General features: G+C 35.0%; 6 protein-coding genes across 7 annotated transcripts; 2 read left to right on the top strand and 4 right to left on the bottom strand.

Annotated features, from left to right (window-relative positions):
• Positions 1–7,645: 7,645 nt before the first annotated feature.
• Cse1 (chromosome segregation 1) lies at positions 7,646–50,399 on the bottom strand. Its single transcript, XM_089648470.1, has 19 exons — positions 50,227–50,399; positions 46,368–46,513; positions 37,382–37,574; positions 36,729–36,874; positions 35,454–35,654; positions 33,897–34,061; positions 31,654–31,783; positions 30,364–30,527; positions 29,551–29,740; positions 27,351–27,451; positions 26,073–26,253; positions 23,976–24,132; positions 22,712–22,803; positions 21,224–21,447; positions 16,783–16,880; positions 16,191–16,358; positions 15,423–15,591; positions 14,134–14,278; positions 7,646–11,214 (listed from the first exon to the last, which is right to left on the bottom strand). Exons 1-19 carry the CDS (start codon positions 50,309–50,311, stop codon positions 11,060–11,062), a joined length of 2,910 nt encoding a protein of 969 aa, XP_089504596.1. The 5' UTR covers positions 50,312–50,399; the 3' UTR covers positions 7,646–11,059.
• Positions 50,400–83,552: 33,153 nt separating this feature from the next.
• On the bottom strand, positions 83,553–85,325 carry LOC149410168 (uncharacterized). The gene has a single exon (XM_089648679.1). It carries the CDS (start codon positions 85,293–85,295, stop codon positions 83,589–83,591), a length of 1,707 nt encoding a protein of 568 aa, XP_089504805.1. The 5' UTR covers positions 85,296–85,325; the 3' UTR covers positions 83,553–83,588.
• A 1,083-nt stretch (positions 85,326–86,408) lies between these two features.
• eco (Establishment of cohesion) lies at positions 86,409–106,647 on the top strand. 2 transcript variants are annotated; one of them, XM_089648605.1, is made up of 10 exons: positions 86,409–86,545; positions 93,698–93,939; positions 94,293–95,720; positions 96,307–96,696; positions 97,051–97,392; positions 98,270–98,397; positions 100,106–100,174; positions 100,323–100,493; positions 101,165–101,289; positions 103,726–106,647. In XM_089648605.1, the coding sequence occupies exons 2-10, from the start codon at positions 93,699–93,701 to the stop codon at positions 103,928–103,930; spliced, it is 3,099 nt and encodes a 1,032-aa protein (XP_089504731.1). In that variant the 5' UTR covers positions 86,409–86,545; position 93,698; the 3' UTR covers positions 103,931–106,647. The 2 variants fall into 2 exon arrangements, with proteins under 2 accessions (XP_089504731.1, XP_089504733.1); XM_089648607.1 differs by having other exon boundaries at positions 86,425–86,535.
• Positions 106,648–108,705: 2,058 nt separating this feature from the next.
• On the top strand, positions 108,706–124,893 carry EloC (transcription elongation factor elongin C). The gene is made up of 3 exons (XM_089648813.1): positions 108,706–108,782; positions 119,108–119,363; positions 123,112–124,893. Exons 2-3 carry the CDS (start codon positions 119,122–119,124, stop codon positions 123,251–123,253), a joined length of 384 nt encoding a protein of 127 aa, XP_089504939.1. The 5' UTR covers positions 108,706–108,782; positions 119,108–119,121; the 3' UTR covers positions 123,254–124,893.
• A 5,705-nt stretch (positions 124,894–130,598) lies between these two features.
• Positions 130,599–200,242, bottom strand: Fak (protein tyrosine kinase 2 Fak). The gene is made up of 25 exons (XM_089648955.1): positions 200,117–200,242; positions 181,924–182,117; positions 172,820–172,953; positions 170,171–170,520; positions 168,603–168,682; positions 168,355–168,514; positions 165,866–166,010; positions 164,549–164,742; positions 163,509–163,590; positions 163,345–163,380; positions 162,088–162,192; positions 159,594–159,674; positions 158,560–158,757; positions 156,687–156,819; positions 155,435–155,567; positions 153,298–153,439; positions 152,413–152,617; positions 151,408–151,535; positions 148,821–150,811; positions 147,141–147,275; positions 146,582–146,765; positions 144,570–144,643; positions 143,235–143,452; positions 137,901–138,011; positions 130,599–135,673 (listed from the first exon to the last, which is right to left on the bottom strand). The coding sequence occupies exons 2-25, from the start codon at positions 182,070–182,072 to the stop codon at positions 134,950–134,952; spliced, it is 5,892 nt and encodes a 1,963-aa protein (XP_089505081.1). The 5' UTR covers positions 182,073–182,117; positions 200,117–200,242; the 3' UTR covers positions 130,599–134,949.
• LOC149410165 (myb/SANT-like DNA-binding domain-containing protein 3) lies at positions 138,941–141,989 on the bottom strand. Its single transcript, XM_089648611.1, has 6 exons — positions 141,690–141,989; positions 141,391–141,616; positions 141,155–141,293; positions 140,828–140,899; positions 140,529–140,639; positions 138,941–140,436 (listed from the first exon to the last, which is right to left on the bottom strand). Exons 1-6 carry the CDS (start codon positions 141,707–141,709, stop codon positions 140,216–140,218), a joined length of 789 nt encoding a protein of 262 aa, XP_089504737.1. The 5' UTR covers positions 141,710–141,989; the 3' UTR covers positions 138,941–140,215.
• Positions 200,243–254,353: the final 54,111 nt, after the last annotated feature.

Here is a 254,353-nt window from a genome sequence, read left to right as displayed (position 1 = left end):
ATATTCTGAAAATATTATTGCATAAACAAACTAAGACTAATAATGATGCTATTCCCATTGAAACTGGATTATATAATAAATCGAAGATGTTATAATAGTAAATAATAATGCCATAGAAAATAACGCTGATATTGAAAATATGAATAGTGAAAATGAAGATTCTAACAAAATCAAAGATAAACCATGTGGAGTGACTATCTTAAAAACGAAAAACTGGAAAATATACATACAAAAAAGAAAGTGGTTTGTAAGGGCCTTATCTCTAAATCTCTATCACTAAATGACTATATTCATGCGCCAAAGCAGAGTGATAAACCAAAGACTGAAAAACTGACCAAATTTGTCTCGGAAAGATTTCAATTATTATAAAGATGAGGAAGAAATTTATAAAACGCTAATGGATAGTGATTCAAACTAAATAATTGTATGTTATTAAATTTTTAATAGTTTAAACAGTGCCTGTTCTTTAATTTCTTAAGATTTGTTGTATATTGTGTTAGGTACTTCAATTTGGGAGCTGATAATTTGATTAAAAACATTTATTTATACTCCCTTGTTTTTTTTTAAACCCCTTTGGTTTAACAAAATACAAATATTTGGGTCGTGAGTTTATGTATGTTTGTAGTATGTACAATAAATAAAAAGTAAAGGATAATTACTTACATTTAAAAAAGACGACAACTAATTAAATTGAATAAATAATAAAAAAAGTAAAATAAAATTTGCCATTGTGTAAACAAGCCTTATGTTTACTATTTAGTTACGTCTTATGACTATTTCGTAACACTATTTCGTAACTACATTTTCGTTACGTACATTTATTTTGAGAAATACTCACTATGTGAATGTAGTGGTGTGCAAAGGATATGACATTTTGTTTTATTATTTATATCAATTTTTGTATAATATTTTGGAAAAGTATAAATTATGTGAATGAAACTTTTTATTTTAAGATTCCCAAGTTTTAACGACACACATCTTTGTCATCACAACACCCATATTTACACAGAAGAAAATCCATCTCTAAAATATCTTAAAGATAACTAACTAACTAACCATCACGCCGTTTCTCCGCAGGGGTAGGCAGAGAGGACGGACCGCCAAACAACTCGGTCTTGGCACACATTCCTTGTCTCGTTCACATTAATACAACGTCTCATACATGCTCTTCTATTATTCTGACTCTTGACATGGTCCGACTCAAGTATCTGATTCACTTGGTCGTGCCATGTCTTTCTTGGGCGTCCTCGCCTTCTTCTACCATTCACATTCTTAGAGCTCTGCTAATTAAAACTAGTAACCTCCTGACAAGTTCAGTGAGTAGACCATTGCTCTCATTTTTCACACTAGTTTTAGTAAGTTTATTCTTTAAGAATAAATTTAATAACTCGATAATATTAATAGCATAAAATCATACTTCAATGAAATACATAATAGTAAAATAAACACAATATTATATTTTTTAATGATGTTTTTATTGGAATATAATTACTAAAAAAGAGGAAACATAATTCACACTTAAATTATTTGTTTTTTCTCCCACAATTCTACACATAAGTTAGAGAATCATAAAATGGGTGATGATCCTTATCTATTACCAGTTTTAACTCTTGCAAATGCCTGAATTTAGAATCTGATAAAGCAAGGGGTTTGGTGTATAGAGGCAATGGGGGAACATAGCCAGTCTTGCGGCGTTGGAGCAATTCCAGCCAATCCTTCGACTGGTCTAATTTATAGAGGATATCCCCCGACGATAAGTATTTAAGAGCCCTCAAATCTGTGACAACGGGATCCCCTACTTTCTTTCCCGGTCTCAAAGATGTTAGGTTTGTATTCAATGATTCGTAATTTAAAAAAAAGTCGAAGTGGACATTTTTTATATTGTATGGCTGTTTGGGTCGAGCCATTTGCATGCGAGATAAATAATCACTTGGAGAATATATTGGTGGCTTGAAGTAATGCTCCAGCACCGAATGGACATTGTCGGCTTCCATCATAGTATGGCCCTTCTCCAAAAAAATTTGATCTATTGTGACTGACGACCTTTTAGAGTAATCACTCAATGCACTTGCCAGTATTCTGTTCCGATTTTGGTAATTGCAACCATCGGAAATAAGGATGACATTCTTATACTGTAGGGGTAAGCTCTCCAGGTAGTTGATTATACAACTTGTGAATTCATTCGCGGTCACACCTCCATCTGCTTCATGCCACGTGTAGAGAGTGACATCTGCATTGTTTAGGACGTATAATGTGAAGTTGTGGAGTTGAAGTTTCTGCTTGTAGTATACAGCAGACGCTAGTAATTTGGGACATAACAGTACACTCTGCAAGTCCATAGTGACAACTAATGTAGTCTCACTGGCAGATTCTTTTGCTGCATTCTTAGCAATTTTCGCTTGATCCTTGCGTATAATATGCTGCTCATAAACTTCTCCTCCAATAGTACCGCATTTAAAACCCACACAAATATCACATTGATCTTTGCGTGGGTGGTGAATGGAAACCTTTTCAGCTTTTAAAACGTCACTGAATAAGTTTCTGTTGACTTTTGGCACATTATTTTCAGTGCACCAAATACTGAAGACTGAAAGCATGTGTTGCTTCGATAAAAAGAACGATTCCACATATCGTCTATTTGTTTGTGATCTGCAGTAGTGACTCGGAACAACTGGCAGAAGATTAAGCCATTTTTTAATACTATCCACTGCTTTAGTATGCTTGGCAACTTTTTTACTTACAGTGTTAGGGGATACGTTATCCTCGTCATTGACAACTTGATTATGATAGCTCCACCTCCTGAAAGTGCTTTTTGTAATGCTCAACGTATTCATAAACATTTTGTGACACACCTTATATTTATCCCCGTCCTTGGTAAACAGATATACATCACGTCCTTGTGTCTTTTTCGTGCAATCTGCGCTTTCACGACGACGCTGTCTTATAGCACGTACTGCTACAAAGCCCAGGAAATAAGCTCTCTTCTCCGACCAAGTTTTCAATTTCCAAAAACTGTTGAATGTGTGCAGGCGATCCTCTTCCGTTATTTTATGACAATAAAAAGAATTTTTAAGTGCAAATTTGGGTTGTTCGTGTTCACATCTTATTCCCATAGACTTTGCTGACTTCAATTGGCTTTGCTCATATTTCCCGCAATGCTTTTTATATCCGACATACTCTTTGCCCAAGACTCTACATCTCTTATTTTTTTTAATCTTCTGAACAAGTGAATCAGAATCTAATGGTAAAGAAACATTTGTATTATCATTTTCTGGGATCCACTCTCCAGTTAATTCACACAGACTTTTGTCTCCAGAGATAACATCGTTCCGTGTGGAGCCAATGTTATTCGACAGGTTTGGAATAAATTCTCCAGTCACAGGACATAACATCATGTTGTCATACATTTGATTGACTGGTTCAAGATCTTCAACATCCATTTGATTGACTGGTTCAAGATCTCCAACATCCATAACCTCTGATACAGAACTACGTATCGTACTTAAACGTACAATCTCCCTCGTGCGGTTTCGGTACATTCTGGAACAAAATCAAAATTAAATACATAATTCAACATCTTTCCTGCTACAGTACTAGTACAGTAATAAAAATATGAACTCACATAAAAAATTTTGAACTTGTCAGCAAACAACAGTGATTTCTCTACACGTTTCTCTTATTATAGTCAAAGATATATTTATCTGTAAAAGAAGATACACAGATTGAAATATACATTACATAGTACGCACAAATATGACAACAATATAGTAAAATATAGTTAAAAGACAGACAAATACTTACAGATGCCCGTCAGATGATAATGACATGTAATGCTTAGAATAATCATGTATTTCTCTTATTTTTGAGTTAAATTTTAGTATTAAACTTTCCCTGAAACATAAAAACAAAATAACTTTAATATTTTTCCACATTGTGTCAAAATTCGAAGTTTATCACAACACTGGACTCAAATTATTGACGCTTCAAAGGGCAGCCATTTTTCATAAATCCTCGGATGACATTTTGTTACTGTTTTTATGAAAATACGTGAAATTTATAAAATAAAACATAATAACTTACCGCTACTTTATAAACCAAATGGCCACGAACCGTCAAACAATAATATTATGTCGGATTTATTTATTTATTCACTTCAAAAACAGCTAGAGCGTGTACAAGGTAGAAAATATGCGGGAACAACTTGAGAACTGTCAGTGTAATCATAGATGTAGAATATGAACAATGTGACCATAGATGCGGAAAAAAGCGCACATTTAATATGAACCATGTAAAATAAGTTCACATGGTTCTTATTGAGATGCAAAATGTTGACTGCCTGCACATGATTCGTTTTCTATCTCCATAAATATTGGTTATTAGGACATGGTTCATATTGTAGAAGGTGGAGAAAAAAAAACTAAAAAAAACTGTATATTTAGTTCATTTTCGTCAAAAACGTTACATTGTTCATATTATGTATGCACCGACGAAATGTTGATTAAAATATAAGGGTCATTTTTGTATGTTTTGCAAGAGGTTTTTTTTAAAAACCCTTACGTAAAGCTGATTTTCCTTGAAGATAATAGGTTATAGGTAGGTACTTACCTACACCAAGTTTTCCATAATATATTTTGTGGAAACAAAAATTATTATATACCTGCAAGCAAACAAAAACCCGACATAGGTGAAAAATGCGGGTTCAAAATTTTCCTATATTCTTAAAAGACATCATACCTGAGATTTATGAAAGACTTTGATTTGTATGTTTATCATTTATTTGTCGCTAGTACGCAGTTTGTTAGAATGCAATTCAATAATGTGGTCCCCTTACTATAAAATTCATACATGTAAGAAATATTGAATGTGTGCAGTTCAAATGTTCACGTTCTATTAACTTCAAACTACACATAAACTATTTGTTCTTACTAAATACACTGAAAATGCATTTTTCTTAAAACTGAAAAAAAAAAATTTTTTTTCAAAATTATTGGCACCGACGAATTTAAAGTACCAAATCGAACAACTAGGAAAAAACCATTATTCTGCAACAATAATTCCGGTACTAACTACCACTACACACACCTATTTCTCACTTTCGCACGCGTGGAAATAAATTCGCCTCAAATATCGACACATTTAAAATAAGTTTATCTGTGTATAAAGAACCTGAATGACGTTTTCATAATAATATTATTATTTAGGGTCTTATTGTTTACTTGTAAATTATGTATTGTCAACTTTATTATTTTTATGCCATTTGATATTTAAAAACTTTCCGATTTTTTTCTTTCTCTTTTCTCAATTTTCATAATCTGTTTTATGTATACATTTAAATGCAACTTTATATCCATCATTTAAAAAAAAAATTGATTTAATTTCGTGTTACGTAAACATTAAAAATTCGTGTTGTCTCTGTGTCATGCAGAAAATCATGCAAAATATAATTTTTTTAAAAGTCTGTCGCAGTTGGGGATAACATAGAAAAATGTATACATTTAATTTTTAAATGACTTTCTAAATGCAAAAAAATATTTTCATTCATAAATTGTGTAATACTATTCAAAATGGTAATAGCAATATATATTGAATTTTTTCAATTATTTTAAACTTTTAACTCAGTACCTATGCCCTTCACGGTTTGTCACGTAGAGTCAGCTTGTATGTACATATTTCTATTTTTTTCTGACTAATTCCTTCCCTTCCCTATAAGCTCTATAAAAAAATTAAGCTGCCCCCCCCCCAGCTTGGAAGCTGGCGCCCCTGATACCTATGTATTACATTGGTTGCCCCATTTTCAATTAGAGAATTGTTTTGAAATTGAGAGAGTTGGGAAAGGGTTTTGGTAATGCAAGCAAATACCCTAAAACAGAAACAATACCTCCAACTTCAGACATTTCCTATAAATTCTGATGGCAGTATGTTACCCTGGCGCCTCCAAGCATCAGTTCTGCAGGTTGGTTTTCTTTCATACATATTAATGGATTTTATGATAAATAAATTTTAAAAATTGAAAATTATAATTATTAGATAACCTCACTTTTTTATGTGATATTTTTTGTCAATATTGATCAAAATACAAATCAGAAAGCACAAAACACCGCCACTAAGCACTATAAATTGAATAATTTGCCACCATTTTCTGGAAGGAATGTCAGCATGCTGCACCAGTGCCTCCAATATTTATACAATAAATAATACTGCCAATATTTTATTAAAGTTGGGAGTATTATTATTATTCTAGAGTATTTGATGCAAGTTTACTTGTTTCACATGCGTGCTATTTTCAGTTTTTTCTAATGCTACCAACATCAACAGTACGTATTCCCGTGGTAGTTCCTCACACATACGCTAGGTATATTGATCATACTAACTTACCTTTATGAGTCAATTTAAGTTATGAGCATTATCTGGTTGATCTATTGTTTCCTGTAAAGTTCTAACGCTGTATTTGCATACCACTTAAATTCAATTGATAGCGGATTCGCTGCTAGGTCAGTTAGGAAACAGGTGCATAACAACGTAATACAGAAATTCATAACTTCATGGGCATTATGTAACATTAATTTATTATCACACAAGGGTCCCAAGAGCCCCCCACTGTCTGGAACCAGTGGGACTATGGCAACCCCAGATGCTGTGAGACTGAAGGGGGTGAGGAAGAAAAGAAATGGAAAGAGGAATGTTTGGTATGATTTAGGATTTTCACGGCCAAAGTTTTATAGTGATTTGTTTTTGGGGTATTATGCCGTGTTGCGCTATCTCCTTCTTTGTGTTTGTTGGGATTATTCATTCAGGCTATTTAGGTTTGGTCACCAAATACAGCTAAAGTCATTTGCAGCAAAGTTTCTCGTGTCGGAAACCATTGTATTGTGTAGATAAATTACGAAATAGAAACCATTGTATTGTGTAGATAAATTACAAAATAGAAACCATTGTATTGTGTAGATAAATTAAAAAATAGAAAGCATTGTATTATGTAGATAAATTACAAAATAGAAACCATTGTATTGTGTAGATAAGTTACACAATAGAAACCATTGTATTGTGTAGATAAATTACAAAATAGAAACCATTGTATTGTGTAGATAAATTAAAAAATAGAAAGCATTGTATTATGTAGATAAATTACAAAATAGAAACCATTGTATTGTGTAGATAAGTTACACAATAGAAACCATTGTATTGTGTAGATAAATTACAAAATAGAAACCATTGTATTGTGTAGATAAATTAAAAAATAGAAAGCATTGTATTATGTAGATAAATTACAAAATAGAAACCATTGTATTGTGTAGATAAGTTACACAATAGAAACCATTGTATTGTGTAGATAAATTACAAAATAGAAACCATTGTATTGTGTAGATAAATTAAAAAATAGAAAGCATTGTATTATGTAGATAAATTACAAAATAGAAACCATTGTATTGTGTAGATAAGTTACACAATAGAAACCATTGTATTGTGTAGATAAATTACAAAATAGAAACCATTGTATTATGTAGATAAATTACAAAATAGAAACCATTGTATTGTGTAGATAAGTTATACAATAGAAACCATTGTATTGTAAAGATAAATTACAAAATATAAAACATTGTATTGTGTAGATAGATTACAAAATAAAACCATTTTTTTTATAAAATCAAGTATATTTTATTAACAATACACCGCATTCTTACTAGAGAATGGATCACAGCGGAATTCATTATAACGACATCAGTTATTTAATACGAAACTTACAAAAACCTAATAATTAGTTAATACATAATATCATATTTTACAAGGAGCTACGCGTAGCCGAGATGGGGGACTCGACTGTTTTCATAAATTCCGCCAGGATTTCACAAGACGTCCATTCTTAATTACAAATGATAAAAACAAAAGCCTAATACTACATCTTAATAAAAGTTATGTCACAATATTCATTGTGTCAAGACCATAGATAATACAAACAAAGGGAAATATGGCATTGGAAGCGCACCGACTGACGCTAAACTGCGACCAAACAAAGCGGTGAATCCAATGAAAGTTATGATTTTGATGTGTAGGTAGAAACAAAGTTGGGATGCGCGGCTGTGCATAGTTGCGATTTGCAGTAGTATGGTTGGACGATGTTGGCGACGCATGTTGTGCATGCAGTTTAATTTTTTTTCAATGTGAATACTCCCAACTGCTCCTAACCGCCTGGAGATAGCAATAGTATGGCACCCCCAATTGGGGGTATGTTGTGAGCCTGAAGGTAGTGGGGATGGAAAGGGGATGGGGGAGATGAAGGTGAGGGTGTACCTGGGAAACTAACACCATGGAGGCCGTGTAATAATTTTTTTTTCAGTTTCATATTTTTAATGATTCATGGCCTATCTCAATTGTCACTATTATCTATGCACTAAACGGATTATACCTATCTATGCCAATATGAAAGAAAACTAATGTTGCCAGTTTACATGAGACTTTTTGATTCCTTGGCCCCAGATAGGTCAATGAAATTTGTAAACTGTTCAATATACAGGGTGTATCGGCACTAACCCGACAAACTTTAACCAGCTATTCATTAGCACATTTGGAGTAAAAAATGTTATGGGCACTTTGCTGTCCGGTAGCATTTTTTTTTCAATTAAAAACAAAAAAAAATTAAAATTTCCACACCACATCACTGTCATTGGCATTGCGTTTCGTGTTCAACAGCTGCTATAAGCAAGTATGTCAATAAGCGTCTTCGCTCTTTCGCACACACTAAATAATAATAGTTAAAAATGAGACGAATGGTGCCGTGCCATTTCGTTGTGATTGTAAGTGTGCGCCAATATAGGTACACACGTGCATTATTCAACGGAATTCGAATAAAATATTTTCCAGATGGGTTTTCAAACTTTGACAAAGGATAAAACAGTGGTGACATGTGGTGAAAATATGAATAATAAATTTTTTATTAAAAAAAAACGTTACCGGACAGCAAAGTGCACATAAGATTTTTTACTCCAAATATGCTAAGGAATAGCTGGTTAAAGTTAGTCGGGTACGTGCCGATACACCCTGTATATCATCGATAAGCAAAAATTGAGTTAACTCTTTTAGACACACGAACACGCCCCCAACACACTTTTATCGATTTATCTCTAGTGTTAACTGAAGATCATTAGTAACAACACAGTACAATAATCGCAGCATTATCCGAGGATGGGTTAAGATCGTACAACGTGGCGAGAATAGCGAAACTGCCGACATAAAATCCTGGGTTCGGTTCAATATCAGCCATTCTCACCGATATTGATCATTTTCAGTTAAAGCAATGAAATAAATGCATGGTAAAATTTTTAGGATAGTTCTAAACAAATTACACTGTGGGCATGCAAGTGTCCAACCAGTTAACGAACACATGTCCCGTCTTACGCGCCCGTTCAACGTTGGTGGGGTAAAGCTGGCCTCGAGTCTGGTTTAAGACCGTTTTAACCAAACTAACGCAATGGTAATAAGTCAATTTTTTCACTGTTCTGACCTTACGAGCCGCGTAATATTTACACCACGTTTTTTAGTAAGGCTGATTGATGGATGATGTAATAATGTCATCTGACCCCGATTCATCAGCGCCATTCAATTCTTTAACTCATTTTTGTAAATATCCAGAACTAAGGCAACCGGCGTTGAATTCTTCAAAGTCAGATATAGACAGTGACCTTTCTCTGGTTTTAAAGGACAAGTGTGTAAAATTTCATCAATTTCTGAATAAAACTGTAGATTTGTATTAATATCAAATGCACGCTACCCGCCCCGTATCTACTGGTATTCTTTATATTAATAGATTACTCAACACATTCAATATGCACAAATTATTTTCAAAACTCTCTGAATTAGTTTAATAACAATGAGAAAACACTAATTCAGTCACCGGTAATGGAAAATAATGCATTTTAATATGTATGTAGTTATTTCGTTAAATTTTAAATTTATTGTGTTCACGTGGTTGCCATTAGTTTTCAAATTAATTTGTGTGTATTGACAATGGTGTTCTGTTCAGTAATTCTGAGTATTTACCCCCGTTTTTGAGACAAACAAAATCATAGTCATAACTTACTGTAACTATAAAAAGTATTAATATTTACGGTAGGTGGCCTTTATTATTTGTTTAAGTTGGCTGGAGTTCGCTATTACTTTATTAACAATGTTTAGATAGTGAAAAAAACACGTTATACAGCAGTGTTTCATCTATCTTTAGAGGATTCTTTAAAAACATCTTTACAGGGTTTCTCCAGGGCTGGCCCTGAGCCAAACGCCACCTGGCATCGAAACCAATAGACGCCTAGGTAGGTGATCACGGTAATCAATAATATCCCGATTATTTGAATTTTTATGTAGCGCCATTTTTGTGACAAATAATCTCAAAGACAATGTGTTAGAATTGTTAGGTATCATCAGCGCCTTGGCACCTTGCCAATTCGGCGCCGGGAGCAGGGCTCCAATTGCGCCCGCACAGGGCCAGCCCTGGGTTCCTCTCTGCCTGCCCTGCAGGGAAACCTTATGACAATGAGTTAGTTTCCATTTAGAAGTTTGAAATATTCAGAATCTAAAATATGAGTAATCGAAAAATGATCATAAAAATGATATTAACCTTTCGGATATTTCTATATTCAGAATTTAAAATATAAGTAATTGAAAAGTAATCATAAAAATGATATTAACCTTTCGGATATTTCTATATTCATAATGTAAAATATGAGTAATTGAAAAGTAATCATAAAAATGATCATTAGCCTTTCGGCCGCTACATGTGTATATATGTGCGTACATTTTCACAGAAAATGCATAAATGTCACAAAAAAATGTGATGCGCACACCCGTTATCCAATATCTATCAGGAAAGCGGGTGAAAATGCTAAATACAAAGATGGATAAATCATGAATTCTGAAATTATAAAAACTAACATTAGTTTATTAGCTAAACAGATAAAACAGAACATGACAAAAAATAAGTTAGGAGTTGTTTTTTTTCTTCAATGTTCTATTTTGTCATTGTTATTTTTTGTAATGTAACCAGTTTATTATGGTAATTCTAGAACTATTATAGGATCTGAATGCTGAATCTCTGCAGGTAGGTGTCTAGGACAGCACGGTGGTCTGCATTAAGGGGCTGCAGCAGAGAGGGAACTCTTCCTGGCCCCGATCTGCTGAGAGCTCCTAGGGACTCCACCAGGTACTGTCGGGGCTCGGAGATTTCTGCAAATAAGTTATTTTATTTGGTGATGGAATAAAACAAAACGGAACAAGATAAAAATAATAGGTAATAAGTAAGATTCAATTAGTTTAGGTTTTTTATCACTACATATTCTGTTTTTTCACGGAAACATTTTATTTATATGACAATGTATTGAAAGCAACTGCTGATGTTATTAGGAGAGGCTGGACCTGCTATAGACGGAGGCCGCTGAATTAGCCCGGGACAGGGAAGCCTGAAGGCATCTTGTCGAAGCAATGGGTCCCCCGACCCGAATAGGACAAGGCGAAGAAGATGGGATGATATAATGATTAAAAATGAGAGGTGATGAAATCTAATAGCAATCTTTACAAGAGATAGCTGGATATAATAACAACTTAAACGCGCACAAGCTGATTTTACTCCCATCGCCATTTTGGATTCTTCTTTATCTGCTGTGTAAATTTTACTTCTGTAGGACACACATACGGAGCTACATGCAAAAGTATAAACACTAGTTACAAGTGAATAATAATATGCAAATCAAAAAACTTTTAACAAACTCTACTCAAAATTAAACAAAACTAAAACATGGATGTATTAACCCGGAGGCTGCCGTGCGCATCTATGTTTGATTCAAGATTCCGGGCCCTCGCTGCCGTGCGCATCTATGTTTGATTCAAGATTCCGGGCCCTCGCTGCCGCGCGCAATCATACGTGATTTTAATTTCATCTTGCGATATCTCGGAACTTTCTGTATAGATGGCGCAAAACACGGGCTTAAAAAATAATTTGAACCTTTATCTAGCGACATCTCTACACAGATGTGACAAATGATTTTGTTTATATTATGAATGACCTCGTCAAACTGGAGACTACAATATTTCCCCTCTCAGTGTTTGAATTCCCCGCGCGCGCGTAGTTGTGTTAGTGAATCACGTGGTTCCTTCTTATCTCGACGGTTCGTGAATACTTAGAATCTGCAACGAATCGTGGTTCTAACGTTATTATTTTAACAAATTGTTTTTATTAACTACTCATATTTTTAGTGCAACTAAGTTTTGTGTTAATCAACATGTTTTGTTATTTTAAATGAAATAAGTTGTTATATCCGCCTTTCGAGTGAAAAAATAATCATATACATTTTATTTTAATTATCTGTGTTTAGAAACTAATTATTGTGTTAATTTGTCGTTTTTCCTAATATTTTTTTTTGTGTAACCCTCTATCATGGCTCGACGCGACTCGTCTGATGACCAAATAAGGGAATATTGTCTCTTTCTTATATCTGTTAAATTCTTTTACTGTACACAACAGCATAAAAAATTCAGGTATGAGCTTCTCCGATTATCAGTTATGTGTGATTAGACAATTAATCGCAAAACACCTTAAAAATACTCAACTCGACTCAACTCCTCATTCGTCTCATCATGACACACGATTACGTCTGAGCCAATACCGGTAACATCAAAACAATCCAAGCCATACAGAGCCGGCCATGTTTGTGCGAATACAAAACAACAAAGCCGCAGAAAAATGGCTCGATATGTGTTCCCAGTGTAATGTGGCATTGTGTATTCATTCCTGTTTTTAAGTCTACCATTCGAATAAAAACTATAAACATAATTAATACAATAAGAAACTGTAAATAAAAGTTGAATAAATAATGAAATTTTAAACAATAATATTATCACGAGTGAATCGTGAAAAATGTTGAGCTGTCGCAGAGGTCCCACTTCAGAGACGTGAGTACTGATATTACTATAGTATGTCTGTATGTGTTGGTGAGATTACTGATTTGATAATGGCGGCGGGTCGAAGTTTGTTGATGTTTCATAGATAGTTTTTATTCGTCAAATAATGCATCAATTTATAAAGATATCTTGCTTAGACTTTTCAAGAGTGTAACGTAAACAAGTTTTTTTTGTTTTGGTAATAATTTACAATCTCTAAGTGCTGAGGATAATAAATAATGACGCAATATAAAAAATTCTAAAAACCCTTGGCGTGAGAGTATCTATTATGTGTTTACATTCGGGCAGCAAAAGGGTTAAAACATCCTTGTATGTAAATTTTTGGGCATCATGCCTGTTTTATGTACTGAAATAAAATAAAACTGCAATTTTCATCATAACTTGTTATTGCATCCAACTGCTCATGTTATAGTGACAATCTTAAATATGAAGCAGAAAATATGTTGGCAAGAAATATGTTTGCAGGAAATATGTTTGAAGGAAATATGTTTACAAGAAATATGTTTGCAGGAAATATGATGCAGGAATTATATATTTACAAGAAATATGATGGCAGAAAATATGTTTGCAGTAATTGTACGTTTACAGGAAATATGTTTGCAGGAAATATGATTGCAGGAAATATGCCTACAAGAAATATGTTTGCAGGAAATATGATTGCAGGAAATATGTTTGCAGGAATTATATGTTTACAAGAAATATGATTGCAGGAAATATGATTGCTGGAAATATGTTTACAGGAAATATGTTTGCAGAAAATATGTTTGTAGGAAATATGTTTGCATGATATATGAAGCAGCGTAAGCTCTAAAGCGAAGAGTTCCGACAACATGAAATTTGCTCAGTTTCTTCCGACTGGAATTTCTGGGAAGAATGCAACAAATTTCAGCTTGCAAATTCACTTTCTAAAGTGAGCTTGTAATGTTTTAAATGAATACTTTTGTTGGTCACTCGATAAAACAGAATATGAAAAAATAATAGGTTAAGTTGTTTATGTTCTGTTTCTTCACTGTTCTGTGTTGTTAATCCTTAATATATGAATAACTAATGTGTTTGTGCCCCATTTTATTCATTAGTGCGGCACTGATTTTGTAATGGCATATCCATGTCCTAGTAACAAGCAAGTGGGCATTCATTTAAGGAGATTCCAACTACATCCATCACACATCATTACAGCAGTAGACTTACGTGGCAGTGGATCAATTTTATCTTGCTTGGTGGAGGCTAGCTGGCAGTAGGCGGCCTCGTATCCCACGGGTTCCTCCACATCGATCCAGTGGTCCTCAGGCAGCGAGCTCTCGTCACTGGGCAATTCCAGGAGGGACACCAGCGCCTGGACAACAGACAAACAAACGATATAGAAACATATTTTGCTAAACCAGTGCCTGGACATCAAACAGAAAAACATACAATATGGATATGTTAAAAGTACTACAGAGGGATACCGGGGCCTGGACATAAGACAGACAGACGAACAAACAATGCAGATATGGTAAAAGTACTACAGAGGGGAAACCAGCGCCTGGACATCAAGACAGACAAACAAACAATACAGATACATATTTTGCTAAACCAGTGCCTGGACATCAAACAGAAAAACATACAATATGGATATGTTAAAAGTGCTACAGAGAGATACCGGCGTCTGGACATCAGACAGACAGACAAACAAACAATACAGATATGTTAAAAGTACTACAGAGGGGAAACCAGCGCCTGGACATCAAGACAGACAGACAAACAAACAATACAGATACATATTATGCTAAACTATTGCCTGCACATCAAACAGACAATATAGATATGTTAAAAGTACTACAGAGGGGACACCGGCGCCTGGACATCGGCCAGACAAACAAACAATACAGGTATGTTAAAAGTACTACTGAGGAGAAACCAGCGCCTGGACATCAAGACAGACAGACAGACAAACAAACGATACAGATACATATTATGTTAAACCAATGCCTGCACATCAAACAGACAAACAAACAATATAGTTTAAAGTACTACAGAGGGGATACCGGCGCCTGGACATCAGACAGACAAACAAACAATACAGGTAAGTTAAAAGTACTACAGAGGAGACACCAGCGCCTGGACATCAAACAAACAAACAAATAAATTTGAGAAATTTTACATTATATTCTCCGGTTGGTTAAATTTCAGTACAGTACACGTAAAAATGTCAGTCACTACCGTCAAAAAAGTGCTCTAAAACTGCTGACAGATGTATATAAATATTTAGGAGTGGGAGGTCAAGAAGAAAAGGGGCAATTTGCGGTATTACAGGGAGGACAGATTGGTTTACCTGAAATGTGTCTAGAAAAGGACTATAATATAGATTTAATTGGTTATTTAATATACCAGAATGACTATATAGGGATTTTCTGATTTCGAGTGTTTTTAAGTTTTGCTTTTATTATTGACGGTGATGTTATTATTATTATTTATAATTATAGTTTCAGGGATTTTACCTGCAGCACTGGAATCCAGAGGTAGTTGTACTTCTGGGTGCTGTCGTAGAGGGCGGGACACTCGCAGAGCAGCTTGGTGCAGCCGGCGGCCGCCAGCTTCTTGTCTCCGACCCCCGACACTTTCTGCAGCTCCGGCACCAGCACGCGCTCGCAGTAGAGCCCAAACAGCCTACAATCAACAACATAATCATAACCGGTTAGATGGTTGGGTTCCGTGATAAAACAGAACATTGAAGAAAAGTGATGAGAAAAAAACTAAACATCAATATTGTATATTATTATCAAATCAAAATAAAAAAATACTACCCCTCGAAGGTCAGCATTTCATATTATTTTTATTTCTTTAAATTTTTTAAATAAATTATTTAATTGGCTAATTGCACAGGAAGATATCGAATGAGAATTTTTAAAGCAGATTACCCTGTATTCTTAGCTTCTATACGCGGTGTCCGGAAACTCGTAGTACAAGTGGAAAACTGGTGAATCTACGTCACATTTGGAGACAATTTTGAGGTATAGCTTTTTTAATTTGAGGTTTACTTTTCAAGTAAATCGAGTCCAAATTTGCAATTTTCAGGTCGAATTTGAAATAAATCTTTTTTTTTTTAAATGTGTTGAAGCGTACACCCTGCTCTAAAAGTTTTTTTGAACTCTTTAGTGGCTGTAAAGTTTAAAAAAAAAACAAAATGATGCTCAAAAAAAGTTTTTTTGAAATGTGATTTTCCGGACACCATGCATTAGAAGGTAGAAAAACAAAGATTAAGTTACCCTGGTTGTACAGATTCCAACATTTCCACCATACTGCCAGGCCCGTATCTGACTGCAAAGAATCCCAGGAACGGAATAAGCCCCCGCAGGAACTTGGTGGTCTTGGAAGACGAGAGGCGCTGGAACACCAGCGTGATGACTTGTTTCAGGAATGGCTGCATCACTTCTCTGAAACCATCTCAAGTGTTATAAAAAGGTGTATTTTACACAAATAATACCTACAAAAGAGTCCCAACTATCTGTGGGATAATTGCATCCTAAATTGGAAGAAAAGTTAAGAATAAAAAAAGAACAAGCAACAAACTTAACCTAACCTATTCTTTGATCATGTTGTGTTGTCACTATTAATATGTATTTTATCCTGTTACCAGCATCTCCGATGGGGTAGGTATATTCTGAGGATGAAGAGAGTGCAAGGTGAGATTGCAAGAATACATAAACCACCAAACTAGATTTAATGTTTTTCCAGGTTCTCACCGGCAGTAAAAATGCCCCCGGTGCGCGTCTTTATTAGCCGACACAACTGTTGTGACGTCTGCATACGACGGGTTAATGTCACTAGCTAAATAAAAATGTTTGGAGAAATACTTACTGCGGGAAGTGTTGCAGTATGCACTGAATGAGATGAAAACCTTCGTGGTCGTTTGCTTTTGATGCTATTAACTTCTGGAAGACTCCCAGCATGCCGTTCTGCAAATAAAAGAAAATATTTTTACATAAAATGCCAAACACAGAATAACTCCGGTAAATATTGTTAACCCTTCAACCGCGACTGACCGCATATGTGTGATTTAGAAAGTCAAGCCCACTGCGCGCAGTTGTCACATATGCGTGTGATCAACCAAAATTATTAATAAAAGAATAAATTTAGCTGTAAAGGAGAAATATTACCGAATCGGGCTTAAAATGTGGCCAATTCTTTAATCTACATCAGCTGTTGAAATTATACAGAAGAAATATCTTTCTTCATCCGGATATGACCTGATTTGTTGAGGGCTAATATCAAATGAAAAAGGTAAAATATGGGATTGAGAATGAGCATATAATTTATTTATTTATATTTTAAATGCATATTTACAGAATAAAAAATTCCAATAACAAAGATACATTATACAAATACACAATCATAATTGCCTAATTAGCGATTTAAATTTATTAATACTCAGGTGGAAAATGTCGGAGTCAGAGGCTAGTGAGTTTAGAAGGACTATCATTCTTCCGAGAGGCATTGCTAATGGTAAGTTAGTCCTACATCTTGGAAGAATGAATGGTTTGTGTCTAAGCGCTCTTGCGAAGTTATCAGGGATGTAAAATAAATTTTTATTCAAAATTTCTGGATTGTTGATATGACCGTTCAACAAGTTATAGGACATCATCAGCAACGCAGCTTTCCGCCTGTTGACAAGACTATCGATACCTAGCATTCCGGAAAGGAAGGCTGATGGGTATAAATAGGGATAGTACCCGACGTCTCTAAGATAAAGATAACGTAGAAACTTCTTTTGTACTTTGTCTACCATTGAAGTGTACGTTGCATCACTGGGTCCTCATATTATTGAGTCACTTTCCAGAATACTACGTACTAGGCTAAAATATAGCAAGCGAACCACGGCAGAGCTGCAAAAATGCCTAATGTCACTGCCCACCACACAGCTCACCAATCAATAACAGTATATTGTAAGGCTACAATGTAAAACAAACACCTTGTTTTGGACCCAACTATTAAACAGGACAGGACTGCCAGGTTTCTCGTGGGCTTCACAGAAACCATCCCACATCCGTTTCAATCGGGGTCGCTGTTTATGCAATTCTATACTGATATGACTTTGGTTTTTTAACAGATTCTTTATATGTGATTATGTGAATATCTATGTTTTCGTTCTCAAACAGAATGGCACTAACAAATTGAGTGATTTTTAAATACTTTTATATACATACGATCATTGATCTCTGCAAATCTTTGTCGCAGTTCAGTTCAAATACAATCGCCAAAGGAATAATAAACTTCAACTGAATTAAAATCTAATCGCCTAATGAAGACCTCATGTCGCCTATATAAATCACTTCACCGATTATCTCCTCAATTAAAATTAAACAATATTATTTGTTCCGTCACGCTGTTTGCTTTTGACAGGCCGTGTGCTAACCAATAGTATGGTCAGAATTTGAACTGTGCAGTTTAAATTCACACACGTCAGCTATAACCACGGAGTGCCGTGAGCCGCACAATCGCACAAAAAAACGTTCGTCCTTTCAAAACTAATGTGTATACTATCGCCGGTTATTTATCGGAATAATCCCTTAAACGTATTTTATCGTAATCCAATTCACCAATAACGAGTGCTTTTTTTTTTTTTTTTTTTTTATATTTACTCCACACAGGAGGCCCTGAAGAAAATAATTTCCCTCAGGGCCTATGTCATCTTTGGGGATGCTGTGTGGAGGGTCTTTTTGTGGAGAGGAAGGAGTGAACATGGGTCTTGAAGAGTCCCATGTTGTAGGAGGGAGGAAACACAGAGGCCGGCAGTTCGTTCCACAGCCGAGCTGTTGAACTTAAGAACGAATCGTAGAAGCGACCCGTTCTCATGTGACAAGTGTCAACTGTGTACAAATGTTGGGCGCGCGTTTGGCGTGTATCCCGACTACGCACCGGTGCCGAAGGGATCAATGACGCTAGTTCCTCAGAGCATCTTCCATTGTAATACCGATAGAACAAGGACAGCATACCTACCTGACGCCTGTGCTCTAAAGATTGCAGTCCGTTTGTTAAGATTGGGGAATCTATCAAACGGACCGCCCGTTTCTGCACAGAGTCAAGGGTTTTTTTCAGGTATTTAGGGGCTCCAGACCAGAGATGGCTGCCAAATTCGACCGTAGGGCGCACTTGCGATTTGTACAGGGTGAGCAGTTGTGTACTATTAAAGTATCTGCGGGCCCTGTACAGTACGCCCAGCTTCTGAGAGGCCAACTTTACTCTGGCTTCGATGGAGCCCCCGTACCTGAGCTGGTCACTTATAGTTACACCAAGCATTTCAATGGAAGGCCTGTTCGGAAGATTGCTTCCGTTGAAGGAGACTAGATTATCATTTGGATCCCTTTTAGACGTAATCAGACAGGATTGGGTCTTTGAAACATTAAATTCGACGAGATTATTTTTACCCCAGGAGGAAATACTCTCGAGATAACCGTCCATTCTCTGCTTCAAAGCCCTCCGAGCCGTTGGAGTTTGTGTGCCCTTTGGGGGCTTATCAAACAAAAAGCTATCATGAACTGTACTGTCATCCGCGTAACAATGAATCGGTGCACATGTCAAAAGGTCATTGATGTGCAACAAAAACAAAGTCGGAGACAGAACCGATCCCTGTGGGACGCCAGCATTTATGGAGTGCGAGGAAGAGGTGAAACCGTCAGCAACCGCCTGAATCGACCTATCCCTTAAAAAGTTAGCAATCCACGTACACAGGGATGCGGGAAGTCCGTAAGAATGCAATTTGTTGACAAGTCCTCGGTGCCAGACCCGGTCAAAGGCCTTGGATATGTCTAGTGCGACCGTTTGGGTCTCACCGTGACGTTCCAGGCACCACCCCCAAACATGCGTCACATACGCGAGAAGATCACCGCACGAGCGGTTCCGCCGGAATCCGTATTGACGGTCGTTGATAATTTTGTTCTTCTCGAGGTATGTGAGCAGTTTGTCGTTGATCACACGTTCCATCACTTTGGACAGAACTGATGTGATCGCTATGGGGCGGTAGTTGGCCGGGTTGGAGCGGTCACCTTTCTTGGGAATAGGGTGAATTACCGCTTTTTTCCAACCAGAGGGCACAGTGCCACACTTCTACCGTACAACGATCACCGTTCCAGTGCTGACAGATGATTCTCGAGATGCAGATTTCATTCGCCACCCGGTAAGCTGACTGTGAATTAACCTTACGAATTGTGTTTTCGCATTCGCCTGTCATAAGCCATAGGCTTCATCCATGCTTTATCTGTGTGGAATAGCCCTTTAAAATACGGCTATCCCAACCCTTGTTCGTTCCTCGAACATTATTATACCGCAAAATTAATATCAGTTGCGGTCAGCATTAGAGGATCGATCCAGTAGTTCAGAGATTTCAACAAAACGGTGAGTGATCTATTTTTCACATTATTGGGACATGTTCAATCTCCATTATTCAATGATCGATCATAGCTTAGCACAACAACAATAATTAAGAAACACTTATTTGCAATTAGAGTAGTGGAAGCATAGAACAAACTTCCACAACATTGATGCTCCTAATATAAAACAATTTAAAGTTGTATTAGATTCTTATTTAGAGAGATAGGTGGAAACTTGAGTGGCAAACGGCCAACGTGGGAAATGCCCACCTCATACAGGACCCCACACAGCCTCATGGGTTTTCATTGCCTCGCAAAACCTGGTCTGCCATCAATAGGTTAAGGTGCTCCCATAGCCGCAATGCCCACATGATGCACAGATGGGGCCTTAAAGAGTCGGCGATGTGTGACTGTGGTGCGGTGCAAACCACCGAACATGTGTCTACGAATGCCCGCTCCATTCATACCCCGGCGGGATTGATGAGGTTCACATGGCGACGTCTGAGGCCCTAGAATGGCTCGCAGACCTAGATGTCCCCCTCTGACCCCCCCACCACACGAAAGAAGAAGAAGATTTAGAGAGAAGAAGGATTAGAGATTAGATTTAGAGGATTAATTTATTATAAAATTTAAAACAACTCAATTATGTACTGTTAAACTTGTTGTAAAATCAGATATGAGCGCATCCGCAGAATGCAACCTGCTCATTAAATAATAATAGCAATAATTAACTCCAAAGACAATTGATTATTTCTAATTCAATTGCCACTGCATAACAGTCACTGTGCACAGTATATGATGCACAAACGGGGCAGTTCCCCAGAGGCACATCTGCATTGAATCAAAAGATTAACAATGAAGTCAACTAGGTAAATAACTTAAGCATTCCACTTTGATCTCCAACAACGCTAGAAGTAGTATGTAAGACTAACCAGTCGGTTATCCCTCTGCAGCTGCGGGTGAGCAGCAGCCGTGAGGGCACACAACAGCCTGACGAGGGGGCGCACGTTGGCGGGCTTGTCCCACAGCGGGGGCGCCAGCAGGCAGCCCACTAGCCCGATGTAGGGACCCCCAACGTCGCCGGCCGCGCCATTGGCTGTCACCAGGCGCTGCTCCAGGAGGAGCGACAGCATTTGGAACACGTACGGCATGAATTCTGAAATAAAACATATTGACAATGAAAACTACATTTATTTACGTAATAAACAGAAAACTAAGCCTATTATGTATGTAAACTTATTTGGAAAACGTGTAATAAGATCTAAATTTTCCACGGTAACACCACGTTACAAGACAACAACACAAAGGTTTTCTTTTACATGGTTAGGGGAAGGTTAAAATTGTAAACATTAATTTGGTCAAAACGAACCGTATGATGGGATCGATTGCATTGAAAAGTACAGCATTGTAAAGGTTAGGTTATCAGAATGAGCATTGAAAAATAGGAAATGATCCCAAAATCACAAAGATTCAGCGGGTTGCACTGTATTTGCAATGCTTTATTTTATAGTACATACAGGGTTTTCCAATAAGAGGTGTTATTTTGATATTCAATCGGAAAAGATCAATGGTTTCGTTGCTTGTGTGGCACGTAGCGCCGTCTTGTTGAAAGTAAACGTTGTCCAGATCAATACCATCCAATTCCGGCCATAAAAAATCATTAATCATCTCTCGATAGCGCAATCCTTTCACCGTAACTGTTGCTCCGGCCTCATTTTCGAAAAAGTAAGGTCCAATGACTCCGCCGGACCATAAACCGCCCCAAACAGTCACACGTTGAGGATAGAGAGGCTTTTTAACAATAATTCTTGGGTTTTCCAAGCCCCAGATGCGACAATTTTGCTTGTTGACGAAGCCACCGAGGTGAAAATGGGCCTCATCACTCAAGATGATTTGCATTTGATTCCTCAAGTGAATTTTAATAATTTCAATGCGTTGTTGAAGCGTGCATCGTTCCATGTTCATTAATGGCGTAGTTTCTACTTGTCAAATGTCAAAAAATGACAGCTTCAAAAGTAACATCTACCGAAATAGCAGGCTATTCAAAATAACACTTCTTATTGGAAAACCCTGTATTTGCAGACTTTGCATATTTCCTTCTTGCCACAGAAAAAGAATACTTAAACTGTGATACATTCAGATAGTAGTTAGCTGTGCTGAACACAGTGGGCATTAGTAGAATATTTGTGCAGCTGCTGATATTGTAGAGATCTACAATATCATCAAGATTAATAACACTACTATTCAAGGTCAAGGGCTCAGAAATATCTCTACCACCTTCCAATACGGGAACATTGACTTTGATTATAATTTACTTCAGTAAAAAGTCTACAGTGTTTTGTTTATTCCCGGAGTTTCCATGGATGTGGGGAAAATGGTGACATATTGTGAGTTGAAAGAGTGAGTAAGTAACAACTGACCTTGCACTTCTTGCTGCAGGATTTCCTGGAATATTGGGAATAAGGCGTCTTCAAATGAGTCCACTGCAGCTGGATTAGATTTGCAAATAATTCTGTAAACAACACAAACAATAATTACATTATGTATTAGAATAAAGATGTCTGCCTTACTGACACTCCCGATTTACCCATAAGTCTAAGTTACAGGCTCAGGTAAGGTTGTGATAATTCTTTTTCACTACGGCTCTACATTTCAAATCGCTGCGTTTCCTCACCATTCTCCTCCAACCCTCAGTCCTTCGTATCCTCCGTTATCATCATTTTCCGCACCCTCCATCCACCTATTCCTTGGTCTAGATCTGGATCCCTTTCATTTAATCACCCACTCGCACATGATTTTCGATGTCGTATCATCTGGAATTTTTTCAACATCTACCGCCAATTTCAATCTTTTGAATCTACAGAATCTTACAATAGTCTCATGCGTAATTAAATTTTAAACTTCGTGGTTCATTTTAGTTCTGGATGATCACAGAAAAAAGAAACAACAAATATGCAATTAAGGGTGAGAGGAAGAAACTAACATGAGCGGGGCAATGGGGTGGTTGTAACTTGCGAATAAATTTCTAAAGTTCTGTAATTTTTAGTTCCGTCCCTTGTGGGAACTTAAAATTACAGATCTTTTAAAAAAGGTTTTACTTATTAACAAAAACAAAATAATTTGTATGAGTAAATAGATTCCCTTTTGCAATTGTCGTATAATTCACTCACCGCACTAAACTATCAATTTGTATTTTGCACCGCTATACTTATACTTATACGAGTATGCGTGTCATTCGCTGCAATAGCTTATGCATTTGGAAGTGGAATAAGCTTAAAATTAAATAAAATAAGGCTTTGTTAGTAAATTAATGCGATATAAGTGATTAGTGTCTTCACCATTTATATATTTACACAGTTTTAATGCACAGAAAACCTTAATTGCAGAGTTATTCTGAAATGTGTTGAAATACAAATGGTAACAAATTTTATTCAATAAATGCGCAAACCCTGCTGGTGCCAAAACAGGTTGTCACGTGGTTGCCTCTGGGTAGTCGAAATGGTACACAAATTTGTCTTTAGGGCAGGTCTATGTATTCTGACATCAGTAGATGTGGACCCATTTTACATAGAGAATGTAGGTCTAATTTTTATTTTTTTTATTTTGGGTTACCCACCACATCTCACAACCGTAGACTAATCTTATTTTATACATGTCATGTTAATTTAAATAACTTCTACTTACTTGATGGATAAAGACAGGGATTCGAATAGGAAGTGGTTGAAGTGTGGGCGAGACGGGTTCTTTGTGACGATGGTGAGGGTCTGTGCCAGCTGCGGAAGCAGGGTGCCCATGGCCGGGACGCATGACTCCTGGAGAACGGCCAGGGCGCGCATCACAGCTGAAAGACCAAAAATAAGTTCAATGGTCAATGTTGTTCTTGATGGGATACATAATGTATAGTCTATAAAAGAACATGAGATTTAAAGCGAGATGAAACACAGATTAACAACCCAAATTCATGTACAACTGTGCTGCATCGCCGTATGCAAAGCCATCATTGAGCACTAAGTTTGTGACGAAACTACTGATGTAACTTGGATATACGCACGTCACATACCCATACATTCACGCGCAACAATGCCTTCAGTTTGCCAGTCAACTGGTAGTTTTTTGAAAACGCTGACTCGAATCGATTTATGTTGTACATATTTTTTTAAGTAGTATTCAGATTGCTAAATTGTCAATGTCAAGCCGGCGGTAGGCTCATCTTAAAAATGTTTAACCAGTGACCTGATTTTCGAGCACATGTGCGCTCAACTTTTTACACCTGTGTTTGACGCTCTAATGTGTGAGCTCTAGTACCGTCCATCCTGGAGCTTTTTGCAGTGGAATTTTAACCCTTATGCTTCGAAAAAATTTATGAAGGAAAAAATCAGCTAATATCACTGTAGGTTCTACCGTTTATTTAACGTAAACGAAAAAAATTTGAGTTTTCAAAGTAGTATAAAGATCACCACCAGATCAGAACACCTTTTGATTGTTGTTCTTCAAAGTAGTATAAAGATCTCCACAAGATCAGAACACCCTTTGATTGTTGTTTTTCAAAGTAGTATAAAGATCTCCACCGGATAAGAACACTCTTTGATTGTTATTTTTTAAAGTAGTATACAGATCACTACTAGATCACAACACATTTTGATTGTTGTTTTTCAATGTAGTATAAAGATCACCACTGGATCAGAACACCCTTTGATTGTTGTTTTTCTTGTAGGGTAAGTATTCAGGTATATGTAGAAATAATAAAACCAGTTTATGTAATCCTTTAAAAAAAATATTTTGACAGTTGTCTCCGAAATGGGAGATATTCGATTATTTTTTCGATAAAGTTAGGTATTCTGGGGAAACGTCTTACGATATAAACATGAAATAAATAATAAGATACATTATATAACAGAAAACAATCACAAAAACAATTAAAACATCCCGATATTTGAACAAAACCCATCAAGATAATTTGCACAAAGTTCTGAAAATTCTCACCCAAAAGTAAGGGGTGGGTACATATTTTGACTACTCTGCCTTCAAAAGGTCAACTGCATAAATTTTTTATTTCAAAAATTATCTCAATAAAAATCTCATTCTGTTACCGGGACAAAAGGCAAAAAACAATGTTTGACTGCGATAAATGTTTTTAAAAACCGATACTCTTCCGTAAAGTGCAAATTCAGGATCATTTTTCAATTGGTAAGCGATGTCTAGATATATATGTTTACTATGATCGCTCTTTTCGTGTAACAGGCCCGCTCATCTGTAATAGACTTCCCTCAGCTCTTACTAATCTCCAGAATTTGGCTGAATTTAAACAGGCTTTAAAAATAAAATTATTTAAAAAATCTTACTATTCATAAATCTATATTCTCAAAAATATTCTCAAACTTCCGTTAATTGTTTGGTTTCGGTTGCCTCCTTATTGTACCTTTTTTAAATGTCTGCTCAGAAGATTCTCATTTCTGAGCACAAACTGCCTCCTGTTTTATATTATGCTTTAGTTTTAATGTTCTTGTTTTGTCCTGTGCTATAATAGCACTGTTTTTGTTATTCTTTGTTTTGTCGTCGCTTTGTATAAACTGTACATTTGGTGTTATATTATTAGATTTGTATTGGGTAAGGCACACTGTAGGAATAATTTTAAGAACATGACCACTAATACTAAATTACCGTTTTTAAGTTTGTTATAGTAAAGCGCACTTGAAGTAAAATGACAATAAACTGCGCTATATAAATGCCATGCTATTATTATTACTATAATATGTCTGAGATAATTTAATAAAACCTTACCTTTCATGGCATAGTCATTCTCCTGGTGCTGCGGGCGCTGCATGAGCCCCATCAGTGCCACCAGCATGCTTGGGGCCAGCGCATCCAGCTGGTCCACCTTGCCGAGGAGTTGGAGTACCTTCTCCAGGCAGCTGGCTGCGTACGAGCACACTACACCGCTCTCCGCTTCCAGGTGGCGGATCTACGGATAAATTATCAGATTGTTTCAAATGGTAATTGTTCAAAAAAAGAGGAACAATATTTACTGTCTAACTTTAGTGGCAGGATTAAATTAAGTAATAGTAGAATAATGGCCGTTTTTCCCAACATTTCGAACGATCAATCTCAGGGTCCGATCAGCCAAGTGATTTGTTCAGTAAAGTTCGATTCGCCTGTGTCCAAACATCTTTACTCTTGATTATCTTAAGTGGCCCCTCCCACTTTCATATACAATAAAATGACATCAAAGTAAAAACTTTCAATGCTTAATTAATATTGACGAATTCATTATTGTATTTATTATCAATGCATATATTTTTTTAAATACTGTAATACGTAAACAGATATTTTATACATTTTTAAACAAGCGTATGAAATATGTTAAAAATAAAGTGTTAGATTGACTTTAATGCCTAGCGAATATTTTTCACTCTGTCGACACTTTTTATAACTATTCATTTACTGAGGCAGGCTTAATCCAGTAGTTTAGCTTCCTTAAATTTGGTTGATCGCTCAGTTGTCACCTTTCCGTTGGAAAGAGCATAGTTGTGAGTTTGAACATTTTTGAGCATAAATTACGGCTCAGCAGTTGATCAGTAGAATTGGGAACAACGTCCGTAAGTCTTTTTAAATGGTTTTGAAGTGTAAAGAGTTGCACGCAATTTTAAACCATTTGACTTAACAATTAATAATAGTAAAATAAATTTCTCCACAATACTCCGCAATGGTGCTGCCATCAGGGTCAATTGGTTCAACGGTTCTGTGAAACTCATAGACTCACACAAGAACGAGTCATAGAAGGGATCCATTCTCATGTGGTTAATGTCAACTGTGTACAAATGTTGGGCACTTGTTTGATGTATTGGCTATGCACCATTGCCGAAGGCATCAAAGATGCTAGTTTTCAGAGCATCGTCCATTAAATACAGGTAGAACAAAGACATCATTCCCAACTGACGTCTGTGTTTCAAAGACAGGGGAATCTAACAATGGAACCGCCAGTTTCTGCACAGAGTAAGAAGTGTTGCCACACTAAAGTTTCTTAAATTACAATGTCGGGTAAGAAGTGGGTGTAGTTACCAGATTGGGTACAGCGGAGAGCACCTGTTCTTTGGGCAGCAAGGAGCGGAAGGTCATGATGTATTTAATAGCGTCCGCCTTCAGCACCGGAGTTATGTTGACTGCAAATTATATAAAATGATACTGTTTGAGCAGGATTAAGAGGTAATTTTTATGCTGTTGGCGAGTGCGCGATTCGATACAGAATGACTCGCATCAATGCAGGAGCATTGCCGAGGATTGCCGAATCGCACTCGACACCCACACCAGCACAGTTTCCTACCGAACCGTGCATCCACACATTCCCCTACAGAAACATGCTGAACTGAGCAGTTTGCATTAATAGATACCATGTTCTAATAGTATGCCTTCGTTTAACCTTTGGAACAACAGACCCTTTTTAAGGGTAATCAAAAATGAACTCTAAAGTTTTTCAAGTACAAGTGATTTTGTTAAAAAAATTATGCACTTTCTCATGGCATACAGGTTTAAATCGCAGTTCCATGATATTTAATCAAAATGAAAATTCAACACAACTTTAAAAAGTGATATAAGAGTCATTACAAGCTTAAAATAGTGTTTGTTTTATCACTTTTCATGACTTTATATCACTTTTTGTAAGTGTGTTGAATTGTCATTGTGATGAGATACCCAATCACTTACTAACTGAATCGAATACCCTATAATATTAATAATAGGTCCAACTCCAGTGAAATAGTGGCAATATCAACAAATCTGGCCTCAATAGGCGCAGGATAACATATTGCCTTTGCCATTCCTTTGAATGGTGGCAAATTGAATTTATTTAGTACTTGGTGGTGGTGTTTTGCACTTTCTAAATTTATTTTGATCAATATATTGTGTGCAGTTTACGGATATTTAGATTTATCTAATTTATTAAAATAAAATAAAGAATACATTCCACATAAAATCCATTAAAATGTATGAGAGAAAACCAAAGTACACAACTCTTGCCGCTAGGAAGCGCTAGTGTAGCATGTTGCCATCAGAAGTTGGAGGTATTATTAATATTATAGGGTGTTTGACTGTATAAACTAGCAAGCAAGCAGGTGTGAAGTTTAAGCACCTCAGTGAAGTAGGAAGATAATTTTTTTTCATTTCATTCCACCGAATTCAGGTATCTCGTAAATTCAGGACTTTATCCTGGATATATATATTTTTTTAAAAGAGATACAAACATTCCCGGGTTACAAATAACCTGAAAATATTTGAAAATCTCCTACTACCACCACAGTAAGCGGAAAATATTGCTTGTGTTGTGATGGAGGATTTAGCCAGCCGAGGAATTGAACACACTAGGCCTGGGCGGGACCCAAACGCGATGCCAACTCAGCCGCTGACCGGTTCCACGGTTTTGTCCTGCGAGCATTTTAACATTTTAGGTAATCCTCTGCTGTCTGGTACACTGCCCATAGTCCGTTCATAGTACAGTAGAACCCCTTTAATTTGTAAAAACGCGTAATTCGAAATATTTGTGAAAAAATATCCACAAAAATTTTTTTCATACAAAATTGTTTTTTAATTCGAAATTCTTTAATTCGTTATCACAAATTTATTTAATTCGAAAAATTTGATTTTTGCGAAAATAAATCAAAAAATTTCGTAAATCTGAATCTAAAAGACAGTCGTGGCGGTAAAATGCCGAAAAAATGTATTTTTACGTGGTTATATATCATCCTAATAAGTATTTTTATTTTGTAAATCTGAATCGATTTACTGGATTGTCGTATTTTTTCCAATTTATTTCGAATATCCGAGTTTGAACGGCTTAGAAATTACATTTTACACGGAAATATGTCATGGTTTTACAAATATCTGAATTTAAAAGGCCGGCCGCGACGATAATCTGCCACAAAAATAAAGGAATAATTCGTATTAATAGGAATTTACTCCTAAGATATCCCGGATTTGAAGGGGCAGTCGAGAAACTCGATTTTGGGCGTCTTTTTTTTTCATAAAATTTCGAATTAACGAGGTTCTACTGTAACTACTCCAAACGGAGTTTGCGGAAGAGAAATGGGAGTTTCTTCTTCGTTTGGTACAGATGAAGTTACAATTTTACTAGGTGATTACTATACTAGGTGCATTCTTAAATTATCGAATCTTCAAAATAGGACTGAGGACTGACAGTGCTGTTAGTGGAGAGCGTTTGGCATCCTGGGATACAGCGCCCTGAGGATAATGATGACGAAAGGCATACCTGCGGAGGCCAGGTCCGGCATGACGTGGTCCTGGCAGAAGTTGGGCAGGCTGACCAGCGCCGACACGGAGGTGACCCCCGCCCGCTGAGTGCGCCCTCGAGCTGACAGCGAAGTCACAAGGAACAGTGCAGCGTCCTTGGCACGCCACTGGCTACCGTCTGGGGAGGCGGCATGCCGTGCCAGCATCGCCTACCAAAAACAACATTTTTTATTACTTCTTGTATTGGTATGATTGTCTATCACTGCTTATGAGTTGAATACTGTTGTTTATTATGATAATGAATCTACAATTACAATTCAAAAAAATATAAGTATCTTACACAAAGATTTAAAAAAAAACCTTTTTATGACCGGTCGGTGGGTGAGTTGACATCGCGATTGGGTCGGGGCGTCGGGTGTTCAATTCCTCGGCTGGCAAAGTCCTCCATTACAACACAAGCAACATTTTCCGCTTACTGTGGTGGTAGTAGGAGATTATCAAATATTGTCAGGTTATTCGTAACCTGGGAATATTTGTCTTTCTTTATAAAAAAAAAATGTGTTTCCAAGACAAAAAAATAACCCGTTGCTGATAAAAATAAAATTGTTCATTTATCTATGTTAAAGCATTTTTAGCTTTGTGCACTTACACAGAAATAATATAATTATGAAAATTTTTTGGTAATGTGTCGAGGCATTATTCCGGGTCAATACATGACAATGTATGGATAAATGTATAATATCACTAATCTACAAACTTACTTTGTTATATAAATAACCAAAGTATTGTCACCACTCCATTATAAAACAATAATAATTAAAATAGTGTTTACCTGCACATACTGTCCAAATATCTGGAAGATCTTCTCTTCGAAATTGATGGACAGAACCTTGACAAGGTCGCAGGCGGCACGCCGCCTGGTCTCCACGTCGGACCCCTCAATGTCGCGTCGCATATATTCCTCGGGATTATCTTCAAACAGCTCCTGGTCTGATTCTGGAAAAATTAAGTTAGGTTGGTGTGATTCTGTCATAGTAGTACATATTGTCGATTATTCAGAACATTTCAATTTATCAAAACTTATGAAAGAATTCAGTCAATGCTCTGTCAATCAAACTGGCCCTCAATCTAGAAAATGAATATCTTATTTTATGCATTTTCTTTAGTAATACATGCAGAAACTTTTCTTTTCAGGTGACGAAAAGAAGAACTAACAAATAATATATGAGGAATGTCGATCGACCTGCGGGGGGGTCCTCGTGGAATAGTTTCAAAATTACAAATATTCTTGTGAAAATCCCGAAATATTCAAATATGGCAAAAAAATTTGTGGGGAATTAATTATCATGAAATTGTCTAGCCCCCTTCCCTCCAATTAATTATCACGAAATTCTTTAGCCATCCCCCACAATGAATTATCACGAAAGTCCCTAGCCCTCCCCACAATTAATTAATCACGAAATTCCCTAGCCCCCCACAATTAATTATCACGAAATTCCCTAGCCCTCTCCCCCCCACAATTAATTATCACGAAAATCCCTGGCCCTCCCCACAATTAATTATCACGAAATCCCCTAGCCCTCCCACAATTAATTATCACGAAATTCCCTAGCCCTCTCCCCCCCACAATTAATTATTACGAAAGTCCCTAGGCCTCCCCACAATTAATTAATCACGAAATTCCCTAGCCCCCCCCACAATTAATTATAACGAAATTCCCTAGCTCCCCCCACAATTAATTATCACGAAATTCCCTAGACCCCCCCACAATTAATTATCACAAAATTCCCTAGCCACGGATTTGAAAATATTGTGGGTAATTAGTGTCATCTTCGAAATTCTCTAGCCACCCCTCGACCCCACACATTTGAACATATTTTGTGGGGAATTAGTGGAATGAATTAATGGGGAATCCCAGGCAGAAGTCTACCCAAAACAGAAAAAAAATCGACACACGGTTGGTCTACAGAACAAATAAGTTTGGGGACCTCTGCACTAAACTCTAGAAGGTTAGATTAGGATGGGTTGGGTTAGATTAGTTAAAGCTTTAAGAGGAACAAACCTGAAGCCTCCTATTTTCAAAGAATATTGTTTATATCAAAATTAATATAAGTTTGTTTACCTCTGAACTCCATGTTGGGTATGACCACCTTCTCGCAGATGCTGCTCAGCGTGGCAGGGTCCTCGAACAGGCTGCGGTAGTGATTCTTCTCCGCCACGTTGGCCAGGAAGCCCAGAGCACCCGAGACCAGCTGGAAATATTCAACTTGGGAATGATCGCTAAGATAAGATCTTCCGACTCCTGGGCCACAGACAGGTCAATGAAACTGATTACCTGTTCCAAGAAAGAATTTCGATCTTTGAAAATGTTTGATCAATTCCACCAGAAATAAAGTAAAAATGAGCTTACTTCCAGCGCATGGACATCAGTGGCAGTCCGTCACTTTCAGTGAGATTGAAAAATACGACAGTTGAAAAACATTAAATTTTTTTTATTTCTTTTTCGATATTTAAATTTTGTTGTTTGAATATTTTCCATTTTGGGGTGCAGCACTTCCTGAAAACTGAAAGAAACCTGAAAATCTGAATACAAAAAATAGAAAGTTTAAAAATATATATATATATTTTCAGCTACAACATCAATAAAGTCGCATTTTTCAATCTTACCGCTCTAGCTCACTGAAAAGTCACGGACCACCACTGATGGACAAGCCCACTTCATGGCTTGTCATACTTCCATCGGTTAAACCACAGACCAAGAAAGAAATAGACACATCACAACACAAAATCATTTCGTAGCGCTGGAGGCAAACAACGTGACAATCATTTTTGCACCAGGAGGATTATTTTAGTATTACTTGAATAAACCACGACATCAGTTGTATTCTGACCGTCGTCCCTGTTCAGAAAAAAATAATTTTGCAGCGCAGTCAATTGTAGTACTTTTCTGCGCAGGGTCTGAATGTTTGTTTTTAACCGAACCATCTTATATACTATCAAATCGGGTTGCGTAGTAACTTATAACATATTATTTGTAAGTGTTTGACTAAATACTGTGACAATATATTCAATTTTGGAAACAATTCGAAACTTTGTCGCCTGATATGGGATTATTACAAAGCAAGCAATGCAATTTTCGAAGACTAAATAGCGATAGTACATTGAGAGTTGCCTGTGAATTCAGATTTATTTAATGACACTTAAAGGGAGACGCACACGTAACATCCCCGCCCCGCACTACTTGGTTTGCTCCCCTCACCATTAACCTGTGGTGTACCAGGAAATTCCTAGCTCAATTTCCAAAAGCTCAAATTCCAAAATCAAACGTCAAGTGTCCACTTAAATTTTTTTTGTGTCGCATTATATAAGTATATGATAACAATTCTTCCAAATTTCAGTAGTTTATACAACTGTTGTTACTAATAATATTATTTTGTACAAGAAACCTGTAAATAAATAATGCTAAAAATATAATTATTCATTATGACGTAAAAATTTTGACATTTCTTACGAAGTTAATTTTCATCACTTTTCTTGGGTGAAATATTATAAAAATTACATCAAAATAATGTAGATAAAACTATCTATAATTATCTATAATCTTTCTGATGATACCTCAAATCTATTATTTCCACAATCAATTTATATCAAAAATAATGAAAGAAGACGCTTTGACACTAAAAACGCGGCAAATATTTCGTTGGCATTCCACAGAAAAATTCTTTGTAAAAAATCTGAAAAGCTAGAAGTCATTCCGGTATTTGCTGAAATGAATGAGAACGAGAATAGCCCAAGCGATTGTGACCTTGTTCTTCATACAAATTCCTTATACATAAGGGTCAAAATTGCACATATATATATATTTTTTTTTTAATTTGTAGATAATGTGCTGCACTCACATATGCGGTTCCGGGATATGACGGGTTAAGGCCCCTTCTATGGTTTTCTCGGTCTGTGGTATTAAACTTAATAAAAACAGCACATCCTGAGAATCAAATTGAAATATTGTCATGAACAGATCTGAATAGACAGATACTTCCAAACGTTCTTCTTCTCCATCTCCTTCAATTTAGTAAAGATAGTATCACCGAATATTGATTCTAGCGACTTGGGAGTGGTCTCTTTCGATTCGGCACTAACGAAAATATAATAAACGATAGCTCACTCAACCTGGTTTGTACAAATGTATTTATCAAAATATATATATGTATTTTACCTGTGCTACTTCCCCATTTTCTTCTGCTGCACAAAATACCCCAATCGGAGATACCAGTCAATGTCAACTGACTCTCGACTCTTGTGCGGTATTCACATACCACCTGCTTAGACGGTATTAATATCAATTGAAAAAAAGCACAGTGATACCTCGTCGTATTTAGCCTGCGGCCCCGCGTCCACCAGCGCGCCCCAGGCGGCCGTGACGAAAGCGGGGGCGTGCGGGGCAAACTCCTCCCCGTACTTCAGGGCGTAGAGGGCGGCACACTCCACTGCTTCGGCGCGCACCTTCTCCACCACGCCCGCTTCGTCGTCCTGAATAATAACAATGATGCATTAATGAAACAATATTCACGTAATATCAATATTGAAGAACCATCAACATTAGCAAACTTCTCATATCTTCATATTAATTAACGCGTAGTATAATTTTATCAATCTGTCGTAGGTAATTCAATTCATTTGAATTTGATTGAAATTTTTGTACATTTGATTCAGAGAGGTTGTACGTACGTCATCGATGATCGTCTTCTTTCTTGTCACACGTCTTGTATGAAATCAAAGACAGAAGTTACTAGGACAATGACATCAAGTAATACCTCTCTCTGGGACTGCTATAGCGAAATTGAAATGTTTGTACATTTCATGCTTGTGATAGTTCTAGCTACAAGCTTCAAGCTAGATCATATAGGTTATACAGGGTGTATCGGCACGTACCCGACAAACTTTAACCAGCTATTCCTTGGCACATTTGGAGTAAAAAATGTTATGGGCACTTTGCTGTCTGGTAACATTTTTTTTTAATAAAAAATTTATTATTCATATTTTCACCACATGTCACCAATATTTTATCCTTTGTCAAAGTTTGAAAACCCGTCTGGCAATATTTTGTTCGAGTTTCGTTGAATAAAGTACGTACGTACCTACGTTGGCGCGCTTTTACAATCACAACGAAATGGCACGGCACCATTCGTCTCATTTTTAACTATTATTATTTAGTGTGTACGAAAGAGCGAGGACACTTTTTGACACACTTGCTAACAACAGCTGTTGAACATGAGAAACAATGCAAATGACAGTGACGGAGTGTGGATTTTTTTATTTATTTTTTGTTTTTAATGGAAAAAAAATGTTACCGGACAGCAAAGCGCCCATAACATTTTTTACTCCAAATGTGCTGAGGAATAGCTGGTTAAAGTTTGTCGGGTACTTGCCGATACACCCTGTATAGTTATCTGTATATATATATAGGGTTGCCCTTCTATGGTACGAGTACCAAGGTATGGAAAGCCGTGAGGTTTCGAGACGCAAAGGAATTTTGAGAGCATAATAGAGGATGTTAGCCTCCAGGTCACCCAACATACTCATTTCTGATTATAAGAGTTTTTAGTCTAAGTAAAGACACAGTGTTTTGCTGTGAAAATTGGCTTTATTATTTATCAATTGTCTTTTAGTTTAGTGGTAGACATTGCTTGAAATGCTTCAGCTGTGTTTGGTGACCAGATTTACTTCCCTTCACTATCACAACATACCCCAAGTGGGGTATATAGACCCACTAACCGGAACTGGGACAGTTAGGACTCTGTGGTAATCACATAAAATACTAAGAAAGCATTGTTATTGAGAAAGAGAAGATTTTTTAGAAACAGAGCTTTAACCACAGGTCAGTTGCGACTCTTGTACAGTAATCACATTAAAACAAATTACCGGGGACTCCAGGATGGGAACCTTGGCCTGTAGCAGCCCCAACAGGTTGGGCATCCACGTGGCCATGTTGTCCTCGAAGAATTCGGGCAGGTCCTGGTAGTTGAGGGAGTGGAACACCTTGCAGATCAGCAGCAGCGAGGAGTAGATGACCCGCAAGGCCGGCTCGTTTGTGGCGTGCACTCGGCTCAGCTCCAGAGTTGCCTGGAAAATAATCGCAATCATTTTAGTCAATTATTTGACAGTTTACGAATAGTTCCTGTGAGCACTCAGATGATTGGCCCATTGTACTATCTCCCATTTCACCTCATTCTTTTAACAGTAACCCGGTTTTAATAAAGTTCCCCAGGGTTGTCATTGAATTGGCTATGTCTCCTGGTTCCATAATGTGTCTTCCTAAGTATCTGAGCCTCGTTCCCGTCAGAACACAACATTGGAGTGTCTTCCACTCACAATATGCATGTGTCTCCTGAGATGGCAGTGTCCCATTAGTAGCCCTACGAGCGGGAGCACACAGAGAGCGATCAGGAGTTCCGAGTTCCGCGTTCGGCGTTCATTAGAATGTACTGATACTATAACAAAAACGCACACAGCGGGCAGTCAGACCGCAGCGGTCAAAACGGAACGTCGCGTTCTAAGAGTTCTTTTCCCGCCGAGGCAGAGAACGCCAGAACGCCGCGATGTCTGAGGTTACAAACACGGAAAAGTTCATTGAATTGGTTAGGGAAAGGAGTTTATTATACGATTTAAGTGATGTAAATTATAAAAATATAGAATCGTTGTTCATCTTTAAGTAAATTCGCCTTGTTCTTCTCGCCTTGTGTTGATTGGGTGCACCCAATACTTCCTTTTCTTTTTAGAAACTGCTAAGCTCCACAAGAGCAATAATTCTTCATCGGATGATGAACTTTCTAGAGACATGTTGCATATGCAAAGACCCAAACGAAACTAGAATGCGAGAATTTGAACGCCGCTTGTGTGCTTTGGAACTCTTGAGCGGTCAACGGTCACTAGAACGCAGAACTCTGACCGCTCTCTGTGTGCTCCCACTCTACCAGTTCCCTCAGTGAGTGCAATGTGTATAAAATAAATATTATCTTTTATTTTTATGTGGTCAAGTCCAAATGACCCGAAGGTCAAGCTGCCACTGCAGGACAGCAAAAATTTTGAAAGTGTAGCTGCTCCAGCGGAAGTGACCTAAAGGCAGAACTTGTAAGGTTGAATTAAATATTTTTAATAATATAATGACATATGATAGATGTGGCAACGAGTACTAACCAAAAAGAGGTCTGTAAGGGGTTTTGCAAATCTGTCCAGCACAAATTTGATCTCCGTCCACAGCTGTTGAGACTTGAACTCATAACGGTAGCGTTTAAACAGAGAGTGTGCCGTCCGGAGAACTCCGTTTATGACGTGGAAATCACCTGTTGGTGGAAAAATATGAATCAGTAAAATCAATCGGGTACCAGAAATAAGAGACAATTTCGGCAGTAAGAGTTACTCCTTCAAAATTACTAATTCTTTTACATTATGAGATTTAATTAGCGGAAAATATGTCTCCTGCATGATTTCATCTTTTCTTTTAGCCATTTCTCTTTCTTCTGCTCTTCTTCTTCTTCGTATGGTGGAGGTCAAAGTGGAATGCTCTAACGTAGCAAGGATGGAAGAAAGAAGGATAGATTTAGCTGACAAACAAAGAGGCTCCATGTTAATAAAACTGCAGGATGAAGGAGTATCGGTAGACCAAAGCTTAAAGCGGAGAGAAAAATACCTCAGAAGCTCTAGAATGGAAACAGCAGCAGATCTGCAGGAGTGAAGGTGTTTCCTTGAGGCAAACAAGAGTCTCCAAGAATTATAGTGCCGATGATGGCTTGTCTACTCCAAGATTATAAATGTGTACTTCATAAGGCAAAGGTTGGTTATAACGTCACCTGTGGAGAAGTTGTCCACCATCTGCGTGATGAGTCCCGGCCACTTGTCGGGGAAGTCGTGGCTGCCGATGACAGCCACGGCCTGGCTGAGCTGCGACTGCGTGGCGGGTGGCGCGCGCAGCATCAGCCCCACCAGCGCCGATCGGATCTGCTCCCGCTCCGCCGCTGACACCTTGTCCACTCCATCTTCCTCCTGCAACAGCTTGCCATATTAATACGAGCATAGTATATATAAATGACACGCAATACGAATGTACCGCCCCAGCCAGGAGCACTCCTGTCCCGGCTGAAAACGGGATGGGTGGATGGAAAACACAAGACGTCAACAGGGATTTTAAAGGTAAAAAAGGGAGTAAACAGTTTGTTTTCAGCGGTAAGTTCATCATAATTTCATGAATAGTGAACTGACTCTGGAAAAACAAATACTATTTACAATTAGTATCGTCGCATTTAGCACCATGCTGATTGAAGTGGGAACATTATCAAAACTCCACTCGTAAATTAAATCCACGTAAAAATAAACTGCAGTTAAATTGATGATAGTAGTTTGGTTTTGCAAAGAAAAAAGATACACGTTTCTCTATTACAATCAAAAACTTGTAGTATTGGTGATATCTATGCCAACGACCTATATACGGATTTATGTATGCGCTAAGACATGCTAAACTCAGCAATCCAACTAAGCCGAGTTCAAAAGCAACTGATCTACTGGGCCTTAGTGGAGAGAATCGTACCAAGTTAGCGATGGAAATTAAAATTAGTAAATCCACAGTTCCATCTTCCGATAAAGGAAGATTTGCGCAAGATGGGTCCCTCGAATTCTCATGGAAGAGCAAGCAACCAAGCATAAGCAACAACTACAGGGTTTTAAATAAGAGGTGTTATTTTGATATTCAATCGTGAAAGATCAATGGTTTCGTTGCTTGTGTGGCACGTAGCGCCGTCTTGTTCAAAGTAAACGTTGTCCAGATCAATACCATCCAATTCCGGCTATAAAAAATCATTAATCATCTCTCGATAGCGCAATCCATTCACCGTAACTGTTGCTCCAGCCTCATTCTCTAAAAAGTAAGGTCCAATGACTCCGCCGGATCATAAACCGCACCAAACAGTCACACGTTGAGGATAGAGAGGCTTTTCAACAATAATTTTTTTTTTATTAATATGGTTTTCCGAGCCCCAGATGCGACAATTTTGCTTGTTGACGAAGCCACCTAGGTGGAAATGGGTCTCATCACTCAAGATGATTTGCATTTGATTCACTCAAGTGAATTTTAATAATTTCAATGCGTTATTGAAGCGTGTATCGTTCCATTTTTATTAATGGCGTAGTTTCTACTATATACATATGTTTAAAAATGACATTTGACAAGTAGAAACTAGATGTTACTTCAAAAGTAACATCTACCGAAATAGCGGGCTATTCAAAATAATACCTCTTGTTGGAAAACCCTGTACAAGGTGAAAGATTAGGTTGAACGCTTCCTCACAACGTTTCGTACACAAAAATTGAACAGCTCTTACCAAAATGTATCAACTGAAATGGCAATTATGTAGAAAAATAGATACATTTTCTTGATCTAGTTTTAAAACATGTAAAAAGTTTTTTTTTTCAAATTGCTTTTCCGTATTTGAACTACCCTTGTATAAATTGCTCCTCCGTATTTGAACTACCCTCGTATAAATTCATAATCCAAAATTTGAAATGATGGTGTAGAACACTCTTGAAGGGTAAAAGCCAGAAACATTTGACGAAGAACTGTGTCAGACAAATGTAAGAGAGACAGAGCAGATGCCAAATAGGCAAGGGGTACTAAGTCAGTGGAGACATCGGTTTCCATTCAAATCTACGTGGAAGGCATTTCTGGTGTGCATCATCTATTCAGTGTATTGTACATTAACAAAGAGAGGACGGACCGCCAAAAAACTCAGTCTTGGCACACACTCCTCGCCTCATTCACATTCATACATGGGTCAATCCGCACCAAATCATCCAGAAAATTTTGGATTTGTCACCCACCATCTCAGATTTTGATGAAACTTTAAATTTTTAATCCTTCCATATAGATAAGAAAATATACCAAATTTTACCTTCCTACCTCAACTCGTTTTTTTTTATGGGCAGTTGAAGTTTGGGCAAAATAAGCGTTTTTACATATTCCGAGCACTCCGGAAGAGCTTGTACCTTCAATGAAAAAAAATTGTATCTTTGTCATTTATAGTGCAAATGCAATGAAAATTTTCAATATTATCAAGAAAACTATGCTGATTGCAGAAAAAAATAAATAAACCCTTTACATTTATCTACTTGACTTTAAAAAATTACCAAAAGTAATTTTTTAAGTAATTTTTGGGACGGAAAAGGTACTTTACAAAAAAGCAATATCTCGGGAAGGTACAGTGTTAATGAAGTAATTTTTTTTTTTATTCATATCTACAAATAGCATAGAATCACATACAAAAATAAAATTCATGGCATTTTACTTGCTTCAATAAATAAAATCCATTTTAAACTTTTTTCAAACTTTTTGTAATTTTTTTTTTATTCTTATCTACAATAAACATAGTACAACCTAAAAAAATAAAACCCCTGGTATTTTGTGTGCTTCACAGTGTAGAAACGTTTTTAAAATGAGAAATCTTAATCATACAGAATTGTTCCAAGTTTTTTAAAATCTAGATACTGTATTTGCAAATAAAAAAAGTCAAACTTATTCGGTCCTTTACAACAGTGCTCCGCAACCTTTTCTCACCTAAGACACACCAAAATTCTTCCTAGAGCTACGCGGCACACCAAAAACTAAAATGTATAGGTATTAAATTGATCCAATTTTTATATTTTTTTATTTGAAAAGTTACATACATATAACCATAACATATTTATTAATTATTATAAAATAATAATAATAAATTAATGTGATACATGCGCTTGCTTCAATGAACACAAAAGTTTTATATTCGGCTCGATTTTTGACAGCACGACTTTTAAGCATAACCGCTTATCAATTTCAATTAATACAAACGTTGGAAAACTTTGCTCAGATAAATATGTATTTTAAAATGGAAGTAGTGTTAAAATTTCTTTGTCCAAAATGCAAGGATACTCGTATAAGATAACGTAAATCCAGAAAACATCTAATGGAACTTCGGATAAGTGAAGTTTTAAAGTCATGTCATTATATAAATCTGTAAATTCCTCTCGAATTATATAGAGGCAGTGCTTCCGAAAAATTTATTGCATTGGTTGCAAAAGGATTTCGAATCCAATCGTATTGTTCCGTATTCACGGAATAAAAATACAGATCAAATTTATGATGAAGCATATTTAAATGTTGTTGGGCCAGATCCACAATCAATTGTTTGTTTTCAATTGTACTTTGGTACATTTCCAAACATCCTTTTTGCGACTCTTTCTGCCAAACTCGATTTTTTTTTTCAACCCTTGTAATTTGTATTTTGCATTTTTTATTAAGTTCATTCAAATGCTCGAATATATCAGCCATGTATAAAAGTTTAATCAATCAGTAATCATCATCGAGGCGCTGATATAGTTCGTGCATATTTTGATTTAAACTAAACTCACGCACCTCGTGACGAAGTTCAAACAATCTAGCCAAAACTTTGCCTCGGGATAGTCAACAAATTTCAGTATAAAACAATAGGGATTCATATTCAGCTCCCATTTCAGCACAGAATATTACAAATATTCTATACTACATTTTGAAAAATAGACAATATTATGAAAAATAATATGTCATTGTGTATTAAATACATAATGAAATATTGTAAAATGTCAAATACATCGAATTTTACCGCGGCACACCTGTTTCCGGCTCACGGCACACCAGTGTACCACGGCACACCGGTTGCGGAGCACTGCTTTACAACATGCTGGTAAGCTTGCAATGTAAGCTTAAGGCACCAACAAAATAATGTACCTTGTTCCTTACCCTGAATGCATACACCATAGCAATATTTTATAACAAGATCAACTTTTTAACTCTTTTCAATACAAAGTTAACTCTTTAAAAAACAAATACAATAAAAATAAAACAGGCAATGTAGGATTAGGTTAAATGAAAGTACATTACAATAATATTGTTTACAAATAAATTTTCAAGTTCATTTTTTTACTTTTATTCTTGATCTGACCCATAAGATGGTTGAACTTTTGATCAGCATGATGAACGTCTTTTTCAAGAAAGTAGTAAGCTCTTCCTGAACCTTTTGTTGTGGGAGGGTCAACGATATTAAAAATATTTTGTAGTGGAACAAAACAAATATCTTCTTTTTGATGTGGCCAGTAAAAGGATGGAGCTGGGCCAAAAGGATGCATAAACTTGATTGATACATCACACTCGTCTTCATCTTTGGAAACCACAAGTCCAAAAAACCAATGGTTGTCATATACGCAAGCTACATAAGAGTTTGTACAAATTTGTACCATACTTAGTTGCTCAGAGCGATTTCGTTCCCCACTGAAGTTAAAAATCAAAGCATAATCTGAATCTGAACTTATCCTTTTTGTGCCAACTTCATTTTCAGACAGAGGAACAAAGCAGTGGAAACCTCGAGTGCCTGGTATTGTTTTAGCTTGTGAAAAACGCTGCTGTAATTGTTGCCTGCAAGTGAATAAGCTTTCTTTTCTCAGCAAGTAAAAATATATATTTTCTACTCTCGACTGACAAAACTTAAAAGTTTTGTCTACAGTTGTGATAGTGTTGCCAGGGCCAAGTTGCAAACTTTCTCTAGTTAGAAGACGTTTTACTGTTCCACCTATTCCATCACAGGGAGATTTCCCATGACTCGTAGCAAAAAACGACCAACATGCTTTCAAGTTGAAGTCTTTTTGATGGTGACAGATTTAAAAAGTTTTTGCAGTTTTTATATTGCGCTGCGCAACCATCAGTAAAATAATGAACACTTTGAATTTGGGGAAATTTTTGATTTAAAAATTGAGCAACAATTTTTTGAGTTTCGTAAACGAAACTTACATCATGTTCCAAGTCATCTGAAATTACACACAAGCTTGACACTGTGAGATCTTTGCCAGGCTCTTCACAAGTGTAAATTACCACTGGGTGGAGTGAACAACTGTCTTGCGTCCAGTGGTAACCCTGGACTTCATTCTGGATAACATAGGAGAAGTTTTCACTGAAGTCTAATAACACAACAGCTTCATTTATCTGAAGCTGTGCTTTTAGGGACTCTTTGAGATATTTTGATTGAGACTTTGTTATAAAAGAATGAGGAAGAAGTTTTACAAGACTCTTCACATGATGTTCTACATATTCATGAAAGGGAACTGTAACTGAAACCTGCTGTGTTCTATCAGTAGTTACCCATGCACTGTATGTAATTTCATCTTCTTGGTCCCATTCTTCAAATTTTTCTAACAAATGTTTTTTAAGATTTTCACTAGATGTTGAACACTTATCGCAATGTCGAAGCATACAGTCTCTATTGTTCTTTGAGCACACTAAGTAGTCCATTAAATCATTGTACGTTTCTTCACTGTCACAAGCATTAAGAAGCAACACTACATTTTGATGAATTGCACAAACGCAGACAGAATGAGAGCCTGGAGAACCTACTGGCACACACCATTTGGGACGCAACCAACAAAATTTCGAAATCCCAATTTTTGAAGCAGGGTATTCAAACTTGAAGGTAGCATAAAGTTCATTCAGGTTACAAAGCAATAGTCTTTTTTGTTCATAAACATTTTTGGTTATGCTAACTTTATCTTTTTTCCCTGGCATAACACGAGAAAATTCATCTTTTGGTAGAAATTTTTAACCAAAGTAACTGTTCCTTGGTCTAATGGTTTTCCTTTTTTTAGATCAGGTAAAGCAATGATACCATTTTCATTTAGTAGCTCTCGTGCTTTACGAACTGAGTATTCACCAACACTGAATTCTTCAGCAACCTTTTTTCTACTCCACGAAGTTGGAGCGAGAGTTAGAAGCTGAATTCTCTCACGGCGTGTAACTTGTGTTTCCAATTTTTTTTTAACCAACTCAACAAGCCTGTCCATGTCATTAGCTTTTTCTTGAATACATCTTGGTATTTTTGCATCACATTTTACTGGGGAAAATTCTTTTTCTAAAACTTTACTTACTTTTTTCTTTAAGGTTGAACAAGCAGAATCTAACTTCCGTTTAGCGTAACTAGACTTACTGTGGGATGGTATTGCATGTAGTTTAAATGGAGATTCTCCAATGTCAGTTAAAGAAGTGTTGATTTTTTGTAAAAAAATTTCTTTGTTTAAAACATTTTCAACTTCACTTATGTCTTCTTGAAAAGTGTTAAGCTCTTCAAATTCATTGTTAAGGTTTTGGCTCTTACTAATTTTTGCTCTGCATGCATTACAAATTTTTTGTCCAGGGATTGCTTTATTAGTTACTTTTAGAATGGTATTAATGTTCTCTGAAAATTCCAAGGATACTGTTCTTAAAGTTTTTGTAATTTTCCTTTTGTGGCTTTGGAACGGGTCAAAACAAGCTTTTTGAAATGTTTCATATTTATTTAAGTTAAATATTCTGTGGTGCTCACAAATGTTGAAAACCAAGTCTGTAGATACAAAACTTCTTTGTTGAATAAGCTTTTTTTCAAATTAACTTAACAAATCCACACTCGTTAATTTCTCTGACTTGTTTCGATTAGAGACATTTTAACAACGTACACCATAACATGAAACAACTACTGTATTTATATAGATGATCACTGCTTTGAAGCTGACTCAGAACTAAGCATGTCAGAGGAAACAAAGCATGTAGTATCCTGCAAACTTAGTGATGAGGCAGATAGTAATTTTCATGTTCTGTCTTGTTCTTCTTGCAGATACATCATTTCCATGTAGTGACTTGTCTCTAGGACTGTTTCTTTGATATTACTCCATTCATTCAACCTATATTACTAGCTATATACCTAAACTATAACTTGCCCAATTACAAACTAAAAATAGATATAAAAAAAATCACAAAAAGTTTGAATAAAGTTTAAAATGGATTTTATTTATTTTTGTATCTAGATTTAAAAAAACCTAGAACAATTCTGTATGATAAAGATTTCTTATTTTAAAAACGTTTCTACACTGTGAAGCACACAAAATACCAGGAGTTTTATTTTTTTAGTTTGTACTATGTTTATTGTAGATAAGAATAAAAAAAAATTACAAAAAGTTTGAAAAAAGTTTAAAATGGATTTTATTTATTGAAGCTAGTAAAATGCCATGAATTTTATTTTTGTATGTGATTCTATGCTATTTGTAGATATGAATAAAAAAAAAATTACTTCATTAACACTGTACCTTCCCGAGATATTGCTTTTTTGTAAAGTACCTTTTCCGTCCCAAAAATTACTTAAAAAATTACTTTTGGTAATTTTTTAAAGTCAAGTAGATAAATGTAAAGGGTTTATTTATTTTTTTCTGCAATCAGCATAGTTTTCTTGATAATATTGAAAATTTTCATTGCATTTGCACTATAAATGACAAAGATACAATTTTTTTTCATTGAAGGTACAAGCTCTTCCGGAGTGCTCGGAATATGTAAAAACGCTTATTTTGCCCAAACTTCAACTGCCCATAAAAAAAAAACGAGTTGAGGTAGGAAGGTAAAATTTGGTATATTTTTTTATCTATATGGAAGGATTAAAAATTTAAAGTTTCATCAAAATCTGAGATGGTGGGTGACATGGCCTGGATGATTTGGTGCGGATTGACCCACATACTCTTCTATTATTCTGACTCTTGACATGGCCCGACTCCAGTATCTGATTCACTTGGTCGTGCCATGTCTTCCTCAGGCGCCCCCAATTTCTTCTACCATGTATTGTACATAATATGTATATTATACATGTTGAGAAGTGAGTTAGTTAAGAGCTTCACAAATGCGCTCATAGAGGGCAGTGCAAAGAGCTTTCCTGGAAGTCCGCAAGATGGAGCCTGTGGCCAGTAGTCGCCAGGGCCAGTGAGAATGCTCCCAGACAAACTTACTGTTCCCAGATCTCATTTAGCCAACTCCTAGTTAGGTCGACTATCGAGTCACCATTGTAATACGCGAAGTATTAATAAATCCCTGATTTATCACAAAGAACCTATTATTTATAATCTCCTTCCACAACGAGTTGTAAAACTGTTTGTGGGTAAACAATATATAATATGTATATTATACATTGTATATTATACATATGTATATTATACAAAATATGTATATTATACAAAATATGTATATTATACAAAATATGTATATTATACAAAATATGTATATTTTACATAATATGTATATTATACAAAATATGTATATTATACAAAATATGTATATTATACAAAATATGTATATTTTACATAATATGTATATATTATACACATACATACATAATAATTTATTACAGGTAGGCTTATTGCCTGGTGGCAATTTCTTCCAACTATTCTACATCATTCGCATTCATATATACTCTTCCGTTGTACCGACTCTTGACATGACAAAACTCAACATTATTTGATTCACTTAATCGTGCCATCTCTTCCTCGGGCTTCCCCAAAGCCTTTTTATATTTCCTTACACATTATATAAGTCTTAATCTAGTTCTGTTATTGTCTTGTACTGTAAAATAACTAGCCCGTGATGAAATAATAAAAACTTGAATAGAACTTTCACAGAAATTTTATGAAATAACCTGACTTAAGAGTCCAAGACAACACAGGAAAATGTATGGGAGGCAATTTACATAAATATAATGGTAGACGTGAAGCTAACAAAAACCATATATTTTATGTCTATTAGTTCAACTAGATTGGTTAGTAGCCGAGTTGACAAATGCGCAGGGTTCCCACTCAGGTTTCGTAAGTTGAATTAGCTAGCTAAGCAACATTTTCCGCTTATAACGATGGTTGTAGGAGTTTTTTTTTAAATATTGTCAGGTTATTCGTAACCTGGAAATGTTTGTCTTTCTTTAAAAAATAAAAATAAAAACTACTCACCACGGGCCAGTTTCTCCGGACAAAGTTTTTGAATGTGATAGATCCAGCAATTCGGAGGGTAACGTCGAGTTCTGCATTATCAACCAGCCTTAGTAATAAAAGAGCATAGTTTTGGTTGCCTTCCACTCCTTCCAGAAATTTTTCAGCTGTGGAAAAAAAAAATTAAAATTTTAACAGCGGCAAACAAAAATTCAATTTATTTTGCGCAATCGGTGAGGCTATCGAGTATGGTGTTTTGCAATTTATTATAACTAGATAATATTATTAAAATGAACTAGGATATTAACCTCTCAGACATAGAATTTTATTTATTATGTGTCCCTTTGAGAACTGTCAGAACGTGATAATTTTTGTGTTATTTACGAGTTTTACTAAAAGCTTCATAACTCACGTTTTGGGAAACGTAGCCTCATTCTAAAAAATGTTTTGGAAAGATTATGAAATTCACTATCGCATTGTGTTGTTATACGTAAATATTTGAGTTTCTAAATATACATTTTATGAAAACGTCAAAAATATGTAAAAATCGTTTACCATTATTTCAAAGCCTTGAAAAATGTATTTTTTTCTGAGTAGCATAAAGAAATAACACTTTATATATTGAAGAAATATATTTAAAAACTATTAGTCACCTCAAAATATTAACCGTCCAAATTAAATTTTTTTAATAAATTATTTAGAAACGCAATAAATTATTAACGAACATCTTGACAGTTTCAATCGGCTTAGATAATGCACCTCTACGTTCCATAGATATTCTTGAATACAGACGCGTAGCGTTATTCATTATCGATACTCTGTTTTTTAAATCATGGGAATCCGTATACTAGTGATGGAAATAAATCAATTTTTGTAAAATCTCGCGCGTTTACGTGAAAAGACGTTCTAATGTCTTGACCGCTATTATCATATTTACGTCTTTTGACGTTCTAATGTTCTGAGTGGTTAAAAATACAAATAACTTTTATTGTTATTTTTAGGGTATTATACCTTGTTCCACTTTCTCCTTTTTTAGACAACGCTTCGGACAGCGTTACAGTATACAGATTGTGGTGAAGTGTCTATTTAAGTTTCTAGAAGCGATACTGTGTTGCGTGCTCCAATCCTCTTAGGATTAGGAGCGTATTTCAGTTTAATTAGTGAAAATTAATATGGTTTTCGAGGATTAGTTTTGGCGTAGCCCATCAAGTACTGGATACCAAGAACAATTGAGCCCAGCCCCATCGTCTCTATTAATGTAATCTGATTTTGGTGAATTTCAATTGCCTCCCTAATTAGGCGTGCTCAATGTGTTTTGGGTCTTCCCAAAACTCTAGGAACAAATCGAAAGTAATTCTATTAACACACTTCGGCCGAGAAAGATAGTTCTACCCGTTCGGTCGATTGATGCTTAAGGCCGGGAAGAGTAGTTCTACCTTTTGCGCCTGCCTGATTTCAATGGCAGGTAAGACGGAATTATACAATGTTTTTACATGAATATTATATACCAATCTCTTTGTGAAGGTCCCAACTATATATACCTAATTATCGAATCATAATGCAAGTCTTTTTTTTTAATTTATTTTCGTGCCTTTCGTTTACATCGGTATTTCAACGAAAGGATAGTATATTATTTGTTGGTGAAATAATTCAACTCCTGGAATGAGGGTTTTTATGACGGTGAAACCCGATTCGAATCTCTTTCTACGTTCCGCACCCACTCAACTCCTATGTGCAAGCGAGCGAGAGATGTCGGGCGTATTTAAAGAAAGGAGGTATGAGCAAATACCGATAGGCGGACCGTAATAAACAAGTTGTATTTATATATTTTTTGCGTATTTAGCATGCAGCAGAATTTGACAATATTATCTATCGGTCGACTACTTTTCCAGTTTTTCGAGCACAAACATATGCAAGCTGAATTTTTATAGTTAAAAGATAACTTTTTAAGTTTTTCCATTCCCCCCGAATACAATTAGGTAGTTGTCTGTTATATTTATTGCAAGGTTGAAGATAAATGTGTTCGGTGTTGAAATTAAACTATGTAATATTTATGTTAGATTTATTCCGTTGCCGGGATAAAACATCCGTGAATAAATTTTAATAATGTTTTATATATCACACAAGTAATTAATCACAACAGACACAGCAAGGACTACTTAAGGTGTTAAAGATATGTAAGTAGTAGATTGCCTGAGTACTTTCCCGCTGTCGCTTATATAAGGTGCGAATGCATCGAGAAACATCCAGCAGTTAGGTAGATCGGCAGTACCTGTTGTTCGCTATTAGGTTTCAATGCGATTCAAGTTGCACCTAAGAACGTTCCCGAATATTCTAGTTACTATAGCTACAATATGTTGCCGACGGAACGCTGAAGATTGTAGCGGTCGCCCAATGGAATAGTACGGTAGTTTCAGGTACCGTCGGGCCTCTAGGCAACGGCCGAAGTGTACGTAGGTCCGACTCGAGTAGTAGCAATACATTACATAGTAATTATATTAGGTTAAGTTATTAGTCAGAGTTTTTTCAAAAAATATATGTATTAAGTGTGGCCATCTGTTACAAAAATTTTACATAATTTTGTCAGCAAAAAAAAGTGAAAAAATATTTTTCCATATTTACAAATAAGAGATTAATCTTAGTTAACCCACGACATATCATTTTATAATTTCGGTAAATTTTGGATAGGGCCTGACACGCTTATTACGAATAATTTTTAGAAAAAAACTTTATATTCGCCTTAATTACAATAAAAGAAAACTTTTTGCATTTCGGGCGGCGGAAAATTATACATTTTGATTTTCAATTGCGTAAAACCAAAATTCACTCCGCGAATCGATGTGGCGACATTAGGAACGCACTGTTATGTTGGTATCACTGATGCATTAACAAGAGCTAAATACGACCGTTGCTATCTTCGTGGGATACCTAGGTTTGTGTAACATGGTTTGTGATACAAAGGAAAGTGCCCCTTAATAACGCCTGCTCGCGTCAAGGCAAGAAAAACATCCCAGTTTTCAAGTGGTTTACCGGCTACGCTAGGTTTGTGTAACATGGTTTGTGATACAAATCCATTTGTCTTCCACGAAGTTAGCCATAGTCGTATCTACGCAATGTATCAGGGATACCAACATAACAGTGACGTACCTAATGGCAGCTGATTGCCGCCGCATCGATTCGCGAAGTGAATTTTGGTTAACGCAATTGAAAATTTAAATTCATAATTTTCCGCCGCCCGAAATGCAAAAAGTTTTATTTTATAGTAATTAAGGCGAATATAAAGTTTTTTTCTAAAAAATATTCGTAATAAGCGTGTCAGGCCCTATCCAAAAATTACCATAATTTCAGTCACAGATGGTAAAAAAAAAGTTTATTCAATGGTTTTGCAGAAGTTTTTAGGTATTTTATTCTGATATTTGTGTTTTCTCAAACTTGTGGCAGAAACTGGAATCTCCAAATTTTATATCTTAAATTCCACCCAGATGAATCGTTGTTTTTTTATTTGTTGTGCAATAACAAAATGAGGCGCACATGAAAAAATATTGTACAAAAGCTGACAGATACAGTTTCACTTGAATTTTCCATAAAATCTAAATAAAACGGGACATTTTCAGATAAAACATAATGATATTTGAGTATTGTCAAAACGTAGCCTTGGCTATACTATATTTATATACGCACATTCAACACTCTTATTATTGAACACCAAGCAATGACAGTAGGTCAAAAAACAGCACTCAAATTGGTGATAAAAAACGAATCAGACTTTGTGCACAGTTTGCTGAATGAGTTTTCATAAAACTACTTGGAAATAAGTTTGAAACTGTGCATATTTTCATGAAACATGTGACAGAATTGCGCTATATGTACATTTACTGACCTGGTCGACGGACAGAGGGGTCTGGGCTCAGAGTATGTTGTAGATATTGAGCTAATGTCCTCAAATTCTCGTCCGTTAGCTCCATTTCAATAAAAATAGGTTCTTTAAATATAAAATTAAACTTTATCTCAGAAAACTGGCATGTAGCCGGTCTAGTTTTGTCTTTCCAACGACTTTTGTTTTCTTCTTTTTATTTATATGGACCATAAATATGCTACCATAATATTGCCTATGGATTTGGATTACCCATGGGTTTGAGCAGGGGTAATTCTGAACGTCGTATTTTCATCGAACACTAAAAATAGTAAGTCATGATATTTCTTTACGTACAACATTAACATATGAAAGACAATCTTAATCTGTTTAGTTCAGCCAGCTGATGATGCAAATACTATTAGTCTTCGTTCTTCCCATCAATATTATCAATGATGAAGAATATAGAACCATCAAAATATACGTTCAATTAATGTTTTACGAAATTCTCTTAATTTGGCGGAAAAATGGTGATATACAAAGGATTGGGAAATTTAAATTAAAGTATCCTCCCTAACGATCCTTTAATATACTTATCTATATTATAAAATGTTGTGATGATTTAGTGTGTTTTTCATTTAATTATTTTTTATTTTTCTTTTTAAATTAAATAATTGTTCATATTTCATCTGATTTGGCAGAACGGGATCGCAATACCCTCCCAGTCATGCTGGATTAAAAACTTAAATACATAGAAAACAATCTGAGTAACAAAATTTCTTACATTCAGAAAAAAAGCGAGATCAACAAAAGAAATCATTGAGTAGAATATTACAACACTGAGAAAGCGATAATATTATGTAAAAATCTTTTTAATATAAAATATATTGAGTTACCCATTTTTCTCTTTGTAATGACTAGGTTCCTGAGTGTATTGATAAAAAAATTGTAGAAAAACAAGAGCGCTTTATTTTTAAAATTGCTTTAAATAACAACACCACGATGGTAAAAAAAGGTGTTACTTTGCCCCGTGATTCAAGTGTATATTTTCATGTTTTCAGAAAAGAGATGATTCTACAAATATGCATGGTGTCCCTTAAGCTATGAATTAAACGAAGTAGGGTAATAGGGGAGGTTATTTCAATCAAAACCACCAAGTGAGTGGTGGTCCAATTCCTTACCCTCTCAATTTTATTTCAATTTTTGTATTTGTTTTAAATACCTTTAACATTCAAATGAATCTAACTATAGAAAGATGAACCACAACTAAAAAAAACTTAGATAGTTTGTGTTGATTGGTCTCTCTCTAATAATTTTTTTATTATTTTTAAAACAAATATCCTAGAAGTGTTCGTAATTTTAATTTAATTTTGCTAGAAATTTCAAGTTTAAAGTTTCTTACTTGGTTGTATAAGTTGTAAAAAGAGGTTATAGAGGCTTTAAAAAATTAAGTAAATATTCGGAATCGCTGGACAAGGATTATAAGAAATATTTTTAAATAAAACCTTCTGATTTATCTTAATTACTATAAAAGGAATCTGACTGCATTTGGGATATTTTTAATTTTAGCATTTAAATTTTTAATTACGTAAATCGAATATTCACTTTCGTTGTATGGGATGACAGCTGGAATCATAAACAAACCCATAAATAAACCACTCTCACTGGAATGATTTCTGTTGATAACATTTTCTTTTGTTGGTATTCCTGATACGAGTGGCTAGATTTTTTACAATTTACTCTAAGCAAATTCTAGGTAGGTACTATTTTTGCCAAACTCGAAAAATAAAATAAAGATATTTAGGTATGTTTTATAAATAAAGAAAAATTTGAAAAATGAAGGATAATATAGGTTAGGTTAGGATAAAGGTTGGGTTATTATAAGAAAAATAAATTTGGATTTTTATTTCCACTCCATACCCCCCATTCCGCGAACTTAAAAACATTTCCTCATATGTTGTGAGGCTGAAGGTAAACATGGCCAAAGCCATTTCAAGCAGCTTTTCAATTATTATTCAATGTTGCATTCAGTTTGCTTTCGTCTGTCTCTGTCATACATCAGGGTTGGTATCTAAGCTCCATTATGAACTGCTAGCCTCACTTCCTTTGACAAATTTTTATTAGCGACTATGGCTCCTTCAAATGTTTCCAGTTTTCCGATTCTTTTCATCTTCATCCGATCTCATCTGCAAGTTGCTTCTTTTTCCTAACCAAGGACCCCCTCAGATGTTATCAGAATTCCAAAGGCTATCCATTACCGGTATATTATAGATTAGAAACAAAGAGATACATGGCATGGAAGCACTGACTGTCGACTTTCGCAGAGTTATGACCAAACTACGCGGGGCCAATAAACGTTAGATAGAAACAAAGATGGGGTGTGGCTGTGCGTAGATGCAATTGGCAGTAGTATGGGTAAACGATGTTGGCGACATGCGCTGTGAGTGCGGTTTCCTATTAATAATAATAATTAAAATATTGAAGACAATGTTAGTGATTTCTTAACGAAAATCTGAAACAGAAAAATCAGAAAAGGAAACGGTCACATCTGGGACTCGACTGTGACCGTTTCCTTTTCTGATTTTTCTGTTTCAGATTTTCGTTAAGAAATCACTAACATTGTCTTCAATATTTAAATATTAAATTTGAGGTTTTACTCAAAAAGTTATTCCGAAAAATAAATAATAATAATTGTTTATTCCAGAATGTGGGGAGGTGAGTGCAATCCCACACATTCCATAAAATATAACTACAATGTTATATACAGAGATAAGTAGGTACAAATAAAATAAAATATGAAATGTAAGTATGATAAAACAAATAAAACATAAGAAAAAGTAAAAGGAAATATATAGAGTGGAGAGTGATATCATAAAACATTTACATTTCTTGGAAGCTTATTGGTATATCGGAGCGATAATTATGGGGGCCAATATTTTTCTCCAATGTTTTTCGATGCTTGATCCTGAGGTCTGGCGGGATTCGATGATGAGGACGTTTCTGGAGTTGTTGATCCTTCCTCTCGTTCCTGCTACCCTGGTTCTCATTAGGGCTGCAAAGCCGGGAACTCTCCCCTCCATGAACATCGAGGAGGCACTGCAGTACCTTGGAAGTCCGAACATTATGCGGTAAGCATTATTATATTGAATCCGAAACCTTTCCATGGTACGCTTTTTGAAATTGGCCCACAGCTCGTATATCAAGTATACAAGGTAGTGCAGAAAGCTAAGAATAGCGTCCTTTTCACCTTCGGGCTGCAGAGTCTAAATCTTCTACTAAGCATGTTACTTTTTATGCTCAGTGCTCGCCTCTGCCTGTCGATGTCGTCGTCATCCGTTAAGTTGTTGGTGATGATATGCCCTAAATATTTCGTTGTTTCTACTATTATGAGAGGTTCTCCATTCAAAAATGCTGGGGGAATATTTTTTGGTCCTTCTCTGTATTTGACGACCAGCAGTGCTGTTTTTTTCGCGTTATACAGGGTGTCCGGAAACTCGTAGTACAAGCGGGAAACTGGTGAATCTACATCACATTTGGAGTCGATTTTGTAGTATATTTTTTTTTATTTGAGCTTTCGTTATCGAGTAAATCGAGTTTGAAGTTGATTTTTTTTTTTTTTTAATCAAATTCTTATAAATTATTACTGAAGATCAAAGTACCCAACTAATTAAAACTATTTGAAAGTAAAAGAAATGAAGAAACTCGGATTTGAAGCATTATTTTGAAATCACCCTTCATTTAACCCGGTGTAATCATAAAATATTTCTGCTCTGCAGGGTTAAAACATCTGTTATTCAACCCTAAACACCAGAAAAAACTTTAACCCTAAAATAGCCGAAAAATATATTTTTTTGGTTTTTTTTTTTTTTTTGAAAATGCTCAAATCAAAAAACTTTATGTTTTTTTGGGTTCCCTATGTGGTGTAGATTCTCCAATTTCCCGCTTGTACTACGAGTTTCCGGACACCGTGTATAACATGTTTGTTTTGAGTGCATATTCTTCGCAGATCTTCAAGAGAATTCTTAGTCCCCTTATTGACGGTGCCATCAGCACCATATCGTCTGCGTAGCTCACGTTGTTGATGAATTGTCCTCCAATATGGCAGCCTACCCCAGCGTTATTTAACCTGTGAGTTAATTCATCCATATATATGTTGAACAGTACTGGGGACAAACAACCTCCTTGTCTGACCCCACTCTTTAAGAAAAAGGGTTTTGAGAAACCATCTTTCCATTTAACTAGGTTTTCTTGTTGACGGTGCCATGTGTCGAGAATTCGTATAATAATTAATTAATAATTAATTAATTAATAATTATTCATTGCCCATCTCCCCTGTTATCTATAGTGTCCAGCATAGTAACACATGTGACAATAATGTCCTCTTACTTCCAATTCACTGAATTTTCTTTCCCGTTTCTCTCTATTCTTATTTATTAAATTAATTTAAATGCAACTTTATATTTACCATGTATTATGTTAATTTTATTTTGTGTTACATAAACATTAAAAAAATTCTTCTTGTCTCTGTACCATGCAGCAAATCATGTAAAAGTCCATCAGGGCGTTTATAATCTATCTTTGTTTATTTATATAAATAAAAATGTTAATGTTCGTTTGTTCAAAATCTTAAATCGGTGAAGAAAATTCTTCACCGATTGTTTTGAAATTTTGATAAAACGTTGTATTCGAATACGCATGCGTTTTTATATACATACTAGTGGATCCCCGCAATGCTTCGCTATTGCTAATGTTTTTCTCGGGTGCCTCTGATTTCCTTCACCATTCATTACTGTATACCACAATGTTACTGTTAAAAAACTACATTACATCAACTCCGTATATCATTACGGTGCAGAGATATTGCGTTAAACATTCCTCGGGCGTCCCCAACTTCTGCTACCATTTAATATGTCTAAACACTCCTGGCACTAATGACAACTAACTTATTGGTCAACTACTTTTCGAGTTTGGATAGCACAAACATATACAGGTGAATTTTTATATATTATGATTATAAACCAGTTAGAATTAAACTCAACCATTTGTAATGCATTTTATAATATAAGACGTTGTTCTGCCACAGACCGCCTTCTATGTTTGGAAGTTAAAATTTGTGATTGTATGTATTTTTGGATGAGAAATCTGAAAATAAAAATACAAAATGTTGAAAAAAAAAGTTTTTTAGAAATTGACAACAGCGCCACGAACGGGTCCAAAACTATTCTATATTTCAAGCAGCAACCAACCACATACATACATACATATTCACAAAATTTCATTAAAATTGGTTATGCGTTTTCGGAGATTAGTGTGTACAAACACGTGTGATTTATATACATTAAGATATTATATGAAGACCCCAAGGCAAGAAGTTGTTAACTTACATTTTCGTAAAAAATGAGTTAGAATGCTCTCTAAACTAATTCGCATACGCTCTTTCCAATGAACACCATGCCAGAGCTTAAAAACGGCAAGAACATGCTTAAATCAATGTGATGAACATGTTAACTACGTGTTTTTGTGACATTAAGTTGATAAAATCAGGGCAAGAACTTGTTAACTACTAAGTTAACAAGTTCTTGCCGTAATTCTGTAATTAACAACTTCTTCCCATCTACATTGGTTTAGATTTCTATGGTTAACATGTTATTCACTCACTTTAACGTTTACCTTGGTGGTTTTAAAAAGTTTTGCAGTGCGTGTTTTTTTATTTAAAAATCATCGAAAATGAGTTCCAGTGGTGAAAAAATGGTGAAGATGTGTCAAAAATTGATCAGGGAATCAGGTAAGCTGTATAAAACATTATCGTTCATCTTAATTTATCCTTAAAGTAGTTTGAAAATGGGTGAATCATTTTTGTTTTGGTGTTTTTCTGTCTAAAAGTCAACAATTTTTTATTGTAATGCTTATTAATTTGTTTCAGGAAGTGTTCAAGAGTTCACTAATTTAGTACAACCTGAGAAGCATTTAGAAATACCTCAAAATAATGTAATTTTAATGGATGGTAAATGCAAAAAAAATGTTTTACTCTGTGACTCTGAATATTCTTTTATGTTTTCTTATGTTTTGAATTCCTTCATTAATGCTTTACAATATTTTGTTTCAGAAAGTGTTCAAGACTCTTTGACTGGTGTTGAGTTTGGGATATTATTAGGAATATCTCAATATGATGTCATGTTAATGGTAGGTAAACTTAAAAATAATTTATTGTGACACTAAATTCTTTTGAACATTGAACTAAAAATGATTATTTTATTGTACTTTGTATTTTCAGAAGATAATCAGAGTAGTCTAGAGTATATCGCTACTACCACTGGTACAGGAGATATAATTTTGGAATACGTACAACAAGATGAGATACTCAATACTTTAAATCAAACTGGTGAGTTTGATTTGAAGTATTGAGTAAATTGTACCTCGCATCCGATTTGTCAATCCCAAAACTGTATGAGCTCTATAATATGTTTTGTGGAGAAAAAGAGTATGCCCCTGTTTCGTTGAATCGTTACACTAGGATCTTTACAGAGGATTTCAACTTGTCGTTTGGTGTGCCTAAGACAGACACTTGTGGGACTTGTGATAGCAAAAAATCTGACCAAATTCATGTAAATATGTATAAAGCTGCATTTGAAATGCAAAAACATGATAAGAAAAAGGCATCTGAATGTGATGAAACTTGTTTCATCACATTTGATTTGGAAAAGACGCTACCTCTCCCAAAGATATCCACAAACGTGGCTTTCTATTTAAGAAAACTGTGGCTCTATAATTTGGGATTACATTGTGTGACAAAGGAGTTAAATAGGGCATATTTACATATTTGGAGTGAAAACGAAGGGGGCAGAGGGAGCGAGGAAATTTCCAGTTGTTTAATGGCCTTTGTCAACACCATGCAACTTCAGAGCAACAAGTCTCACCTTATTGCTTGGAGTGACTCTTGTGCCGGTCAAAACAAAAATATATATTTTATGATATTCTGGCAATATTTAATTCTAGCAAAAAAATTCAAAATAATTGACCATAAATTTCCTGAGGTTGGTAACTCATATATGGACTCTGATAGAGATTTTGCATTGGTAGAAAAAAAAATTAATAGATGCCAGTCCGTTCAATCAGTGGACCAATATGTAAATTTAATGATGTCGGCTAACACAAAAAATATACCCATCGTGACAATGATGGCTGATAAGTTTGTTAATATTAAAGAATTAGGGCAGCAATTGAACTTTATAAACAATAAAAAAAACACTATCGGAAAAAAGGTTAACTTTCAAAAAGGAATTCGCTGGATAAGAGTGAAGGAATTCGGGATTTATAAATATCGCGAATCACTCTCCGAAGAAGAGCCTTGGAAAGAAGTGGATCTTAAAAAAAAGGTGTGAAACATTATCTTCCCCGCCAATGATGTCATCAAAAGTGAGAGATAACAAATAAATCGATGCGGCCAAATGGAACGATATCCAAAAATTGTTACCATACCTGGATGAGGTTTTTCGTGGATTTTTTAAGTCTCAAAAAAAATTGACACATGCTCTGCTACCTTTTCTTTTCAATAATAATTATTATTAAGTTACTTTATATCAAAAAAATGTTTAATTTGTTTGATTAAATAAAACAACAAGAATTTAACATGTTCTTGCCTTTCAATTCTGTATCTTCCTCACCTATCCCTGAAGATGGCATGAACATGTTAACTACATTTTTTTGTAGAAAATATGTTTATTTTAACTTTTAGACTGCAAAACTACTTAATATTACTAGATGTAATGTAAATTTGGTTTGTTTACTTTACCATGAAGGATCAGTACATTGTATATGACATTCAAATAAAAAATTATAAGGCAAAACGCAAAAGTCTAAATATCTCAGAATGCCTTCAATGTAAGTTAACAACTTCTTGCCTTGGGGTCTTCATATAGATGTCACCTCTGATAGGTTAAAAACATGCTTTTTTTAAGCAGCGCCATCTGTTGGACATAAAATCAACATGTGCCTATTGTTTCTCTATCTGCATAGCTAGTTAATAAATCAAATTGTCTTTCTTTTTCGCAGGGATATAACTAGATTACAGTCAATTACATAAAAGTTGGGATGACTGTTTTTTGTTTTGTTTTTTTTTCTTTATTTAGTGACATGGTTATTACAATTATGAGGTATGTTTAGACTACCAAGCTAGGCACATGCCCGTGTTGTGGTGGTTGTTTTTATTCTACCGGTATTTAAATGGAAGGTGTTCCAAAAAATTGGCACCAATAAACAGTGCTAGAGATGCAACAGAGAGTGAATTGGCCGGATACAGAATATCCGGCATAAGCCATTATCTGGATAGCCGGATATCCGACCAGTACTAACAATATTATTATACTAATTATTATTAATTATTAATCACAACTTTCAAATGAATTGGTTTGTAACCTAGATAGTGTCTCGGATAAACATATCCGATGTTTATTGATATGGGATTTTCTAAGTCTAAATGAACTACATGAACAGAAGATAATACAAATAAATCTAAACGAAACATGAAACAGAACAAGACACAGAAAATAAAAAGATAACGGTCACAACAATGAATCGAGCCCAAGATCATGTCTTACCGGGACAGCATCTTAACCACTCGACCATTGAGACCTAGTTATTATTACTTCATATTTGTCAATCTCATATTTTAAATTCAGAAATAATTTTGAAGGATTGTGATTATCGCCAATTTTAAATGGAATGTTGGCTGGATGATAAAAATAAAAAAATAAAAAATAAAAAACTACAATAATCTCCCTTCCGAATTGCGCTGTATTATGAACCAACAAGAACAAATAAATAAAATCAAACTTTTTTTCCAAAAAAACTTATATTAAACAAAAATAAAAATATATTTTTATTTTTAAACTTCCGATTTAGTTGTCCGGGTTAAGTCTTCCCCAAAGGAAAAACTTAACCCTTCCACTCACTTTTCCACAAATGATCAGCTAGTCAATCAACACTATGTAAGTGCATTATATAAGTAAAATAAATACAAAACAATACAAGAACAACAACACGTCAAATCACCAGATATCAAATGGGAAAAAAAATTCACCGTCTCCAGATATTTTCATATCAGAGGGTTCGGCTCGGTAGAACTTCTAACAGGGCCTATAAATCCTACTGATCCCTCAACATAAATATTTAAAAAATCTTTTGTTATCCTACATGTATTCAAAATGACCGACTTTTGCATCTTTATATATAAATTTTTTGATAGATCTAATACGCCTACATTTTTAATTAGAGAGCTAGGTATAATGCCAGTAGCCGAAATAACGAATGGTAATATTTTTATAGTCTGAGAATGCCAAATTCTTTTTATTTCATTACTAAATCTGTGTATTTTCTTATTTTTTCACTAACAGATTTTTGAATATTACAGGAATTTGGAATAGCAACATCAATGATATAAGTTATTTTTTTAATTTTGTCATGTAAAACTATATCGGGTCTATTATGACTAATCGCTCGGTCTGTTAGTATAGTTTTATCATAATATATTTTATAAAATTCGTTTTCTAAAAATGAATTTGGTTCGTATTCATAATATGGTACTACATTACGGCAGTCAATCAAGTTATGTTTAACCCTTGAGACGTTGTTGATTTGCACGGATCGAACCTTCTACAAGCTGCCATTTTTTCAAAGACAATAACAAGCACTATTTCTTTCTCTTTCTGGCATAAAAGAAATAATTAATTTTTAGATGAGAGGAAGAGAGATATATGCATTTTAATAATGTGCAGTCGTTCTGGGACAAATATGGTCTTAGGAGAGTATAATGCGCGCACGGCATTTGGGACTGTTTGGGTCTTAGAAGGTCCCAAGGGTTAATTACCAAATTTTGGTGAATTATTTTTAAAACTTGATTGTGCCTAAATGTATACTCGGACGGTGCTAATATAGAACATCCCGATATAATATGTTCTATAGTTTCCGGAAAAGCCAAACATTTTCTACACAAATCATCAATTTGATTTGTATCTTTGATTATATGCTTTCTATAATTTTTAGTATTAATGACTCTATCCTGAATTGCAAGCATAAATCCTTCTATTTCTGCGCTCAACTCTCCAATACTCAACCATTTGTTTGACTTAATTTTGTCAACATACGTTTGGTTGAGATAATTGAAGTGTTTTGCGTGTAAAATTTTATTTGACCAGGAATCTAATAATTCCTGGTTGGGATTTATAAAAATGTTGGCATTCTCATCGTATAAATTTAAAGGTGTAATATTTCTATCTGCCTTGCAAATTATTTTGTGCATTTCTGAGCTATGAGCTTTCCTATGGAAAAAAGTTCTTAGCATTTCTACCTGATTATATTTCAAAGAAGTTTTTTGACTATACCTCTACCTCCTAAATTTCTAGGTAAATTAACTCGTTCTATAGCTGAATTTGGATGATGGCAATTAAACTTTGTTAGCGTAGTTCTAATTAATCTTTCTAAGTTATCTAAATCTGTATTAGACCATTTAATTATGCCAAATGAGTACGTTAATAGAGGTATTGCCCAAGTATTTATTGCTTTTACTAAATTTTTAGCAGATAGATTGCATTTTAAAATTTTCCTTATCCTATTTTGAAATTTAATCCTAATATCATTTTTAATACTACTATGGTCTAATCTATTTGATTGTGGGTATCCTAAATACTTATAAACCTCATCCCTTTTCATACTAGTAATTTGGAAATTTCTAAATATACTCTCGTCCCCATCTACAATTTTGCCTTTCTCTATATGGATCGTTCTACATTTATCTAAACCAAATGTCATTTTGATATCATCTGAAAAGTTTTTAACTACCTCGATCATTTTCTCTAAATTTTGTTCAGAATTCGAAAATAATTTTATATCATCCATAAATAATAAATGCGAAATTGTACTACTCTCCCTTGTATTACCCTTAACTTTTATTCCAAACTTGCTTTTAATTAACATTTTAGATAGAGGATTCAATGCTAAGCAAAACCAAAGAGGACTCAATGAGTCTCCTTGAAAAATCCCTCTTTTAATTGAAATGCCCGGTATTACTATTTTCTTACCTTTTAAATTGATAAGTAAATTGGTATTCCAAAAGGACATAATATTTTCCAAAAAGCTAATAATAATGGGGTTAATTTTATATATTTTTAATACTTTGATCAGCCACGAGTGCGGGACACTATCGAAAGCCTTTTGGTAGTCTATATAGCAAGTATGTAAATTACGTTTTCGAGTTTGAATCTGTTTTAGAATTACAGAATCGATAACTAATTGTTCTTTACATCCCATATGTTTTCTGCGACAACCTTTTTGTTGTTCAGATAAAATATTTTTTTCATCTAAATGAGTATATATTAAATCTGTTAAACAAGAGGTTAAAATTTTGTATATTGTCGGTAAACATGTAATGGGTCTGTACTGAGAAGGATTATTAATATTTTCGCTTTTGGGTAACATATAAGTAATACCCTTAGTTAGAAAATTTGGAAAATTTTGAGGTTGACTGACAAATTTTGAAAGATTTTTTGCCAAAAGAGGATGTAAAGTAGTCAGACGCTTGTACCAAAAATTATGTATCCAATCGCAACCCGTGGCTTTCCAATTATGAGTATTTTTAATAATTTTGGTTAACAATTCAACCGATATATTAGAAAAACTCATTTGTTCAATACCTGAAAAATTGAGTTCTTCATTTTCTATCCATGGAGTTGACTCGTTATGTTTTATATCTTTACTCCAAATTTTAGTCCAAAAATCGCGCATATCTGATTCAGATGGTAACGGAATATTATTATTCGAAATAATATTTTGTTTATCGTCAAGTTTGGAATAAAATATTTTTTCATTTTTCTGAAATAATCTATTATTATTTTTTTTATTATACGTATAATTATATCTTTTTAATCTACTAGCTTTTACGCCTAATTTTTGTTTTAATAAATCCAATAAATCATTGATTATATTTTCATTATTATGACTATCAATGTTATAACCAAATTTTCTACCAATTTCATCTACATGTCTCAAAATTTTCCTACTTCTATTTCCATTTTTATATTCTATTACTCTAGCTATGTTACTTCTTAAAAATACTACATCATTTTCTAATCTGATCTGCCATTCTGGTTTACTATAACTATATGATCTATCGTCAGAGGATGATAATTTAATTCCTAACTTATTACAAACAGTAATCGCACTAGCGTATACTATTGTATGAAGATCTAAAAAACTAATTTCGTCAAATATGATTTTTGGTAAAATTATGTTATTTAATTCAAAAATTAATTTAGATAATTTCTTTGACGTATGCAATTTCGGTAATTTTGGTCTAACTGTTGGCTCTACATCTATATATCTGTTTATATTATTATGAAGTAAGTTAGCTAATTCTACTACATTTTCATCAACAAAGTTTAAATTTAATAATTTAATTTTAATTTAATTTTAAATTTAATTTAATTTTCTATTATTATAATATATATTATTATTATTATATCTCACTATGAATTATGAATCTAAGTAAGAATCGTGGCTCCCTTATCAGGCACAAGAGCTCCTCTTTTCTGATAAGGTATACATGACCAATATTATGAACCTTAATATTATATCTTGCAAAATATGTATGTATTAATGTAACCCATATCATGTATATTAAAATAATAAAAAAAATAAAAATAAAAAAATGATTCTGTGGTTCTCCAATCCGCAGAATCCAAGGTTGCGTGATTACTCTCGGTGTGTAATAATGAGAATTCAAATATTTTCAATTTAATTTTTATTTTAACAAAACTCACGTTACAATATTTTTATGAACAAAACACATCGCGTACGTTAGAGGAGATTTAGGGCTAAACCGGCGGCTAGACCACTGGAGAGAGAATGAATTATTTTCCGCGCGAGGTATCGCGCGCATGTTTACAGTGATACCAGACTCACATAAATGTAGGTAAAAGTAATGTTGTTATTATTTTCGGGAGATGTAAACTCCCTATAATTTACCCTACACACCTTGCCTCCAGCGTTATACGCGATATAACATAACATACAAAAAAGAAGAATGAATAATAATAACGAATAATTTCCCCTACATACATTATCTTGCAACAATTTTTTTTAAAGTACTAATCTTCAATTGTGAGTGCAAGAAATGATACATTCAAAGAGATGATACTAAATTGTGACCCTTACGCATTCTGGTTAACTATCTTTAACTAGTGCCCAATTTTGACAAAGTTTGCAACAATATACCTATCATCTCTTTGAAGGCGCGTAAACAGGGAGAGACTCTTTTCTGAAACTGGTAATGTATATGAAAGTAAATGTAATCATTTGTTCTGTCTTAACACTGAAAAGCTTGTCTTTATTCACCATACTTTGCCATTAGAAAATGATAAGTACTAAACACCTAACGGGTCATGTTATGTAATAAATATTAAAAGAAACTTTTTATTTTGTTGAACTGTTTTAGTTGCTTTTCAACTAAATGTATATTAGGTCCTATCCAAAATATTCCCACATGTCAGAACACCTTCGTAACCTTCACTGGCTCAAGTGCCCTGAAACAATCCAGTACAAATTGTGCTGGATGTTGTTTAAATCCATCAATGAAATGGCCCCACCCTACATCTCTGAACTATGCGTCACGGAAAACACTGGTTTGAGGCAGTCAACTCTTAGATCAGCAACATCAGCAGCTGTAGGCAGACTGATGGAAACTTTCGGAGTATCTGGGCCGAAGGCTTGGAATAAACTCCCTCCGGAACTAAGATCCATAACAAGTCAAACAGAAATCAGGTCTAAACTAAAAACTTACCTTTTTAAGCTGTAAAAAAAACCTACCCTTAAATTAAATATACCATTCCTGAGAAAAAGTCCAATTATATCCAATTTTCCAATTATGTCCTAAATGCTGTATCTAAATTACGCTAATAAACAATTAGTTAATGTTAATTAAGGACGAGTTGTTTCGGAGAATTTGAACAATTCATCAAATTTCAACGTTCATTTTCAAGTTCTGTGAAAGATTTTTTAAAGTTCTGTTTTAATTTCAGTTTTGTGAAACACCTAGCCTATGATGATATAATAACAGAACTTGAATAGGACTTTCACAGAACCCGGAAATGAACGTTGAAATTTGATGAATTGTTCAAATTCTCCGAAACAACCCGTCCTGTGTTAATCTCAAGTGACCTACCAGGTAAGTATTGCACTGTATATTATCTCCATAAATAGTGAAGTAATAACATAGATCACTGTAGAAATGTATTATAAATTTGTATAAGCACCCTTGAGGTGATTTTGCACAAAAATGGCGTTATACAAGTCATCCAAATATTATTATTATTATTCGGCACTAAGCATGACCAGACAGTAATAAGGTGGATGAACACTAGATAGTAAGAAGATATTCGTTACGTCTGTAATCAGTACACAGTAATTCAAATTTTCTTAGCTGTGGAATAAATTTGCATGGGTCACAAAATCCAGGTTCAATCCATTATTTCCTTGATAGGACCCTCCACATATCATCTCCAAAGATGACAGGTCCAGAATACCAACAGCTCCCAACTTTTCAGAAGCCAGCGGGAATACGGCATCCCCAATTATGGTATATTATGAGGCTGAATACAGTGGGGAATGGGAAGGAGACAGAAATAGAAATTTATTATTTTTTAATGATAAATTAATGTTTATAAGACAAGGTTTTATGCATAGCATAAAGGATAACAAATAAATATAAGCAATAATTAGTCATCCGAAATATCGTTTATCTAATATAGTATTATAGCACCGTTCACGAGGGTTATCTTTTTGACAGGCCCCCTTCCACCTATGATGTCCGAACAGCTCGGGAAGTTTTGAAGCGAAAAATTGACCACCACCTAGAGATGGTTCGTGCCTGGGGTAAGGCCAACTTGGTCAGTTTCAACGTCTCAAAAACCCAAGCGTGTCTGATTTCGGCAAAGAGGGAGATCAATGACTGTCTGGTGCAATTTGATGGGAGCACTCTCCCCAATAAAGACTCCATTGAAATGCTTGGAGTTACTATATCAGACCAGCTCAAGTATCGGGGATCCATAGAAGCCCGAGTAAATCAGGCCTCCAAAAAGTTGGGCGTCTTGTACAGGGCTAGGAGATTCTTCAACAGTGACCAGCTGCTGACCCTGTACAAGTCTCAAGTCCGCCCAACTATTGAATTTGGGAGCCACCTTTGGGCTGTTGCCCCAAAATACTTGATAAACCTGCTTGAGTCTGTGCAAAGGAGAGCGATCCGTCTGATTGACAATCCGTTGTTAACAGACCGATTGCCTTCTCTGATGCATAGACGCAATGTAGGCATGCTGTGTCTGTTCTACAGGTATTTCAATGGAGCCTGCTCCAAGGAGCTAGCAGCATTGATTCCTGATGCACCGGTGCACGTGCGCGAAACTCGACGGACACGAACTGAACACCCGTTCACGGTTGACGTTGGCTTCATGAGAACGGGCCGTTTTTACGACTCGTTTTTGTGTAAGTCGGCTCGTATGTGGAACGAGCTACCGGCATCTGTTTTTCCTCCCTCCTATAATCCGAGCCTCTTCAAGGCCCGCATTAACAAATCCCTTCCTACAGCCCCTACCTTACTCCGCCTCACAACGCCGCCCAACCGGGTGGTGACATAGTTCCCCTGTCTGTGCACTGCACAGGCAGGGACACTCTTGTGAGGTGTCACATAAAAATAAAAAAATAAATTTAATATAGTTTATCATTAAAAAATAATAATATTTGACTTATCAAAATATTTCACCAATAAATGAAGATATCATATGTCTCGACGCCATCTAGTGAGAAGTTTAGCACTAACAAAGTCTTTCCTACAAAAATAAAGTTGGTTGTTTACAGGTGAAAAAAATATAATAAACAGTAATTGTTGATTGAGGTACTAGTACATATTGAATCATTTGGCGGGTTGGAAATAAGCCGACATAGCTCAGTGGTTACAGAGCACCTGACCGGACATCAGAAGGCACGGGTTCAATTTGTATTAGTTTTTTTTTCAATTTGTATTAGTATTTCGGATGACTAATTATTGCTTATATATATTTATTTCAGAAATAGAAAGGTTAAGTATCTGGCTATTCATATCTGGTCACTAAACACGGCCACTGCCAATCAAATTTTAGATTCTTAATGGTAGTCCTTCACGAAGGCAATATTGGGAGTATCTATCACTCGTTAATATGGTCCTCAAGACACAGGTTGAATCCGTCCATTCCTTGATAAGACCCTCCACACAACATCTCCAAAGATGACCACTCTACAAATAAAAAGGTTAGCACAGTAAAAAAAAAAATTCAATTCATTACACTTCACATTTATTATAAATATATTTTTCTGAAGACCAGGTACAAAGTTTATAATCTAATTAAAAATAAATATAATAGCTGTAAAACTAAACAATTAATTTAAGATTAAACAAACAGAAAGGAAAGATGTTGTTCTCCATCAAATGTTAGTATTTATAACAAATTTTACCAAACTTAAACATAATAGAAGAATTATTAAACTTTTCGAGTCTAAAAGTGTGTACACATCAAAAAAAATTAAAAGTTCCATGAAACGGCAATACAAGTAGTGAGTTTTTTTAACCCACTAGAAAAGGCAAAATCACTAAAGTGACCATAAGTGTAAACAGCAGCCTTTAAAAAGTCTAATAAACTCAATTAATTAACAATATAAACTCATTTATGAAAATAAACTCCAACTACTCGGCAATGCCATCTTTTAAATCATAAAGACAGATTTTTTGTGGGTCACCAAAAAACGGAGAGCTCATGGTGAAAATTGCACAGCTTTTTCTGTCTGGTATTTTCAGGTCAACATAACTATTTTTAGCTCAAAACGTCATTTAAAGTAAAAGCTATAACGCTTTGAAAAGTTAACTATCAAAAAATAAGACAGATCGCCATACTGTTTTTTTTCCACAGTTTTCAATTATTGTTTAATAAGAAAAATATTGTTGTAAATAGGAAGAAGTCGGATAATAACGACTAGTGGTGATATTAAGGCGATGCACTACGTCGTGTAATATTTTGAATCGAGCCGCTATCAATAACACACCTTACGTAGATGGCGATAAGGCTTAAATTCCCGCTTCACACCATCCACCTGTTTTGATTTATGCAAGAAAAAAACATGGCCAAAAAGTACCTTTTATTTTATTTTATGGATGTTCAGGCACAAATATTTAAATGTTTTTCGATCATTTTATAAATAACTTAATTTGCCACATTATACAATAAAAGCATAACCGAAAATGGGTTCGTAAGTAGGAGATTTTGAACTTTAAAGCAGTTTTCATAGGCTTATAAAAAGACTTATCTAAAAAATACTCAATTATTTCAAAGGCCAGGATGTATTCTACTTGCAGTATTTAATTAAAGCATCTAAAACATTTCTAGGTGACCAAATTTTCAAACCAAAAACACATGATTTTAAATTACTACGTAGTGCATCGCCTTAAGATTCAATTAAGTTGTATTTAGAGATAAACTATAGAAAATAATAAAAAATCTAAATTGGTGTACAATTAAACATAAAAATCAAAATAAATATTGAGGGCGTGTCGAAAAGTAAATAGGATCGAAATTAAAATAAGAGACAACACTAAAACGAAATTTGAAAACTCTTTGCAATTTTTTTACCGTCTAATTTTTTAAAAATTATGCAATGGTGTACGCCGAGCTTATTAAAAAAACTATAATTTATAAATTCTAAAATATGGATGTTTTTCATTCTCCTCGATGTTTAAAAATCTTAAATATAAATTACTGTATTAAGATTAAAAAAATATTTGGTGTTCGCAGAGGTCTATGGGGTAAAACAAAAAGCTCTGGAGCTTTGAAATGGGAATGAGTACATTGAATCCTCAAGAAAAAAGCTCACATTATTATATAGGGCAGTGTTGCATTCTCTGAAGGAATTTAGTCTCTCAGTTGATACAGTATTAATAATACATAACATTTATAAATTTAGCAAACTTACATACCTTCTTCACCGAGTACAGTAATTCTTGGTAAAGAGAAATGTAAGTAGGTACCTACTCTAAAATTAATATATTTTTAAATTGTTTATGATTTTAAAAAATGTTGGCTATGTTTATAAAGTGGCAATACTATGATGGCTAAAGGTGCTTGTAAACAAGGAAGATAAATCACCTATTGCCGAATGATTGTTTTGAGTTAAGAGTCTTGCCGAGCAAGGCGTTGGCTGACAATATTCCCGTGTCCCATTAAGTTTCATGGACCTAAAAAGCCCTGGACAAAGCAATCCTAGAACAATTTGAAGCCGTGGGGTGAGGGGGAAGATGTATGAAAAATGCCAAAACCTACTAATACTCTGTGCAGGGCTTTTTAGGTCCATGTTAAGATTACTCTGATAACTCCACTAAAATCGTATAAACTTGGAAGCGGTGGCGAAATAATTTTTCAATCAGCCGAGAAGGAAATACATTTGGCCTGGCAATATTGCCGTGATATCGGTAGCCCAGTGAACGCACCGGCAAGTCAGGGCATTACATCGACAAGAATAGACAGAACACGATAATCTTGCATGACAATATGGAAATTTTGACAGCCTTGGTTAAAACTCTCGGCACGTTTACCATAGCCTTGATTCCAAAACTGTAAAAATCTAAAAATGTTTGTTCCAAAAAAGCATTCTATTTTCTAAAGTAGGTACCAATTAATTATTATGGAATCAAATTGATTATTAAAGTGTACCATCAAAAAGGCTAGTAAAATCAAATACCCTACAATAATAAGCCCAACTCCAATAAAATATTGGCAGCATTTACCCAACTCTGGTCGCCAGACGCGCTAGTGCAGCATGCTGACATTCCTTCCAGACAACGGCGGCAAATAACTGAATTTATTACTATATAGTACTCTTTGTAGCGGTGTTTTGCACTTTCTAATTTGTATTTCGATCAATATTAAGGTCATATATAAATTTTCTAATTTATATTTTTTTAATTTCTATAATTAATGAATGTAAAATAAAGAAAATATTTCACATAAAATAGATTAAAATGAATGAAAGAAAACCAACCCACAGAACTCGCCGCTAGTGTAACATACTGCCATCAGAATGCATGGGACTCGTCAGAAGTTAGAGGTATTGTCTCTATTCTAGGGTATTTGGTAAAATTAAACACATTAAACACCATGGTTTAGAACAACTGCCACTAAAGGGAAAACAAAGAACGTCATGATGATATCCAACCTCCAGTTTATAAGGCTCCAGTGGTAAAAAAAAATATTTATACAGATTTTGTCACAGTGTTGAACTTACCACCGATAATTTTTTTTTACATCAAGATTTAAAGCAATTACTGCTAAAGTAACAATAGCCAGGATGATAATCAGAAGATATTGATTTATAAAAAATGTTTTTGTTTGTTTCGATTTTGTAACGGTTTTTGATTGAATCTTCTATAAACATGATTGATGTAATTAGATCTCTGAGAACACGAATATAACAATATTAATTGATTAGTTTTAAAAGCAATCACAGCACCATTGTTTTGCTCAATAAAAAATAATATAAAGTAATTCTAATACATTTTGTTAGTGATAAATAATTAAAGACAATTTAAACATAGTCGGTAGAAAATAATTATTATGTCAGTTTAATTATGGTTGGAGAAAATACAAAAACTATTATCTATGACTAGTACACATTCTTGTACCAAATAGCATTGAAAAGAAAATAATAAAAAATAAAAAAAACATCTGTAACTGCAAATACAGAATATGTAATTTATATTTGAAGGGAAATATTTACGGATATACATAATATAGGAGATATATTGGCATGTAAAACATAAAGTAATTTATCTTAGTTACAAAACAATTCAATGTGCTCAATGTTCTAGATTTGAATTAAGAGTACTCTGTATAGGACATTTATCTCAGTTACAAAACAATTCAATATGCTCAAAGATAAAATTTTTAATTTGGAGTACTTTGTACAGGGAATTTCTCTTAGTTACAAAACAATTCAATATGCTCAAAGTTCAAAATTTGAATTTAGAGTACTTTGTACAGGGAATTTATCTTAGTTACAAAACAATTCAATATAGGTACCCAAAGTTCTAGATTTGAATTCAGAGTACTTCGTACAGAGCATTTCTTTATCTTAGTTACAAAACAATTCAATATGATCAAAGATTTGAATTACTTTGTACAGTGCATGTGTAATGTGTATATACTAGAATAATAAATCCCTACAATGTGATTTATACCGATTTGAAAGAAAACTGATGTCGCCAATTTATATAAGACCCTACTGAAAATGAAATTGATTATAATAATGTTTAACACTTCCTTGCCAGTGCTGTCAGCTGATTTGACGGGTCGATAATTATTGCAATATTTCTGTAAACATACTAAACACAGAGTTCATATTTTAGGTGTTCCTCAGCAATACATTTATCTATTGGATAAAATAATTAAAAAAATATATGTATTTATCAAATGCAACAGAAAAAATGTTTTGTCCAAAAATTGAGAAAAAATTCATTAACATATACATATATCAGCGTGTACTGCTAATTTACCTAGTGGTGCCGTAGTGAGCTAGAGGGGTATGGGTTTTGTCAGTAATAACCGGCAGTCTGCCAGCTGTAATGTATGTATCATGCGTGGCCAATTTTTTTTCCACATTTTCAGCACTAATACATAATATTGTACTTATATTCGTGGATCCGTATGCAATATCAATAAAATGATTTACATGAGTAATAAATGTAAACTGTTTATTTTTATCCAACTTAAAAATTACAAAATTCTAAATGTGTCACCTGTGTACTGAGTACACAGCACCAGAGCTCGGGGGATTTCCTAGCACCGTAAGGGAAGAGTTAATTAATTTCATCCACAGTAAGATAAATTGAGTTTGCTTTGGGCACACAGACACGTCCAAAATACAGAACTATCGAAGCATCTCTTCAGTAATTTCAACCAATGTTATAAAAAAATAAAACAATTAAGTAAAGTACAGGGTTTTCCAATAAGAGGTGTTATTTTGATATTCAATCGTAAAAGATCAATGGTTTCGTTGCTCGTGTGGCACGTAGCGCCGTCTTGTTGAAAGTAGACGTTGTCCAGATCAATAACATCCAATTCCGGCCATAAAAAATCATAATCATCTCTCGATAGCGTAATCCATTCACCGTAACTGTTGCTCCAGCCTCGTTTTCGAAAAAGTAAGGTCCAATGACTCCGCCGGACTATAAACCGCACCAAACAGTCACACGTTGAGGTTAGAGAGGCTTTTCAACAATAACTCTTGGGTTAGGTTAGGTTTAGGTTGGGTTTTTGTGGTTTTTAGGTTTAGGTTGACGGTTGTCATTTGTCACATGAGAACGGGTCTCTTCTACGATTCGTTCTTAAGTTCAACAGCTCGGCTGTGGAACGAGCTGCCGGCCTCTGTGTTTCCTCCCTCCTACAACATGGGACTCTTCAAGACCCATGTTCACTCCTTCCTCTCCACAAAAAGACCCTCCACACAGCATCCCCAAAGATGACATAGGCCCTGAGGGAAATTATTTTCTTCAGGGCCTCCTGTGTGGAGTTAATATAAAAAAAAAAAAAAATTGGGTTATCCGAGCCCCAGATGCGACAATTTTGCTTGTTGACGAAGCCACCGAGGTGGAAATGGGCCTCATCACCCAAGATGATTTGCATTTGATTCACTCATGTTGAAGCGTGTATCGTTCCATTTTTATTAATGGCGTAGTTTCTACTTGTCAAATGTCAAAAAATGACAGCTTCAAAAGTAACATCTACCGAAATAGAGGGCTATTCAAAATAACACCTCTTATTGGAAAACCCTGCATATAAACTATAATTGAAAAGCAGATGTTCAAATTTTTAAATCACTCTCCTGTATAATTGGTCATTTGTTACTTGGTCAGTTTTGGCGGAATGGTGACCATACCGTGTTAACTGTTGAGAATTGATTTTTCTACTCTATTAAATCCTTGAATATTTCACATTATCGGCAAAAACCTACATAAACAGAATGAGTAAGCAACAGAGCATGATTCTCAATATGATACCATTTCTAAGTTATTTTAACACATTCACTGCCACTGGTCCTGATCGGGTTTGGTTCATTATTGACAATAGAAACAAAAGGAAGATATGGTATGGAAGCGTGCTGACCGTCTACAAGCTACGGCCAAACTCCACAGACTATCAAAGCAGCCAAGCTGATGAAAGTTATATGTTTGGTGTGTAGTAGAAACAAAGGCGGGTTTCATACTGATAATGGTTCATGGCCCATTTCCTTTGCTTCTATTATCTATGGTTTTCATCCTCAAAACTTGATTCGCGTTACTTGAAGAGTAGTTACTCAGAGGTGGTGAAATACCCATTTACAATGTTCAGAACCGGTAAAGAGGTTAGCGTATTTTTACTTTATTTTAGCGTGATTACTAGTAAATAGTTTTTTCAGGCGTGTTGTGAATCGATGGCTCATTCAATGGAAAATCAATTATTGCTACCATATCATTAATATTGCAATTATTATATTAGCTGTAAACTAATTTTATAATATAGACAAATAAAATTCAAGTCAAACTTGTCAATTTGGAAAAAAAATATGATACGTTAATAATAATATGTTTTTAATAACAGTGGTGTAGCGACAGCCAGGGCTTTCTAGGCAGGTACCCGGGGCTGACCAAACCCATGGAAAGATATTAAAAAATACACAGAAAATAATAATGTTTGAAAACACAAATTAATTCTTGTGTCGAAAAATTTCGGCCATAGACACCGATTCTAACTACTTGCGTTAATTTTAACTAAATAAGAATCGTGGGTAGGCAGAGACGGTGAAACGTCACGCATTACACTTTCATTATCGTTTTAAGTATTTGATGGACTTGTTCTTCCATTAACCTGTTGAAGGCCGCAGCATAAAACAGAAAAATATTTTTTATACCTTCAGAAAGCGCTACAAAAAAATCAAAGTGGAATCTAAAGTTTTATTTGCCCAAGCGATGTCGATTTTGTTTTTCATACATTTTTCGAAGCGTTAAGGTCAAAATCGCATCGCAAATTATTCTAAAAAATAAAATATTAGAATGCTCACATGTTCTCCAGAGACCCGTCGGCATTCCACTGGTTAATTTGTGTATTTTTTTTTATTTTCCTAACAGTCATATTTCTACCCTTTCTACGTAAACATATCTTCAAAAAAGTTTATATTTATCACTGTAATTCCAAATATGTACTGCTTAAATCCTATTTTTTTTTTTAAATATTTTCATTTTATACATTACACAAAACGAAAATTTTGGAAAAGTGATAAAAATAAACTTTAAACGGCTCTACTCAGCAATCGGCATTTTGAAGAAACTCAGTCCACACGCTAAACAAATCGGAATCATCTAATCATTTCTTTCTTAATCTTGTTCATCATGTTTACATTGGGCCTTGCATTCTTTTTAAATCTCATTCGTAATATGTCCCTTATTAATTTTAACATACCTTTGAGACACTACTTTAATTACAAATGCAGCATCTAGTTCTCCAATCAACCGAGCTTTTCATACTCTAAATGATATTTGTCTAAACTCAAACATTGACATCTTTTGCAGATTCACTGCCCAAATTCAAATGTGGCATCGTGTCAATAATATAAACAGTTCAATGCGCATACATATATACACACACACACACACACCTGTATACTACACACGTCACCTGATAATTAAGGAATAAACATACCACATAGCAAACATATCATAGGTACCCAACATGAAATATATTGTTACAATTCCTGTATATTGTTTCATCACTGTAAATTACGTACGGTTTGTTTCTATAATATAAAGAATAAAAAAATAATAAAAATAAAAATTTAAAAATATATGTTGCACGCTTTAACCACACATAAGCCATTTTCCACAGGTCCCTCAATACAATACTAACTCAAAACAAAACACATTCATTCACTGCACTTCATATATTTTTAACACTTCGTACTGTGAATTCGACTTATTTAACACAGCACCTCCATTTTCAAACCCAAAATCAATAAATAACATTCACGCAACACATTTTACTCAACACAGACTAGATCCATGCCATTCCCCTCCCTCTCACCATCCCATTCCCATAGGCCAATGTACCTCTTTTCTCTTTTATATTCACAAAATTAAGATACATCAGTGAAAACCTTTCATTGGTACATACATATTTTACTATACAGAGTGTATCGGCACTAACCCGACAAACTTTAACCGGCTATTCCTTAGCACATTTGGAGTAAAAAATGTTATGGGCACTTTGCTGTCCGGTAGCATTTTTTTTTCAAATAAAAAAATTACAAATTTCCACACTATATCACTGTCATTGGCATTGCTTTTCGTGTTCAACAGCTGTTATAAGCAAGTATGTCGAAAAGCGTCTTCGCTCTTTCGCACACACTAAATAATAATAGTTAAAAATGAGACGAATGGTGCCGTGCCATTTCGTTGTGATTGTAAAAGTGCGCCAATATAGGTACACACGTGCATTATTCAACGGAATTCAAATAAAATATTGCCAGATGGGTTTTCAAACTTTGACAAAGAATAAAACAGTGGTGACATGTGGTGAAAATATGAATAATAAATTTTTTATTAAAAAAAAACATTACCAGACAGCAAAGTGCACATAAGATTTTTTACTCCAAATATGCTAAGGAATAGCTGGTTAAAGTTTGTCAGGTACGTGCCGATACACCCTGTATATCATAACTGTTGAATTTCCAAATAAAACAATAAAAAACATACATATATTACAGTAGTCCCAGAGAGAGGTTGTACGTATGTCATCGATGATCGTTGTCTTCTTTTTAACACATCTTTTATGAAAACAAAAAAGACAGAAGATACTGGAACGATGACATCACGTACAACCTCTTTCTGGGAGTATCATAATACAAATTTTTCGGCGAACTAAATTAAAAATATACCAAATGTGAAAAAAATATAGGAATTTTTGGGGTTGAAAAAATATTTAAAGGGAGCTTTATAAGAAGGAAGGTAGTCAATGGGAAGGACCCAGTTGATTGTCCAGGGGCCCGGGAATCTAGCGCTACACCACTGTTTAAATATATATATATATATAATTTCCAGTACATTCTAATGTTTCACAAATAGTTTACGAGTTAAAACTTCAGAGAATGAGAATAAAAATGAATTATTTGCTTTAAAACTAAAGAGTTTATAGTAAGCTTCGTTGAATACTGTATTTACTGGCACTAGTATAGATAATGTTTTAAAAAAAATGGGCACAAGAAAACAGATATTATTATGATTAAAAAAAACTTTGTAACTTTCTTTTACTTGTGTATTTATTCGGGACCAAACTGGTTTCACCGTGTTACAGGCGTCTACATATTGAAACAATATTAACACATTAACTGACACTAGCCGGAAAACATAAGTTCGTGGTAAGCCACGTGATAAGCCAGAAGAAGTGACACAAATAGACAGGCTACATACTACTGCAATATGAATCTTGACTTCCCAGTCCGTTGAGCCGTATTACGTCCCTGATAAAAGACGTATGTTGCGTCATGTCACGTCCCCTCTAAAACATCGTCAATAGATTTTGTGTCTGCGAATGTGTTAACATTTACAATTCTGGCCTTTTCAATGCAATGTACCCCATCACGAGGCGCGTTTTGACCCAATGTATGTGTCTTATTGAACATGCTTCACATATTTATGCGACATGCGTGTATGGGGAAAGTTGCTGATGGATCACATATGCGACAGCCGCGTATTTAAGGTTAATAATCATCAAATCATATGTATAAGAACAAGCACACGCGAAAATATGTCATTGACACGATCGGGAATTGAACTTTAGGCCTTATATACCTTCCGCTATCCAGGCACTAGAGTGTCAACCCCGTGGAATATGATTATAGCAGAGTGAAACCGGTCTGTTCCGAAATAAATAAGTAGAATTTCTTTTAGAAAATAATAAAAATCAATAGTTTCTAAAGCAGATATATGTATATTTTTTAAATTTAAAAGTCTGCTCCAGTTTGCAAATTGAATTATAGCAGTAATTGTATAGAAATAGGTGTTAATTTTGAAAATAAAAAAGATTTTGTATAACATGTATTTTATGCCAAGCGTATTTGATAAGTTTTTTTGAGGCACACAAATTTATTTTATGTAATTTCATATCTCATAGTCAAGTTTTAGGTACCTACCAGCATCTACAGGTATGATGATAACAGTATAGAATATGAAAATGAACCATGTTTAAATTATTGATTATTCTTTGGTTTAAAATTTTACCGAGGATTTCTTCTTAACACCTAAAGATAAATTTATTTACGGCTGAAATTTAATCCTTTGAACATGTAAATAAACAAAAGACACTCTGCTTGATTTTCCCTTTCGAGACACAAATGAATTTAAATTCAAAAATGCTTAACCATTGGAACACCAGACCCTTTTAGAGGGAAATCAAAAATGGAATCAAAAATGAACTCTAAAGTGTTTCGAAGTGCAAGCGATTCTGTTAAAAAATTTTATGCACTTTCTAATGGCATACAGGTTTAAATCGCATATTAAAAAATTCCAGCTAGGGCGAAATTCCAATGCCAGCAGCGCATGAACGGTTTATTGGCGGGAAAAAATTCTTGTCACTGGTGCACAAACGGTTTAGAGGTTAAACAATATGTATTTGCAATTTTTGAAGTATTGGGGTTACATAAAACATGAGGGATGAGAAAAGCGATGGAAGGAACAATTTTTTTTAACATGTTCAAATGATTAAAGGCGTTGCAGTTAAGTCAATAAACATTGGATTCAACACAAGTACGTTTTCACTGCTCTAATTAGAATAAATTAATTATAACATATTATTTATTTCTCTGATACTTTGTGCGTAGATAATATTGCAATTGAAGAAAATACATTTATCATTTTCCCAAATCTTGGTAACAATAGAAGTACGATGTGTTCCGCAGAAATCAATACGTTAAAACTTACGCTAACTTTAAAATATCATAACTCAAGAATATCAAACCAATTACTTCATCTTAGTTTTATGCAATATTAAATATGTTTAGAATTGCATCGCAAAATGCGTATTATATAAAATATATTTTTTTATTGATGCGGGAACCAATTAGAAACACGCCTAACAATAACAAATGGTTTAGTAAGAGATTCAAGCATTTTGATTTGTAAAAAATACATGTAGACAGGATAAAAAGCTTCTTTTTCAAATTACGGTAGAATATCACTAATCCGGCACTTCAGAAGTCCACTAGAGCACTATCGGAGTCAGTGCCAAAGGTTTTATACATGACTCGAGTGTGAGAAACAATTGTCAGCAAAATTCAGGCAATACTATAAGGTTTAACGCAGTGCCGGATTAATGAGATCCGTCTGTAATATAATTAATGAAGCTTGCAACTAAACAATATAATTATGACATTCAGTATTCATGTAAGTCAATAAAGACACAATAGAACTCGTAAAAAGTTATTAAAAAATGCAATATAAGTGAAAATCAATACAATATTCTCCTAGATTTCACAATACATAAACACATTGTCTACCGAGTAATTGATTATCTACAATGATTGGTTCCCAGGCAACGAATCCTTACAATGATCGGATTCCTGCAATAATCGTTTCCTTTAAATGTAAATATAAATATAGAAAAATATTTCCAAGCTCTCTCTTAGTGTTTTACACAACTTGAAAAACTTATCTAAGACTAAAATTAGTTTATCTTCAGAAAATCCTACATTATCTTAGGCACTACATTTTTGAGGTAGAATTTTTTCTCTTAAACTAAAAAAAATACAGTAATAATCCTTCAGAGGTATGAATAAAACCCTTTTTTTAACATTCCTGGATTACAAATAACCTGGCAATATTTGAAAAACTCTTACTACCATCAATATAAGCTGAAAATGTTGCTTGCTTGTTAATAGGACGATGTTCACAGAATTTGAACAATTCATCAAAATCAACAATCAAGTTCTGTTATTATTTAATTGCAGGCCAGTTTTGTCACAATACTTCGATAATAACAGAACTTGAATACTAATTTAAAAATTTTATGAATTGTTCAAATTCTGTGAAATAACCTGTCCTTAGCCAGCACAGGAATTGAACCAACGATGCCTTGGTCGGAACCCAACGCATCTGTCTACTCAGCTACTACAAAGAAATTCATTTAACCACTCGCGCATTCAATGTAATAAGCTGGCTGGCAGACCCATGGCTTAAGGGGTACTTCATCATCTCTAAGTAATTTGCAGATAGCGCTACTGGTTGAGTAGCCTACATTATCTGTTTCACCACATCCAAGTAATGCTACACATCAAATAAATGCCTATTTTTACTGTCATCCTATGATTCAAGCTACTTGACGAGTTGTTACTCAGAGCCGGTGAAATACTCCTTTACAATGTTCATTCACCATTCTATAGTAAACCATGAGTTCCATTCATCATTCTATAGTGAGCCAAACTCACACATTCATCATTCTATAGTGAACAAAACTCACACATTCACTATTGTTCTACAGAAAAATTAACAAAATATGTAAATATAATAATTTTTTTTAATCAAGTGGTTAAGAATTAGAAGATATTTTAATATCAGCATTTTAATCTATCAATTGTTTAATGATTATCAAAGAGTTCAATTCATACCTGAGAAGACACATTTTTATGTAAAAATATTTTATAAAAACATAGGCACCAAATAAGCTGCGATAAAATGAATTTTAAAACAGGGACATTATTAATTTCGTTAGCAAAGCCAACACTAAGATTTTATTTAAAAAAAAGCGTTTTTTGGCATCACAAACAACAAACAAATGGATAAAATAAATAAATTATTATTACATTCTTTTGGCAGCCAAATTAAAAAAATTCAATTGCTTTTCCGTTGAAATTGCTAATTATTTTCGCCACAGCTTAAGCAGCCAAAACTCTCAAACAGTGAGCGCTGGCATAGATAGGTATATGCAGCTATCATAATGAGCTGTCGAGCTTAGACATATCAAGATAACATCAAAATCAATATTATTCAGTTGAATATATAATATCAACGGTCCCAAACAACAAATGTTAGATGTGTAAATTTATAGTTTTGCAGAAAAGCTGTTTAAAGTTTTTTTTCTGCATTCATGCAATATGTTTCTCCAATTAAATAAATAGGGGTTAATGCAAAAAACAACACTGTATTTCTTGATCTCAAAAATAGTAAAAATACAGAAATAAAAAAAATTTGCACATCTGACATTGTTCTTCAGGAACGTCGATATGTAGAAATTCTGCACAAAGCAATGTTTTAACCGTTTTAATTTGACTTGATAAAGTTTACTCATTTTGTTACAAATTAAAAAAATATATTATTTATTTATTTATTCCGAGTATGTAATGCGTTTTGCCCAATGATATTTTGAATATAAAATTAACATAAAATTCAGATGAGACCGATATTAATCTAGAATTTTCTCTTTCGTAAGGGATAATTAGCCCATCCACCTGATCACAGAAAAAGCGAGAGATATAATAATAACGTCATTTACACTGAGCCAATCCCACGAAAGAGATATTCAAACTAACATGGCGCCATCTGTTGAAACCATTAGCTATTACAGATATCAGCAGTGTTGCCAAAAGGCATATTTTTATAAAATTTAAACCCTCAGCCTTAATTAAGGCAACACAATAACAAGTCTGGCAAAGGTCTGTCAAGAAAATATATAGCAAAAGATTGAATTGGCAATAAGATATATTATGTACCTTTATGGCTGATGCTTAAGGTCTGTATACATTAAACGCTGTGAAAATATAATTTAAAAGTATTTAAATACAAGCCATACAATGACTGTCTTTCAATGTCGATGAGTAATTGATTTAATTCTTTCAGTAAGATTTTAAACAAAGATTTCCTTCTGTCTATAAAAATACCCTTTTAATAGCTAGATGTGATTAGAAAATTGTCTACTGCACAATAAGCCGGTGGCATCTGTAATAAATAAGGATACCATAGTCAGGCTAGAGGAAGTTCGGAAGAGAATCAGAAGATTGTAATCTATTCAGATCTGTTTCCTACCTCCTAAAACATGGGTGTCTTCAAGACTGCAGTTCAATTCACTCCTTCCTTTCCTTAGATCTCCAACACAGCATCTCCAAAGATGAGTTAAACCCTGAGGCAAATAGATTTCCCTTGGGAAAAACTGTATGGAGTTGACATATATATTATTTAAATTGCCGCTCTACAAAGTAGGTACTTTTTTTAAATGTTTAATGTGTGCCGATTTTTAATCTATGCTTTTCTTGACTGACAAATACCGAGAGTAAGTAACCTATATCACATTTTGAATGTGGAATATAACAGTAATTAATTCATTGGATATAAATAACTAGCAATAATTACACGGGCAGATCTTTAAAAAAAAAATAGTGAACCTGTTTTAAAAATATTATTTAAAATCTATTATTTCTCAATTAAAGAATATAAGAATGAGTAAATTAATGAGGTAAATATTAATGAGGTTTCTTATCTGCATTCGCATTTAATTATAAGTTTGTACTGCGAAGTATTCTAATAATGAATATAATATAATATATAAATGAATATATTTATAATAGAGTTTAATAACTTGACATAGTCATTTCACTTCTGAACACATGTTTTATTATATCATTTAGAATATATCCGAGGGTCCTCTCCGCCCAATTATGAAAGGGAAGAAATTCTGAATTATCATCCAAAGTCCTCTTAAATCACTTGGCACAAAAGACTGCCAAACTGTCATTAGAAGACATTCTTGCCAGAAGCAATCTCCAGTCTACAAACCAACATTTCATTTGGAATATGAACAATCTATATTATCATAGAATAATGACAAAAGGTTGGCGCATAATTAACAATCATTTTACTAAAGCATTTCAAATTTGAACGAGTTTCAAAATGGGATTAAGATTGGCTTAATATCAACTCCTGCAACTCAGCGTAGAAAAGTCGCGAATGTGGCAAAAGAATATCAGAAGACCGAATTTCAATGAATATTCAAGATCGTGATTGATTTTTTGGTGTATAAGCCGTGTTGCGCTTCCTGTGTCCATCATCAGGATAGATCTGATTTGCAACACGTCTGTTTTGACTATGACTACTGTTTTCAGTCGTACGTGAATTATTTCATTGTATCACACTTTTCAAAAAAGTTAAGGCCCTTCTTCCACTGGGATACGCAAGTATCCGATACTCGACGATTCAAGTTTCTTGATGACTACCGCCGAACATCTGCGCGGAGGTTTGTAAACAGGCACACATTGCCGACATTATGTAAACCCGCGACTAGCTGGTCGAGTCATTATCACTCACATAGTCGAGACTTATACATGGCACAGTCATTAATTGTGTTAGAAATTTTGTAATGATGCATTTGCTTTAGATTAATGTTGGTAACAAAACAGTTAACAAAAAATGACAGGTAGAGCGTAGTTAGTGAGGTTATGAAAGATAGTGTTGGCGTTTGGAGAAGTGGTGGCGAGGCGTGTCTCGTGATTTCAGTAGCAAGGTGTAAGAACTGTGCGCGACAAGTTGTTTGCGATGTGAATACACAACATCAGTATCGAATACTTGCGTATGTCTGTGGAAGAAGGAAAGTGTGGAAGTAATTTTACGACTTTAACTCTTTGTTGAAGATACAATTGTTTCAAAATCTGTGATACAATCTTAAAAGATAGAGTGTCTGTCCAATTCTGATGATCGGTGAGTTCTGAAGACATAAAAATAAATTGAATGTGATAAAACGATTGTTATGAGGCTCCAACCTAATTCTTAAATAAATCACCGAGATTTACGTTAATCGGAAGAAATCTTTTTAAAAATAATACAAACACCCAATTTTTTTACACAATAATAATATTACTTTGTCTGCATCAAGGCACAGCGTGTCAATTGCAATTTTTAAATTTATTTATTTAAAATATTAATTCAAAGGCACTTGCAATCACTAATTAATCAATTAATTAATATAATGATATTTAACATCCAAAAGATTTACAGAAAAAGCTTATCAAGCAATCAAATGATAAAATAAAGATCGTTTTTCCCATTTAAATAATATAAATTATCATTTAGATATTCGTAACAAATTTGATAAATATTGTACAATATAAAAAAAAATAATCTATGATAATTCATAAATAACTGCTTCATGATTTTTCTTAAGCACATTTTGGTATATTTTGTTTTTAATTTAAAAAAAAAATTCTTACCTTATAGGCAAGCCAAAGCAATAAAGTAAATATTCCCAATAAGGTGGAGATAAATTATTGAAATTTTTAATATTTATTCATAAAATGATTTTTTTTTTAAATTTTCAGATGTAGCAAGAATTTAAAAAATGTAATAACTTTCAATCAATTTAAAAAGATGTTTTACGTGTGGCTTTTTTATACTAGAGGGCTAAGATTAAAAAACTGTACAGAGCAAAAAATCTGATTGTCTGCATCAGCAAAAACATTGAATAAGGATCTAGGAATAAACAAATTTACACAGCTCTTTCTGTCTAGATTTTCTAGGTCAACACAACTATTTTCAATTCGTAACGTCATTTCCATCATAAGCCTGTGTAGCTTTGAAATATCCATTTAATAATAACTGAGACGATAAGAGAAGGCGCAATATTGTTTTTTTATACTTTTCAATTGCTTTATTAAAAAGAGTGCAGAAATCTACTGAGACAATAAATTGCTACTAGTTGTTTTTTGTTATTTGTTTTTGGGGTGTTATGCCGTGTTGCACTAACTCCTTCTTTAGCAAACGTTTCGGACAACGTTACAGTGTCCATCATCATCAGTGTCGCACATCTGCCCTGATGATAGACAGTGTAACGTTGGCTAAAGAAGGAGTTAGCACAACACGGCATAACACCCCAAAAACAAATAACAAAAATTCTTTTGGCCGTGAAAATATTAAATCATATTTGCTACTTGTTGATATTTTAGATTATTATTACAGGAATCTGTTGCTACACTTACAATTCTAAGTATTACGATAGTGTAAAATAAATAAGTTTTTTTTCAATTTTAGTCCTCCAGCACATAAAAAATATCACAAGCCACCACTGGGTGTTTATAAAAAAGATTGTCACCTCTCTCTGTCTCTCTGCCACCTCCCACGGCAACTCGGGAATGTAGATTTTGAAAAGAGGAATTTTTCAAATGAACAAAATCAATTACATCAAATATTATAACATAGAACAATATTATCAGTCGACTATCTGTATTTAGTTTGACAAGGCGTATAATAAAATCATGAAATGTTATTTAGGAGGATGTTGAGGGGGCTTGGGACTTTGGGTAGTATTCAGGAATGCTTGCTCGAAGGCGGGCAATGCAGTCTGTTCGTGAATTCGTTCTAAATGCTGGCCGTGAGGTGGCGTCCCCGAATCCAGCAAACTCATGATCTGCTGGCTCGTGAACTCACTGTGGTCTCCTTCCTCGCCTATCATGGAGTCCACCACGGGCTGCTCCAGGATAGCCAGCGTATCCCTCCCGGCTTCCAACTCCTGCATCATCTCTATGTTGGGGGGAATGTCGGAAAAGGGCTGCGGGGAGATCATATATAGCATACCTGAATGGTAGTCCTCGTACTTGCCCAGCGAGGTGGAGGGTCTCTGCTCCACGGGGGGCAGCATCATAGGGCGGATGTCCTTGGAAGTGGATGGCATGCTCTCGTACAACCGACTGGATATGCTTTCTTCACTCTTTACATTCTCCACGAGGGGCTCTAGCTTAACCTGGAAGATGGCTTGTTGCTGGGAGATTATAGCCGACGCATCCCCACTCAGTATATCGGGACTTGACAGCGTATCGTAATGGAAGACTTCCTCAGCGGGTTCCAAAACGCCGCTCAATTGCTCTGTTTTCAAGGCAGCATCTCCACTCTCACTCACTTTACTGGGAAACTTAAGCTCAGCTTTGGTTTTAGACTTCTTGGCTTCTCCTTTCCCTTTCTTGCTGACGACGGGAACAGGTTTGGGGGACTCTATGAAAGAGCTGGAGGATCCCGGAGTGGCGGACTGCCAGGGTTCGTTAGGATGAGCTTTCTTTACATGCCTCACCAGGTGATCTTTCCGTCCAAAGTCTTGCTTGCAGAACTGGCAAGGAAACTCTCTGGTGCGCGTGTGAACAACCAGATGTCTTCGTACATCTTTTCCTGTGAAAAATTTTCTATCACAATTGGGACATTTGAATTTTTTATCAATTTCATTTTTAATTGTTCGACTCCCCGCATGAACTTTTAAATGGTACACTATGTCGGCTTGGTTATCGAAAGTTTTGGAACAAATTTTGCATTCTAGATTGCCTTCCTCGGCGGAATGCAAGGCGGAGTGCTTCTTGAAGCTCAGCTGGGAGGTATACTGCTTCTTGCAGTTCTCTTTCTCGCAGATGTAGATGTTCTTGAGGGGGTTGTGGATGCGCTCGTGGTTACTGAGGTGGTCCTTACGGTGGAAGGTTTTGTCACAGGTGGGGCAGCAGAAGGGGCGCGTCTCGCTGTGGATGAGGCCGTGGCGCACCAGCTTGAATTTGGAGTTGAACTTCTTGTTGCAGTGCTGGCACGCGAAGGGCAGCTCTCCGGTGTGCGAGAGCGTGTGCTGCGCCAACTTGCCAGGCGAGCTGAAGCGCTTGTTGCAGAAGCGACACGTGTGTTTCTTGCCCTTGCGGGGGACGGGAGCGGGGGACGAAGCAGGCGGGTCGGGGAGTACGCGGGGCAGGATAGGGATGCGCCGGATGGATTTGACGGTGCGGAAACACTGTTTAATGCCGCTCGGTCCTGGAGTGTTGAGACTGCTGAATTCGAGGGACACATATTGGAACTTGGTGGGAACTTGCAGAGGCGGCATGGCTAGGATATCTTGGTGCCTTTTTGTAACGGAGGCGCGCGCCTTGCGAGGGCGGCCGGCGCCCGGATCCTGCTTCTTCTTGGTCGCCGCTCCATCCTGAGGGTTCGGAAAAGGGGTGCCCATGACCTTACACTCATTTTTAACTAATGATATGACTCCCTGATCATTTATATTCCAATCGAATAACTTGAATCACACTACGATACAGTATAGCGATACGGTGCTGAGGTGGCGGAAACCTGATTACTCCACGCGAAATGCGATTATTTCAAAAAACATAATGTTCCTATAGTGTCACATGGCTTCGACATACTTTTAATCGAGGGCTAAAAATAAAAAGATCGATCAACTGATCAACTTCCCGCGAGTTTCCTGAAGGTGTTTTAATAAAAGGTGTTGTTTTACACGAAGTTTTAATGTAAAACAGCTGTAAACTTTAAATGTTCTAGGAATTCTCACGACATTTGACATCCAAATGTCAAAATAAAGCGGCCATATTGAATTCTTTAGGAAGTTTTCAAGGTTCCCATCAAGTCCCAGCAGCGCTCATTAACTACTAACTTTTCTACTTCTCTAGTCTACTACTTCTCTACTAGCTTTAGCTCTAGCGAGAAAAGGCTTTTTAATCAATCAGTCCATCCACACTGATAATAAATACAAAGTTATTATTTGCTCCTATACTTCTCAACCAACTTTTCCAAGACATATTAATGAAAAAATGCACACGTATTTCAAAGTTATTTTATTTTCCCCAGGTTTCCACCATCCATCAATTCTTTAGGCTGAAATAAAATTTATCAAAAAAAAATAAGCGCTATATTCGCTACTTATTTTCATTAAAATTGCCAAAATAGGTTTTAGGGCGCTTTTAAAGTTTTCTTTTTTTGAAAAAAGGAAAAATTCCAGCGTGAAGCTAGTCGCAAAAGCTCCACTTAGGTCGACCAATGAAAAAATAACCTGAATACTATGGATAATACGGGAAGCTAATCTCAAGTCTATACATTCTAGCATTTAACATTTTAAACTAGCACCATCTAGTGGATTAAAATATAATTTCATATTTTTACAATAGAAAATAAGTAAAAAATTCAATTCAATTCTGAACTTTAATAATAGTTCTAGCTCACGACACACAAATCGCGGCTGCTGATTTTTTGCAAGGGTAAAGTAAATGTTCATTGAATGTCATTGATCTCATCTGTAGTATTGCTTGTATACAAATTGACAGCTGTTTTGCGCGCCAAACCTTGGCATCAGCTTACGTCGTGTGTGACCGCTTTCAAAGCCATGTTTGTGAACTTTATCTCGACCAAATTACTTTAAATTTATGTTATCCGCCTCATTTGGAAAAAATATTGAATAGGTTTGTAAATGTGCGTATTATTTATGAACTTTTATAGCCATTTTAAGTGAAATATTTTTTACGCGCCTTATTTCGTCAGTCCTTATTTGTGTTTACAAAACCTTGCTATATACGTTATTTTAACTATTATTTCTGTATTATGTCTTGCAGAATTATAATCCATAAACCACCATGATCGAGATATAATATTTAGGATAGTTTAATGTTTTAATGAAGGTAAATTCCGGAGTGCATCCTTGGGTGAAATTTCCGTTGGCCGCCCCACGTTCCAACCGGTTTTTATAGAAATTTTGGCATGAGTTCACTTTTGTTTTAAGTTTACCAGCTGATTCTGACGAGTATATCACTTTATCTACCTCTTTATTATCTGTTATTCCTCGTTGCATTTAAATAATTTGTCATAATAGGCTAATTTCGGTAGATTTTATGGTTATTCCAATGTTGTTCCTGTGTCCATCTTGATCCTTCATAACAAACGGTTTTAATTTGCATATCTTTTTTCAAGTTCATCACCCCAGTTAATCACTTTATATTGTGATGGAACAGTTCCTACTTAAATGCTATATCTAATTAGGAAATCAACTTATCAAGGTTGAAACAGTTTTATATAAACAAATAATGTTGCTTTCTATGTTTTCTAGGACACATTTTCACCTTTGATCTTGCTAATATTTTTAATTACTTACTTTATTTTTATTTCGTTTTATGAACAATAGTCATATCACAATATGTAAAGCTGATTAAAATGAAACATGAAACTGAAATGATAGTTGTGAATCAGGAATACTTGGAGCAGGTGGATGAGTTTGTGTATTTGGGAAGTATGTTCACGAGAGATGAAAGGCTGCTAGAGATATTGAAAGAAGGGTAAATGCAGGTAACTCCATTAATGAAGGACTCAACACGGCTGGCACTAACGAAGCTGGCAGTCCACAATGGAGTGCTGGTACCCACCCTGATGTATGGCAGTAAGGCATGGAACTGGCAGAGGAAGGATGAAAGTAGACTGAATGCTGTAGAAATTAGATCCCTGAGGCGTTCTGAGAAATGGGGAGATCTGCAAAGAATGCAAGACTGATGCAAGCGTAATGAGTAAGATTACAGGTGGTTTGGGCATGTAAAGCAAATGAATGAACGCCCGAGGAAGACATGGCACGATCAAGTGAACCAGATGCTTGAGTCGGGCCATGTCAAGAGTATGAATGTGGCAAGGAGTTTGTGCCAAGACCGACTTTGGCAGTCCGTCCTCTGCCCACCCCTGCGAGGAAACTACGTGGTGGTTAATTAGTCAAAATGATAGTATGGTTTATTAGTTCTTAACTAATCACATTTTAACATTTCTAAATAAATGCAAGTAAGAAAAGTTTATAATTTTTTTCTTTAGATAAAGACTTAGTGTACGAACACAAAGAACGCGTGTTTCGGCTTTCAGATTAACAGCACTCAGTGCCTGAGTCCGCTGGAGAAGATAGGCGCCGAGTTGTGGACACATAGAACGCCGGTAAAATCCGCGCCATTTGCGCGGTAGCCTGATAGCAGCTGTCAGTTTTAACAAAATGTCAAGCTCGTCAGAAGAAGATTTTTTACTTTTGGAGAATTCTTTCTTTAAATTAAGAAATAAAACAATTGGCATTCATCCAATTAATCGTAGTAGAAAAAGTCATGGTGAATATCATCACTTGTTTAGTGAGCTTAAGGCGGACGAAGAAAGATTTTTTAAATATACCAGAATGACTTTCGAAACGTTTAACTACATTTTAAATAAAGTGGAACATCGATTAAGCAAAAGCTGGTGTAATTGGCATCGTCAACCTATTTTTCCGGAAGAAAGACTTGTTGTTACTCTCAGGTGAGTTGATTACCTACCTATAAAATGCAATCCACCATCTTCAAATCCTTTTCTTTAAATCAGGCCTCACCTAGCAATATAACGGGGGAGTAGGGAAGGGGTGGGTGGGGTGAGATTTGCACATCAATAATATTATAAGATGTTTATTGTCATATTTTTTTTATTATAAAAGGTTCAACTTATGTTTCATTCATAGGTACAATCAATATGCATATATTAAATATAATAGAATGTTTTACGAAGAAAAAAATAACAGGATAGTACCTTATTAAATTAAATCAACAGAAACACATCGCTCTACTCACCTGCCTCTTTTGCTGGGTGAGAAATTTACACTCGAATTAATAGTTTAACAGAAATATAGTTTAAAACATTGTTTCTTTTTCAGATATCTTGCAACTGGGTCATCGTTCAAGACTCTTGCATTTACTTTTCGAATGGGAGCATCTACAGTGGGAAAAATTGTTGCCGAGACGGTTGCTGTATTGTGGGAAGAATTGTATCAACTGCATATGCCCGTACCAACAAAAGAAATATTTAATTCAGTAGCAAAAGATTTTTTTCAAGTTTGGAATTTTCCTCACGTCATTGGTGCAATTGATGGAAAACATGTTCGCATCCAATGCCCAAAAAACTCTGGGTCTATGTTTTATAATTATAAAAAGTTTTATTCAGTGGTGCTGCAAGCTGTTGCAGATGCTAATTACAAATTTATATCAGTAGATATTGGAGGTTATGGAAAACAGAGTGATGGAGGCACCTTCAAAGCATCTGATATTTACCACCACCTTTACAATGAACAATTAGATATTCCAGAACCTGATAATTTGCCTGGAACGAATGTGAAGGCTCCTTTCGTGCTTATAGGTGATGAAGCATACCCACTTCTCACTAATTTATTAAAACCTTTTGGTGGAAACAGTTTGACAATTGAGCAACAATGTTTCAATAAACGTTTGTCTAGAGCTAGAAAAACTGTGGAATGTGCTTTCGATATTTTATATTCAAAATGGCGTTTGCTTTCTAAAAGCATTGAAACAGATATAGCATTAGCAGATAATATTGTAAAATGTATATGTGTTCTACATAATACAATAATTAACAAGGAAGGATGTGAGCGTCATCTAACTGAAGTTTTTGTATTTAATGAACACAGACAAGACTACAGACAGGCTATAGGACGATCCTCTAATGCAGCTAAAAGTGTGAGAGATGTTTATGTAACATATTTTTCAAACAATCCTTTGCGTTACAATAATTAATTGAACTCAAATTGTAAAAATACCAATAAGAAACACAAAAACGAGTAAAATTTGTGATATTGCTAACGAACAATACGACAAAATGGTATAGATTCTGGAGTGACGTAAATGGATTCTGACAATGAAAATTAAAAAGCATCTAAAAACCATAACCACTACCACTCTACAAGAAAACGAAATATGATAAGACTGTCATTTAGAAAAAAATCTAAATCTCAGAATTCCTTGATTCAAATCAAGATATACCAGTCAAAATAAAAGAAGAGAAAAATAAATGTAAAATTTAAGAAAATATATTTAGTAATTTCTAAGTACCTACATGATGTAGGTAAAATATTTGTTAATAAGCAATTATAAGGTTTATGTTAAATATTATGTAACCATTGAACATATTATATATACTATTTCAATAAAGATAAACATAAAAATGTAATAATATGTAGTTTTGTTAATTGGGGTGACTAAATACTAAACTAACGTATTTAAACAAGAATATTATTAGAATTGAAAATTAAACAACTTTTGCACTTTGTTCCACTTATTTTAGAAATGAGTGGAACAAAGTGCAAAAGTTGTTTAAATTTCAATTCTAATACAATGGAATTCCACCACGAATTAACAGTAAAAAAAAACTAGAAGAATATTATGTTGGAATTAGACTATGATTATATGTCAGGTAAGTTTTTAGATTCTCACGGCCAAAAGCATTTTGGTTGTTTGTTTTTGGGGTGTTATGCCGTGTTGCGCTAACTCCTTCTTTAGCCGACGTTTCGGACAGCGTTGCAGTGTCCATCATCAGGGCAGATCTGGTAGATCACATCTTCGGATCTACCGGATCTGCCCTGATGATGGACACTGCAACACTGTCCGAAACGTCGGCTAAAGAAGGAGTTAGCGGAACACGGCATAACACCCCAAAAACAAACAACCAAAATGATTATATGTACTTACCTATATTAAAAATTTATGTAATATAGGTAAGTACATAAAAAAATTAACGTTTAAAATCTAAGATGGACTGAGAAACATTTGCAGTGGCTGCGTCTTCTGCATTTGGACTCATGACTGAATAGGAAAACGGAGGTGGTGTGAATTGCGTTGGATACGCAAATTGCTCCACCACTTGTTGAATTCTACTTGGGAATGAAAGTATTCGTGATTTTGGTATCTCTGCAACATGAGGAAGTAAACTTTTAAAGAAAAGGTGATGTTCATCATTTTCATTGTCTCTGGATTCTCTCCTCCGGGACTTCTCTTTTAAATATTCAAGTTTTTTTATTTCGATATCCACTATCGCCTGATTGTAGACATTCATCGGCTTTCTTCTCTTTTTGCTTACTGGAGTAGATGAGGAAGAAGTGTGCGGAAGATCGTCGATGCTAGGATCGATAATTTCAACGCAGTATTCATCCTGCGTATCTGTATCCATGGGTGGGGTTTGTGGAGAGATAATAGTTTCTTCAGTATCCCAGGTATCCGTGTAGTGGGTACTGGCTGTAGATGTTGATTGATGGATGGATGCAGCTTCCTTATTAAGATTGCCAGTCGACGCCCGCGGTCTTACCACATCTTTCAGAAATAATAGCGATTTGAAGAAAGGCCATTTTGGGGTGAACGTTGCATTTGCAGCATCTCCTGAGCGGGAAGGTGGTATTCTGCCCAGCTCCACAGCAAATTGGTCTCTTAAATACTTCCACTTTTTTCGTAGTTTGGTTTCTGAAAAAAATATATAATTGATTTTAGTTAAGCATTTCAATTGATAAAACATTGTTTCGTCAGAACAATAACTAAAAAATGTAAGTCATTCAATTTAACTGAAAAATATAGATTATGTTCGTTACTGTGCATTTTTACCGCTAGATGGCACTGCAATCGGTTAGGATATTTTTATGTTCATTTACATTGGAAGTGTTTGATAAACCAAAATTTTAAAACCGAATTGTAAATTGTATATTTTTAGTACAAACTTATGATATTTATCAGCCCCATACGGTGTGGAAGGTAAAGCTACTGTTTCTCATCTTAATATGAAAAACCCTCAGCAGAACACACGCACTTGAGTGCATATGCCCATTAAAAGAATTCACTTGTGACCTTTGAGGTTATTTCAAAAGTGAGAATATACCATCTTAATTCATTCGTCGCAAATTCTGCACGTATATTTGTGTATTTAGTAAAAACAACCGTTCATGCAAATTCATGGGTATATTTTGCAATAACATCAAATGTCATTATTCAGACACAAAATGTTTGATATTAGTTTATCAGCCCCATACTATTGCAGAGGGTAAAGCTATGGTTTGAGTGCATGTTCCCATGAAAATAATTCACTTGTGACATTTGAAGAACCATCTTCATTCAATCATTTCAAATTCTTGATGTATTTAGTAAAAACAAAAGTGCATGCAAACTTATTTCACTCGTGACATTTGAGGTTATTATAAAATTTTCTCAGTTCGTACTTACCGTTTTCATTCATATCCTTACTGATTTCTTTCCAGCACTTGTCGACAACATTTCTGTTGCTGTGTAAGCTGTTTCTCTTATCCCAGATCGGCGATTTGTTAAAAACAGCAGCAATTAGTAAGTCGCTCATTTTGACAGGACTTGTTTATTTGTGTTTTGACACTAGCTTCCAAAACAAGCTTCACTAATCGGCCGCACCGGCGAGTAGGAATTAAGAATTCATTCCGGTAAAGCTTCTCGGCGCGCCAGCGCGCGGACACAAATCTGAACCTGCCTTTACTATGTGCGTTCTCACACGTTTAGATACAAACATTCTTGTCGGCACGCCTGCGCCAGTCGGTCGCTTACTCGCCGGCTAATCTGAAAGCCGAAACACGCGTTCTTTGTGTTCGTACACTTAGACTGTATCCACTATAATAATAATTATATTTAGATGATTTGTACAGCGCTGTTTTTGTGCAAAATCACCTGAAGGGCGCTTTACAAATTTATAAAACATTTCTACAATGATCTATGTTATTACTAACTATATATGGAGATAATATACAGTACAATACTTACCTGGTAGGTCACTTAAGATTAACACTTAATTAACATTAACTAATTGTTATATTTAATGAGTATGACAGCTTAAAAAGGTAAGTTTTTTGTTTAGACTCAATTCTGTTAGACTTGTTTTGGATCTTAGTTCCGGAGGGAGTTTATTCCAAGCTTTCGGCCTAGATAAACTTAGTATTTGGCTTGCGCTTAGGTTCCATCAGTCTGCCTACAGCTGCTAATGTTGCTGATTTAAGAGTTGACTGCCTCAGTCCAGTGTTTTCCGTGTATGTGGAGAAAATTTTACCCACTCTACGGTTTATTAAATATTGTCAATATCTATAACCAATATTGCGTCATCTTACCGCACTTGATTTAAAAAATATACAAAACATGTGCGACCTCTCCTGGAATGTGCTTTCCAAATACACAGTCCATATTTTGCCATAGATATCTTATAGAGAGAGTACAAAAATACCAACGGCTTTGAAGGACCGGCAATATGAAGGTAGACTTGATAAACTAAGATTACCAGCATTAAAAGAAAGAAGAAAAGGGGGTGACTTGATTGAGTTTCAAAATTTTATCTGGACCATTGCCAAATGGCATTCAAGAAATCTTCACCAAAAACAAAAATAAATTCTGCGTGGACACTCAAAAAAAATAAATTATAATACACCTTTTGCATCCAATCCTAGGAAATAGAGTAGTGGATGCATGGGACAACTTTTCACAACATGTCATAAATGCTACCAATTTAAAGTTCAATCGGACTCTTATTTGGAGAAAAGAAAGGATTAACTTATTTTAAATTTAAAAGAACTCAATTACTGTTATACTTTTTGTGAAATCAGATGTGAGCGCTTCTGCAAATTTATATTGCAGATGCGCTCAATAAATAATAATAATAATCTTATATTTTGACAGTTTAACGGATATTTAAAAGTTCCTTAGTTCATGACGGAACTTCGAAAAAAACTTCTTAAAAAAGTTTCACCGTATATCCTTGAAACCCCGAGTTGACTACATTAGTTGAATGTTCCCACAGCATGGCCCTGGTGACGCCCCGCTCCGGGCGCATACCACACACGCCCAAGATGTGGGAGCGCAAGCGTGCCTTGTTCCAACCCGCATCGGGGTCGCGCAGCCCAATGGAGGGGCTGCAGGGGGCGCTCAGCTGCGACAGCGAGGACAGCTCCAGCTGCGACCTCGGCATACTCAGCCCCATCCACTCCAGCGACAGCTCCGAACCCTTCGACCAGTCTGTTCCGCAGACGCCGCACTCTTGGAGTAAGATATGATTATGACGTTTTACATCATTTTGAATTAAAACATTGGTTTTTAGCTTTTTGAATTAAAATGTTATATAACAACTCAAGCAATGGAGATTTTTTGGGTGTTCGCTATTCGATTCGGCCATTCAATTTAATTAATCTCCAAATATTATTGTGGAAACATATGTACTGCTTACTGCGGTTTAAAGCCAATGAATCCACCTAGATTTCACTGTTTATACTAAATTTTGAAGTTTTATATAAAAAAAAAATTAAATCTTTAAATTTATAAAAATCATTTATCAAATTTGGGTAGCTATCGCTCGAGTGGTTAACTTTTTGTATTTAAATTATTATTATTTTTTGTAGGAGGCACATCAAGTTTGCACAAAAAGCAGAATAAAAGCAAGAAAAAAACTGCCCGCCAGATCCTTGAGTCTCCTCTGACCTTCAAGAATTACATGACAAGGCAATCCCTCGTGGACAAATACACTGCCGAACATTCGAACGTCCGGATGAAGCTTGTGAACATCCTCGCAGACACTGAGAGCTGCAGCAGTTCTCTCCAGGATCTCACCTTCCATTCCGACTCCGATCTATCCGATTCTAAGCAAAAAACACCGTCCAAGAAAACAAGGTCGAATAAATCCAAACCCAGGACCAGGGCGTCTAAAAGACTAGCCGACACGTTAGAATCTGAAAATATCGCACCTCTCTCTTTCAAGTCCTCTCTCAAACAAAACAAAAGTGAAATATCAGAATTCCAACTGCCCGAAGAGTATATCCTCCAGATTTCTAAAACTCCACACGATAACGTGATGAACACTCAAACTCCACCAAGGATTGGACATCGGCGGTCTATCAAAGAGTGTTTGTCTCATAGTCCGTCAAACGGAAACAGCGCAAACAAAAGACCAGGAGAGGCGTTGGAAGAAGTCGACGGAAACCATAAGAACTCTCGTCTTAACTCTACGATTCCAGTACCACGGGCTAGATTGTCTTTGTTTAGCAACGGAGAAACTAAGCATTTCGTTTCTCCCAAGTCTTTCTACCCTAAATCAAGCGTTCCCAGTGCAAATCTGGATACGAGCTTCTCTTCTGAGATCTCTATTAAGGTTAACAAATCTTCCCAGCACGTTAAAAGATGCAGCAAACCTCCTTCGTCTCGTCCTTCGTACAAGCGAAACCGCAAGAGGAGACTGGGAGAAATCAACATGGGAGTGCGGCATGGGATACGCAAGCCCAAACAGAATAAATTCACCATTTTAACAAAAGATCAAAAACTCAAGTTAGCCTTGAAGATAATCGACGATTCGCCTCTCAACAACTACATTAACAACTACATGACAATGAAAAAGTCTAACGTTACGATAAGCAATGTTCAACCGAGTAATGCAACTATTTTAAATGTCACAAATAAGACTGACGAACTTGCCAAGGCGACAGGTTTATCTCAGAATCAGCTGAACAAAATGGACACGATATTAAAGCAACTAGGTTGCACAAAGTCTTTGAATAACATTCTATGCCCCGAGAATAGTGGTATCCCTAACTCGGAAAAGACAGATTTAGCCGATGACGAAGATGAAATATCCGAAGTCGATAGCAGTCCGTCCAAAAAGAAGTTCTTCAAATCGGCGAGGAACGCAAATCAGTTGAAGAAGGCGGTGTTCAACAAGTATTTGCCATGCAGGAAGGCGTCCAAAGACAAAACGACCGTCCAGGAAAAGTTGACAATGCTGCAGAACATGGTGCAGATTGACATGTCTGAGTTATTTGGCAACGAGGATGAAGAAGGTTTGTAATTATTTAATTTTTATTTATTTGATGATAAATTAATGTTTATAAGACAAGATTTTTATGCATAGTACAAAAGACAATAAATTATTATAAGCAATAATAATCATTAGCCTGAAACACCCATTTCATCCCAATTTCACCAATTCCCCCCACTAATTTAATTTCTTTGGGTGTTTCAGGCTAATGATTATTATTGCTTATAATAATTTGTTATTTTTTATGATATAAATTAGGGTCCTTTCGTACCTTACATTGTCTTACATTAGACATCCAAATTCATAGACTTGTCCTAACATGAAATCTGGGTATCATATCGACGAACTGGAGGCAAACCATGTGATCAAATTAATTTATTGATAAATTACAGAAAGGGAGACCGTTATGCCCCCCCTGCACATCTTGGTTTGTTCACCTTTCGCTGGTGGGCTGGTCTACCAATTTGGATGTCTATGGGTGCTTCTATAACTGAGTCTTAGGATTACCCTTTTTTTAAATTGCGTCACAAAACGGTGCAAAATGTTATTAAGTCTTACAGTTTTTTTAAATTTTTAGTTTGAAAAAATATTAAATGTTTTTTTTACAGATAATCTCAACATGCCAGAGAAAAATAGCATAGAGGCCCTTTTGACTCAGTGGTCTGAAGAAGAAGTACCAGAGAACGAACCACAAATTATCAATAAGAATGTAGAAGACAATAATATGTCAACTAATTATTTACCCGATACGACCACAAACAATATACATCTTTCCAATGCTCACGTGAATGACATATTTACGACAAATAATCAGAACATGGAATCCTTTGATGGAAACAACCATAATTCCATGATTCTGAATATGAACGAAGGATCTAATTCTTCGAGTTCTCAAGGTGTCACAGGTTCTGCTCCAGCGTTTTCAGCATCTTGTGATGTCACACAGTTTTTGCCAGTTGATGGAGGATACATTATTGTAAATGAAGATGGAATGATGGGTAAATAAAATTATCTTAATACAGTAAAAAATAACCTTAAATCACATAAGAAATTTTCTATCTTACTAATGTTTTTGTTTAATTTAATTTTAAAAAGTTCCAATCAAATCTGCACAATTTTTTTATGTCCTGTTTGTGCAATTTTATAAGATTACAAATATTCAATAAATTGAGTTAACTGGTACTTGCTTACTTAATTTGTAACTTTGGACTTACTTTACTGGCTATTTATTATAATATTCCATTTTTATTTTGTTGGCAACACTGTTGTTCAAATAGCATTCTTTTACAAACATTTCAAAATGGACAATCTTTTTGACATTATTTGTGCTTTAAATAATTGTAATGATTCAGATGGGGAAGAACCGTGCAATTTAGAATCAATTGATTCCCAGTTGAAAGCTCTGGATAAACAAATCATGGATATGGCTAAACTGAATAATATCAACCCGGCATTGCTGCTGTCTCCGGGAACAGATCAGATGTGCACAATGGCGTCTGGTTTGGCATTGTCTAGCCCCAAGATGTCTTCATATTCTGAAGACCCATTGCTGATTGTATCTGGTAGCGAACCTTGTCAGCTAATTGAGCCCAGTGGTGATATGGAATATTCCAGCAGTCTCAATGAGAAGAAGAGAAAACTCTACCCTGTGTTTGTGAAAGACGAAGTCAAAGCAAAACAAGCCAGACTTGAAGGTAAATTTATTTTTTACATCATATTAAATTTAACATTTACAGAATTTCAACTGTTTATAATGTTATTCAATTATTTATTTGGTAAACTTGTTAAATTCCGCTTCATGCAAAGGCTCTTTAACAAAACATCACTTGATTTCAACTTAAATATCTAACGGAGACATCTATGTCAAAGTTTAACCTCTGGAAAACTGTTGGTGCACCAGTGACAAGATTTTTTTTCCCACCGTCAAACCGTTCATGCGCTGCTTGCATTGGAATTTCGCCCTAGTTGAATTTTTTGATTTCCGATTTAAACCGTTATGCCATGAGAAAGTGCATAAATTTGTTTAACAGAATCGCTTGCACTTGAAACTCTTCAGAGTTAATTTTTGATTCCATTTTCTATTTCCCTCAAAAAGGGTTTGGTGTTCCAAAGGTGCACAAAAATAGTTTAATAATTTATGCATATTTTCTAACCTTCAAACTTAACTTTGAGAAAAAATCTAACTTTAAAACATCTTTTACCTTCTCCCTCGACATAAATAGTTGTTTCTTGTAGTAATTAAGTTGAAACCAAGTGCTGTTTATAATTTTTTTGCGTTTTAAACCCGAAGTGGAAATCAACAAATTTATTCTAGTTATCTAATATATAATATACTGTAGGTATGCATTATAGGATAGAGCTCTAAATGGTAGTATTTATGAATACCTACATTTATTCCTCCAAAGTTTTTTCTGTAATAATTTGGTTGTTCTTATTACAAGATTTACCTGAGAACTACCAAAATTAAAATGAAGTGTTGTTGCCATACGTTATACACACCATCAATTGAAAATAATCACTAGGTAAGAAGCACTTCAAGTTATAATAAAATTACACTTTTTTCCATTTCAGAAAATTTGAAGATCAGAAAAAGTACCAAGATAAAGCACCATTCGGGAGACATGAATCAGTATCAAATAGATGCAGGGCAGACCAAATTTGGGGCAACCCAATGCAACGATTGCGGAGTCATCTACCAGGTAACCCCACTAATTTATACAATGATCTTTTTTTAAGATAAACATTTCGTTGGACTACTAATGTAATTTGACAATATTACGAAAATTTCTACTACCATCATTATAAGCGGAAAATGTTGCTTGTGCAATTATGGAGGACTTAGGCAGCAGAGGAATTGAACCCACAATACCTGGGTGGGAATGAAAGTTCAACTCGGCTACTACTAGCTATAAAGAATGTAATATGGGAACTATCGGGATTACGGCGGTAGGTTGTGAGGCTGCAGGAAGTGGGGACGAGGAGATGGAGAAGAGGTATGTTGGGAAGCTCCTGGCTATTCAGATCTGGTCACCAAACATGATCATTTCAAGCAACTTTCCAATTGGATTTAATATTTATATCTCTGAAATTAAAACCAAGATCGCTAGTTTATTTTTATTATGAAGATATTTATTTCTTCATTGTCATTTCTACCTACGCTTTGAATTCTCTTGAAGAAAAATAAACAATCTTTATCTCCAATTTATCATATCCAAATAACAATCATATTATAATTTATATAGCAGTAATATTAATATAATTACAAGCAATATACCTACAGCTCTGATACAGAGATTACTGGCTGTGGAGAAATAAACCGTATAAATACATTGAAGAGATAAACTAATTGCTGTGAGTAAGGTCAATTTTAGCTTACTTCGGGTCTTATAATCATTTTCATTGGCCTGTCTAAAGGTTGTCTTGGTTTTCAAAGATCTTATCCCTTCAGTCTAATTTGTGCTCTTTTGGGAACATCTCATACGGTCTCATAGAAATCAATGTATCTCCCTTACTCTCATGGTGAGAAATATGATCTAAACGGTGTTAGAAAGAGAAAACACCACGCTTTATATTCAAATCTAGTAGTTAACTACAGAAGAATTTAAATGTGCACTTTTATAAAACCAAAGGGTCCGTGCCCAATTTGAAAAAATATATTAAAGTTTGTGAATTTTTTATTAATTATTTTTAGATGAAATGACAAGTGAGGTCACATTAACATTTATAATACTATAATAATCTAATAGTCTAATAAAATGCACAAGTTTTTATATATTTTTTCATAATCAATAATTTAGTTAAAAAAAGTAAAAGGAGCCATATTAATTTTTTTTTATGTTCGGATTCAAAATTTTAATATATTGAAAATAATATTTTTATTTATAACTAGCTGTACCCCGCCAAGCGTTTCTGTGGCTAAGTCTTTCTTTTGCAGATAGAGAAACTATAGCGCATGTTGTTTTTAGGCACAATAGATGGCGCTGATTAAAAAAAAAGCATGTTTGTCCAACAGATTAGTTAGAATAGGTGTTTTATATAATATAGGTATATAAAAACACACGCGTAATTGAATGCAACATTTTGTCAAAATTTTTAAAGCAATTGGTGAAAAACTTTCGGAGATTTAAGATTTTGAACAAACGAACATTTACATATTTTTTTATAAAGATAATAAAATTTGAAAGCGTGTTTTTAGTTTTCAGATACATTCAGAAATATTCCACTTCTTTGGATTTTATTGCAATGCGGAAATATTCCAACCTACTGTTAAATATGGCCGAGGCCTGAGGGCTTATATAAATTAGTGACATCGGTTTTATTTCATATCGCTATACATAGATCGATCTTCTAGGGATTATCTGTTGTGGTTGTATAATATTAATGTATGATTTTATGTATTTTTTATAGATTGGAGATGCCAAGGACGAAGCTGATCACTTGCGCTATCATTCGGCGCAGGACATTCTGAAATTTAATGTAAGAAAATATATATTTTTTTAAAATAATCTTTATGCGATGATTTTCGTAGTGTTGTGTAATGCCCTGTTTATTCTGGATGTGAAAAAGGAATCTTTTCTAGCCAATGAAAACTGCCAGAGTAATATTTTAATGTTGTTGTCTCTAGGGCTGGAAGAACGAGAGGGTATGCGGCCACATGGGTGGGGGTAGAATCCTGGTTGTCCAGCCTGGTGACCCCCAGTCGCACTGGCAGAAAGTAACGGACCTCCTCGAGAGGGTGGTCCATCCCCAGCTGGGGTATGTCTCCGCCCCCTTGGCCCTTCACAAATCCTACAAGGTAATAATGATTCATAACGACAACAGCTATATTTTGCTTTCCACTATTAAAAACTATGCCCATGCGAGTATAAAAATGTTCCCAGTTTTTAGTTCTGCAGGAACTATACCTACAGAATTAAAAAATAGAATCTAAAAACGTAATTTATTTCCTATACTCGATCCAGCCCTAAAAATAAATAAATAAACACTTGCATCACAAAATGAACGGTCTTCGCTGGTTTTGCAACATAGTTGGGTTGTTAAGTTCATCTTCATATCCTGTGACGTGTTGCTTTTTAGGCTTCCTATTGGCCGATAAATGAACAAGTTAAATCTGGGATTTGAGCGACAACCTTGTGTTTTGTCTTATTTTGTAGGCAACATGCATTTATATCTATGCTTTCGAAGCGAGACGTCTGAATTCGATGAGGAGTTGTACTACTCTAATGCTGCGTTCAGACGTGTGCAATGCAACGTACATTGCATCGCCAATTCGTGATTTGGACGGCAACATGATCAAGCGATGCAGTGTACCGTACAAACAATTTGCATTGCATTGCACATTGTTGTCATTTTTAGATTGAAATTAGGTATAAAAAGGCTAATCTATAGTTATTATAGACCTATCGATGCCTACCTCCCTTTCCTCTATCATGTATGATTCACACTGTTTGTGTGTTGGCATCCCAGGTGTACCTGTATGTGGAGTCCCGCCAGCTGATGGGGTGCCTGGTTGCGGAGCAGGTGCACACCGCCTTCAAGCTGCTGCAAGGGGGGGGCATGGACTGCTGCAGCACGGAGGCCTATCCTGTCAAGTGAGTTATTCCTAATATTTCCAAATCTAACGAATCTTTCAAAATAAAGCCACACAGAGCTAACTCTGGGAGATCTTCTTAAAATGGAGACCGGTTCTGGTTAGGTTAGGTTAGGTTGAGTGGAAAAATGCATTGCATTTCCCCCAGGCTTCATGGGTTCAATTCCTGTGCTACCTAATTCCTCCACTGCACAAGCAAAATTATACACTTTGTAACAAAATAAAATATAATGTGACCAACTAGCACGTTGGTGCCATTGTAACAAAAGATTACTGCGTCAACTTAATTTCACCACGTTGAACGCCAATGTAATAAATATTAAAATCTTTACCAAGCAAAAGTAATAGATAATTATCAAATACGAGATGACAAACCCGCGATTGCGGCATCATTGCAACAGATTAGGTTTACTATCAGAAAGGATTGCTTTGTTATTGAATAAAAGAAAGATTGAGTTAACAATATTTATTTAATAACAATTAGAAACATGAGACTCTCTAATTAGCATGGATTACATTATCTCGAGGTGTTTGCAGCGAAACGAAGATCACTAGCACAGTTGGTAAATTAATGGTAGCAATTTATAAGTTAAATAAGTGGAACGATTACAAAGAATATTAATTATTATTTTTTTGGTAAACTAATGTTTTTAAGACAATATTTTTTTTATGCTCTATGCTTTATAATCACTATTTTCTATGCTTTATAATCACTAGACGCCATCTAGTTAGAGAGTTAGCACTTACAATGCCTTTCTCATATAAAATAAAGGTGGTTGTTTTCAGGTGAAAAATGTAACAAGCAGTAATTGTTGAATGAAACACTAGTATATATTGAATAATTTCGCGGGTAAGAGATAAGCCGGCATAGCTCAGTGGTCAGAGCTGTCGACCGGAAATCGAAGGGACACGGGTTCGAGTCCCGTTGGCGTCATGTATCTTTTATCAGGAGATTTTTCAATGTGGATGAGTGTTTCAGGCGAATAATTATTGCTTGTAAAAATAATTGTTACAAAGAATATTGTCCGACCTGTTTCTCAAAAGGGCGCCATACAGGTCTTACAAAGGTTTAATAAAGGGCAAAATTTATAAAGGTTTACATGATGACCAGCGATTACCACAGCAGCTAATCAGCCACCAAAATCTCCCGTAATGTCTGTCGTCTGGAGCAGTCGCTCAAATCCTTCATGTTGTCCTGTCTTTGCTCCAACGCCGCCTGTTGGTACTGACCATAAATATACCACTCTCTAGATCGATATCTTCGGGCTTTTTGTATGTAACGGAATTATACAATACTTAACCACAGATATACAAGCAGTACCTACCGTGCGGAGCAGAGCAGTAGACAAGGTAGAGGAAACTCAAGGCCATTTAAAAAAGATGCGACCATAGACAACATAATTGCTCTCAGCCTTCTCTATTCATTCACTAGCCCAAAAAAACTATTATAAAAATAAAAATGTCCTTGAAGCAGAAAAATGTCGAAATGTTTTCCGAGGGGAAGGTTCATCTGACTAAGAAAATGAACTTTTACAGTTTATTTCCTTAAGATGAAACTTGTTAATCTGAGAAGAAGAAACCCAAAATTACAAGAAAAATTCCAAAACATGATTGTCCGACAGTACGACGATGAATTCCGACATTTTTCTGCCTATTTTGAACTCATTGTTACATATGTTTCAAAACTTTAATTTCACCAAAACAATAAGACAATACAGGATAACACTAATCAATAACATGAATAAGTTGGTCGATATAATAAATAACATTTATAAGTTGTGGAGGAAGACATATGCCAAGTATGTTACGTAATAACCTAAAAACTGTCAATTCACTTTAAACTTGAACTTAAGTAGGTAGGTTGAATATATGTTTGTAACTCGCTAACACTATACTGGCTTATATTGTATTTTTATCACAAACAACTTTAACACGCAATATTTTCGACGCGAAATGATAGTATTTCGGCAGCAAATGACAACCCGCGTGTATAAATAAACCACTCTCATTTTGTTGGAATGATTTGAAAACTGTCAAACGGCAAAATTCCGTCATCTCTTTCTGTTACACGAGTCATTATGGTAGAGAGCGAGAGATCAAACCAATCCTTCTGCTCTAACCAATGAGATCTGAGCTTTTAGCCATATTATTCGTTTTCTATAAGAATTTTGAGGTGGGCGTGGCGGTTTCAAATGAGTTTCAAGGCCAAAGCTGAGAGAAATGCCCCTGGTACTGACTTGACAGGAGATCCTCAGTCGCGCTGCTCTCAGTCGATCAACCATAGACCGAGAGTCCCATAGACAGGAAAGCGGTCTGCGAGTTGTGGATAGAATTACCATAAATGTAGCGGGGCGAAAGTGAACTGCTACAAATTACAATGATGGTTGTAGGAGGTTTTCAAATGAGACAACATCTAACACGAGTGTATTTCTTCCAGAGTGGGAATATCGAGGATTTGGACGCACGCCTCGCAGCGGAGGAGGGGCATCGCCAGCAACCTCGTCAACTCGATGCGCGCCAACTTCTACTTCGGCCACATCCTCTCCAGCCAGGAGGTCGCCTTCAGCGTGCCCACGGTCTCCGGGAAGGCCTTCGCCGAGAAGTACACCAAGAACCCCAACTTCTTTGTGTTCATGGATTAACAAAAACTTTAATTATGTATAATATTGTTGGCTTTACGTAAAGTGCCCTGTTTTTTTTTATTTAATTATTTTTATATATTTAAAGGAGAAGTGAAACTGGGTATTAAAGAGATCCATTTTGTAGCACGCAGGAAACACAAGAGCTCTGTTGAGCACAAGAATGAGTCGAGTTGTAGAAAGGACCCATTCTCAGTGTTGAGTGTTTTTTCAGGTATGCATCTGCTGACGAAATTAGTTCCACATCGAGTGGTGAAAGTTTATAAATACGAATTAGTAAAACTTTAACTCCACGGTACTATTTCTACTCACAAATACAATCCTCTACATACAGTATGGCGTTATGCATTGTTATTACAGGTGTTATGTACATGATTATTTCTTATTCAAAATCCGGAGTTATGCACAAAGAACCCTAACTTGTCTTCATCGATTAACAATAATATAGAAAAAAGAAACATCAAATTACAAGTAGAGTACAGTTTATATAATTTTACTGTGCATACGATTAGGTAACTGGGTGTGTAAAAAATGTATTATTTTATTTTATTTACAATACATATTATGTACTCACATTGTCACGGCCTTTCGCTCAGAAACACAAAATGAAGAGCCGTTATGACAGCTTTAAGCAATTTTGAAGCGGAAGTATAATGGTGGAGAAGTTTTTTTAAGTCTTATTGTTTTTAATTAAAATTTTAAACAAACAAACAAACAAACGCTTAGGTTTTTTAAAGCCATAATTCATTCTAATTATGAAAAGATATCGCCACTTGACTATGGTGTAAATGGAACCCAAGTGAGAGTAGTGATAATTTAGTTCACTGAAGAGAAAATCTCTAGATGTGTGATCTACACCGATTTGACAGAAAACTGTTGTTTTCGATCGAATCGAATATATTATCTGTTTAAGAAAGAATTTTAATAGTTTGATCAATTCAACCGAAGTAAGGTAATTTTGACATAAAAGACTTCCCCATAACACACCTCTGTCGGTTTTCTCCTCAGTGGTTTCAATTGATTATATTTTAAGAATTTTTACCACAATTTTTGCCATAACCTTTCTGGATGTGCTCAATTTTAACTTGAATTAAATAAAATTAATTACTATGGTAAGGTTTGTATAAGACATAAATAACATAAATGATTTCAAGGCCTATCTTGGCTTTAGATTAAATATATTTAGTATGGTTTACCCTCGTAGTAGTACAAATTATGCTAATTTTGTGCCATCGAAAGCAAACAACGCCCAAATTTGTTATTGAATTAATATTAAAACTAACAAACTAATCATCAGGCTGTATCTGCAGAGGTAGGCAGAAAGGACCGTCACACATTATTTTATTCATATCCATTTGTACATATCTACTTTTGACATGACACAGTGTTTGATTCACTTGATCGTGCCGTATCTTTCTCAGGCACTTCTGTTTCATATATTCTTCTTTCATTTCTCTGTTCATCTGCTCTACACGACCAAACCATCAAAGCGTCCCTTTCTTAATCTTTTTAATTAGGCTTACAACAGACTTAATATACTAAAACATTTTAAAAAGCTCAAGCAAAGTTTTACCACATATTCGCCTCAGTGATCTAACTTCTACAGTATTCAGTCTACTTTCATCCTTCCTCTGCCAGTTCCATGCCTCACTGCCATTCCTACATCAAGGTCGGTATCAGCTCTCCATTATGGACCGCTAGCTTCGCTTCTTTAATATATTAACATTAATACATTTCTTGAAATATGTAATTGTATTTACTTTGTCATAAATTCACATAAGCCCGCCGTCCCACGGGTCTGTAAGCAATCGACATAAACCGAGTGCTGTAAGACCGTGCGCAGAAAATTCAGTGTGGAACAATTCTGCGCAGGGTTTTCCAGCATTTGGTTTATTTCGATTGCTTACCGACCCATGGGACGGCGGGCTAATTTGTAATTCTTTATCTATTTGTTAATTTACAAAAATTTGAATCTTTTTCTGCCCGCCATTTTATTGTTTGGTAAAATACCATTTTGTATTTCATTAGTTTAACAATGCAACTTCAGAATATTAAATAGAATTAAAAACTGTAAAAGAATCCAGCAATAATTCCTTACACAAATTTGTGTTATACACTAAGCAGGACATTTTATAATCTTTAAAAAATTATTAGATCTGAATTTTAATTTCTATGTATCGATAAATAATTCAACGAAAATCGTTGCGATTTTAAATTAATAGATTTTAAGATATTTTATTACAGCTGCATTTTTTAAAATCACCTCTTTAAAAAAAATTATGTCATTATGTAAGATAGGTACCTATTTTCCATAACGTTTTAAAATACAGTATGTAATATTATTGTACATTTCATTATTTTGTTTTTAGTGAATGTTAGGCATTAATTAAAAGCACTAGGAGCTCCCAAATGTGAATGAATATGGGGCCGTTCAAGTATTACGTAAGCAGATTTATTACAATTATTTACCCCCTCTTCCCCCTTGTCACCAAAAGTAAGCAAAGCTCTTACCCCCTCCTCCCATGCTTACGTAAAAATTGGTACCTATATGCATTTTTCTGTTAATGTATTTTGTTTTTTAACGAGTACCTAAACGTATTAATCATTTGTGGGAATCCCCGAATATGTATTCAATTTTCAAACATAGACAATGTGTGGGTTGCCAATGTGTAAAAAAAAATAATTACTGCTGAGCAGTGCTGACGTAATCACTATCTCGACCCCCCACCCCCCCATGTCATCAAAAATAAGCAAAGCAAAGACCCCCCTGCCCCCCTATAGTGCTTACATAATACTTGAACGGCCCCTATTACATAAATTAGCTGTCAATTATTTCAATAAATTCAAGTTTACTTTCCTCTAAATAGTACATATAAAACAAACTCACTATCCGCGTCTGTCGGTTTGTGGGATTAGTTCTTCTAAACTATGCAACGAAGTTTGATAGGGTTTTAACTATCATTTAGACAATTTCTTCCGGAAGGTTTATATGTATAATACATTGATATTATATTTATTGAAAGTAGAGAAAAGTTGAGCAACGCTGAGTACACGTCAGCTAGTGTTATTTTAAATACATACTGTACAATTAAACGAATGACTCTTGTCAGTTGTCAAATGCTCAATTTTTTATCCTTAAATTTGAATAAAATTGTTTTTAATACATTCAGGTGTTATTTTTTAATATAAATACATACTTATAATTAATGATAAATGTAACATACGTTATAATCTACGCGTTCATAGATGGCGTTATTTTAATTATTCAAAATACACTTTTAGCAAATGAAGCTTTGAATTATACAATGAATTATTGTTAGTTTGCGTCTGGATAAAAACTATTTTTTCATATTCGTATTGCATATGTACAGACGCAAAAAAATAATTTGTCCTAATATCAAAAGCATAACTTTCAAAAAGCATACTTTGATGGAATAATTAAATTAACGCCATCTATGAACTCTTAGATTATAAAGTACGTTACTTTTACCCTTAAACAACTACATAATAACTCTGTCAGTTTAGACTTTAATAAGTAAATAATAATTATTATTGTTCCAATAATGAAACGCTTATGTGAAAGAAGGGAAACGGAGTGTATAAACGCGAATAAGACAAAAATATTTAAATTCTAAGTTTTTATTTTCAGAATAATGTTAAACAAAAGTATAAAATGTTGCATGCTGTTTTGTTCTTAAATAAAGTTAATAAATTTTGTACAAATTATGTTTTTTTTTTCTTAAATTCAATATTCCCAATACGACGACAGTATAAAAATTCTCAACACGTCAGTATGAATATTCCCAATACGACAGTACTACAGTATGAGAAACTCCAACTGCTATCAATAAAAAGTGGAAATCTGATGTGTCAAACCAGCTCCAGCTACTAGCTGGTCATTTGAAATTATGTATGTTTAAGTTGTGGGGCTTCCTCTTCTTCAGAATACATCATCAAGGCAAATATTGTGTAACAAATCAAATAACCCAACATTTGATGTCTTATTTGGTTGATGAACCCAAAATAAAATTTGACAAACCACTGCTGGACCAAGATTCAACGGTTAACGTTGAGTATTCAAATGTCAAAAATATTTAAATTGTGATGTCAAATGGGGACGGTTGTTCAAAGAACTGTAGAAAAACTTTGCATGCTTGACGCTCAAAATTAGAAGAAAATTAAAGTCTGCGTTTGATTTCAAAAACTCTGTGTAAAGCCCGGGGAATTCAGCTAGTGATCAAATAAATCCAACGCTAATATGCATTTCGAATGTGCTTTTCTAATTAGGCTGCGAAATGGATGTGAAGGTGGAGTTGAAGAGCCGCAATGGCTTATCGAAAGCAGTGGTCTGCCGAACCCTGACTTAGACAAACGTGAACCCGGGCACCCCTGCTAGATCACCAAATGTAGCGAACCTTATAAGTCGGGGTGACTTATGGCAACATGTTGGTTATTCAATAAATACCACACCTCACAAGCAAATAAACATATTTTAAATTGGTCTGAATTTTACTGTGGTTGGTACCTGTACCTACTCATTTACAATGAAAAACTTGTCCTACCCCAAATACATCGACATTGATACAATGACAATAAAAAATATATAATTGATACATATTTAAATCAACGTCAAAACAATTTTAATACTAGCGCGCAATTTCAACTATAGACAAAGGTGGAAAAAATTATTAATAAAATTTATTGTCTCTTCATTTATTCGAGAATCCAGAGAAAAAGTCAAATCTTTGTCAAGATGAAATTATGCTTTATCTATGTTTGTGGTGAGTGGTAAATTGTCTGTCTGCGGCTGCACTGGAAAGCGCCAAAGGTCGATCGTTTGACGTCTCAATTTCAGGTAAATACGATATATTTTCGCATTTCGAGTCATTTTAACTTATTTCTCGTTCCATAACTGATCTTTCTTTGCCATAATACGGATCTTTGAGCTTTTGGTTGAGTTTTTTCTTGTCCCGCTAACCCTACATTTGTGCGTTTTTCGCGACTTTGGACCGGTTTATTTGTCCATTTCGGTGACTAGTCATTCGTTTACTGCAGACTATTAGACTGTTTTCATCGATTCTGTTGATGAAGTAACGATTATTTGTCGGGTTGTGATGTCTATTTGGACAATGAGTCATCGTATTTCGATAGGGGTTGACAGAAAAATGACATGATATAATTTTACCAGCACGTTTTCTCAGTGAATGCATTTTGCACTTACCCTTGAGTGGATTGTATACATACATAGTGTTTCATTTTGCAGTGACGTATTCTGTCAGTTTTCAAATTCCTTTTTACCCGTGAATCCTTTGTATATATTATCTGAACCCTAATTTTATTAGGATGAAGGTAAACTTCACTTTATTAACTTGTGTAATCATTTTATTTACTTCGGTGTGTATTGTTTTTATTCATCGATTACCACACCAATCGATTTTTTTAGTAAAGTTCTCACAATATTCAAACTCCGGAGCAATTACATCTTTATTTCAACTTTAAGTTAGAGGAAGTATGATAATTAGTGTGTATGACTTTAGAATCAGTTAAATGTGTAACCTGTTTATTAAAGAGTGAATTTAAGAACCCCAAACAACTTAGTCTTATCTCCTTATCTGACATATTCAAAGGAAGCAATCATAACTTATTTTTCAATAATAACACTGTTTTTTTTGCACATTGTGTTGTCTTTACAAACTTCTGATTGTGGTCATATCTTTACAAACGCGTTTCTAATTTGAAAATCTTTTGAGTTTTCCAAAAAGATTCTAGTTATTTTTTATTTAACCCCTCAGGCTTCTGGTATATTCCATCAGAATTTCTGGGTATTTCCGCTTTTCAATACAATCCAAATAAATGGAATAATTCTGAATGTATCAAAAAACTAAAATCTGTTAGAAATAAACATATTTAGAAGGTTCACTTATCTTTTTCGTCTAAACACTGAAGTAAAAATGAAAAAAACACATTTTAGACAAATAGTGTATTATAAACATTATTGTCACCTCATTTTTTCATAAATTCTTCTAAAATTGCGGTAGGAACCTTTGGTTTCATAGAGGTGAACATTTTAATTCTTCTGTGGTTAACCCATCGGCTTACCTGCCTCCAAGATTGGGGGGGCTGCACTTTTTCCGCAACGGCATATTGCCCGCCCCATTGGGGCGTCTAAAACTTTCCCTAATAATAATAATGACTTGTATAGCGCCGTTTTTGTTCAAAATCACCTCAAGGGCGCTGTACAAATTTATAATACACTTCTACAGTGATCCATGTTATTACTAACTATTTATACAGTACAATACTTACCTGGTAGGTCACTTAATAATATTGGACAATTTGTATAGCGCTGCTTTTGTGACATATCACCTCAGGGGCGCTTCTTAGTTAGTTCCCAATAAAATTATAATCTATATAAAAGCAAAAAAAGTGTTTCGTTTGGGGAAATATGGGGTGCAATATTGCACAGTAATAATCCTTCTCAAGTATGCACAGGTGTCACAAACAACAATTAGTATTCCGATGGGTTAACTTTTAGTTTTAAATATAAAGCATGGTGTTGTCTCTTTCTAACACCGTTTAGATCCGAGGTTCCCAAACTTTTTTGCCCCGTAGACCACTAGCCATATTTTTTTTTCCGTACTCCCCCTGCCTGCCGAATATTGAATTTTCCTAAAAATATTAACGTCCCATGTGATAATCATTTATTTATTTAGTAAAAATATTCCCTTCCCTTGCCTGCCCTAACAACCGTGTGGCGGTATAGTTGCTCTGTCTTTACACTGTGCAGACAGGGGCACCCTTGTGAGGTATTACACCAAATGAAAATGAAGCAGGATAAGCAACGGGAATTTCTTTCTGTAGCTGGCCCTACAGAACTGCCCCTTAAGTTCTTTATCAGTGCTTATTCCGGTCAGTTCTTCTTGTCACATGATATCCGATTCTTCAATGTTGCATTTCCATAGTCAAAATGTACTCAAACTTAGTTTTGACGTCTGTGTGAAGAATTTAAATAAATATATTAGAATTTAAATGTTGAACGTCATTATTACCCGGACATTTTTCAAAAACAAGTTGGGGAACTAGGAAAATTCGCGGCTTCCAATGTGCAATGTTTTGCTTGAATATATTAATTCTGATGAGAAAAGGAACGTAGACTCTATTTATATACCTCAATTAACAACTTTACCAAATATAAAAATACAAATACGTAATTTCTCAGTCTATTATATTTGTGTTAGGTCTATTATGTTATTTACGGAACTCCTAAATGTTGACTTGAGGTAAATGGGGGTCCACTCGTATGTACCCCCATTTGAATCTCGTGGACCCCCAAATTATTTTCTCGCTGACATAGACCCCCAGCATGCCGATATCGACCCCTGGGGTCCATATAGACCACTTTGGGAACCTCTGGTTTAGATCATATTTCTCACCATTACAGTAAAGGAGACAAGGATTTCTATGAGACCATAAAAATTTTTTAACAAATTTTTTATACATTTTTTTTTTTTTTTAACTTTATTTATTCTCACTTCTTTACACATATAATACATAATAACATAATATATAATAACAAATAGTATAAACAAGAAATGAAAACCCACTAAGGCACTGCCTAAGTGGGTAATATAAAAACGATTACTATATTTCCAAGTACCTAAAGTATAAAATACATAAGTAGAATAAGTGAAAAAGTTTTTTTTTTTGTTATAAAAAGTAAAGAGAAAACATAATGTACTACAGTTTAGAAAGTTATAGCAAGTGAGTTTTAGAAAGATAGATAAATTTATAGAAAAAGCGTTTCAATATCTGCATCATTCAGCCATAATTTTACCTCTTTTACATATTGTATTTATCATTTGAGTTTGTAGTGATAGAAGGTTAAATGTATGAGGACCAGAGATGTGCTTTATTTCAAATAAATCCATTTCAAATGGAAATACAAAATGCAAAATGGGTATTTTCCATTTTGCATTTTAAATTCTTTTCTAAAAACCATTTTGCATTTTGCATTTTAAATGCTTTTCGTCATGCATTTTCCATTTTAAATGCTTTTTTGCAACATTCTTCCTACTATCTCCACTCATCTTTTTTTCATAAGCCCCAAATATCAATCGGTCCTCAACCTCGCTATGAGAGATAATTTACATTTGTCAAGTTGCTCCCTGGTAGGAGCCCTGGCAATTGAGTGATACCATTACAAAAAATACTGATTCAAATACTGAACATGGGGCCATGACGCTGTAATATATGTTAGATAGCAGTTTCTATGTTTTTACATTGGCAACATTAGTCCCGCGCAAATTTTTTGTGGTTTCATAATCTGTAGTCGTGGTTTTTTGGTATTTACCATCAAGTAATATGTTTGTTCCACATTGATGTCCATTATTAAATGACAAAATTGTTTAAAAATTCTATAATTATTTTAATTGTTTGACCTGAGAAACCATTTTGCATTTTCAATGCATTTTGAAAATAGGTATTTTGCATTTTGCATTTGAAATGCTTTTCTAAAAACCATTTTGCATTTTGAAATGGAAAAGTTTTGACCCATTTCCATTTTGTATTTCAAATGGTTTTGGGTACCCATTTTGCACATCTCTGATGAAGACCAATGAAACAGCTATGTGTCTGCATTAACTCGTAATACCCGGAGGTTCAAAATAAAACACATGTGGCGATGGTGGGTCCAGATTGACCCGGCTGAAATGATGAAATTAAAAGGCTTTTTAAACAAAGTCACAAACAAAAATCACAATACTAAAAATGTGCCCGAATGGTTGACAACATCTGCGCGGGACTGTGAGAGACAAAGACGGAAGGACAGAGCAAGAGATATGCTATTTCGTCGGCTGCTCGAATTCAACTGAGAAGAAATGGAATTTTTGCGTGTTTTTATACACAATTATTCTAATAACTTTTTTAAAACGTGTCCGATTTTAATCATTTTTGAGTCGAAATGTGGGTAAATATTTGATGAAAGAATAGACCAAAAGGAAGTTAGCCTAAACGAGATATTTGCAGCAAAATCTTTTATTTAAAAAACACTGGGTCAAATCAGACCCATCACCGGAGTCGAGGTGTTAATTTAGTATTGGTTTGGGGGGTGTAAAATATATTATTTGTTCTTTTGCTCACATTTCATAGTTTGTAATATAAATAATTTAGTTTTTAATCTTAATAATTAATAATTTAATTTTTAATCTAATATATAAAAAACTTCTTTATACAGGCGACTTATCCTTAAAAATATCCCGCATGTTACCAGTTAATATTTCGACAGCTTTTTACACTAATTCTAAAATAAAAAACTTAATTAATAACAAGGATGTTTCAAATAAATTAGATAAAAATGGGATATACACTTTAGAGTGTAATGATTGTAACTCGCAGTATGTAGGTATGACTACAAGAAATTTCAAAACCAGAATTAGGGAACACGAACTATGTTTAAAAAATAATAATTTCTCCGAGTTTGCTAATCATTTGATAGAGACAGGCCATAGCTTCAACCGGGATAAAACTAAGTTTAAACATTCTAACATTAATAAATATTTTAATTTGTGCGCATTAGAAACATTAGAAATCAACAAAAAAATTAATTCAAACATTAATATAGTAAATAAAATAATAGCACCTTGCAAATCACCTCTATTGACAATGTTCCCCGTTATGTTGACTCCTCCCTCCGTTTCCCTCTCAACCCCCTCCCCCTCCCTCAAATCCCTCCCATCAAAGAACCAAACTAAATAAAACCCCATATTTCTGCACTTAAAAATTTAGTTTTAAAATAGCTAGTTAATGACACGGACGTGTCGAAACCGGTCGCTAATTTTATAAAAAAATTTATACGTAACAAATGTACATTGTGAATAATAAAAACTCATTAAAAACAAAAAATGTCTAGAAATTGTTACATAGTGAATGCCAAAGAAATACAAAAAAATTGTAAACGCTAGTACAGCATACCAAGGCAAATATTATTTAAAACTTTTTTGCAAGTACAGAATTGTGTCTTTAAATATATATTTTAATCAAATGTGTGTTAAAAATAAAGTTTATCCTAAATATATAAATATAAAATCTAAAAACAACAGTTCATCGGCTTCCAAATCGATTCTGTTTGCTAAGAAAATGTGGTTAAAGGAAGAAATAAAATCGTGGTTTCACATCAGAGACAACATACAAACCTTGTTGAAAGTTTTACACACTGAACTTGTGAACACTTTACACCCTATAGAATGGGATTTGTTCGACGACAAAGTAAGAAATTGTGCTAGTGAAGTTGCTTTCAAAAAGAAAATTACCTTACAAAAGAAACTAAAAAACCTTATTCTCGCCTCCAAAAAACTAGATGGATGTTTGAACCCCCTGCCTAATAAAATTAGTTTTTCTAATCATACATTTAATGAAAGAATAATAAATCTGTCTGATCATAAACTATCCGTCAAAGAAACGTGTTTATTATCCAAAGGACTTAACTATAACATTCAAGATGACAAAGTTCATAACGTTGAAATACTTGCTGCTGACACGGATCAAGCCCTTTTCAAATGCGCAGATTCCATTAAACATAAATCTTCTGAACTCATCAAAAAACACCTTAAAAATAAAAATAATAATAACAATATTTCCTCCAAAAATACTGAAAAACAAACCTTAAACAACATCAAAAAAACCATAAAAGAAAATAATTTAACTCTAACCAAAGCCGACAAAGGAAATACCATAGTGATTTTGAACAAAATAGACTACGTTAATAAAGTAGAAGATTTTTTAAAAAGTGATAACTTTTCAACACTTCCAAAAGACCCTACAAAGAAATTTCAAGAAGATGTCAAGAAGACAATCAAAAGCTGCCCTTTATTATGTGGTGAACCTAAATATAATCGTCTAGTATTAACTAATCCACAGCCTCCTAAACTATATGGTTTAGCGAAAATTCACAAACCAAATATCCCCATTAGACCTGTTGTTCCTGCATATTCTAGCCCCAACTATAATATATGTTCTAAATTTGTATCTTTATTCAAATCTAATAATTTATTCAGATCACATCGTTCAATTAAAAACAGTTTGGAGTTAATAAATAAAATCAAAGACTTAGACATACCTAGCAACAGTAAATTAGTGTCCTTTGACGTTGTTAATCTTTTCCCAAGCATTCCCACTAATGAATGTAAAAACCTAATTGTAAACATTTTAAATAATTCCCATTTAGATCGAACCATTGTGAAGGAAATGTCCACTTTCTTAGAAATTTGTACCAATCAAAACTACTTCACCTTTAATGATAAATTATATAAACAGCATAATGGTCTCCCAATGGGAAATCCCGCTTCTCCTTTGTTTGCTGAAATATTTATGGATTCCTTTGAAAACAAACTTTTCGAATGTGGACTTTCCCTTTTAGCTAATGTATTTGTTTGGTATAGATATGTTGATGACATTTTTGTAATTTGGACAGGTAGCAACAGACAATTAGACAATTTTCTCACTTTTATTAATAACATTCACCAAAGTATAAAATTCACACTGGAACATAACGATAATAACAATTTAAATTTTTTAGACTTAAACATCAGCTTAGATAATAATAAGTGTGTTTTTAACATCTATAGAAAACCTACACACACTGACTGTGTTATACCTTCTACTTCAATTCATCCTTTGTCCCATAAACTCGCCTCCTTCAACTCAATGATACATCGAGCCATTAATGTCCCTTTAAATATGGAGAATTTCAATAATGAAATTAACATTATAAAACAAATAGCTCTAAACAACGGATATAAACCTGACATAATTAATCGTTTAGTTAATAAGAAACAAACCAAAATATTTTCTAAAAAGTACATTTATAGTGGAGATAATAACACTCAATCTAGTAAAAATCTAATATATAAAAAACTTCTTTATACAGGCGACTTATCCTTAAAAATATCCCGCATGTTACCAGTTAATATTTCGACAGCTTTTTACACTAATTCTAAAATAAAAAACTTAATTAATAACAAGGATGTTTCAAATAAATTAGATAAAAATGGGATATACACTTTAGAGTGTAATGATTGTAACTCGCAGTATGTAGGTATGACTACAAGAAATTTCAAAACCAGAATTAGGGAACACGAACTATGTTTAAAAAATAATAATTTCTCCGAGTTTGCTAATCATTTGATAGAGACAGGCCATAGCTTCAACCGGGATAAAACTAAGTTTAAACATTCTAACATTAATAAATATTTTAATTTGTGCGCATTAGAAACATTAGAAATCAACAAAAAAATTAATTCAAACATTAATATAGTAAATAAAATAATAGCACCTTGCAAATCACCTCTATTGACAATGTTCCCCGTTATGTTGACTCCTCCCTCCGTTTCCCTCTCAACCCCCTCCCCCTCCCTCAAATCCCTCCCATCAAAGAACCAAACTAAATAAAACCCCATATTTCTGCACTTAAAAATTTAGTTTTAAAATAGCTAGTTAATGACACGGACGTGTCGAAACCGGTCGCTAATTTTATAAAAAAAATTTATACGTAACAAATGTACATTGTGAATAATAAAAACTCATTAAAAACAAAAAATGTCTAGAAATTGTTACATAGTGAATGCCAAAGAAATACAAAAAAAAAAAAAAAAATTAGATTCTTTGCATAATAAGTCAGTCGAGAATGTTTTATTTTAATTAGCTTTTAATGATTAATATGTAGGTTAATGATTAAATATTGTAAGATTCCTCACTGCATTTGCCTGAACCTTACCTTGTTCATGATGCTCACATTCGCTCTTTAATCCTTTCTATTTTGTAAATTTATTCTTTTGCATGACTACATTAATGTAATTTTTCTTATTCATCTTTTTCTTAGACCTTGCAATAATTTCGTATTTCCTAATTTTTTTGTAATATGAGTACTCTGGGATATTAGTTTTTCTAGTCCCTTCAAATTCTTCAGTCCTATTTTAGTCGTTCTAATATAAGTTCTTCGCTGCCACGCGTCAAAACACCATTGTGAACTGACATGACTTTATTTAATTTACCATTGTGCCATGTCTTCCTGCGGCTCCCCGACTTCTTCCAGTTACTTACCCATCATACATTTTCCTTGTACCCTCTTTCTGTCCATCAGCTCTTAACCGTTCCAATGCAATCTATCCCGACACGCTGCAAGTTTTGACACAATGTATGTGTTTTAGAGAAACTTCATGGATCATAATATATAGCGGCGTTTATAAGGTTGATTGACTGAGCGTAGCGAACTTAACCATTTGGCATTTCATCTGTAGGAAAATTTGTTTGTTGCGTTCCGGTTCAAGATGGTTGGCTATCTTTTTAACCTGCCAGAGTTTGCAATCAATATTATTGAGATAGCCATCAATATTATTGAGATAGTGACCAAAGAATGGGAGAGGGCACCTGGAATGAGACAATCCAAAGTACTCATAAAAGGACCAGACCCTGGACGAACGAAGAAACTACTCAATATGGACAGAAACTCGCTGAGGGAACTGGTAGGACTACTAACGGGACACTGCCATCTCAGGAGACACATGCAGATATTGGGAGTGGAAAACACCAATAGATGCAGGAAATGTGAAGAGGATGAAGAGACTCCAATTCACCTATGGTGCCAGTGTCCTGCCCTGGTGGGAACTAGGCTCAGATACCTGGGGAGACATACAGTGGAACCAGAAGACATAGCCACATATCCAATGAAAACTCTGGTGATCTTTATTAAAGGGACTGGGTTGTTGTTAAAGGATTGAGGTAAAATGGTAGATAGCACAATGGACCTATGGCCTAAGTGCTCACGGAAACTACGTGTAACACGTCTCCGCCCCTAAAAAAAAAAAGTTGACATTTCTTTGGACAAATTCCTTTTGTGAAATTTAAAAAAATGCTGCGTACAATATTTATCATTTATAATATAAGTAGATAGGTTTTTTTTTATTTTTTTTTTTTATATATGTGTTTATTCAGTTTTTTTTTATTTGTACATTATTTTCTCTTACTTAGATCTTACAAAACTGATCAATCAGTTTAATTGTAAGAAATCTCTCACTTTTTCTATTTACTAGCTTATAATAATATATTTAATTTCAACTTGATATCTTGGTACCACAATATTAATTGTTTTTATGTTTGACGGAGGTAGAACGATCTAATTTTCGTTTTTATTTTTGAATTACATGTCTCATTTTTGATATCTTCTGGTAATGAGTTAAACAATTCCGGAATTTTATGTCTTTTTGTTCTATCTCCGTATACATTTTGCGATATTTTAATAATGAACATTTGTGCTTCTCTATGCCTAGTAGGGTAGTTATGGTTTACAGGTTTTTTGAATTCTGTATTCCAGAATTCATCTAGCGTTAGTTGGTAATCTATCCTACTATGTATAGAGAGCACATTAAACAAAGAAAACATTTTTTTATAATCGCCTTCACATAATTGTATTTAACCCTTAAACGCATGATTTATTTATTTTTCTGGAAAAAAATATATTTTGTAGATATTTACATGCATATGCAAGGAAATATAAAGAATTTTATTTTTTTGTAATTTTTTTAATGATATTTGATTAAAAAAAATTTTGCAGGTTTACAACACCATGTATTTCATAAAAATTAATATGAACAATTTACGTATGAAAAAAAAAATAAAAAACCTAAAAAAAATTCTCAAAACTAATAAGTGTACCGGAAAAATACGAGTTTTTACAAATAAGTATTGTATTATTGTATCTACTTACCTAAGAAAATCAAAATAATAACAGCAAAACAAAACTGTAATTCTAACCTCCAACCAATTTTCGAGAATCTTCACTTTGTTAAAGAAAAAGTGACATTTGACATTCGCTAAAGAAAAAAAAGGTGATGCCACTCGATAAAATATATTACCGTGAACTTGATAATTCTAAAACGGCATGCATTAAGTATACACCAAAGAGTTAAAGGTGGTTTGAACGGTATGTTGCAGTTTTGCAACAGTATGCATTTAAGGGTTAAGTACCTACAAATCTTATGATTTCAGAGGAGATTTTGGTTTTGATTTATAAAATAATAGAAAATTAGAAACATAATATCTATTTTTTGGACGCAAGGTCTACTGTTCACAGAACTTCTAGTCTAGTATTTTGGGGTTATATTTAATACTTATTATGTGATGTTTCAGCTCATTCAGCAGAGATGTCAGCGGAGCAGGTGGCAGTGTGCGGCGAGGAAGAGGGCGGCGGGGTGGGGGGAGCGCGCGTGTTCGGGGGCTGCGAGGGGCCAGACGCCATGTATGTGAAGCTGATCTCGTCGGACGGGCACGAGTTCATCGTGAAACGCGAGCACGCCCTAACCTCGGGCACCATCAAGGCCATGCTCAGCGGGCCCGGGCAGTTTGCCGAGAATGAGGCCAACGAGGTCAATTTTAGGGAAATACCGTGAGTACAACATACATGTGACTGCAGGAGGCCATGAAGCCTAAGACGCATTACGCATAATTTGGGCTTGGCCTATACGTATTATAAGTTGTGGTGTCACTCTACGCTATAATCTTCTTCAGGAAAGGGGGTTAGATCAAGTGGGAAACTGCCGCAGAATATCATTCTTTCCTTCTGACAGATGAAGCCGCATGATCACGGTGCTCCGTAAATTGATCTGACCCCCATGGGTAGGAGAGAGGGTTGCATCATTTTCAAATATAGCCTGGCTAGCAGATCACGGCGCATCACGCCCACACTTATAACAAATCATCTGAAAGGTCTTTATGGGATTGTGTGGAGAGCGATATGGAGTTATATAAAACACTTTGAAGCGTATAGAGTAATCGGTCACCTTCTTAAATCCTTTTTATTCTTTAAATAATATCTCCTCCTTCTGACGATCATCACCTACAAGAATATACACACATATTAGAGGATCCATATTGTGGAATCACAAGATATGTCACATAACCAATCCATTGATAACCCTGATGATCTTTATTGGGCTTATCTTGGGCTACTGTTAAGGGAATAAAGTAAATGGGAGATAACAGAACTTTAGGCTGAGTGTTTATAGGAGCCAAGCAGACTGTCTCCTTATCAATAATATTATGACACTTAGGCCGGGAAAGGTAGTTCTACCCGTTCGGTCGATTGATGCTTAACGCTGGGAAGTGTAGTTCTACCTTTTGTGCTGGCCTCATTTCAATGACAAAAGACAGAATTATTCAATGTTTTTATATGAATACTATTTACCAATCTCTTTGTAGAGGCCCAAACTATATGTACATAATTATTAAATCGTGCAGATCTTCTTTTTATATTTATCTTCGTGCTTTTCGTTTACATCGATATTTCAACAAAAGGATAGTATATTATTCAGAAAAAATGTTTTGTTAATGTAATAATTCAATTCCTGGAATGAGGGTTTTTATGACCGTGAAACCCGATTCGAATCTCTATCTCTGTTCCACCCCACGCAACTCCTATGTGCAAGCGAGCGAGAGATGTCGGGCGTATTTAAAGAAAACAGGTGTGGCCAAATACCGATAGGCATTTGTTACGTTTATTTATTTTTATTTATTACGGTCCAATAAACATATTACAAGGTTAATTGTGTTGCATTTCAAATAAAATTCGATTTTCGTTTAGTACTTTTATAGCTTGGGTATGCTGAGTTACTATGTAGAATTTTTATCAAAATATTTTTTTAATTATTTTCGAATATATAGCGATTTAAAATGAATGGACGTAATTCGAAAAAAATCTCAACGAAATCTGGAATTCCTCAAGGGTCTAACCTCGGACCGCTGTTGTTTCTAATACTAATAAATGACATCCAAAACTATGTTAAGAATAGTAAATGTCTACTGTTTGCAGATGACCTTAAAATTCTGATGGAAATAAGCTCCCAACGAGATTGTCTTAAAATGCAAACTGATCTGGATGCACTATCTGAATGATCGATGATAAACAAACAGATTTCAATACAAAAAAATGATAGTTGCCAATAAAAATGAAGACAATGTTAGTAGTTCTTATTCGAAGTATGATACAGTTAAAAGTGACCGAGGGGAATAGGGTCCCATTAGCTCAGTTGGTAGAGCACTGTCCCGGAAAGACAAGGGTCCTGGGTTCGAGTCCCAGATGTGACCGTTTCCTTTTCTGATTTTTCTGTTTCAGATTTTCGTTTAGAAATCACTAATATTGTCTTCAATATTTTAATATTACAAAAAAATGTGTCACCATGTCTTACACTCGTTCTATAAATACTATACTTTACGATAAGATATCTCCGCTTCTACTATTTTGTTTTGTTGAATCTTTTAAATTCAATTATATGTGTGAGGATTCATTTTTGCCATTATGTTTACATTCTTCTTTATTGTATTAATTTTTAAGTGTTTACTCTGATACAAAATACTTGTATTTTTTTTTTAAAGAAAAGCCCACTAGTAATAAATAAATAATGGGGGAAACACTATCACGTGTAAATTCCGTAAAGTATCTCGGTGTCGTCTTTGATCCCGAACTGAAATTTACTGACCATATATCGCAGCTCACTCAGTCTTGGTACAAACTTCTTGGGTTCGTCATTAAGACATGCAATCAGTTCAATAACCAAGATGCTATGTTAGCATTGTTCGATGGCATACTGAGAAGCAAGCTGGAGTATGCGAGCGATGATTTGACTGTTCTCTAAATGACCTAAAACAATTATTGTACTTAAAAAAATTCACGCGGGACCTTTATTTTTGCCCGGAAACAGCGTAGCGCCAGCGCAAAAAATATGCTCCAGAAATGTGAAATATGATACACAGGTAACTATTAAACCTTATAACGGAGGTTATTGCCACATTGGGCGGTGTTGAAACAAAATTATAAAGGTGTAGGGCATGAGTGCCTCAGGAATGGATGTAACAAAAGTGTATTAAATAAAAGATAAGGGAAATGAATTCCATGACACAACATTTATTTCTACATCACTTGATAAACCTTTGAATAACATGAGAACTCTTTATTTAGTGACATTTAACTCAGGCGTGTGCTACATCCGAAGGATGAAAGCACGATTGGTTATTTTAAATATTGCATTGAAAGCGACAATTGGGTGGTGACATTTATTATAAACTAACCTGATGAATGTAATAACGGGCGCCAAGCGATGCGGTTATGCATAGCTGATATTTAAAAGAAGAGACCAGGATGACCAAAGGTAAAACCACAAAACGGTGTCGTCATCCTTGTTCGTAATCGTCTTGGCTCATGGAGTGGTTCTTGTCTTCCCCGAGTTCACGACGTCCCGGAACCGCGGCCAGATAAATACTAAATTGTCGAGGTGCGTGTCTTGATCGCGAGCTCCGTCCCGCGTTGTCCAGAGTTGCCATAGTTGCGGAGTTGTAAATCAGAGATGGGCAGTGAATAATGCTAATGCTCTGTAGCGGGCAGGAAATGACTGCTACAACCTAGTTTTTGTTTCATCACTTTTAATGACTATATCACCCTTTAAATGTGTTGATTTTTCATTATGATGAAATATCATGGAACCCAAAGTTCTAGGTTCTAAAAAATATCCTCAAATATGGTTGAACATATCAAGTAGAAATATGTTATACTTATTTATTGGCATGGCCTTATTAAACATTATGACAATATTATTATTATGGGAACAAGGCTAGCAATTTTTCTTCTAAATAAATTACGAAGTTGAACTGCTTGAATAGTTTTTTAATTTAAGCCTTTTTATACTTCTCCCATCATCGTCAAGATATCTTTTGACATACAATATCGCGCTAGAAATCCCGAATGGCGTATTATTTACGCGCAAGGCATTTTTTCGCTTTTCGCTGTAACGTATATTGGATATGAAATTCACTGTCACTGTTCATCACATTCTGTAATATATTAATCATGATTAATAATCGTAAGTAATGTTGAAGCGCGCAATTCTATACCTTTCTGCTAACAGAACAGTCAAAATGGCGAGTAACTATCGGTTTTCCAAAAGTAGAGACTGAAGTTAAAAGAGACGTAAAACAGGGAGTTAAATTGATTGAAAAATGCATTTTGGAGACTTTAACTTTAGCAATTGCTTTTACTCTAGCAAGCGTTGAAACAGATGGCCCTTAAACAATCTTTGTGATGGTTGAAATGAAATTTAGTTTGTTGGTTACATAATAATATATATTAATCTTGTTCTCTTTAGTTCACACGTGCTGCAGAAGGTCTGCATGTACTTCACATACAAAGTTCGCTACACCAACAGCTCCACCGAGATCCCCGAGTTCCCCATCGCTCCCGAGATCGCACTGGAGCTGCTGATGGCCGCCAACTTCCTCGACTGTTAGCCGAACCACCCCGTCCCAGCTGAACTAACATTCAATTATCACCGTAATCGCCGCTAGTATCACGTTGAGAGTGGTGACCCAGCTGAAGTAACATTCAATTATCACCGCAATCGCCACCAATACAACGTTGAGAGTGGTGACCCAGCTGAAGTAACATTCAATTATCACCGCCACCTATACCGAGGTCTCCTCACCCTCGAGGATGTGTCCCAGATCACACCGAGCTGAATATTGTATAATAATCCTCGAGCAAACAATAATTAATAATCTTAATAGAATGTAATTTTGAAATGTTTTCAAACCTTAAATAATAATCACAATCCTATTGTCGTCTTGTTGAAATGATAGCGTATGAATTTAGAAGAATTATTATTTTTATTCTTAAAAGTAATTATCTACATTATTATAGACCTCAGTAATATTATAATTGTTTATTTTTTGTACTCTCCGTGGGAAGACGTCGATGACTTTCGCTGTTCACGATATAAACTTTCTTTTAAAATTATTTTAATAAATATATTTATTTCATTGATGTCTTCCTTATTTGGTGTGGCAGGGAATTTTTACTCTAAATTAATCTTTAAAAAATAAATTGATAAAGTTCAACAGATCATTTATTCTTCTCGTGAATGGTAATTTTGATTTTTAAATAAAAACAAAATTGATAATATTAACTTGGAATTGTTGATAAATGTTTGTGTAAGAACTTGTTTTTTTTTTGTTTGCGCTGTTCTCTTGATGAGAAATGCAATAATTATTATCACAAAACTGAAATCTTAAATATCTTATGAAAAATATGTTTAGGGCGATTTGTACATTATATTATTATATCTGTCACAATTTGTCTATAAACCGTGTGTTGAATAACTTAGTACATCAACTTAAATTACCTTGAATGCCCGTTGTATCATAATGTAAAAAGAATGAGAAATTCTTTCTAAAAACCGACGTGGCTTGCATTGGATACATTTTTTTAAAATATTTCTCATGTTTATGACAACAAATATTGTTGTCCCTTCTCTTCTTAAAGTACTTTACTTCTTAAATTAATAATATTTATTGTACCCAGTCTTACAAGAAACTTGTGCAATCTATAATTTTTGTTTTGTCGCTAAAACTTGGATTGTCAATAATTACAAAAAAAAATTATTTCGCCCTCTTAGCATCGAAATACAATACTACAAATCCAAATGTATATTATGAATAAACTTGATAATAAACAGCTGAACTTTCATTTGGTGAACAGTCAATAATCTAGAATTTAGTTTTATTTTACATAAAATTTTGTCTGCTAAAATATTATTTATTGTCAATCTGATAAGTATCGAATTTTCACCTAGTTATGTCACCTTTATTTCGTTTTTAAATGCCAAATAATATGTCCAATCTTTAGTTATATAAAATGTTATATATAAATGCTTAAACTGATTAATTGATTTGCTGTGTGGTTGTCGATGTAACATATTGATTGCCTTGTTCACGCGCCCCCGGAGTGCAGAAGTGGGGGGGGGGGTGCGAGCAAATTGTTAACTAGTAGGAACACTGACTGATATTGAGTTTTGCAATTAGATATTTGTGTATTTCCTTCACTAGCACATTATAAACCGTATTATAAATAAAATATATCATTTTTAATTTCACGTCTTCATATTTTATTTCTTAGCAATTTTAAAAACATAAATACTCTTAGACCCCTGCAAACGCAAGCAGTTCTATAGGGGTTGTTGACGCAGCTATATGCATCTCTCTTTAAGACTACATGTTCCTGCATTCCTCCACTGTTTTTACAACTACCTGTCCCTGTCTTGACAGTGTGGAGTACATACCCACATCAGTGACATTGCAACAATTTATTGTACATTACCAACCAGTCTGTCAAGAAAACCTGTGCAGTGAACGTGTTCCCACAGTGTGTTTAATTCGAGTATATTACGGAAGCTTGTGTAGTGATCACCCGCAGGGTTCCTCAAGGCCTTAACACCGATCTGCAATAAGAGTAAATCGGAATCCCTTTACAATTTGTTATGTTAACCACAGCCACCACAATAGTTGTGTCAAATATTATTTACAGTCCACAATAAAACCATAAATTAATTGATTCGCATTCAATATTTAAGACTCCAGGGATAGTTAGGAGTATGTTCTTTTCAATGACAGAAATCCTCAAACTGTAATCTTTTAAATCGAACCAATGAAGGCATTTTCGAATGTTTTACCTAACATTTCATAAAGAACTTAAAAGCTTACAGTCTAAGAACCTTATACATTTTATATATATGTATTAACTTATACATAAAACTGCCTATACAGAATTTACAGATAAATCATTTGTTGTATTTCTTGCGTCAGCAGACTACAAAGTGTGTATTTTTGGGAGCTGACCTTTAATGTTTGCATTGCCAACCTTTTCAGCGCAACCTATTTTCTAGGCGGCATTTTGACACAATGTATGTGTTTTTGTTAAATTTTGTAGATCACATATATGAGATTCACACACAGGGATAACCTCTGGTGTATCATATACACCAGTGCTCCGCAACCGGTGTGCCGTGGCACACTGGTGTGCCGTGAGCCGGATTCAGGTGTGCCGCGGTCAAATTCAATAAATTTGACATTTTACAATATTTCATTATGTATTTAATACACAATGACAAATAATTTTGCATAATATTGTCTATTTTTCAAAATGTAGTATAGAATAATTATTATAACTAAATAATTTTTTAATGTTCCTCCAGCGCCTGGTGCCAATTGTTGAAAACTGCACAGTGTGCTTTGTACGCACCATGGCCGCACCAATTTAGTCGTACACTAAGAAAAATGCAAAGAACAAAATAAAAAAACAAAATAAATTTATGAAATCGGCCGTTATAGTTTCTGAAAAGGCTTTAGAAGCTAGCTACCATGTTGAAAATTTGATTGCATGTCAAACGAAACCACATACTATCGGCGAAACACTTATTAAACCAGCATGCATGGAAATTGTTCGACTTATGCCTGGGCCCAATGAATTTAAGGAAGTGAATAAACTTTATTTGTCTGCCGATACTGTTTAACGGCGTATTCACTGATTAGAAAACGGTTTTTGGCTGAAAAAAGATCGACGAAACAACCGATATTAAAAATAAAGCACAGCTGATAGCTATTGTACGTTTCATTGACGAGGACATTATTAAAGAACATTATTTATTTTGTAAGGAGGTTCCAGAGCGAACTACCGGTGAAGAAATTTTTAAGAAAGTAACCGATGATTTTTCAAAATGTTTAATATTCAATGGAGCAATTGCATTGCTGTTTGCACGGATGGCGCTGCGGCAATAACTTACTAGTAGTGAAAAGAGTTTTGTCTCTTGTGTAAAACAAAAATCCGATGTTACAATTTACACACTGCTGCATACATCGAGAAACATTGATGGTCAAAAATTTGCCGGAGGAACTTTTGAACACGATGAATGAATTAAAATCGTAAACATAATTAAATCAAGAGCCCTAAACTCGCGAATCTTTGGAATATTCTGTGCAGAAATAGGAGCCGAATATGAATCCTTATTGTTTCATACTGAAATTCGTTGGCTATCCCGAGGCAAAGTTTTGGCTAGATTGTTTGAGTTTCGTCACGAGGTGCGTGAGTTTTTTTTTAAATCAAAATATGCCCGAACTTATATCAGCACCTCGACGATGATTACTGGATAGCCAAACCTGCATACATGGCTGATATATTCAAGCATTTGAATGAACTTAATAAAAAAAGCAAAGTTCGAATGAAAATAAATTGACGAGCTCCGACAAATTACAAGGTTTAAAAAAAAACTTGAACATTGGCAGAAAGGGTTGCAAAAAGGATGTGTGGAATGAACCAAAGGACCAACCATAGTACAATTGAAAACAAACAATTAATTGTGAATCTGGCCCAACAAAATTTAAGTATGCTTCAGCAGAAATTTGATCCGTATTTTTATTCCACTAATACGGAACAATACGATTGGATTCCAAATCCTTTTGCAACCAATGCAATAAATTCAACGGAAGCACTGCCTCTGCAAATTCGAGAGGAATTTACAGATTTAAATAATGATATGACTTTAAAAATTCACTTCTCCGAAGTTCCATTAGATGTTTTCTGGATTTACGTTAAAAAAGAATATTCTCGCATTTCCAACAAAGCAATCTTAACACTACTTCCATTTTCAACGACATATTTATGTGAGCAAAGTTTTTCAACGCTTGCATGATAAGCGGTCATGCTTAAAAGGTTATTGATCAAGAACTTCGGGTTGCGCTGTCAAAAATCGAGCCGAATATAAAACTTTTGTGTTTATTGAAACAAGCGCAGGTATCACATTAATTTATTATTATTTAAAAATAATTATAAAGATTGAGTAAAAATAAATATGTTATAGTTATATGTATGCATACTTTACAAATAAAAAACAAAAAAATAGATTTTGGTGTGCCGCGGAATTCTAGGAAAAATTTTGGTGTGTCGTAGGTGAGAAAAGGTTGCGGAGCACTGATATACACGACAGCCATGGAGATTGGGTTGAGGAATATCGAAAAGAAATAACTTCTTGTGTCGGATAAATTAGACCATTTTTAAATTTCGGTCTTCAAGGGATGGAAAAACACTTATTTTATGGGTTCCACTGTAAATATTCTAATATTTTACTTATGAGTGTGTACTCTTATACTTAAGGCTGATTTACACCTGCCTAGTGCTCGGCCGAGTCACTCGCTTTGTTACTCGGTTGAGCAACTTATTGGAGAGTAGAGGTGATCACATGTAGAAGAGACAGTGAATGAGTCAGTTCGTTGAGATTAGTTTAAAGTGCTGTTGACATGGTTACGCCAAGTATGGAAAATAGATAAAAATTTGAGAGTTTTATTACAACAAACGTCAAAAATTCTAAATTATGATATTTTTTCTTTCACTGATCGCACTGACCCGCTGACTCGCTCTTTTCGTATACACTAAATAATAATAGTTAAAAATGAGACGAATGGTGCCGTGCCATTTCGTTGTGATTGTGAAAGCGCGCCAACGTAGGTACGTACGTACATTATTCAACGAAACTCGAACAAAATATTGCCAGATGTGTTTTCAAACTTTGACAAAGGATAAAACATTGGTGACATGTGGTGAAAATATGAATAATAATTTTTTTATTAAAAAAAAATGTTACCGGACAGCAAAGTGCCCATAACATTTTTTACTCCAAATGTGCTAAGGAATAGCTGGTTAAAGTTTGTCGGGTACGTGCCGATACACCCTGTAGAAATGTAAACATTCAATTAAACTGTGTTTAAATTTTGACACTGATTGGCAGCGGTAAACATCGATTGAACTATACTTATTACCAAGTAATCTTTGAATAGGCGAGTTTACGAAATAATTTTTAGCAGATTTTGGAACATTATACAAGGCGTTCAGTCGAGTGTCCCAGTTGGCAGGTGTAATTCAGACAATAGAGATTGTTATTTTTTCTGGTGCCATCTCCTATCTTCAAAGCGAACATTTTCCAAACCTCAAAGTTCTTGAATGTTGCTTGAGGTTTTGAAAACAGTCTTGATGATTTCATTCTAGCATACTAAGGGGGTATTTCACCACATCCGAATAAACTGTCGATTAGTCTTACTATTGAGTAGTGTGTGTTATCTGTTTCACCAGCGCTGAAACAGATAACACACGCTATTGTCATTCTGTCATCTGTCAAGAAAATGGCTGTTTTTTTACCACCATGTCAATTCTTAGTTACTCAACAGTTTACTTGGGGTATGTTATGAGGATGAAGGTAGTGGGGAGGGAAAGAAGATCGGGACAAGGAAGGTTAGGAAGCACTAGGATATTCAGACCTGGTCATCAAGCGAGGTTTCAAATCTGAATGGAGGTATTTCACCAGGGCGGATACTGGGAGTATCTTTCACCCTAATATATAAACGCATTACTACACTACCGCACAATACTTGAACTTACACTGAAAATGCACGGGTCCAGCCCCAAGAAAGGGATGCTAAGACGGTTTGGACATGTGGAGCAGATGAATACAGAAAGGTGTTTCAGGAGAATATATGGCTTACAGGGATGAAGAACTCAGAGCCCCGAGACGTGACCAGATTATGTCATCTTTTAGGATGCTTTGAGATGAGGAAGTTCTAAGAAGGTAAAAGATATGAGGGTTGAGTAGGAATCTAGGGATCAGCATGTCCAGGAGTAACGGACGTATAAACATACCCTCACACTGAGGCGCAAGGCGATGGGTCAAGAGACCAGTTGGACAGGGTGACCGGGTATCTTATCAAAATGACAGTTCATTACTTTTAATGACGCTATATTAATTTTAAAAGGTGTGTTTAATTGTCATTTTGATGAAATATCATGGAACCGTTGGACAGATAAAAGGGTCCCAGATCTGGCACACCACGCAGATGGTGGGCAGGTGCATCCTGAACATACCTTTAAGTCACCAAACATAGCGAACCACTTGGGGTGATCTATGACCGAGGTGTTGGTTTATAATAAATGGTTCCCGGGGCGCCGCACAGTGGGCTGAAAATCGCCTTTCATAGACATAGAGACTTGAATTTTCAAGGGTATTTTTTTTGGCTAGAAATGGATTCTGCTGATCATTACTATGCTATAAAATTTCATATGAAGCAATTGCGTGTACAAATGAAGGAGTTATCATTTTTTTATGAAAAATTTGTATGGCACTGACATTAAAAATGAGGCTATCTCTGGAATCACAAGATTGGCCATTCTATCCTTACACACAGATATACTACTATTTATTTGTATTTTTTTGACATACTTCGTATTGTGGCGCAACTTGAGATTTTTTATTTTAAATCCTCAAAGTTGAAAAAAAAACTTTTTAATATTGATGATTCATTTTAATGCTTAAATGCTTTACATATGAGTAGGCTTGCAGTGTTAAAATATTGTTAACTAGACAAAGCATACAAGATGCATTTAAGCATTAAAATGAATCATCAACATTAAAAAGTTTTTTTTTCAACTTTGAGGATTTAAAAAAAAAAAAATCTCAAGTTGCGCCACAATACGAAGTATGTCAAAAAAATACAAATATATAGTAGTATGTCTGTGTGTAAGGATATAATGGCCAACCTTATGATTCCAGAGATAGCCTCATTTTTAATGTCAGTGCCATACAATATATTTTTTTTAAATTGATAACTCCTTCATTTGTACACGATTTTCAGCCCACTGTGCGGCGGTAAGATAGAATAGTATGTATGATTGATTAAGTGGACCATCCTTTCCGCCACCCCTTGTAAACAAATTGCATGATGGTTAGGTACAAAAGAAAAGAAAACAACAAAATTGGAATAAATCGGTCACTATATTTTCTATATAAAAGTCTTGGAACATAAAAGTATAAATAAGTACCTATTTACAACTTATGTGCTATTCACAAAATCCTTAGGAGTTACAAGTTTACCATCAATGAATCAATCAACACAAAACATATTATGTTTGAGACACCTACAAGAAAATATCACTAAGAATAAATACAGAGAAAATACACAATATCTTAAATACAATGGAATCTCAAAGCTAACAAATGGCACCGCAGTAATTTGTCCCAAAATATGAAATTGTACATTAAATCCTATGTATTATTATTTGCAAATCATAAGAACTATTTTATTTAGTCGGAGAACCAGTGGAAGAATAATTTTATCACAATTTATTATTTAGTTGAGAATCTTAAATGTGTATCTATCTGAGTTTTTAAATGCATCATTCTGCTCATTTTGATTAATTTGGTTATCAGCGGTGCTTGAATCAATTGTCAATCAGTTTTAATCTCTTCCCGCATCACACCTACTGTGCTAATTCGTGTTAAATTGGATAAAAGGGACATTGTTCCACATCTAACAGAAATTTCGTGAAGGAACTCTTGTCTCTTTGTTCGACAAACAATAAATTATTGAATTTGCTAGCAACGGGTGAGGCTGTCATGCGGGAAGAGATTATGTATTATGTGACTGGTGGAGTGTTGTCTATTTTGTTGTCCTTAGCAAAATGATACATTTGTTTTTTCTTCTTATTAATAATTAGTGGTCATTTACACTATTTAAAGTGGAAATAAATTTAAGGAACTGGCTGTGATTAGTATAAAAAAGATTTGCAATATCTAAATGTTACACAGTACATTCTATTGAGTCCCAAAATGAACATACAGTTGACTTGCTGTCAAATATTACAAATTATCTCTTTTGTAAAGTTAGATGATGATCATGATGCATTTCTAAAGTGTGTTTGGCGGACATCTTGGACGCTTCCTCCACATTCATTTGAATGTGAGCATCATTATAGCTTGACAGCATGTCAACTTAATAATACTGGTTCTCATTGTGTATGTACATTATAACCTAGTACAGTGAAACTCATAAGACGTTCCCACTTGAGAAGTTTGGTTTTCCGGTCCCTTGGAGACTGAGAAATTTATCCCATATGTAATGTTTTCCCCCTTAGAAGTTTTTTTCCGGTCCTTTGGAAAAGTTCTTAAGAGAGTTTCACTGCATGTATTAGAAGTCACCAATCATATTATTATAAGCAGTAGACTATAAAAGGCAACTTTCAGCAGGCAGGTTCAAATATCTAGCTATGAAAAATAATCAAATTGAACATATAAATGAAATGCCAGTTCTACACTCTGGGCAAGACTAAAATAGTGTATTAGACGAACTCCCCCCGTCTCGATGTTTCCCATGTCACATAGAATTGGTTTTAGCCATAGGATGTAACCAATAATAGTAAAAATTCTCATCCGGAGTGTAGAGCAGGTAAATTGGTGTATTGTTAAAATTACAGTAGACAATTTTTCAGGCTCCTTTTATTAAAATATTCCTCTCACATAAAATGCCTTTTACAGATGAGTTGGTGTTATCCACCAAGTCAGCCATTTCACAACCGGGAGAATTCTCCGTTTTCAGCCATTTATTCCAACTGCTCTACGTGCGAATCATAGATAATAGAAACAACAATAGTGTCGACTGTTGCTGAGCTACGACCAAACTATAAACAGACTATCAAAGCGACTATGCAATTGAAGTTATGCGTTTGGTTTGAAGGATGAAACAAAGGCGGAGCGTCGCTGCGATTTAGAGTAGTAAACAATGTTGACAACACATTTTTGGACCATCACCCTTGTTTCTATTATCTATGGTGCCAATAATACAAACTGCCTGACATCCTCCCTTCTTGTTACCTGCCTGCGCAATGCCGACATTCAAAAGTCGTGCATTCTTTGTTAATTTGATTTATCTACTATTTAAAATTTCTTGAACACTTCAATGCAAAATGATAATAACACAGAATAGGTTTGTAGCAATTGAGTTCCATATATTATGTCACTCCTAAATTCTAATAGTACATTGCTTCGACGGATTTCATATTATGCTTTCCATTTCATTTTCAGACACTCATTAAAATTTAATGTAGGTGGGATATTGTTGTCAAAGCTATTTTTAAATATTCCAGAAGAAATAGCGCGCTAATCCACGTGCAGCTAGAATAATAATTCTCGCCAGAACGAAAGCGAGCCATTTCGGCTTAAAAGAAATTATGATTATCGTATTCTGGATGATAGACAGATGCATAAACATACATAAACGCAAAATTATTATAACATAGTAAATGTTTGAACATTCAAAACTAACCTAGATAACTGTACAACATTTATGGAATAGAGTTTATGTTTAATATAATATGTATCTTTGAAAAAGACGGGTATACAAGTAAAACGATAATTGACTACTGTCACAGAGCACTCATACAATACAAACACACCGACACGTTACTAAATCCAAGACCCTCCAATTGGCAATGACGTCGCTGCTCTGACAGATAAAATAAACTACACTTTTAACTGACTTATGAATGCGGGGTTGCCAGTACATATATTCTAAAATACCCACACAAGAGGTGTTCAAAATCCCCAAATTGGGAAGAACAAACTAACAATTCCTTTATAATAATTCTACCTTTAAAATTCTATTGAAATTAGCGGTTAATTTGTATTATTTAGTCACTTTCTGATTTTCTCTTTCGTTCAGGCGTAAAAAATAGGAATTTGTTTGAAAAATTTTTGCGAAAGAAAACGAAATGATAGTACAATCTCTCTTGTAATTGTAATATTATTTTTTTTATTGCGGAATCCCCGTATTTTCCCCCCCACATCAAAGTTCTCTCAACAAAGTACCCAATAGATTTAAATTCTTAGGAATTCCCCACGAACTGTCAACCCTGTATGAAAGCTATTAGATTCCTTTGTCATGTCTACAAGCAGAACTATTCATTTAGCCATGTTGAGCACAATTTTTTATCTTTTACATGAATGATGGGCGCCAAAAATTTAATTGATTTATTTCAATGACAAAAAGTTAACCTAGTAAAATTTTGTTTCCCAACATTTCCTACTTTATCACCTTCTACGTCGAAATTTGAGCTGACAGATCCGCGCCCTGAAAACAAGAGGGACAACCTTATTTCAATTTGTTATCAAGTAAAGGGACAGATTTTTTTCATCTATGTTTAGCATACAAGAGCTTCTTTAAAATTAATTTCGTTAATCTATAGTAACTTGTGTCAGAGCAGCGATGATATTATTGATAGATATTTTACTATACCGACAAATTTAAAAATTCACCACACACTCCACCTTCCACTTTCACTTCTGCAAAACTTCCTTAAATAAGTACGTAAATCATAGCGCTATTTGATGCAATAAATGGCAGTTCAATGCTATTGTCGCATTAATTAACCCTCCCGAAAGCCTCTATGTTTTAATAAGTAAATTAGTTTTCATTAAGTTCGCTTTTAAATTTGACTATATCGCGCTTTGGCTAGTGACCGCACCAAACCGCTAAACATTTTAAAGCCGCTTATATCGCATTCTAATTATTTTTAAATGTACGCAAACGATTTGAAAAAGCTACAGAATTTTTTTAAAGAGAGTTTTTCTTTGAGCCGACGGAAGAATCTAGCAATCCATACTTTTAAAATCTAACTCTCAGTTTACTGAAACGGACTAATACATATTCACATTTAAAGCGAGTCACATGTTGCTTGAGGTAACAACGCACACTCCTGTGCGAAACATTTAAGTAGAAAAATATTGTCAGGCGTTCAACACAACCGTGTGCCACAGTTTTCTGTACGTGATTGATATAAAAACCTGTAGAAAAGTAGCAAAATAAAGCATTCTTAGGTATGCCAAACAAATCAAATGTTACTTTACTCCGACCGTCTGTAAATTGAGCGTCTTTTAAACAAAAAGAGTATTTCTAACTATGGTTACATATAGTTTGCTATCATTGTAACACTTGTTTAAAATATGAACCTCATTGTAGTACACAAAGCTTTGTATTGTACAACTGGAAACAAAACTGAAACCTTTCGTTAAATGCTAAAACCCTTTGGATGCGTAAATATACTGAAGTTGTCCAATTTTATTTCAGTTTTAATGCGTAATCAAAGGTAAAAAGCTTTACCATTGAAAGCATAAGGCACGCAACTCTCGAAACATCCCCACAACGTAGCATAAACGATGACAAAAGAGATTGGAGGAAGTCTGTTTGATGAAGCAATCTTAGGTTATGATTGTTTGCATTGAACAAACAATTTAAAGTTTTTAATGGAATGTTTCCAGTTGAACGATACAGTTTTAAACTCAATTATCATTGCTTTGGGACACAGCCATGTTGTTACTCTGCAGCTGGGACATTTTCTTACTCAGCGAATAAATAGGCTGATCTCCATCCGACGCTTGCAAATTGGGATTAGGGTGGGGCACCTTCTTGGGAGAGCCTGATTTACTCGGGGGAGTGCTCCCCATACCGTCCACTGACCCTTGCCGGCTCCTGCCCTCTTCGATAGACCTGGAGCCGAGAGACGAATAACTCTGTTCGGGATTACCGTAAGCGTGCGGCGGAGGGCCTGTGTTACCGTACAGATTGTAGTTCTGAATCAGAGCAGACACGCGATTGGACGTGACTGGAAGGCTGGACGGTTGTGATGGCGGTTGACTCGTAACAGTTATTGTCTGATGCACCGTAACTGGTTGATTAACTCTGAAATCCGGCTGTCGCTGTTGTGATGGGTTTCCATGTCTTATCACGACTTCTTCGTTATCGTCCATCTGGCTGTGAGACATGAGCGGTTGCGAGATTGTAACTTGATTGGTGATGGTGGCGGTCTGCACGATGGTTTCCTGGTGTTGAGGACTGGAGTTGGCGGGCGGGGCTTGCGGCGCCGCGCTGTTGGCTTCGGACTCGACGCACTGCGCGAGGATGGAACGCCAGTCTATGTGCGAGTGGCGTTGGCGGATGCAGTCCACTACGTCGAGGAGGTTCTTGGCGTCCATGGCAAGAATGTGAGCCGCAGAAAGCATACTCCTAGAAAATAATTACAATTACATTAAATTATAAATAAATCAACAGGCATAGAAAAGATGGAAGAAGCTGACCATCATTGAGGATTCTGAATAATAGCTTGCAGGAAAAGAAGTATTGGGAGATCTAAACATGTGGAGGGAAACACTGCATACTTAGCCATAAGGAACTGGTCTGATATCTATTTATTTATTTGTAAGAAACTAACAGCTTTTTAATACAAAGATAAATATATACATTAAACATACGAGGTTAAGTCATAAATATTCTAATGTTGGTTATGGATAGGAGTTTTATTTTGCATTAAACTAACGGAAAGGTAAAGGGCATAGGAAGATAAGATGGGGATAGGAGATGCTCTTGATACATTCTATACACAAGCATTAATTTGTGATCATACGCATTACTTCAGTTTAATATTTGAGAAGGTTATTGCGTGTTATATTACGCGCACCTATCTATGAGAAATTAGGGAATATTTCCTAAAGTTAGTTCTGGAGGCGAGAAAATTAAAAAATTCACTTTGTCGGGTTGGTCTGACTTGGATTGACTGTACGTGGATTTTTATAAAATTAGTAAGCTCAGGCGAGTTCAGGGCATTATTCAGAATTTTAAATAATAGGGTTTGATCAAAAATTAAACATTTTGTTTGACGGCAGATGGAGTTGTGAAATTTTGTGTATTCTGTGTTATTTGTAAAGTGTAAATTGAGGAGCTGAATGCAATAACAAGTTATGATAAACATATTGCAGTTTTGAATTTTTTATTTTTTTTTATTTTTTTTATTATTTTAATATAGATCATAGTTACATTAATACATACATATTTTGCAAAATATAATATTTAGGTTCATAACACAGGTCTGCAAATTGACATTTTTGAATTTTTTTTTAAATGGTAATGGTTGAATTATATGTATTTCGGAATGCTGAATTCGAGAATGCCATCCATTTTGACCCATCACGTAAGGATTTTCCGCAAAGTGGAAATTAAAATATAGGGAAAACCCGCCTTACACTACTTCTGTAGGGAATGTTCAAAAGAAAAAAATCATAAAATTATACAAATTTAATTAATTTTAAGTCATAACATATTTTATTTACATCATATGCAATTATAAATCTTTATAAAATATGCTTTTTTTAGTTTGGAAGCTTCGTTTTGTGCTTTTTCATTTGTGGGACGTTATATTTTCCCTATGCAGCATCCAGCAGTAGTCGCCCATCATATTTGTATCCCATCGACCTTGATACCTTCTCTCCATTTCCTTGATATCTTGGTGAAACCTCTCACCTTGCTCTTCACTAACTGCACCAAGATTTTAAATCTCGGATCAGGTCATTTAATTCAGCTTGAGAAAATTGTTGAGGTCCACTGGAGTCGCCTACTTGAAACTCGTCACTAGAACTTTTTTCTGATTCTTTTTCTGATGATGGCAAATCGTCCAGGCTTTGGGGTTCTTGTGGTGTAGGAATGCCAGGTCCGTGAGGGACTGGGCGGAGTGCTTAATCCATGTTTGGGTAGCAAATTTGTTTTTTATTTTTGGTAATATACCCTTGCACATTGCACGAACAAAAGTAGCAGTCATCGCTGTGGTTTCGAGACTCTCTCCCAATATATATGATTCAAAGCTGACTAATTTTATCGTCATGAGTTACTTAATGTTTTGTTTCAGTCTATAAAACTTAATATTATCTTATAATAAGTTGTAAATAATAGAAAATATATATTTCGGCAATAAACCCCGTTTTGCGACAAGATAGGCAATCCCACAGTATTTTGCGTTTTGCGGAAAAACCTTACGTGATGGAATTTATTGATAATTTTCCCGAATTCAGCAACCAAAAATACATGGGAATTACCTCTTATTTCAAAGAAGAAAAAAAAACGTTGCAGACCTGTGTAATTGGTCATGTATACCTTATCAGAAAAGAGGAGCTCTTGTGAATATGTTGTTAATGTTAACTATTAAATTAAATTATTATTGTTAACTCTTGTTAATGCATAGTATTCACTTGTAACTAGTGTTTAAACTTTTGCATGTAGCTCCATCTGTGTAAAATCTACAGTAGTAATATTTACACAGCTGATAAAGAAAGGATCGGAGATAACAAAAAGGTGATGTGTCCATTATGCTATATAATTTATGTGCTTCGTTGAATTTTTCCCGTATGAATTTGCAGTGTAAAGAGAATACATAGTCATCAAGATGTGAGGTAGGAATACTGACTTGGTGTACTCCAGCTGCAGGGTGGTGGTTCCGTATTGTATGGCAAGTCTCATGGCCTCCACCAGCCCCGCCATGTCCTTGGATAGCACCTGATGCGCCATCTCCACTTCTCTGTAAACAACAATACAACTTCAAATAAACACCAATTGCAATTCAGGACACTTAGGGTGGGTTTTTTCATTTACCGAGAATGCTAAATGCAATGCTAATTGTAAAAGTAAACAGTAAAAGTCATAGAAATGAGTTTTTTCATTTGACATTTACCGTTTACTTTTACCTACAATCTTACAGCTAGGCAACCGTGCTGTAAATGCTAATTGTAAAGTAAAAAATGGCTGCCATTGCCGAAGTGACAGTTCAAGAGTTTAGAGGTTATTTTTTGTTGTAGCTATTTGGCGGTATTTGCTATTATATATTACCAATATTACTTAACAAAATGTTTGCAACAAGTGACAGTTCTTCAAGTTCTGATGATGAAGTTGTAATGAATATGACGCGACGTGTTAAGCGACATAATATACGTCGGAACATGTATCTAATGGAAGATCATGATTTTATTTGCCGATTTCGTGTCAATAAGGAAACTGCTCGACTTTTAACTACATTAATCGCAGATATGATATGTACTCCCACCGATATGTAAGTAATGGTTAATAAAATGAAATTACAAACATTTTTACAACAATTTATTCAAATTACATCACGTAAATAGAATGATAATGACTTTCTTTCTCTCCTTAGGAATAATGCTGTCAAACCATCTGAACAGCTGTTACTGGCTTTGCGGTTTTATGCAACTGGTTCAATGCAAAGAGTACTTGGGGACATTGCAAATGTACACAAAAGTACAGTATGTAAAATAATTTTCAATGTGTCAAAGGCGATAGCGTCACTCAATAAAAACTTTATATCAATGCCCAGAAGTGACGCTGAAATGTTAGAGAATAACAGAAAGTTTCATAGATTGGCCAAATTCCCAAATGTTATAGGAGCCATCGATTGTACCCATGTACCAATAACATATCCAGGTAAATAAGCTTTTCGTGTTTTTATTTAACTGTAATAAGTAAGATTAAGAAAGGGCCCTCAGATGGTTTGGGCATGCAGAGCGAATGAATGAAGAAAGAAGGAAAAGAAAGGAAAGGAGAACATATGACGCAAATGTGAATGGTGAAAGAAGTCTGGAATGCCCGAGGAAGACGTGGCACGATCAAGTGAATCAGATACTTAAGTCGGGCCATGTCAGGAGTCAGAAAAATAGATGAGTATGTATGAATGTAAATGAGACAAAACAGTAATATTTGGTTTTCGCATATATTTATGCAATTGGAATATACTACAATATTTTATAATTTCAGGTGGAAATACTGCGGAGTTATACAGAAACCGTAAAGGTTATTTCTCATACAATGTCCAAACAATTTGTAATGCTGATCTACTAATTTTGGATATTGTATGTAGATGGCCAGGAGCTAGCCATGACAGCACCATTTTTAATGGTAGCAACATTAAAGGCAGGTTGGAGAATGGAGATTTTGGAAGCAACGTAATTTTGGGAGATGGGGGTTATGGCGTGCAGCGCTACCTTTTAACACCTCTTAGGAATCCAATTACACCAGGGCAGGAACTATACAATAGATGCCATATTCGCACCAGAAATCCAGTAGAGCGTTCGTATGGTGTCTGGAAGAGACGTTTTCCCTGCATTGCGACCAAATTAAGATTAAATCAAAACAGAATCGAAAGTGTCATACTTGCCACCGCAGTTTTACACAATATTTGTTTAAAAAAGAACATTCCTGAGGTAGATCCGGAAATGTATGTTGAGCTCGACAGATATGATCCGAATGGATAACAATGAAGGCGGTGGCAGCGGTGCGCCGACCACCTCTGGAAGCAATGCTAGGGAAGCACTCATTCATTCCTATTTTGACCACTAAGTATTTATTCCTTGTATCCTTCATATTTATGAACATAGATAACCACTTTCTTACAGTACTCCATTAAGTGACCCTTTGCAGGTTTTCATTGACATAAATTCATTAGAAATTAGAAGGATCCAACTCAATACATAGAAGTATGAATGTGGCGGAAGCAGAGGAGGTTTATATACATATATTAAATATATATTTTTTTTTTTGGTTGGCTGTCAGAGACGCAATGTGAAAACCATTGTACCTCGCACTTGTAACTCACGTGCAGTGTGTACTGTGCACATTATATGGAATAAGAAATAAGAAAACGAGGAATTGAAATGATGCACTCTTTTAAAAATATGATTTATGTATTATTTATTATTTAATTAACAATTAAATTCACTTAATTGTTTTTGTAATATAAGTATTTCTAAACTTTTTTTGTAGTTCAAAGTTTTCCATCTCAACAGCATGTTTTTCTTCTTTTCTTTCATTATCCCGCTTCATCATATTTATTTCCATTTGTAATTTCTCTCCCTTCAATTCTATTAAATTAGTAGTGCTGACAGAAAGATTTGTCTGTTTTGGGGAATTTTTTGTATGAAACCTTTTGCGAATGTCTGGAAAAAGATAATAAACACACTTTTTTATTTATTGGATTCATAAATTAATTTATACACAAATTTTTATTGATAAAAATGTTTCCACTTACTTCTCAAGGGAGTTTCTGCTGGGAAATTATTCTGGTTTTCAATATTTATAAGGTCAACATCTACCACTGATGACTGCTGACATGGAAGTATATCCATTCCAGGATTTTCTTCTGAAATCAAAAAATAGCTATGTACTTAAACTTCTGCTTAAAGAAATGATGACAGTTGTTGGGAGCAAGTCTTTAACGGGCGGTTGCTTTGCAGGTTGAGATTGAAGTTTGTAAATTACATGTTTATCTGCCTGGCCGCAAGGATCTCAAGCATCTATACAACATTATAAAATTAGAGAATTTCTTACCTGAACCCATGAGCTGCTGTACAATTTGTAGTTTGTCAGCGCTTAATTTAGAACTGTTTGTGTTTGATGTAGCTGAAAAGATGAATTATATTTATATAAATACCAAACCGGCTTGTTTTTTTTTAGACATCACCTTTGTTAAAAGTTTAACTTGTTATTATATAAAAATAACTGTAAACTGCATGAAAAATATGATGAAATAATGAGACAACAGTATTCATCACCACACCCCGCGGCAAGAGATAATCCACATTACTGCATCTACACACCACATCACATGATATACATTTATTTCCTTAGGAATATGACGTGTCTATGAGAACTTACAATCTCCATCGTATGTTGAGGAAATCCCCACAATGGATTCCTTTATAATGCCCGAAATCCACTCAGAAGTTTCCGACATTGGCGGAATGGGAGGCCCACCACCTGTTTTTTGCTGTGACTGTTTTTGCTTTCCAGCTTCCTAAAATATACAAAACACACATTTTTTTCAATTATAAACAAGTGAAATTATCACGAATAGATGAGAGATAACATCAAATGAGTAGTGATTGTAATACCTTTCTAGCAACACGCTTTATATATTCCCACTTATATTTTAGCTGCTTCGTTGTCCGGAGCACATTTGTCGATGCATTGAACTCACTTGTCAAAGAGCTCCAGGCTTTTTCCCTGTCACGTGAGCCCAATGCATCAGATCTCTTGCACATAATTATGGCTCCATATTTTTGTAGCAAATCTTTTAAGATGTCGATTTCCCTCGCCGAAAAATTGTTTCCACGTTCGCTGCAAACATGTATACATTGGTTATATATTGAAAAATAACTATTAATATTAATTTAATTGAATTTTTACTTACTTTTCGACGATAAAACTCATTATTATTATTTAAATAACAATATTTACACCAGAAGATACAATCATAAACAACGCAATACGCATAGAATTCATAGAATGTTTGACATTTAATGTGTGAGTTGCCACATGAAAAAAATATATGAACAGCTCCCAAAACAAAAGTTTGGGAATTAGATTAGTTATCATGCTGTCATCCCTATTTACCTTTACTTTAGCAGTTGGCGTCGTGAAAAAACTCATTTTTCCTTAAATGTCAAATGTATTGCGAAAGTAACTGTAAACTGCACTGCTAAAAGTAAAGGTAAATGAAAAAACCCACCCTTACACTAAATAGAACCATTAATGCAACAGATCAAAATGGCTGACAATCAGAGTGTCAACTGCCCAGACTATTGCATCACCAATCAGAGTATTCAGGTCTGGTAACTTAACTTGGCTAAAGCCATTTCAACCAAAGCTTCGATTCGGAATGGTGGTCTTTCAGCAGGGCGATACTATCACTCTGAAAAGTGCTGCAAATGTACCACATATATATTATTTTTATTAAATCATCTCATTGCAGACAACCCGAGTGTTAATTGACAATTGAGGGGTATAAAAGCAAAAACACCACTCTCCATAGCAATTGATTGATAAGCAAAATACATAGATAGATTTAACACAGGCAACATGAGTGTGTTTGAGTGTGTTGTGTGCCTTTGATTTAATTTGGGTACGCTGCCTGTGTTAAATCTATCAATGTATTTTGCAAGACAATCACTATGGAGAGTGTTGTTTTTGCTTTTATACCCCTCAATTGTCAATCAACACTAGGGTTGTCTTCAATGAAATGATTTAATTTGAGTACGCTGCCTGTGTTAAATATATCTACGTTTTTTACTAGACAATCGCTGGCAACTTGTGTCATTTTGAGTGGCATTTTTGAATTAATACTTCTCAATTAATATAGTTACACATGTTATCCACCTCACTAGACGGTGTTTGTTCTGAGAGGGGTTGCAATATATTTACATAATATGCTGAATAATTATCTTAACATTACCTAAGGTAGAGATTTATATTCTGCAACACTCAAGTGGTGAGTTAAGGTGTCATGAAATCTGCACAGCTTTTCCGCATCTTTCACATGTACCTAGATATAGCGGATATGGTGACCGAGTATGTCATCAAAATGACAATTCAACACACATATAAGGTCATGAAAAGTGATGAAACAAAAACTAGGTTAAATAGGTAACTAAAGCGATTTTCAGTTTGAAATGTCACTTCCCTCGTGAGCTAATAAGCTATAAATAAAATATCCCTTGACATAATGATACGCTCCACACAACATCCCCAAAGATGACATAAGACCATGAGGGAAATTATTACCATCAAGGTCTCATTTTTTTGATGCATTAGCAGTATTTTTTTATTGAATAAATCATTATTTGGTAATGTGAGCCTCACTGGGTGCTTACCTGTGCTGAGGCGCCCCCATTATACAATTTTATAAGACGAAAGACCTGTACGAAGTTACTGTAAAGAAAAATTATGAAAATATAACCTTCTGGCATGGTGAGGGAATGCTTCCACCAGCACGTCGACTAGGGAGCAGAGCTGGCGCAGCCGGGCCCCCACGTCCCTCACCGCCCCCAGCAGGGCTGCGGGGGCCTGGGCCCCACCGGCCGACTGCCCGGCGCTGGACAGCCGCAGCACCGCGCGCACCACCTCCGTGGTGGCCGCATACATCGGGTCCTCGTGGCGCTCCCACGAGTTGCCGCTCTACAAATATAATCGCTGAATTATTATACTAAAATATAATGGAACAGGGGAAAGACATACAAGAGAGTTCAGCTGGCTTGGTTATGTATTAACTTTGGAACGTGGTGTTCCCACAACCTCAATGGTGTGCCGATGCAAAATTTTCAGCATATTCTATTTTCATAATAACTTACTTGTTATGTTCAGATAAACACAGCCTAATATGGTGCCTAGTTTGGCGGGAGGAAAATAAAAAAAATTGTATATATAATCTACCGTGAGTTTTTTCCCCCGGTATAGCTAGTCATATTCAGAGAAATGATTTTTAACAATATCCTTGGGGCTGGCGAACAAGAGGTTAATATAGACAGTGGGGTTAAACTCGACAGTTCTAGGTATCCAGTACACGGCGGATGCACCAAAACTAAATGCCGAAAATCAAATTAATTTAAGTAATTATTCTGAAATACCGGCGGCCCCAAGAAGATTATTAACACGGTATCATTTCTACATACATAAACCCACTACACCACAATCTATAAATCTGTCCTGTAACGATGTCCGAAACATAGGCTAAAGGAGGAAGCGCAGCACGACATAATACCCAAAAAATAAATCGTGATAAAAATTTCGGTCATAAAAAACTCAAATCGTAAGTGTGAGGAAACCTAAACAAAGATGGCCGGACGGTAAAACGAAAATGGCTGGACGGTATAAAAAAAATGGCTGGACTCTAAAACGAAAATGGCTGGACGGTAAAAAGAAAATGGCTGGAAGGTAAAAAGAAAATGGCTGGACGGTAAAAAGGAAATGGCTGGACGGTAAAAAGAAAATGGCTGGACGGTAAAAAGAAAATGGCTGGACGGTAAAAAGGAAATGGCTGGACGGTAAAAAGAAAATGGCTGGACGGTAAAAAGAAAATGGCTGGACGGTAAAAAGGAAATGGCTGGACGGTAAAAAGAAAATGGCTGGACGGTAAAAAGAAAATGGCTGGACGGTAAAAAGGAAATGGCTGGACGGTAAAAAGAAAATGGCTGGACGGTAAAAAGAAAATGGCTGGACGGTAAAAAGGAAATGGCTGGACGGTAAAATGAAAATGGCTGGACGGTAAAATGAAAATGGATAAACGGTTACTTACGGTGCTTGGCGTGCTGCTGCCCTCTTTACTAGTTCTCAGGGTATTGTTGGGACTCATTTCCATGGAGCTGTGACCTGGTGACAAAAATATAAAATTACTAGTAATTCTCACGACCAGACCTCACATCCAAAAGAGTATGTTTCTAATTTTCTCCACTTAATAAATCATAATCATAATAAGATTTGTAAGTAGGTACTTAAATACCTACCTAATTATAAACCATATATTTTATAGAATTTATTTCAAATAATGAACTAAGTTCTAATTCTAACATAAATTCCAGTAGATTTATTTTTATTGCTAAATATAGTTAGTTTTAATAGTTAAAATAATTTTTAATTTTTCGTTTCAATTGGCGCTGTATTTTGTAAGGGAGTCGATACATGTTTTTATTCTTAAGATTACCCGCTTTTAAAATTGAAAAACACATGAGCTACATGAGCTACCAAAAATTTATTATTCATATTTTCACCACATGTCACCACTGTTTTATCCTTTGTCAAAGTTTGAAAACCCATCTGGCAATATTTTATTCGAGTTTCGTTGAATAATATACATACGTACCTACATTAGCGCACTTTTACGATCACAACGAAATGGCATGGCACCATTCGTCTCATTTTTAGCTATTATTATTTAGTGTGCATGAAAGAGCGAACACGCTTTTTGACACACTTGCTAATAACAGCTGTTGAACACGAGAAACAATGCCAATGACAGTGACGGAGTGTGGATTTTTTTATCATTTTTTGTTTTTAATTGAAAAAAAATGTTACCGGACAGCAAAGTGCCCATAACATTTTTTACTCCAAATGTGCTAAGGAAAAGCTGGTTAAAGTTTGTCGGGTACGTGCCGATACACGCTGTATATGAATATATATTTTTTAAGCCATAATATTTTTAATAACTCTTGACAGGCCAAGATGCCAAACGAAACGTCTGTAACCAAGTGGGTCTTCCGATGACCCCATGCTATTTCTTATTATATTCTTATTTCTTATATCTTTAAACTATAGAAATCCTAATTATTCAGTCAATTATTAATGGTAGCTCATGTATTTGCGCAGGAATACGTAAAATACTAAAATGATATGTCAAGTATTTAAGCTAATATAAGGAGGATAGTAATTTTGGGTACCACCTACTCCCCCAATTGGCTGCGGGATAGTTAACATACAATTTGTCTAAAAAAAAAGTCACCATCTGAATCTATTGAATCCTACAAATTAATATTAATATTAATTAAGGCGATGCACTACGTCGTGTAATATTTTGAATCAAGACGCTATCAATAACACACCTTATGTAGATGGCGATAAGGCTTAAATTCCCGCTTCACACCATCCACCTGTTTTGATTTATGCAAGAAAAAAACATGGCCAAAAAGTGCCTTTTATTTTATTTTGTGGATGTTCAGGCACAAATATTTTAATGTTTTTCGATCATTTTATAAATAACTTAATTTGCCACATTATACAATAAAACCATAACCGAAAATGGGTTAGTAAGTAGGAGATTTTGAACTTTAAAGCAGTTTTCATAAGCCTATACATTATTTTTTTCTGGGCTTATAAAAAGACTTATCTAAAAAATACTCGATTATTTCAAAGGCCAAGATGTATTCTACTCGCAGTATTTAATTAAAGCATCTGAAACATTTCTAGGCGACCAAATTTTCAAACCAAAAACACATGATTTTAAATTACTACGTGGTGATTTGTCTTATATGTATGTGGTATTGTTCTAGTTTTTAATTTATTTTATGTGAATGTTACATGTTTTACTAATATTGTTTCATATTTAGTTTATCAGTTTAATGTTATTTGAAGCTTTAAAAACTTAGTGTATAATTTTTGATAGCTCACTAGGTATATTCTGTTCTTATAATCCATGTAAAAACCTAACTGGGCGTAGAACCAAATCAAAATGACACGTGTTCCTTTTTTTCTAGCGTTTGACTGCATACTAGCCTAGACCTCATTCTAGAATGGAGGTTGACGGTGATAACTTACCGGAGCTGATCTGGTTCTGTGCGTTCATGGCGGCATGTTGCTCCGCCGCCTGCTGCCTGATGTCCAGGGGCTGCGCGTACCCCGAGGCCACCTCTACTCCGCCTGTGGTCTGCTGCTGCTGTTGCTGCTCCTCCAAGGAGGCCGTCTCCACGGCTCCCGAAGTTATCATGGAGAGACGTTTCTTCTGAGGACAACATTGTATTAAATATACATCTTAAAAACATGGCTTACAGCCATCGTTTTCAATTGAAGTTAGCCAGTTTTTTTACAGTATAGCAACTCCAATCGGGGTACATTTTTAGGCTGAAGATAGTGGGGAGGGGAAGGAGAAGAAGGTAATTAACCAGATCTAGTAACCAAATATGACTAAAGCCATTTCAAACAACGTTTTTTTATATTCTCAATGGTGGTCTTTCACCAGGATTCTTTTCTATAATTATTTTTTTTACGTGAGTACCACATAAATGTCCCAACCGTCTGGAACCTGTGAAACTATGGCATCCCGGGGATGAGGGGGAGAAGATGTGCGTAACTATTAGATATAGATCAGCCAACTAACCAGATTGGTCTCCTCCTGCTGCAGCCAGGACTGGTCCTCGCGGCTCTGATGCTGCTGTTTGGTAAGCTCAGCCATGATCCTTCTCTCCAGGACGGCCGGAGATTCCCGCCCGCACTCCTCGCCCGACTCTCGGTACTGCAAACACAACACACAATCAATCCACAAATTCCATCATTCGGGTTCATTCAATCTTTACCATTAGGCCGTTGAAATGATATCGAAAATATATTGAAAACCTAATATTATTAAAAAGATAATATTGATCAAGTAAGCAGGTTTTATGCTAGAACAAAGCAAAACTCTGCTGCATTGATATGAAATATGTCAATACATACATATCTGAAATGATTCTATTTAAAAACAAGATATCTCTCCCCACCAGCGTGAACCAATGGTCATGCAAGAGGAGATAAAACAGTCTATGCTGTCGGTAACGGAGATAGCCATCGGTAATGTAGAAATTAATGCTCGTGGATCGAGTTTAACTAACAATAGTTCATGGCCTAACTCGCTTGTTTCTATTACCCATGGATTTGGTAGCGAGTATTAAACAGTCTTTAAGTTTTTTCCTCCTTCTTTAGCCAACGTTTTGCCATCTGCCCTGATGATGGACACTGTAACGCTGTCCGAAACGTTGGTTAAAGAAGGAGGAAATGCAACACGGCACAATACCCCAAAAATAAATCACGATAGTTCTTTTGGCTGTGAAAATCTGAAACCCTATCAGTCTTTAGGTTTGTCATTTTCGAAATGCCAAGCTACCATAAATATTTTTGGTTGGGTCTGACAAAATGACGTTGCGATAGCTCCAATTAACAGAAATTATATCTGTGGAAATTAGGGTCTCAACGGCTCTGCTGTAATCAAATTTGCAAACTCCAAATCCAAAAGTTTAGCAGTGTAAAAGTCAATATAAACTAGTGATGAAAAATCGGGCTTAAATATTATGTCTTAAGAAATAATACTTCATATTTTAAGGGAACCCAAAAGTAACCGGAATTCTCTAATGGAGGTCAAGGCCCTTTCCAGTACAAACTTACGCACTCTAAGTGAGTGTCCCGCACGACAGTAGAAGTAAGTTTAGCCACGTTAAGCTAAAAAATGTTTTTTCACGATTTTTAATTAAAAATAAATTCCAGTTACTTTTGGGTCCCTCTTTCAATAGAAAAAACAAAGGACTCCCGTGGTCATAAATATACATCATGCAAACATAAATTTCTACAAGCAATATATAAGTTATCCCAATCCAATAAATATAAACAAACAACTCAAGTATTGACATTAAATTTAAAACATTTATGAAATTGGGATTACTATATTGCAAAAATATATTAAAAGGAATTAATAGGAATGAGGAAAATAGATGGATTAAAGAGGAAGTGGACTGGATGTTAAGTTGGCCAAGAAAAATAATAAATAACCAAGAGAGATACAAAAACACGACAACTAATCTAAAAATTATATATCAAATTCGTTGCGCCGAACAAAAAAGAAAATTTTAAAACGCTGAAAATAAAAATGTATGCGCTGTTTAAATCACAAACTTAAAAAAAAAAAAATAACACACCTTATCTACGAAAGAAAAATTGCACCAGCAAACATTTTGCCAACCCTCTACAGAAAGTAAAAGAAATAATAAACACGCCTATACACGTTGATATGTTTTTCATGCAATGTCACCTCCTCGTTCACGTTGCTTTTTGCAGCGGAGTCGTTTCCATCTTCGGGAGCAATCAGCGAGTCTTGTCGGCCCGACAGTCCCAATCTTTGGCTGCCCAGGACCTCCTTGCACCTCTGTTGGTATGCCATTGTGGGAGGGACGGGTGTTGCCACGTTTAGAACTTGCGCTCCCAGACTAATGTTGGATGCGGACGAATGGATAATGTGATCAGTTTGTTTTAACCCGACGGCAAGGCTATCAAGAAGATTCCCGTCTTGTTTAGCGGATATTTGCATTGCAACAGTTTGGACGTAAGAAAAGTGTTGAGGCGGCGGTTGTGTTTGACCCGACGGGTGATGTTGGATGTTGGGCGGCATCTGGTAGCAAGACATGGGCACTTTTACATTTGGCACGTGATTCATCCGACTCAAGTGTCCTTGTACACCCATGTACGGTTGCATCATTCTCGGTGAGCCTTGTGCATTGGGCGGTTGTTGCTGATTCGGGGCGTTCGCAGTTCTGTATTGACCGTGTTGCAACGGTCGTGTGTGATACGACTGCGTTACTGCGTTAGGTTGGTGGAAATAGCCACTTTGGTTTGATCGATTGAGGCCAGCTTTACTGGCTGCAATCGAAGCACACGATCGCACATTTTCACCACCAAAATCATAGATTTCTTCAATTAACGGAGGCTCGGAGAGCAGGCGATTCTTTTGCGTGTTGGCAACACTTGCCGCAAGACTGGCGTTCAAATTACTCTGGCCGAGGTATTGATTCATGTTCATCTGCTGTTGTTTGCCTAGCTGGTTAGGGTTTAGCATCTCTCTCTGTGTTAGTAAAGCAGGGTGGGGTATTTGCTGGCTGGAGTGGGTTTGGAAAGCGGCCACTTGGCCAGGGACGGAGAACTGTCTCTGCAAACTGCCCGTGTGAGACTGAGTCAAGTTTTTCTGAACACTCCCTTGACTCATCTTACGACCGAGACTATCGCAATAACCCGGCATTATTTTAGAATTACGTTCGAGAGAACCGATTCTTTTACCGTACGATTCGGGAGAGTTGGACTGACTGAAAACAAAGTTGTGAATGTGTGTGTTGCGCTCGAGAGATCGCACGCGACTGGCGTTATCCGAACTGTTGGAAAAGTGTCTCGGACTAGAAGGATTGCCACTCTGATTTGAATTTTGAGAGACAGAATCTGCGGAAGACTTATCGTGACCATCAGAATGAGAATTATTCCCGTCCGAAGTATTTTGCGGGACATTTTGCTGCTGCAGCGGCTGCATTTGTTGGCCCATTGCAAACTGATTCAAATTCTGCTGCGCGAGACCGGACTTGCTGGAATAAACTCCGGCGCTATTATTGCTCGCAATGCTCTGATCAAGATTGACCGAGCTTCGCCGGGAGTCGCTCGGCAGGGAAGAAATCTGACTGAAGTTACCGATGGAGAAATCACTACATGACGAGAGTGAAGCAGTCATTTGTATTTGCGGCGTGAGATTCTGCGACATATTACCTGCATCCTCCTTGTGTCCTATAATAACCTTTAAAATCTCGTCTTTTTCCATGGAAAAAGCCATGGGGTCCCGACTTAAGGTACCGGAGCTTGTAGAACTGATAGAATTGTTGGGATCTGACGGAAAAGAGATGGTAGTGATGGATTCCACGTTGATGGAATTATCTTCGCCGATGGGCATGAGATTGGGGCTTGCGGGGGTTTGAATTTGGGCAACGGGGTCGAGATGCTGCAGATCTTTGACGGCGAGAGAACTAGTTTGCAAGGAGACGTTGGGTTCGGGATTGAGGAGCATATTCTCGGCCTCCTTGAGGTCGGGGGTGTCCTTGAAGTCCACCGAGAGGGTGTTGAATACCGAGGCGGGAGTGGTGTAGGCCTGCGGGTCCAGGGGGCGCGCCTGGTTCTCGCGCAGCAGGTGGGCCAGCACCAGCGGGTTTTGCGCCACGATGTAGGTCTGCGCAGTAGCGCCGACACTCTGCATTGATGTTGAGTCCACTCCTGGAAATATTATGCCATAAAACATTAATTTAGAATCAAACAAATATGTAAAAAGCAGTCACATTGTGAATTACGATTGTAAAGGTCTATGTCTAAAGTTCAACATCGGTTTTTAAGAGGGGTTGCTAGGAGGTTAGGATTAGAAAGCGACATTTACTTGTATGATGAAATTGAACTAACTCTAAACCTTTTTCTTATTTCGAAGATCGTAAAATTAATAATTGTATTATTGATTCACCTACTTTCCCACAACTCATCCCTTTCAATATAATAGACTCAGAAATAATGAACTGATTTTCAATCTACACTCAACTAATTATTCACCACTATCCAGAATTTGTAGACTGGTCAATTCAAGACAAGAACTAGATTTTTTTGGAATAAATCTAAACAATTTATCACTAAGCAAGTGATGAAATATCATAATAACTGTTCAGAGTTCTACAAAGGTTTTCTATTTTCGTATGATTATTTCTCTCTTTGCTTTATCTATATACCCATCCTCTACTTATAATTTACATTATTCTTCTACAACGTGTTACTTGTTTTGTAATTTGATGGAGTTCCGTTAATAAATAAATTAGGGTAGTACTGACCGGTGAGGTTGGTATTGGGTCGGCTGGGTTTAGGGGGTGGTTGCTCTCCCCACGAGGCAGCCGCCACACGTCTGTTCTCCCGTCTCATGGCGTCCAGGGCGTTGGAGCGCTCTTCTTGGAGGATTTCACTGGAAAGAAACATGTTTATATTAATTTGCAGCAATTTATTAATTTCCTTTCCTTTAAAAACAGCATTAGACACATTGTGAGTACTGCACAAGACTGCTCCCACCGTCTGCAGCCAGTGGGACTACGGTATCCCCAATTACAATACGTTGTGAGGCTGAAGGGAGTATGAAATGAAGGAGATGGGTTAGAGGAAGATCGGGAAGTATCTATCTATTCATATCTGGTCACCAAATATGACTAAAGCCATTTCAATCAACGTTTCGATTCTGAATGGTGGTCTTTTATCAAAACAATTAACCACTCTGAGCATCGGACCAATTTAAGATTCTATCGGAACAAAACTACGATGGGGTGGACGTATATTTCTGTATTTCCTATAACTTACCATTCAAATTCATTGTCTTTACAATAATTACTCTTAATAAATTAATTCTTTTAAATATCTCTGATCATTATAAAACTTATTGAATAAGTTTGGCGGTCGCCTCCGTCGTGGGGCCTTCAGGGAACCAAAGGGGAGTGGACTCTTCTGTCATGGGGCCTACAGGGAAACAAGGAGGAGTGGAGAGGAGAGACAAAGTCCTCTTCCATCATGGGGCCTTTAGGGAACCAAGGGGGATTGAAGAGGAGAGATGAGACCTGGGAACACGCGTCGCACACTAGAAGACATAGCCACGTATACAATGACAACCCTGGTGAACTTTATAAAAGGGACCGGGAGACTGTTAAAGGAATGAGGTAAAATGGGAGAGGGAACAATGGGCCTATGGCCTAAGTAAAGATTTGATTGAGCTCTGTGTGGTAGAGGAACGGAGCAGGACGGGAAGGACTAAGAACTGGAGACTAATGGTGAGGACAGAGAAGAACGGCACTCACTGTAAGGTCTCCTTGAGTTCGTGGGGGTTGGGGCGGTGTGAGGGCTCGTAAGCCCAGCAGCGGGACATGAGGCTGTAGACGCGGGGCGGGCAGCGGAGAGGCAGCTGAAGCCGCTCTCCGTTTTCGATCTTCCCGATGACGTCGTTATTCTTGACGCCGCTGAACGGCTTCACTCCCAGCATCAGGATCTCCCACATGCACACACCTGCAATGTTCAAACTTCATTATACTGCTCATGTTGGTTCCATCACAAAATAGAACACCGACAAAACAGAACATCGAAGAAAAATGAAGAAGAGTAAAGAAAAAAAGATAACCCAACCAAAACTATTATTTTATAAGATTTTGTTTTGTCACTGTTCTGTTTTTCAGGTTATTGAAAACTTTATTTACTAAACATAATAGTTCCACTTCTTCTAGTCTAATATATTTCTAATATTTATCACATAGTTTAGAACTTTCTTTAAATATATGCTTAGGATGGGTTGTTTCGCAGAATTGAAACAATTCATAAAATTTCTAAGTTCATTTTCAAGTTCCGCGAAAGTTCTATTCAAGTTGTATTATTATTTCAGTTCTGTGGAACTGTGGGTATCGATTCTCCAATCCAGGCCGATCGCAATCGCCGTCGAAAGTACATACATTGGTCAACATTCTTATTATTGAGTTGCATTGAAGGTACATACTTACATACGCCAAATGTTAAAAGTCATTCCACTCGAATAACGAGTGGGTCGAACCAGTTGTTGTTTACTCCTATTTATGTAGTCTAATATTTTCTTTCTGTCTTGTACAGTGTCTTTATTGTAATGCAGTTTGTCTATTGTATTGTACTTGTATTGGTAGTACAACAGTTGTTAATTTAAGTAAATTATTTCTCCTCACCAAACATCCAGACGTCCGAGGAAGTGGTGAAACGTCTAAAGTTGATGGATTCAGGAGCCATCCACTTGATGGGCAACTTTCCCCGGGACGCCTTGTAGTAGGACTGATCCTCTACCCAACGGGAAAGTCCAAAGTCCGCAAGCTGGAATACAAAGATAGAAATATAATATTTTGTTCCCTTATAACCACTCAAGCGATAGCTATCTAAATTTTGGAAGCTGTAGGAATATTATTTCTATGAATTAAAATGAATTTATTTTGAACATACCGCAAATAGCCAATATGCTCAGTCACTCGCTTAATTAAGCTTCTATCAAATACCATAAGATGACACTAATGTTCGTCCCATTGAATATTCTAGTAAATGTTTTGTAAAGTGATGTCTGCATGTAGAAGACATCTAAAAATTGCATTTTTTTACCAAATTTTGAGCCATCACAAAGAGGATGAACTGCCAAACAACTCGGTCTTGGCACACACTTCTTGCCTCATTCACATTCATACATCGTCTCACACATACTCTTCTATTATTCTGACTCTTGACATAGCCCTACACAAGTATCTGATTTACTCGATCGTGCCATGTTTTACGTCATTACGCTTACATCAGCCTTGCACTCTTTGCGGATCTCCACATTTCTCACACGATCATACATGGTTTTACCACACATACGCCTCAGGGATCTCATTTCTACAGCATTCAGTCATTTTTTAATGTCTGTGACTATAGTAGACCATAAACAATATTCAGAAATAGAAATATTCAATGTTGCCCCAAATAAGTACAAGGCACTTTCGGTAACACACAGAATTCGCGCATTTATAAACGGAACAATCAAAATTTTATAAAAAACTAACTAAACATCACGCCGTTTCCTCACAGGGATAGGCAGAGAGGACGGACTGCCAAACAACTCGGTCTTGGCACACACTCCTTTCCTCATTCACATTCATACATCGTCTCATACATATTAAAGTAGTTAACAATAATATTCAATGCCCAGAGTTGCTAAACAAGATTCCATTCAATGTACCTGCGCGTTCAACACGCTCTTGTGTCCTGTTCAGGGTTGATCAAAGCAACACGAACTCTAAGCAGAATTCTTGCCTGAACAGACTATGCAATAATTACAATAGCGTATTATCCAAGGTGGATATTTTCAGTTGCGAACTTACCAAATACAAGAGGTCCACAAAAGAATATTTCTCCAATGGTTTGTGAATAATGTCTGTGTCTCTATTGTTTATATCTCTATTATGATTTATATCTACAACCTCTCTCCATGGCTATAAATGTATTGTTTTGTAAATTTTTCGTTTTATATAATCTTTTGTTTTGTATAAATTTTTCAATTCATATTCCTTTCTCACAAATTTAAATAACTTATTCCATATTATGCTGTCTTAGTTAAAGTCACAAGGAGAAAATCCATAATTGGTTTCATTTTATTATATAATACTTATGTACAAACTGATTAAATTTAAACTGTCGTTTTTCCGAAAAATGAATGAATAAAATAAATACTCTTCTATTATTCTGACTCATTACTCATTTGACATTAATTTTTTTTTTTTTTATATAACCTAAAAATCTGGGTTTAGTGGTAATATATGTGGATTCGTTGGCTTTACACCACAGCAAGCATCTTATATGTTTTCGCATTAATATTCGAAGAGATGATTTTTTTTATTGAAAATATTTTAAATCTCCTCGATTTATAAAGAACTAACATTTAGAATTCAAGAGCTATACTGCCGTGGTAAGTAAAATACAGTGTATTCCTTGAGATTCAAAGAACACACTGTATTTTTAACATGGCAGTATAAATGTGGACACAATTGAGCCACTTTACGAGACAGAGATGGTACAAAAGGGGACTAAAGGTTTGAAGAATATTTATTATCTATTGCAGACCCAACCTCTCCTCGCAGAGCTTCTAAATCATAATTGATTTTTGTTCGGCCCATTGAACGTTTTCCTTCTGGAACTGCTGTCAGTATTTTATGCAAAACTCTTGCTAAGCTACCACAAAAGTATAATAAATTAAGATACTCGAATGATCACCGTTAAATCAGTTTTCCTCGGTATTGCATAGTAAAATCAACCCACAAATAAAAAGGTGAACATGTACGGTACCTTGACACAGGTGGGAGAGCTGACTAGTACGTTCCTTGCGGCAATGTCTCTGTGGACAAACTTCTTGCTCTCCAGATAGCTGAGCGCGGTGGACAGCTGGTAGGTGTACAGCAACAGGGATGATAACTCCAACCTGGAATATTACAATTGTATGGTAAAATGATTAATGCTTGCACATGGCTTGAAAAATCTGCCCAATAAAATTAAGATCTTTAGGGCACCAGGTCAGGTGGGAATGACCTACTAGTGTTTCAATGGAAGATGCTCAAAGGAACTTGGGCAAGGGAAGGGAAACTTAGTAAGGGCACAGCTGAGGAACATGCAATCAACATTTGCACTCGGTTGATTCTAGGATTCAATAGCTTTGTTGTGGAGTAATTTTCCAGCCTCTGCGAATTCTCCCTCTTCATGACTTCCCGTCATCAGATCGAGCTGAAACACAGCGGATAGGCTCATTGTCGATGACAATGCACTCTATCAACTTCTGGTGGCACTCATGACGTGTGATGGAAAAATATGTTTTGTTTTTAATTGAAAAAAAAAATTTCACCAGACAACAAAATGACATCTAGATTTTTGACTCCAAAGATGCTCAGGAATCACTGGATAAAATCCTTGGAGTAAGTGCTGTTACACACTATATATATATATATTATATATCCACGTTATTTATTTATTTATATATACGCCTAAAAAGGCTTTTACATAGAAGTTATACATGATGCAGTGTACATAGGAGAATATGTATTATACAGGAGATATTGACAGTAAATAGATGTAATCCATTTTAAAGAAGGTACAAAATACACACTTGTAAAATTGTGATTGCAAGTATGATGAGAAAATATTAAAAAATATGAAGCAATATTAGTAAAACGTAAGAGTAACATAAAGTAAAAAAGAAATTACAACAACACTACATATAAGACAAATCATTAAAACTAATTTACCAAAGCTACTCTAATTTCTAGGATTCGACAAAGTGTTGGTATAGATTGTGCTTAATTCTATAAATGGAGTCAATAAATAAATCAATAGCACCCCCATACTTGTTGCCCAGATCATGTATCCTATTGGTCAGTGAGTGTGTCTGATAGTTGGTCGAGTATGTATTACAGAAGGATGTTATATTTTGTCTTGTATTCCTAGTCGGCACATGTAGTTTAATAGTGGCAAGGATGGCAGGACTATCAATTAAGTTGTTAATGACTCTGTGTAACACAACCAGGTCTGAAATAATTATGTTGCATACCGATGGGCATTCTGTTGGAGATAAGCCCTCATCTCTCCCAGGGTGGCCAGCTCCATGACTATCCAGATAGGGGGAGTGCTGCATACTCCCACCAACCCGATGATGTGCGGGTGGGAGAACTGCTGCATTATATCTGCAAACAAATCAATACATTACTCGTAGATAGTGGTGCAGCCACTGCAAGCCACAGATACTAGCAAACAGTACCGGACGTGTCTATCAAAAACAATGGAATTCGCAACCCTCGACTCGGAGGAGCCATACCTCTTCACCTTCTTTGCTTACTCTTGTTTCGTTTATTCATACCTTTATCTTGATTGTTAAATGTAAAACACAGATCTGGAAACTAGTGGTATGAGTGAGAAATTATTAATAAGAATAAGAATTAATTCTGGAATGTATGCAGGGATAGTGCAATGCAATAAATTTCATATTTTGAAATAATATATAAAATTATTTATTTATTTATTTTATTGATTTAACCGGTCAGCAACGTAAGCAGATATACACGATAAAATAACGATAGCAGTCAAGTACAATAAGCGTGTTTACATGTCAACGCGTGTCTCTCCATAGAAATCGTTCTTACTCCGTTATTATTTTAGTTACATCCCTCAAACAAAAACTAAAAGGTCGATTATAGATCAAGCTACACATCACTACCAAGTTGTCTATGGAAATACAAAACAGGAATCTGCTGACAGTCGCATAATTGACACAACATTTTTACCCGCGCAAAATGTCTGCCGGTAGCGCCGCGCGCTTCACATATTAAATTTTTATAAAATATTTTTATATGAAATGATAAAAAAATGAGGTGATAAAAGTGTTTATTACACATATATACAATAGAATAAATATTTTTGTTTACATAATCTGTGATTTTAGTACCATTTTCACCTAAAAACATGACGTGAGTCATTTTTAACCTATTTTTAATGTTTGCGTTCTAAATTTTAATATTTAAAAATGCTAATATATAATAATTTGAAAGCTTATTTTGTAACTTTTCTAAAACAGTTTTTACTATTCGGCTACGTTCAGAAATGTTTCATTTATAGAGCTTTAATTGTGAAGCGGTAATAACAAAAAGTTTTCGTAAAATGTCATTTCGTTAAAGACAGTTAAAGTGCTTACATGGCGATTTTCGGAGGGGTTAAAGATACATGTGGTTTTTTGTGATATTTCACCCTCCATGCTAGGGATGACCCTATGTTGGTGAATTTTACAGTTTGCAGAATAGAATCTATACATTACTATAATATAAAATTGAGAAATAAGAAAAATGATGTATAGCTAGTTTGGGTTGCAAGAAGAGGATGGAGAAGTTAGAGAATTATAAGAAGATGAAAAATTTGAGAAATTATTAGTAAATAGATCACATTAATTAATTATGTACATACTAAGTTAGGGAATAAGGATATATTATGTTTTGTCTGAAAGGTGATTAAATTGATAGAGTCTAGAATGAATGGGTATTGTAGTTGTAACGTATTCCGTGTGTAAGGAATCCATTTAGAATTAGAATAAGAAAAATAATAATAATACATAGATAGGCACAAAAATGCGGAATTTAAGTGAAAAAAACAGATAAACACAAAAATGTGTGTAAACATCCATTTATGGAGGATATTTGGACATCTCCCATCTCTGGAGGGCCATCAGGGGGACTCCATCCAGGCAACCATGGCAATGATGATTGTGTTATTTGATTGGCGTAGTCTGCGCCATAAGCTTCCCATGTGGTGGCGGAGAAGCGCTCTGAAAGAGTGCACTTGTCCCTCTCAATGGGGGCACTGGGGGTTCAGGTGGCGCAGGGACAGGATTTCGGGCTGCTTCAGATAGCAGATACCTAAATACAGTGGATACTCACAAGCCTCCTCCAGGAACTTCTCGGCAGTGGCGAGGTCTGCGTCTATCTTGCAGGTCTTGACGGCCACAGGCAGGATGGCATCGTGGCCCACGGTGGCCAGCGGGGGTGCCGGGGGGCCCCCCTCTTTGCTCTGCTGGCGCTGCAGGGCCAGGTGCTTGCGCAGGGACGGGTGGTTGGGCTGCTTCAGACGGCAGATACCTGGAAACATTGTGACAAAATTATGATAATATTCATCAGCATGTCTTCGGCAAATTTCCCACACAGTTTTTAAGCAAAACGTACCTGCAAAATGTTCTATCGCCATGGGACAAAATGTTCTATCGCCATGGGACAAAAATGTTCTATCGCCACGGGACAAAAATGTTCTATCGCCATGGGACAAAATGTTCTATCGCCATGGGACAAAAATGTTCTATCGCCATGGGACAAAATGTTCTATCGCCATGGGACAAAAATGTTATATCGCCATGGGACAAAATGTTCTATCGCCATGGGACAAAAATGCAATCTGTCCTTGAAGATGAATTGCCGGGGCCGACTGAGATTTTAAGGCATTTGTATCTCGACTTATTTCTGAGATTTCTCTACCCGAGGGAGCATGGCTACTACTCGTGGCTCTATTCTACCAACTTTCTCTTGGGTATGCTCGGAATGAACCATCTACGGGTCACACTTCTTCAGACTTGATTCGTGGATGGTTCGAAAAGACAACTATCACAGAGAGCTTTAATTTCTATGTTCCTGATGGTTAACTTCGTCACCGACAGCATAGGCAGTTTTATCTCCCGGCCTGCAGAACTAACTTGCCAATGTTCATGCCGGTGGGGAGAGCTATCAATGAAGCAGAGTTTAAACGACAAGCTTTGTTGCTACTGTTATAAAATCTGCTTTTATATAAATTTATTGAAATTGTATTTTGTTATGTTTTTAAAATAAATAAAATGATTGTTTATTGTCAAGTGCCAAGCGGTCAGTACAGGAAGGTCTATGTCAGACACTGGATGATAAGTTATTGATGATGAAAAAATTTTTACCTTTGTGCACATCGCCAAACTGCCCTTCTCCTATGATGCCGGTCAACTCCACCTGATTCCTGACTAGCTCATAGTCCCGAACTGCAATAAAAAAACTCATTTAATTTATTACACATAATAACTTCAACAAAATACACCAGACCTGGGAAATCAGGAATGAAACTTGGGCATGTGCCTTACCCAAAATAATATCTCTAACTTGATAAAAAAATAGTACTTTGTACAAACTCAAAACATCAACAATATTTTCAGGACAAAGTTATGGAGTCATATGATTTGCAATGAAATAATCTTCTATCTATTTATATAAATAATTTTTTTCAATTTAAAATTAAACAATAACTTTGTAAACATCACTTATAGGTAAATACTTAATGTCGACCGGGTTTCGCTACAACCGTAGCTTCATCAGGACAGTATAAGATGAAGTACCATCATGTAATATGTTTGTTCTACATTGATGTCCATTATTAAATGACAAAATGGTTTAAAAATTCTATAATTATTTTAATTGTTTGACCTGAGAAACCATTTTGCATTTTCAATGCATTTTGAAAATAGGTATTTTGCATTTTGCATTTGAAATGCTTTTGTAAAAACCATTTTGCATTTTGCATTTTCAAATGGAAAAGTTTTGACCCATTTCCATTTTGCATTTCAAATGGTTTTGGGTACCCATTTTGCACATCTCTGGTTATTACCAACAGCATTTATCTTGGGAATGCTGGGTGTATGCAGCCTTAGTTCCAGAAGGGATGTTGCATTACTCCTGATGGCGTATAAGCTTCTAAACGGTTTAGTATCAATACCAGACATTCTGGCTAAAATAGGATTTTATGTCCTGGATAATTTTGCGCGAGGCCGCCAACATAGGCTTTTGATTCTTCCTAGGTGCAGAACTATCTTACCAATTGTGATGCCCTTGGGAAGAATCACTAGGTTAATTAACTGCCTAGCAGGAAATGTGAATATTTTCCACATGTCCTACAACGTATTTAAACGTGAAATATTATTATTCAATACTTAACATTGTAAACCTAAATTTGAAACTTTTTTCTTTGTCCCACTTGTAAATGTACCTATTTGTTATTCACTTTTTTGTAATTGTTAATTATCGATATTGCAATGTTCTGGTTCATACTGTTTTTGCAAATAAACAATAAATGTCACCTGTGACAGGTAAAAAAATGTTTTTTTATAACGGCGCCATCTGTTGGACATAAAAGCAACGTGTGCTTTTGTTGCTCTATCTGCACAGACAGTCTGAGCCACAGTAACACGTGGCAGGGTGCAGATAGTCATAAATTTGAATAATGAAGTGATTTTATTAAAACACAAATAACTTTGTTTACATCAGTTTATTATATACAACCTCACACTGTATACTTACTCCCGATGAGGTGAACTTCGTTCATGAAACATGTAGAGGTTGTTCATAATAAAGTGATGTAAACAAAGTTATTTGTGTTTTAATAAAATAAATAATGGCATCACAAAGTGATAAGCTTTCAGAAGAAATTTTCTTCAAAAAATGAATGAAGTGATTATTACTGCCATCTGTTGACAAATGGAGAATAATTCGAATGTCGGGGCACAAATGAAATGTGCCCAGAATTTGGCAATTTGTGAAAACACTCTCGGTTTTCACACTCCGAAGCCGTATCGGATGAACGGATTATTTGCTCATACGCTCAGCTCACGGCTCCTGTTCAATTGAGTCGACTCTTTGAGCGGTACGAAAATATTAGGCTGGTACCGTGGCCCCCGTTCTTAACATATTTCGACCGGGAAAGGTAGTTCTACCCGTTCGGACGAAAGATGCTTAACGGTGGGAAGGGTAGTTCTACCTTTTGCACCGCCCTCATTTCAATGGTAGAAAAGTCGGAATATTCAATGTTTTTATTTGAATATTATATACCAATCTCTTTGTCCCAAGGTCCCAACTATTTGTACATAATTATCGAATCGTAATGCAAGTCTTTTTTTAATATTTATCTTCGTGCCTTTCATTTACATCGGTATTCCAACAAAAGGATAGTATGTATATTATTTGTTATTGTAATAATTCAATTCCTGGAATGAGGGTTTTTAAGACTGTGAAACCCAATTCGAATCTCTATCTCTGTTCCGCCCCACTCAACTCCTATGTGCAAGCGAGCGGGAGATGTCGGGCGTATTTAAAGAAAGCAGGTATGGGCAAATACCGATAGGCGGACCGTAATAAACATATTACAAGGTTAATTGAGTTGCATTTCAAATAATATTCGATTTTCTTTTAGTTCTTTTATAGCTTGGGTCTGCTGAGGTACTGCGTAGAAATTTTTATTAAAATATTTTAACTATTTTCGAAGATATAGCGATTTCAAACAAATTAAAGATGTTCACGCGGGACCGTTATTTTCGCCCAACCGATCAACCGCCCAATCACTTCCCGATGCCATTGACTGGCCGAATAACCTTAGTACCAATTTATATATAACTTGAATAGTCTTACCAGCTGGTGTTGAATAGTCTCCGTCTTCATCCACAATCTCGGCGTAGTCCTCGGACAGCATGGTGCCGGTGTTGCCAGGACCTGGTCCGTTGGACGCATTGTTTTCTGGAAGCATTAACAGACAAAAAATCAGTCCAACGCCACAATAAATTCAATAGTCCAACTACATGGCAGAGCAGCAAGATCCTATAGTAGTAAGAACTATTGGAGCCGGGTTTATGCTTCAGCACATTTTAAAAGACAATAAACAGCTGATATCAACCCCGTGGCGTTCAAATATTTTGTATTGGACAAAACAATTCCAACTTCAGTCTTGAATTATTTACTCGAAAACGATAGCACATAACAACTTTGTTTTTTACATTAAGGCCATGGAAAATAATTTCCATCGTGTCCTGTCATCTTTGAGGATGCTGTGTGGAGGGTCTTTTTAAGGAAAGGAAGGAGGGGAAGATCTGGAAAGGAAAACGGTATGAGGAATGGGTGGGAATCTGGGGGGGGCAGGGTTTGACGTATAAATAGGTATTTCCAACTGGGGTTGGAAAAAATCTACGATTCTAATAAGAATGTATATTAACACTACGCTTTGTTGACTGTGTTATTTCAAAATCGATTAGAACAGTAATGTTTGTTTTTTTTTTATTTATTTTTGGAATAACTTAGTGAGTAAAACCTCAAATTGTAATATTTAATTATTGATACGAATTGAATACGGTCACATCTTGGACTCAGTACATAAAGATAGTTGCCAATAAAAATGTGCGGTGAGAAAAATGAAGACAATGTTGGTAGTTCTTATTCGAAGTATGATACAGTATATGACCGAAGGAGATAGGGTCCCATTAGCTTAGTTGATAGAGCGGACCCCGGCAAGGCAAGAGTCCTGGGTTCGAGTCCTAGATGTGACCATATCCTTTTCTGTTTCAGATTTTCATTAAGGAATCGCTAATATTGTCTTCATTAAGTAATGTTTGTATTGCTTTGTTGACGGTGTTATTTCAAATTCGTTTAAAAACAGTAATGTTTGTATTGCTTTGTTGACAGTGTTATTTCAAAATCGCTTATAAACAGTAATGTTGGTATCGTTTTTGAATGGTTATTGCTGTTAAAACTATAGAGCTGTACAAAATGTTGACTTATAAAAAGCGTAACATGACTAAGCCTTGAAAAAACATACATAGGTGCTGTATCGATGTACAATATATTATTATGTAAGTAATACTTTTACTGTAATGATACGGAGAAAACAAAACTTACCTTTGCACGGGCACGGGTAATGCTTCAATATGCCGGCTTGGAAGGAACAAACGTCAAGGGTTAGTTAGTTAGTTATGATGTAAACATGAAATGATATGTTATGCACTGTTAGATTATGACAAGATAAGGTTTATAGGGAGACTGTCCCGGTTATTGGTACTCACTCGTTCGGTTCCAAAGGGAGGTGCCCGTGTTTGAAAATAGCCGGCAGTACCCGTCTATGAGATCCGCTAGACTCTCTGCCACCTAGAAAAACAAAAAAATATATAAATAACTTATAACCTCATTTACTGACAAGCTAATATTATGAAGTGTGCTGTGCATGTTTTACAAGTATTTTAATGGAGTTTTCTAGGGAGAACTGCCGGAGGTCGCGGGTTTGGATTACGGCATTCACAAATATTTCATATAAATTTATTTTATTTCCCAAGTAATTCATTTGCAGCACGTTCCAGAGTGTTAGATACTCTCAGTATCGCCCTGGTTTAAGACCGCTATTCAGAATTGAAAAGTTGCTTGAAATGACTTTAGTTGTGTTTGGTGACCAGATCTGAATAGCCAGGTATTTCCTCACCTTCCTCTTACCTCCCCACTACCTTCTGCCTCACAACATACCCCAATTGGGGATGGTATAGTCTCATTGGCTCATAAAAAATAAAAATAAAATTGATTCTCTGACAACATCCATTTACAGTTGATTAAGCAGCATGCGAATGAGTCAACTCTCAGACATGTTCAAATGTTTAAAAGTTCTCCATCGTTGCACAAGCAACGTTTCTGGCTTAATGATGGTATTAGGAGGTTTTCCAATATTGTCAGATTATCCTTAACAATGGAATTTTTGTTCTTTCAATCATTTATTTTGTTTAAACACATGGAATGAGCTACCGACACATGTCTTTCCACTGTCATTCAATCCAATACAGAATTTTAAATCTTTCCTACGAGCCATTCATGTACTCTAGAGGCTGAAAGAATACGTCACAAGATTCCCAATTGTTTCCAACAGTCTGGACCCAATTGGACCATGGCATTCCCAAACGGGATATGTTGTGATGTTGAGGGCAGTGGGAGAGTAAGGAGATGGGGAAGAGGAGTGTGGGGAAGTAACTGACTCTTCAGAGCTAGCCACCAAATAGATTCTGAATGATGGTATTTCACCAGGGCGACACTGAGAGTATCTTCTACCCCGATGTATTCTTACCTGTACGGTAGGACAGGTGAGCGCCAGGGTGTCCTGGGCAGCCCTAACCCTCAGCTGCAGCACCCCTTTGCACACTGCGGGCTGGGCGTTCTCACAGTCCCCTCGCAGGGTCCTGACGGCTTCTACATCCTCGAAGGAGGCCACCCTGGTGTACTCGGGAGCGCAGCCCGCCCTGTGCGAGACGTATGACACACCTAAAAAATAATAACACTTATTACTTTACATGTTGAGTAACAACAAGAAAATATGACTGTGCATGGAAGCAACACCAAAAGGCAGACCGAGGAAGAGGTGGATAGACGGCGTGGAAGAGGATTGGAGCAGGACAGGACGGAAGGTGAATGGCAAGGTACCGCAGACCGTAGAGAACATTTTGTGCAGGAGGTAAAATCCCACCCTGGGCTGTACTGTAGTTTCATGACGGTAATGGACAATGAGAACAGAAACTAAACCTTTATTAATTCCCGGGGACTTTTGAGATTTTGTCATCAACTTACAAATGATCTGTAAGAATCATGATTCATTTAGTAAATGGTAGCAGAAGTCAGGGACGCTCGAGGAAGACGGTCAGGTGAACCGGGTACTTGAGTCGGGCCATGTCAAGAGTCAGAATAATAGAAGAGTATGTATGATACGATGTGCGAATGTGAATGAGTGTGTGTCAAGACCGAGTTGTCTGGCGGTCCGTCCTCTATGCTTCAACTGCGGAGAAACAGCGTGATGGTTAGTTAGTTAGAGATTAATTTTTAAATAGAATCGCTGTTTTTTAACATATCCCAAAATGAAATACTGTTTTTTGAAAGCAGATGGAAGACTTTCTCAAGTTTTAATATTATAAATGGGCAATTAAAAATATTAAAAAATAAAGGAATTTTTTACTACTTTTTGTTTTGTCGCTAACCACTGTTTTTTCTGTTGTAATCTGTAAAAATACCACTTTATACGAAACTTTAAAACATATTTGATTACAAAAACGTATTATAATTAATAAAAAAATCACAAACTTAGACAAATCTTTTGCAAACATGCAAGCAATGGCGGTCGATGACCTTCTTAATATATTACAATAATTATTTGGAATATCTATGGTAAATTTTGAAATGCAAATATAAAGCATGATGTTGCCACTTTCTAAAACTGCTTAAATTCTATATCTCACAATAATACAAAAGGGAATAGAACGACTTTTACGAGTCCGTATCAGTTTGAGCTGTACAGTACACTATTGCAGTCAGTTACTGTGTACTAAGGGGCACAAAAGAACTTAGGAGTAAAGTAACTAAAGTAAGTAACTTTTGAAAATATATATGTACGTACCAATGCTGGGTCCAATGGCTAGTTCCACGGGAATCGACCATCCGGTGCCCAGAGACACTGCAAAAGTCTCCTGGTCAAAGTTGTAGTGGGGCCGGAGGAGTTCGAAGAATCGCAGCATACACTCCACTTCTGTGAGTCCAGAAACCTGAAAAGAAATAATTCCGTATATGATTACATCTTTGTGGACGCAACAGAACCTCCCAAGGAAGATATCTTTAACCACTTAATTCTTTTGAACGAGCGGTGTTCGCAGACGGCGCGTGTATCGTACCGCGACAACATGAACACTGCTAGCGTGTTTTGACTTGTTTGCGTTATGCAAGATAAACAAACGAACTGCGCTCGCCAGTCGCCTCTTGACGCTCGTACCTAGAGGTTTGCGCAAATCTTTTCTTCTGTTTCAACTTATTGAAAACTTCATAAAAATATTTTGTAAGTATTATATTTCAATAATTACTGATTCATTGCATTTTTTACGACTTTTACTATTATTTATATATTTACATTGATTACAATTTTCGTATTGCGGTTTTTACGACTTTTACTATTATTGAATATTATTTATATATTTACGATTAGACCTACAATAAGATGTGTGGTCTGCTGTTCCAAGCGAGATAAGTCCGTATCCGAAGGTAGAGTCGTTATTGGTGTGCAAATTGTGAAGTTGGTCTCTGTTTGGAGCCGTGTTTCGAAATATACCACACAAAATCAAATGTTTAATTTTATTACTTTTTTATTATTATATAGTACTATAGTTATTATTATTCTATTTTTTAATTATTATGGTTAGATTTTTTTTTGTTTTTATATTTTTTTTTATATTGGTGCCCTTTTTTACTCATTTAAAGTACGCTCTAGCGTGTTTAAATCGCACTTTATGGAACGCGCGTTTTTTAAAGTTACCATGGCAACATCAACAAATCAACAAAATGTGAAGTCTAAATGTCAACTTTTAACTATAAATCTGACAGGAATATTTTAAACGTCAAATAAAACATTGCAAATTAATGTTTGTGTTTTTCATTTCCATGACAACAAGATATTGTGATGTCACATCACGAATTCATTAAGAGTTCTTATTTCCAAATTTTTAATAATAATATCAATATTTATGTTTTCAATGTGTACCAATAAAAAAAAATAGCGTAAAGTATTCGTGGATAACTGGTCTTTAAAACACTTGCTTTATTTCGAGCACTCGGCTACGCCGTCGTGCTCGAAAAATCACGCGTGTTTTAAAGACCTGTTTATCCACTTATACTTTAATATACTAATTATTTTAGTATTGTTTTATTTTTTTTAATATGGAAGTTTTTTTTACATTTTTTATTGCTTCTGTTTTTTTTTTTTTGAACTGGTCAATTTTAAAGTTTATTTTCTGTATTTATTAGATACATTACGTTAAGTTTTATATGTATTGTAAAGTGTCCTTAATGTAATAGAAATAAGTTAAAAGGTTTATACTAGATATAAAAAAAATTTATAACTAAATAAAACATACAAAAAAAAAAAAAAAAATTGGGTAGTTGTAGGTTGTACGTGACATCATCATTCTAGTATCTTCTGTCTTTTTCGTTTTCATACAAGACACATGAGAAAGAAGATTTTTCATCGATGACATACATATAACCTCTGTCTGGGACTACTTTAAGTGAAATATGGGTAATTTCATCAGCTTTAAACCATAGTAAGCAGTTTCTATATTAATACATGGAATGAGGGCTGCCGAATCTAAAACCGGCAATATCTATCGCTCAAGGCCATCGTTCAATACGCTTTTGCTTGAGTGGTTAGGTATTGAAATATCTGTTCGGCATGGGAGTATTGATATATGTAATACAGGATTTTCCAATAAGAGGTGTTATTTTGATATTCAAAGAAACTTTTCCGGTAAAAGATCAATGGTTTCGTTGCTTGTGTGGCACGTAGCGCCGTCTTGTTGAAAGTAAACGTTGTCCAGATCAATACCATGCAATTCCGGCCATAAAAAATCATTAATCATCTCTCGATAGCGCAATCCATTCACCGTATCTGTTGCTCCAGCCTCATTTTCGAAAAAGTAAGGTCTAATGACTCCGCCGGACCATAAACCGCACCAAACAGTCACACGTTGAGGATAGAGAGGCTTTTAAACAAGAACTCTTGGGTTTTCCGAGCCCCAGATGCGACAATTTTGCTTGTTGACGAAGCCACCGAGGTGGAAATGGCCCTCAACACTCAAGAAGATTTTTCGATGGAATTCTAATAATTAATAATAGTGAATTTTAATAATTTCAATGCGTTGTTGAAGCATGTATCGTTCCATTTTTATTAATGGCGTAGTTTCTACTTGTCAAATGTCAAAAAATGACAGCTTCAAAAGTAACATCTACCGAAATAGCGGGCTATTCAAAATAACACCTCTTATTGGAAAACCCTGTATATTAAATGCTCTTTCCCACATAACAGTAAGCGATGGGTTAACTTACAAAATAATGTCTTTTTACCTTTTTAAAGTGTTGCTGAATGGATTTCCTAAGCGTCTTGGGTTTCGTTCCTTCCAATATAGATTTAGGTAAAAATTTGTGAAGTCCGACTTCCTTTTCTAAATATTCTAAATTTGATTTCTTATCGAGAGCTATTTGAGGCATGTCCTTGAAAAAATATCTGGAAGGAAAAGATAATGGTTAAGCATACAAAATTAATGAGGAAATAGGATATAATATCAGATTGTTTAAACGGTATATTTTTTAACCTTATTTCTAGACAGCACAACTGGACGGCTACCTCCTGGTCTAACAATGGGTGACTAGCATTCAGGTAATCATTTCGCACCTGGAAAATAAATAGATCAAATCAGTGAAATTCAACAATTCCAAGCGATTTATAATCAAAGATTGCAGATATAAAACAACAGAATTACAGAATCAGGAAGGAAATAAACAAAACGGACAGGATAAGGTAGGGTGCATATCATGTGGTACAAGCAAAACTGGCATTAGGTTTTTGTCAGTGACGACGACACGTGAAAGAAACAAAGATTTTTACTTTTAACCCCTGGAGAGCCAATATTTTGTGCGATGTATTTCTCTTAAGTGAACTGTCAAAATGCAGATTGGATGGGAAATATTTTCGCATTACAAGCGATTCCAGAAAAATTTGGAATCAAAGCATTTCAAAATAAAATACTGTTTTAAAAACAGATAAAAGACCCTTTCAGATTTTAGTTTTACAAATCGACATATGCAATTAAAAATATTAAGATTTTGAACGCAGACATAGTTTATAAGTCGCTTACCAATTGTTTTTATTGTGTAAAACAGGGCTTCCCAAACTTTTTTCAACTGTGACGCCCTTGGGAAGTTGCCATATTTTTGCGACGCCCCCTCCCCCCCCCCTCTCTCATAGTTTCTTAAAACGAGGTTGAAGTTTCGAAATCGCCACTCTCGTCTCTGCCTCTAAATTTATTTTTGATCTGTACTTATTCTTAATTACTGCAACTGCAGAGAAACCTGTCTCACACAAGTATAATGTCGCAAACGGTAATAAAACCCTTAACACTGCAGTGCTGATGGAACGATATTCTCACTATAAAGATTGCCTCACGACGCCCCTGGGATGATCCCGCGGCGCCCCGGGGCGTCGCGACTCACAGTTAGGGAAGCCCTGGTGAAAATGTAATTACCACATTATACGAAACTAAAAAATATATAAAAGATTTATAAAAAATTTGCAACCCTCGACAAATATTGTTCAAATGGTAAATGTTGTTTCATAGAATTACAAAATTTTTAGGGAACGTCTTTACTAAGTTTTTTATTTTTTTTAAACAAAAACAAACATTCCCGGGTTACAAATAACCTTACAATATTTGAAAATCTCCGACTACCACCACAAAATGTTGCTTGCGTCGTGATTGAGGTCTTAACCAGACGAGGAATTGAACACACGACGCCTGGGTGGGACCCAAACGCGATTTCAACTCAGCCACTGGCCGGTCGAATACGAAGCATGATGTTCTTTCGTTCTAACACTGTTTAAATCATATATCTCACCGAAATACAAAATAAAAATCTCCCAGAAAGACTATGGATGTTTGATATCTGGGAGATATATCTCGCGAAATTGCTCGAGGGGTTAATCCAAAAAAAGATGTCAAAAATACTGTCTACATTTTTTACTCCAAATAAATTAAATAAGTCTCTCGGATAAATGCCAATACATCCTGTATAATAAATTGTGTACTCTTGGCGAACAAAGACAGCGTCCTGGTGGATCCACTGCACTGAAGGAAAAAGTCCTGGAAGTAGCAAACACACCCACCTGATCATAATAATAGTAGAAGGTGACTTTGTCCTTGTCGTGCAGCTCCTTGAGGTTGGGCGGCGGGTAGCGCACCCTCAGCTCGAACCTCCACTCCTCGCCCGGCCGGCCCAGCCAGCGGTCCTGCACCTCAGCCATGGTGGTGTCCTGGTGGATCCACTGCGCCTGCTTGGCGGGCGGCACGCATTGGCACGCCCGCAGCGCGTAGCACCGCCCATAGTGGCGAGCGCCGGTGCTGAGGCGCGTGGTCACGAGGGCGATCACGGCACGCACGTCGCCCGCCTCGCCAAACTTGACCACGTTGAAGCCGCCGTTGGGGAGGTGCACCTTCAGCGTAGAGGGCTTCTCAGCTGCAAACAAATACAAACTGTCAGAACTTCAGAAACCCAATGCTGAGCTTATTGCTTATGTCAGAGGAAAGGTGATTTGCCTGCAACACCTTGCTCTGCACCCAACGCTTTTCACTGGGGGGATGGATTCATATGACCCCTAGATTCCTGCCCACACTTCTTACATGTTTCCTTCTTAGAACTTCCACTCCTTCTTTACTTAAAATGACCCTCCACAAAGCAAACCAAAAGATGATCCTGTGAGTTAATGTAAAAATAAAACACGGCCGACGTTAATTGAAAAAAAAGGCACCAGAATAATAAATGATATCTACATTTTTTACCTGAAAGGAATTGCTGGTTAAAGTCTATCAAATCTTGTTTCTTGCGTCCAGGCCTGGCTTGAGGTGGTTTGGGCTAGACTCGCATTGTAAAGTAAATAGTTAATGTTTCAGCGGCCATCTTAAAATTCTAGAATCCATTTGTTTCAAAATTGGTATGTATGAGGTTAGGATGGAGCTGAACTCGATTTAAAGGCAAAATGAAAAATTACAGTGGCCACCTTGAAATTCTAGAGTTTTCTACCGATTTGTTTCAACATTGGTTCTAGAGTTCTCTAAAGATTTGTTTCAACATTGGTACAGGGAAGGTTAGGATGGAGCTGAACTCGATTTAAAGGCAAAATGAAAAATTACAGTGGCCACCTTGAAATTCTAGAGTTTTCTACCGATTTGTTTCAACATTGGTTCTAGAGTTCTCTAAAGATTTGTTTCAACATTGGTACAGGGAAGGTTAGGATGGAGCTGAACTCGATTTAAAGGCAAAATGAAAAATTACAGTGGCCACCTTGAAATTCTAGAGTTTTCTACCGATTTGTTTCAACATTGGTTCTAGAGTTCTCTAAATATTTGTTTCAACATTGGTACAGGGAAGGTTAGGATGGAGCTGAACTCGATTTAAAGGCAAAATGAAAAATTACAGTGGCCACCTTGAAATTCTAGAGTTTTCTACCGATTTGTTTCAACATTGGTTCTAGAGTTCTCTAAATATTTGTTTCAACATTGGTACAGGGAAGGTTAGGATGGAGCTGAACTCGATTTAAAGGCAAAATGAAAAATTACAGTGGCCACCTTGAAATTCTAGAGTTTTCTACCGATTTGTTTCAACATTGGTTCTAGAGTTCTCTAAATATTTGTTTCAACATTGGTACAGGGAAGGTTAGGATGGAGCTGAACTCGATTTAAAGGCAAAATGAAAAATTACAGTGGCCACCTTGAAATTCTAGAGTTTTCTACCGATTTGTTTCAACATTGGTTCTAGAGTTCTCTAAAGATTTGTTTCAACATTGGTACAGGGAAGGTTAGGATGGAGCTGAACTCGATTTAAAGGCAAAATGAAAAATTACAGTGGCCACCTTGAAATTCTAGAGTTTTCTACCGATTTGTTTCAACATTGGTTCTAGAGTTCTCTAAATATTTGTTTCAACATTGGTACAGGGAAGGTTAGGATGGAGCTGAACTCGATTTAAAGGCAAAATGAAAAATTACAGTGGCCACCTTGAAATTCTAGAGTTTTCTACCGATTTGTTTCAACATTGGTTCTAGAGTTCTCTAAATATTTGTTTCAACATTGGTACAGGGAAGGTTAGGATGGAGCTGAACTCGATTTAAAGGCAAAATGAAAAATTACAGTGGCCACCTTGAAATTCTAGAGTTTTCTACCGATTTGTTTCAACATTGGTTCTAGAGTTCTCTAAATATTTGTTTCAACATTGGTACAGGGAAGGTTAGGATGGAGCTGAACTCGATTTAAAGGCAAAATGAAAAATTACAGTGGCCACCTTGAAATTCTAGAGTTTTCTACCGATTTGTTTCAACATTGGTTCTAGAGTTCTCTAAAGATTTGTTTCAACATTGGTACAGGGAAGGTTAGGATGGAGCTGAACTCGATTTAAAGTCAAAATGCAAAATTTCAGTAGCCATCTTGAAATTCTAGAGATCTTAACCGATTCAAAACTTAAAAATTCGCTGATGAACAAAATGTTGTATCTAAGGACTAAATTAATAGGTAATATTAGGGTGAGATCATCTCGAAATTTCGGTGGCCATTTTGAAATTCTAGAGCTCTTCACCGATCAAAATCTATACAGGGGGGGGGGTGGTTAGGGGGGAACTGAAACAGTTCAGCTTCACAAGCCGCCTGCAGGGATTTTAGTATCTATAATATTATTGTGCTAACGTCTGCCATACGCAGATCTTTGTACATAATATTAAAAAATGAATATTTAATAAGTAGTAATAATGGTTGGTTAATTACTCACCCATCGCTCCGGCCTCCGCCCCCTTGCGGCGGTGCTGCGGGCTGCCGCCCCCCGGCGGGGGCCCCTGCACCGCGGCCATGGAGCCCCCGCCTAGCGCCCCCCGCCCCAACAGACACCCCGCCGCCGGCTCATGGCTGCAAACAAGGAAAAATAACATTTGTTAGAAGAAAAAAAATACATTTCGTTCATTTTTAATGTGAATACCATAGATCATAGTTTCTCAACCTTTTTAAATTTCACTTTTGTTTTCGTGAATGAATTGAATGGCAGATAGACTCTTTGTCAATCTATTCCTTACTTTTAGAAAACAATGAATTCTATTATCAACTTTTGTGGCAACATACACAAGCGGACATAATATAAGCATTTCTCTGAAATTCGTTGACATTACAGCATACAAGTATGAATATGCATATATGATGTTTTTTGTACATCCTATATACATTTCTTGTTTTAATTACCTTTATAATCTTAAAAAATATTATAAGTCTAAATCTCTAATATGTTAAATTCTTAAGTTATTGATAGGGATTTATAAGTTATTAATAAATTGTCCTCTCCTAACCACAAGCGTCAGCTTTTGTAGGAGAGTGTATAAAATATGTAAGTTATAATATGTTATATTTTGTAAAAAGTAAAATAAAACATATGAAATACAAGTCGATCCTACCCAATCAGAATTTGGCGCGGTTAACCAGTGGGTAGGAAAATTCAATTATTATTATTTTATTTTTTTCTTCATCAAACCCAAACTTCGAACCCAAGAATCTATTATAGAATCATAGGTTCATATTTTGGGTTAAATAAAAGAAGAAAAAAAACCATAAAACTATCGCATTAATGTCAATGGCTGCCAGGTGAACAATTCATTTTAATTTTTACGAAATAACTATTACATACATTTTATATGATACATCAAAATAATGTACTACGGAATTGTATATCATCAAAATGCCCACATAAAAGTCTATGGTGGTATATGTCTGACGGCCGGCATAGTCCAGTGGTAACGCATTGGACTGCCATTCCGAAGGTCGCGGGTTCGAACCCGGCGTGCGCAAATAAATTTTATTTGATTAATTTGTGTTATTTCACAATTAATTAACTAAAATAATATATAGTATATTTGCGGCACGTTCCAGAGTGGAAGATACTACCAGTATCGCCCTGGTGTAAGACCACCATTCAGAATTGAAACGTTGCTCCAAATGGCTTTAGCCGTGTTTAGTGACTAGATCTGAATAGCCAGGTACTTCCCCACCTTCCTCTTTCCCTTCCCCACTTACCTTCAGCCTCACAACATCCCCCAATTGGGGATGCCATAGTCTCACTGGCTCCAGACGGGAGCAGTTGGGACTCTTGTGAGGTATTCGCTATAAAAAAAAAAAAAATAAAAAAAAAAAAAAATGTCTATCTCCTAAGGATCCACAGCATCGCCAGCTGCACGTCAGCTGGTAAATAATAATTCACAATTCATTCACCATACAGAGCGACGTGTTTTCAATTAATGCGATGCACTACGTCGTGTGATATTTTACATTGAGCCGCTATCAATAACAACCCTTACGTAGATGGCGATAAGGTTTAAATTCTCTCTTAACACCATCCGCCTGTTTTGATTTATTGCAAGAAAAAAACTTGGCCAAAAAGTGCCTTTTATTTTATTTTGTGGATGTTCAGGCATAAATATTTAATTTTTTTTCGATCATTTTATAAATAACTTAATTTGCCACATTATACACTAAAATTATAACCGAAAATGGGTTCGTAAGTAGGAGATTTTGAACTTTAAAGCAGTTTTCATAGGCCTTATACATTATTTTTTTCTGGACTTATAAAAAGACTTATCTAAAAAATACTCGATTATTTCAAAGGTCAAGATGTATTCTACTCGCAGTATTTAATTAAAGCATCTGAAACATTTCTAGGCGACCAAATTTTCAAACCAAAAACACACGATTTTCACATCAAACTCCGACTCAGAATGCCGCAGTGCCAAATAAAAGCCATTATTTTTCTATACACTAATCGAACCCTTCAGAATCACATCAAACTCCGACTGAGAATGCCGCAGTGCCACTTAAAAGCCATTATTTTGCTATTCACCAATCAAACCCTTCAGACTAACAAAAAACTCCGACTGAGAATGCAGCAGTTTCACTTAAAAGCCATTATTTTGCTATAAACCAATCAAACCCTTCAGACTCACATCAAACTCCGACTCAGAATGCCGCAGTGCCAAATAAAAGCCATTATTTTTCTATACACCAATCGAACCCTTCAGAATCACATCAAACTCCGACTGAGAATGCCGCAGTGTCACTTAAAAGCCATTATTTTGCTATTCACCAATCAAACCCTTCAGACTAACAAAAAACTCCGACTGAGAATGCAGCAGTTTCACTTAAAAGCCATTATTTTGCTATAAACCAATCAAACCCTTCAGACTCACATCAAACTCCGACTCAGAATGCCGTAGTGCCAAATAAAAGCCATTATTTTTCTATACACCAATCGAACCCTTCAGAATCACATCAAACTCCGACTGAGAATGCCGCAGTGTCACTTAAAAGCCATTATTTTGCTAGACACCAATCAAACCCTTCAGACTCACATAAAACTCCGACTGAGAATGCCGCAGTGCCACTTAAAATCCATTATTTTGCTATACACCAATCAAACAATTTCGCAATAAGTATATCTACTACTTTCAAAATTAATAAGGCCTTCAATAATAATATGGCCAATAGATTTACACATTCACATAATAATAAATAAAAACCACACAATCAAAATGCCATCAAAACTATAGATCATCATTATTCGAACGTACAGTTAACATTTTGAACAGTTGAGGTCGAATAAGAATAGATATTATTTATAGAGAGAATGCAATACGTTATTATGAATGCATCAATATGCATTTCCTGTAATATTGTTCGGCCAAAATGCAGCCATATATGGATGCGTTATTAAGATGCAGGAACAAGCTACCTGTTTATCTGTCGATGGCCGTCGCGAACTCTAAACGTTTAAATGTTTGCATAAATATATTAATAAGCACTCGAGATATTCAATAATGAATATTCATAAGAGATTATGCACGAGAAATGGCATCATGAATAATATACAATTTTGAGATGGTAAGTGAATAATTCGTAAAAAGGAGCTTTAGTGAAAAATATTACGACTTGAAAAACTTAAATATTTTCACAAAGATCAACAAATGCTGATTCTGAATACATAAGTTTGATTATATATTAATAGACGTAGAATCAATCAATTGTCATTTAAAAAAACAATTAAAACCGTGAGATACTCAAACGCCCTGTGATTGGTGGGTGGGTTCTAACAGAACTTAAGCAGCTACCTCACTGTTTGGCTGACCGCGTATATTAATAATGCGGACAATTTTGTCTATTCGCTCGCGGGTCACTACTGCGGTTTAAAAATCATTAAAAAAAGAAATCACGTTTTTTGGAAATCTTCCTAAATATTAAAATTGGGATTTTTGTTTAAATGCCGACCCAAGTGTGACGTCACGCGTACCCCGGCAGATATCGATCTTTTTGGCGGACTTCGACAAATGCAAACGTTGTAAATTATTTTAACCATATGAATTAGACATTTGTAAAAAAAATTAGTACCGGTATTTAAGTCAGAAGGTGAACATTCATAATAAACAAATTATCCCATATACGGCTAATACATCTATGCCTGGGCAGCATTTTTTTGTTATTTGTTACTCCACATGAGTTGAGTGCTTGGAGCCAGTGGTGCTATGGCATTCACATTTGAGGAATGCTGTGAGGCTAGATGGACTATGGCATCCCCAAACGGGGTAATTTGTGATGCTGAAGGGAATGGGGAGATGGGGAAAATGAAGGTAAAAAAGCATCTGGCCATTTCTGTTCTGTTTCGAGTGGACTACATTTGTAAAACGGCTGAATGAAGCGTGTGTAGGGAAGTGCTTATTATGTATGATCACTATACATGCATAAATCAACTTCAAATAACATATTCTTAGGAACTGCATAATGAGAAACACACCTTGAAAAATCGCTCATGTAATTTTAAAAAAAAACTCTAATTTCACATTTTTGAGTGTATGAAGATTATTTGACGAATTTTCAAATATTTATTAAAAACCACACAACTGCAATACAATAGAGAAAAATATATTTTAAATAAAAAATATATTAAAAAAATTAATAATTAGCAGATGTGGTATTTTTACACAAGAAAGTTAAATTCATGGAAATTTGCATTTTTAACTCAAAATCGCGTGATGTGTTTCTTTTGAATTGCAAGACCAAAATGTATTTTTTTTTTATTAAACATTGTTCATACAAAATGTGATGTTAATTATATGTGTAGTAAGTTGTATTTTTTAGTCCTCTTCACTAGGGTGACCTGTGCTGAGGCAGACTAAAGTTATTCATTTCTGTTTTATTAGTTTTCTATGTCGTTTTTAATGTTTTGTTCAGAGTTTTTCATTAATATCTTTCTGCCAGATTTTTATTCTTGATATGTAATCATTCAAATTATCTATTCCCTTCATATCAGGGGGAAGGATATTGTAGAGTTTCGTCGCAAAATAAATATGATTTCTTTGCCCGAATGTGGTTTTATGACCTGGAATATTTTTTTATGTCATTGTGATTTGACCTTGTTTGATGAATACGCGGTATTGTAGGGGATTCAGTATTTTTTGATTAGTTTCAATAATATATTTGTTGGACATTTGGTACATCAAAACTATTGAATATTTCAATCGAAGGCGTTCTTATGGGTACTTTTAGTATGGTCTTTGTGATTGCTTTTTGAATTGTGTTCAGTAATAAATGTTAATGTTATTAATTGGTTTTTCACTAGAAATAAGAAATAATTACAATTACTCAATGACAAAAAAATAGCACACAAACACGCGAAATATTCGCAATTCATTTGACACTCAAACGGTAGCATAAAATATCACCCTGAGGCGTTATTAATGTGATGTTTCTAAAAAACTATGCTATAAAAATGAACCAATTATTATTATTTTATAAAAGCTATTTTGGCGAAAATTGTGAAATTTCCTTCTGAATTCTCACAGTTACTAGTTGCCAGGTATCAGTATGATTAACAGGCGAATTAAAAAGTTCCCAGTAATTGGCGTTTGAGGTGTGTCCCTAGAATAAATTATAATCAGTCGTGTTGTTGATAATGCAGAGTTGTTGGTATTATTCACGATAGTATCTGGCCCGGTTCATTAGGTCACACGCTGTACAATATAATATATTACCTGGCAACTAAGGTGCGGCGAAGGGAATGGAACACTTCGAACAGACTATTACACCTTTTTGGTGTGAAACAAATTATTAACACGAAGTTATTGTTGATGCTACTTATGTTCAGCAGTTTTTTTTAAATAATCCAAAGTACAAAAAGGAAGTTATGCGGTGCCTGATTATTTTAAATAAAGAAAGGATGAACCTGGATTTCGAAAAGCGCTGTATTCTAGATGGGTGAAATATAAAAAAAGCGTTGCACATAGAGGTATTGAACACAAAACTAAAAAGTTCAGTTATTCAATCTAAATATTGATTTTAGCAAACTTATTAACTGTTTTCCCAAACATCTAACTAAAGCAGAGGTCCCCAACCTTATCTGGTTCACCGCCCACTTTTCAAGCGTATTTTTCGCCAATGCCCCATATTCTAGGTATTTTCATCTAAATGGTGAAATCTTCAGACTAACCAATGAGGTTGTATCCCCTACAACAAAATGTCACGCTATTTACAAGTTTCATATTAATTAGAGCACGCCGAGGAAAGAATTTTTGTACAAAAAAATAATATATATCGTACAACATAAAATATTTATAAGCAGTGAAAATGCTGATATTTACGGCCGGACGATAAGCGTGTGATGTCATTTTACTAACAACGACTTGGGCAGCAGTACTGCAACACTGACGTCACGTGACACAATTGCATACGTTTTACCATAGTTAACTTTAACCATTTTTGGCGATATTGACAATTTAATTTTACTGTCGTTGTTAAATCTTTAAATATACTTGTAATACATCTTCATCAAATAAATTCGTCGCGTTGGGTATCCATTATCCATTGTCATTATAATAAATTATTGTTTTTCATTGAATAATATGTCTTTGGCAATGATTTAATATTTTTTTTATATTCATCCACAAATAATAACTTTCGGCCGTAAGGAAATGAAACGTTCTAGAAAAGAAACACAAAAACAAAAACGAGAGGATTTGGAATGGGATAGGAAACTAATCCATGATATTTTTATTCCAACCAAAAATGCAACTTCAGACACGTTAAGCCTTCACGACAGTTGAAATCCGGAGTCATAAATTCAAGAATGCTTGCGGGGAAAAATTTCTCGTAACCAAAAACTGTCAACCGTATGTCAAAAACTTTTAAATACCCAAAGACATCGCAAGACATTTTTGCAGATCAAAAAGTTATATTATTTCAGAAAATGATTTGTTTTCAGGACTTTGGGGAAATGGACTAACTTTTAGTTGAGTCAATGACTAAATTCAAAGCGTTGAATGTACTGGATTCAGAAATTTTAACACTAATTGACAGAAAAAAAAATAAGAGTGTGTTTTGATAGTTACTACTACTGGACATTAATTTACATAGGTGTAATAAACGGTTCCATGGCAACTCCGGACAGTGGTAAATCAACATACTAATACTATACAATGGCGTATTATCCAAGGTGGATGTTTTCAGTTGCGAACTTACCAAATACAAGAAGTCCATAAAATAATATTTCTCTGATGATTTGTGAACAATGTTATGTCTCTATTTTTTTATATTTCTATTATTATTTGATTTACATCTTCAACCTCTCTCCATGGCTATAAATTTATTGATAAATGTTTTGTTTTGTATTTTTTTCGTTTTATAATCTTTTGTTTTGTATAAATTTTTTAATTCATATTCCTTTCTTACAAAATTTAATTTACTTATTCCTTAATATGCTGTCTTAGTAGAGGTAAAGTCACAAGGAGCAAATCCATATAATGGTTTTATTTTGGGTGTATAATACTTACGTACAAACTGAAATAAAAATTTAAACTGTCGATTTACTGAAAATTAATAAATAAATAAATACTTTTGAAAAGTGATCTTAAAGACATAAACTAATCTAACCTTTTTTTAAATCACTTTTCATGGCTTTATATCAGTTGAAAAATTGTGTTGAATTGCCCCAGTCTTTGTCCGGTTCCCATAAGAAACTAATAAAAAAAATACTCTTTCAGTTGCCTGTGAGTGAAATATTCCTGAATGAGATCTGGTTCAATGCAAGTAAAATTTGCTTTGAATTTAAGTGTTATTTTCAAAATTGTAATCAGTTGCGTGGAGAGTACAGATAAGCCATAAAGTGGGTAGTATAATATTTTAACGGAAAATTATTTTAATTGGCGTTTAAAAATTGGAACTGATTTCTCAAGAATTCAGTATCTATTCCAGATTTTTCAGCGATACTATTATACGGGCGATAGTACTAATACTAATAGGTACTAAACTATCAGCAAGAGTTTATGAATAGAGAAAATTACCTGAAATTCATGATTATTTTTAAAATATTTGAATTTGCCTTTTGTTTACGTTAATGAATAAATGCAAATCTTAGAAGTGGAAATTGACCGACTTCCCGACATCCGATCGAGCTGAAACTCAGTGGCACTCTCGTACACACAAGCGTTTCTCTTAAATTGGGCCAAGAAATGACCGGAAAAATGAATATCGAATTCTAGTATTATAGAAAGAAAAAAAATTTATTACGGGTTCATTTTTGTTGTTTTTTACTGTCCATATCTGTGTTTTTTACTGTCGTATCTGTGTTTTTCTCAATAAAAAGGATGTAACGCCACACATCTCTGTCTTTACCTAAAGTGAAGAGATCTAAGTGAAAACCGTAATTAGAATAAATGTATTTTTCAGGTCTTGACCACGCTCTATGCGAGCTATATTCTCCTGTGGCTTGGCCTATTTCAGCATACCACGCTCGCCATACATTCCCATTGGTAGCGTATGGCGATATGCTGAATAGGCCAAGCGATGAAGCGTACAGCCTAATGTGTCTCCACCCTAAAGAAGAATTTGTAAAACTTAAGAGGTGAAATTAAATCAGTCTCCAAAGGACTCCAAGGTTCTAGAAGTTCGACATTGCCCAGATTTCGTGAAAAGTGATGAAGATAATAGTCTCCTAAAATAACAAAGTCGGTTGGGTAAGTCTAAATGATTGCTGTAACTAGTGGCGTTGGTCTAATGATGTTAGAACTCGTTCAGAGTGTTTAGATATTTTGGGTATTTAGTCATTTTACGTATCACCTGTAAATATACAGGATGTATCGGCAAGTACCCGACAAACTTTAACCAGCTATTCCTTAGCAAATTTGGAGTAAAAAATGTTATGGGCACTTTGCTATCCGGTAAAATTTTTTTTCAATTAAAAACAAAAAATAAATAAAAAATCCACACTCCGTCACTGTCATTGGAATTGTTTCTCGTGTACAACAGTTGTTATTAGCAAGTGTGTCAAAAAGTGTCCTCGTTCTTTCGTACACACTAAATAATAATAGTTAAAAATTAGACGAATGGTGCCGTGCCATTTCGTTGTGATTGTAAAAGCGCGCCAACGATGGTACGTACGTACATTATTCAACGAAAATCGAACAAAATATTGCCAGACGGGTTTTCAAACTTTGACAAAGGATAAAACATTGGTGACATGTGGTGAAAATATGAATAGCAAATTTTTTATTAAAAAAAAAATGTTGCCGGACAGCAAAGTGCCAATAACATTTTTTACTCCAAATGTGCTAAGGAATAGCTGGTTAAAGTTTGTCGGGTACGTGCCGATTCACCCTGTATATGGGAAGATAACCAGATAAAACAGAACAGCGATAAAACAGAGATAAAAATAATAGGTTAGGTTGGGTTTATTATTTGTATGTTATTTTTCTTAAATGTTATATTTTGTAATGAACCGTATGGGAGAGACGTCAATAATCGTCAAATCTGTAAAAAAAAAACACAAACAATGTGACAATTTAAAGAAAGAACCACCTCCTGGATCTGGGGCGGTGGAACCTCCAGGTGTGGCTGGACTTGTGCGCAGGCTCCCCGCGCACTCTTAGCGGGCACAGCAGCAGGCTGGAGGGGCGCGGCCGGCGGGAGCGCGGACGGTCGCCGGGCGGCAGCGCGAGCGTTACCATGCCAAGATACTAAACCAAACCACGGCCTACCAATACAACACTGATCTGCTCAAAGTTTTTGAGATTTTTGACGAGTATTTCGTAGTAAAAAGCAAATTTAAATACATTTTTGCTGAATGGCACGAAAGTTGAGCGCACTTTAATGTCTGTTACACTTCAGCTTCGGTATTACTTCAATTCCGGTTACACTTTGGTTCGGTATCACTTCGTTTATGGTTACACTCCGGTTCGGTTTACACCTCTGCACCGGTTACACTTCGACGACACTCCTAACCAGCTGAATGGTACGAAATTCAGACGCACTTCGGTTTCGGTTACACTTTGATGAGGGCACTATAGATGCATTTATTGAATAGAACGAAAGTCGGATCCACTTCGGTTTTGGTTAATACAATTACGTTTCGTTTGCGGTTACATTTCGGTTCCAATTACACTTCGGTTTCGTTGACACATCATTTTCAGTTACACTTCGGTTTCAGTGTTACCTCAGTTTCGGTAAAACTATGGCTCGATTAATCGATCGATTTATATTCCTCGTGGGATACGTTTCATTTTCGACTGACATCGGTCAGTTAAAAACACAACTGTATTCCTGATTAGCACATACTTTATTAGAGATTTTTGGCTGAGAGAGTATTTAATTTCGATATGCATTCATTGGGTAGTATTCATTGGATACGAATCGGTTTATTGAAAAACCATTAGAGAGTCTAGCATTTTCTCTCTTTTTCGTTTTCATACAAGACGTGTGAGAAGGAAAAGGACGATCGTCGATGACGTACGTTCGTCCTCTCTCTGGGACTACTTTAAGGACGGGTTGTTTCAGAGAATTTGAACAATTCTTCAAATTTCAATGTTAATTTCAAAGTTCTGTGAAAATTCTTTTCAAGTTTTGTTATTTTATCAATATTGACAAGTAACTGGCATAAAATGATATAATAACATAACTTGAATAGAACATTCACAGAACTCGCAAATGAACGTTAAAATTTGATGAATTGTTCAAAATCTATGAAACAACCCATCTTTAATGTGGTTGTTAGATAAATTATTCTTAAAAAATATATTTTGATATGGAAATTTATGTTAAAAAAGTTATGTTAACAAAGACTTACATATTTCAAATTAGAGAGTCTAGTTAAAAGGCGAAACATAAATGACCTCTTAATGCTTTACAAAATTGTGAATAATCAAGTAGATAGTAACATAGTCCATCTAATCAAGTTAAACATAAGTTCATAATTGGCATAATTAATAATATTATTATTGTATCATTATATAATTAAAGATTTGCTGTCAACTTTTCTAAATAAATAAATAAATAAACGCCAGGCCCAAATTCACTAGAAACCTTAACATATTTTGGACCGAAATTTTTACCAATAACACTGGTTATTTTAATCCTATGTCTAGAATATCATACAACGATATTGCTAAAACACATACTTTCATAGATATTTTCGTAAATAATAATATAACTTGTTTCATGAGATATCTTGACGATTTCTGTACCTAAAAAAAAAAAAAAAACAAATATTGTGTGTTGATTTTTGATGGTTTGATATTTTCTATTATATACCTAATTTAAACATATTTTTAAAATTATTACGTCTTGTAATTTCTGTAATTTTAAGCTTTGTATAAAAAAATAATGATATTGTTTTGATAGTGAATGTGCAAATGTGATTGCTGCAGACTCATTAGTCTAGGGACATTTATATTTGTATGTAAATTTATTTTATACTATACAAGAATGTACCTACTTTAAATGTCCTGTTTGTATCTCAAAAAAAAAATAAAGTTGTAAGATGGAATTTCTATGTAAATGCAACTATTCGTTTCATGGTTCATTCAATCTGGAGTTATAGAGCTTTGAAATATCTATTTAACTATCAAAAATAACATTTGAATCCATAATGTTAATTTCACATTGTTATCAACAATAAAAAGGTAGATTAAATGATCAAAATACGGATTTATGATTTATAGTTAAGAAACCTTGGAATTAACATATCAGGATTACGCCTTTCTTCCAACCAACCGGCAGCTCACCAGATAATAATTACGATATCGCGTAGCAGAAACATATAAAGGACAGAACAAATGCGATTTTATCTCCATATTCCAGTTTAATGCCGCCGATATCATATTTTCCAGTTCATGAACCGAGTGACTAATAAAATAAACATATTACATTTGACAGTAGCGAGTTTCGCGTGCTAAATACGCATTCGATATGTCAAATAGACCAGTGTTCTTCAACCGGTGGTCCGCGATAATTATCTCCGGATTCGTGGAGCCCATGTTTTTTTATTGCTGTCAATCAGAAAGTCGCATTTAAAATAATAAGTAATTAACCAGCGATTAAATACAAAATAAAATATGAAAAAAAACGGTAAAATATTGGAAATTCAATGACATGTGGTAAATAACCAGGAATCTATAAGGGTTTAATGAATTTTAATATATGTAGAAGTGTCGAAAGTAACATTTAAAATAACAAGTAATTAACCAGCGATCAAATTCAAAATTAAATTTGAAAAAAATCGGTTACAAGGGGATTAATATCAGCTGTTTAAAAGCCTTTATAGGGCAAAATATTGGAAATTCAATGACAAGTGATAAGTATACTAAAAAGAAATCTATAAGGCTTTAATGAATTAAAAAATATGTCAAAGTGTAGACTCGGCTCCCATTTTTTTCGGCATTTAGTTGCCGAAAAATGAAAAAGTAAAAAAAAAATTGCTCTATTTTAGTTTCTGGACACCCGAAGACATAAAATATAGCCTTGTTTGGTTGCCTATAGACATCACTGTGGATACACCGATAGAATAAAAAAGAACACGAGAAATTCCTTGTGGACGTGTTTCGATATCCAAATATGACGTGTCCAATTGGCTGGCCAACGAAATATGTATCTCATTTTCATCAGCAGCATTAAGCAGGTGTATAAAGGTTGAATAACACTGGCATAGACTAAGAGTTACTGGTTGAAAACACGCCAAATAATACCTACCCAGGAAAGCAGCATTCGTGACGATACTACTAGTATAAATCCGATTAATTTATCGGTTTAATGTTAAAGGCAAACATACTTTATAGACATCGACTACTGAAATTAATAACCTTACATTTAGCGCAATAAGTAAAGCGATATTATTTTTCATCCACCCCCATGTAGTGATGTTATAATGCGAAATGTCGATACAGACAGGCCAGTAAAATAGTTCAAATCAATTATTTCAGTAGATTAATGAAAAACTGAACATACTTCGGGAATGAGGACACTCCCACAATAGACTTCTACCGGATTATATCTTCAGTGGCCGCAGCCTACTTGCAAAGTTTCGGAAAAGTAATTTTTAAATACATCTGTCTGATTTTCACTTTCGTTTTCAGTAACGAACGAAAACAAATGTTGGAAGAGGAAATTAACCGACTTCCCGTCATCCGATCGAGATGAAACTCGTTGGATGAGATGAGACTCGTTGTCGATGACAACGAATTCTCTCATCTTTTGGTGGCAATCACGCACGGTCACACGCAGGAATACACGCATGTTAATTTTGAAGAATCAATTGCATCTAATAACACTGTCTGACGGAAGAATTATGTCAGACCTAGTTGTAGGTATTACACAGAGTCATCGACAACTTAATTGACATTCCTGCCATCGTTGCCACTATTAAATTCCATGTGCCGACTAGGAATACAAGACAAAATATAAAATTCTTCTGCAATACATACACAACCAACTATCATATGTATTATAAAAAAGTAATGCTTTTAGGGGTTAATTTTTTTTTATTATTCATATAAAAATCGAGGAATTCAACTTCATATAAAAATAGTTATGTCAAGAAATATGTATTCATTACAATGAAACTATTTATTTTAATATTCATTTATTCACATTTTTTTCAAGCAAGTAATAACAAGTTATGCAATTACAATACGGCAATAACTATGCATTGAAATGATTAAATACCGACAATTAATATTTTATCCTTTCAATTGCATGTTTAATGGAATGTTCACTACGCCATTAAAAGCAAGCGTGAGAAAACGAATTGATGACAAAATAATTAACTAAGCCGTTATGAACTTACAATAATATTAATTAATTAACTAATTAGTAAAACTCAGCTCATTGTTTTAGTGCAATGCAAAAAAACTCCTTTCTGAATCAATACGTAATCGACGGCACAATACCCTCAAATAATGTCGGAATTTTAACGACGTAAGCGAAGAAGGCGTATATAAAATATTATTACTATTTTAGCACGTTTTTCAAATAATCTAGCTCCTTTGTTTTAATACAAATCAACGAAAAGTGACAGTTTTTGAGTTACTTCAATAGGAATCGGTTATTTTGTGTTAAACTTGTTTTTTAACTCTTGCCGCCACAACTCCCCCCCACCGATAATGAATTTTCGGTCACAACTTAGGTTAAAAATAATAATAATTGGATGACTTGTATAGCGCCGTTTTTTGTGCAAAATCACATCAAGGGCGCATAGAAGGTTTTAGCTCCTATTCGGGTGAGGTCTGGCTTTATTACGAAAATCGAGTTGGCAACACTGCCCGGCGTATTGGATGGACCTACGGTCGAATTTACCCTGGCAGGCCTAAAAAATTGATTTTTCCACGCGGTTTATTTTGATTAATTCTGATAAACGTACTCGTATTACTAAAAACTCAGATGTTTCCAATTTAAAACCTCGAGAGGTTACCGATTCATCGGCTAAAAAATAAAACCTGTCTGTTACCGCTAATTTCATAGTAGAAAACATTTATAAAATTTTCTAACTATTTTAAGTAAATAAAATTAATGGTAAGGTACTGTTTTAATTTATCTTACATATAAATAACACATACCCGGTGAGCATCGGTCTGAAAAAAGGAAGATAATAATGTTTCGAATTCGTCGGAATTAATTAATAAGTCTTGTGTTCCCTTAAGAGGAAGCTACAAGCCAAAAATGTGTATATTCTTGGTATACCTTATATTGTTGGTAATAGGAATTAAAATCGCTTGACAAACGGAGTCTAGAAACGTTCGATTTCAAGCACAAAACTAGTTTTTATTTATTTTGTAAATAATTTTATAAGAAAGCAAAAAAGTTAATCAAGTGAAACTGTCACAGATAATCTTAGCTATAATACAGTATTTTTTTTAAAGTTGTTTCCGTTATGCGTTCATACATTTCTATTGAAAAAGTATGTTTTTTAGTAGTTTACATTTATATTTTTTATTGAGTAATTTATTTTTTTATTTGTATTCTACTCAAGGGAAACGATAGGAAAACCTTTAATTTATCTAAAGCATATTTTTTGGTATTCATAATGTACACCAATTCGTTATAAAGATTAATCAAAATAGTGATTTGGCATTAAGTTTCGCCTTAAGGAGGGATTGTCACAAACAGTTTTTTGTTTTGCATCCATGCACTGAACAGAAAATCCGTATAAAAGAGATTTACATAAACCCTTTAGACTCCTAGCTTATATAGAAGCCAATGAAATTGATACTATGTTAATGAAAGAATTTCGATATTTAAAAATGTTTGATCAATTACAACAAAGCAACGCCATTTTAGGGGCTTTTACATAATCTTAATCTATAAATAGAAATGATCGTTTTTTCATTCGAATACGCGTGTTTTTTTAATATACCTACATTATACAGGGTGTATCGGCACGTACCCGACAAACTTTAACCAGCTATTCCTTAGCATATTTGGAGTAAAAAATCTTATGTGCACTTTGCTGTCCGGTAACGTTTTTTTTTAATAAAAAATTTATTAAACATATTTTCACCACATGTCACCACTGTTTTATACTTTGTCAAAGTTTGAAAACCCATCTGGCAAATATTTTATTCGAATTCCGTTGAATAATGCACGTGTGTACCTATATTGGCGAACTTCTACAATCACAACGAAATGGCACGGCACCATTCGTCTCATTTTTAACTATTATTATTTAGTGTGTGCGAAAGAGCAAAGACGCTTTTTGACATACTTGCTTATAACAGCTGTTGAACACGAAACGCAATGCCAATGACAGTGATGTAGTGTGGAAATTTTAAATATTTTTGTTTTTAATTGAAAAAAAAATGCTACCGGACAGCAAAGTGGCCATAACATTTTTTACTCCAAATGTGCTAAGGAATAGCTGGTTAAAGTTTGTCGGGTTAGTGCCGATACACCCTGTATAGATGTCACCTGTGACAAACATCGTTAAAAAAAAACTGCGTCTTCTGTTGGACAAACATGTTTCGTTTTTAAACAGCGTTATCTGATGGACGTAAAATCAACACGCGATATTGTTTCTCTATTTGCACAGATAGACTGAGCCACATCAACGTGTGGCGGGGTACAGCTAATATTAAATTAATTATATACAATTCTATAACTATAAGACAGTAAAAAATATATTACACATAACTGAACCCCCCTATTCAGTTCTGATCACTGTCTAAACACGGCTAAAACCATTTGAAGCAACGACTTCATTCCACAACATGTATTTTTCAAGCACCCAGTGCAACTAAATTAATCGCATATATTTTGACATTCCTGTCTGCGAATTAGGCCGCGCTATTAAAATGTTCAAAGTTACTATATTATTTATTATGAATAGTTAAACATAATTGTTAAAATAGCGTCATTGGTGAAAGGTGCAGCTATCGGTACTTCATGTAGTCCTTTTAATTAAAGCTGCAATTTTAATGATGCATGTACGTGATTGAAATGTTGATGCGATTGTGCATTCGAATATTATACGATAGCCTTCGTGGTGACGAAGTAAATGATCTAGATTCGCATCCAGTGCTCGCAAATTTGATAAGGGTAGTAACATAGGTACTGTAAATGATTCATTTATATATTTATTTATGCATAGCACAAAGGATAACAAATTATTATTAGCAATAATTAGTCGCCTGAAATATCAATACAAATTGAAAATATCTCCCGAGTAAAAATAAATGCCGCCGACGAGAATTGAACGTCCACCTTCTGATGTCCGGTCAAATGCTCTGGACCACTGAGCTACGTCGGCTTATTTCCAACACGCCAAATAATTCAATATGTACTAGTACTTCAATCAACAATTACTGCTTATTTTACATAATTTATTTTTTTTACTCGCGCGATATTTTCAATTTGTATGGATATTTCAGGCGACTAATTATTGCTTATAATAATTTGTTATATATTTATTTTTACCTTAATGTTTTATCAATAGAAGAGAACACGTTTAATACTATAAGATCGAGAAAACATACATACAACATAGAAGAGTATACATGGATTTGTTTTTTATATTTCATACAAATTTACAGTTTTATTCCGATATTGATAACATTCGACACACTTGACGTTTAAAACAAGAGTAAGGTGACTCTCTACATAAAATGCCCAAAAACCACCCCATCACCCTTTCCCACCCTTTAAAATCTGCAGCGAAATCAAATATTTGGGGCATGTCATCACCGATGACCTAAATGATACAAATGACTGCGAGCTAACATGTTTGCCAGAAGATTCAACAAATGCAGTCCTCCGGTGAAGAAGCAACTTTTCCAAGCATATTGTATGAGCTTCTACACTAGCGAGCTATGGACGACATACACACAAGGCGTCATGAACACACTCCGAGTACAGTACAACCACGCATACAGAGCCCTATTTGGCCTCCCCTGGAGATGCAGCGCCTCACAGATGTTCACCGAAGGAAGGGTGCATGGGTTCGCTGCTTTGATGCGCCACAGAATAGCCGGGACGAGTCAGCGCTACCAGAGATCGGACAACACTCTTGTCCAGGCTGTTGCCCAGTGGCAGGGAGCGCCTCTACACCAGAGCTGGAGAATTTCACTAAAGCCACCATAAAGTCCTAATGTGTTCATCAATTTATTCATTTTTTATTTATTTATATATTGATTTTTCATGTATTAACTTAAATGTAAACTTTTATGGCAGGCAGAGCATTGCACGCACCGCTCTGTACAGCTAAAATAAACATTATTTAAAGCAGAATTTTGATACTTCTTGGTAATATTTTGAATACGTTCAGAATAAAAGCAAAATTACTGTCTTCATCTGATTTCGAGAACTCTGCGTAAAGCCTAGTATTAAAATGAAATTTAAAAAAACTGGGAGAAAATAGGATCTACATAGGTTAATTTTGTCACACTAACAGTTTTAGTTATGCGTGGTTAACCCTTCAGTACTTTCATCACATTTGTTCGGTTTGCTATATTGCTATATTATCGAATTTTTTTTTAATTTACCGTAAAAACAAATACTGTTTTAGAAACTAGATAAAATTATGTTTCCGGTGTATGGCATTTAAAATAAACATACTATTTCTAAATATTAAAATTTAATATCAAACCTGAAAAATGTTGTCAAAAAACGCTAACCACGTTTTTACTTGAGAGACCTCGATATTTTGAAAACACATTCATTTTGTTTTGGAGAATTTGTACGAGAACTGTAACTTGATCATCTCGTTCATATAATAAAAAATAATTTTTAAAGTTAAACCGATTGTTACGATAGCGCCGCGAAATATGAATTAATCATTTTGGCTATTTTTAGGATTTTATTAATGGAATCCAGTATAAATATTTGAGGCAAACTGGAAATAATAATTATTTCTCTTTCAAACGTCAAAAAAAATTAAGTATTTCCCGTTGATAGAACAAAATCATATTTTAGGGTCATATATGACCTTAAAACGCTGGAGGGGTTATGTTTTACTGGGAGAAATAAATGGGGTAAATATGTCACAAAATGTTTCAAGAATATGCTATTCTGAATAACAAATGGGAAAATTTCGCGAGCATATATTTAAATATTAAATTGCAGTTTCCCCTATTTATTTTACAAAATATCACCGACATTGAACAAGCAGTTTTTAAAAATATTTTGAGGGAGTGATTATTTTACAGTAGTTTTATTTAATCTTGTAGGTAGATTGACTAATTATACATCAATGCGTAGTATGTATATCTAGGGGCAAAGTAACCCGCAAATGCACGGAAACTGCACATACGTGTTATACCTAATAAACATAAAAAATAAATTAACAGACTTGAACACAAAAATTAAGAGAATTTTTTTTTAGACACATTTGCTGTCAAATGATATAATAAAATAAAATAACTGTCTGCACTGCGTACGACTTCAAAATAATTAAACAAATATTTTTCCTATGTAGCATTTTCCGTTTTTTCAGGCAAAATCCACTTTCTGAGCGCGTTTCTGGGTTAATAGTTTTTCCCAGTGAATCATACTCCACTCAGTTGCGGTCTAATTCTGGACATCCATTATTTATTTATATGTGTTATAAGTAACTGAGCGACGAATGAGCACCGGGCAGTGAGCTCACACAGTATAGTAGATTAATGACGTTAGACGTTAATGAAATTAGACGTATGTCACAAAGTAGTGAAACTGACCTTTTTATGTGTTTTGCTATACTTTTTGTCTAATTTGTAATCTTCTCCATAATGTATTGGTGAATAACCGTTTTACGGAGAACATGAAAAATAAATAAATAATTAATATTATGATTCTGAAAAACAACGTTGAGGACATGATAACAATGATGACACAATAAAACACAAAAGATTTTATTCAAATTACAAAAGATTTTATTCAAAATACAAAAGATTTTATTCAAATTACAAAAGATTTTATTCAAATTACCAATGATTTTGTTCAAATTATAAAAGATTTTATTCAAACTACAAGAGATTTTATTAATATTCAAAAAGATTCTATTCAAATTACAAAAGATTTTATTCAAATTACAAAAGATTCTATTCTAATTACAAAAGTTTTTATTCAAATTACAGCCGATTTTACTCTAATTAAAAAATATTTTTCAATGAGAAAATTTTAGCGACGGTTTATTCAACTTATGACTGGAATTACTCGGAAACGAAAACTCAAATTATAAAAAAATTATACCATAAACATTACTCCAAATCTCTTGTAGAATCGTCAGTTTTATGTTTGTACTACTAATTTAGACACTGTGGAAAGTAACGAGTTCTCTGATTTAGTTATTTTTCGAAAGGTGAGTCTTTTTCATTTTATCTTTTTTTAGAGCATTACAATAACGATAACCCGACAGATTAGAACACAGAAAAAAACAACTAGGTTAACTATGAAGGTTAGATTTTTAGGCTGACTGTTCTGTTTTGTCATGGAACATACAATCGCAGATCACACGAGATCTCAAGAACTTGCCAAAAACATCGGCTCTACTCTCGCCACCCTGAAACCAGAATCAATCATCTACTTGCACTCTAATCATTCTCTCTCACTCTCCGCAGAGTGCTTATTTATCTGCCTTAGAGTCTGCACTCGGAGTGCACTCTACAGCCTGAAGTCTGGCCTGCTCGTCTGGGTGCATAAACACCGCATATTATTATTTACAGTTACGCAAACCGATGAAGTTCAACAACCCAATACATAAATAAACTCTCAGTGCATAAATAAAACTTCTGTATTACGCGCAGATACAAACAGATCATGCCGACAGATTCCAACTGACTTTTATGCCCAAAATTCACGTGTGACAAAGACATCAAATGGAGTCATTAATGGATTTGAGAATTGAAAGGTTCACGTTAAATGCCGATTCTAAGTTTGTTTCTGCTTTTGAAAAACATTGTAATCAGCAAAAGAGGACAAATCCGTGGCCCTCGGGTAAAAGGGTATATGCATTGATGTATTACACTTGGTCTATGGGTATATGTCATACATTTATTATGACGAAAAGTTAATTATATGAAATTCCCTCGATAGAAAAAAAAACCGCAAATACAGAAAATAACATGGAAAATAGGTATTAGAATCAAATCATAAACCAGTCTATACAAACCTAGCGTAGCAAACAAACTACTTGAAAACTGGGATATAGCTCAAGCTCCGAAAATTATTTAAAACGCGGTTTATTCTGTTATTTAATATGTTATAGACATGAAAAAATTCACAGTGTATCTTTAAATGCATCTAAAGCATTGGTAGAGAGATTTTTGCTCTTTTTCAAACGAATCGTGTTGTATTAAATATTTTTACAATTTTCGCATAATAATTATCTTTTTTTAATATTTATTAATTATTTATCTCCCTTCCAAACCATCGTTGAACGCTTACTACGCGGCCTTAACACACCTTTAAAAAAGTGATATAAAGTCGTGAAAGGTGATGAAACCAAAGCTTGGCTAAATAGGTTCCGATAGTTTTTGTTTTATCAATTTTAATAACTTTATATCAATTTTTAAAGGAGTGTTGAATTTTTAATTTAATATTATTATTTTCTTCTTAAATAATATAATTAAACCTCTGCATTTCTAAGGAACAATAAAATCCTAAATGCAAACAAAACTAATAACGTCTTGCTGTGCATTTAGCATAATTTGTAGCGATGATGAAATTTAATCACGAAATTAAAAGCAAGAACAATCATCCATAAGATAATGCACACGGATTTGGATGAAGGGTTCGTCACCGGGTGTGGAACCCTGGCCCGCCTACGATGAACCGTCACATATCACTGTCACACTCCGCTCATTATGGAAATGACGCAGTGGGCGGACGATAGAAGAAGAGTCAGAGAATTTTTTTTTATCTGGATGCTGTGATGAATTTGAAAAACAAATCACGAAAGGCGTTTACTTTTAAAATATCAACGTTCAATGCATTGAACAGATAATTAATCTATTTATATGAAGAAGAGTGTCTGTGAACTGTAGCAGTCGGGCTTTTATACAAATCTACAGTTTTATTCTGAGATTGATGAAATTTTGCACACATTTATTTATTTATTGCATCTCACTATACATAAAACACTTTTTTTTCTCATAAAAATCAACCTCACTAGGACTAAGCCTGTATCGAGGTTAACAAATTACATTTGAGTGAAGCAAACATAAGAGTAATCACAAACATAAAGTAATAAATCACTCAAAGGCTCTTAATAAAAATTTTTAATAAAAAAACTATCAGACTACCCAACCTCACAACTTTTCCAAGATTTTCAAGTCCCATCACTAAAAAATACATATACAAAAATATGCTCCTTCAAATCCACAAAGATCTGTATAAGAAGTCACACCATGCCATGGTTCGTGTCGAGAGCAATAGGCAAAATACAATGGGTCGCTTATGCACTCCATTAATGCACACCAGTTTTGCACAACACTATTACACGTACACTAGAGTGGTGTGGTTTAATCAACTAACGACAGAGATGAGATTAGAACCGGATTATAATAAATTTAAAAATAAAATAAACTTCACTACCTTAAATAATTTAACGAATTAGAATGACGATGATATCTCACTATATTATTTTATAAATTATTGTATAAAAAAAACTAAAATCTCTTCACTGTATATGTTTTTATGATTCTTTTTTTCTTCTATTTACATAATATATGTATGTTAACTTTTTTATTTTTTTCCCTTTACACACGAGTTTTAGACTCTTTTAAAGGTAAACATATTAATTTTTATTGAAATATGTTCTTACTATGTAAATTTAAATAATAATACTGTATTTTATAAAATAAAATTAAAAATTCTACATACAAACACAAAATATTTCAAAATTAAAGAAAAAATAAGTATTAGATGTGTTACCAGATGGGTAATTTGACAGTATATTGTAACAATATTTGAACCATAACTAATCATTAATCATTATTCAAAAGAAGAAGCAAAGTAGATAATAAAGACATGATTTACAAAACAAGAGGAAGGTCACTGTTTAAGTCTGATTAAAAAAATATGTGTAATGCCCGGGCAGCGCCGGGGACTTCAGATAGTATGAAATAAATTATTGTTTTCTGTTGCCAATTTACATGAGGACGCAGACAGGCCAGTGAAATTGTTTATTTGCTCAAAAATTTCAGAAGGAAAAAATTACCTTTAATTACTTCGGGCCCACGGAGACCCCCACTACATTATCATTTGTCGGTTCATCTCTTTAGAGTCGACAATATTCAGTGCCTCTGATTTTAGTTAAAAACAATAAAATGAATAATATCGTCTCCGGGAAAAGATGTTCAAAGTGCTTCTTTTTGTATAATCTGACTTGGAATTTTAATTCAATTTATCATCTTGATGAAAATTCTCCAAACCTCAAAAAATTCGTTTGATCGTGATAATCCTATTCTAGGATTTCCGTGATTAAATATCTTTCCAAATTCCAACGCTAAAAGCTAATCGACAATAAGAGGAATGAGAATGAGTAGGAATGAGAACGAGGAGGAAAGAGAACGAGGAGGAAAGAGAACGAGGAGGATGGCATTATCCTCTCCACCAAAGTTAAACTGCGGCTTCCCGTTCCCATCTCCTTTACGGAGAAAAATGAGCGTGGCTTATTGAAAAGACCTGTTAAAAACGTGATGGCAAATCCATTTCCTGATAAAATATTGATCCATTCAGAATACATCGAAACACGTGTTCATTCAGGTGTTTTTTAATTGATAAATACGAGGGTGGTCTGAAAAGTTTCCGACCTAACAATGAAATAAGATTTTTTTCTTAAGTTTTTTATTTATTTTTCTACATAGCGCCCCTGAGGTGATATCTCACAAAAGCGGCGCTATAAAAATTATCAAATAAATAATAATAATAATAGTCTCCTTGTAACTCTGCACACTTCTCCCAGCGATGCTACCATCTCTCTAACTCGTTCAAATAGTACTCGGCGTTTTTCTTTGTAAAATAATTGTTCACAAAAGTGATTGCCTCCTCATTTGAAGAAAATCTCTGTCCTCCGAGCGCAGTTTTAGATTAGGGAACAAAAATAAGTCGATTGATACTCAATTTTTTCAATTTTCACAAAAACACACACATCGACTCACTCAAACAACTGTCAACTAAAAACTGCACGTCCAAAATATGATGATGATGAGACACCGGGTCACTGGAGCCAGGATGCGGCTAATGGCCTCCGCCAACACGTTGGTGACCGCAGCCTACCAGCACCAAGCGCCACTCCTGAGTGAGCGCTGGGCCCAAGCGCACTCAAGACCACACCCTGCATAGTTTTCCTTATTTGATAATTTATTATATCTATTGTACAAAAAAAATGTATATCTATATGGGACGTGTGGGATTGCACTAACCTCCCCACATCCTGGAATAAAATATTATTATTATTATTATTAAAATGGCAGAAAATTTGGTGAATAACTGTCAAAAGATGCAAAACTACATTCACTAGCTTTTATTGACGAGTACCGCCATCTTTGCGCTGAGGTCGGAAACTTTTCAGACCACCCTCGTATAATGACGAAATCTGACAATATTAGTATTTTTATGAAGAGGTGTTCCGCCGTCCTCATAACAAATTCGCGTTTTACTCATACTTTGTTAGGAAATCTGTCAATTCATTCGTTAAAGGCCTGCAAGTTTCGTTTTTAACATGAATACGAATAATTTTACCAGATTTTTAATAAATTAGCAATATTTTATATCTGTAAGTTTTGTCCGTGTTAGGGACTACTGACTAACGGGATAATGCCATCTCAGGAGACGCATGCAGTTATTGGTAGTGGAAAACACAACTAGATGCTGGAAAAAAAATACAAAAAAATCAACCGAATTAACCAAATATCTCGACTCAAATATTACAAAATAATGATTTTTGCTTCGCCTGTATCACCACAGTCGTTAAATCGAGAATAAGGTAAACAAAATCAAATGAATATAATATATAAACTTTAGGCAAAATATCGTCACTATACATCGGGCAGACGTCAAAATGTCGGCTACGGTCTTTCTAGTGTTAATATTAATTAGGTATAATATATACAGAAAGGTAATTGATGCGAACGTGGAAGCAACAAGAAGTCGAGGATGTCCTTAGTAGACACGGCACGACCAAGAGAAGCGACACATTCGTGCTTCGTGCAAGAGGAAAATTTCAAAATAATCAACAAGGATTTGTATTTACTATCATTGATTTGCAATTCCACGATGAAACGTGATAGAGCACGATTTTTTATGCGACACCACAACAGTCAGGCTTCTCGGAGGCGGTGTAATTATGTCAACCCTCCCCGTAAAGATGAATAAAGCAAGATTTTTTTTAAATTTTATGTGAAACCGCACAAGAGTCCCAACTTTTTGGAGCCAGGAAGACTATGGCATCCCCAATTGGGGTATGTTGTGATGCTGAAGGTAGTGGGGAGGGGAAGGTGGTAGAGTAAATAGGTATTCAGAACTGGTCACCAAACACGGCCAAAGCCATTTCATGCAACGTTTCAATTCTGAATGATGGTATTACACCAGGGCGATACTGAGAGTATCTTCCACTTTGGAGTAAATTGTGAAATAACACAAATTAAAATTATCAAATAAAATTTACTTGCGCACACCGGGATCCGAACCCGCGACCTCCAGCGACGCGACCTCGAACGATAAAAATGAGTGAGGTTCACCCTATTTGGGATTTGTCGTTATTTATACAGCCCTCAATTTGAGCTCCTTTGTAAAAAGGACTAGTAATTACAATGCGAGTTGCGTGTATACTGTCCGATTCTTTCACAGAAAAGGAGACGGAATTTAGCCTCCCGCGTTCCTCGCAACTTGGTTTGTTCCCATTTTGGCCGAGTCCATGGGAATTATATTTTAAAAATGTATTGAAATTAAATGTAAAAAACAAGAGCAAAATTATTTACACCTTCATAATCAATATGTATACAAATAATAATTACCTAAGAAAGCTGATATGACTTTCATAAATTATTGTGAACCCGGAAAAAGAAATGTTTCAACCGTTCTGCCACAAAGGTCAGCACTTATTTATACGAAATTCATGACAAATTAAATGCAGCAATTCAACGAATTTACACTCATATCATGTCTCAGAAATAATTACAACGTAAATGATGCGTTCTAATCTCTGAAACGACAAGACGACATAGAAAGGGATTCCCGGAAGGGTTGCAAGAAATGATAATAAATTATTATCTTTTTTTATAGCCGAATGCAATTTTGAATAAACAATTTAATGCGAAAAGTTGCGACGCACGATTATAACGGCTATATCACAATGTTTACGCGACGTGTCATGTCTGCGACTCAACGGGCCAGGGAATTCAAATTTGGTTTATAAATCTCAGAGTGCACAAATCAATGCCGACCATTCGCAATTTGATTCAAATCCTTGTAACTCACCAAAAAGACTGATCCGGAACAACAAAATAATGACAACTGTTTTGTCAGCTTAATGAATCTACCAAAATATTTAAGGTATATTTATAATTTTGTTATTTGGGAATTTTCGTCAAAGTTTGTACATTAAGTCTTTGTCATATCTCACAAATTAGATTTTTTTGTGATTGTATTATAGAACATTGAAAAGTTATACATTTTTAATAGGCAAATTTATTAATTTACTTTATTTTTGGCTTTTATATACAGCTGCCGAACCTGTATTTTTAGTAGAATACCACCTCAGGGGCGCTTTAAAGTTGATGCAGGTATTACAAAAAAATATAAATATTACAAAAATATATTGAAATTAAGTTAAATAAAATGAAGTACAGGAAGAGGTGATGAAGTACAGAAACAGATGACACGAAGATGGAGACTCTGTAGCAAGAATCCTAGGTCTAAGTTGTCTAAGTTCAATTAAACAAAGTCTGATTTCGAACTTAATTTTAGGTGTGTAAGTTTAAATTTGTGATGCTTTTGGGAACAACTCATAAGGTCTCATAGAAATCGTTGTATCTCCCTTACTCTGGTGGTGAGAAATATGATCTAAACGGTGTTAGAAAGAGAAAAAACTACGCTTTATATTCAAATCTAGAAATTAACCACAGAAGAGTGCACCTTTATGAAACCGAAGGTTCTAAACGCAATTTGAATATTTATTTATTAAGAGGAAGCTACAAGCCAAAAATGTGTATATTCTTGGTATACCTTATATTGCAGGTAATAGGCATTAAAATCGCTTGACAAACAGAGTCTAGAATCGTTCGATTTCAAGCGCAAAACTGGTTTTTATTGATTTTTAAAATAATTTTATAAGAAAGCAAAAAAGTTAATGAAGTTAAACTGTCACAGATAATCTTAGCTATAATACTGTATTTTTTAAAAGTTTCCTTTAAGCGTTCATACATTTCTATTGAAAAAATATTTGTTTTAGTAGTTTCAGTTGATATTTTTTATTGAGTAATTTATTATTTTTTATATTCGCACATTTTTTTTTAATATATCGAAATAAATATTATTATGTATAATAAATAGAAGTGTATTTTAACACCTTCCAAAAACAGTTTTTAGTTTTTGGATACGTTCATTAATATTCCATTTATTTTGATTTTATTGCAAAGCGGAAATACTGTGATCTTCTGACAAAATTAGAGAGCTAACACTAAGTTCCCAAACATTCCCTTTGAATTCTGGGAATATATACACTTTTTACGTAAATTTGGACAAACATTGAAAAATAACGTGTCATATTTCTGACACAGAAACCGTTACTTCTATTCCGAAACTATATTGGTCGAAACTTATAAGTGGAACGTAAAAGTAACGGAATGGAAAGCCGAAAAACACGTAGAAACTTTGACGAAAATTTCCATCCAGTATGACAGAAGAAGTTAACTTTAAAATTTTGGTTTATTTCATCTGCATTATTGGTAACACCACAGAAAATTGCTCACATTCGACATAATTTTCGATAACTAATAACAAAACATTTCGGTGAATTGCACTTTTAAAATGATTGACATAACAAAATAAGTTATCACGTTCCACAAAAATTCGAACAATCTACACAAAATTTAACTGAGATCAGCATACGAAATTAAACTAAAATGACAGCCAAAAAAACTCCACAGCAAAAATAATCACAATTTTTTTTAAATCACACAAAAAAAACACGTCACTGTTGAAGAAAAAAAGATCCGTCACCTTTTCGTAATAAACAAAGAACAACATAAAAAACTTTGCATTTCGTAAATAAACATTCGAAAAACTTTAAATTTCGATTTCAACATACATTCGATCGAAATTTTGAATTTCGATTTCGAAATAAACAACATTCGATCGCAATTATTCGAAAAGCGAACGTCGCGACTGACGTCACCGGGCGGCACCTATTAGTGCGACCGCTCACCAAGGAGACTGCTTGTCTACTAAAGAGGTAAAGACCAAAAGCTTGGGAGAAGGCAAGTAAGTACCTACTGAAGACTCTGTGTTGAGGAGCCCAAGTAAGCTAAAAAGAAACGAAATAATTTTTGATTATGCAATGGTAGAGGATTAAGCATGATGATGATGATATTGGTGACTGTGAACTTCAATAGTGTCCCCCGAAAGAATGTTTTAATAATAAATCTATCTATGAAATTCTTAATGATAGATTCATTAGATCTTGGGTTGTTGAATTGTTTGGGGTGCTTTATCGAAACGATTGATATGATATGGTAATATAATCCTTAAAATCTAAATAAATTACGGAAGTTATGGTCAGTGGCGGCTCATGACTTTTAGGTGTACTAATATTACAAACAAATGGCATTATTGTAGCCGAAAACGACTTTCAGGAAATTAGTGCCAAATTGAAATTTCATAAAAATCTTTATGCAAAAAATAGAATGTTCGAAAAAAATTTTTAAAAATCGTTTTCGACTAAAACAACATCAATAATGTCAAATTTTTCAAACTTAACACTCTATCACACTCAAAAGTCACGAGCCGCCACTGACCATGGTTGCACTGGTTTCTGGCAGTTGGACCTTTGTCAAGATATCACAATATAAAATAAAACGATTCTGGATCGTATTTTTTGTAAAGCATTCTTACCTTACAGTGTACGAATACAGTACTAGTATTTTACATTGCCTGAAATTATTTCAAAAATCATTTTCCTCGAACAAACAACATAACATCTTGTTTTTAGAGATATAAAAATAAAATTTAAAGCTTAACGAGATGAAATAGCTTAAGACGAAGCATAATTCCAAATCACTATTTTGATTAATCTTTATAACGAATTGGAGAACATTATAAATATGCTTTACATCAATTGAAGGTTTTCCTATCGTTTCGCTTGAATAGAATACAAATAAAAATATAAATTATTAAATAAAAAATATAAATGTAAACTACTAAAAAAAATATTTTTTCAATAGAAATATTTGAACACATAAAGGAAACAACTTTACAAAAATGCAGTATTATAGCTAAGATTATCTGTGACAGTTTCACTTGATTTTTTTTTGCTTATAAAATTATTTACAAAATAAATAAAAAAACAGTTTTGTGCTTGAAATCGAACGTTTCTAGACTCCGTTTGTCAAGCGATTTTAATGCCTATTACCTACTATATAAGGTATACAAAGAATATACACATTTTTGGCTTGTAGCTTCCTTTTAAAACGAAGCGTGACTGTGAAAAAATGACGCAAGAATTCATCTTTGGAGGGGTTCGCTGAGACAGTTTAGGATGTGAGTACACGTACCGCGGCCACGGGAATCATTTATTGGATAACTAATACCTCTGTCATTGGTCACCCCAAGTGGTTCGTTACGTTTCGTGATTTAGCAAGGGTTTCCGGGTTCATCAGGTGAGGGTTGAATAGTTCTTGGCGGCGGATACGTCTACCCATCTACTGCTTGACTGGCCGGATCGGGAGACAATGGTTGAGGGAGAACCTTTGACGTTTCCAACAGGACTCTATCGAACAAATCGCCTTACACCGAAGTGCTAGAAATGGATTCATATATCCGTAAATCCTAGAGACAGATGACCCTCAGATACCTCCCCACCCCTCATACCTGTTTCCTTTCCAGAACATTATCTTCTTTATTTTGTTAACAAGACTCTCCACACAAAATCCCCAAAGATGACATAGGTCATGAGAGAACTTATTTTCCTCCGAAAAAAAAAGGCTTATAATAATTAAGATCTGAAAAATTTTTTAAACGCCTGGTGACAAATCTCCCACCCCCTCCCGTCTTGTTCCCTCGCCCTTATAAAATCATTTTTTCTGTAATTTTTTTAATTTATTAAAATTCATGTAACACATCTCAAATAAGTAATAATTCTTCCTTCACAAATCTGTGATCGGTTTGGTCCAAGGTGGGATGCTGCGAGTTGAATATTCTGCCAGGTGGGCGATTAGCAGTAACTCTGCATGCAGATGATACGAGCTTGAAACTTCATTGAAACTTAAAGATAGCGACTCGATCTCGCATTGGAGGCCGCGAAATTAAATCGAATGCATCTCAACTTATCGACTTGGTCACTTACGATCTTAAAGAAAAGTCATTCTGTACAGATTATTGTGACATTTAAAAGCACCAAGCAGATAATCATAATAAGAAGTGGGATTTGAAAGAAACCGGTGTCGTCAGTTTGCAGAAGACTTTTCAGCTGCTACATTCCACACACGGTAGCAAAATTGATTATCTGTTCAAGAAATAAATTCGATTATTGAAAAATTTTCGATTGATTTCACACGAAGAGAAATCGATTTTTGCCCTCACGATAATTTAACAGGCCGTATTAATAAAACATCAATTTAAGAATGTTTTATCGGTTTGCCTTGATAATATTATACATATTCCGATTCTAACTCAACAAATGTTCCGACATAATGCACGGTGAAAAATGTGACTTCATGATCATTTCTCAATAAAATATTAGTCATTCAGAATATATCTGAACGCGTGTTCAAGCAGGTGCCCGATTATACAGGGTTTTCCAATAAGAGGTGTTATTTTGAATACCCCGCTATTTCGGTAGATTTTACTTTTGAAGCTGTCATTTTTTGACATTTGACAAGTAGAAACTACGCCATTAATAAAAATGGAACGATACACGCTTCAACAACGCATTGAAATTATTAAAATTCACTTGAGTGAATCAAATGCAAATCATCTTGAGTGATTAGGCCCATTTACACCTCGGTGGCTTCGTCAACAAGCAAAATTGTCGCATCTGGGGCTCGGAAAACCCAAGAGTTATTGTTGAAAAGCCTCTATATCCTCAACGTGTGACTGTTTGGTGCGGTTTATGGTCCGGCGGAGTCATTGGACCTTACTTTTTCGAAAATGAGGCTGGAGCAACAGTTACGGTGAATGGATTGCGCTATCGAGAGATGATTAATGATTTTTTATGGCCGGAATTGGATGTTATTGATCTGGACAACGTTTACTTTCAACAAGACGGCGCTACGTGCCACACAAGCAACGAAACCATTGATCTTTTACGATTGAATATCAAAATAACACCTCTTATTGGAAACCCTGTATATAATGGACGAGAAGCGACACTATTATTATTCTGAATAACACGTGTTTCGACTTCCTAATAAAATATTTGTGTTTTACTGAGAGTTTCTTATGAATTTATAGTACTCCAGTGCCATTTTTAACAGGAAACCGAATAATTTGATCAGAATTTTAGTAAATAAACAATACTTAATATCCGTAAGTTTTCTCCGCATATATTATATATAAATAAAAATGTAAATGTTCGTTTGTTCAAAATCTTAAATCTCCCCAAGTTCTTCACTGATTGCTTTGAAATTTTGACACAACTTTGCATTCAAATACACGAGTGTTTTTATACCTATACTATATAAATGTCACCTGTGATAGGTTAAACGTTTTTTTTACGGACGGTTAAACAGCGCCATCTATTTGCACAGACAGTCTGAGCCACAGCTAGTATTATACGACTTTATAATCGTAATTTACTAAAAGTACTGAAATCCCGTTTTTAACAGGAATTACCGATAATCTGAAGAGATTCTTAATAAATTAAACAGCATTTTTTTCCGTGCACCTGAAGTAAGGAAATGCGCCCGAAATAAATTTCAACCGGTTCATCTCTTCAAGCTTTTATATTGAGTGCGGCAGATCGGTGAGGACTTTTATATTGAGTGCGGCAGATCGGTAATCACTTTTATATTGAGTGCGGCAGATCGGTAAAGACTTTTATATTGAGTGCGGCAGATCGGTAATCACTTTTATATTGAGTGCGGCAGATCAGTAAGGACTTTTATATTGAGTGCGGCAGATCGGTGAGGACTTTTATATTGAGTGCGGCAGATCGGTAAGGACTTTTATATTGAGTGCGGCAGACCGGTAAGGACTTTTATATTGAGTGCGGCAGATTGGTAGGGACTTTTATATTGAGTACGGCAGATCGGTAAGGACTTTTATATTGAGTGCGGCAGACCGGTAAGGACTTTTATATTGAGTGCGGCAGATTGGTAGGGACTTTTATATTGACTGCGGCAGACCGGTAATGACTTTGGCGCAGATATAAAATAAAAATGTACTGAATTACACAATAAAAAATTTATTTAGGTACTTTTCTATCTTAACCCTTGGAACGTAAGGGGTAAAATGCGAATCAACCCCCGTATGCCGGCTAACACTATTCTCGTTTTTGGAAAAATTATATTTTTGTCTTACCAGATAATGTATTTAAAAAATTATACATCTATCCTACATCATTTAGCCAGGAGAACTTATTGTATTCAAAAAAAATTCCTCCGATATTATAAAAAATATTATAATATAATGAAGACATACGAAAATATTGTAGTTTATTATATTTTACAGCTAATTAGGCGTTCTTTATAGTAAACATAAGTCATATGAGGATTTTCTGTAAATAAATACGTATATATAACATGGAATTTTGATATATAAAATAAACATATTTGCAAGTGACGAGATCACAAACTAGACTAAAGATACATTATTTTCTTGCCAAGCGAATAAAATATATTTGAGTGTGCTAGGAGCATTTTTAAGGTTCGAAATACCATAAAATTGAGGTAAGTGCGCTGAGCTACTAGCAGGCTTCAAGGGGTTAAAGCCGAAACTAACAAAAACTAAACCAACCTAAAACGTGAAGTTAAGAGGTTAACTTAGATTGACATAAAATAATTCCTGTGCGAATGAGAGGTGTTTGTTAGTTCCTGATTTCATCGCCTGAAGAGAAAAGTTTCTGCATCTATTACTAAAAGTGTTACTTACAAGTGCGGTAAGCTACAGCAAATCTACGGTGACTTTCTCGGCACCCTAGGGGTTAACGCACGATTTGTAATCAACATAGACTTGCGAATGCAATGTTTTCAATGAAGAAATAAACCCATAAAAGTATCTTTTGGGCATATCCGTGTGCCCGACTCTACAAACAATTGAAGGAAATAATGTCGCCCATTCCTTTTTACGACATACGTCTAACTGCTCAAGAGTTTTGATGTTTGATCAAATTCACGAATAATAATAATAACATAACATTTATATAGCGCAGTTTATTGTCTTTTCACTTCAAGTGCGCTTTACTATAACAAACTTAAAAACGGTAATTTAGTATTATTAGTGGTCATGTTCTTAAAATTATTCCTACAGTGTGCCTTACCCAATACAGATCTAATAATATAACACTAAATACACTGTTTATACAAAGTGATGACAAAACTTAGAATAGCAATAACAGCAGGACAGAACAAAACTAAAACATAGTATAAAACAGGAGGCAGTTTGTGCTCAGAAATGAGAATGTTCTGAGCAGACATTTAAAAAAGGTACAATAAGGAGGCAACCGAAACCAAACAATTACCGGAAGTTTGAGAATATGGCTTATTATAAAATATTGAAAAGAAATTAAGATTTATGAATGGTAAGATTTTTTAAAATAATTACACGAAAAGTAAGTAAGGAAAAAGTGAGCCTACTTCGGGCACAACGACACGCCCAAAACTATCTCAAATCACACACTCATATATTATACTGACAAAGATTAAGCGCGCGTTCTAAAATGTGTCAGAAAGCTGCCGTAACTTAATACTGTCACTGTGACAATGTCAAAGCAAGAAAACACACTTAATCCTGTAACAGTGACAGTGTCAAAGTGAGAAAAAAAACAATCTGAACTGTCAAAGAGTTAGTGAAGACATCATCAATCGTCCTTGGCGAGAGTATTGTTGGGACGGCTTTCACACGCGCGCAGTGACATCACCGCGCAGGTGTGACAGTGCGACAGATTCACCTCTGGGTGCGTAGGCAGCACCTATTTTAATCTACGTGTGATAAACACGGGGATAACGAGAAAAAACGATGATAAGACATTGTTGAAATGTGTGTTATCAAAATAACGTTATTTTATTTACATATTGTCGCTGATCAGAATGATAACAACATGTTAATATGTGATCTAATCTATCCGTTCTTCTTTTATCGGTAGCATCCGGCATTGCCCGAGCTTTATTTAGCTTTAATGAATGGGAAAAGAGGATGGGGGTGGCTTTTCGAAATCTCGTGTAGAGGGTGATCTTCCTCATTTATGAAGGCAAAGTGTGCAAAATTTCATCAATCTCGGAATAAAACTGAACATGTGTATAAAAAAACAAAACCACATACACTCTTCTTTATAGAGGTTGTTAAGAGACGTACTTAAATTAGGACAATCAGTCAATTTCAAGTTTGGAAGTTAAGAGGAAGCTACAAGCCAAAAATGTGTATATTATTGGTATACCTTATATTGTAGGTAATAGGCATTAAAATCACTTGACAAACGGAGTCTAGAAACGTTCGATTTTAAACACAAAACTGGTTTTTATTTATTTTGTAAATAATTTTATAAGAAAGCAAAAAAGTTAATCAAGTGAAACTGTCACAGATAATCTTAGCAACAGTACTGTATTTTTAAATAGTTTCCTTTACGCGTTCATACATTTCTAATGAATTTTTTTTTTAATAGTTTTTGGGTAATTTATTTTTTTATTTGTATTCTACTCAAGGGAAACGATAGGAAACCCTTCAATTTATCTAAAGCATATTTTTTCGTATTCATAATGTACAATAATTCGTTATAAAGATTAATCAAAATAGTGATTTAGCTCTAAGCTTCGCCTTAAAGATGGTTTGAAAGGGGGATATATAAATACGAATCATACAGGGAGCGCACTAATGTTAAAATAATGATAGTAATTAAGCGAAAATGGTGAAAATATTTAATAAATGACGACTCGTTTGAAATAGATAAAAATCTCTCGACAAATGCTTTAGTTATTTAAAGATACACTGTGAATTTTTTCATGCCTATAACATATTAAATAACAGAACAAAACGTGTTTTCAATAATTTTCGAAGCTTACTTTGCGATTTTTTTTGTATCGAGAGAATTTAATATAATTAACGTTTCAGCATAACAAATGTATAGATATTATCTTAAAAAATATATTTTTTTGGAACTTACAAACTTAAAAAGTTAACAAGAAACTTACAAGAAATTGGGTATGTGGGGGCTTACAAAGACAAAGTAAACGCAGAGTCTAATTCGCTTATTCTAACAATGCGGTTGCATAGAAGGTCTGCCCTTCGAAAAGGTCGTTGGGTTACAGCTACTGCATAGAGACTATACCAGTAGCTGCCGACTTTCACAGAGGCGTACCGATTGTAGGTCCGTTGTAACCTCTCCCTCTTTCTCGTAAACAGAACTCTCGTAGAAAGAGAGCTTCCATACGCGATCTCTCCGCGGCATTACTTCAGTAGACACGCAAAATTATAAAGATTACTGTCTGTGGTATCGTATTGAATGTGGTCATAGAGCGACGATGAGTCAAATACATAATGTTCATATCAAACAAGACATTTGTAATAAATGTATGTCAAATCATAATAAATAAAAACAATATGAAAGAAATTCCGTACCCTGAAAAGTTAACTAAGAATTTGAGTTGGTCAAACATAACCTCACATTCTGATCTACTATAATTAGTTCTGAAATCGGCTTTACTCAGTGTTGCCACATAGTATCCAATAAATAAAATAGTTCCATTTTATAAAACAGTTCCATTTTATAAAACAGTTCCATTTTATAAAATGGTTCCATTTTATAAAACAGTTCCATTTTATAAAATAGTTCAATTTTATAAAATAGTTCCATTTTATAAAACAGTTCCATTTTATAAAACAGTTCCATTTTATAAAATAGTTCCATTTTATAAAATAGTTCCATTTTATAAAATAGTTCCATTTTATAAAATTTCAACATTTTATTGTCAAACGCACCCAGGTATGTTATTTTTGTATAGATTTGTATAGTTAGAATTTATTAAATATGGTGGTTGGCCCATGATACGAATCGGTTGCTGAATCAAGACGGGATTTGGAAACGGTGTTTTATGGCATGGATGGAATGCGGAATCCGCCGAAACGACTGTTTGTTCTCAGTTGTTAATACAACAATGGATTTAGCTGGTCGTCCCACTCCAAATCTGCGCCTTTGGTTAAATGTCTAGGAAGGCGGTACATCTATGTCAATATGTAATGAGTACAAAAATGGTAATGTTTTGATAATAGAGTCATTCGTTAGTTTTGCGTGCTCTTTCATCTTTGATAAAGCAGATTTAAAGGAAGAAATTACACATACTCTCAGTATAGCTCTGTTGAAAGACCACCATTAAGAATTATCGAAACGTTCTTTGAAATTGCATTGACCTTGTCTAGTGAACAGGTCTGAATAGTCAGATGCTTTCCAACCTTCCTCTTTCCGTCTTCTTCCCCTCTCTACTCCCTTAAGCTTCACAAAATATCCTAATTGTAGATACTCCGAATGACTTCAGAGGAACGAACCCGATTCTACGAATAAGGATTTGCGCTTAACCTCAAATTTAATACTTTTTTCGCTGTCATTCGAGAGAACTGAAATCGCAGTTAACGAAAAAGTCGTTGATTTTAAGGTAAAAGACAATTATTCGTTATCTTTAAGTAGGGCCTGAAATGCCCCAGAAGTAGTTTTTTTAACGATGTATTTATTTATTAAATGATTAATCAATTTACAGTATAATAGTATTACAGAGTATAATCAATAATGTTAACTAAAATAATTCATACAATTAGTTTTCACTGCTTTTGATTTTTTAATGTTTCTCTTCTATAGAAGCTGGCGCTTGTGTCTAGAAGAAAAGTTAAGGTTTAAAATTTAAGGTTAAAGACAATTATTCGTTACCCTTAAGTAGAAACTGAATCGCCCCAAAATACGTTAAATACAATTATTCGTTATCTTTATACTACCGGAATCGCCCCTCAGGACTCTTGTAATCTCCTGCGCGAAAGTGAATGGTGGCAAAAGTCTGAGACGTCTTAGGAATACATGGCACGATCCAATTAATCAAATAATTGAGTCATGTTGAGGTCATGTCAACCTTCATCTTATCCGTCCCCAATCCCTTTAGCTTCCCATAAAATACCCCAATTATAGGGGGGCGCCATAGTTCTACTGGCTCTAGGCAGTTGGAACTCTTGAATCTAATTTTGTTTGCGTTGGTAGAGAAGGAATGGCAATAATTTCCATAATCTTTTGAAGACATTATGCATTCATGACTATATACATAATCGACGGACGGATGGATGAGTCAGGCGTGCGTTATTTTTCGCAAAGTGATTTTTTGGCGAAGTGTAACACTAAATTGATGTGGACCGCCCACAGAATTCATGGGCGAGATGACGGATGAATGAATTGTTAGATTACTTGTGAAATATTTATTGAAATTGAGAGCAAGCGAGTCGAAACATCAATCAATTAGCAATGTTACATATTAGAACATGGTTACAAAAGAGGCGTGCAATTCATTAAGGCTCCAAAGCTGTACCTACCCGAACACAGTGAACCATCAAAAGATATTTAAAAAATGCGACAAATTACTGATCGAATTTCGTTCATTTATTCAGTTAGCCACAGCAATACGATTTTTTACATTAACCCCAAACAGGAGGCCCTGAGGAAACCCTCAAGGCCAATATCCTCTTATGAGATGCTATGTGGAGAGTCTTTTTAAAGGAAATAAAGGAGACGGAATTCTGGGAAGGTAAAGGGTATAAGGGTCGCGCAGAATCTACGGTTTTTGTCGATTTTGTACCGTTACCAAACCAGTGAGACGACGGGCATACGCTGAAGAATGTTGTGCGGTAATTAATTAGGGACGCCAGAGTCCTACTGGCTTCGAGCGGTTGGGACTCTTGAGCGGTGTTTTGATAACAAAAACGTGCCAAGCAATTCAGTAGCAAGTAAAAGGAGAAAGAATAACCAAGAATGGAGATATACATATCCTTATAGTAATATCGTTTCCACCAGAACGGCAACAAAATTCCCAACCGTGGCGTAGTGGGCGCAACGCTTTCGTCAGTGATGGATCGCAAAATAATAATATTAATATTAACATCTTCCACATTCTGCGCTCGTGGAAATGTTATTACAACAATAAGCCATACGTGGAATGGAGGCTGTGTCCTGGTCACGTGGCCACAGGACCTCCCACGTGGACATAACATGTGACATACTAAGGATTATGAATCAGCATCATTGCTACAACTTGTGAAATAAAGAAAAGGATGCTCAATTAATCACAAATAGTTAAGAACTAGCGCAGATCTGTGATAAATCACGAGATATTATAAGTACGTATTATATTATAAATAGGATTTGTGAAGCTAAAAGTTTACGTAAACAAGACATTCGAGTTCACTGAACCAGGCTTACAATCACTCACAGACAGGCTCACAACCTAATTAGTATGTAAGATAATGACGACATATCCAGGCGAGTAAATAAGGAAGGTTGTTTCAGAGACTTTGAACAATTCTTCAAATTTCAAAAATAATTTTAATGTTCTGTGAAAGTTCTTTTCAGGTTCGGATATTATTTCAGTTCTGTCAAGCAACTAGCCGATAATGATATAATAACAGAACTTGAATAGGACTTTCACGGAAACGAAACAATATCTATGAAACAATGATCCTTAAGCGTAAGTAAAGCGTAGCAGACACAAAAGGGAAACAATACAATTCGATAGATACAAATTCAAGCTAAACAAAACGTAATGTTGTGATAGAGTCGGTATTTGTGGTATGTGGTGATATTTTTCTTCTATTCGAATTCTTGTGTGGTCACAAGAAAGGCTGACAAGAAGAAATATCTGAATGACGACTAATTTGTAGCTCTTTTCATGCCCAAAACCACAAAAGAAATAAGTGACTATGTAATCAATTCGGGTATGAACTCACTGAGGGGGCTAGTGACAGGATGAAAAGGATGAAGAAACTGAGATTCACCCTTATGGTGTCAATGCCCCACCTTGACGAGAAGAATGCTGAAATACATGGGAAGTGAATATAGTCAACAGGTATAATGTTGTGGAATCAGGTCACATGGCCAATCACCTAACGACGACCCTACGAAATTCCTTGAAGGGACCGGGCTACAGTCAAGGGAATAAGGTGAAACGTGGGAGGTAACAAAATGTGTGTATGGGAAATGTGAAGAGAATGGAGAAACTTAGATCTACATATAACGACAATGTCTGACCTTGATGGGGAGAAGGGTCAGATACCTGGAGATCAGCTACCTTGTGACACCAGGATACATCGACAAACACCCAATGACAAACAAGGCTAACTATATTGAAGGGACTGGGCTGCACTCAAAGGACACATTAAACTTGGAAGATAGTAGATTGGGCATATGGTCTGATGTAAAGGATAAAGACACTGCGATTCGCCTATGGTGGCTATTTTATACCTCGATGGGAAGAATGGTCAGAATTGCGGGAGTTATACAAACAGTTTCTTTACTAAAGTTTTAAACTTATATGAATTACTGCACAATTTGCCTAAGTTATCTTAATAAATGAAAACATATTATTTGTTATGAACATCGTACAAACTGGTTTCCCAATAAAACATCTCCAAGATAATAGCGCTCGTCAACACAATGATGCTAGTATAGAATAACAAATGGCCAAAACGCCACCATCATGGTCAGCGCTATAATTTGGTTTTTCAACAAATACGCATAATTATTACCATTGGACGAGACAAAATAATATAAAATCATTGACATTCTATATAGACGAGGCCGCATGAGTCTATAACATTAGTGTGCCAATGTCAGATTTCAAATAAATAAAGTAAATGCTAATGGCCTGATGACTGTACGGAACAGCGAATGAATACAAACATATCCTTACCTTACCTTTTTAAGCTGTCATACCATTAAATTAAATATACCATTCCTGAGTGAAAGTCCAGTAATATCCAATTTTCTAATTATGTCCTAAATCCTGTATATAAATTTCTCTAATAAACAATTAGACAATTTTAATTAAGTGTTAATCTCAAGTGACCTACCAGGTAAGTATTGTACTGTATATTATCTCCATAAATAGTTAGAAATAACATAGATCACTGTAGACATGTATTATAAATTTGTACAGCGCCCTTGAGGTGATTTTGCACAAAAAACGGCGCTATACAAGTCATACAATTATTATTATTATATATATTATACGCAATATTGTTGCAAACAGCGAAATAAAAAGTTTTTTACTGTAATACAGTAATATAATACAAATATCCACTTTTCTATCAAGCCTTATATAAAATTGCCTTTTCCTCATTAAACATCTCATTTCTACCAAGTCTGAAATCGAGTGAAACAGACTTTTTTTCGATCGAATAAGGATTGAACCTTCCTCTTCGGGGACTGATTAAATGAACCGCGCTATCACTCAAGCCAAATCCGAACGAGATGGTAATTTATTTCGTATATTAACTGCTGTAAAATCAAATTTCAGAGAAATTCGTGTGATTGTGTATTCTAACAAGTCATCGACAACGAGAGTCGGGAAGTGGGTTAATTGCCACTTCCAAGATTCATTGATTCAATGGTTCATTGATTCATTCATTTATTTATTCATTGATTCATATTTTTATTCATTGATTCATTAATTTATCCATTGATTCATTAATTTATTCATTGATTCATTAATTTATTCACTGATTCGTTCATTTACTCATTCGATGAAGAAAGCAAAATTGAAATTCAAATTGATGTATTAAAAATTGAAATCAGTTCAAAAACAAAGTATTTCAATAAAAAAATGTCGAAACTTCGGCAAATAAAAACAAGTTGTGCCTCTTCAAGTCTCTTGCCTCTAAGATGGCGATCGGTACATTGCAACAGTAAAAGGCTAACGCCCTAAAAATAAGCAATAAATATTAACTTGTTATAACACTAAAATAAAATTTGTGAAATATTATTGGGATCACTTTTACACGTGAAACAGTAAACCACGACACGTATTACACACAAAAACAAACTGGTACCCACCCACATAGTAATTTTATAATATTTTTATTTATGTCCAGCTATGAGACACATTGTACCACTGTTTGGGACCACATTCGAGAAAGTTCACGAATATGTTCATTCATCGCACAGAGCGCCCCCGCGCCTCTCAGCTGGGTCATAGATAATGAGGTACAATGAAAGGTGTACATTATTTTATTGATGTTATGAAACAGTGAGGTATTTCCGGTAATTAGGGCCAGAGGTGGCCAATTTTTTACTTGACTTCTTCATTACTTGCTCCTGTTATTAACTCCGCACACATGAAACGATTTACCTCAGGGTAATGTTCTTTAAGGAAGCTGTGTGGGGCGATCTTTTTGAGTGATCTATTGAAGAGACCCACTCCCATCGGGTACTTTTCGCGCTTGAGAAGTTAATTCTGAAAGAGTGGTTAAAACTGATCAAATCTGGTTTCTAGAGACAGGCAAAAACTTGTAAAATCCCTTGCCAGACCATTTTAGATTGATTAACAATTAATAACAGAGACATTCTGTAACAAGTGGTACCTACCAGGTAAGCATGGTACTGTATATTATCTGCCTGTACAAAATATAAATAAATAAGAATAATAACATATGTACATTCTAACATCACGTTCATCAATCAAATGCATTGTACATAATGCTTTGTATTAGTGATCCACGAACCGGTGGATGCAATCTGTTGGACATAAATTGCTAAATAAGATTCAGTTCAATGTACCTGCGCGTTCAACACGCTCTTCTGTCCTGTTCAAGGTGGATCAGTGCAAAACGAACACTAAGCAGAATTCTTGCCTGAACAGACTATAAATTATAAACTATAATTGCACAAAAACGGCGCTATACAAATCATCCAAATATTATTATTATTCCTCATCGCTCGATTGATATCGCCGGCGTTTAAAAATGATCTATTCTGCCGCTTATCAAGGTTTGAGCAGCCGATTTAGCCCGCTTAAATTTGAGCGAGGATACAGACAGACTGATATAACGGGCCTAACAACTGAAGGCTAACTGTTGTGAGATGCAGCGCTTCTGAAGTGTTCCTGGAGATAAGAGTGCATTCATTCAGGAGGATCCACAGCATCGAAAGTCTGTGGCGCAGTCTACGCTAATCCAAATATACTATCCTAGCTAATTATATCTAGATGGAGTCGTCCTTGATACTCCTTGTTACTGGAGACTCAAATATCTTCCATATCCATCACAGACATATGAATATATAGACTAGAAATTAAAGGTGAGGGGTAAAATCAACTGTTGAAGAACGAAGGGGGTAAAGCTGACTGTGATTCGTCAATAAATCAATCTGACGGTATATAGGCATCTCGCATTATAATATCACCATTTAGTTCTTAAAAGTAAATTCTGCTTTTGAATGAATAGACATTTTTACATGGGAGCGCAAATTACTCGCCACGTTATGAACAAATTTGCGAAGTCCAAATTCGGCAAAAAAAAATTCTTCTATTTTCAGAGTCGAATATTTTGTTTACGTATTTAGTTAAGACACTTTTATAAGTGTTCATAATTTACTTCCCAGTAACAACGATGCGCACACTTGAGAATCACTACATTCGACCAGATGTATCTCGATGTGATAGTATATGTTTCTACAACTGATTCATATTATACGATGTGAATAAGCTTAAAATGATGCTTACATATGGAATGTAACACGACAATTGGGTTTATTCTCTTTTTCACATCTATTTTTACAAGTTTTCATAGCACAAGCCACTATTTTGCTGTGTTATTTCATAAAATGCCTCGACCATAGCTCGACCCTAGTTCGAACAAGAATGATGACGTCACATTCTCAAGATTCACGGGAAGCCATACGCGAGCCCAGCCGGCTCCAATGGAACCGGTATGGGGAGTGGGGAATAATACGCTTTTAATCACTTAGGGCAGGTCTACTAATATTCATATGTCTATGATATCCATAAATTAATTTATTAAAATGTTACATATTATTTGGTTTGTATTATATCAATTGTTTTTCTCTAATCTGCATATTTGGGTTTTTTATTGTGATCTTTAAACAGGACCACACTGAAAGTTCATTTTCATCAATTACTATATATCTAGACAAAAAAAAAAATATATAAAAAAAAAATTAAATTAAAATACTCTTGTACCACCTCATAACTTTACTTATTGTTTAGAAATATGTTTTTGCCTTTTAAATTCTTTGAATCATTTATTAACTAACCTATATTTTTATTACTTTTATTGTTATTTTTTGTGTTATTTTTTGTTTTATTACTAATATTTTTTGTTTAATTTAAACAAATGTAAAAATATTTTTGTTGTCCTCTCCTAAACACAAGCAGCTGCTTTATTAGGAGAGTGATTGATATATTGGTGTTTATATTGTTAAAAAAATTGTAACCTTGTTTATATGTTTCAATAAAAAAAAAATAAAAAAAAAAATAAAAAATCTTCAACCAATCTGTTTTCCATCGCTGGTAAATGATTATTAATCGACCGGCCTAATTTGGACAGCGAGGAACTATAGAGTCATCCGTCTCCCGTTAAACTTATTTGACGCGATGCGAAGTCGAAATATTATTAGGGCCGGTACCAGATACTCCGCCCACGCTAATACGATACGACCGTTGCAACGCGTTACGGCACCGTCAGACAGTCGGATCATAATAATGTCGCCTGGAGTATTTCGTAGAGAAAGCAAAGTGTCGAGAAAAGTTATTGAGATTGAAGATAACGACATTTTAAGAGTTATAACGCCAAACTAGTTCGTGAGACAAGAGTGCAGATATACTTAGTTAAACTTATTGATTTAATTAAAAAAATATGTATACAATAAAGCCACAGTGAGCCGTGATGTGATTTATTCGAACACAAGGAAAATAATGAAAATTTAATAGAGAACAAAAATAAATGTCGGGGTCATCACTTTAGGATTACTTTAGGTAGAAATGCTGCCGCCCAAGAGTACAAAATGACAATACGTCTGTTTTAGTAATTGTTGATTGAAGTACTAGTACATATTATTAAATTATTTGGTGTGTTGGAAATAAGCTGACGTATCTCAGTGGTCTCAGAGCACTTGACCAGACATCAGAATGTGCGGGTTCAATTCCCGTCGGCGGCATTTACATTTACTCAATGATATTTTCAATGTGTAAGGATATTTCAAGCGACTAATTATTGCTTATAATAATTTGTTATCCTTTGTGCCATGCATAAAAACCTTGTCTTATAAACATTAGTTTAAAATAAAAAAGTTTATTAACTGTTTTTCGATAGAGGGGTTAGGGTGTATCTTTATATAGACGATGATTATAATAATTATTATTTTTTGTATGGCATCGTTATTTTGAACCATCACCTCAAGGGCACACTTGAAACAAAATGATATTTAATTAATGAATTCAATATTAACGATTTTCTTGGGAGGACTTGCGTCTTGCGTCCCGGCAAGACGATGGTCCTGAGTTCAAGTCCCAGACGTGACCGTACCTTTTTCTGATACAAATATTAGCTTAAAAATCGCCAATATTGTCTTCAATAATTAAATATTACAATTTGAGGTTTTACTCATCAAAATGATGTACATGTTCAGTTAGTCAAAACTCCATTTTCTTTACACAACCAAATACGCTATCGACGCATCCAATAAAACGGTAACCGTACAATTCAGAACAGTAACAAATCAGAACACTTTTTAAAAGTTATATAAAGTCATAAAAAGTGTTAAAATAAAACTAGGTTGTTAAGGTTAGGTTAGGTAAGTTTTTTTTAACATAACTTGTAATGACTTTCAAAAGTGTTCTGTAATGGCATCATATTTAAGAGAAATGCGTATATGTGCGTGTGTTGCCATCAAAAGTTGACAGAATACATTGTCATTATTCAGAATACATTATCATAGTTTGTTGTGTATGTATTGCAGAAGAATGTTATATTTTGTCTTGTGTTCCTAGTCGGAAAATTGAATTTAATAATGGCAACGATGGCAGGAATGTCAATTAAGTTGTTAATGACTCTGTGTAACACAACCAGGTCTGACAATGTAATTAGATGCAATTGATTCATAAAAATGAACATGCGTAAGTACATGATTGCCACCAAAAGTTGAGAGAATTCGTTGTCATCGACAACGAATCTATATGCCGAGTTTCAACTCGATCGGATGTCGGGAAGTGTGTTAATTTCCGCTTCCAAAATACACAAAGGAGAGCTCTTAAAATGCAAATGGGCAAACAAAGCGATGGCTAAAATCTGGTCTCACGCATAGGGAATTCCTTGCGGTCTGCAATACATATTTAAAATAAACTGATTACTAATGCCTCGCAGGGAGGTCATAAATCATACACAAAAATTAAGTGATCACTTTATTGTGTCACCAATTAAATTTGGCCCAGGCATAGGCGCCACACGTTTGTGTCATTGAATAAACTCAATCAGGATGTTGATAAATATTACCTATCTATAATCTATACATAGTGACGCAGGTAAACATTGTCGAGTAAAGTAACTGAAGAGATAGCGTTCCGTGTTCCCCGAATTAAGCTAAATTTTACCTTACTACTGGTAAGAACATATAAGATAAGCCACTGAAAAGATAAGCCAATAGAAATGTCTGTGTGACTGAACATAGTTGGTTTTAATTATATACGACTATTTGAATTTTACTTTTGTTTTCGGTAATGAATGAATGCAAATTTGGGAAGCGGAATCAATCCACTTCTCGACATCCGATCGAGCTAAAGCTCGACAGATAGACTCGTTGCCGATGACAACAAATTTGATCAATTTGGTGGCATTCACGTAAGGACGTACGTGGATATATACGCATATCTCTGAAATTCGATGACATCACAGCAGTTAATATACGAAATAAATTTCAGTCCTACCCAATCAGCATTTGGTGTAGTTGGGTTAGGTTAGGTTAGTTGTCGACTCCAGTTCATGTGTAGGAAGTTAACCAAACCAAAAAGTGAAAACAAGAAGCAGATAATCAAACCAAAATTTTAAAATAGATATATTGAAGTAAAATGAGTGGTAGCAGAAGTCGGGGATGCCCGAGGATGACATGGCACGATCAAGTCGATCAGATATTTGAGTCGAGCCACGTCAAGAGAATAATAGAAGAGTATGTATAAGATGATGTATGAATGTGAATGAGGCAAGGAGTGTGTCTAGACAGAGTTTTTTTTGGGCGGTCTGTCCTCTCTGCCTACCCCTGCGGAGAATCTGCGTGATGGTTAGAAGTAAAAATAAAAATGTACAGGTTGATTTTTAGATCGAATTTCTCGAGATTATTTTTTGTTAAGTCAGTTCAGTGTGTTAAGTTTTCAATAACGATCTCGCTGATTGTAAAAACTATGTACGTACGAACTGTTTGTATGTTTGTTTGTTTGTTTCCCTCGGGCCGTACGAGACGAGGGGCGGAGTGCCCGGCATTGAACCGAACCAAACACGACACGAACTGATGAAACTGGACACGAATTGGACAACCAACTTCGGAGAGAAATACAAATGTACAGATTTTATCAGAGTTTGGCCGTTATAGCTTTAGACTTCCGCGAGCCGCCCGGGGAAAGTTGAAGAGAGCAACAACTCCAGAGGATGTGCGAGGAGAGGCTGGGCCTGCTATAGTCAGAGGCCGCTGAAGTACATAGTGCAGGACAGACAGGAGGCGCCTTGTCGAGGAGATGAGACAAAGGCAAGAAGATGACGATTTGTTTTGTTTGCATTGGCTCCACACAAGAGAACATGAGGGTCTTTTTAGGGAAAGGAAGCAGAGGAAGTTCTGGGAAGGAAAAATCTATGAAAGGAGGGTAGTAATCTGGGGTCAATGTATTCAGGAGTTACGGACGTATGAATCTATCCCTCTCAATGCGTTGCAAGGCGATGAGTCGAGAATCCGGCTGGAGAGGTCAAAAAGTCTGCCTCAACCTTACAACCTCCCGATACGGCCCACCACGCAGTAGGTTGGCAAACACATCCGCCGCTAAGACCTATACAAACCTCACCCCACGAACCCGGTCACCCCTGCTAAGTTATCAAACGTGGCAAACCATTCGGGATGACCTATGGCAGGGGTGTTGGTTATCCGATTAATGGTTTTCGGGTGGAGATGCCCTTACCTGCCTCCCAAATTAATGATGTGGAGAAAACTTTTGTCTTGGATTATTCGAATTCCTGTTAAAAACGGGACTGCAAGCCTTTAATGAACGAAATGACAGATTTCCTAACAAACTATCAGTAAAACACGAATGTGTTATGAGTATGTCGCAACACGTGATCATAAAAATTCTAATATTGACGCATTTCGTCATTATATTTATCACGAATACGCATGAACACGTGTTCCGTTATATTCCGAATGGACTAAAATGTATTAGGAAATGGCTTCATGGCCGTCACGTTTTTAACAGGATTTTAATAAATCAACCATACTCATTTTTCTGTGTGAACGATGAATTCAATCCGTGGTTATTTCCCCGTTTGGCCACCTGCACTGATAACCTTTTAATTCTCGCTCATTGCAAAGATCGTCTTGTAATTCTGAGAGTTAATAACACCGGTAAAAACCAAACGTAGATAAAAATCAATTCGCGCGAATTCACAAGTGACTGGTAATAATTTGTCTATCGACATTAAACAAATCACTCGGCTAAAACCTATAATTATAATAGAAGTGCAATAATATAGGTGAACCGGTGCAAATGTGTGGGTGTAGAGCTGTTAAGGGGGTGACAGATTAGGCTATAAGTTCAAAGCGTTTTATATAACTCCATATTGCTCGCCATACGATAAAAAGATGAAGTGTGTTATAAGTGGGGGCGTAGCGACGATATGCGCTGTGATCTGCTAGCCAGGCTATATTTAAAAATTTTGCGACCCATCAGCAAATTACGGAGCGCCGTAATTACGCGGCTGTCTTCTGTCAGAAGTGACAGGTCCCATACAGTGAAATGATATTCGGCGGCAGTTCCCCAATCTAATCGTAGAAGCGTAGTGTGTCACCCCAACATGTAATACGTACCAAATTATAAGCGCATAATATAGCGTAGTGTGTCTTATGTTATGTACACATAAGCGAGCCGAACTGCCGAACTGAACCTCAACTAATGGAAAAGGAACGAAGCAACCGCAAATAACGCCACTTGCTGCGTAATTCGTGGCTCAGTTCGCAAATGTATACGTACCATTAAGCCTTTTTACGACGGTTATTAACCCTTCGAATACCAGGGGAAAAGCCAATCGCCCGCTGTAAGCCGTACACTATTTTCGTAATAACTCAAGTTTTTTGCTATTGCAAATAAAACGATAATAATTAAGCGAAAATGGTGAAAATATTTAATAAAACACGACTCGTTTGAGATAGAGCAAAAACCTCTTGACAAATGGTTTAGTTGCATTTAAAGATACACTGTGATTTTTTTCATGCATATAACATATTAAATAACAGAGCAAAACTTGTTTTAAATAATTTTCGGAGCTTTCTTTGCGATTTTTTTCTGCGGAGGGAATTTCATATAATTAACGTTTCGGCATCACAAATGTAGAATTTTTTTTTTTGGAATTTAAAACTTCTGAAAGTCTTAACGAGAAACTTGTTATCAATCGGTAGAAATTGGGTATGCGGGATCAATGACATTAGTTCATCGGAGCATCTTCCATTGTAATACCGATAGAACAAGGACAGCATACCTACTTGACGACTGTGCTTAAAAAATTGCAATCTGTTTGTTAAGAAGGGTATTATTATATATATATCACTAAAAAATATTGGTAGGTACATTTCGTTACTCTATAGTGAATGCACAAGGTTTCAGAGATGATAATATTATGTAAAACTAACACCTAGCGATCTATCATAGTGTGTGTAAAAGGTTCGGATTTAATTGGATTCGTGCCCTACCTTGGCAGGTGAGAGCTTGTCCCAATACCCGTAATGTAACATATATTTAAATACAGGATTTCTCGCACGTGTAATAAAAATAAATTAATTTCGCACGTGGGAGTGCTGGTCCGTTTCACAATGCACAAGTTGCACATAACCGCGCCGGGCAAATAATACGTTCAAATGAAGTCTTTTCAACCATTGGTTATGTGCGACTCCGCATTTTGAATAAATTCTAAGTGCAAGTTCTTACATAGACTGACCGACGCAAACAAATTCTTCTCTAAATACGAGTATATAAAATAAAGTCACTATCCGCGTCTATCTGTTTGTGCGCTTATTTCTTCTAAACAACGCAACGGATTTTTATATGGTTTTCACTATCGTTTAGAAAATTTCTTCCGGAAGGTTAATATTTATAATACATGCATATTATGTTTATAGAAAGTAGAGAAAATCGATGTTTTGTAATCAAGTAGTAAAAAAATATTTACAGGCGCTTACATTGTTAACGCTGGCTAAACCTTTTAAGATACATCGAAATAATGTACCATGGAATTGTATATCTTGAAAAGGCCTACAGAACAGTCCACCATGGTATATGTCTATCTCCTAAGGATAATCCCTAGCAACGCCGGGTACCAGTCAGCTAGTAATATACAAAAATTAAATGTAAGGTATGTTTGTGCTCGCATAACTCGAAAAGTAGTCGACCGATATCGCTGAAAATTTCAAAGTGTGTTCTTATTAGTCCCGGGAGTGTTTGGAGAGAGTTTGAATGGTAAAAGAAGTCGGGGACGCTCGGAGAATACTTAACGCAATATCTTGTAGCAGTGACGATTCCACTGCTGACTTCCTCGAGCGAACAAACATCACTACCATGCTCCCACGTGACCTTGGACGGCTGACGCGAGGTGGCGTAACGCATTTCAAGGAAAGAAGATTCAGTTTTAATCTGGCAGCCAGCAGGTCGACATTACCAACACACTACGAGATGGATTCGGGGAACCGGCCCAGAGTACTCACGCAAGGAATCTACTTCAACCTACGTAATGTAGTTTAATTCTTTAATCATGGTTTATCCTTAAATTAGCTATTTCAAGTTTTCCTGTTTATCTAAAAAAAATAGGATGGCGCTCATAATATATTTTCAGTTTAGTTTCATTTTTAAATAATTATTACGTGACATTAACTTCGTTTACGTGACCTTGTCTCTTCGAGGGAAGGCACGACCCTGTAGATATAATATTATTCTTCACCCATCTTAATCATGATTATTAATTTATTAATCTATTTGTTTATATGAATAAATCTTTATTTTACTAAATAGAGTTTTCATTATGTCTCATGCTCTGGTTATTTCCTTATTTTATTCACACATGTTACACAACATCATACACACACATGTAAGCGAGCATTAAGCAAGAATTCCATTTATTACGCCACATTTTGGCGCATCAACATAGTTAATAGCTATTTACGGTACAATCTCCGCACCGCAATGAGATACAGAGTCGAATTAAAGATGATGTAATGTAGTTTTTTAACAGTAACATTTGAGCATACAGTAGTGAATGGTGGTAGAAGTCGGAGATGCCCGAAAAAGACAATTAGACATAGCGAAGCACTGTGGAGTCTACTAATTTTTAATGTTTGACATTTAAAGGGCTCGACCTGTTACAGCGTTTGATCAAATTGTTATCAGTAGTCAAGAATAAGAGTATGACCGTTATGCTTAATACTGTTGATAAAAATTTGATCAAAAACTGAAACACGCCAAAAATTATAAATGGTACTGATCATCTATATGATCGTCAAAAATGTGACGAAGTTTGAATCACTTCAACCTTGATAGCGTCTTGGGTAAGGTGCCATGTTTTATTTTTTTGAAAATCTTTCAATTCAACTTGAATGTTTATATCTCTCGTTGGTATGACTATAATTTATTTCTCAAGAGAGTCGTCGAGATTGAAATGTGTGAAGTATTTTTAATGAAGTCAAAAATCTTGAAACGAGAACTTGTAAATGAAGCAATAACAATATAGAAAACTCAGTGGCTTGTCGGGACTTGGGCGGAAAGGGCTGCATTAAAAGTACTAACTTTTGCATTAATTTTTTTTTTTAATGAGAATTTGATAAGAGATAAAGTACCCACCGATTATTTAATATTGTTAACAGAAAATTATTTTAATAGGTAACCAAAATTCAATTTCAGTCACTTCCTAAAAAAAACACGAATTCTAGTAACAAATTCAGTTCTAAACCAAACAAAACTAAGGCTTTTGAGGAATGGTTCCACACAAAACAGAAGAAAGTAGAAAAGTGAACTTATAATTTTTTTTCTTTTTCTTTTACATATTCAATCTTCTTCTGTGTAATTATTATTACGCTTGACAGCTGTTTCGCCCTTTGAAGGCATTATCAAACTGTGACAGCAAAACTTGTTTATAAATAAATTGTTTTTTGCAAATAATAATAATATTATTGAACATATAAAAGGAAAACAAAAATTAAAATGGAGTTCCACAAATTAAACTTGATCACAATAAATAACCTAACCTAACCTGTTATTATTTTATTACGTTCCGTTTTATGCGGTTATTTATTAATTCCTTTTTACTGGGCTTTTACATGAGAATATTAAGAAATATACATTATTAATTGTACATAACTGAATTGCTTCATTAACAACATTTTATATTTGTTTAAAGATAAATTGAAGATGTCCGTCCACTGACTTGGTATAATTGTTTACCTCCATTAGTATTCTGGGCAAAGAGGAATACATATGGTAGTTAGTCCCAGAATTTAAGCAATGAAATAAATCCTGACTTCTAGTATTACGTTGTGGAATCCGGAAGCTTATCAATTCTAGCAATACCGGACTATCAACGAAATCATTTAGAGTATCATATGGAAATTAAATATCAATATAAAAATTAATAAGTTATCTTAAGGAACAAGCAACAATCAAACAAATAAATATAAAATGATGTAAATGCGAATTTCTAAATATAGATATTATTCGTTGTGTTATCATCAGGAAGTTAAGAAAGATTTATTATAAATATTTTTAAGCCACCGCGGGCCTTTTTCGTCTTATCAAATCGACAATTAATAATCATAACCGTGAATTATGCAAATCGCCACTTTGGGCAGATCAGGAAGTAAATATCGAGCCTAAAACGTACATATATTTAATCCCAGCGACAAGCGTACAAGCACTGAACATATACAACTAGAAGTGTGTCGTTAGAGTATGCGTGTGCCATAAGTAAGCTCAATATGACTTAACTTCGGGTGAAAATTATCAATTTCAAAAATGAAAAACAATTTCATAAGCCTATCTTGGGACCTAGGGATCGAATGATTTCATATATATTCATATATCACGAAAGAAACTTAAAGAGAAATCTCCAAGAAAATAAACTCTATCATGAAAAATATTTCGCATTTGGCGATGAAAAAACTGGAAGAAAAAAAAGGTAAATATTTCGCATTTGGCGATGAAGAAACTGAAAGAAAATAAATGCAATGCTGGAGGAAATCCTAAAAAGTGAAAAAATATATAAATTGGAGACATCGGTTATTCTTTAAAAAAAAATACTCAGGGTTTCCTGTGCGGGATTAATTAAAAAAAAGTTTTAGTGGTGTTTAATGTTATATTTATAGATAATCATCTAAATGCGTTCAAGATCGATGATTAATTTCTTTCATTCATTTAATATATACTCGTATATATCCAGCTAACACTAAAAACTAATTATAAAAACACCCTAATATAATAGAACTTCCTTCTTCTTCTGGCGCTAGTAAAATAAGATTGTTTATTTTAGTTGTGAGTTTCTACATATGTAAATATACAGAGTTTTCCAATAAGAGGTGTTATTTTGAATAGCCCGCTATTTCGGTAGATGTTACTTTTGAAGCTGTCAAATTTTGCCAGAAGTACGAACAAAAAAAAAGTCTGTCCCTTATCTATTCAGAGAGAAAAAATTTCAATCGCTTTTTGAATACGCCTTGTTTATGATTTTGACTTAGTACAATATTGTTTTCGTTTGATCTTGTCGACAGGTTGTGTGTCTAATTACACGGTGCGCCCAAGGTGGGCACTATCCTACCGTACACCAATCAATCGCCAATTCGACTAGATTCATTATTATTATTATTATTATTATGGTTTTCACTGAACAGATAATCTCTAGAAGTGTGAGTTATACTTCCTGGACTACATATGTGGCCGATCGGTTATCGGATAGATCGAGGTTATGGGTTCAAATCCTGGCGTTTGCAAATAATAATTATTCAATTAAGTTGTGTTAATTAATAATAATAATATTTGGCTAATTAATATAGCGCCGTTTTCGTGAGAAATCACCTCAAGGGCGCTGTACAAATATATTTCTTAAATAGTTAATACTAGAACTACTGACTTAAAGCCAGTGACTTACGTCTGAGACTTATATCTAGTGATTTACGACTAAGGCCTATAACTACAATCTTAATGACATATTCAGGGTTTTCCAATAAGAGGTGTTATTTTGATATTCAATCTTAAAAGATCAATGGTTTCGTTGCTTGTGTGGTACGTAGCGCCGCGCCGTCTTGTTAAAGTAAACGTTGTCCAGATCAATACCATCCAATTCCGGCCATAAAAAAATCATTAATCATCTCTCGATAGCGCAATCCATTTACCGTAACTTATTAACGATTTTAACTGTGACATGTTATCATTGTTTATGGTATATTTATACCGTTGATATTAAATAAATAAGTAACTGTTGCTCCAGCCTCGTTTTCGAAAAAGTAAGGTCCAATGACTTCGCCGGACCATAAACCGCACCAAACAGTCACACGTTGAGGATAGAGAGGCTTTTCAACAATAACTCTTGGGTTTTCCGAGCCCCAGATGTGACAATTTTGCTTGTTGACGAAGCCACCGAGGTGGAAATGGGCCTCATCACTCAAGATGATTTGCATTTGATTCACTCAAGTGAATTTTAATAATTTAAATGCGTTGTTGAAGCGTGTATCGTTCCATTTTTATTAATGACGTAGTTTCTACTTGCGAAATGTCAAAAAATGACAGTTTCAAGTAACATCTACCGAAATAGCGGGCTATTCAAAATAACACCTCTTTTTGGAAAATAAGTATCCCCAGGAGAAGGGAATGGAATATGAATTATTTCATTCACAAAGACACGTAAAAGCACACTAAGGCCGGGGCCCTGAGACTGGGGCCCTGGGCCCGTGCCCCGCATGCTCGTAGCGTAAAGACGAAACTTCGCCCCCGAGGAGTCCTGTGTCCTGGATAGGTGGCGGTCAGCATTTGCTGAAATGCTGACCGCTAGATCCTCCCCTGCTTGTGTCGTTTGTTTGTTATTTTTCTTCAATTGTATGTTTTGTCCAAAACTATTTCGTATGTATCAAAAAGTGCAATAATTGCGTTAAAAAATAAATTAATGTTGGGATAAAATATCTTACTAGAATAGATCAGCAAAAGTGAATGTTCCGAGGTGTCAACGTTCCGAGATCAAATTGTCGGCGTGGGAGTAAAAATTACATTGATGCAATCAAAATTACACTATCAGCGTAAACACAGACGTTTTATATGGACGATAAAAAGGGGCAAAGACTTGACTTCTCAGTATGCCAATGCAGGGTGGCCACAAAAAACGGATTTCAAAATTCCCTGATAATTCCAGGTTTTCCAGGGCAGTTTCTATATTTTTCCCTGATATGTTTTATTTGGTATAATGACATATCGTTCAAAATTTTATTTTTGAAACACGATTTTCATCTACACCAGAAAATTAGAACAGATACATAAATAAAGGGAATTCCGTCATCTAAAGCATTTATTATTTCCTTGCACCACAATGATCTATTCAAAACAAAATACACTTATTACAAATTTATGATATTTCGCCTGAAGACAATTTGTGTACAAATGAAAAGACCAGACAAAAATAGATAAATAAACAAAAGTAAGTACAGTAGAACCCCGATAATTCGAAAAAAGGCGTAATTCAAAATTTTCGCCAAAAAAATTTCAGCAGAAAAATTTTTTCATACAAAATTTTTTTTAATTCGAAATTCGTTACGTTATTGTAAAAAGCATTCACTTTGTGGCTCATCATAATTTATAATAAAAACACATAAATTTGTTTTTGACCACGATAGTTTTATTTTCACTCTACCGGTTTCGGAAGATCCCTTCCTTCGTCAGGAGAATATTTAAAACTAATCTACTACACAAAATATTGACACATAAATACAAAAATGTTAAGTGTTTGAGAGAGATGTCGACAAAGTGGAAGGGGTAATTACGGGAATTCCAGGAAGAACAGAGCATTCGTAATTCGAAATTTATTTTTGTCCGCGCACGAAAATTTGTTTGTGGAATTCGAAAAAATTTGATTTTCGAAAATAAATCATAATATTTCGTAAATCTGAATCTAAAAGTCAGCCGTGGCGGTAAAACGCCGAAAAATGTATTTTTACGTGGTTATACATCGTCCTAATTAGTATTATTATTTTGTAAATCTGAATCGATTTACACTGGAATGTTGTATTTTTTCAAATTTATTTCGAATATCCGAGTTTGAAGGGCCGAGAAAATACGTTTTACGCGGATATATGTCGTAGTTTTACGAGTTTACACCAAATATCTGTATTTAAAGGGTCGGCCGCGAAATTTCGATTTACGCGTAAATGTATCGTATATTTACGAATTTATTTCGAATATTTAAATTTAAATGGCCCGCTGCGACGGAAATCGGCCGCGAAATCTCGATTTACGCGTAAATATATCGTATTTTTACGAATTTATTTCGAATATCTGAATTTTAAAGGGCCCGCCGCGACGGAAATCGGACGCGAAATTTCAATTTACGGGGAAATATATCGTATTTTTACTAACTTTACTTCGAATATCCGAGTTAAAAATACGGCGCGACGGAAATCGGCCGAAAAATTTCGATTCACTCCGAAATATGACATATTTTTACGAATTTACTTCAAATATCTGAACTTAAAAGGCCGGCCGCGACGAAAAACTGCCGATAAAATTCGATTTACGCGGAAATATTCCATATTTTTACGAATTTACATCAAATATCTTAATTTAAAGGGTCGGCCGCGACGGAAATCGGCCGCGCATTCTCGATTTACACGGAAATATATCGTATTTTTGCGATTTTTTTTCGAATCTGAATTTTAAGAGCCGGCCGCCACGGAATACGGCCGCGAATTCTCGTTTAACGCGGAAATATATCGTATTTTTACGAATTTAAATTCAGATATTTGAAATAATGGGCCGGCTGCGACGGAAAATTACCGCGAAATCTCGATTTACGCGGAAATATATCGTATTTTTACTAATATCTCAATTTAAAGGGTAGGCCGCGACCGAAATCGGAAGCGAAATCTCGATTTACGCGTAAATATATAGCATTTTTACGAATTTATTGCGAATATCTGAATTTAAAGGGCCCGCCGCTACGGTAATCGGCCGCGAAAATAAAGAAATAATTGGTATTAATACGAATTTACAACTAAAATACCACCCGGATTCGAAGAGGCGGCTGAGAAAATCGATTTTCGGCGTATTTTTTTTTTTCATAAAAATTCGAATTAACGTGGGAATTCGTTAATTCGAAATTTGATTTTTGATGTCCGTGGATTTCAAATTAACGAGGTTCTACTGTATTGACACTTTGTAAAAATGTTGATAATGATGATCTTTAAATTTTATTACGACCGTACTGGGTGTCCAACCCTTTTGACACTTTGTTGTAACTTTGCTAGCTTTTTCTTTACAGATTTCGCACCTACATAGTATAGGGGAAAAACCAAGGCGGGTGGTTTACGACATGATTGTGTTGCAAGGGCTATTTACAAAAATAATAATAAAAAAATACCTACTTATCTAGTTTGTCTTTGTCGGCATATCTTTTGTTACACACGCCGCAAGTAAAAGTAATAAAACACAACTTTGGGACTTCACAAATCGTAAATAACGAATTTCGTTTTATTTTTGGAATTCCCTGATATTTTAAGAATATTTTAAAATTCCCTGACATTTCCCTGATAATTCCCGGTTCGGTAAAATTCCCTGATAATTCCCGGTTTTCCCGGTTTTCCAGGTCTGTGGCCACCCTGCAATGAGTATGTAATTTTACTACGGAGGTTCAATTAAATAAATAATCCTTTTATTTGCAATACATTGTTTAAACATATTTTCAAAATACATGTGAATAATCAATTCAAACAAAGAAACGTTTTGTTTTCTGATTCATAATTTCAACATAACATCAAGTGATTTATTTTTTAAACAATTTAAAATGAACGTAATTTTTTTTTTTTTTCATATGAAACTGGAGCCAGTGACATTATGGCATCACCAATTGGAGTATGTTGATAGGCTGAAGATAGTGGGGAGGAAAAGGAGATAGGAATGGGCACGTTCCAGAGTGGAAGATACTCTCAGTATCGCTCTGATATAAGACCACCATTCAGAATTGAAACGTTGCTTGGAATGGCTTTAGCCGTGTTTGGTGACCAGATATGTTAGCCAGGAACTTCCCCTACCTTCCTCTTCTTCTCCCCGCTACCTTTAGCCTCATAACACACACCAATTGGGCACAGTTCTCTGGCTCCAGATGGTTTGAGAGCAGTTGGGAGTCTTGCGCCTATATATTTTCAATACATGTCAAAAATGTTGATTTAAATTGACGCGTTTAATATTTTTACAACTGCCTCTCTCAATTAAACGAGGTGTTCAATTTTTTAAACATGTCCGCCTAAGGGGACGTCTGTAAAGCACGTACTTAATATAATTTTGTTTTTATTTAAAATTAGGCTAGGCCCCTGGTGCTTTTTTTCTTATAAATTATTCATAGGCTACCGCATGATTTAAATTGATCTAACATGATTACTTAAAACCGAAATAGTTGTATTTATGTCGTTCAACTATGCCGAAGTGCAACAGTCAAATCCGGTCGGGTCCGGTCTACATTTTGAGTTGATTTGGGTTGGGTTGGGCCGATTTAGGTCGGGTTGGATCGGATCGGTTCGAATCGGATTGGATCGGGTCGGGTCAGGTAAGGTCGAGTCGAGTCCGGTTAAATGTTGAAATAATAATAATAACAAAAACACCCCAGTTGGGTGCAAGAGGCAAAACTGTAGTAATTATATATTCTTTATTATTTTCCCTAATATTATTTCCACATTCCGCTAAACGTCCCGAGGACTGGAACAGCCTCGCCTCGATACTGGATAGGTGGCGGCACCGACAGTGGGTGGTAGTAAGGACAAGGACTCCCCATCCCTGTGAATATTATCGCCATGTTTGCTGTGTACTGCGTGGTACAATATCCCGTTTGCCGTATACGCGGGACTGGGATAGTAAACCATTCAACGGTATTTAAACTAAAAGAAGAAATTGAAAAACAATTTGGAATTTTTCAATCTTTCTCGGTTCGTACGAGGTTTTCCTGTTGTCTGTGCCATGTATCGTTAAATTTACTACCTTCCGTGGTAAACCTTTTTTCCAGAAGGAACGGCTTTTTAGATACACCTATTTGAATTACACCTCTTCGTTTCTTCGTTTTCGGTAATGAATGCATGCAAATCTTGGAAGCGGAAATTAATACACTTTCCGACATCCGATCGAGCTGAAACTCGGTAGACTCACTGTCGATGACAATGCATTATGATGACATTATAGCAGTTGCAATTACAATGTTCCAATCTGCATACTTCGAATAATTAATTTATCTCTAGCTGAATCTGTTATAAGGTATCGAATAATAGCTTAGGGATTTTCCTGTAAAACTAATATCGACCATGTTCAATCCGGCAAAATTCATTGGTTAAATTATTAGCGGAAAATAAATTATAAAAAGAAAGGTATAATGATCCATACTTATATCAGTCTCAAAATTCTTTCAGTGAGATCAATTCTGTGGTACAAAATTATATTTCAGCACATAAATAACCCTTTATATATAAAAAAGGCTAGAACAGTATCATAATACTCGTTTAAACTTTAATGAAGGACTTATTGTACCTAAGCATACAAATAAACATGGACAAAGAACGTTAAACTATATTTATGATTCCCAGTTGTTTTAATATGTTACCTGCTGAAATTAAAAACTGTGCCAAAAACAAACAATTGGTGAACTTACTGAAGACTTGGCTTACTGAAAGAATTAATTTGTATTAGCTTACAATTATATATAATTCTAAAGACTTTTAAAAATGTTTTTGTAATTTTTTTTTGCTATATTTCTGTAAAATTGACAGCTTCAAAAGTAACATCTACCGAAATAGCGGGCTATTCAAAATAACACCTCTTATTGGAAAATCCTGTAGTATATGATGGGAAATGATAGTAGGTATTATCCCAAACTGTTTCAATACTAAACAATGACCATGATGTCCCTGGTGGCCTTTTTAACCAAGTCTGCTGTGACTGACTATGTAGTCGATATCATTAACATACAATATATAGTGGAAATGTTTTCCACCCCTGCATCAGTTTGCTGAACGTAATATCGTTCTCTGAATTTCCGGAGTGAATAGAGCCGCTATGGAGCGTTTTAATCAAATAGTGCAGGGGTAAAATTATAACCACGTCAGTGGAATGCACGTGAGTACACTTTACATTGTGCAGCGTGTAGTGTATGCACTAGCCGCTTTTAAATAACTGCACTCACTATAATACGGGGTGATGTTAAACTTTACGTAAAGAAACTTTACTGTTTAATTATGTCACAATCTTCCCACATACTTTTTCTGCAGGGCATAATCAGGTAATCTAGCGGAGTGGCGCGGTAATCGAATCTTCGTGTACGGACAGACCGATCGCTATGCACATTTTTCACATCCTCGATGGGACTGCCAGTTAACCGGATTGTGTTTTCTTTTTCATTTTTATTTTGTTATCTCTGCTGATGGCCTAGTCTTTAAGCAGCTGTGTTGTATATTTTTATTTTTAGGTTTATTTTATTTAACCGTTCAGTACGTTCAGTTTGCAATGCTTTCTGTGTATTTTAAATGCACTATACACATCTTATTTTTAAAATAAAATAATATTTTAATTTTAAATCATTATTCTAAATAATAAAACTTTAATTTCTAAGTGAAAAATGTTGTCAAAAACGATAACCACATTTTTTCTTCAATCGTAGAAATATTGAGAGAACTCGATATTTCGAAAACACGTTCGTTTTGTTTGGGGTATTTGCAAGAAAACTAAATTTTAACATTTATCTCATTCATATAATTTTTTTAAAGTTAATTCGATTGTTAGGATCGCGGCGCGAAATATGAATTATTCATTTTGGCTATTTTTAGGGTTTTATTAAAGGATTCCAGAATAATTATTTGAGGCAAACTGGAAAAAATGATTATTTATTGTTTTTATTCCAAATATTTAACGGAGTGATAATAGTAAAAATACTAATTTCTGTGTCCGTCTGTAATTCTGATTCAATGAACTCGGATTTGATTTCAAATTAAGTGTCATTTTCAAAATTGGAACTGAGTGTAATAAAACGATAAATCAAAAAAGTACCTTGAATATTATGTTACTTTATCAGATTTCATTTGTAAATATTTCTTTGGCACTATTTTGTGCCGAATTACGGCAAATTCTAATAAATTCTGAATTTGAAAAGTATATGTCTTATGTTAATTAATTAATCATTACAATCAAAGTCAGTTTTCATGGTTTTTCAAGGGTCTCCGCCTTTTCCATTTTCGAGAAAGCTTTATTTACACGAAGAAAAATGAATAAGCCTTTTTAGATTCTGTTAAAAATGTGACTGCATGGTCATTTCGTAATAAAATAATAGTCATTCAAATTATATCTGAACACGTGATCACGCAGGTGCCGTTGTCTGAAAATATTATTATTTTGAAGAACACGTGTTCCTACTTACCCATAACATATTCGTGCTTTACTGATAGTTTGTTATGAATTTTGTCAAATCATTCGTTATAGTACAGGGTTTTCTAATAAGAGGTGTTATTTTGATATACAATCGTAAAAGATCAATGGTTTCGTTGCTTGTGTGGCACGTAGCGCCGTCTTGTTGAAAGTAAACGTTGTCCAGTTCAATACAATCCAATTCCGGCCATAAAAAATCATTAATCATCTCTCGATAGCGCAATCCATTCACCGTAACTGTTGCTCCAGCCTCATTTTCGAAAAAGTAAGGTCCAATGACTCCGCCGGACCATAAACCGCATCAAATAATCACACGTTGAGGATAGAGAGGCTTTTCAACAATTACTCTTGGGTTTTCCAAGCCCCAGATGCGACAATTTTGCTTTTTGACGAAGCCACCGAGGTGGAAATGGGCCTCATCACTGAAGATGATTTGCATTTGATTCACTCAAGTGAATTTTAATAATTTCAATGCGTTGTTGAAGCGTGTATTGTTCCAGTTTTATTAATGGCATAGTTTCTACTTGTCAAATATCAAAAATGACAGCTTCAAAAGTAACATCTACCGAAATAGCGGGCTATTCAAAATAACACCTCTTATTGGAAAACTCTTTATTATATTTTTTTTAACGAGAAAACGAATAATTTGATAAGGTTTTTAATAAATTAACAATATTTCATATCAGTAAGTTTTCTCCGTGTACTAACTAGAATTCAGAGCATCCCGCGATTTTCACGGATCTACGCTAGTATATTATAATACATTAAATGAAAAATAAGTAAAATATCAGTTGGATGAAATTTAAATCGTCGCTATGCACTTCGAGTTGTCAACACCGGGCCATTTCGCAATCCTCCCTTAATAATACCACCCTGTACGCAAATGCACGTTGCGCACCGCCACGCGGACGCGTGCCCGGCGCCCGCACACCGTACACGTACAGGCAGTGCCGCCCGGTGACGTTGTCTCCCTCGCACCTTTGGGCAGATAGGGGGACGGAGCGGGAGGGGGCTGTCTGGTCGGGTGGTATCGACCCGCGCTACCCACACAACCATCTGCGATTGACCGTGGTCCGATGACGTACAATTCGTAATACCACAATATACAATGGTTAAACATTGTTACACACGAAACGATAATATATTTAACTAGTGGACCACGTAATGCTATTGCTAATGCCTTTCATCGTATACCACAATGTTTCTGTCAAAAACTACATTACATAGACTTTAATTCGAATCCGAGTGCAGAGATAATGCGTTAGAATTCCTCGGGAGTCCCCGACTTCTTCTGCAATTCAAGCCATCCTCTAAACACCTGGCACTGATAAGAACAAACTTTGAAATTTTCAGCGATATCGACTGACTACTTTTCGAGTATTGCGAGCACAAAAATATACAGGCTGAATTTTTATGTATTAAGAAGGGTTCCATGACAACTCAGTGACAATCCAACACACTTTTAAAAAGTGATATAAAGTCATTAGAAACGATAAATTTTTTTTGTAACCTAACCTAACCTACAAAAGTTTTTGTTTCATCACTTTCCATGACTTTATATAACTTTTTAAATAAGTGATGAATTATCATTGTGATGACTTATCCGGTCATCATTAACAAGATATTACCGTCACGGATAATAATATTATATTAAAATCGGCAGGCCCGTGAAAAACCACCAGAATAAAAATAATATATATTTTTTAAATATTTTCTTTATTTAAAAATTCCTGTAATATTCAAAAATCTGATAAGAAAATACACAGATTTGAGAAATGAGATAAAAAGAATTTGGCATTCTCAGACTATAAAAATATTACCATTTGTTATTTCGGCTACTGGCATTATACCTAGCTCTCTCATTCAAAATTTAGGCGTATTAGATCTATCAAAAAATTTATATATAAAAATGCAAAAATCTGTCATTTTAAATACATGTAGGATTACGAAAGATTTTTTTAATATATGTATGTTGAGGGATCAATAGGATTTATAGGCCCTGTTAGGAGTTCTACTGAGCCGAACCCTCTGATATGAAAATATCTGGAGTCGGTGAATTATTTTCCCATTTGATCTCTGGTAAGTTGACGTGTTGTTGTTGTATAATGTTGATTTACTAGATGATCATTTGTGGAAAAGTGTGGAAGAAGGATTTAGTTTTTCCTATGGGGAAGATTTAACCCGGACATTAAGTCGGAAATTAAAATAAAAAATATATAATTGTTTTCTCGTCATGGGATTTTTAACAACCCCTGTAATAATTTCACGTTTAATTATTAATTTGTATGTTTTTATGTATAATTGTGACATAAGCGCCAATAATGCGGAAATTAAGAAAAAATTACTCTAAGACATTTCTGTGCTCATGGTATTTTGTTCCTGTCGACAGGTGATTTGACGTTTATTATTTATACTAAGCGCAGATTTATGAAAAATTACGGATAGCCCGTCTTCTCGATAAATCAGTTGCAATTTTGAAAAAGGCAATTAAAAAAAAAATGTTAAAATATTATGGGAAGGTATTTTATCGCCTGACTGAATTTGTCAAACAAACACTTCCAATTTCTAAAATGATGACACAATTCAAAGCAAAAGTTATCCCCTTATTAATAAACCAGGTTTTTTACACAACTGATAAATAACCATTAATGTTAAAATTTAAAAAAAAAAGTTTATACTATTGAATTGCAGTTTAAGAGAGTCACAATAGAAATTAGTATTTGTAATGCTGTGTGGTTTGTATAGCGAGCGATATCGTGAGATAGGAAACGCCCATTTATAAATTCATATTATGTGCAGCGTGTGTAACTAGCTTTATGTTTAATACAGTCTTGATTGAAAATATGAATTATTGATATGATATGATACCCAGAGGCAGGCGGTGAAATGGGTGGAGAGATAGCGCAGAAGCTAAACCGTTTATATCTAAACTAACCTACAAATTAATTAATATGCATTTATCCTTGAACGAATCCTGAAATTCACTCGGTTGTCTTTCAGGATGGTTTTGAAATTCGACCCCAACCCCTTCCACGGCGAAACGAGCGTCGGCGCTATCGTCGTTATCAACCCGGTTGGATATTCCATCCCCCCTTACCACCCCCAGTTCCCGGGTTAAAACAAACCCCGTCAAATCAGCATGGGGAGGGGGTGGTTAGGGGGTGTGGCGGTACACCGCGCAGATTGTACTGGATACTGCTATGTATAGTTAGTACTAGTTATTAGTTACCAACAGGGTATTATGTAACGTACATGCTTGCACTTGTAGCTGAATGTGTTACCCGTTGAACAGAATCTAATCACTAGAAATAATGTGATCTATTATACCAATTTGAAAGAAAACTGTTGTGGCCAGTTTAACATAAAACCTTTCGACTTGGAGAAGCAGTCGATTTAAAATTTAAAATTTAATTTGAAATTAGTGTGAATTAATATTTAATATATAAACATAAAAGAATACATTAATTTTTTGATATATATAATGGACATATATATATATATAATAGACTTATTTTGATATATATAATAGACTTCGACGGCCGGCATAGTCCAGTGGTAACGCATTGGACTGCCATTCCGAAGGTCGTGGGTTCGAACCCGGCGTGCGCAAATAAATTTTATTTGATTAATTTGTGTTATTTCACAATTAATTAATTAAAATAATATATAGTATATTTGCGGCACGTTCCAGAGTGGAAGATACTACCAGTATCGCCCTGGTGTAAGACCACCATTCAGAATTGAAACGTTGCTCCAAATGGCTTTAGCCGTGTTTAGTGACTAGATCTGAATAGCCAGGTACTTCCCCACCTTCCTCTTTCCCATCCCCACTTACCTTCAGCCTCACAACATCCCCCAATTGGGGATGCCATAGTCTCACTGGCTCCAGACGGGAGCAGTTGGGACTCTTGTGAGGTATTCACTATAAAAAAAAAAAAAAAAAAAAAAAAAAGAGACATCTCTGGTCATTTTTGGATGGATTTGCTCTGCAGGTGTGATAACGAATTACCGACACCTTTGCATTGATCAGATGGATTCATCAAGTTTGTATCATTTGTCAAAAGAGGTCTATTGAAGACTAAAATGTTTGAAATATTTTTTGACAATAATGTGACATACGTGTGGAATTGCAATGTGCTGATTCATCATTAATAATTCTACTCTCTTGAGAGCTGGTTGATCTTATAATCTCATAGTGCGAACTCAAATATATTTTGTGCTGATCTGCCGTCTGCCACCGAATTGAAGATCAAGGAGTGTAACTCAATTGCAAGTGGGATTCTCTGGTGAGTCTTTTCTGTTCATATGTATTTTGGCGGCTGGTTTAAGTTGTGTTCTCCTGCAGAGTGAATTTATTGATCAATCCATTTTTTTTCATAGGGATTTAAAATATTCCCTGATGGTCTGTGCTATTTACACGCCAGATTATCATCCACGACTCCTAAGGCCACATACGGGCCAGTGCAACTATATTGTATTTGCTAACGCAGTGGTGGGGATGAATTCATACGCCAGTCACTACTGGACTCTTACCCACCCCTTGTACCTTCCCAGAACTTCCCATCCTACCTCCAAACAGCATCCCCAAAGATGACAGGGCTTCCTGCGCGTGGAGATAATGTAAAAATAAAATCTCTATACAAACTGATATTGCCAAGTTGAAAAGTAATCATGTATCACGAAATTCCCTCGATATAAAATATCGCAAAGTATGGTTCTTCAGATATAATTTGAGATTTTCACGGCTAAAAGCACTATAGTGATTTATTGTTTGGTTATTGTGCCGCGTTTGCGCTACCTCCTTCTTTAGTCAAGGTTTCGGACAGCATTACAGTCTCCATCATCAGGGCAGATGTGTAATCGTCGTAATCGATGTGGTAAGTATGGGATTATGTATGCAGAAGTTATACCGTGTTGACAACTCCAATGCTCTAAGAACTGTTATTGAAACTAACTAACTAACCATCACGCCGCTTCCCCGCAGGGGTAGGCAGAGAGGACGGACCGCCAAACAACTCGGTCTTGGCACACACTCCTTGCCTCATTCACATTCATACATCGTCTCATACATACTCTTCTATTGTTCTGACTCTTGACATAGCCCGACTCAAGTATCTGATTCACTTGGTGGTGCCATCTCTTCCTCGCACGATCATACATGGTTTTACCACACATACGCCTCACGGATCTCATTTCAACAGCATTCAATCTCCTTTCATCCTTTCTTTGCCAGTTCCATGCATCACTTCCATACATCAGGGCAGGTACCAGCACTCCATTGTGGACTGCCAACTTCGCTTCTTTGGACAATTTTTTATTAGCGCCAATATATTCCGTCAGATATTCACAACAGTCGCTTACGCCTTTCGATTATACTTTTTTATCACTCGTATTTACATAATTTCTCCCTTTCAAATTATCTACAGTAATCTTTTTTTCTTCTTTTTGAAGGCTTAATTTATGAAAGAAATTCGATCCTTGAAATTTTTCAATCAATTTTAGCAAAAGTAGGGAATCTTTTAGCTTAGATCGGGCACACGGACACGCCCACGTTACACTTCTATCGGTTTATCTCTCTTCAGTGGGTGCAGAATACACTGTACAGTTTATGCATAGTTAGGTACAGCGTCGTGTTAAATTGGTCTATAATAACCTTCCCTGTGGCAAGTTTGCAAGTTCAGGGCAGTTTGAATGGGGTTAATTAGCCTAAGATAACAGGTACAGGGACTAAGTTTGAATAGTTAACTGAGCCGTGTTATCATACTCACTTCGTGCAATAACGTTGAGAACGATCAACTGTCAGATATGGTACAGAATATTACAGTATTTTTGATCAATTTCACAATAATATAGATCAATACTGTACCGGCACAGGTTTTAGAAGGAAGAAAATTGTCGTTAAAACCGCTCGAGCCACATAGTGCTATATCTGTCACGAAATGATAAGTCTGAAAAGTGTATGTCTTTAAAAAAAAAATCTTTTTGTACTGAATATTATAATTATATGGAATATTATAATATTGCTGTTCAATTTCACAATAATATCGATCAGTATTGTACCGGCACAGGTTTTAGACGGAAAAAAATTGTCGTTAAAACCACTCGAGCCACATAGTGCTATATCTGTCACAAAATGACACGTCCTAATAAAACTCGTCCTATCTGCCTTTCTATTATAGCTAAACATATTTTAAATTTGAACTTACTTGTTTTTTTCCAAATTGATATTTTTGTACATTGTACCGTCATACCAGATAATGTGTTTATATATTCATAAAAAATAATATATAATCCACCATCAGTAGTTTCCCCAGAATAGCTAAATATATTCAGACATTTTTTTTGTAATGTGCCTATTTTCAACGGGTACCAATTTTTCGAGGCCGAAGAAGTACTTCTGGCACACGAAGAGTTAAATTTAAAATATGACATCTTAGTAGAATAGTTTTCAAGTAGGTACCTAACATAATAATAAACAGTATATTGAGAAAACACCAAAAAAACTATCTAATAGATAATGTAGGATGAATGTAATAAAATCCCTCATTGATTAAAAACTGACTATGAAACATCGAGAATTTAAATATCATGCCAACGATATGAAATATAATGGTGCGTATACATTTGCGAACCGAAACGTGAGCCGAGCCACGCATTACGGGAAAGGAACGAAGCAAATGCATTTGTGGTTGCTACGTTCCTTTCCCATAAGTTGAGGTTCAGCTCGGCAGCTCTGATCGCGTATGTATACGTAGCATAAGAGACGAGATGAAAACCAAGTATGAACAATGAGAAGAAAATATTATTAGAAAACGCTGACAGCTACACTGCTAGATGTTGTGATAGAACAGATGTGTTAAGAGGAGCGGCTGCGCGTCCCTTTTCATACATAATTTGGATTTTAGGAAGAAATACTTGACCTAACTGAAAAATTATTTTTTTAATCAATAGTTATAGTAAATATCTAGTACGGATATGTGCAATTTTATTTATTTTTTATTATGAAATATAGGGCATTAAATAATCAAATTTTGCTTCATTAAAAAAATCTTTTAATTTTTGTTAAAATTTTAGTTGATTTAAGACATTTTTTTTATTTCAACGTAAATCGGTCGTTTGCAATTTGAATCTACACCGATGAAAATGTTTTTTTTTTATATCATTATATTGCACAGTAATATTATTTTATAAATAATTACCATTATCTCACAAATAATTTCCAAAGTTGTTTTTTAAATCATGAAAAATTGAATTCTTTAATTTATAAACACCAATAAATAAAGTACACGTTTTGATAAAAAAATGATTAAGTTTGGTTTGGTATTTTGGTCTGAAATCCAAATTTAAGTTTTGTATGAAAAAGGCCGCATAGCTGTTCCCCTGAAGTATGTGAATATAGTTCTAGATGAGAGAAGACGAATATAATGATTCTATTAAATACGATATTATATAATTGTAGTTCGTTGCCACTTACGGAGGAGATTGCAACGGTCGGGTGAAACCTAGAAGCAAAAACACATCAGTTAAACCACCGGACCAATGAGGAAGCTACAAGCCAAAAATGTGTATATTCTTGTTATACCTTACATTGTAGGTAATACGCATTAAAATTGCTTGACAAACGGAGTCTAGAAACGTTCGATTTCAAGCACAAAACTGGTTTTTATTTATTTTGTAAATAATTTTATAAGAAAGCAAAAAAGTCAATCAAGTGAAACTGTCACAGATAATCTTAGCTATAATACTGTATTTTTTTTTAAATTGTTTCACTTACGCGGTCATACATTTCTATTGAAAAAATATTTTTTTAGTAGTTTACATTTATATTTTTTATTGAGTAATTTAGTTTTTTATTTGTATTCTACTCAAGCAAAACGATAAGAAAACCTTCAATTTATCTAAAGCATATTTTTTGGTATTCATAATGTAAACCAATTCGTTATAAAGATTAATCAAAATAGTGATTTAGCATTAAGCTTCGCCTTAAGGGTGTACTTAAAACAATTCATAATCTACTCTTTCACAGATGGCACTAATTTAATTTTATGAAAAAAACACAATTTGCAAGTTATGCTTTAAATATGAACTACACTTCCAGCGGGAAGTATAATTCTACCTTTTTCTCCGGTCCTACTTGAATGGCTAAAAAGGCGGTGCTGTCCGATAATTTTATATGGTTCCATGATAACTCCTCAAAATGACAATTCAACACACCTTTAAAAGGAAATGTAAAGTCATTTAAAGTGATGAAACAAAAACTAGGTTAAATAGTTACATATGTAACCTATTTAACCTAGTTTTTGTTTCATCACTTTTCATAACTTTATAAAACTTTTATAGGTGTGTTAAATTGTCATTTTGATGAGTTGAATCTATAATTTCTATACCCGCTATATCCGATTTTTTGACAAAATGATCTGATTATGACATCTTGTTCACATTTTTGCGAGCAACAAGAGGAGCCTAAAATTGAGTTTCAAAACCCTCCTTATCACGACCAAAAACCATGTTAAAACTGCGAGTGAGAAATCAAATCCGCTATATCATACAGAAAGTTACTATCAAAACGCGTTATATCGGATTCAACCAATCACAAGCAGTTATTTTGCCAAAATACAATATGGCCGCCGCTCTGACGCCACGCTCGTATGTCAAAATGATCTTTGCGTGTGTTTCTAAACCCGCCATGTCGGCTCAGTTGACTTTCAAAAGCCTCTATATCACGAAGTGAGTATCAAAATCCGCTTTATCCATTTTATTTATCGAGATTACTTAATTATTGCTAGGCATATATAGAAAAATAAATGCTTTTCGAAATTTTATTACTCCAATTCATTATATAAAAAAATGTAATGCAATCGTTATTCTTCTTCTACCATTTAAACTACTCTCTAAACACTCCAGGTACTAATAACAACAAACTTTGAATTTTTCAGGCAGTAAATCTATTTTACGTGTTATAATGAAGAATCCTTTCAGATATTCGAGCGATGCTCCCTTCAGTAAATTCAATGAACTTGATGTTCGCCAGTGTTCATAAAAATAAAAACAACATAAAAACCGTCACACATTAAAACATCAGACTATCAGACTAGAGAAGTATGGACAAAAATGACCTTTCTGTTCCAACGAGCAAAACAGCGACATATCAAAAACGGTTCCACGATAAATCAATACATCGACAATTCAACACACCTTTAAAAAGTGATATAAAGTCATTAGAAACGATGAAAAAAAAATTAAACCTAACTTACCTAACCTACTTAACCCAGTTAATAAAGTTTTTGTTTCATCACTTTCCATGACTTTATACAGGGTGTCCGGAAACTCGTAGTACAAGCGGGAAACTGGTGAATCTACATCACATTTGGAGTCGATTTTGTAGTATATATTTTTTTGATTTGAGCTTTCGTTATCGAGTAAATCGAGTTAGAAGTGGATTTTTTTTTTTTTTAATCAAATTCTTATAAATTATTACTGAAGATCATAGTACCCAACTAATTAAAACTATTTGAAAGTAAAACAAATGAAGAAACTCGGATTTGAAGCATTATTTTGAAATCACCCTTCATTTAATCCGGTGTAATCATAAAATATTTCTGCTCTGCAGGGTTAAAACATCTGTTGTTCAACCCTAAACACCAGAAAAAACTTTAACCCTAAAATAGCCGAAAAATATTTTTTTTTGTTTTTTTTTTTTTTTGTGAAAATGCTCAAATCAAAAAACTTTATGTTTATTTGGGTTCCCCATGTGGTGTAGATTCTCCAGTTTCCCGCTTGTACTACGAGTTTCCGGACACCGTGTATAGATGTTACCTGTGACAGGTAAAAATATGATTTTATTGAAAAACAGCGCCATCTGTTGGACACACATGCTTTTATTTTTAAAACGGCACCATCTGTTGGACGTAAAAACAACAAGGGCTATTGTTTCTCTATCTGTACAGAATAACTGAGCCACAGCAATGAGTGGTGGGGTGCAGCTAGTAAATAAATAAAAAAATAATTATTTTTCTTTAAATTTTTTTCTTCTAATCACCTTTGGTACATTACTTTAGTATATAAAACAATTCAATACAATCTATTTTTTTAATTTACAATTTGTTATTATGTATAAAACAACAGAAATTAATTCCATGGTTAGTTTCTTAGAAAAGGCACTGCCTATTTGAAAACTTACGTTGACTGGGCCATAATGTATTCACGCCTGTATTGCAGCTTATCCTCGATGTAAATTGTACTTATGATTTTTTATTACATGTCTAGTGCACATATCCAATATCCTATTACATTATTTGGCCTTATATGTTTTATTTTATTTATTTATCGTTTCTTTACATTGTATCTTTTTTTTAAAGTTATAATTTTTAACCTCACTAGGACAAGCCAGTGTTGAGGTTAATAATTTTACAAAATATTAAAAAAATAGTACAAAGATTATAAGAGATTTAAAATAGTACAAATATTAAAAAAAAATCAAATATTAAGATAACAATATTGTTACATTGACGTTTCTGCGAATTGGATACCTACATGGTAGCTATCTGCCTATTCATCTGATAATATTATTACTCCAGCGTCTGGACGGTGTAGGCCCTGTGATTGGTCAAATTCAAATTGTGTTTAAATAAGACTTTAAAGATTAAGACACGATTTCATACTGAAATAGAATCGCCACATGTAATACGATATTTCTTAAAAAATATCGTTTCTGCTCATACAATTTTTGGATAATATCGAAGAAAATATGTCTTAGAAAGTTCATAATCCATTGGATTAATTACATTACAGTGAAAATTATCCACAATTACGTGATTACATTTGACGTTTGACGAAAAAAGCACGCGTTAATTCAATATGGCCGATACCCGATACGCATCGCGGCTAGGTGGCCGACAGAGCGCCCCTCTGGCGGTGAAGAAACGAATCAAATGACTGGCGCGTATATTTAAATATGCAAAATTACTTGAACATCAAGCGTTTAATAATAAGATTTCTTCTGGAAGTTTAGTTCAACTTTGCAATGGCATTTTTCATTATTATTTATAATTTTTTTTTTGCTTATTAATTACATCTGATTTTATATTGACATGTTTTCTAATTTCTAAAATTTCTAAATTATTTATTTGCGATGCTTTAATCCTGAGTGAAGTATTTTAAGACCTGAATTTTTATCGAAAGTGTGATTCAAAAGATGATTTGCAAACTCATATTCACTATTTCCATTTAGAACCCTGAGATGTTTTTTAGTTCTGACTTCAAAGTTTCTATTGGTTCTACCTTTGTAAAATAAATTACAATCCAGCCCAATTGAGTTTATAAACTCCTGATTTTTTTGTTTGATTTTCGCAATCTATATAATTAAGAATATATTTATTCATTCTGTTATTAGTGTAAAACGCCGGTTGAATAGTACCAGGAATGTTTATATATATAATTTTAGAAGTGTCGCTATCCACAAACAGAATTCTACGCCATTGTTTATTTATATCTTAAGAACTAGGGTAAAAATACCGTTTGAAGATAATATGTTTAATTATTTTATTTAGTATTTCAACTATCAATTTATTAGAATAACCGTTATTAAATGTTATTTGTCTTATGAATATATTGTTTTATGGTTATATGCAAAATTTCAGGTCTTAAAATACTTCACACAGGATATAAAGCATCACAAATAAATAATTTCGAAATTTTAGAAATAAGAGAACATGTTTATAAAAGTAGATGTAATTAACAAGAATTTTTTTTTATAAACTCTCTTTTAAATATTTTCCCACTTAACTGGTCTTTCATATTGTAATTCCTAATTCTTATAAACCCAGCCTACTCTTACCCCTCCCCCCTCCTTCCACTTCTTTTTTCCAATTGTAATCTATATTTAATTTTTGACTTCGGTGTATACTTCGTTCATGAAACATGTATTGGTTGTATATAATAAAGTGAAGTTAAAAAAGTTATTTGTTTTTTAATAAAATAAAGTTTAATCGGATAACATTATTTTATCTATTTCCATTGTATATCAATGCATACGTACATAATAAAATGTAAACATTATATTTATTTATTAATTGGACAATTTGCATGGCGCCGCTTTTGTGAGATATTACCTCAGGGACGCTATATTGTAATAATCTACCTTTATATATAGATTTTTACTCTCCTGATGAAGGTGTATATATAATCTAACTTTAAACTTTATTAGATACAGTAACAGTTTTAGGAAAAGAATTACCACCAGTTGGAGTAAAATTCACACCTTTTAATTAAACCGACTGCTAAACACATTGCACAATTACCCTCCTTTTATCTATAAACACGGGTACAATTAATCAATATGTAATAATGTATTATTTCAGTCAACTTTGTTGTAACTATCTTTAATTGTTGTGACAAACTATACGATATTGATTCAACTTATAGACATTGACGGTTGTAACACATATTTAAGCACTGCAAGTCTCCTATGAGCAAATTATATTAGGTACCATAACAGTTAATATCAGTTGTAGACATGTAGTCAATAATAGTGTTTCATTTGAAATAATCCATCACAAATACGTAAAATTTCATTTATTCAAACAACTGTCATTCTTATTATGCCTAAATTGAGCATGTTATTATTCATTAACTCCTTCCTGTTCCGTGTTTTAACAATATATACTCACCATCTCTCTGTGAATGACCTAATATCTATCTATTAAATGTAACTGTTGTTAATATCACTTAAACTGGGCGCAGCCCAACCAAGTGCCGCCCGCAGGGCCTAGCAGCAAAAACCCGCGGAGCGGGTTTTTAACTGCTAGTTACAATATAATGCTGTACACATGTAGGGTGACCATGATATTTAATTGCAATAAAAATGTAACAAACTATTATTTTTTTAAAAACAGAGAAGAAAGAAAGAGAGAAAAAAAATTATTTACATTAAAAAAGAAAAGGATGAAAAAATTAACTTATTCAAAATATTATGCCACAATTTAAAAGAAATCCTCGGATGGCAGAAATAATTTAACATTGTTTTTAAATGTACACAAGGAATTTGACGATTTAATGTGATCTGGAAGGCTATTAAATAGAAGTGGAGCCTGGTACAAATAATGTCTGCCCAAATGAGGATTTAGGGTGAATTGCCATAAAGTTTAGACCAGAGCCAATTCTTGTAGTACGAATTTGTTGCGTTCTTTTCGCAGAACTAATATTGTTAAAAAATCTACATAGCGTTTGTAGGATAAATAGTTGTTTTAAATTCATGATATTACATTCTTTATAAAGTAACTGTGTAGGATATGTAAATTTTTTCTTGCACATAACTTTGAGAATCAGTTTTTGGGCAATATTAAGTGGTTCTATTGCAGTCTTCATGAAGGAACCCCAGCACACTATATTATATGAAAGTAGGCACTGAATTATAGCAAAATACACTGTTTTTAATTTTTCCTTGTCTAGTACATGTCTGAGATCTTTAAAAATATAGATAAGTCTCCTAACTTTATTTACTAACATTTCGACATGATCATTCCACCTCAAAAATTTATCAATTTTTACCCCCAGGTATTTGAGGCTGTCTACACTTTCCAAGGGGTTGCAGTTACACGTTTGCACACAATTGTGAATAATCAAATTATGAGAGGTAGATGGCTGACTTTTATAAGAAATACTAAAAGTGATGTATTTGGTTTTTTGTGTATTTAAAGTTAAAATATTATTACTCAGATAATTATTAACTACTCCTAAACCTGTATCACATTTTTCAAAAGTTTCACTCCAATTTTTACCCTCAAATATTAAGGCAGTATATTTATACTTATATATTTTCCGTACCATATGTACAATAATAAATAAATAAAACAGAAAAGCTGGAGGAGATACTTCAGAAATAAACTGATTTATTCGTAGGTACTAGATATATCATGAGAATACAGCGCACTTGGGGTGAAATCACAAAATTGCGCAACATAAACGTATTTTTATGTTCATTACCATACCGTTTAGTAAAAGGGGGCTTGCCATGAAGGGGTTGTTTGCTAAAAAGCCAAACAGTAGTGAAAGGAAGTACTGCTCTCTATACACTCTATAGTTTATAATGGTATACAATGGGATCTAGTACAGACTGCGCTAATAGGGAGTCATTAACATCCGAGTGCGCCAACTCCAAAGCTTCTAAAATTCTAAACTATTATTCACATTTTTTCTTAAATTTTTACTCCAATCAAAAAATTGTACATTCATTTTTATCTCGTTCATATAATAAAAAGATAAGATTTTTTTTACAGTTAAACCGTTTGTTACAATAGCGGTGCGAAATATGAATTATTCATTTTGGCTATTTTTAGGATGTTATTAAATTATTAATTATATCCATTAATAAAGGATTTTATTAATGGATTTATACTGGAATCCATTAGTAAAATTATAAATATTTTGGGCAAACTGAAAAGAATTATTATTTCTCTTTAAAACGTCATAAAATAAAGTATTTTGATATGACAGAAAAAAATATAAAAATACGTTAAAAATATGGTCGCCCGGTCATATGTGACCCTCGAACGCTGGAAGGGTTAAGTTTACCGGGGTTTTCATTGGATATTCGGGTATTTTGACTATGTAGGTGAGCCTCGTTCCGATCAGGGCGCATCACATTGGCACCATGAGTTAATTGGAGCCTCTTTATAATCTTCACATTTCCTACATAGAAGTTAAAGATATAAATATCTTTTTAGAAATTCCAACTAACACGTACCTAAATATTTTTCCATAGAAGAATTTTGGTTTTCCCATGAAAAAAATTTAATTTTTTACTTAAATAGTTTGAATTCGGAAAAAAGTTTTGTATCTTTTTTTACTTCTAAAATCATGTAGAATCACCCTCAAAGTTAGCGCACTTTATCCAAGAACACCCTGTATAATGACGAAATGCGAAAATATAATGATTTTTATGAACACGTGTTCCGACGTCGCATTAATACATTCCTTTTTTACTAAAAGTTCAACATGAAATCGTTTTTAACAGGATTATGAATAACTTGAAGAGATTTTTAATAAATTAGCAATATTTTATATCGGTAAGTTTTCTCCTTGTTGTATAGTCAGGCGGATAACATACATAACTACCCATATCCTTACATTAAATATACCTGCCTGAGAGTAGCATTCTTGTGTTGTCTATAATACATCCTAATCACACTTTTCTTATTGGATTTACATTATTCGAAACCTGTCTTATAACGATGGACGAATCACGTTTAGAAAGATGAATTCTGATCAAAACGTTGTACTGTAGTACCGCCCAGCATAAAATGTGCTTTTCCTTTCCTAAACAGTATATTATTTTATATAAAATCTGTAACAACTGTCCGTTTGACAGTTGTGAAAGCTCTGCCGCTTGTGGAAAACAAACACTTCCGACAGAAACGGTCTGGTAACTAAAGCGATAAACGGAGTCCTCTACAATTCGACGGACTGTACGGTACAGTGCAGCCTGCAGCCCGAACGGTACTCCTTCCGCTTTAAGTGGAAACTCGGCTGCCATGGAAACAGGAAAATCCTTTACCTCTACTTGAAACTAGAAGGCTCAGTTTCACTGCCCATTCAAAGTCCAAGTCTTCGGATGAATGGGTTTAATGTTTTGATGGACGGATGTTAAAATAATATCTACAAGAATTAGGGTGGACTTCTAATTAAATGTAAAGGTATTTATTAGAAAAGTCAGAGCGTATTATAAGAAGAGAGGTAAGGTGTCGACAGTTTTGTCCGCATCATACAAGAAGATTTCTACTTTCCAGTTAAGAATTAGACTATTTAGGGCTAGGAAAATTTTATTAAACTCTAAAAAAATGAATGGATTTATGATTAGGACTCTCTAGTGATCCCTGTGGGACTCCTATATATGAAAATGAAATTTGAATGGGGAAGTGCTCAAGGATCAACATTGCAGCGCAGTAAACAGGGTGTCAAGGTGTGATTCTACACGATGGTAGAAGTAAAAAAGACAAAACAACTTTTTTAGAATTTTAAACGTTTAAGGTTAAAAAAAAAAAAAATTGTATGGAAAATAAATACTTTTCGATGTTAAAACATTATTGTATGGAATGACATTATTGTGTAGAAGAAAAATCGATGGAAAAACATTTTTGTATGGAAAAAAATATTTTTCGATAAAAAAAAATTATTGTATGGAAGAAAATATATTTTTCGATGGAAAAACATTGTACGGGAAAAACAAGTTTAAGAACAATTTCGAAAAAAGTTCTTTTATACTTCTACTATCATGTAGAATGACTTCCCGAAGTCTGTGCACTTCACCCCGAACACCCTGTATAACATAAGGTTTCAACATACTTAAAAAGACGAATAAACTATATAAAATATGTATTATAATCCATTGAAACGGAACCTACATTCTGGAAAAATGCGCTCTATAAAATTAAGCCACATAGTAAAAAGTGATGAACAATTCTGACGATACAAGGGTTAAGGGTAGAAATGAATAAACCTTTTCATATTGAGTCAATAAACTATTCTCCGGAACTTGAATACCTGTTTTACTTATCGCAATATTAATTACTGATATACCCAGAGTAAACTGGCAATCATAGTATACATTAATATTAACGAACAATCGTAAAAAAATCTAATCATTTTCACCCGACATGAGTTTTAATTGAATGGTTTTAAACTTTTTTTCAAAATGCCCGTTTACTGAATAAAATATTTGCTTTCTTCAGGATTTGTAGGCCAATCACCTTAGGCTAACTTCTCCACCGGGAGCAAGTTAATTCTAGAAGGAACTTTGTAAACCTTCGGAAAATCGCTTAGGTAAATTACGCCACCTTATAAAAAAAATGTTAACATCGAACTTTCTTAAAGCGAGCATGTTAACAGGTGTGATTACCTTTTTACATTAACATTCAGTAAATCTCGGTAGTAAAAGTCGATACTTAACGGGGTTGTAGAAGTTAATTCCCGCAGAAAGAGAACAATGCACCGAAGCTTAAGAATAAAGCTCATGGAAATACTATAGTAAAGACAGTGGCGTAGCAACCAAACCCGTCCCCAAGGCAAAACCATTAGGAAAATTTTATATACCGCACACAAGTTCCAACTGCCTGTAATCAGTTTGACTATGGCATTCCCAATTATTATTGGTGTATTTTGTGAGGCTGAAGGAGGGAATGGCCAAGGGAAGGAGATGGGGAAGAGGATTTATTTATTTATTTTATGTAATACAATATACCTACACTTAAACTTTGATGATTTCATGTAGTAATACTAAAAACACCCCGGGAATATAAATATATTGTCTAAGAATTACATTTTTAAATATAGTATAAAACTTTCAAATGACTAACTAACTAACTAACCAAACACGCCGTTTCCCTGCAGGGGTAGGCAGATTGGACGGACCGCCAAACAACTCAATCTTGCCACACACTCCTTGCCTCATTCACATTCATACATCCTCTCATACATACTCTTCTATTATTCTGACTCTTGACATGGCCCGACTCAAGTATCTGATTCACTTGGTCGTGCCATGTTTTCCTCGGGCGTCCCCTACTTCTGCTACCATTCTCATTTGCATCATATATTCTCCTTACACTCCTCTCTTCGCTCATTCGCTCTACATGCCCAAACCATCTAAGCGTCCCTTTCTTCATCTTACTCAGCCTCATCTCACATCAGCCTTGCACTCATTGCGGATCTCCGTATTTCTCACACGATCATACATGGTTTTACCACACATACGCCTCAAGTATCTCATTTCTACAGCATTCTATCTACTTTCATCACTTCTCTGCCAGATCCATGCCTTAATTCCGTACATCAGGGTAGGTACCAGGACTCCATTATGGACTGCTAAATAACTAACAACTAAGAACTTATCTCTGTGACATCTAAAAATTCTTTTTTATAGCATTTAGGCATAACCCACGAAAAGGCAATTTTGGGGGATATTTATCCTAGCCTGGACACGGACTCAAAAAAGTATTGCTATCTCGTTTTATATTAAGGATAGAAATAGAAAATAAATAAATAAATATTTGTTAAGGTTTGCAAATTTTTATAATATCTTTGTCTAATTAAAAATTATTTTTTAGTTTCTTTTAAATCAAAGTTTACACGATAAAAACCATCGGTAAGCAACATACTTTATCTTTGTTTCCGTTCAATATTTAAATATTTTTAGTTGCACCTGTCGACTTGTAATACTAAAATCCGAAATGGTATTTAATCTGCTTTCAATAACAGCATTTTATTTTGAAATTTGTTCAAAAACAGCGAATTTATCAGGAATCAAATATTATCAGCGGAATTCATATTCTGACTATTCTCCTAATTACGAAATTTCAGAGGCTTTAGGAGTTTAATCGGCAAGAGAATAATGAATTCTTACAAAACGGCTAAGGTTCCATTGTGATCCGAACCTCGGTGCATTTGTCCAAATCCCTATTGCGGTTTCTGAGCGATACGCCACTGAGTAAAGCCTCTACTTATAGAATATAAGCCCTTTTGAAGCAAGGAAAAAAACTGATTTCATCCGCTAGAGGCATCCTGTGCAATAAATAAGCTAAGTAGTCATAAGGATTGGCACGAAAGCACAGTGTTTAGAGCGGTCGCCATGTTAGTGGAAAGCACAGCGTTCAAATCCGTGTCGGGAAAATAAAATTTAAAGGCAATGCACTACGTCGTGTAATATTTTGAATCGAGCCGCCATCAACAACACTTCTTAAGTAGATGGCGATAAGGCTTAAATTCCTGCATAACACCATCCAGCTGTTTTGATTTAGGCAAGAAAAAAACATGGCCAAAAAGTGCCTTTTATTTTATTTTGTGGATGTTCAGGGATAAATATTTAAATGTTTTCCAATCATTTTATGAATAACTTAATTTGCCACATTATACAATAAAATCATAACCGAAAATGGGTTCGTAAGTAGGAAAGTTTGAACTTTAAAGCAGTTTTCATATGCCTTTAAAATTATTTTTTCTGGGCTTATAAAAAGACTTATGTAAAAAATACTCGATTATTTCAAAGGCCAAGATGTATTCTACTAGTGGTATTTATTTAAAGCATACGAAACATTTTTAGGCGACCAAATTTTCAAACCAAAAACACATGATTTCGCATTACTACGTAGTGCATCGCCTTAATATTTTTACATAACACAAAGTAGGTACTTTTCAGTATACACATGATTTTTATGATTCGGCTTATCTTGTCAGGGTTACTACCAGAAAACAACTTGTGGAACGTAAATAAATATCTCTCAAGCCAAGCTGAAAATAAACTGACATTCCGGCCTATAATTTCTACCTGCTTAGCCACTCTCTTTTTTTGAAGACGGACAATGTGTTTCGAAATTTGACTGTAGCCATGAACATTCGCACAACTTAATAATAGCATTATCAAAGTTGGTTAAATTTAAAATAAAAAAATAAATAAATAACAATCATAAAAAAATCAATTTTAGGTTGTGTGTCCTGGGTGACTCTGGTTCAGTGAACTCTGGTACTCAGATTTGCTTTGAATTTAAATGTCATTTTTCGAAATACGAATTGTTTATTACATGATATTTTAACAGAAAATTATTTTATCTGTAATTTTCAAAATTGGAACTGATATGTCAAGAGTATAAAATACGTACAAAAAGTACGAATAGACAAAAGTCTTGATCATTCTGTAGCAATAATTGTGGTCCTTGTTCTGATGGGTTCTTTACACAAACTTTGAGCTTTATACTTAATATAGGGAGATCTGAAATAGAAAATATTCTGAGATCAAACACAGACTAAAACCGAATCTACTAAACTGAACTAACAAAAAAACACTATCTTACTTATTTTAAAATTATTTAAAAAAAAAATAATTATACTATATGATATATGTTTATAATTTAATTCGTATGTTACTTTGTTGTAATATTAATTTCTTGCTATTAAATTATAATATGTAAATGAAATCCTCAGCACGGGAGATCCCAGTGAGGATATCATTATCTCTATATGTTACTAAGAAAAGAATACAATAAATCATTATTATTATATATCCCGTGATTTTTAAAATAAAAGACAATAGTTTGGAATTTTCTTCTTGCTCATCTTCACCTCCTCACTGCCTCCAGCCTCACTACATACGCCAATAATTGGGGATGTAATAGTCGCATTATCTTCGGGCAGTTGGAACTCTTGTGTGATGTTCTAACCTTAGATAGGAAAATAATCGAGTCATAAATATCAGTACCTCCAGTATCCATACTCGGTATGCGATAAAGTATGATTAATCCGTCAATTTAAATCACGGTTTTAATAAATACGCGCGTAAATAATATCTACATACATACGCTTATTGATTTAATGTTTTCCGCATTAGGGCATACTCCTGGCTTGCAATAAGTTATGCTGTAGGCGTGTATGATTTAAGGATAAAATTACGAATATATTATTAGAGAAGAACTTTCTGGAAAACTTGAGAAAGATTACGAGGGAATATGAACCGCGATATACATTAATACCTTCGCGGTGGCACACCACGTAAGGTAAATTTACCTAACGCTAATACTTCAGATGCTGTTTTACGAAAATTTAAAACCATTGACAAAATTTTATTAACATATGTTTTTGCACACGTTTTCCTCAGATTTTCAGACCAGCGGGAAACACATCACACCTTTAAAATAATAGTGTCACTATACAATTTTTTACAATTTTAGATTTCAACACCATATTGAGTACATGTCCACACTAATTTTTACAATTTTGAGTTTTCAACGCCATATTGAGTAGATATCCACACTAAGAGACCAGGTGTCTTGACACTTCTTGAAGGGTGACAACATCTATTCAGTCTGGTGTTGAAATCTCAAAATCGTAAAATTTTGTTAATCGAATAAAATAGAATATAGTAAAATAAGAGATTTTGTTAATCGAATAAAACAGAATGTAGTAAAATAAGAGATTTTGTCATTCGAACAAAACAGAATATAGTAAAAGAAGAGATTTTGTTAATCGAATAAAATAGAATACAGTAAAATAAGAGATTTTTTTAATCGAATAAAACAGAATGTAGTAAAATAAGAGATTTTGTTAATCGAACAAAACAGAATATAGTTAAAGAAGAGATTTTGTTAATCGAATACAATAGAATATAGTAAAAGAAGAGATTTTGATAATCGAATAAAACAGAATATAGTAAAAGAAGAGATTTTGTTAATCGAATAAAATAAAATATAGTAAAAGAAGAGATTTTGTTAATC

Source organism: Hesperophylax consimilis, chromosome 28, assembly GCF_061612785.1.
Source record: "Hesperophylax consimilis isolate HC1 chromosome 28, BYU_Hcon_1.0, whole genome shotgun sequence".
Taxonomy (NCBI): domain Eukaryota; kingdom Metazoa; phylum Arthropoda; class Insecta; order Trichoptera; family Limnephilidae; genus Hesperophylax; species Hesperophylax consimilis.
This window is presented reverse-complemented; position numbering and strand designations above follow the sequence as displayed.

What these genes read in the sequence shown, in the direction of transcription:
- Cse1 (XM_089648470.1), bottom strand. Translation starts at nt 50,311, where the DNA reads ATGGAGCTAACGGACGAGAATTTGAGGACATTAGCTCAATATCTACAA. An exon ending in CGCAGGCTAAATACGACGAG is followed by an intron (nt 31,784 to 33,896) that starts GTATCACTGTGC and finishes GAATATTTCCAG; the next exon opens with CTGGTCTCGGGTGCTCTGGG. An exon ending in TATTTGGACAGTATGTGCAG is followed by an intron (nt 29,741 to 30,363) that starts GTAAACACTATT and finishes TGTTTTTGGTAG; the next exon opens with GCGATGCTGGCACGGCATGC.
- LOC149410168 (XM_089648679.1), bottom strand. Translation starts at nt 85,295, where the DNA reads ATGGGCACCCCTTTTCCGAACCCTCAGGATGGAGCGGCGACCAAGAAG.
- eco (XM_089648605.1), top strand. Translation starts at nt 93,699, where the DNA reads ATGGCCCTGGTGACGCCCCGCTCCGGGCGCATACCACACACGCCCAAG. An exon ending in GCAGACGCCGCACTCTTGGA is followed by an intron (nt 93,940 to 94,292) that starts GTAAGATATGAT and finishes TATTTTTTGTAG; the next exon opens with GAGGCACATCAAGTTTGCAC. An exon ending in ACGGAGGCCTATCCTGTCAA is followed by an intron (nt 101,290 to 103,725) that starts GTGAGTTATTCC and finishes TATTTCTTCCAG; the next exon opens with AGTGGGAATATCGAGGATTT.
- EloC (XM_089648813.1), top strand. Translation starts at nt 119,122, where the DNA reads ATGTCAGCGGAGCAGGTGGCAGTGTGCGGCGAGGAAGAGGGCGGCGGG. An exon ending in GTCAATTTTAGGGAAATACC is followed by an intron (nt 119,364 to 123,111) that starts GTGAGTACAACA and finishes TGTTCTCTTTAG; the next exon opens with TTCACACGTGCTGCAGAAGG.
- LOC149410165 (XM_089648611.1), bottom strand. Translation starts at nt 141,709, where the DNA reads ATGAGTTTTATCGTCGAAAA. An exon ending in ATGAGTTTTATCGTCGAAAA is followed by an intron (nt 141,617 to 141,689) that starts GTAAGTAAAAAT and finishes ACATGTTTGCAG; the next exon opens with CGAACGTGGAAACAATTTTT. An exon ending in TAAAGCGTGTTGCTAGAAAG is followed by an intron (nt 141,294 to 141,390) that starts GTATTACAATCA and finishes TGTATATTTTAG; the next exon opens with GAAGCTGGAAAGCAAAAACA.
- Fak (XM_089648955.1), bottom strand. Translation starts at nt 182,072, where the DNA reads ATGGTAACGCTCGCGCTGCCGCCCGGCGACCGTCCGCGCTCCCGCCGG. An exon ending in TTCAGCAACACTTTAAAAAG is followed by an intron (nt 166,011 to 168,354) that starts GTAAAAAGACAT and finishes ATTTCTTTTCAG; the next exon opens with GTTTCTGGACTCACAGAAGT. An exon ending in AGCCATTGGACCCAGCATTG is followed by an intron (nt 164,743 to 165,865) that starts GTACGTACATAT and finishes ATTATTTTTTAG; the next exon opens with GTGTGTCATACGTCTCGCAC.